At 49.3% G+C, this 252,048-nt stretch overlaps 1 protein-coding gene and 1 long non-coding RNA gene across 11 annotated transcripts; both read left to right on the plus strand.

The window, feature by feature from the left end:
• The first annotated feature begins 27,310 nt into the window (after positions 1 to 27,310).
• On the plus strand, positions 27,311 to 31,317 carry LOC135324377 (uncharacterized). The gene is made up of 4 exons (XR_010385718.1): positions 27,311 to 27,426; positions 30,435 to 30,676; positions 30,768 to 30,901; positions 31,049 to 31,317. It is a non-coding gene; the product is annotated as an uncharacterized LOC135324377 (long non-coding RNA).
• A 2,510-nt stretch (positions 31,318 to 33,827) lies between these two features.
• Positions 33,828 to 235,257, plus strand: LOC112994478 (CBP80/20-dependent translation initiation factor). 10 transcript variants are annotated; one of them, XM_064500940.1, is made up of 13 exons: positions 33,828 to 34,020; positions 81,086 to 81,298; positions 86,775 to 86,858; positions 101,631 to 101,753; positions 107,302 to 107,375; positions 108,333 to 108,437; positions 111,593 to 111,668; positions 143,677 to 143,756; positions 173,163 to 173,604; positions 175,492 to 175,821; positions 206,527 to 206,682; positions 227,229 to 227,282; positions 229,207 to 235,257. In XM_064500940.1, the coding sequence occupies exons 2-13, from the start codon at positions 81,119 to 81,121 to the stop codon at positions 229,420 to 229,422; spliced, it is 1,920 nt and encodes a 639-aa protein (XP_064357010.1). In that variant the 5' UTR covers positions 33,828 to 34,020; positions 81,086 to 81,118; the 3' UTR covers positions 229,423 to 235,257. The 10 variants fall into 10 exon arrangements, with proteins under 10 accessions (XP_064357010.1, XP_064357012.1, XP_064357011.1 ...); XM_064500942.1 differs by lacking the exon at positions 33,828 to 34,020 and adding an exon at positions 63,084 to 63,101; XM_064500941.1 differs by lacking the exon at positions 33,828 to 34,020 and adding an exon at positions 64,358 to 64,673.
• The last annotated feature ends 16,791 nt before the right edge of the window (positions 235,258 to 252,048 follow it).

Consider the following 252,048-nt stretch of genomic DNA (forward strand, 5'->3'; position numbering starts at 1 on the left):
GTGTGAAGCGTGTTGCTTTAGGCACAAAACCCGTCCTGGCTTTAACCCTAAAAGGAGCCAAATAGGCAGGAACTGTATTCCTCTCTAGCTCTTTTGTAGGCTCTGCCAAGGGATATCGCACTTACACAATTACCAAAGAATCAGGAGAAAACAGTCATTTGGGGCTTGTGGAAGGAAGGGGCAGGCTGGAAGTTAAACTGGGCTGGAAAATATGCCATTTGTAGGCCTGAAATGAGAGACTGTTTGTGGACAAGGTTTACCTACGATTAAAAATACCCTTCAAGGCCTGTGCAGTTAGTCTTGAGCAGAGGAGATAAATTTAGTAGAGCCCTGTTCCTGCTGACATAAACTTAAGTGAAAATAATATATGGCAGGGACACAACTTCTGCAAGCCAATTAAAAGCCTGGCTGATCGCACCCAAGGTGACAGTTGCCATGACTAGTGTGTCTGTGTGCCACCCCTTCCAGGGGAAAAAAACCCAGATCCTGCTTGGCTGTACATCATAATTCCTGTACCTGCAACAGCTAATGGTGATTCTCTGATAGTCTGAGCCGTAGGAGTTTGTCCTCTTGGCCATATTAGCTGTGTCCACTCTCCCCAGTAATCCTGTATCGTCACATATGTAATAGTCCATGGGTTTGACTATACGTCAATAATAAATGTCACAGGATAAGAGAATAAAGCACATCTTCTGGCCTGACTGTAACATGTGGGAGTTAACCTGAGCAAGGACTTCACGCTTTGGCCAGTATAAACATCAGTGTTTTTTGAAGGCTGTATCTGAAATACTTGATGCAAAGATGTGCTCCCGGCTTTCCAGTGCTCAAAGTGCAATTCTCCTTCCCTCATAATTTTAAGTCAAGTATCAGGCATACTTAGGGAAACTAGTTTGTGTGGGGGATTTAAAGCAGGAGGAGCAGGGAAATCTGCGCTGCTGACGATACAAAGAAGCTGTGGCTCTGATCTGTTTTCCAGGTGGTTTTCGGTGTCTCTTGCCTTCACTGTGATCCCCCTCTTGTGGCTAGTCCAACTGCTGCAAATTCCCCCGCCTGCGTCTGCCAAGGCTCAGTTGTATTAGGTTACTCACCCAGTGCAGCTGAAATATGGTGGCTTAATATGTAACTACCCTTCAGTTGAGCTGCTGTGGGTCCCACTATAAGATAACCAAAATCATGAGACAAAGTGCATTGGCTTAAACTTCTTTTGTTGACAGTTATCCCGGCATCATAAGTTACCAGCTGTCTTGTAGGTGCTGACCTTGTGTAAACTCTTTAACATGCTCCAGTTGTGACGTAAAACATGTGGTTTAAACCACCTTCATGGCAAGTTAAGCTGACACATTTCCCTTCACCGCATGGGCAGGCTGGGAGCACAAACACAAACAATTTAGCAGCCCAGATTATGGGCCATAATTTCTTACGTTACAGTAACTTGGTCTCATCTGATCATATACTTGAACCCTTGAGATTTGGCCCAAGCCGTGAGTGAATAAAACAGGCCTGGAGCACGAGTGATTGCAGTATTGCGTGGGTGCAGATAGGGTTTTAGATCCCCCTTATCTGATCCCCTCTACCATTCCCTGTGGAGTAAAAAGTGCATTGTGGTTCTGGTCACATTAAGCCTGTCATTTTGAAGACGGGGCTCAGCCCTGTGTTCACATAAAGGTCCTTAGGTTGGGAACCACGGCACCTGGACTCTGATTCAGTTGGGCTAGCTCATAGTTTTGCCAGCGTCTTCAAGGAGGCCAGGATTTTTTCAGATTGAATCCTACAGCCGACTGTCAAATGGCCGTTCAGGGTCAGATCCTGCTATTCACTCTCCTTCAGCCCCCGTGGCTTTTCAGTGCTTCAAGGAGATGGGATGGGTAGGCCATGATCCCTGTCCTCTCCAGGATCCATACATGTGTTCAGAATCAGGCTCTGGGTATCCAGCACTGAGACCTCCTTGACTCTCCTTGTAACTTTTCACCTCCTGTTTTTGGTTTCAGAAACAAAACGACTGATGTTGAAATAGCCTGGCATAGGGGAATGCCATTTGTTAGACACGACACAAACGTACCATGGTGTTTAATTGTTTTCTTCATAGTTGTCACTGGGTGAGACTCACCACAGCGCAGGGCCTGCACAAGAACCCATCCACAGCTGTAACCCTGCGTATAGCCGAAGGGCTGGTGCGGTTGGTTAGCAGCAGCGGGACTGTGCTGCGTGGTGAGGATAAAGAAGATGCGCTCCCTCTCGTGGCTATGCTTTCACTCCCGATTCCTAGAGCGGATGATTGGGGTCCATAAAGCTTCATCATGTTTACAGGGCAAATCCGTGGCTGGTGCAAGTCCCCTGCACATCCAGAGTGAGCAGCACAGCAGAGCCCACCACTTAAGGCTCTGGTAATTCTGCTTATAGTTTTGCCAAACTTTAATTGTTTGGGCTCAAATTTTTCCATGCCAGATGTCTGCCTCAGGCTGAAATTCTCGACAAAGTTTCAGCCAAACTATTTTCCTCATTTCCAAGAATGAGGAGAAAGCACAGTATTTTGCCCAGATTTTGAAATGAAATAATTCCATGAAACTGTTGTGAGAGAAAAGCCTCCAGTTATTGGAGCAGCAGCACGAAATTTGGCCCTGCTGTCAAAAAGTGCCATTTGCCACTTCCAGGAAAGTTTGTTTAACTTTGAATTGGTTAGAAGCTCTGCAAATCATGGTTTGCATGTGCTCAACAGATCTGGTCACAGATTAGCAACTCTGTTCTCTGAAGACTGTCTGCAACAGGCACGCTCCAGGCCAGGCCTGCAAAGGCCTGAGCATGAAATGGCTCCTTCCAGCCCTGGAAATAAGAACTGGGGACGTGAGGCAAGCTGGGGGCAGCAGATGGGTCCAGAGGTGAGCGTGGGAGGTGCTGGGCCAGGGCTGTCACGGATCTATTTATGAATGGGAAAGTATAGCAAGTTAAGAGATGCTCCCGTGAGAGGTGCCGGACCCGGGGTCCTCTCCCTGCTCCTCCAGAAACGCTTCCCCTTGCTGGCAGAGGCAGGAAGGGCAGGTGCCCTGGGCCTTGCTGTGTCCATGGGCACATCCACTGTCTGCAGGCAGCAGTGCAGCATTATGCAGAGACACAGGGCAGGCTGGCTGCTGTTGTGCGCCGCGCTGCTCCTCCTGGCACCCCCGCCTCCAACATCTAAAGCTTGCACTGAGTGTCTGGACACCACCCCACAGCGTGCCCTGTGGACTTGCATGCAGATAGCATCTGACTCGCTCTTGTCCTGGCAAGAAGATTGTCTTCCTTTATAATGCTGAAAACCAGATGCCAAAATGCGCTTTTGCCATCCAGTGGAGGCAAGATTGTTAAGAGAGGAGGCGTTGACATGAACTGCCTTTGGGGGAAATGGCACAGAGAAGCGTCCCCAGTTCAAGAGGCTGTCTGAGTTTAGCAGTAGTCTCCTGTTCCCAGGCCCTGGGCCAGGGTAGATTGGCTGCAATGTACTTTGGGAATGAAGATTTTTGCCTCCAGGAGAAAGACTCTGCCGAGAGTCCCTCTTAAGCTCATCCACATAAAGGCACTGGTGCCAGTTCCTCAGATGGGCTTGTTGCTGGCCCTCCTGGGATATAGCAAAAACTGCTGTTAGCAGGTGCAATCAAGAAATACCAGTGTGGGGACAGAAAGGGGTAGAGAGGTTGGAGGAGTTCATGGATCTAGATTTGCTCGTGCAGAGTAAGTAGCCTGAGATGACTAGATATCATCTGTCTGATAGGGAGGGGAGGAAGGCAGAGAACAGGATGACTACTTTCTTCATGCTCTGTGCTTTGCAAACACAAGCCCAGGCTCCCCCCCCATGCCAGCTATTCTAATGTGTGGCACGGTACCTGGGAACAGAGTACAAAGAGGCTCAGCCCCACACCCTGCCCAGCCCTGCTGCCCTGGACACATCCCTGCCCCTGGGTCTGGGTGGTGGATGGGGCTGGAGCCAAGAGAGGTGTGCTCTACCTGGGACGTCTTGGGGGATTCGCCATTGGCTCCATCCAGCTGCTCTGCCCAGGAGTCCTTCTTCAGGCTTCACACCTGTGTTTGCTCTGCTAGGTGAAGAGTACACTGGGACAGGCACAACCACTGGAGTTTCACGCCCCACACGGTTCCCATCCTTGCAGGCTCCTGGGCCTTTGTTCAGTCACTAGGGGCTCTAGTGTTAGGTGAGGTGTTTGAGGACATTTCTAGCCTTGCTTCCTGCTGCCACTGCAGGAGGGCACAGATCACCTCTGACACCTGTGTCCTGCCCCTGCAGGCTCAGTCTCAGCACCTAGAGCATGTCAGATGCCATTGGAGACCAATGTTTAGACAACTGAGTAAAGCCCTTGGTGTTCACACTGCACGCAGGCTGTCCCGAGACATGCCGTTCCCGCTGCTCGGCTACGCTGTAGCTTGCTTGGGCTCTCCCAGGCTCTGCTCAGCCGAGCTGCCCAGAGGAGTGCACCGGTCTGGGGGAGGGTGGTGGGTAGGTTCAGCTGCCCCATCCCAGGGAGCTCCAGAGCTCTGCCAGGGCGGACCCTGGCCTTGCGATCCGGTTCAGCGAGCTGCCTAGACCGCATCTCCCCTCCTGACCTCAACCTCCCTCGAGCACAGAACAGACATTCCCATATCCAACTTGAGATGCAGTGAGCCAGAAGGATGGAGACCAAAAAAAGTTCATTTTTAATGGATTTTACCTAAAGTGGTTTTTTATATTTAAATTACATACACTTTTAAAAATGAAGGATGAGAATGTCTTGCAAGTCTTAGGCTTACACCCTATTAAATTTCTTTAAATTAATTACCAAGTATGTAAACTTTCCCAGACCAGTGGAGTAGTTGCAGTCAATGGCTAAGCTCATGGGGCCCTGGTTTGTTGAAGTACTAATGCAGCTTTTGACAGAAGCTCACTTTTCTGCAGATGCAGGGAGAATATTTACTTCATTTCCATTTACTTGACTAGCTCAGCTTAGTGACTTTGCCATCCAGAACTGCAAAGAGAATTAGCAACTGAAAAGAGCAACAAAGTGTTTAAGTTTTTTTAGTTAGTTCTAAAAAACCTGATGCTTCCCTTTCTATTTGTCCAGCACATTTAGGCAGCAACACCGCGATCACTGGCAGAGAGCAACGCGTGTGTGTCCATGCTATTAAACTTGCTCATCTTTCAAAAGAGGATGGCCTTCTCCAAACTGCTTACTGGGGTGCTGGCAGCTCTCAGCCTGAGCCAGATGTTTGGTACAGTGCTACCTGGCCATGGTCAAAACGGGGCCATTCTAACAAGTTTCACCTAGATCGAATTGCCATTTTCCCTGGCACTATTTAACAGCATATGCATATCCTTAAAGTAGTTTCATTAAATTCATTAATAACAGATTTGCTTCTCTGCATTTCAGTTAAATTCCACTAAATTCCGTTAAATACTATGACTTGGTACAAACAATGAGTAAGTAAGTGTGCAACATCCATTGTTCTTTAATGTAAAACATCTAGGCATTATGAAGCTGAAAAACGTGTATTTTTATACTCGTGACTATCTATACTATACGTATACTATATGGCTGCCTATTTCAGTTCTGGAGTCAAAGCACATTAGAGTTTGGAGGGACCTCAAGGGTTTAGCTCATCCATTCCCCACATCCAAGGCAAGGTTAGCAGTGATTTCTGGACATTTTTTTTTCTTACATGATGCTACTGATCTCCAGTGATAGATATCCCACTATCTTTGTTTTGATGGAATATCCTCCTATTAACAAAAATTTAGCAAAATGCTATATTTAGTTGGGAGTCAACATGTTTTAATAGTTACTAGTAAATTGTTCTAAGGGGAAAAAAAAAACTCCACAAAACAAGATTAAAAATAATGATTTCAAACATTACTACATTTGAAGATTTAGGTAATTTGATTTAAACTGTTCTTGGTGCCAGACTCAGTGTTATTTCACATCCTATTTTCTCAGCCACAGTTCCGGTTTAAGGACTTCCAGGATGTGTCCCCACTCACTTATGCTGCAATAACTGCGCTGTGTGGTAAATCAGATCAGTGAACAGATCCAAGATAAAAATTGCCCCCTTCAAAATCCCTCACTATTTATTTTTAACTTGGATGACTTTGCTGATCTGGCTTAGTGCCAGCACAACGGAAGAGCACACGGTGATGGAGTGAGCAGCCAGAGGGTGAGGAGAGCAGAGATGCTTTGAGCTGGCATTGCTGCAGGGGAAAGAGCCCTTGCGAACCCTCCCGCTGCTCTGGCTCAATGCGATTGCTTTGCTCAGCTTCCCTACTGAACACAGCAGGTTACCTGGCTTAACCAGCGAGCCGAAGTGGGTATGAACTGCCAGGGACAAGCCTGGGGTCTTCTGTTGTAAAATCATAATGAAGCATGTTGCTTTTCAAACATTTGTCTAACCCAATGGGAATAATTTGCGAAGGAATCCTGACTATACTTGCAGTTCAGTTCATTATCTTTATGATCCCATCCCTAAAAACACTTAATGGCTAATAAACCTTAAGGAAATACAATCTTACAGGCAAATGTTTTGGCTGAGCACCTGCTTCCATATGGGAAAGAACTGGTCTTTTGTCTCTTTAATTGCCTTTTTGACCTTTTCAGAATACCATCTTTTACATTAGCTATAGGACAGCTGCACAGTCTGTGAGGCTGAACCCCTGGTCACACATCCCATGCAGATGATCATGCTGCACAGCTATTTTGATGCTAACCTTTCTGCAGATTCTGTTATTCATCTCAGAAGGGCTCTTTAAAAATCCCAAGGAAGAGCTCTGGCATTTCCAAAATGTCCACAGGGAGGCCCAGTGGCAATCTGGAAGAAATCCTACTTTTGTGATGCTGCTCTTCAGCCTGTGTCAATATGACTGTGGAGCCTCATTTGTATACATGAAAATGTTTTAAAATAGCATCCTGACATCTCAGGGCAAGAGCTCCGCATTTGTAGGTGACTCCAGTCTTGAGTGAGGCAGCCTGCGGGAGGGAAGCTGGGCTGCATCTGCTCTGTGAGGGGAAGAGCTTCAGAGATCAGCCTAATGCTGTCTCAGTCCGAGCTTGAGAGTTTGCAGCAAAAAAAAGTGGGCAAATGTAATCCTGAGACCAGGTCTGGATGTTTGCTTAGTTGATCATGTAGTCATGACCTGAGTGGATGAACAGGTGAGTTGCCTCAGCTGGCTGGGAGAAGATGATGAGACCGGGGCAACAGGTGACTAGCAGGCTACACGACTGTCTCTTGGAGTTTAATATACAAGCTAGTCCTTTCTTGCAAAATATTGCCACAGGGAAGCTGTGTGTTTTCACTCAATAACTCATGGGTTAGAGCACCTATCTGGAAGAGCTTGAGGAGACCTTGAAGACCCTTTCCCAGCTTGGAGGAGATTAGCCACCTGGCAAGTTATTCTGGAGTGAGGCTTGTTCAGCTTCTTTCTCCTCTGTTTTGTATAAAACAATTAACTGAGGGAAGGAAAGAGACAAAGAGAACATATGAGTTTATAGCTCATTGCCTAGGTATTTATATAGAAGGGGAAGACCCAGTCCCTGCTCGTAAGACTGTTTAAGTTAGACAGAAGTCTGTGCATAGCTCCAGGAAGTCTGCCCAAGGACCTTCTTTGTATCCAAAGGAAAGCATAAAGTTAAACAAAGGCTAATGTGGAGAGATGAGTATGGAGTTTCCAAGTCAACAAGGGCCTCTTTAATGTCATTGGCCAGGAATCATTGAAGCCTTGAGACCACATATCTCAATTGTGGACCTAGGACCCTAAGACTTTTCATGGATTGAACGTCATCAACATGGCCAGGCATTGCTAAAGCACCTGCAACTTCAATATCTAAATACGGCTGATAAAACTAAAAGGAAAATTTTAGTTTCCCTTACTACGACCTAGCAGATAAGACCAGCAGATTATCCCCTTGCAACAGAAAAGCGAGGGACCAGGGATTGCTCTCCTGAGACAAGACCTCCACATCCACCTGGGTTCTGACAGAAAGAAGCATCACTGCTGGTGGCTGTCTTTACCTGCCGCTCCTTGGCTACGCTGTCTCTTGCAGGAGCCAGGCTAGCGTTGTCTCTGTCCTCTTGAACAGCAACTTGAGATCCAGAGCAAAATGCAATGGTAGCTGGTAGAAAGACTCCCAGTGATTTCAACCGGATGTGATCAGGTGAGGAACAAATGGAACAAATGCAGCTCTGTCCTGCAGGAGCTCTGGGTTTCTTCTTGTATTTCTCAATGGCCAAGCAAATGGCCGGAGAGTGGAAGGTATGTCACTAGCCCAACTTGGTTGGAACAGTTAATCCATTTTCTTCCAGGTTACTAATGTCTGTTGATGGCAGATTCCCTTCTTAGGAATGAAGAGGCATCCTAATTTTTGCCCAGTTCCTGCATTTTTAGCATGAAAGGTCCCAGAGGAAAGGTTTGCCCTTACTGTAAACATGATTTAGCTGGAGCAGCCTTCTGGCCTTCTATCAGTGATATGTCATTGCAATGTGCGCCCTTAGACAGTGGTGTACTTAGAGAGCTTTTGTTCTTGTGTTTGGTGAACTGATCTCAATCTGAGAAAGTATCACTCACTGTCAGAATTAAAAAAACAGCCCATGAAAAGAAAAGGAGCAGCCTTACTTCAAAGAGCTGTGGTTCTTTTCTTGTGGCCTCTTGTAACCTGCATACAGCTGAAAAACTCGTCTAACCCAATTCACTTGAGGCCTCCTTCTTTCCCTTCAACAGACAAAGACATAAAAACAATGAGCTCATTCAGGTGCAGAAGAGGGAGGGAAACCCAGAGACCCAGGCAGGGTTCCTACCACACACACCCTGTTCCCACAGATAAGCACAAAGCCGGAGGAGTGACACGTTATCTTGGGCAGAGCCAGCTACCTACTAGGTCTCCTTGAAGTGAATAGTGTGTGTGCAGAGATACTATCTTTTATTAGGCCAACTGGTAGAGTCAGAAAAACTAGACAAGCTTTCAGGCACGCAAGCCCTTCCTCAGGCCAGTGAAATATCTGGACCACCTGATGCCAGGAGACACAGGAGCTGTCCTAGGAGGGACAGAGAGTGGGAAAAAATGTGGGCAGAGCTGCAGGCCCAAGAAAATAGTTTGCTAGGACAACCGTGAATGAAGCGCTTGGCGGGCTGGCTTGACACAAAGGGTGTAGGTGATTCCTTTTTGACCAGCTCAGCTCCCGACTCACCAGGTGACAGGTCATCTCTGGCATAGGGCCAAGGGTGGGACCAGCTTAAGCTGCCATGAAATGGTCTCTCAAGGTCATTGCCAGGCATTAGCATGGTGCCTGGGCTGGCGCCTGTAACCTTGGAGATCCTCCAAGGCCTGATAACATGCTCAGGAGAGTCATTTCTGTAGTAGAGGCACCAAATCATTCCCAAGCAGGGCTGGCTGGAAGCAGACTGCCCTCTCTTCCAGCAGGAGCACAGCTTCATGCAGGGAAATTTCTGGTTTCCTTCCATTTCTATTTTCAAATGTGCTTCCAGCTAAAACCCTTAGGAGTTTTCTCTCCAGTGATGCATGTGGCTTCATTTCCTCAAGCTGATAATCATTCATTCCTTTCTCCCCCTCTTTTCTAAAAGTAATGTCTTAACATTTGCAAAAATGTAAGTATTGTTTTTGCACTTCAGAAATGTGAACATGTCACTATAGCAATTATCTCTTAAACTTAACAAAACAGGCCTAATGCTGTTAAGCGTAATAGGAACTTTGTCACCTCTTTTCTCTTTATTAATGACTCATTGTAAAGCACATTATTGCTGGTGTCACATTCTCAGTACTGCTTCACTGCAGCTAGATGTAGCATTACCGCAGTGCATGCAGATCTCAGCCGCGGATCTGCCTGGTGCTGTACAAGCAGGTCTGGAAGTTTCCTGTTGTGCACAGATAAAAAGATACAAGCAGGAGACCAAACAAAAAGAGCCAGTGGACAGCAGCAGCTCGATAAGCATTGGGAATTTCCTGGATGTTTGTGCCAATTGCCAGGTGCTTGAGAGGCTTAGGCGACTAGTTCAAACCCAGGCAGGCACAGACTAATAGACGTCCTAGGTGGTTTGTATCTGGAGATGCTACATTTGGTGTTCATAGAAAAAAGGCTGAGGGGCAATAGTGACATGGAAACCGAACTTCCCCCTCGAGTTTTGAGGTGGCTCTTTAAGTCTGGTTGCTTGGGTGGCGTGCAGAAGTCTGCACTACCCTGAGTACCTGTCCTTTGTGACCTGGTGTGTAAGCACTGAGGAGGCACTCCGCGCTGTTATCAGCACGAACACACACGTTGTGTAAATACAGTGAATAAAACACCGTGTAGTCTGGACCAGGCTGGTATCTTTCATCACCAATAAATCATCACATACAAAAAGCCCTTGCAAATTTATTTCATATGGGCTAGAAGTTAATTTGTCTCAGTCATCTCCAGTTATCCAGCTAGGCCCCCTTCACAGACAAGTCCTCCAAACATGCCAGTAAGTAATTTTATCACCAGGGCCTACAGGTACAGTTTTAGCTTGCAGGAATTGGGGACGCTCTCCAGGGCCACAAGCCCCTGAATGATTTTAAGCTTGCACATCTCTGAGAGTCAAACAATTGAGAGTCAAGATACACAAGTTCCCATTCACCAGCTGAGCTGTAATTTCTATTTAAAAGCTCTACACCTATAGTTCTGTTAGTGGCTGATAGGAGGTTGAATCCACTGGCACTTGTGGCCTTATTTCTTGCATGAGGACAGTTACTGCTGCTCAGGTGGGGTAGGGTATCATTGGACTACTTTACTCAGCTCTTGGCTTCCTTATTTTAAATGTAGGTACACTGCGTGTCTCTGCATATCGTACCTTGCTCGCAAACAGGGTGGGCAGGGAGTACTGCCCAGGGCATTGTTTCTCCAGGCTCTGCCCTTCCTTTTGTTCCTGTTTAAACGGTGATTGCAACATCAGGAATGGCAGGTGAGTAGAAAGGGCCTCTTTCACGGAATGGGGGCTTCTACACCCCCAGCCACCTCAGCTGCTCACTGTGCTGTGTCCAGCCCTGTTTGTCACCAGGAAGGACTGGAGAAATGGGTAAGGGAAGCTCTTCTCTTTTCAGATGGCACCCTGAGCAAGGGTTAGGACGGTGATGCGTGGCTTCTTCTGTCTCGGTAGGGGGTGATGACAGTCCTTGTGTGTCTGTCACCTGAAGGTTTCTGATAGCCTAAAGTGTCACTCGTGTAATTATTATCACCAGGCACTTCCAGAATTGCCAGGTGGCAAGATCAGGAAGCTCCCTACTTACTGCTCCCAGCTCTCACTCTCCTGAAGGATGTGGTTGGTCTTTCAGCAAATCAGCCTGCCGAGATATTGCAGTCTAGTGGCAAAGAGATTTGGAAAGTACGCAAGAGAGGCTGATCCTGGCATTCGTCTCAGCAAGGCTTCAAAAACGTGAGCCTCGGCATGTACAACTCAGAAAGGTGTCTTTGAGCAATCGCCACCAGCAGAGTACATTAGACTCTCTCAAACCCAGCATACACATCCTGGGCCAGCGTGTAGGACAGGCAGTATATCATTTGTTTCTCGCTGAGCCTTTACCCAAGGTCCAAAGATGACTCTTGGATCCTTTTGCCCAGTTCAATTCCACGCCTGCTGTTCTACTCTAGCCTTGTGATTCCCGAGCTATATATCACAGCACATTTATTCTGACACCCTGTGAGTGTGCAGGTTAGTGCTGGCCTGCCAGGCTCAGCAAAGGCTTCTAAATATATTAGTGAAGGAGAAAGATCTGGGATGGGTTCCAATTTTAACCAAGGTCACATTGGTGAGTGCTGGTGTGCGGTGCAATGCAAAGTATTGTACACAGCATCATTCACAGGGGCTGTATTCCAGCTGCATACAACGTTTCTGTAGTGCTACAGAAAGAAATAGAAGTGGAAGACAGAAGAAAGAAGCCTGGGAGGTCTAAAGTTTTGCTGTGGATATACTGTGTGACTAAGGATCTCTGTAGCTCAGTTTATTTTTCTGCAAAATAGTGTTGCATACTGCCTGAGTCTACCGTACTCAGACATAATGGTTGTCAAAGCACTGAGGCCTTTGGGCCTTTGGACTCATCCTAGCAGACAGTTTTCCCGTTGGGAGGCAGCCAAATGCTCCAGGGAAACACACGCTGCTGGATTCCACAGCTGCATTCCAGTTTTACCAAAGCCTCTTGATGATACATCCTAAGAACAGCTCTCATTCTAGCCACAAGAAAGGATTTGGAAAGTTTAGACAAGGCCAAGGACTCAAGGTAAGACACATCACAGATGAAAATTTAAAATCCCCCTCTGGCAGGATACATATGTGACTATTTCTATGGGAAATGGAAAAGTCCTGGACTTTTCATCACCACTCTGGGCTGAAGAAGGAGGCTTAGCAGTGGCTGGCTGTGGAGGCCCAGCCGCAGCAAAAAGAGAGAGGAACAAAGAGGAGATGCCATAAGGAAAAGAGGCAAGCTGCTCCGGCAGAGGACAAGGCTCAGCAGTGAGATGCCAGCTGAAGACCTCAGCAAAAGGCAGAGGCAAACCAATGAAGGCTTTACTCCTGTCAGCTTTCAGCAGGAGGAGGCCCCTGATGCCTGTGGCAACTTCCCATTTCTGCAGCAATGCAGTGGAGATCCCTGCTGTTCCCTAGAGAACAGGCGAAGGGCAAAGTCTGTGGGAAAAAGGAGTGGATTGCTGTAAATTATCTCTCCATCTCACTAGGCCCAGCGGCTGAGAGCTGTGCTGGGGTCTCCCAGGGCGGAGAATAACTTGAGCCTGATAAATGTGATGTTGGAAAGGATGCTGGTGCTCTGCAGTGGTCTCCTGTGCTGTGTTCCCATGATTATTCATTTATGGTGAGGCAGGGGGGGTTAAGCTTATTTTCTTAAAGAAGCTACAACTTCTTCTTGTCTCCCCCCTTTAAAGCTGTTGGGTGTATTTCAATCTGGCAAAGGGCTTAGAAGTCCCAAAGTTGCACTAATGCCTCATGTGCAGATGAGGAGGTGGGAAGAAGAGGAAGACCTTTGCAGTGCCCCAGAGAGAAAAGCTGTCAGGTGAGGTCCCCCAAAACGTTGATGAGGGCAGAACAGTGTTAGGGAAGTCCTTGTCCACAGGGAGAGCATCAGGCAAGTTTTGCACCTTGGAAAGCTGCAGAGAATCTATCTGTGCAACACAAACCTATTACTCGCAGTTAGGTGTGTGCGTGGTAGGAGGAATAAGTAGTTGGGAGGCTAAAAAGGAGTCTGCAAACAGAGGAAAAATCACTTTGCAACATGAAACAGCAGTGTGGCCTGTGCTTCCTCACATGGTGCAAAGGGGCTGCTAAACCTGTTGCAAATAGCAGTATTTGCTTGTGTTACCTTTCCTGCTTCCCTAGATTGATTGTACCTAATGTGTTCTGCGTCCCAGGCTAATGGCTCCTTGCTGGGAGGTTATATGCCGCTAATATTTTCCTTGTCTCTTCATTCCCATGAAGTGGCCAGATCGTGTCAAAATCCTCTTCACGCCTGCCTCTTCTCTCCCAGATGTGTAGTTCAGATGCCATGTTACGGCATCTTCACCACTGCTGGTTCCCCCAGCAGCTGCCCTGGGGCGCCCAGGGAAGCCCGGCAGGTCCCCCAGACCTGCTCTTGGCCCGTGATGACGGCTGCTGAGCCAGACAGGCCACGCAGCACCTCTCTAAAGGCACGGGTGGCCGGTGGCTTTGGTAGCTGCCCCAACAGCGCAGTGCTGGCATCTCAGCAGCACACACTGCAGGGATCTCCACACTCAGCACTCAGGGTCTAGCCTTGGCTGTTCACAGGGGTGCCAAAACAGGACCCCAGCACGCTGCTTGTCCCTGGAGGACTCAGGCGATGGCAGGGATGTCCCTCTAGCGGACAGTTGTCATCAAGTGCAGTGCTCTGGGAGGAGCAATTGCTGCAAAACTGTGCTTTTCAGACCTCCCGGGTTTGCAGGGCCCCTAAAATTTTCTGACTTGAGGTGCCTGTGAAATACACTGAAACTTGCAGCTGACTGGCGGGCTTATCTGTTATCCTGCGGAGATTCCTGCAGCTTGGTCCCCAAGTAGAGGCTGAAAATCAGTGTCACAAGCTACAGTAAAAGCAGGACTGGGCAGACTTTCCAAGCTGAAGCATAGTTTTGGTCTAGAAATCATCTAACAGTGTCTTGCAAAACTTTCAGGATTTCATGGGCTGGACTCGAACAGAAATGCCACAGGCAGCATTGCCAACCCCAAGCATTCAAATACCATGAGTCAGCCCCCCCCCCCCCCCCCCCGACTCTTCTAAGTTTCCTTTCCTTTCTGGGTTTTTCTGAGCTGTGAGGTTAAATGTGGTTCATAATTTCCAGGTTTCTCCCTACCTCTCCCCCCTCCCCTTGTGGGAGGGCTAGAAACTTAGCTGTTGTTCAGAGGGGGGTTATTTCCAAGAGGAAAAAGGAGATGTGATGTTCTAAATCCCTGGCACAGGGCTCCAACTAACATTGTTATGTGACTTGTGATAGGTTTTTGAAATCTGGCAGTGCTTCAGGCTGGCTCCTTATTTAATTGCCCGCAGGTCCTGCCTTGTCAGTAACGGAAGAGGTCAAGGTGCCAGCAGCAGTTCTGTGATTTGAGGACGCATATTTAGCTTATAAAAACAGCCATATCTTTGCCTCCAAGAGAGCCCCCCTCATTCATCCAGCTGTTACAGCTGTTCTCCCGTATCGGGCTGTGTCTGCTCTTCCTTTCTTTTCAGGGTGCCTTATGCAATGCCTCTGCTCAAACACACATTTGGACATCTACAAGATCACTGCAACCGCAGCAGGGCATCCTGAATTCTCATTAAAATTGGTATGTTTTAATAAATGTGGTCCAGGAAATGTATTCTTCCTCTGAAACTTTCAGGCGAAATGAAGAGAGGAAGACAAGTCAGTATGAGCAGAGCCCAAGAAGTATTCAGCAAGTTCTTGAAGCAGATAACTCAAAGGAAAGAAGTTGCATCTGCCAAGATGCAGCGCACGTGTAACAAGCAGAGCACATAGTTTACCGAATCCTGCAGAGCTGCTCTGGTGCGTGAAATCCAGCATGCTTGCAGCTGTGGGCTCTCCAGCCTACGCTTGCAACACACGCTTTAAAACCAGCTTCATCCCAGGCATTGGTTTACCCTTCTTTTGGGGGACCTGATGGAGAGATTTTTGACTCCTCTCAGAAGGCAGAAAAAACAAGTTCTTTCCTTCCCCAGGCCTCCCTGAAGATCAGGGTTTGTGGCTGGATTTCATCAGAGCCACCGGCTGTTCTCTACAACCTTCTCCAAACCTTATTAGAGTCCCTTTACCTGCAAATATTTACTGCCTGCTGATAGCACAATAGGGAAACGTTATCCCGAAGGGACCGAATTGAGGCAAGCAGCATTCAGCACTATTGTTTCTCTTTTCTTATACCTGGATTACTGAAGGACTGACCTTTCGCTATTCCAGGGACAAAGTCCCAGTCGTCCCCCACGCCCTGCTCTGGGCTGCAAACAGTTGGTGATACTGCCGCAGTAGACTGCAACATGTTATGTTGCAAACAGCGTTCCACGCTTGGCTTTCCTGGACTGCAAGGCCAGAAGGGTTTGCGGAGTCCAGGATGCTTCCTGCTGCCAGATCCTGTTCCTGAAAGGACAGTTTGTCAGGATGCGCCGGTAGGAAAGTGCTGTTTGCTCTGGGTTTGGTGCCCGGTTGCAGAGGGGTGACTGCAGGCTTCGAAGCACTGCTGCAGCCTGCGTCAGTCTCTGGCACCCCTTTGTGGCCAGCTGCACAATCACAGCCAGCCCAGCGAGCATGCAGAGCTTCCCCCCAGGAGCAGCCGCCTGGCAGCGAGGAAGATGAGGGGAGCCTTTCCAAAGGGAGTAGGTGCCCAAGTAAAGGGGAGGTTAAATCCTGCCCTGCGGAGCTGGGAGATGTCTGTGAAGGATGGGAGCCCTCTTGTCCGGGTGCGCTGCACCTCCGTGCTGTTCCAGGAGGTTCTTGCTGACATGGGTGTCTGGAGCAAAATATGAAGGAGGGGACCAGGCTTTGGGTTTCAGAGCTCGGACACAGCCAGGGTCCAACCCTGTCTGCTCTCTTCCTACAGCTGGGGCAGGAGAGCGAGAAAATGAGCCTTTCTTATGCTGATTTACTGCTATTAGCAGAGATATATTTTGTTCCCACCCGCATTCATTTGGCATCTGGCTTCAGTATTCACCCAGCCTAGTATTTAACCCCCTTCTTCCCCCAGGCTTTCTCAGAGTGTACCCTGAGCTATCCCAGGCCCTCTTGTTACTATTTTCCTAAAGCTGCTCTCTTCTAATCTAATTTCCTTTCCTAGGGAGCTCAAGAAGATGGTTTTCCCCAACCTCATTTTCTCCCCTGCTTCGTGTCTCTTGAGGAGATCAATAGTTGATATGTCCTCTGAGGTCTGTCCCTGAGTAACCAGCACTTCCCACTGGTACATCCCAGGGGGGTTCAGCAAAAGCATACACACAGGCAGAGAAACCAAGGATCAGAAACCCGGTTCTTCTGCGTGCCAGCCTAGCTCACTGCCCGCTGTGTCCCCGCGCCTCCGGTGAGCCCGCAGCCGCCCTCGTGCTCTGCACAGCGGCACGGCGGTGGTGCATGGCCCTCAGGTCGCTGTGCAGACCGGGGCTGCGCCAGGGCCTTTCCTCGCTGCCGTGTGAATCCCCCTGCCTGCAGACAGGGCTGCTCCAAAGCTGCTCGGAGGCTCTTTGGGGTGATTCAGGCTGCTGGGGCAAGGGGTGGCTGCCAGGAAGCCCTCAGAGGGATTAGACCCACCATGTAAACCTGTGCTGGAAGCAGGACCCACATTTCTTAGTTTCTTGTTCTTTGGCTTAACCAGCAGCCCGTCCTCCTTCTGAGTCACGCAGCGGTAGGCAGTGATGTTCAGGGCTGAGCTACGTCCTGCCAGGGTTTAGGGCCTGATCATGTGGCCTGTCCCACGTGCTGAGCTGGTTTTAGCTCTGGGCGAGTGCTTGGACAGCATGCAGACTGGGAAGGCAAAGGGCCCGTCTGCTCCTTATCTGTGTCCGTCAGGACGGCCTGAGGCTGGTTCTGCCTCTAGCGTAGGATAGAGCAGCCTCGAGGCAGCTCTACTGCTCCGGCCGCTAATGGCTCCCGGAGGGCCCATCTTGCCAGGTGGGAAATGGAGCAGGATTTGGGTCACGGCCTCGGTCCTGGGACACTATCCAGTGTCCTTCAGGGAGGGGACAGCAGCAGTGCCTATGAGCATGCCCTAGGCCACAGCCGGGGCAGGGCTGGCTCCTGCAAACACAGGGTCCTCCTGAGCCACGTGCAGGGACGCGGTGGACATGTGGCATGTCTGCTAGTGCTGCATGTGGGCAGCAGGTCTCTGCGTGCACGTGGGGATCCCTGGAGCACTGGAGCAGGGTAAGTGTGCATGGAGTTGGGATCGGAGGGAGCAGAGGGAGCTGTGCCATGCCGATCCCACTAAAGGAGCAGACTCCTGAAAACAAGGCTCTGTGCGGAAAAACAGTGCAGCACCCGTGGTGTAGACGAGCAGTGCCTGTCCCCTGCACTGGTGGAGGGTCTCCCTGAAGGTGGGGCAAAGTCCTGATCTTCAAATCGAAGCCCTTTGTGTTTGGGTTGCTGGGTGAAGGAATCCGGGAGAGAGCTCCTGGGCCAGATCCTGCCTGATGCAGAGCTGCACTGCTGGGACGCAGCCAGCTCCTCCAGCAGCGAGGCCAGCTCTGCGGCAGCCTGAGCCAAGCCAGCTGACCTTCAGGCAGAGACGCTTGCATCAGCTCTCTCCTTCGGCCAGAGGGCAGGGGGAAGAGCTGTGCTGTGGTGACGGAGCCAGCACGAGCCTTGGCTGTGGGGCAGAGTTCCCCTTCCGTGTCCCCGTCCGTCCCTCCGGCATGGTCAGCACTAATCTCACCATGAGGAGGAGATCTCATGTGCCCCTTTTCTGCTCATGGCCTTCTCTTCGCTTGCCCGGCAGCAGGTTCAGACGTGCCTGCGCTCAGCACAGTGCCGCCCGGCCAGGCTGCCCGTGCTCTGCCCTGTGAACCCTGTGCTCCCAAGCCAGGGCACGCAGACACAGCCCCGGGCTTCCTCCTGTGCACAGAACTGCCTCCTCCTGTGCCACAAAACCTTCCATTCGTTCACATCTGAATCCCTTTCTTTCTGGCAGAGTCCTGCATTTTAATATTGTCATTGCTCAAAATAGGCTGCAGCCCCAGTTACCTCTTGTAGCACTTTCCCCAAACAAATGAAGTTCAGGGCAAGTGGAATGGGTCTGAAGCCATGCCCATTAAGTCTTAGGACTGAGTGCAGAGAAGATACCGCTGTGGAGCTGGCCTCTAGAGGACAAAATGCTTGTTGCTTACAGCAGAAGAACAAGATAGCATCCAAAAAACGTCAAGCAGCCAGTTAAAACAAACCCCAAAGTATCTTTTTGCAAAGAGGTGGCTGTGGGACTCACTGCTGCAGGATGCTGGTGCCTGTCCCTCTTCAGCCTGGGCTTCAGGCAGGCACCCAGCTATATTCACGGAGGAGACTGAGCTGGGAACTGCATCCAGATCTCACCTGTAAGTCCTGGCTTCTGGGTCACTTGTCGCTGTGCTGTTCCTGGTAGCGTTTCCATGAGCAGATCCTCTGTAAATCCAGCTCCCCCTGCATGGCAGCTGCAACGGGACAAGGCGCTGTGGGCGTTTCTGACCTCTCCCTCTCCATCACCATCAGATGACGGGACCTGGCAAGGCTTCACCTGAGGGTTTGACTACAGGGCTGGACTTCTGGCACAGAAACACTAGGCAAACGCCTGGTTGGAGAAAGCAGCTCCCTCCTCTCTCTGTGTGCAGCTTGTAGGTAACAGGCAACGCTGTACTTTTCTGAGACAGCGAGATGGGTGTCTGTGCTCTCAGGGCTTGGCCTGAAAAGCTGGGTCTTAAATCCCTGCAGGGATTTAAATGTCCTCCTCACACAGTGGGAACCAGGCACCCAAGCATTGCTGGGGGCCCATGCGGAGGAGATGTGCTACTAATGTCCATCAGCGCGGGGAGCTGATGCTTGCCTAGAATCCCCTCCAAACCGGGAAGGAAAGCGGTCGGTGGACCAACGTCCCCGTACGCAGCCCCAGGGCTTTTTCTCACTAGCCCATTTCCTCTCCCAAACTTTTCCCCAAAATAGAGCTGCCCGGTGAAGCTCCTTATGAACTATAAGGCGCAGTCTTAAAACTTTCCTTAGTTTGCACATGAACCCTGCCGGGATGGCCTCGCTGGCGTTTGCTGCTAGCCTGCGGCCGAGCTCCCATCGCCGCCGCTGCCCTCAGCACCTCCAGGCAGACGCCGTGCTTTCTTTATGCGGGATAACACCGCCAGGCCCTCCTGGCCTTGCTCGGTGGCAGGGGTGGTACACCGAGCGGTGCAGGCAGGGCGCAGTGGAGATGCATCATCCCAGGCGGTGCGGGCAGGGTGCGGGCAGGGTGCGGGCAGGGCGCCGGGGCCGGCTGAGCTGCCGCGGCCGCCGGGACTCGCCGCGCCCCGCTGCTCCCCGCGGAGCCGCCAGGGGGCGCCGCTGCGACACCGCCCGCCGCGGCCGGGCGGGGCTGGAGCCCCGGGGTGCGGCGTCGGGAGGGGGGACCGGGATGGGGACCGGCGTGGGGGGGCCGGGATGGGGACCGGGATGTGGGTACCGGGATGGGGGGGGGGTCGGGATGGGGAACCGGGACTTGGTACCGGCATGGGGGGGTCGGGATGGGGGACCGGGATGGGGACTGGGACAGGGTACCAGCATGGGGGCGTCGGGATGGGGGACCGGGACTGGGGACCAGAGTGGGGGGGCCGGGATGGGTACCGGGATGGGGACCGGGATGTGGGTACCGGGATGGGGGGGGGGTCGGGATGGGGAACGGGATGGGGAACCGGGAAGTGGGTACCAGGACGTGGGTACTGGGATGGGGGGGGTCGGGATACGGGACCGGGCCTGGGGTACCGGCATGGGGGAGTCGGAATGGGAGACCGGAATGGGGGCCGGCATGGGGGGGTCGGGATGGGGGTTGAGACGGGGGACTGAGATGGAGACCGGGACATGAGTATCGGCTTGGGGGGGTCGAGATGGGGGAACAGGATGGGGAGTGGGATGTGGGTACCAGAACGTGGGTACTGGGATGGGGGGGGGGGTCGGGATGGGGGTTGAGATGAGGGACTGGGACGGGGACTGGGACGTGAGTACCGGCATGGGGAGGTCAGGATGGGGACCGGGATGGGGACTGAGAGGTGGGTACCAGGACGTGGGTACTGGGATGGGGGGGGTTGGGATGGGGGATCAGGATGGGGAACCGGGATGTGGGTACCAGGACATGGGTACTGGGATGGGGGGGTTGGGATGGGGGATCAGGATGGGGAACCGGGATGTGGGTACCAGGACATGGGTACTGGGATGGGGGGGTTGGGATAGCGTGTCAGGATGGGGGGTCAAGACATGGATACTGGGATGGGGCGGTCGGGATGGGGGTCCAGGATGGGGGACCAGGATGGATGCACGAGGATGCGATGTCAGGATGTGGGTACCAGGATGGGGGGGGATCAGGATGGGGGACCGGGATGGGGGAGTGGGATGGAGCCACCAGGATGCAGTGTCAGGATGGGAGGCTGGGATCAGGGGTACCATGATGGAGGGTGCTGGGATGGGGGTGGCAAGATGGGGGGGGTCGGGATGGTGGTAGCGGGATGCAGGCATTGGGATGGGGGTGCCACAATGTGAGCATCAGGACGGCAGTATTGGGAAGGGGGTGCCAGGACTGGGGTACTGGGATTGAGGGCACCGGGATCAGGAGTACCAGGATGGATGTACTGGGATGGGAGAGCACTGGGATCGGAAGTAACAGGATCAGAGCAGTTGCAGCAGCACCAGACACAACCCTATTTCCAACCCAGCTGTTACAAATGCTGCAGGTGGAATAAGTGGTGCCAGTCCTGGACCCAGAGATGGCCACAGCACCTACAGCAACTGTCCTGTGATAGCTCTGTCCATCTGGAGGTGCTGGCTCTCCAGGGAACACTGAGCACCCACCGAGCATGAAATCCTTCCAAAAATACTTCATGCTAAGCACTTAAAATCGCCAAACTTACGCAAATATTCATCCTTCTGTCCCTCTGGGGGCTCTGCGGTGTGTGTTGTGGTGCCAAAGGCCTGGCGCTGATCACGAGGTGGGCACCTGCACGTGTGCGGTGCCAGGTACCCAAAGGCACTGGCTAGCGAGTATCAAATATGCTCGTGTAACACCTGCATTTCTTGTCATCCTCAGAGCCTGCAGCTCCGCACACCTCGTTGTTGAGGGCTATGTGCAGCTGTTGGGAACAAACTAGTAATACGTTGCCTGCAGGTCGTATTAGGTTGGTGGGTGGGATTGCTGTTACATTCCCACAGGTGTTACACCAGAAAACGGTGCTCTTAGCCGTGTTCAGCCACCTGGCCATGAAATAAGCACTGAGTCTCCACAGAGAAACTGTGTTTTGGCTTGGAGGGGTCTGGGTTTCTGTATCGGCCGTTTGTGAAGGTGGCCAGGGCACGCAACGAGGGTCCTGGAGGATAAAGCTCCAGGACCCGGGCTCGCTCAGCCTCAGGCTTGTTAGCCAAGTGGCAGTAATGCCAATTCTTAGGTTACTCATGAGATGAATGTAAAAATGGGGGTTTGTTTTAACACCTCTTACATGGGGTGCACTGCCTGGACACCCCTGCCCAAGCCAGACTCTCTCTTTACCACCTTTTAGCACCCGCTCTCCAGATGCTCGCCCGAGCGAGCGTGGCTGTTGGCAGGGTGCTGATGAAAGGGCCACCCAAGGGCCACCCTTCGTTCAGTCACCTCTAGGTCTCTTGGCCTCCCACCTTTTTAACTTTCATCTGGCAGAAATAACCCTCAGAAACAGCTGCCTGTCACAGGCCAGCGTGCAGGTATCTCAGCTGGCACAAGACACCTGTGTTTGGGCGGTTGCACGGAGCTCTTTCTAGCTGTTAGGCTGACTTGTCTGGCGATGCCAATTTTGGATAGAAATCTTGCTACCAGCGTCCCTGTGACTCACACGGTAATGGCAGGGCAAATGCCGTTCTGCAGACGTGGGATTATTAGAAACCAAAGAGCAACTCAGCAAAGGGGGATTCTAGCAGACTTACTCTGAGTAGGAGGAAAATAGATAATATAGCAAATATGAAACAAAACCGCTTTTTCCATTTGTCTTCCTCCCTTCCCAAATCCGAGAGAAACTGCCCTGCTGCCTACTCCATGCTTCCCTGCTGCTGGTGACTTCAGCTAGGGAGAGGACGGGTACGGGAGAGATGAGAAGCTGTGCAAAAAGTACAAAATCAGTGTGAGAAAAGGGTACCGGGAAAGCAGGCAGTACTGTATACTACTACGAGGATGAGAATAACGATGGTGGGAGTGTATGAGAGATGGTCCGATAGGGTTAATAGAAATGGTCTAGTGCAGACATGGTGTAATAGCTGTTCTGACAGGATGTACGGTTTAGTAATTTTTTAATTTTTCATGGAAAAATGTGGCTCCCGATTGGGGTTTTGAAATTCTGGGTGAGTTATTTCTGCCTGGCTGTTCTCAGGCCAGCCTGCGAATGCAGCTCACCCCGTCACCAAACGCTCCCATCTCGCAAGCAGCGAGTGCTCTAGGCTGGAACAAGCTGTGCGTTACAACTGTTTTTAAAGCAGATTATTTCGACTGAGTCAGACAACGCCTGCCAGGCAATTTGTCGCCTCTCGGTGTTCGTTCGGGGCCTGACTCACCAGCGTTTGTATGCTCGAGCTGCTGCCGGCTAGCGCTCAGACGTGGGAAAAGGGACGGGAAGAGGAGGTTACTAGTGCATCCGGCTCAAGCGGTGAGAACTGATTTTCTCTGCGGTCACATGTGATCCTGGAACATGTTCTGCATGTGACCAGCTATTGCATGAAGCCCATGGAAAATCAACACAATATCAGCTGCAGCGTGGAGCTGGTTAAGGAACACCGTGTGGCAAAGCTCAAGGAAAAGCTCCTCAGTCTGGTCCTTGGTGGATGCTGTGTTCTCCGAGCGAGATACTGGACCTCTGAAGCTCAGAGACGTCCTCCCGTAATCCTGCAGAACCCGATGTGGATGGGGTATAGAAACACTTGTGCCAAAGCCTCTGACCCCATGGGAGTCAGGCAGCGGAAAGCAAAGGCATGCACGAACAATAATTTAATGCCAAAGACCAGAAACAGAAACCTCTTTATATGGGGAGGAAGTGTTTTAGCTCCTTGCTGCCATCATATAAGTTAGCTCATCTTCAGGCTTGCAGTGCCGTCAGGGATGTTTGTGCTCCCAGTGACTGACACCCGGTCGCTGTTCAATTTTCCCTCCCCAAAAGGCTCCTCGCAAAGGGCAAATTCTGACTATGCCCTTCAGTGAGGCCGTTTAATTCAAGCAAAGCCATATCTATTAAAACACACAAATCGTGCTTTGCCAGACACATCCATTTCCGTCCCCGCGTCTTCTCCCCGTGCCAAGCCCGTGCCTCCGTGCCGCGTCGCTGGTGCCCCCGCGGGGTGGGAGCCCGAGGGCTGAGGCCTCCCTTTGCATCGCAGCGCACCCGAAAGTCACCCCCGGGGGTTCAGAGGCGACGTCCACGCATGGGTGTTTCGCGGGGCGAGCAGGGAGAGTCCCGCAGACAGGACTGGCCCGTCGGTGCCCTTCACTGCGCGGCCCGAAGGACTGTGCCGGTAATTCCCACCATTTTGTTGCAGCTCCAGCACGCTCTGTTAGGATCCTCTATTAAATACTTAAAAAGAGAAATAACTTTGATTAAAGACTCCGGATGATGAGGAATCCACCACAGCCCCAGGTCCCACACCCTTAATTACCTGTGCTCTTAAACGTTTGCAGCTACTGACTGCAAATTTGCCTGACTTTCATGTGCTGTCATGCCATCCCAGTATATCTTTATATATATATATTAATCATAACATCATTTTTCACTGGCTACTTGTCAATCACGATTCCCATATCTTGGAGGGGATTAATAGGATGAAATTCTTCTGTCTTTTATTGTAGCAGAAAAGATGTTTTCAGCATCTCGGCTATAATGATTTCCTCACTATTTTCATTTTTTAAAGGGATGGTTTCAAACCTGGCGCTTGTGGTGCGGTGGAAGTAGCAAAGTCCAGCCCTTTCTGAAGTGTAATCCCGCTCAGGAGTGCACGTCGCTTGGAAGAGGCGGCCAGGCTTTTTATTCTTCCAAGCTGGAGAAATCATTTCCCATCACCCTGCTCTCCTGCGAGCTGTAGCATTGCTCTTGCAATATATGGTGCCTTTTCGTACAGCCCTCACCTGCTATAATCCAGAAATGGATCAAACATATCATTAAAAAAGGAGTTTAGCCTGTGGGATTGCTAAGCACCCTGTAAATGCAATCAGGAAAGGGAACCTGAAATCTCGTTGTTTCAGAAGATGCTGAGGATTTCAAAGCGCTTGGATTCATGTATCCCACACTTTGAAAATGGCTAAAAGTATCTTGCGAGATTTCCCTCCCTCTCTCCCAGAGGGAGACCAGCCCAGAGTCTCTGGCTGAAGGTGGGTGCTCCACGATGTTCAGCGTTTGCAGAATTGCAGGTATTAACAGGAAAAAAACCTTGCAGCTTTGGCAATGATGGTATTGCAGCTTCTCTGGGGAGCGACTTAGGCACTGAAATGCAGCCGTGAAAGGAGCTGCGTGGTCTTAACAGTGTGCGAGGAGTTGGGAGGGTCTGAAGGACAACATCACGGACTTCGAAACAACACGGCTTTTCTCTCCTCTAGGACCTGGAAGTTACTAACCAAAGTTTGGCTGTAATATTATTACGACTGTCTGCACTTCAGCCCATGTGAATGAAGCCCAGCTGGGGAACCTGGGTTTATTATACAGAAATTAAACATTATCTGCTGGAAATTATATTATCCAGAGTCCAAAAGCTGGTTCTTTCATGATTACTTTCCTTTCAGGAAAGCAGTTTCTCTCTGTGGACTGCATTTAATTGTGTTACTAGCCCTTTTTAATTAGGATAATTTAGAAATTAAATTAAATTAAACATTTTATTATTTCAGCTGTGGAAAAAGAGGGGACACCGGAAAAACTGCTGGCTGAAGGGGAGTGTTCATCCTTGGTCTAGCTCCAAAGACCTACGCGTATTTATCCGTAGGAGAAAAGCATCTCCGCAGACTTTACTCTCATTTCTGAAACAAAGGGAATCTCTTCACTTGGATATTGCTGTTATTCCTCCTCATCCCTCACCTCTGCCCCCAGACTGCACAGGGCTGCCCCAAAACATCTCATTTGGTCCCATCCCTGGTGCGGGGGTCCATTGTGTTGGGAGACCGTGAGCTCTCTTATGCTTGTATTCCCTCAGCTGCCTTTTCCTTGCCAGAGACTTGGCCACAGGCAGCTCCGAGGTGCTGGCGATGGAGGGAGAGGCAGGAGGGGGAGGACTGCATGCCTCCCCTTGGGACGCGTGCCTGTCACTCCCGGTGTGAACGTGACTCCATGGGCTTAAACCTCGGGGTGGGAGAGCCTCGAGGCTGGCCGAGCTGCAGGTGGGCATGGGGAGCTCATCGGCTTTCCTCGGGCGATCAGCACACTTGCAGATGGGGGAGACACTCGGAGGAAGGAGAGGCAAGAGAAGGCGAGGGGAATAATCGGACGGAGAGACATGCTGAGGTCAGATACGCTGCAGGGAGCAAAGGGGACACATCCCATCCCCAGGACGGAGTCCCTCCTTCTGTCTCTCCTGCAGTCAGCTCCGGCTGGGTGGTCGAAGAGGTTTGGGTGAAGCAGCCAGGTGCAGCTAAAGAGCACATTCAGTGTGCAGTGGAGTGACATGTTTTTGACGCCTAGCAAAAACGAACTTCTGAGGCTCTGGGGTAAAAGTGACACATCACCCTGGAGAATGAGAGAGCACCAAATACTGCTCTCTACTGACTACGGCGAATGCCTCCATTTCCTTTTGGGTATGAGGCTGGCTGGCTGCGTGGCATTAAGGCTATTAAGGCTATATTAAGGCTGTATGAAACTATGGGGTGGGGGGGACAGACAGGAGAAAGGAAACACAAGGAGTAAGATACCTCTGTGGAGAACACTGAAGGACACTAAGGGGCAGAAGAAGCTGTTTGATAGGAAGTGGTCCCTTGCTGGGAAAATGAATTAATATGTGCAAGAGAGCCCGAGGGCAGAGTGCTGCTAAACCATTCATCTGGAGAGGAAGTGGTGCGTGGCCAACAGTGACCAGAGGTGACGGAGGTCCAGGCGATTTCCCCAGGCCTCTCTGGCCCTTCTGTGGCCAGAGCTTAGAGACTTACTCCAACTCACAGGGGAAGAAGAACATAGGTCGCATCCAGGTGAAAAGGCTTTTTGCTTTCTTAAACTTTGAGCGTTATGCATTTTGGGGTGAGTAAATAATACTTTTGCCCTCAAACAGCTGTTTTTAAATCTCTTTAATCAGTGCATATCCTTGGGGGAAAGGCCACCTATGTACCAGCACAGTAGGTCCATGTGATCCAAAGCAGAAATAAGGGTACGGTACAGAGATCCTTGCTGAGAACGGCGGGAGCATGATTATTCCTGGAGATGGTCAATTCAGTAAGGACTGAAACAGTTTCATCTACAAGTTTGCAAATACACTGATGAGAAAAGGGTGTAGCAAAGTAATTCCAGTTGTTCAGGTCAGTAGATACGTTCAGACTCTTAGTTATTTGGCAGCTGCAAATGCTCCTATCTCTTTTCCCCTACGAAAAGGATACCTGCCAAGCCCTTTTCTTCCAAAAGGCTTTGCAGCAAGCAGGGAATAATAGCGTTTCTCTTTCTTCCCTGTTCACCTTCCTGGGAGTGCCAAGAGCTCTGAACTGGGGTACCGGCCAGCAGAAGCCACTCTGTGCTGCTGGGGAAGGGAGACAAAGACCTTCAGCCCCTGTTGTCACTGTGCCAAATAGCATAGTTTTACCACGTGCAGTGTGATAAGAAGCAAACTGCATGTAAAGATAAGCTTGTTTGTGGTTTCACGTTTATTAGCAGAACCAGGATAAATCCTGGCCTCTTTACATTGTGCATCTTGACCTGGCAACACGTAAACCCACAGGCTGCCTTGTCCAGAGTACGATTTTATTATGTGGCTAAAGAATATAATTTCATAGCGTAGACATGCTCAAAGTCAACAGTGAGAACCGGACTAACAGCAACACTTCCACGCTCTGGTTGAACATTACAGCTTTGGGTAAACGTGTAATTCTTTCAGTTTGAAGGAATGGACTTTGTGTAACCTGACAGTTTCTCCATTTGCACATAATGCACAAACTACACTTACTTGGCAAAAACATGCAAGTTTTTCCAAGCTCCCCGTATGTGATCCTATCTTAAATGGTGCTGGAGTGTTTGCTGCCAGTCCTCTGTCCTGCTCGCAGCTGCGCCACTGGTAGGTGGTGAGGAAAGGGGATTTGCAGGGAAGGGAGGGACAGGGAAGAGAGGCAGGGATAGGGAAGGGATCATTAGAAGGATGGGGGACAACCGAGAGCGCAGGAAGGATGCTGGTGTGAGTAGGCGTGCGGCGAAAGCCTGAGGGAAAAGCCTCTTCGGTGGGGCTGGGACAAACCAGACAGCGTCACTCTGCTCCTGACTCTTCCCCATTAGGTCCCGGAGTATCTCAGGTCAGGCAAGGAGAGGAAGATTTTGTCCTGGCATTTTGTCCTGAGGACCAGAGGCAGATGTTTCAAAAATCTTTCCCAGTCCTTGCTAACCCAGGGCTGTTGGCAGCTCTACAAACACTACACTGATGTCTATCTGGTAAAAATCTGAGTCACAAAGTGCTTTACAAATAGGATAAGTACCTGTTTCAGGGCAGGAAAACTGAAACAGAGAACTGAAGGCTTTCATGTGACATCGCCAGTCCACCAGTGGCAGAGCTCAGGTCATCTGAGTCCTGGGTAACACTTTGCCTGCTGAATTACAGTAATCCAGCCAAGGGCTGGGCCAGCAGGCCCCACGGGGCATCTGCTCTCGCTCTGAAAGAGCCAAGTCACGTACTGCAACCATTACCTCTGCCTTAGCGTGGTGCCTTAGCCTTGTTTCTAAGGAACCAGTATTCCCAGGACCAGAGCGCTCGTTTTGGTATCTGGACATGGTTTCGTGCCTTGCTGTGCCCCTTGAAATACACACATGGATACTCAACTGTGGAGAATACGCCCCTGTGGTTTTAAAATTCCCTGGTTTTGCTCCTGCTGGCTAGGGAGCTGCTGTCTTTCAGGGCTCTTTCCCATGCCTGGCACAGGTTTCCTTCATCAAGCTTCAGGCTGAGCCCCTGCTGTTCCTACCAAAAGCATCCCAGCATCTCTGCAGCTCTCCGTAGCTGCTCCCTGGGAGCATGGCTTTCCTCTAAGCTTCGCAGTTTTATTCTGCCTCTTGCTACTCCTTATTCCAGGTAGTCTTTCAGGGGTATAGTTTGCCTAAAAGGCAACAGTCTCAGTAAAACTGCCTGTAGGTAATACAATAGCGTGTGATAAAAGGGCCCGGCACTGCCAAGTCAAATCGTTCATCCTTTGTAAACCAAGAAGAGTGCGTTGCTGCAGCCCTGCAGCCCTGGCCCTGGGTGGAGAGGTTTCCCAACACCCCTCGCCCTCGCGCTGGGGAAATTGCCGGCTGCTTCTCCCACCTCATTGATTAACAATCCCCTCCACGCTGTCAGGCTTTGTGCCTCCCGCTGCACCTCTCTCCGCCCTTCTAAACAGCATTGCGATCCTCTGATGCAATTAATAACCGCAATAAGGGAGCGTGGAAAAAAGTCAAAATCCAAAGCGGAGGAAGAGAGACATGCTGCCTGGGTTATTGCAGACGGCAGCGAGGCTCGGGCGGACAGAGATACAACACGGAGCGGTGCCCCGCGGCGCTGCGGCGGGTCCCGATTGTCTGCCTAATGCCATCAGCCGTGCCTCTGCGGAGCGCGCGGCGCTGCGGGCTGCCGTGTGCCCAGCTAAGCAAAAAGCTCGTTTGTCGTCAGCGGTTAATTTGAATCCATTCTGCAGCAGATCTGGAGTTAGTGATGTCACTGTCAAAGATGCTTTCTTCCACCCTGCACAGGCAGCAGACGGGATCTGCCTTGCCCAGCCTGGAAGGAGATCCTTCATCGGCGGTCGCAGGTTCTTGCAGGGCGATGCCTCTGCCCGCTGTCAGCTCGGCCTCCTCGGCAGCCAAGCGGCCTGACCTTTGCAAATAAATACCCGTGTGTTTCCTGAGGGCTGTAGGGAACCCTTTAAAATGTTAATTTGGTCTCTACCTCTATAATCATGCTTTGCATTTCTATGGTCTCTTTAATCCAAAGATGTAGCTGGGAATTAAATCAGGGCAGGAAAGTCATGAATTATGTCCAGGTAGCCCCATTATGCAGCTGAATTATGTGACACCAGGAAACGAGGGATATTACTTTCAGCAGGTCAAGGAGAGAATCCACATTTCCTGACTTCTCTTCTTGTCATTTGAAGTATGGAAAGGCTTAGGGAACTGGTTAGACTGGGAGGGACTGGGGCAGAGCCTCTAGGACAGAAGCAGAGACTTTTGTCACCTGTGAAACAAGCAGAAAGGGAGGCAGAAGTCTTTTGGTGGGTGATGACACATCGAAGGTGCTTGGGCGTTGTGCTAGTGACTGCACCTCAGCCCAAAGCCGGGACCGAAATGCAGAGGGAATGGCCAGCACCCGAAGGGAGAGCCTTCCCCTGCAGAGGCCAAAGGGAAGGAAGGAGGTGGGAGAATTATCTTGGTCGCCAGCAGAGTGTGTGGGCTGTGGGATCCAAACGCCAGCCCCATCGGAACACAATCTCAAACTGTCTGCGGCACAGCGGTCTGTATAACCCCAGCTCTTCGGGAGTGGGGACCCACCCTGTTTCAGGCCTTGCCGAATAGCAGTGAATATAGCATTGACTTGAAAATAGCCTTGGCACCAATTGCTGCACTGGATGCAGAAGCCCTTCTAAAAATAACTGCGAAGTGTGCAGGGGAGTCTGTCCGTCCCCACTCGGCATTTCAGAAACAGCTCTTGCAAAGCACTTGGTAACCTGGGTGTACCCTGCTCTGAAATTTGACTTAGATATGAGTCTTGACAGCTATGTGCTGTCTCCGTCTTGCCATGAATGTCCTGCACAGCCACATGCAAGTCCCATCCTCTGCCTGCCTCAGTTGCTCTCCTGCCTTGCAGCAAGGCTATCCCACCCCGCAGGGCTTGAGCTGAGAGTTACCGGGCAAAACATTCAGCCCTCACGTAAAACATTACCATCCTCCGTGGCCCAGGCAAACGTCTCAGCAGCTCTGCTCTCAGGCACGAGGGCAGAGCCACTCGCTGAGGCTCTGCGTCAGCGGAGAGCGGGACTTGAACAACGAACTTGTCTGTCTCTAGCCATTGCTCCTTACAGTGGGGCTATTATTTGTTTTTTACAGGAGGTCTATTTGCTTTCAACCCAACTGTGCACCCGCCAGAATAACGACCGCTCTGACTCTGGCTGGAAGATTGTTGACCCCACCGTTTAAAGAGGTTTCTCTTCCTGCAGGACTCTCTGATGTAGCATCTAAGCACTTGATGGCCACGGTAGCATTTTGCTGGTCACTTCTTAGAAACCTGCAGAGGGGACCACGGTATCTCCATCACGGGAGATACCCCAACTGTCCCACATATCTCAGAGGTATTGTGTGGGGGAGAGCAGAGGAATTTCCTTCTTCTTCAGTTTATTTTTTCAGTACCTACCTGAATTTATAACTGAACTTTCCGCATAGGGACAGGTAATTTGAGCAGAACACAACATGCTGAATTTTGCCTTCAGCCACATTCTGTAAAGCAAAATGTTTACTCAAAGCTAGCGAAGGAAGGACAAGCTACCAGCGCATCACAGCTACAATCAGGTTATTTTGTAAGTATTCTATATTTTCTCTTCAAAGCTGCAATTTCCCATCATTGCTAAGCAATTTTAAAGGCTGTTGCCAGGGGGAGAGCGCAGTTTGGCACAGCATCTTTTTGGTTTCGAAGTTCCTACTCTCGAATGTTTTTGTGTCCACAGTCTCCCTTTCTTTTGCAGCGGCTGTGCTGACCCCAGCACTTCTCTCAGGAGCTTTGGTTTGCGCAGTCAGCCCGTCCTGGACATGGTTGGAGCCCATTGCTTTGGAAGCGAGTTTTTCAGCCCTCGGTCTTCTGGAATTACCGGAACAGCAGCTCTGATTGCAGCTGAGTAACAGGTACTCTGAGCAGTCTGATCAGGCTGGGTCTATTGCCTCAGGATCACTGACTTTGGGGATAAAATCTTTAGGCCGGAGTACTTCCTGGAGCTGCTGAGATCCTCCAATTCCCACTGAATTTGCAGAGAGCTTGGAGGCCCTTACCATCTTCCCAGAGGCACTCAGCAGCTTCCCAGGCAGCACGTGGCCTGGTCTGAGGTGTGGGGAGGTGGGAGGAGAGAGGAGGTTCCCAGCATCCAGTGGCTTCTGCTCTCAGCAGCAGAAGCAACCAGTCAGCCTACCCCAATTCCCTCTGTTATGGCTACTGAGAAACTTCCCCGAACCTTCGCTGCTTCCCTAAATAGTTGCTTTTAATACAGAGCCAATTTAGTTTCACAAGCACTGAGTCATCAGGTGTTATTACCTGGCCTACAGCACCTGCAGCAGCAGCCATGGCGTCTTTGCTTTGGAAGGATGTTAAGATTTCCTCCTCCGTCTCTGCCTTTTTGCAACTGCCTTTTCCTTTTTCCTTTTTGGTGGCAGCTCTCTCCTTTCCCCGTTTCCCTCCCACCTAAGCTATGACTGCTTTGTGTCCGGCTACGGCCAGGTTAGGATGAAAGCGGAGGCCGTGGGGCTGAGCGTGCCCGTCAGCGGGGCCGAGGCGCAGGGCTGGAAGGCAGCCGGGCTGAGTCCCGGCGGGACACGGGACAGGCACCTCCGCTTTGCTCTTTGAACCTGGAGCCGTGCCAGAAAGTCACCAGTTACCGTAAAGCTGCGAGCTGCCTCCTCGCCGCCACGGGTTGTTAACGGGGAACGTCACGGCCAGCCCGGCCCCCGAGCTTCGACCTGGCGGGAAGGAACGGCTCCCGGCAGAGAATGGCCCTTTTCCAGCCTCCTTATCCCGAGCGCCGTGACCTTCGTGCGCGCGGCTGCCGCCGGGCACACGGCGCGTACTCTGCCCTGCCTAATGGCACCCTCCCACGCATGCGCTACGCACCCGCCGCGCTCCCCGGGCTTTCCGGGGATGACAATCCAGGCGGTTCCCTTTGCCTAAAATACGACAGAATAAAAAAAAATAAAGAATCCGCCTCGAATTTACCAATGTGCTCTCCCAATTATAGACACCCTCCGGTGAATATGGGGTTGTCATGGCAACCTGCCCAGCAAATGATATGGCCAAAAATAAAGCACAGCAGGGAGAGATCTTCTGAATCCGATTTTGCCGTCAAAGGAAAATTAAGGTTTTCTTGAAGGCCGGCTATTCTGCTTAATCTGTGGTTGTGGTGCTTGCACAATAAGACTTCTATGTTCATTAGCATGATCTAGTTATACAGGTGAACGGTGCAGCGAAACTGTGAGGAACGACAAGAGAGCAACAAAATTCCTGGCTTGAAAAAGTTACGTCTCAAATATAACTGAAACCACAAATGACCGATTAGACAAGCTGGTGCTTTGGAGAACTTGGTGGCACAGAGCAGGCCTGGACAAAGTCGAGGGCGAGAGGAAGGAAGAAAAGGATATTTTAAATTGCTCGTAGGAACATTTATAAATTACTTTGAGTGCATCTGAAGGGCTAAATTCATCCAGTTGGCTAGGAGAGTGTTTTAAAGGTGGCAATGCTACTTTTTCTGTTTCTTGCATTTGAATTTTGCATATTGACTTGGAAACATTTGCAGTTACCTTGTTTTAAACTCTGCTCAGAACCAACGTGCTCAAACCCCAGCTCGGTGTTGCTAACCACGTCATTACTTCTTGAAGGCTCTGCCTGGAGGCCCCAGTAGAGCCCCTGGAGCCCTGTGACCGCAGCCAAGCGCCTGGGAGGCGGCAGCGGGCGTTTAAAGGACACCGGGCTACACGTTGCCTGAACGAGAACTGCCCAAAATTGGCTGAACTCAGACAGAATAACCAGATCTTCGACCTGTGCGGGAACAAAATCGTCATCGGCCAGACGCGGAGATGAACTGAACTTCAGGGTGTCACGCGTGAAACCTAATGTTGTCTATTTATGAGCGGCAGCCAAAGGTGATCTCCTCCTGCCCTGCCATAAATAAAGAAACTTCCAAGAACAGTTTTAGCAGTTGGAAATAAAAGTGATAAACAGCAGGTGGAACGTGAAGACGTGTTGGCCAAAGGGAGGTGGAGCCCATGGTCTCATTTTGCTTCCTTTCCTTGGGAACCTTGGATTATTTCGGAACCCAGGTCTTGGCCAAGGAACCGAAGAGGAACCGGTTTCTCGGTGTGAACCTGAACCAACGCACGGCCTGTGCCTCACGCGGCGGCTGCCTGGGGAGTTGTGTCGGGTGGTGGAGGTGGGAAAAAGGGACTTGGCGGGTTAAATCTGGGGGGGGGAAACTGAGGCGCGAGAAGGCTGCTCTGCGATCCCAACGCTTCCACCCCATCTCCGCCTGGCACCGAGCATGCCCGTGCCTTGGCGTAAATCAAACAGGATTAATTCACCCTGTTCTTGAACAAAGCCCCGTTGTTTCGGCATTCCAGGAGCCGGCCCGGTAATGGCCGCCGCCGCGGTAACGGTCGCCAACGGTCGCCAACGGCCGCCGGTAACGGCCGCGGACTACATCTCCCAGCAGGCCCCGCGGCGGCGGGCGGGGCGGGGCCGGCGCGTCGCCCTCCCGCCGTCCCTCCGCCTCCGCCGGAGCCGGGTGTCTCCTCCCGGGCAGGCGGTGCCGCTTCCCCCCCCCCGCCCCGCCGCCGGCACCCATGAGCCTCCCGGCGGGCGTCTGACACCGCCGCCCCGGCCCGTCCCCTGCCCGGCCGCGGGGCCGCGCCGTCCCGGCCCGCCGCCTCGCAGCGCAGCACGGTAAGGGCGGCGGGGCGGGGGGGGGGGACGCGGCGGCGCCGTGATTTGTGTCGCGGCGCCCGGGCCCGGCTGCGGCTCGCCGTGGCGGGCAGCGTCGCCGAGGGGCGGCGGGGAGGGACGGGGGGGGGGGTTGTGCCGTGAATCCCGCTCTCCCGCGGGGCGCCGCCGCCCGGCTTCGCCTCCCTGCCCCGGCGGGGCGGCCCCGGGCGGCTGCTCCCCGGGCGGCTGCCGCCCCTTCTCCCGCGGCGCCGCGGCCGGGCGAGGGCGAGGGCGAGGGCGGCGCGCCGGGAGCCGCGAGCCGCAGCGGGGCTGCTGGAAATGACACAGCAGCTGCCGGAGAGCGGCCGGGACTGCGGCGAGCTGCCCGCGACCGGCGGAGCTCGCCTCCTGCCCCGGCCCCTTCGTCCTCGCCTCTGCCCCCCGGCCCCGCCGCTCCGTCGCGGTTGCGCTGCCCGGGGAGCTGCTGGGAGCTGTCAAGCCCCGCCGCGGCCTGACGCGGCATTTGTGCCCTTGGCTTTGGCCCGGGGGGGGGGGGGGGGGTTGCTCGGGCTGCTGGGGAGAAGTTGCTTCCTATCCTCGGAGAAGGCTAATGCTGTGGAGAAGAACAACAGCAGCTATTGCATCCTCTGTGCGCGGCTCTGTACCGCCGAATAACGCCCGCTTTGCAGGTGGGCGCAAAGGGGGGGGGGGTGAGCAGCTCGGCTGAGATGCGGAGCCGAGGACCCCCCTCCCCCCCGGTCCTGCGTGTGACCCGTGGGGACACCCCCTCTTCGTGGGGACACCTCACCTTTTGTCTCCAGCAAACCGTAGCTGGGGACTGCGCATCTCGGAGGCTCTGAGGCAGATTCGCGCTTGTGAAGCGCCGTTTGTTTCAGCTCACCGGATGCATCGCTTTCTTTGTTTGCGTTTTTACAGTCGGCGAGAAAGAGACGTGACGAAGTTAAACGCATCCAGGCTCCTCGGACCGAAGTTTGGTCCCCTGTTTAATTTCTATAACCGGGCTGTAGGACGGCCTCAGCCCGTGTTGTTTTTTTCCCCCCTTTACTCTCAATTTGCATGTAAAAGTGGAATGCCATAATATTTTTCTGTCATTGCCAAAATACGCGTTCTGATTTCTGACGCTATTATTAGGAACGATAGTAATGACGGTGATAGAGAGGTCTGAGGCTGAACTTCTGCACGGCGCTCTGAACTTCTAGATTTTTCCTCTACCGCTTTCTAAATGGATGAATTGCTAAGTGCAGGGCTGGCCTGTTCGCCGAATCTCTTTCTTGGTCGTGTAAAAGTCAAGCTTTCTAGAGGCAAAATGCTTTGATTTGAAAACAGGAGGGAAAGGAGGGAGAAACCGGTCAGATGCAAGTGCTCAGTCCATGTAACGACTACTGTGATTGTTGTTACCCCCTTTGCAGCAAAATTGGAAGGAGGGTCTATGCACATAGCAAAGCATTGGGGCAAAAATATTGAATCAATGGCAGGTTGAACGAGGTCCCCAGGCTGAAAATCGTGGTGTCGGTTAAATTTCTTTACTGGTAAGCCTTTCTACGGAGGTCTCAGTTTGACTCCTTGGAAGAACTGCTGTTTGCTGTGACTGAAGCGAGGGTCTCCTGTCTTCTTAGCATAGGGCAGGGCTTGACGGTGTGGGACAACCTGCTCACACGGGCACCGAGTTTGTTAGTGGCCGGGGGAAGGTGGTAGTCACAAGCCACAGAGTGCTGTTCTCCAGCTCTGCCGGGCCACACGTCTCTGGGGCCTAGATAGGTTCAAGTGCCTATATTTTTTTGATGTAGCCTGGTCTGAGAAATGCTGAATGTCTGGAGGCACAGTTGCTAGATAGCCCTAGCATCCCATTGCCTCAAAACACAGCCCTTGGAGCTGTGTTTTGTAAAATGAGACTAAGACTTGTCTCACAGGGCTTTTAGAAAGTGTGGTCTCACTCTGGGCAAGGTGGAAGCGTCAACGTGGATGTTTTCCGATGTAACCAGCTCCCTCCTGTCCCAGGAAGAAATTCCCCAAGAGTGAATTCTGCAGAGGAAGTCAGACTGCCAGTCCTCCTCCCCACTTCTGCCCTTGCACAAGAGGAGATAGGAGCAAGTCCAGAGAAGGGCCACATGGGTGCTTGAGGGATGGGAGCATCTCTCCTAGGAGGAGAGGCTGAGAGAGCTGGGACTGTTCAGGCTGGGGACCTCGTTCAACCTGCCATTGATTCTGCCAGACCCTTCTCAGTGGTGTCCCTTGGCAGGACAAGAGGCAACAGGCACAACCTGAAACGCTCATGTTCCACCTGAACAGAACAAAACACTTCTTTACTTTGAGGGTGACCGAGCACTGGAGCAGGTTGCCCAGAGAGGTTGTAGAGTCTCCACCCTTGGAGATATTCAAAACCCGACTGGACACGGTCCTGGGCAATGTGATCACAAGGATTTTTTTTTTCCCCCTACAAAATGTGGCCTCTTCACCTGGGAGGATCACTGGGCTCCACCTGGATCTTCCCCTGCCTGAGCTCTTGAGAGGAAAAAAGGAGGAATGCAGCGTGAATTCCTTGTCGTTCCTCTTGCATCTAAACTTACTCCGGCCATGGGAAAGTGTCTCTTGCCTAATCCAGAAGAGGCATTTGCTGTTGCGTTACTGCCTCGTGGAGGCAGCTGTTGTTGTTTTGGCCTGTAATTTGATGTGACGACTAGGCTGGGAGTTTCCAGACAGGAATGGTGCAAATCTAGGGCTGCAATGCTGTTCCCGCAGGTGGCTTTGCACATGCAGCTTCTCCTCAGACAGCTTTATTATATTAGAAAGAGTCGGGTACCATTTCCCAGAGGTTGAGCCCTGGGAACAGGGGATGTTGTGTCATGTGCTCTTCTGTGGAAATCATTGCTTCTCTGAAATTGGTTGCTTCCACGTGTGCCTGTCTGTCTGTGCCACCTTCCCTCCTGCTTTTGCTGCAAAGACAGTGTGAGGGAAGTGATTTGCTGTTCGTAAATGATACTCCTCCTCCTTCACTTGAATGGGTATAAACTCAAACTTAACATCTCAGTCAGCCCACAGGAGTCCTGGGAGCCCAGAGCTGGGACGGGTCTGAGTCCAGCCTCCGCGCAGGAGAACTGCACCAGGTAACTCGCCAGAATCGTAGCTCGGTTGGTGAAGGTTTTCCCGTGCGTGAGCCACAGGGCTCATTCTGGAGTTTTATGCGATAGATGTAGAATAGTTGCCTGTCCACGGCGTGCTCCGTTCTCCTGAAACAGCCGTGCAACCTTACCGTTAGTTATTCTCGTGGCAAAAGAGGGACATTCGCTGTCGTCCCTCCCTGTCTGCTGCCCACGCACGTGGCGGTCGGCTTGGATTCGTCAGGATTATCGCGAATCGCTGCTCCCTCTGGAGCAACATCTTGGAAACGTGGAGGCTGGGAGTAAGCAGCAGCCTCCAAAAGGTTCGTCTGGGCTGTAGCCCGTTGCCTGCCTGTATTGGAGGAGCTTTCAGGAGAGCGGCTGTGGATAGCCGTGTGCTGTAGGCTGAGCATCCCCACTTCAGTACGCAAGATGGGACGACTGTAGTGAAAGTCATCTTTAACAAGAGAAATGGAAGAAAACAGAAGATGCATTGAGCTCCCAGGTTATTACTTTCAACTCAAAGCTACTGGGTTACCAGAATCAGACCAGGGAGGACCTTCTGGTGGTGGAAGTCACCTTGAGAACCCAGCCCTCAGCAGTGCAGCAGACCATGCCATGCGTGATGGAAGGAGAAGCATCCTTCCTTGGTTATGGCTTTTGTGACCCTCACAAGCAAATATTCTCACATTTTATCTCCAGTGAGTGGAAGAAGACATTTTGTTGTGGTGATGCACGTTATTTTCCCCCGTAAGCACCATAAAGGCTGTGCTCTGCAAGCAGCTCTTCTTCCTGGTCCTGCGGTGCAAGGTGCAAAACTTTGCAGCAAATTTTATTCCCTTAAGCCTTGAGTAAGGTTTGTAGACTGCGGTTTCGCCGTGTTGTATGTTATCTTTGGCAGAGATATGAATGTTTTATGTTTTGGGAAGCACAGGCTGTGTTTGTATTTAAAGCTCTTTTCCTCTGAGCTCTGTGGAGTCCAAGCCCTCCTTCCTATGCAGATACTGTCCTGGAGGGCTCTGTGAATTTACTGTGTCACTTTTAAAGTACTGTGGGAGTAATAATGTCGTTCCACTCTTAGGAAACTTTTTTTTTATCAGGAGATCTCAAAATGCTTTTGAAGGAAAGCAGAGGAGCAATGGTTGAATGTTGCAGGTAAGGAATGAGGTGGGAAAGCGATCTGTCTCGCCTGAGCCCGCAGGTGAACGGGAGGGTAGAGCTGGGCACTCGGGAGCTCCCCGGGCTGGGATGGGGCTCCAGAAGTCTGGAAGAGGTGTTCGAGGAGCTGTTGGAGGAGGCAAATTGAATCGCAGTCCTCCCTCTGCCTCTGCTGCCTGGCCTGGGAGCCCTGCATTTGCGGGGAGCTCTATAAGAGGAGCGAGGTAGCGGAGACGCCTGGCTTGCTTTTACAAGTTTATTCTTGTACCTGAGTCAGGCTAGGGTACAAATTGGATGGGAATCGCCTATGGAAGGTTCCTAAGTGCTGTAAAAAATGATGTCCAAATATGCGTAATAGCTATTAGCCTTTGATCCAAATTGGGGAAGGGAAGATGATGAGGTTCTGAGCTTTTTCTGCAGCTGTCCTTCCTTTAGCGCTCGTTTTTGGAAGAGAAAAATACTGGCTTTTTTTGCTCTTTGAGCATCAGTTTGTTTCTGGGAGAAGCTCTCCGTTGTTTTTGTGCTGCTGTGATTTCTTGGCAGCTGAAGGCAAATTTTGCTGCTCTGACTCTCCCCTTCTCTCTCATTTTGGGTGTCCCTCTCCTGTTACTCCTAGCTGCTGTTCTTGGGGCTGCTCAATCTGTTCCCAGCAGGAACAGTTTGAAATCAATGTAGTTACTGCCAGTTTAATTTTTGCCCTTAGGTCTCTGAAGAGTGGAAAGGAGGCTCTCCTGAACCTTATTTAATTTCATGCTCTTGCTGCTCAAGTGAGTTTTTGGCAAGGCTCTGTGCATCTGTGACAAGCTATACCTAAAAGTACACTACGACCCTATGGTTTCTATGGAAGCTGGGTGCAGCAGATTAGCTATTTCAGGAGCTGCTTTGGGCACACTTAGCATATTGTCTGAATATTTTTGTGAAAATGCAGAGCAGTGAGATATTGCTAATCATTTCATTGTTGTTCAGTTCAGCAGAAATATTCAGATATTTACCTGACATTGATAAGTTCCAGAGTTAACAGTCTGCTGATGTGTTTGGAGTAGCTCATGCTCTTTGTCAGCTTGGGGAAGGGAAAACTGCTTCTATCTAGAAAATATGTGGAAATGTTGAGGCTTATGGACAGGTCATCTCCATAAACTACTTTGGGATGTCTCTGTGCACACCTTGTAGAAGGTACGGTTCTGCTACTTGAGTATAATTACAGTGTTTTACTGAGTCAACAGAAGTAAAAGGCTAGTGGAGCTAAATAATAATTTTCTGTTCCTTTAGGAGACTGGCTATTTTATAAATACATATTTATAAATATGTATAGTCACTCACAACATAGGTGCCTTCCTTATGATTCTAAGAGAAATATGCTTATTGGGCAATTCGGACTGAAAATGGGGGTGACGTTAAGACTGGGCGTTCCCCAAACCTATGTGCATTTAACTGTCAGCTTTCCTTCTGAAAATAAAAGCTTCGTTTCTTCTCCTTGGGCTATCCCACGGCTGCTCTCAGCTCACTGGGCTGGAGTCCCGCATAGTCGTCGTCAACCTCCACCAACGTAGAGATCTCTGCAAAGTGGCCGGTAATGGGGATAGTGTCTCTGTGATGAATTTGAGCTCTTTGCTGCCCCGAGTTAACTTTGAGAGGTTCCTTTGGAGTAGGTCACGGACCTCCAAAGCTTCAGGGACCGCGGGTTGGACAGCAGTGTTCTCATACTTGCTTCAGTACACACTTACGTTACCTAACTTCTGTTTTCTTCCTTACAGAGGCAACCCTTAGCCTCCTTTTTCGCCCGATAGGAAAGCACGTAGCAGTCATGGTAAAGGAGAGAAAACCCCAGTTTCCTGCATGGTAGGAGAAGCTGTGGTGACACGGTTGCACTCCTCGGACAGGTGGGACAGGCTTTGGTGCAGCGCGGATGCCATATGGAGGAGAGTCTGCCGCAAAGGGCTTAATAACACGTGGCAATTTAGAGAGGGCGTCTCCTCTGTGGACCACAAGCATTAATCCAGCCTTGCTGTCTCCCCCAGCGTTTGTAAACATCATCATCTGCCAGGAGCAGATGGCAGGACCAAAAGGGTTGCAAGTGGGATGACTTGTCCTTGGTGTCTTGGCATGTCTGCGGCTGAGCCGGGACTCGGAGCTGGGCGTCCCGACTCCCTGTTTGCCATGGCAAGTGGGAAAGCCAAGGAGCATGTGGCTGGGAGGTGCCGGCCTTTCCCTTCATGTCACGTCCTGCCCAGCTTAGCCAAGGAAGGACTTGGGTGCCCACAAGCTTGTCACTTCTATTTTAATTGGTTGTAGGACAAAAAAAACCCCTCCCTCTTCTTATGGAGCTTGCGGTGAACGCAGCTCCCTAGGACTAGTTTATACAGCCTGCACTTGCCCTGGGAAAGCTTAGCTGCCGCAGGAACCATCATCCCTGAGTCAAAGCAGGACCTGCAGGGAGACGCACATGGTTGCCATCAGCTTGCCTGCAACTGGGAACCGTTCGCGGAGATTGCTTGTAATTAATTAAAAAAAATGCTTTAGAACTTATAAAATCCTGGAGGCGCTGACAGGGATGGTTTTGCTTAGCCTGTTTTCACTGAGACCTCGGTGCCGCTGCACTCTTGGCAAGAGCAGGTTTTTGGCTAACACCTGGGCACGCACTTGCTTCACGGCTGTGTGTGCCAGACCCGTGGAGGAAAAATAGCTTCTGCGACAGCAGGTGTTATGTTTTGCTGCGCGCCTGTTCGGGTGCTTCAGGTTGTTAAACGCCCGGGAGAAGCTGGCTTTCGAAGCCAAGCCGGAGCGGCGATGTGCCTCCCCTCCCTAGCAGTTGTATTTGGGGCTATTCTGTCACCGGGAAAGTGGTGGCAGCTGGCGCAGGGAAGCGAGAAGTTGGGTTGGCATTCGAGGGGCAGCCTGGCAGGCTGTGGAGCAGACGCGCTTCATGTCATCTTAGATGTGCGGCTGCTCAGCTGTGTCCGTCCCGGGGAAGCTGGGCTCTCCGTGATCAGCTGTGTCTTGCAGTGCTGCAGGGATGATGGTTGGGTCCCCTTGGGCAGTCCCCAACTTAACAGTAAAAGGTCAGGAGAAGTTCTGGGGAAGGTGGGGTATTTACACTGAAAACAGCTTGTGCAAAGAAGTAGGTATGACTCTCCCTGTTCTGCATCCTTTGTGTTTGCAGAGATGGACGGGTGGCATTTAATCATGGTAGCTTTGTAATGCTTTTGAACTGGGACAAAAATGCATCAGAGAGATTTCTAGGGTCTTGGGTGCATCATCGGCCCTGTGGAAGGTTGGGAAGCCGAGACAGGACGGCAGTGACTTACCTAAGACGCTGCAGCGAGCCGGTTGCAAAGCCCACGTCCTCTGTGGCTCCGAGTGTGAAGCAGGGCGTTACAGCACTGTGAAATCTGGACTCGGGTGTCGCTTTGCAGAGCTCTGTTCTCCCACAGCACTGGCCACGAACTGTGTTTCGGCCACGAACCAGGCCATGAGCACTGCGGGGAGATCTTTGTTTTGGGACTAGCAGCATCTTCGAGACTGTTTTGAAGAGTGTTCTGGTCTGTGGAAAACACATTTTAGGGAATGGCTCATGGGGGATCTTGCAGGAATGACCCTAGAATAAATTTTAAGGGTGTTTGCTGGCTCCAGACCTTTGTTTTCTGTCATTACCCACTGCTGTCTGTTATCTGAGATTACCACAGCTGATGCTGAGAGAGAACCAGGGGCCTTGACGGTGCGTCTCTGCAAGGCAGCTTTCGCTGGGCAGACCTCTGCGGGCCGGCCAAGTTGCTGCGGAGCCTTCGATCTAACCATCCTGCTGAGGAGCAACCTGTCGTTTCCCATACTGCCCATTGGCTACATACTGGGGAGAGACCAAGAACAGACTTGCATTGCTTTTTCCAAGATTGGAAGGGGGGAAGAATGTTCTTTTCCCCAGCCTAAAATTGGTGGCAGCATGGTAAATATTTGCCTCAGGTTTTGAATGAGTTGCAAAGGACATGAATTGTCCTGCAGAGCAGTGTGAGCTCCGGTCACCATTGGGACCACGGTATAGTGTAGATGCCACCAAGCTGGCTTGAAAGCGGTGGTCTGGGCTGGTGGTGGCAGCCCTGGAGAAACGTCCTGGAGAGTGGGGAGGGCTGTGCTGGTGCTGGGCACTGTGGCCACGGGTTGTGCCCACGCTGAGCTGAGCTTTGGAGAAGTAAGCGCTTTTCTGGAGTCGGTCTGCGACGGGTGTTTTGCTTTCGGGTGCGGGCGTCTCCGTGTGTCACTTGGCCGGAAGCGAATTCCCACCGCGAGCCAGAGGATTCCTGGGCTCTATATCCTGACAGCGATGCAGCAAGAAGACGGCATCCCTCCGTAGCTGGAAGAGGTTTTTAACAGCTTGCCAGCGTTGCCATTATAAACACCATCTTTGGTGTTTGTGCAAGAGAGAGAAAGCAAGCAGGAACTTGTTGTGGTTCGGTTGATGTCTAATAATAGAAAAATGTTTTGTGTTTAACATATTTGTTTGCTTTGTTTGGTAAGAAGAGATTGGGGCTGAAAGCCTGTGTCCACAGGAGCTATACTCACTTAAAGGACTTGTAAGTATATATGGGTAATCCAAGAGGTACCTTTTCCTAGCTGGATGATCGACTTGGAGACAGATGTTTGATTAAATTCTCCTCTGCATTGGGAAGCTGGGCTGTCCCTCTTGTCACCTGTGTCAGTGAAGTTGCAATATTTTCGCCCCTGGATGAGTTAAAGCTGTATGTGGAGGCTTGTGATGCTTTTCAAAATGACTTTTTAACCACGTGCACTTTTCATTGTTGCGTGCTAGTAAATCAATTAGGTTCAGTTTTCAGGGGGTTATAAGTTGGTTGAAAATGGTTTGTTTTAAAAGCGTGGCAAACAGGATCTCCCTTTTTTGCCTTTAAGATAAGGAGTGGTCAGTGTGGTGGAGGTCCGCAGCTGCAGGAGGAGGGAATTCAGTTAAAGGCACAGTCTGGTTTGTTTTTTTCCCCCTTCCTTCTCCTTTCTCCAGGCCCAGTTCAGATGAATTTTTTTTTTTGCCGGACCATGGCAGAAGTTCAGGCCATTTATTCCTCAGTTTGTTTTGTATGTGGTGAGAAGACCCCATGCGCATTCGGTTTCTCTAAATTGTGACTTGACATCTCTCTCTGCTTGTATCGGCTTTTCACGCACAACCACTTTATCTTCTTCCAAATATGACTGTAAGACTGCACTTTGGCAGGCTGCTCGGGGTAGATGTTGGACCTGGGGTTAGTTGACTGCGATGTTTCCTCATGGCAACTAGGAATCCATAATCTTGTCGCTGCTGGCCTTGGAAGAAGGTCGAGTCTACTAAAACGCATGAAGAGGCCCATCTCTGCAAGGGGCACAGCCCTGCCGTTCTTGCAGGGTCATGACGCTGAAGGGCTGTGGGAAGTCCGGTTAAGAGACTGGTTCCGTACTGGAGCCTCCCAGGGCTGTTGCAGTGAAGTGATAGATAGCTTTTATTTTTTTCCAGGATCATTCTTCTCTAACAGGCTGAGCTGTCAGAAGAACAGGTTTTATAGGCATTGCAAGCAGGTGTGTTTGGTTTTTTTGTTGTTTTTTTTTTAAGCTGGCAGCACTGCTAGCGAACACTTGGGATTTATTTACATTTGGCTGGCCGATGTTATCTGCACTATGGCAGCAGGTAGGAACCTCAGCCCTGGCCTGCTCCCCAGCAGTGGGCTGGCCCTGCACAAATCCAAAACACAGGGATGGATCCTGCTTCAAAGAACTTAACATCTTGGTCTTGGAAAGCACGGCTCTGTCTGGTGGGAGAAACCCCAGGAACCAGCAAGATGGTGGGGGTCAGTCTGGTGAGCAGCCGTTTTAGCCCACCAGCGGCTCGGCCGCGGCGATCGCATTGCTGGATTTTTGCTTTGTGGCGGCGTTGCTTCTGTGTTGGCCCATCGGCGCTTTCCAAGAGCAGAGCTCGCTGCTAGACTCCCACTCCGCGGCTCCAGGCTTCCAGCCCACGGCTGGAATTTTTATTTTGTTTTGGTTTCCACTGCCAGTAGGAAGAGACTTGGAAGAGGCTTGAGCCTTTTGCTTAGAGCTACTTGCCTTTCACCGGGTTGTACAGATAGCTGAAAAGCCGGAGTTACAGCCTGAAAATCAAGTGCTTTCTTTCCCCAAGAGCAGATGCATCACCACACAGACATGGGGCGGTGCAGGAGGGACAGAGCATCTCCATGCAGACCTGAAGGTGACCGCCCGAGGAGGGTGCTCAGTACCACCCAGCGCTAATGGGGAGGGAAGGCACATAGCTCCCACAGCCCACTGATGAGTCTGCGTCTGGGTGTGGGCACTATGAGATAATCTCCTGGAGGAGACTGGAAAGGTGTCCTGCTTGGTTGGTGGTGTTAGAAGTGCTCCCCCACCGCAGTGAATTTTCAGGAGAGCATGTTTTTGAAGTCTCCTCCATATCAAAGAAATAAGTGCTTCTTGACTTGAAATCCTGCCTGCTAAGGCTGTGTCTGCACAACCCTTGGAAAACAGGTTCAAGCCCAATCTCAGGTCTAGACCACCTGCCAGCCACCTCGCAACCTGCTGAGGAGCCACCACTGCTTGAGCTTTCGGACCTCGTGGGGCGAGGAGAGCTGAGACTACCCGTGGTGCTAGTGCAGATCTCTCTGGTGTCCATCTCCTGCATGCGTGAGGCAGGTGGGAGGCAGAGCATGCTGCAGCCCAGCCCACCGGCTGGTTTCAGGAGCTCCGATTTTTGCAAGCACAGTGTGGATCCTTTGGTCCTCCCTGCACGTGGGTTACAGGCAGCCACGTGGGTGGAAAACAGGTGAGGGAGGGAGGCTGGCATGGTTATACTCCCAGCACTGTGGGGTGAAGAACAGGCTCATCGTTAGAGCCTTACTTGGCCGGTCTCTTTGTCCACAGTATCTGTTCTCCCTGGGGATCAGACACGAGCTGCTAGTAGACAGAACCATTGCAATAAAAAGCTAGATGCAAATTCTGAGACTTATTTTGTCATCCTGAAGACGCTCAAATCTTGGAAACCACTCTTGCGGGACAACTTATGTCTTCAAAGATGCTTTGCTGACTTTATTTTACCTTTGATACGATCATTCGGGTTTTATTTGATGTGATGTTATCAAACACACTTCTCTGTTCAGCAGAGATGGCAGCGGCATGTGTGAATCGCACATCGCTTGTGTGAGTAGTTACTAACGTACGCAGGTTCTGGCACTGTGGTCATGTGGAAACTGTTTAGTAGTAACTGTGCTTTGCTCTCCTGTTTGTTTTTAGGGCTTGATTTGAAGAGTTTGCAGGCTGCAGGTGTGCTCCCTGGGTGTGGATGGGACAGTTGTTATCCAGGAACTTGCTATTTCTTTTGGAGCAGAGGGGAGAAGGAGAGTGAAGGGTGCGAGCGCTAGTACTTGCGGAAGAGCCATGGAGGCCTGTTTGGGGTGTCACTGCTGCCAGCTCATTTAATTTCAGTCGGTGCTGAGGCGGGTACTGAAGATGGGAGGGTAAACGTCAGCTCCTTGGAGCAGCCCGGCCAGCTGGGCCGTCTCAAATCAGGCTGACGGATGGGAGAGGGGCAGCAGCACGACCCTGTGAGCAGATGTAAAACAGGCCTCACTGCAAAGACCATGGCATGGGAACCTGGCAAGGCTTGGAGACACCTTCCAGCTAACCATGCAGGGGAGATGAGCCCCGTTCCCACCAAGGCCTTCCTTCAAGCTTTCGCGCCGCTCAGAGCAGCTGCAACCGAAGCGCCTGGTCGAATGCTGCAGTCGTCATCTGTGCTTGGCGCTTTGCTCCTGCCTCTTTCTGCTTTAATTCAACAGGGCAGGGTGACCTTGAGAAGGATTTGGCCTGTCACTGAAAAGACCATTAGCAGCATCTGGGCTGTCAGATCCACCAAATTCAGGAAATGAGTATGGCCGAGCAGGAGCAGCCCTGGAAGCGAGGCAGCGCTTGCAGTTAACCTCGCAAACACGATTGCGTCTGATGTGGAAAGCCACAGGGCACGTCAGGGGCCGAGCCGAGCCGCGCTGATGGGTGTTTATGTGCGATGCAGCTGCCCTCGCCTTATTTGGGGGCCAGCACTTTCTTAGCTCCCGATGGCAGCTCTTAAATTAAATGCACATTGCTGGAAAGCTCTTTTGCTGCCTAGCGAGCTTTCCATCCTCTCCCTGCATCCCTGCTCTGCACGACCCCGTGCTGGTCTGGTGCAGGCAGTAAAGCCTTCTCCTCTGTCTCTTCGGATGCTCTGAGGAGCATCCTCGGCGGGCAGCATGCTGACAGGGATGCGGAGAAGAGGAGCGCGTCTGCGACGAGAGCCACAGCTTAAGGAGGAGGTTGCATCATGGGCAGTGTCCGTCCCTGGCAGAGGGTCCCTCGAGGCTTGGGGGTCCCTCCCCACCAGCGAGCAGCTCCGTACGTGACCGCGGGTAATATTTCTGCGGCATTCGGTGCCTTGATTTTCTCCCCGCTAAGCGGGAAGGATTTTCCTCCTTTGTTTCCTGCCTCAGGAGCCGCTGCTGGAAAATGCTCAAGGAGATCTCGGTGGTAACGTTAAAAGAAAGAGAGCAGCCGTTGGGAAGGGAGCTGGTAAAAATCCATCACGGGGCAGATGGGGGATCGGACACTGGATTTGGGGGACAGGGTGGGTCCCTGGAGCCGGGGAACCGGCTGCGTGGTTTTGTTTGCCGTGCTAAGCGATACGCGGGGAAGGACCCGGCTGCGGCGCGTCCTCCCCCTTCCCCGTGGCATGCGCTGGCAGCAGCCCCAGCATCCCTCCCTCCGCGCCGTGAGCCGCGAAAGGCAGCCCGAGCGCGCGTGGAGCTCGGTAGCGCGGAGGGGGTGGAGATGCCTCTTCCCACGCTGGCCCGCGGGGCGAGGAAGACCTTTCCCCGCCGCGATGGCTTTGTTTTGCAGACCGGCTTGAAAACCCCGAGCGGGATCTCTGCAATTCGCCCAGCGCTGCAGGCTCCAGGCGTGGTGCTAATTCTGCGTTGGGCTGTCTGAGGGTTTTAGGAGACAGTATAAATCCGTATGCTGGAAGGGGGGAGGCTGGTTGAAATGAGCACCGTCTCGGACAGCTGGATAGTAGCCTGTCCAAGCATAACCGTTCAATTGGAATCATAAATCCTGCAATAGGCCAATAATATATGGTTTTATTACAACCACAGGGTACTGGTTTCCTTCCCTCCTTCTCTGTTCGCTGGGTTTCTGGGGAGTCCTAGCACACATAATCCTTCTAGGAATCAGCTCCTTCCCAGCTGCAGAGATCTGAAGGAGGATCTTTGCAGGGCGCTTTTTTTTTTTTTTTTTTTTTTTTTTTTTTTTTTTTCCCACGTGGGGTGAAAGACTTATTTATTGACTGGCAACAGCTAGCTTGAACTGAAGCTTCTTTTCTATATTTCTCTGCTCTTTTTTTCCTTTTAATCTGGTTTCTTTCAGAAATAAGGCTTTTGCAGTCAGACTGGTTAGCTGTCAGTTATTATTCCTCCAGAAAGTTTTTAACCCAGGGACCGGTTTCAGCCAAATTTAACAGAAGAGTTTAGGTCTCAAAGATAATACTCTGCAGCCTTGAAGAATGCTGAAAGAGGGAAATCCTGATAATTTCCTGCCTATGAGGAGAGGCTACAGCAACTGTGAGCCCAAATATTATCTATCTGGGTGTGAGTGGGTTGGTTAACACCCTTCTGCTTACTGGGGAATGGGAGTTGGTGTCACTGGGAACCAACCAAAATACGTGTTGCTTCTTGCCTTGATGGGGTTTAGGAGATCCCAGAGGGAGCTCAGGTTCTTGGGAGAAGAAGGGAGGGTCCAGGCCTGCCTGTATGGGGAAATTATGGGGGACCTAGAGGAGCGTAGGGGATGTAGGTCACAAATCTATAGGAAACTGGGCTTCAGTTGTGTGGCTGCTTGGGGATGTTTGCGTTTCTCTTGGATGGCCTAAAACTACAGAGCTGGGTTGGGCTGGGTGTTGGTTTTCAGACGTGGATTTAGCAGTGGGCCTCCTAAAAATCTTCCTTTAAGCAAATCATTCAAATCTTGAACGCTGGGAAAGAGGAGTGGCTGCAGGGATGCTGCCGGGGAGGGTATAGCATGCTGTGATGTTCCTGCGGTACATGAACCGTGGCCCTCCTGGCCCCTCTGTTATAGTTATTTACTGCCTTGTGACTACTGCTAGGCATCTTTGGGCTGAGCCCAGGTGGCATAGATCCTGCCTAAGTCCTGAGGCCTGGTATTTCCTTTTGGGAAATACTCCTTTTGGGAGGCTCTCAGTGTTTTACAGAGATTGTGAAGAAATTCAAAGCCTTTAGGGATGCCCAGTTCCCTCCATCAGCTCAGAGCAGGGACTTGCAGTGCAATGTAGGACAGCTGAGTATGGCTTCTGTGTTACAGGAGCACTTCAGGGCCCTGAACCTAATAAAAAATCCACTCTGAAGAATTTATAGACTTGGAGATGGCCCCAAAACATTGAATTCAGTAGGAACCTTTTTGTCTACCCTCTGTGCTTTACCTGGCTTTTAAGGACTGCGCTTGCAATGGTGAGCAGTAGGAAGGTGCTGTGATTGGCACTTCACAGAGCAGAAGTTGGTACAGACGCACAAAGGGATTTAAGTTGCAGGAATACATCTAAGTGTCCTTCCCTGGACTGCACTTTGCAGCTGCAGAGATGCTTCTGAAGGATGGAAGCATCCCCTGTTCAGTGTTCAGACTGCAACTGCAGCATCCCGGGAATTCAGGATGTAGCAGGAGGCAGAGGGAGAGGGCAGAGAAATGCTGGATGGGGAGGAATCCCTGTAAAGTCAAAAATACGGACATAAAGCCCTGGGAAAGTGATAGCCGTTAAGAATAGCAGAAGCTGATACTGCCTCTTTGCAAAAAAGGTTCAGTTGTAGAGCAATGAGGAACGCCAGTGCCAGGCAGAAGGAATACGCTTATGATGCTACGGAGGGACTGGCCAGGGCAGCTGAAGGCTGCAGACAGGGAGATGCTGTGCCGCGGAGCTTGGGGCCTGAGCCCAGCCGAAGCACCAAGCCATGCGGAGAACAGCAGCAAGACCAACGGCCTTCTGGAAAAGTCTGCTTTCTGAACCTATTTCCAGGGGATGAAGTACTTATAACTTGGCTCAGAAAGCACTGGGCACTGGAAATGTGATAACCATATGCAACTATTAATATGAAAACCAGCACGGAGGAGGACACCTTGTTTAGTTAATGCACAGGGATACTGTGGTTCTGCCCTCCAGCCTTCAGGTGCCTTATGCAGAGCTGAGAGCAGCTTGCTCTGACACAAATATTTTTGGGTGGGAGGGGATGTGAGCTCGTCTGGACGTAGGGCTTGGGCAGTCCGAGCCCCTATTAGAGGTGATTCATCAGCACCCCGTTTCCAAAAGAGCTGGGATGCGATGCCCTGCACCCCTCGGCTTTTAATGGCCTTTCTCGTTACAGCTGCAGGTTGGTGTATCACACAAGGCTGCGTTTTCGGTGTCTTCACTTTCTGCCATCACTGCCTTCCCCTTTTTTCTTTTCCCGTCTGTTCCTTTTTTTGTGAGCTGGAAGAATTATTTTCCTTATCTTCTTCTGTATTTAGGACTGTGGAGGAGGAAGTGACTCAGCCTTTCCTCTCGGGCTGCTTGCACAGTCATCCCTCGCTGGATTTGCTGAGGTTTCTGTTGTGCCCCTCCAGCTACTACCGCTTCATTCAGCAGCAGCCTGTCTGCCTCGTCCCTGCCCGTCGCGGTGGGGGAGGACAGCGTGCAGGCAGGAGCGCTCACGGGCGAGGAACGGAGTAACGCGGGGCTTCCCAACCAGCACCAGCGCTTGCCTAGCGAGGGGCGGATGCGGTCTTGGAGGATACGCTCCATCAGACCGGCGACAGCTCCGTGCAGGAGCGTCCGGGTACCCCAGCTCCGGTCCCTGGCACTAGAAGTGATGAGCACAGGCGCCTGGGGAGAAGCAGGCAGGTTTGGCCAACTTAGCTCATTTTGGGGGCTGGCATAACACCGGCAAAGCCAGCAGAAGCAGGGCGCAGAGTAGCAGCATGGAGGGTTGGGAGCTGGAGAAGGATGAGGGAAGTGCTGGTGACAGTCCTGGGATGGGCAGGAGGCAGAGGCAGTGCAGGTCTGAGGATGGAGCAAGGAGCAAAGCTCAGCAAAGCTCCTGAGCACTGCTGTTTTTTCAGGTGAGGTTGAGCGGCAGGAAACTGGGAATCAGCACTGTTGACCACACTGAACGCGCACGTGGCCCAGGCTACGTGGTGGGAGCAGTGCTTTTGGATGTCCGAGTTGCCAGTAAAAAAGATGCTGAGCCATGCGTTGTTCTGGGAGAGATGGCCTGTGTCAGACATTTCCACTCTTGGGAAAGCTGTAATCTGAACTCCAAGCCCCAAATGGCTCCTCTGTCCGGTGAGCCAGACCGCTGCTTTGCTTGCCGTTCCTCAGCCAGAAGAATCGTGCTGTCCTCAAAGAACAGGGTTAAATTTCCTACAGCTTAGGAGCAAGTAGCTCCTGGAAGGGATACAGGTACCTCGTGCTAACGGAGATGGAGCAGAGAGGCATGGAGTCACCAGGGAGGGAGCGCTAAGGTGACGGTAGTCACACTGTCAGCACCGCTGAAGGAGGCCGTGCTCCCTTGGGCACCGATGTGAGAGGTCCATCTCGATGAAGGATGGGTGATGACAGTTGCTCCGTGGAGGGCTGCTGCTATCTTGCCTCTTCTGGCAGAGTTGAACTGATGGCTAAATGCTGAGGAGGAAGCCTCTGCAGGACTTTCAGAAACTGCTGCTCAGCAGAAGAGTTGCCAAATCACCTACCACTCTAAATAATAGCAGACATCTGGCTTGACAGTGCTGACTATTGAGTCTGAGCGGTGATTTGAAGGGCTGCCCAAACCTTTGCTAGGATGTCAGTAACTCCAGATGCTCACTGCACACAGCCTTGTTGAAGCAACGTGCTGTGAGCAAGCACTTCTCTGAGGGTCACCAGACTTGAGCTTTCTTGTTGTATATTAATACCTCATTAGGCACCAAGTGTTGTAGTTATCAATTTGGATCTTCATTGTGACCCCACTGTGCAAAGTGCCATGCAAAAACGTGTCCACAGAAGTGAGTAAAGCTCAGCTCCTGGGAAATCGGGCCTTAACTAGCCCGAGATCCTGCACTAGAACAAAAACCCCAGGATTTACAAGTTACGTCTGATCTTTATAGGGATCTCTGTTGAATCAGACCTGTCTAGTTCCGAGCCAACACCAGATATTTCTGAAGAAGGTGTGGTAAAAACAAACACTGAGAATTTTCAGGTATTTTTACAAGAAACCCAAGAAGATGAAACCTATTACTACTTAAAATACCTAGGTCAAATCACATTCCTTTCCTTCCTTAAGTTTCTTGGCTCTTCCAGCAGCAGCAGCAGGTTGGAGCTTCATCTAGTTCTGGCCACTTTTTGGTCCAGTTCTGGCCACTAGAGTAAACTGTGAGACCCTATAGTCATTAAAAGTTTTATGGGACGTGCTTTAGACTGGCTTGGTGATAAGGTGACAGTCGATATGGTGAAAAAACTCTTGTCATCAAAGTGTCATGGAAATTGAGCAGTGAGGGTAAATATTTGCGTGGAGGCGGTAAGGCACGCTGAGAAGGCTGGAGCTGGTGATCAACTGGAAATGTTTTCCTAACCCTGCTTGTGTTTTGCTTGCTGCTGGTCAGGGTGGATTTTTTTCTCTTCTAAGCAGTCCAACCAAATGATGAACCTGTCAGAGGCCATTAGTTGGCCAGTTTATAGTTGTTGTAAAGCATAACTGTCTGGCATTTGTGGTGGTGCGAATCTCAGCTCTGTCCTAATTGGATGTCAGGAGGCAGATTTGTTAGCAAGTCCCCTGCTCCATCCCTTAACGTTTCAGACCTTTTGTGTGTTGTCTACAAGTGTTACGCTCAGTGTGATAGGAAATGCCAGCTGGTAAAGCCTCTCTCTCTTTCTTTCCACAGGCTAATAACTCCAGCTAAAATTTTCCACTTATTTACTTAATTCTGTCGTTTTGTTCACTTTACACACATCCATCCAGCTTTTCTTTTATCAGGTTCCACTCCATCAAGCAATATGAATAAAAAGCCATAGCCGCGTCCTCTTGTTACTTAAACTGAACCCAGAACATACTAGGTCTCTGCTGAGTGTATCTATTGATTAAAACATTAGGAGGAATGTCAAGTGAGAACCAATGTGTTTGATTAGCCAATTATTTTAGCAAAAAAAAGCAATGAACTTTAATTCAAAATGCATAAGGACCTGTAGCCGATTATTTCTCGTGTGCTACAGGGAGGCCAGAAGAACTGAACGAGATGAGAGGCAGCCTGAAGAGAGGAGTCCTCAGGCTAAAGATGAACATGCTGCACGAGATCTTCTGCGTGACCCAGTGATAAGGAGAAATATTTGTGTGTATTTAAGGAGAGGCTATCTGGCCTCTGCAGCTTTTTGGTCAGCAGACCATAGTGAGTGCAGGCACCGAATGATCGGGTAAAACAGACGCAGCACATTTAAGTCTGTAGGATGCTCTTGTCTGAAGCCTGAGCGCTGGGTTTGACTTGTAGCAATCCATCAGTGAAGTACTTAACCGAAGGACTTGATGGAGCAGTAGAGTATTTGGCAGCTGACTGTTGGGAAAAGCTGATCTCAACACACCTTGATTGAGGGATGGTCTTACAAGGGAGCCCTGAAACTGCCCCAACAGCTGTGACTGCTAAGAGGGGTATTTGAAAGGCCAGAGCCATGGAAGGGAAGGCCTGGGCAGTGAAGAGCGAGGTTTGTGTAGGCAGATATGCTGCTCCCTTTTGTAGGGCCTTTGCTAGGTGATCTGGATTTATCCCAGCTAACGGAGGTGGTGAAGTTAGGAGCATACTTCCCCTCTGTAGTCACTGGAGACAGATGTTGCAGGAGGGCAACTCAGTGCACCGAAGGTCTGGATGTGCATGGAAAGCAGGCTGTCGGGTACAGTGACCAGCCTGTTTGTGCCTCCCTGCTTGCAGAGTATCCAGGGAGAATTATCCCAGGTGTGGAGCACGGGGGTTTGCTGACCAAGATCAGGCTGTGGCGTGCAGGAGGCCGTGATGTTTCACGATGTCCTTGTGCCACCATTGCTGCCTGTACCCTGAGCGAGATGGAGCCACCTCCGTGCTTGGTGCCTGCTTGCGCAGTGCCAGCGCAGCGAGGCCTGAGCGGTGCCTGGGAAACGTTGCCACACGGCAAATGATTGCTGGCATTGCGGTGTGCAGCTTGACTTCAGTCTGTGCTTCACCTCCTCTCTTCCTCCCCAGCCCATAGGGGTGCTGGGTGCATGCAGGGAGGAGAAACCCGGCGCTCCGGGCTGGGTGCGAGGACTGCTGGGTGAAGCAGCATGAGATGCAGGGATCCCTCCTCGTGTCACCACCACCGTGTCTGATCCCTGTGTTGGTGGCCTTCAGAGGAGGCAGCGGGCTCCCCAGCGTCCTCACTGCCAGCCGTTGTTGTCCTTCTTGCTGACAGTGCTGCGGCACGCTGCCTGAAAGCACTTTTGGCTCTGCCCGTAGCTGCTGCCTGACATTGGCCTGTCTCTGCTGTTATTTTGGAATAGTCACCCCAGAGTGACTGGTGGCAAGGCTGGGTTTAACGAGGCAGGAGGGAGGGCAAATTGCTACCTGCCTGCTTGCAGCTGCACAGCCTGGTTGTCTGCTGTGTTTCTAGGCTGATTTACCTCTGAGCACCAGAGTCACCTGCGATCCAGCCGAGCCCAGGAGTACCTCCTCCTGTGCATCACGGGCATCAGCTGTGTGGCTCAGCAGCAGGAGGGGTTTTGAGGCCACTGCAGGGAAGCAAGAGGCTTCCCAACAGTATCTCAGACCTTCAATCTGTGTCTGCATTCCCCTGAGCATGTTGGAGCTGCAGCTACTGAAGGAGCTTTGAAAAAATTGCAGAGGGATCAGTAAAGGAGGCAAACAACCGATCTTCCTCCAAAAATCAAGTGGCTTTTGGCAGCTGGCAGTTTGATGCAAGTCACTGTCCAAAGCGAGACCCTTAAAACCAGTGAGTAGTCAGACTTGTTTTTATCTTCATCCACGCTGTTTTTAAGAGACCAGCATCTGCAGTTTCACTTCCCTGCAAGAGCGGCCAGCTCCGGTCCTTGCTGGGTCAGTGTTACGTGGTGACATGGGAAAGGAGCAAATACTGTTTCTGCCTGCTGGGTCGTTGGCATAAGGCACTTTCTGCTGTTTGCGCTTAGTCTCTGTTCTCCGCTCTGGCCCCAGCCGTGCGGAGGATGGTATAGGAAAGAGTGATGGCATTACGCCCGTGACCAGCACGAACGGTGCGGCAAGGCGACAGAAAGCCAGGTGCTCGGCTCATGTCCCGCGCTGCTTCGTGCGAATGTTTATTCTGGATTTCGCGCCCATGTAAACCCTGGAGAGTAGCATTTTTTGCTCCTATAATAATAGCATCCGGCCCTGGTGGCATAAGCGGAGCTTAGGTATTTTTAGGGGATCCGAACTGTGAAATGTTTAGGGCCTGTTTCTGCAATAACATGTTCGCTTCCTCAAGAGTCATTGGGGACTGGAGGTTTGGCCCCCGGTGCTGGGCTGCTAAACTGGAGACAGATGACTGTCCTTGCCTGGTATGAGCAGAGAGGAAGAAAGAGCGGGAGGGGGTAGGACCAGCCACAGCGAGCACATCCTCCTCTTTGGTCTGCCCTTCCTGTTTGCTTGGTCCCGTGTCAAACATCTGGATGTGAACTGTGTCAAAATTCCCACTCTGAGGCTATAGCCGGGGCCGCTGTCGGCGGCTTAGGCCACGTCTCGAGGCTGCCGAGATGGGCAGAAGCGATGTCGGACCGGCTCGGAAGGAGGGGACTGGTAACGTAAAGCCTCCAGCTTCCTTTTTAGAGGGCAAAACACATGCGTGCCCATACAGTGCTCGCTGCGTGGGAACATCCTCTTTGCTCCTTGCCTTCTGAAACAGAAGCACCAGCTCGCTGTGGCCGTCGCTGTCGTGTTTGAGCCTCTTCTAAAGGTCAGCCTTGCTGTTGTTTCACCGGCTGGTGTTCCTGCCTTCCAGGCCACTTGCTGCTGGGAAAAAGTTTCTTTTGATGTTTTGATTAAACTAGAGATAAGACCTAGCTTCAAAGTCAGACTGGGCTGCTCAGGGCCTCATCCATTTGATTTTGAGGATGCATTTGCAAGGATGGAGACTGCACACCCTCTCCGGTCATCTGTTGCAGTGTTGAACCACTCTCTCAATGAAAAATTTTTTTTATATCCCATCGGATTTTGCCGCACCGCAGCTAGCGATCCTCAGAGCACGTAAGATAAGGGGCTGCCGGTCTTTGCTGCTGGAGAAAGCTTTGTGCTCCAGTTCTTGCTCTTGCCGCTCGTGCTGTCTGCCCTGCACGTCGGCACGTCATGTTTGGGTTTTTTGGCCTCTTGGGGATATTGCCACTTTCTAGAAATGCAGTAGCGCTTCGTGTGCATGTGTGTTTTGAGAAGGCTTATCGCCAGCTGACCTAATTAGATGACCGACTCCTCCCTAGATGGTGCAGGTCTCCCTGGCTCTTAGGAGGATTTTCCCCGTTTCTCCGAGCTGCTGTTTGATTTCTCTCTTTCTTTCTTTTAATAATAACATTCATTCACTCGTGTTATATAAGCCAGAATATAAGACTTCCAGCAAGACAGGGATTTACAGCACAGTAGCAGGATTTGACAGCTACTTTAAAACAAATAAGTAAAATCAAACTGGGAGGGGAGGGCAGCACAACGTTGCATCTTGGAGGTGAGTTCTCCGTTCATAAACTTCTTGGTCTCTTTGTGAAAACTGGAAAAGCTGGATGTTGTCCCTGCGCTGTCTGAAAGCCTCTGCAGAGCCCATCTCGCAGGGTGTAAGCACCTGCGGGTAATTATAACTCCCAGCCTCCTTGCAACAGTAGGGCTTACCACTAAGCTCCCGTGCTAAACCACCTACTGAGATCAGGGAAGCTGCTAGCAACTCAGCAGCTTCCCATCAGAGGGGTCAAAAACAGCTTGCTCTCTGAAATGCCTGTTTTTTTTCCCCTGTGTCCTGCAGAATATCCAGCTGAGCCCAGTTTGGTGTGAAAGGGGTCGGGGAGGCAGGAGAGGACATTGGTGATGGGGCAGAAGCGGGCAGCAGAGCGGAGCTGCCGGCTCTCGGAGCGGCAGGGCTGTATCAGCCCGCGCTTTATCACTGTTGGGGTTTCTGCGGCCGTTGCTGTTGTCCTGGATAAGGTCTGAAAGCTTCTGCGGAGTAAATATTTTCCCAGTCGGGCAGGACAGTCCTTGTAGGAGCTGTTAACAAGCCAAGCCAAGCACGTTCCCGGGAGCGGAGGGCCGGAAAGGGCTGGCACTGGGGTGAGTCTCGTGTCTCAGAGTGTCCTCGGACTTGGGGCTGCTGCATGCAATGCTTCGCTCTCTCTTTGGGGGATGTACATGTGTGTCACATCTTGCCCATTTTGCTGCTCTTGTATCTTCTTTTAAGAAGTAGTGACTTAAAGGAACCTCAGGAGAGCATCACATAAGTTTCCAGCTGATAACACGTATTTAAAAATGACAGTTCCACTCCAAATTACTTGTTCTGTTCTGGAGCACCGCTCTGAAAAGGTTTGATTTTACCGCTCCAAAAGAGGATTTTTATCTGGAGTCAATCAGAATAGTTTTCTTTTTAGTTCCATTAAAACAGCAAAGAAAATAATGTCAAGTTGAAGATTTTTTATTTGATCCGAAATGAAATATGTTTTTGTGTATTCTACGCCATTAGATGGAGACGTGGAAATTTTACATACATCACTGTGAAATAAAAGTAGAAATACTTTGTTAAAAATATCAAACCCTAAAATAAGAAGGAATTCTTTCCAGCATTTTCTTCTCAGGGTTTTGGCTGAAATGGCTTGACCAAAACTATTTACAATACACCAAGCCAATTCTGGGCTGCTGGCAAATGAGCGATTGAATTTTTATTTCCTTGGCTCTATGACATTAATTTCTTTGACTATTACAATGTGGCCATGAAAGGCTGCGTCTCTTCCAAGCGCTGACTTGCGGAGAAGGGGTTAAGCTAACTTAACACGTTTGGCCTTTTACTTCTGCACAAGTGGATTCAGTTCCTCAAGAGACTGCAGGCAAAGCAGGTAAGTGCAGCTTGCCCTTTGCTACGGAAAGGACTCTGCAGTTTCAGAGAGGGTTGGATCGTGCTAGCACGGTTGGCCATGAGTGCTTGCCCCGTGTGCGTCCTAATTCTGTTAGTATTTGGAGGATTATTCAGTGCCAGTTTAGCTCAATGCTAGGCGTCCTCTCTGTTTTCCAATGCCGCAGGAGTTGGTCTTGGAAAGTGCCGGACCTCTTTGGCATGCTGTGGAGATGCTTCCTGCATGCTGGCGTTGCAAGATATGGCTCCAGTGTCCTTCCCTGCGCTTGTGCTCAGGGATGCTTCTCGTGGACAGGGAATCCTAAGCAAACGCAGCGGTTCTTCAAGTTCACAAGGCTGCCAGGAAGGGGAAGAAAGCATATGTTGAAAAAGGAAAAGAAAGGAAAATTAACTTCCCGTTCAGCTGGAGAAACATCAGGAGACCTTTTGGTGCTCGTTATTATCTCAGACGATTAAATAATTGGGCTCAGGGATGTGCCCTGAGCTCCGTGTGCGTAGGCAACAGGGGTAATGTTTAAATCTCTGTCGTGGGATTCTTGGGACTGCTCCCGTAGAAGAATACGAGGGAAGGATCACTTCAGAAAACAGCTTGTGTTTTGTTTGCTGGCTTCGGAAGCCCTGAAGACCGTCTAACAGACGAGGGGAAAGCCTGCAGTAAGCCCTGGCAATTTGTGTGCCTTCTAACGCGCCGGCACTAAATCGATAAAACCATTTATGTAAGCATTAGCTGCATTTTTAGTGCAAAGTGTCAAAGCACCTACAATAACTAGAGGCTAGGTATGAGGTTTATTTTCTTTGACCATTCATACTGTATAATTTGTTCTAGAAGTTCCTTTTCAAGGTCCTTGTTAAGCTCAGCTACTTAATTCATGAGTTGTGAAGATCCCTCAAATGGTCTGATCTGACCCGCATATAACATAAGTGATGGAGCTTCACCTGGTGACTTGGGCCACGCTCAGAGCTAGTCTTTCAAATATGCTCAACCCCAGTCACTTTTGGCTGAACAAGGATGTGTTTCTCACTAGTAGCCTGTCCTTGTTTTAAACAGTTTAGGAGATGATAAAATTGCTGTCGTCTTTGCTATATGTTCACATCATTATTTCCCCTTGTCCCATTTCTACTTTTTTTTTTCCAGCTTCCTTTTCTGGCTGTTGGTAATGCTGTACTTCCACCTGCTGCTCTAAAAGACCCTTTAATGTAAGATATTGTCTGTGTATATAATGTTATAATGTTTCTTGATTAATCAAGTTTCCTCTTGTGCTTTTTTTTTTTCTTTTTTTTTTTTTTTTTTTTTTTTAATGGTGTGAGCTCTCTGTTCGTCTCTCTGTAGTTGAGGGTATATGAATAGCAGGCTCCCTGCCACAAAGTTTGTGCCGCAATTGCAAGCGATTCTCCCTTTTGCTGCAATTAAAATCCTCCCTTCACATTCTTATTCTAATTAACTTCAGGGATGTTAATCCCTTGTGTAATTAGAGGTCGGCCGATGCAGTGAGGTTTGGGGGGGAACTTTCTCAGATGGTGGTAGAGCTTTGCACAAGCTCTTTGGATCCCTGCTGCGGTGTTTGCTGGGGCTGACGCACGCTGGAGGACGGTGCCTCAGTGCTAGCAGTGTGTCCGTATTAGCTCACATTTCAAACCGTACCCCTCTTCCCATCTTGGTTGGTGGCAAAATGCCTTCTGATTTCTCTCCTGACTTGGGGTTTTTGTAAGTCTCCCACTCTCAGAGCAGCTCTGAGCTTTCTATGTCCCTATGGCCTTGGACTTGTTCCTCTGCTCCAGAGGAGCCTGTGTGAGTAGGGTCACCATGCAATTGTGAATCCTTGAGGCTCTGTCTTCACTGTGGGAGCAAGATGCCTAGGGCAGTGCAAGCTCCGAGGTTCCCCTTCCATCACTGCTGCTCATGCAGACATGCCTGCAGAAGTTTTAAAATGGTTGTTTAAGGTGGCAGGGTGGTATAATGCTAAATGGCAGCTTACTTCTTGCGGCAGGTCTTGCATTCTGTTTTGAGCTCTGTGCCATGACAAAAACTGTTCAAAACTAGTTCATGGATGTGTATCTGAATCACCTTCCTACCCGCAGGTCCCCCAGTAACTCTGTGGAGAGCAATCAGTGGGCAGGGCTGGTGGGTCTCATTGCCACACGTGGTGTCTGGTTGGGAGCCTCCGGGTGGACGCAGCATTCCTGAAGAATGGATCTCATTGGTCTTGGATGTCCTTGGGTGGTCCTGGGTCTTCTGGTCCTCAGGCAGTTCTGTAGGAACTGTGTATCCTTTTGGGTCAGGAGGCAAACTTACCAAAATAAATATTTCTAGCATTATCTCTGAGCAGTCTGTAAGTGTTTGTAGAGAAACAGCTTAGTGCATTCTTGGCGTGGTTTTCCTGAGCTGCTGTGCACTTACTCAACATGGTTACCCAGAGGCATTCTAAAAATTAAGGCTAAACTTCTAATATTTATTAATTTTTACAGAAAACCTCTAAATCTTTGGGTAGGAGGAGACCCAGAAGGGACAGGCAGTCTCACTCCTTATATGCAGAGGGTCTGTAGAATAGTTACTCCACCTGCTAGGTCATGAATTCCCTCTAGGCCTATTTATTGACTGCTACAGGGTAATATATTTTCTGCTTAGGTCTCTGAGATAAGTCTGTTTTAAGTACACCTGTATGTATGTAGCTTCAGCACAGTAGGTCAATAAGATGTTATGCTTTTGTCTTTGTTTCAGGTGCGTGTTTACCCTGTTGTGCCAGCTCAAATATTTGAGTATTTGTAGTTTTATCTATTCTATCAAAGCCTCTTAGCACGTGCGAGTCAAACAGTGGCACAGAGCAGGGTCCTTCGTTGCTCCTGGCACTGGTGGTTCTGAGAAGTTCCCGTCAAACTGCAGGCACTGACAGCGTCTCCCTGTGCTGTGGGTAAAACATATGGATTGAGTGCACTGAAATCAATGTTCAGTTTTTAATTTGGATGAAGAGTTTGGTGTACAGCGCATGTGTGCATGGCCGTGCTGGGATCTACATCGAAGGAAGTGCTGGCATGCAAGGAGGTCAGCTCAGGGTGCTTTGAGACTGAGCTCATCTGCCCCTGGTAAGAGACAAGTTCAAGGTTCTTGTCCTGACACATACAGTTTAAAATGCCTAAAAACAAACATACCGAGCAGGGAGGCCAGCGCATTGAGGTTATCTTTTGACCTTCTCCTGATAAGATAGGTAAACGCTTTCCCGTCCTTGCTCTGAAGTGCATGTGTGTGTCTTGGAGAGCGCAAAGTGCAGCTTCCACGTTGGTTTTCAGTGTCTTGTCAGATGTCATCCGCGTTAAGCTGTTCCCTGCATGCGACTTAGCCTTTTCCCAAAATGTTCCCTCTTCTAGTCAAGAGCTCAAGTTTACTTTGAGATGATCAAAGCTGTTTCCACCCCAGTCTTTCAAACGTGGCTTTGACTTTAGTGAACAAACAACAGGGCAGTGCCAGGTCATGACGACAGTTGTGCCTGTTCATTGCTCACTGTGAAACTTTGCGTAAGAGTTTGAAGCCAAAAAATCTACCGGTTCATATCTTTTGTCAAACTTCTCTTGGTAAACTCAAGTAATCGCAATGGCTTTAGTTGCAGTGCTCCTGTGCCCTTTGCTCCTTGTCGGTCTCTCTACTTCTGATGCTCAGGTTTGGTAGTTCCAGCCTGTCGTTGGGGGACACCTGCAAGGGAACGCGGGTCCGTAGGCCAAGAGTAACATCCTGGCAGGAAACTCTGACTCTGAACGGCGGACTTAATCTCCTATTTTTTGTTGTCAGTTTAGGAAGGGAGTCACTTACGTGAACAGCACTGATTTACCATTTTTAGGAAGCTGTAATGCTGTTCGTCTGTCACCAAGTTTGGGGGACGCTGCTGTGTTTCTGTCCAAGAGCGCTGGCTGACCTGGGGAGATACCACAGCCAGGCTGGCTGCTACTTCCACGCCATCCTCTGCGTAATCACCACAGCTTTGCGTGTCTGCCCAGTCCGGGGATCCGTGGGGTTTTGCAGCAGGGATCTGCCAACAGGCTCCCTTCCTTGAGCCTAGACGTGGGCCGAAGTGGTGAAATGGGAGTTTTTAGCAGAATTCATCAACCCTAAGTGGATCTAGGCAACCACAGACCTGAACTGCGGTTCTGTAGTTCCTCACTACCACCGCAGCACCGGCAGAAACGAGGAAGCTAAGCCGGTGTACCCAAGAGCTACAGTTTGCAGAAGAGACTAGTATCACGGATACTTTGACATTAAGTCCTGTTAAGGTGGTAAGGGTGGAGGTTCGTGTAACTGAACATTAGCTGTCCGTATCTGGGCCAGCTGTCTAGACTATCATTACCACTGGTGGAGGTAAATAGACACTTCCAAAGCTCAGTTGATCCCATGCTGATCTCTAAAATAGGTCAGCTGAATCGTGTCCTGGAATACCTTTCTCTCCGTGGGCTACCTGGCGTGGCAGCGTCTTCCCTAGCTGGGGGGGATGAGCCCACCCCGAGAGCGTACGCAACTCCGGCTGCGAGTGTCACGTCCCGCTTTTCACGCGGGGGTTGTAAATTGTAGCTGTGCTGCCGGCGGCTTCTCCCAAGGGCAGTGGTTTTACAGCGGCTGTTGCAGCTTGTCTGCTCGTTTGAAAGGTGACGCAGAGAAAGGTGTGCTGTTATAGCCTGTTTTCCCCGTTCCCAGATTTTTCCCACCTCTGATCTGTTTGCATTACCCTCCTGAAGGACTCCATGAAATAGTATGCAGCCGTCCTGCTCGGTGATGAGCTCTGGCCGCCTGTGGCTCTTTCCAGGAGGCAGAGATGGCAGGGGATGCAGAAATCAGCACAAAGCACCTATTTTACAGATGGTTCTGTAAAATGTGCCCTAACCAGTTAGCTGAAATAATGACATTGGCAAGCAAAACGCGCTAAAGCTTTGTCATTTACGTTTGCTTTATATTACCAAAAGCCTCTCTGTCCTTCTCCCATCCACTAGGGCTTATCCAGTTGAGCTGCCTCATTTACTTTTTATTAATCAAAACTGGCAGTCCCTCGGGCACTAAATGTAGCTGCTTGCAGCTCCTTTGCCTCCTGGGATTCAGCAGGCTGCTCCTCGTTCAGCTCCTCCTAACTTCACTGCTGCAGGGTGAGGAGCAAGCAGGGCACGCGTGGGCAGAGCCAGGTGGCCCTTCCGGGGGACACGCGGTGCCGAACGGGCTCCTTCCATCCCGTGCTGCTGGTGCAGGGCAGCCCTTGTCCGGTGGGGAGAGTGGTAGTCTGGAAACGATTGCACAAAAAATGCACTTAAGGCCTCAAAAATGAGGCTGGTGGCCGGCCAATAGCACATTAAAATTCCTGTCTGAGGAGTTTCTTTGCTTGCTATTTGTGGGGCTGGTTCCTTAAGGGACACGTTATCCTGGCGAATTGTTTTTAACCCCTTTCCATAGCTCATGACCCAGCTGTTAAAAGCTGGGGGTGGATTTGAGAGCGGGTTTAAACACGCTGTGGCCTGTGGGCTCTGTCCATGCCGCTTGCTGCTCAGCTTACTTGTAGCTGGGGAAAAATGAGACTTAAGAACGGGGCTCGGTGTATCTACTGCAGGCCTTTTCCCCGTCCGTCCAGGCCATGTGAGCTGGAGTTGTCTCCCGTGCTGAGATACGGAGCGATCCCTCGGGAGAGGAGAGCCTGCAGGTAGGTGTGAAGGTGGAAGGAGGAGGGATGCAATACGCGTGCCTGTCTCTGAGCGGCCCGAAGGATGAACAGCGGCCTGATTCTGCCTCCAGTGAGGTTTGGAAAGGCCAGGACAGACTGCTTACTCTCAGGGGAGTGTTATCAGAGCAGGCTGGAGCACTTCACCCAGCGTTTTGGACAGATGGGAGTAGTTGCTTCCATAGTGTCTCTTCTTGTCTTTCCATCTCTGCAATGCCAGCTCCCAGTGGTGGCTTTGTGACCTTCTGCTGCTGGCGTTTTCCTCCGTGACCCAGGTGTGGCTGCAAATGTTCACCCTTGGGTGCCCCTAAATCACAGGCTTTCCTTCAAACACTCCCGTTTCCACTCCTGCAAACTCATTGCCAGCAGCCAGCCAAGACTGCAAGCGCTGACCCGGGCGAGAGGTCGCTTGTTCTGCGTGTCGTCACCTTACAAACGATGGTTACTCTTTAAACGGATAAACGGCCTGGCATCGCTGCGCGCGTTCCTCCCTCGTCTCCTCCAGACGGCTCTTCCCGTTGCTCGTGTCCTGCCTGAATTAGGCTGGGTGGGATCACACTGTCTTCTAGAGCTCAGCAGAGAGCGGCTTTGATCCTCGTAGCCTCTCGCCGCTGCCCTCGTGGAGCTAATCGTCGGTGCAGAGCGCTGCAGGAACGTCAAGGGTTGATGTTTCCATAGGCTGTGCTGGAGATAAGAGCTTATCTGGGCTGTTTTGGCCCCGTGTGTGGTGTGAGAGGTGGTAGGTCTGCGTGGGGCTCAGCTCCAAGCGCATCCCTCCCGTGCGGCGAAGGTGACCCGCCGTGGGGCGAATCGCCTGCGCTTTCCCTGCCATCCCCAGCTTTTGTCAGAGCTGCAGCCTCTTCCTAAAATATCGCCAGAACTATTTGGTGGATTTTGTCCAGCTGAGTAATAAAACCCGTATCCGGCCGAGGGCTGGGCTTGGGACGCTGCCCTGGAAAGCTCTGGCTCTGCGGGGCAACGCTTCTGCCGTAGCGCCCTGCTTTTGGGCAGCGGCTCCTCGTGGAGAGGTGTCGCTGGTGGAAAATTGGGAAGATCCGTGTCCTGCTGCGCTGACCTCTGTGCCCGGCTGGCACAGCTGTCCTTGCAGGATGGGAGAAGCGGGATTTTGTCGTTCACGGCACGCAGATGCGTGCTTGGCGTCCCCTGGAAGGTATTAGCGGGCCTCTGCGTTGTCCAAGCTTCCCGTGGCGAGGCTGCGATGCCGGCCGGCTGCTGACGCTCCTCCTTCCACACTGCACAGACTCGTCAGCGCTCGTAAAACGCTGACGCGTCTTCCCGATGCAGACGACGGCTAAGACGGAGCGGGTGACAAAATGAAGGCAGCCAGCTGTTGGCGTCCCTCGTTCTCGCGTGCTCTCACGTGACGCCGCAGCGCCGTGACTAAGAGCGGCGTGATGCCGGGCAGGGAAGCGAGGAGACGGCTCTGCCCCGTCGGCGTACGGCGGGTCCTCGGCTCGCCGCTAGCGTCCTCGGCTGCTGCGCTGGCTCCCGACGAGTGCCAGAGGCGCTCCCCGAATCGCTCGTGGAAACTAGGTGGGAGACCGGGAGGTGGATCCATGGATCCAGGCTGAGTGAGGGGCTGCAGGGGCGCCTCGGCGGCTGCCCGCGCTGCGTCCCGTCCCGTCTCCGTCAGCCAGCCGCAGTTGGGGGGGGGGGTATTACTGCAAGCTTTATGCTCCATGCGGCATTTTGGTAGTTCGGTGTTGCTCGGTTGCCAGCTCCAATCTGCTTGGATCGGCTGCGAGTGGAAGTCGCTGCTGCCAGATGGTCATTTATTGTCTGCGGGAAACAAAGCGCTGTCTCAGCCCGGCGGCTGGCAGACAGGTGCCGGTGTGACTGATGGGAGCCCTCCTGGCTCCTCTCCTGCGTTGCAGAATCTCTCTCGAATAGACTGATGGAGAAAATAATGAACCTTCTCCGAGCGGTCCCGGTAAATCAAGGCATCAGTTCCTTATTAAATCACGGAGAGAATTTATTGCGGAGGGTGGGACAGTGATTGCTCCCTAAGTGAAAGGACAGACCTACTCTTTGCTGCCAGCAGTCTGGTGCAATAATAAAACGTTGTGTTTTAGATGGTGCCTTTTAGTCCACGGGAATCTGAGAGCTTGATGAATCAAGATGATCTGTCTGGTCGGAATAAGAATCGCTGCTTCTACCGCTGTGAAAAGCAGTCGCTTTTCGAGATTGAAGCCCGCTGTCTGGACCGTATGCAGTCCACGTGGCAAGGATCAGGTACACGGAGCTGAGGGGGACACTGTTTTCAGCCCTTCTCAGCCCTGTTTTCTCCTGTCTTTGCAAGTAGCTGTAGCACCTGGCTTGTGGTATGTTTAAATCTGCTGGAAGCCCGAAGTGGGGACGCCAGTCCCGTAGGTCTCTGCTCCCATGGCACTGACCTCCCCGTTCCTTGGCTGGCTGTGTGCCGCCTGGGGCCTCCTCGCGTGGCTTTAATTGCATATCTCAAGTGCTTCACGACTCAGAAGCTAAATGCTGGAATGGCCTGAATATGGCTTCGTTCCTTGTCCTCTTGGGCTTCCCCATGTCTTTACTTACTTCTCTGCCTCTTATTTTATTATTGGGCTAGAAGCGTTCTGAGGAAGGGACCATTTTTCATTCTGCATGTGCAGAGTTGCCACGTTCTCCAGTTCCTGATCTTTTCCCCTAGAACATTTGCAAAATCTTGTTTTGTTTTGTAAACGATGAAGGTGATGAAAGATTCAGAACCGCCTGGGGCAGAGCAGAGGATGCACTCATCCGTGCATGGAGCCTTCCAGGTGAGCTTAGCTGTCTCTGAGAGGTCCACGTTACGGTTTTTCTCTTCCCCTTCCCTCTCCCAAATGGCAGATGTATACGGGAAGGTCCCTCCCCCCCATACACGCTTGTCACTTAAGCACCTTGTAGGAAGAAGGCACAGAGATCCCACAGGAGAAAACCACACCGGGGTGGGGTGTGGGGAGCTCTGTCTCCAAGACATCTGCCAGTCGCCTTGCTGATACAACTCAAGTTCAGACATCATCGGATTTGAGGTCGGGAAGGAATTTTCCCTTTGGTCAGAGCAGCAGAAACCCAAGACTGATTTGTTTTTTCCCCTCCGTTGCATCAGCCTTCTTCTAGACCATCAGCAAAAACCATGGGGACGTATCTCGCTTACTCATTTCCATTCTGTATTTCAAGGACGCTGAGCAGTAGGAGCTCCTCAAGCTCTCCTGCCCTCTGCCTGGAGCACAGCACAGCTTCGTTTCTGAAGAACAGAAAGGTCGTGATTAACTGAAGCGATTGGTTTGATTTAGGAGTATATAGGCAGAGCGCAGTGGCATGTGGTTCCCCGGAGGAGATGATCTACTGGTCCCTTCTAGCTTAAAATCCCTGAGATGAGGGAGCTCCACACAAGAGGCACTTGCAACCCCAGTTCTGCGTTTTCCTGTCCACCGTTTCAGTGCGTTCGTCTGTAGCGGGGTCGTCTTTTGGGTTGTTGCTGGTGTGATCCTTAATTTCGTGTTTGTGTGTATGTGACAAGGAGAGGTGACAGCCTGGGCGTGTTGGCTCGCGGCCGAGGTACGTGCTGTGAACGCTGCTAGAAAGCCTGCGTGCAGGCACAAAAACTCTCCCTGCCAATGCGCTGTAGGCACGGTTTAAAGGGATTAAGTGCCCTCCGCGATGGCCTTGCTGCCAGCCATGGGATGCCATTCCTGCCCCATCCCTCCCCTCCGCCGGTGACTTGCTGCACAGATCGCGCCAGCGTGTTGACATCTCAACTTGAGTTGGATGTGTCTTTTAGGATTACAGGGCTTTTCGCGGCACAAGTGGCCATTATGTTGCCTCAGTGCCTGAAAAGAAAAGCTTTAGTTTCTGATAATGGTCTCCCTTCGTTTATTTGCAAAAGACAGCGCAAGCTGGCTGGAGCTGAGGCATAAGCGCGTGGTTGAAAAGTGCGATTGTGCGGATCAGCTCTTTATCGCTGGGGCACGTACTGTGTGCGCTGTACGTGCTCTGATAACAGGCGACGCTGGGGCGTGGAGTACGGTCCCTGCTGTGCGAGAAATTGGGCGCTACGCATGCTCCTTCAATGCGATCCTCGACCGCAAAGTGGAGCTGCCATGGGTTCCCGGTGTCTCTTAGGAAACCGCTCGTGTTGGCAGCCGAAGAACTTGCTACCTGCCACCGTCGTCGTGTGCATGGCGCACATGTTCGAACGCACACTCCCCAGATGCCTTTTGCATGCAAAACATCTTCCATTTCCAAGTAGGTATCTTGTAATTTAATTCTTCGAGCCATAAGGTATTAGCGTGCCGGTCTGAACGCAGCGTGCCAGCAGCAGTTTTCAGCTCTCGAGGGCGAAATGTTGCAGCTCCCACGGGGAGCTCCCGGAGCACGTGAGAAATCTGCATTTTTGCCTCCCGTTCAAATTGGGCTTTTTGGTGACGTGTTTCCTTTGGAAAAGGTGAAAAGTGGCAAGGAATGAGTTGTAATGTGGGCTTTTGTTTTATTAGTCCTTAGCAGAAGCAAAGGAACGTGAAAACAGATGATGTCTAACTAAGTCACAGTTTGTAGTATCAGTCAACATATAAATAAGTCACAGTTTCAAAACTCAGGCTGTTCTTGCTTTGGGGGTTGGTTTTCTTTTTTCTTTTCTTGTTTTTCTTCTTTTCTTCTTTTTCTTTTTTTTAATGGCCACTTTCAAATGTTATTTCCAGAACTGCTGATATATTTCCATGCTTCTTTTTTTTTAAAATCATACGGGGCCTCAAATCAGAGGATGGAGAGCATGCCTTGCTATCATGAGGCAGCCAGGAGAACGTGCCAGGGGACATGCCTGTCTGGTGATCTCATGTTCTGGAGCATCCCACCGTGCGGGCAGACCAACGTTTCCATCCTATGGCCCATAAGCAATTTCCCGTAACTTGAGCAATCTGCTTGAGGTGGGAGAAGTGGGGGATTTAGCAGTTTCCTATCCTGCTGTTTGAGGGTATCCGGTCAGAAAGTGGTTAGTTTGTCTGGTTCCTCTTGCAGAGGAGAGCACAGCACTGCCTTAGAGTGAGGCAGTCAGTCTAGACAGAGTAACATCCGTAAATGGTGGCGTTTCTCCTTCCCCTGCTCACTCCTGAAGTTGGGGCAGTGGTTTTCTTAGCTGTGTTCTGGTCTTGTGGACTTTTTGTTTCTTCTTCTTGACAACATCCATGGCAAACAAAAGGTACCGTCTTCTCTCTGTCCCTTAGGCAGCCCCATCTCTCAGGAAAGCCCTCCAATCTGCTACATGGATTTGACATAGTAGAAGACTTTCAGTTTCTAAAGGTCCAGAGATTTTGGTTTTGTTAAGAAGGAAAAAAAATCCACCTCCCAACCCCCAAATATTTCTTATCACAGTGAAGCAAGCTAGATAGTAAATTGTTGGCTGGGTTGGAACAAGGAATTTTTGCTTTCTGGTTGTTCCTGGACTTCCTGTCCTTTCTTTGTCGCTCGCTGGACTGAGAGAACTGTGTTAGGTCGGGTTTTGTGGCCTTTTGCACTAAGAATTTGGGTCCTTTGGCTTTTGCTTGCTATTACCAAGGTCTGCAGCTTTTGATTGCATCAGCATAACTAGACTTACCTTGCTCGTGGCAAGTAGAAAAGTCACATGTAAGGCAGGGTGGTGGGATGGCTGAGGACAACCTCCAAATCACTTGTCCCGCCTCTTGGTGATGCTATTTGCAGCAAGACGAGAGCAGCGCAACGTCAACGCACCTTGCTGGGATCGTTTGCTCCGTAGAAGGATGCCTGCATGGCCGTTGCCAAGAAAACTTCCCGGTGTAGATGAGCTTCAGGCACCGCCAGAAAATGAAGCTGTCTCCTCCTCCTTGTTGAGTTTTGTGGGATCTTTTTTGTTTTCAGTGAGTGGCTTTGTTTTGATTTGCTGTGGTTTTTGTCTGCTCTGCACTTTGTGGCCTGCCGGGCTCCTAGATGTCACTGCGCTGTGACAGCTGTTTGGCTTCTGGCACGTCACGCGAGCTTTTCCGCATCGCCAGGTAGCAGAAACCAGATCCGAGACTGGAAGGATGAGGAAATATATGAAATGCTCAGCCAGCCATGGATACATAAATATCTGAGAAGCCAAAGGCTAGATGCAGCGGCAGTTGTTCAATATAATTTTCAAAGGTCTTTAGAGTTTAATTAGGAAGGGGTCAGATCCAGAATGCAATAATTTCCGTTGCTGTGCTTTACATTTTTGTCAACTCAAAACATGTTGGCTAATGAGCAGCAAATCCAAACCGAACGTGTGATGCTTCATCTGTTCTTGCAGAGATATGGTAATACGTGGATGCAGGGAATAATGGTTCGTCTTGATTGTTTTCCTTTTCCGTAGCGACTGTTTCTGCAGTTTGCTCGAGATGAAAGTTAGCCTTTGGCAACGGAGATAACTGCTCATTTCATTCACCAGGACGCTTGCACCGTTTTAGACAGACACATCGCTAATTGCTTGTTGTTGGAAATCTGCTGGATTAGAGGAGAGAAAATATTGCTGTGAAAGGAGCTCATTAAAAGGAGATTCTGGGAAGCGAGCCGGCTGCCCGACGGCCGAGCTCAGGTGCTATGGTGATAGGCGGTGGTTCAGACCCCCAAGTGCACAGGCAGCCAAAGGTTGTTCTACACTTACCGCTGCGAGGACATTAGCCAACAGTTTGTGAAATCAAAGCGTATGAAGGGCTTCACCCTACCTGAAGGCGCTGATAAGGTTGCGATCAACTTCTGCAGAAGCAGGAGGAGACCCACGCGTCTGCGATGCGCATGGTGCATCTTTGTATGATGTCTTATCGGGAGACTGGCAGCACTGCTGGAAATGAGTCCTTGGAGCTGGGCTGCCAGATGTAAAACGCTCTGGGAATGAGTCAGAAAGATTGGCTGTGAATCTCTGTGGATCCCAGTGCTCCTTGGAGGGGAAACTCAAGCTATACTGGTTCAGCAGGAACTGAGCTAACCCACATGACCCTGAAATTCTGCAATATTGCAGGGCTTTGGTGTCCAGTTTGTGGCTCGCTGTGTTGGTGAGGGTGTAAGCATGTTCTTGGCGTACCCTTTCTTCATGCTGCATGGTAAAACACCAGCTGCTCGCTGCAGAAATAGCAGAGCATTTCTTAGCAGTTATATATCATGGACCTGCAAAAGCTAGTAATTTATAACAGGTAAGTCGTGTGCCTTGGAAAGGGAAAGCTGCCGTGCTCTTCTGCCCTGGTGGATGCTCCCACCATGCAGTCAGAGCAACGTGTCTCATCTCCTAGGCTGGGACGTGAAATTACCTGCCTTGAGCAGAGGAACTGTGCACACGGGCAGCTCCCTCGGAAAGGCTGCTGCCTTGTAAAATCACAGCCCAGCTCCAGCTGCAGTAATCTCTGCGTGCGTCTATGGCCCAGGCAGCACGGAGGAAGAAGAACGCTTTATGATTTAGATTTTTAGCTCTTGGCTAATTTGTGTCCTCCTTGTGAACAGTAGGAACAGGCAACAGAGAGGGAAGGGACTGCTTTTACTGCTTGACGTGAACACGGCCTGCTTGGAGCCAGATATTAAGTTGAAAGTAGGTAATTTAGGGCTTTTAGCCAAAGAATAGCCAGAACTGTATGCCCTGAAAGAGCTGAAATACAGCTTGGACAACACAACAGGCAGAGCAGGGCGAGGGCAGCTTTGCCTGGGTGCCTCTTTGCTTTCCGCTGCTGCCCGAGGTGAGGGGGTGGGCAGGGCAGGGTGTCGTCTCACTGGTCGGGAAGGTCCCACGGTGGTTTGCGGTAGAGAGCAGAGAGCGATGGGGTGAGAGTCAGAAGTCAGGCAAGAGACATTAAAAACTCATGTTGGCGGCTTGTGGACAGAAAGCAGTGTCTGCTAGACTCCCCTTTTTTCTGCTACTCATAGTGTGAATGCACTATACTGACTGATGAGCTTAGCTTTAAATTGGAGTGGGCTGGTACGGTAGTAGTCTCGGTTCACACTGGGCCACGTGTCCTTGCAGGGGAGTAGAAGTGGATGCAGCTTGTTGGATTACAGGAGGCCGCAGGTGCGGAGGCATCTTCTGGGGTGTCTTTGCCCTGCTTTCCCCCCCGGCTTGCTGCAGTGGGGCACCGTGGCATTTTGTTTCTTTGGCCTGATGTGCCCCGTGTGGCCACTGGCATGTGGAGCAGAGTGCACTTCTCAGGCTGGCTTTAAGCACATCTGGTATCACAGGCTCAGGCTTTGTTCCTGTCTGCTTAGCTTAAACCGTGACTTTTTCTCATTGTTGGGCTGAGACGTGTACTGACCGCGTGGCCGTGAGATGTGGCTGCACAACGCATGCCCGACGTTTGGCACCGGCAAACAGACGGATCCTCTTGCAGAGGAGATGAAGTCAAGCCACAGAAGACAGCCCTTGGAAGCAAGGGAAGAGTAGGCATGTAGGCAGCCCACCTAGAGCCTCAACCGCTGGGTGCTGCCACAAGATGCGTGGCCTTCCCCGGGGAAAGTGCTGGAGCCGTGGATCACGATTAACCCCCACAGCAGAGGAGGAGGTGGCCGTGTTCATACAAGGAGAGTTTGCACTGCAGCTTCCTTTTGTAGGAAGCATCCCTCGTTCTTAGCAAAACATGGCATGGTAAATCCCATATGGCAGAAACGTTTTTAGTGATCTCTCAGAGTAGTTCTGGGGTCTGTCAAAACTCGCCTCTACACAACTCGGTGCAGTGCCTGGCTGGCCTGAGGCTTTCTGCCGTATTTTGGGGAAGTGCAACTAGCAGAGAGAGAATGCACTCAGTGTAAGGCTTCTGCAGATACGTTAAGAAGTGTTGGACTGCTCTCTGTTCCTCCTGATTTTTAATAATGGAGGAACAGCAAATTAACATGGGAACTTTTTCAGCACTTACCTGAAGGGTAAGGACTGAAGAGGCCTAGGTTTTCAAACCAGGATGTTTCAAGTGAGTCTTTTAAACCCATACCTGAACACCTGTGGCAAAGTGGTCGGAAAGATGGGCTGGACACTTGCCATCTGTAGAGATTTGGTGGTAGCTGATCCTTTTAATAATTGAACTTTGATACAGGTACTTAAATCTTGAGAAGCCTGACTCTAGTACCTACATTAGGAACTTCTACCTGGACTCTGTATTTAACAGAGAACTTTTCCAGCTGTCTTACTTAGACATTAGCATTAAGTAAGTATAACTCCTGGCAGTGTAGCTGGGGGGAAAAATACATTTCCCACTTGCACTATGTGGGTATGTACAATAGCATGATGCTCCTGGTTCTCTTACCTATCCCAGAATCTTCTAAGAGCCATGTCATGCGTGAGAAATCATTTTAGGCCTTTAGTGTGCATCCTATGGAAGCAAAAAAAAAAAAAAAAAAAAGGCAAAAGCAATCTCTTTTTCTAGTTTCCTTCTCTGCCAAAGCAGTAATGGTACTTACTGACCTTGGGATGTTTTGGCACTTAGCTGCTGGTCTTCACTATGTCTTGACTGCAGTCTGCAGTCCTGGTTCTGCTCTTGAATTCACCTAGCCCAAGTAAGAGCAGCCCTGCTGTGAATGAATGTCGGGTTACAGTGTCCACACCAGGGCTAAGACTTCTGGGGGGACATCCTGTGTTTCCTTAGCTCTGCTCAAAGCTAACCCTGTCTAAAGTCTTTCATAGCAAATTGCTGCAGAACATTTTCTCCTTTTGTAGGCAAATGATGGTGAGTTATGGGAAGGCACTGAAGAACTGCAGGCAGCTCGGAGACGCTAGCCTGCATCCTCACTACAGAGTGGTCATGTTAACACTTGCTTTCCTGAGCCCTCTCTTTTACCCCTTCTTAAGTGAGTCAGCTTTGGTGCACACAATGTTAGAAACAAGTATCTTGAGTATGGCTCCAAGCTTAAGCTAGGCCCAACACTGGAGTCATAATTCAAGGAAGCTTTGGGTCGACACAAGCCCACAAGTGCTAGTGTGAGTGTGGGTGACTGCTCTGCCCTTGAGGCTGTCTAGCACAAATACCGAAAACCACAAATTGCCCTAGCTAGGTGAGCTTCGTGACTTCTCAAGGCATGCTTGGGAGCAGCAACTGCTCAGTGTACCCGTGACCTTGGCATTTCTATATGGAAAACAAAGTTGGCATTGGGTTGTGTAACTGTATTTGGTCACATGTCACTACTTGATAAGAAATTGGTATTTTTGTTCTCATGCTGGATGCAATTAAGTTGCCTTTTGTGTACTCAGTGGAAGCTGATGAGAGCATTAGTGCTATGAGCCGTCGTGATGGCTGATGTCCTGCCAGGCTGGGCCTTGGATAGGGGCAAGGAAGTGTGCCGTTGTTGCTTTAAGGGCAGGTTGGGGTGTCAGTTTGTCTTGCTGAGATGGAGCAAGAAATGGTGTCAGGAAGATCTCAGTGTGATCTCAGTCCTGCTGACAGAGTCACCACGTCAGCAGTTTCTGGACCAAAAGACCCTGCTCTTCACTTAAGGGAAGAATTTTTCTAGGCGACTCATCAGGTGGTTCCTCCAGTTTGATACGAATGTGAAGGACTTTTTGGAGGTAGTGGATTTGTTGAGCTTGGTGTCCTGCATGGTGGCCTAGAGCTGCAAAATAGACCAGGCTGTTCTGTAGATGCGGCTTCCACCCTCGCTCTACTGGTTGGAGCAAGTGGAGCATTACCAAACATACAAATGTCATAAAAATGCCCATTCTTACTGAGCTCATTTGCTGCTTAAAGGTAAAACTGTATAATTAGAGGACTAAAGGAAGAACCCCATTTAGATCACTTTAAAAAAAAAGCAGCTGTTAATAATAATTTTCTGTTGCAATAATATGAACAATTAACAGTAACGATAAATGGGTTGCACATCTATAAACTTTCTCTGCTGTTGATTTTATGTTATGTGGTCATACTAATGAGTGTGACATGGGCTTCCTAGAAAATATCTGTAAGGTGGTTTTCAGCCTCCAAAGGTGGTTTTCAGCCTCCAAAAGTGTATAGCCTTTGTACTTTGACAAAGTAGGTGGGTTTTCTTTGGCGGAAGGCAGAGCAGGGAGGAGCAGAGGGAGAAAAATAGAGGTTGGACATGGATCTCTATTAATTTCCGTGTAGGACCATACCTGAGGTCTGGGAATCTTTGGCGGTAGGCCCTATGCTAACGCAAATTCAACGCTCCCCAAAGAGCTCCCAAGAACATATGTTTTCATGGGAGGCTGGTGGAAGTGACCCAGCTCTGCTGTGCATGCAGGCTTGACCCAAAGGCACCTGATTCAGGGCTGGAGTCATTAACGCTTGGATTAGACAACTGACAAATGTGATCCACCTCGTCCTCATCTGAGCTTCGGGCTCTGTGCAGGTGTAGACATGCTGCTGGCAATAAGGAAGATGGTTATCAGCTGTTTCTCAGCTGTGGTTAGGTTGAGACATTCTCCTGGTGGCTGTTAGACAACAGTATAAAAGCAAATGGTGAGATAATAGTTTTCTGGGTCAGTGGATGGTGAGTGTGAAATTTGGAAAGGGAGAAAAGGTTTATCATTAGTCAGACATCAGCATGGAGAGTAAATCTATGTTGGTGGACTCAAATTGTCCTAGATATAGCTAGCTGCTTTCCCTCATGGTGGAACAGGCCTGCCCTTGATTTGTGTCTCTTGCCAAGGAAGGACCACAGCTTGAACTCCAGAATCTGTCCCTTTTGAAGGGTCAGACAGTTTGTGTGACTCAGCAGATGAGTTTGGGAATTCTGGCCTTGCACTGTGAAGGCTGTTTTCCCAGAGAGCTTTTCTTCAAGCATGGAGGGAATACTGCTGCCGGCACGAGTGAAACCCGTAATGCCCCAGATCAGGGAACCAGCAAATGCACCTGTGTAAACCTGTGACTGTTCTGGTTTTTGTTAGGGTACATGCATTTTGCATTTGGCAGAATTAGGCAAAGCACAGAAATCAGTAGGTATCAGCTGAGAAGACCCTACTTTGAAGAGGTCCTAGGGGATGGAGAACTGTGACCAAAGCAACCCACGCCTGAGCATGTTTCTGGGGGCACTGGGGCATCTTTGGACAGGTTGGTGGAAGTGGGGAAGACAGTTACACAATAACTGTGAGAGACTCTTGTGACAGGGAGACACTGCTCAGAATGAAGTATGAAGCTGAAAATGGAGAAAGTAGGCTAAGAGAGCAGATGAGGCTTGTGAGCCATGATGAAGTGCTTGAACAACATCTAGAATCATAAAACCATTCAGGTTGGAAGAGACTTCTGGAGATCTCTAGTCCAGCTCCTTGCTCAAAACAGGGTCAGCACTGGATTCGGATATTACCCCTTAGCTGCAGTGGTCGGACAGGTGTGGTCCTAACCAAGTAACCCAGCTGTAGGAAGAGTGCTGTCAAAATGTGAATTCAGAAGGGTATGTGTTTGGCAGTACTTGCATAGACACGTTGGTCTTCCAATTTGAGTTTTCCAGTCCCCCCGGCAAGGCACAAGGGCTGAGGGGGAAACCTCAGCATCTCAAGCCAATTCTGTGCTTGTGCCTCTCTATTGAAGCCTTGTATTTGGTGGCAGTGACGTGTCGGTCATGGATCCAGCACCGTAAGTAGCTTACAGAGCTATCACTGGAATAACCACGTAGGGTTGTTGGTCTCTGTGTCATTACATGATTCACACTGACTCTGTGCAGACTAAGCATATAAAGGAGATTACATACTGCGAGATGCTGGTCTTTTATCTTATTACGAGAGTTAGTTGTCAACCAACTTACTACCCAGGCTTTCTGCTGTCAGTGCCCATTCATCTGCTCTAAGGGTGTTTGTGTAAAATGACAATCCTGTACCACGCGGATGCGATAACTCATCGCCTCTTAAGCATGAGGTAATTCTCCTTCTGCTAAGCTGTTTTTTCCAGTTTCCTTCAGAGACAGATGAAGGTACTGGAACTTGGCTTGTTTTTGTGGACAAAAGAGCTTCTTCCTAGGGACCTAGAAATGTCCCAAACTTGTGATTTGTCATGACTTTGGACAAACCAATTCCCACACTAGCATGTCTTCCCTTTCGAGCCACAGTCTGTCACGTTCCTGGTCAGCAAAATGCTGGCATGTCACGGGGCTGATTCCCCCACCAAAAAGTGAAGTGCTATATGTTAGCTATTGCTCTGCTTTATTCTGCATAGTTCATGTATTTTACGTCCCCGTCACATATTGAGATCTTTCCTTGGCTTTGGCAAAAAACGGCAAAAAACCCTCCGATGTGCAGGCAGCCCCAGAGGGTGGAAGATGCCCTCCGGCTGTGCCTGCCGAGCCCCCGCTGCAAGCTACGGCTTGGTTTGGAAGCGATGCCGTTGTATCGCAGCACTCGTGTCAGCTCTTCCCTCCTGCGTGCTGCCACCGATTTATCATCTCCACGCAATTTCATGCCCTTGAGGACGCGTGTTACGGCCACCTATTTTCCCAGCTGAGGGTTCAACTCTATTTTTTTTTAAAGCACTCTCTATTTAATAATTAGTGCCTTCCGTTCCATAATTGGCACTAATTAGCCAGACGGTGAGAAGCGTGCCCTCCCCCAGCGCTCCATGATCTCTGGGGCGCCTTTCTTTCCTTTTTTTTTCTTTCTTCCTTTTTTTTTTTTCCTTTCTTTTTAACATGCCACACAATTTTGTTCAGGAGCTAATGGGTGATATTGATCTACATAATGAGCCTTTTTGACAGTCTGGGCACATTTGGGAATAATTCTGCGAGCATATGAAATCCTTAGGCCAGAACTGCTCGTTCTAAGCTGCTTCCAAATGTAGCCACAATTGTTCAGAAGTGACAGATGAGCAACAGTTCAGGAGCTGGAAATTACATGCGTTGGGAACAGATTTTTCTTCTTCCTTTCCGGATGACATGTGACTCATTTAGGATTTGCTTGATGATTTTCTACTTGTCTCAAAACAGACTGTAAACACCAGTTTCCAGTGAAGAGGGCGAGGGATGGAGCCTTCATGGCCTGCAACGTGGTAGGAATTCCCGTTTCTTCTCCCTGGGATAAATGGGATGTTTTCTGTGTTTATTCCTTTTCTGGATCCTGGTGAGACGCTAAGCTCCCTGAATTCTTGTGGCAGAGGCTTTATATCATATGGAAAATACTAATTGTGATGGCCTTTCTTGTCTTTTGGTTTCACTGCTCACCTTTCCCCTTAGCCAGGGGAGTTGAGGGCTGTGTTGTCCAAGGATCCCTCCCGTTTTTACGGTCTCGACTACCCGCCAGCCAGGATGCTCTGTGCCCGCTGCTGGGGTTGTGATGTTTGGGGGAACTAAGTGCGTTTGCTATGAAGAGATTTGTGTTCTGGGGTTGTCGTGTGTATTTTGCAGCATGTAGCGATCTGTAGTAATTGTCGCCTCTCCTTGTGCTGTTTTCGTTTCTAATTTGTGAAGGCTCCCTGGAGACTGGCAGCCGAGAGGCACAGACCGTGCCATATGATTAGCAAGGAGCCTGCAGCTATATGAGCTTATGCTGTGAATCCAGCCAGTGTTTGCAAGCCGAGCGACTCGTGCTGTGGTCAGTAGCTCTTTGAGGGACCTCCCAGGAAATCCTGAGCGCTGGCAGCGATAACGTGTGCTTAACGTGAAGCTCTCCTCCCTCCAGCAACCTGCCCGTCGCAGCAGCCGCGGTGGTCCTGTGCGCTTGATTTGAGCACACGCATGAAATCTGGTGCATCCTGAGAGCATCAGATTTATTGTGTGAGCACTGAGCAGTGATTCAGCATTTGTACAGTAAGTCCTCAGGCAGAAAGTAGCTTGGCCTTGTGCTTTGAAATTCGTGTAAACCCACATCTTCCTTAGAGAAACATCCATGGCCATTTTCATGAGGGTGAAGGTGTCTTGGTGTCCTGAGGCTTATGAGGTGTGAAGGTGTCTTCAGGAGACTGCAGGAGTATCTTTCCGTGCCTTTTCCATGCCTACGGAACATGCCTTTTATTTCTTTCCCTAGTAAAGGTATGGCTTGGTAAGCAGCTGCCCTGTTTTGTGCCAGCGAAGGTGTTTCAGTGACATGCAGGGAATGTCCTGTCCCTTGTAGGGAACAAAGTTGACTGTCTCTGCAAAGGAGCTTTATGGTATTCTGGGATCAATGCACTAGTGGTGCATATAGGAGCATCAGCTTGAACATTATTAGAGCTGCCCTTACTAATAATGCTGTGTTTGAGGTTTCATCAACTTTTCTTCATTTAGATGCACAATTTTCAATTGATTTAGATGGCAGCTGTTGAATTCCTTACGTGTTCATTCACCGGTTAAAGGACAACTGCAGGATTTGCTAAAGGCTCTCATTGCCTGTTCAGATCAGAAGAGATGAGTGGTTTGAGGTCAGTCTCTTACCTCACTTGAAGTCAAGTAAAAGAGTGTGTGTGTGTGTTTGGGGGGGCTGTGTTCACATGTGTCGGCCTTGAGAAGAGAGGATGGGATTACTGGTAGGCATGTAGATAGGGATATATTTTGATAAATCTTGATTCCGTGATGATCTGCACACTGAATAAGACTATCCTAATAGGGTTTGTAACATAAGCCCCTGGATAATGGCTTCTTACTCTGCTAGCAATAATCTACATGTACATATTTAACCCTCCCTGTCTAAATAGCACCAGAGGACCAGCTGGTTCAGCTTCCAGAACAGACGTCTGATGGTTATTGTTATGTAAATTGTGTTTTGGATAGGACCTGTGCAGGTGAGGAGCTCCAATATGCCTCATTCCCACCTCAGGTGTGAAAGCTGGCTCTATGCTACATCTGGGCACAACTTGAGTACGTCCCTGCTTGTGGGGTGCAAGGGATGGGCAAGTGTCTGGTGTGGGGGTCTTCGGTGTACAGTAAGAACAAGAGAGTGGCCTGAGTTGGACCAAGAATCCTACGTATGTATGTACGTCCTGTCTTATATAGCAGTATTTCCCCAATATATTATTCCTGCTTCCAGGACTCAATCTTCCTAAGCCAGGGCCGGTATCCTTGTGTTTACAGATGTCAGCCCCATGGAGCTGTCACATGACCAGTGTCAGGCAGAGCAGTTGCTGAGAAAACTTCTTAGAAAATTGCAGGATTAGGGGCAGGGAATAACCTGCATGACCTTTGGAAATCTCCCCCAGCCTGTGACATGCAGGGCACACACTGACTCGTCTGAGATAGCTGTGCTGCTGGACTAGAAACTGGAGGCCCATATACTCTGGGCTTTCTAGATGATTAGGTAGTTGAATGAAGCCCTGAGACCCGATGATCTAATTTGGCATCCGCGTCTGTTTGTATTTGCGCAGCCGCCTTTCCTTTCTCTGCTCTGTGTTTCGGCTATAGCAATCAAGAATTTGTTTTAAATCCACGTACAGAACATTTAGTGATTCACTCATGGTCTCTATTTAAAGGTTCAGCATCTTGGCTGAGGTATCCATGAGATTCCTGGAATCAGTCATGGAAGGTTTTCACCTCCTGAGGATGCCTTACGTTAAAGCCGTCATAAAGTCTCCATGTTTTCTGTAGAGCATTTCACCTTTAGCTCTCGCGCTAGCTTGCTAATGAGGTCGGCAAGGATTTTATCCACCAAGAAGCACACTTGTGGCTGGGTGGACACCCGAGGTTGGGTGGGAAGGCGGTGTGAGCCTACAGACCAGTCCCATTTGGTTTGCCCTGGCAGCAGGGAGACTGGGAAAATGAAGGAGCTGCTCAATCCACAGCTGTCTGCGGAGAGGTGGCTCAGCAGATACAGGTGTGATTTAGGAGCAGAAGTGCCAAAGTCTGGTCAAAACAAACCTGGCTTTGTGCCCTCTGCGACGGCAGGGTAGTGTCTCTGGGTGCAGGGGGGCCTGCCCCGCTCTGGTTGAGCCTGCGGACAAAGCTGTTGTCACCAATGAACGTGGCAGGTTGTACATAAGGGATTTGTACTTCCTTTCCTTGCAGAGATACTGTGATGGGCCTCAAGGTCTGTGCTAGGCATCGAGGTCAGCCTGAGAATACCGTGATTCAGACGTGTGGTTTCTTCCACAGTTTCCAGCCAGCTGGCCGATATAGAAAATGTTTTGTTGCTTTGCAGGGTTTTTCCCTTTTTCTCTCTTTCTCATTTGTTTTTAACATCTAAAGGTTTTAAAAATAGATTCTGGTGTGATCTCTGGTTGCACTCCATGTGCAAACCCCCTCCCTGGGCCCTAACACTCACGGTTTTGACTCAGTATCTTGTTTACTGCAGTGGTCCTAGAGATGCCTTTCAGTTATCCTCTTCCTCACACCCCATCTGTCCTCCCCAGCCACAACCTGAAACTTATAAGCCTGCTGCTTTCGGGGCAGCTAATCTCATGGGCAAATATGTGCTTTATTAGTTTTTTTCTCTTGTGCTTTCAGTAGTTTTGGTTTTAAGGAGGAGGATAAGCAAAGTCCTTAGATGGAAGGGTGTTACCATTGTAATGGACCTTTTTATACTCATGTACGCTCTTCATGGAGCTCAAATGCAATCAATATTGTACAGTCAGTGTGGATGGTCACTCTGCAAAGGTGCGACAAGGTCACTCTGCAAATCTGAGCCAGGAGAGGTGGCACTGGGGCATACATCGGCTGCGGTCAAAAAATCCTTGTTTCATGTTGGTCCAGGGCTACGTGCGGCAGTTTCTGGATGGAGTCGCTCTTAGAGCCTGGTCCTATGTTCTTATGCTGTTCTCACCATAAGCTATTGTAAGGAAATGCCCTCACAGTTATCGGAAGATTTAGGGCTTGTATTCAGGTCATTCGTTTGAAGTGTTGTTGGAAATACAGGAGCATAGCAAAAAGCATCCTGCCAGCAGTAACCGATAGACTTTGGCTGCTCTTTTTCTAACCTGGCGTCTTTTTATAATTAGTGGATTTGTAGAAAGTAAAAATAGATGCTCGTGATTATCCCTTAAGGAAGACTGGGGTGTCTGTGTGGGTGTGTGAGAGAGAGGCGTTGCTCGGGAGACGATTTTGACATTTTAGGGGATGAGGAATTAATTTCTGTCTTTTTTTTTTTTTTTTTTTTTCCTTTCTTTCTTCCTCAGGCCCCCCCCGTTCCCAGTTTCTTACCTGGAGTGATGGAAAACTCGTCTGTGGCGTCTGCCTCCTCCGAGGCAGGGAGTAGCCGTTCTCAGGAAATCGAGGAGCTGGAGAGATTCATCGACAGCTACGTCCTGGAGTACCAAGTCCAAGGCTTGCTGACGGATAAAACGGAGGGGGACGGAGAGAGCGAGAAGACGCAGTCCAACATCTCGCAGGTTGGTGAAGGATGCAGTTTAAAACGGGATGCAAAACGAGGGGACTGGGGTTATAGGGAAGCCAGTGATTTGTGCAAACAGCTTGTTGCCTCTGTTAGGGAAGCAGGTCCAGCTAAAGTGACTTTGCTATTACAGGGGTGTGAAGCAGGGCAGAAGAGCATATTGGATTTTGGGCAGCTTTCTTGTTCAGCCAAATAAGAGGACTCCAAGTGGTTAGTAAAGATCTCCTGCCAGCCACATTTGATTTTTCCATTAAGTGGTCTGAAGATGTGCCCTGAAGTTTTGACTTCTCCGGGGTTCCTGCTTCAAATAAAGGAAAATACTGCGTGGCTGCAATGCGTAGCTGTCCCACGCTGTCCTCCCAGGGGTGCGCGGTGACGGCCAGCAGCACCGAATGCAGGAGCGGGCCAGGAGAGCAGAATCCCTCTCTCTGCCTCCGTTTGACCCAGCGCTTTGCCAGAAAAACGCCGGAGGACTGTTTTGCCTGGCTCGGGATGAGTTGCAGGGCCTCTCCTGAGGAATATTCAGTGCTGAGAAGTGCTGCTGCAGTCCTAGATGCCTGTACTGCTTCCATCCATATACGGAGGTCTTCAGGGATTTTAATGAAAAGACTGAATGAGTAAAAGCAGTCAAAAGCCCCAAATGCTCCCTAACAGCATTTAACTGCTGCGCGTTTCGATGTGTATAATAACCTGTTTGCTTACTTCATAATTGTTATGTCAGGGAAGAAAATCGCTCTGTTGCGGAGGATGTGAATGCCAAGCAAACAGAGGGATCGTTCAGGGAAGATGTGGTTTGGCGTTGTCATTAGAAGCAGATCCAATCGGGATCATGTCGTTTTTAAAACAGGCAGTTGAGGTCCAACGCAAGGAGAGATTTAATCTGCTGAACTGTTGTTGTTCTGAGGGAAATCCTGTGGATCTGGTGCCGTGGGTGCTAGGCACTTGCCAAAGATGCCAAGTGTCAAACCGAAGCACGGAGAAGGAAGTTTGTACAGGGCGAGCTGTGAGCACCCGTCCACGCTGTTTCATAAATCTGGAGCCTGACCTTAGGCTGTCTTGATCCTCCCATCATAGCGTGAGGCTAGTGGAGGTGCTTTCCTACCTTGCAGGAGTCTTGGTAGAATAAAATACTCCGATTATAGAGCACTTGCACCCTGGGTATGGGGACCAAATAATAATAAAAAAGGCTTTTGCCTGAAAGATCGTAAGAGCAAGGGTATGGCCATCGCTAGGTATCTGAAACTGGAAATGCATTGGAGCTGCGCCAGGTACCGCGATAACCTCGGCAGCGGAGCAGGAACGGTGTCGTGTCAGGTCCTGCACAATCAGCAGTGAAAGGCTGATCCCCTGCAAGGGGAACCGCTCTTCTGGGGGCTTCCCAAGCCCTGGCTGTGCCAGGGACGTGGACGATGCTCGGCTGTCATGTCGCGAACCCGGGTCTGTGGATGGGTACAGCAGGCCCCGGGGGAAGCTGTCCGGGGCGGGGGCACAACGTGGGTTCCCAGGGCTGTTCCCCAGCCGACGCGGGCTGAAGGTACGTGGAAAACGCGTGCTTGGGTCCCGCCGGCCTCGTCGCAGGCTGGGTAACGGCGGATCAGTGCTGTCGAGTCCCTCCCTCCCTCCGTGTGGCACTTGGCAGATGAAGCAATATCCATTAAGCCTTGTCAGGGCTTCTGAAAGAGCACGGGAGGTTTTTAATAATGGATGGGATACCGATTCCTGGGGGAGAAGTGAGTCACTTCCCTTTGCCCAGGGATTCGGTCCAGAGGGGACTCAGGCTGGGGCTTTGTAACACTTCTTAATCATCAAATGCTGCCTGGCTAATTAGGCCGCGGCGGCAAAGCTTAGTCTGGAAGCAGCTCGCGACGGGGGGGAAGGAGATGGGGAGAAGGAGCTGGTCCGCAGGAGGAGAGCGGGGCTGTCCTGGGAGCCGTTCCCAGGCCGGGCTTGTGAATGAACCTTAGCAGAGAGCTTTTACACCCAACCAGTACTTATCACCTCATTGCCATGGCTTCCTTGGTGCAGCCCCGGGATCCCTCAGGATGGATCGGCTCTGTTGTGAAGCCAGCGGTTCACGTTGGCAGCGGGAGCAGAGCTGGGTAAACCCCATCGGGGCGATGGCCGGAGGGCTTCATTTTTTGCATGTCCTGTTGAGGTTGTTTCTGAAACTTCTGGGTGATCGCGCCAGAATCCGTGCCGTTTCCGTACAGGCTGCAAGCCAGCTGAAAACTTCACGGTAGGCAGGTTTTCTTTCTCATTTCGTGCTTAGGTCTGTTGGTTGCCTACCACTGTTCCACCCGTAAATTGGGAGCAGCGGTCAGCGTAGCGAGTGAAAGTCTCTTTTCCATGAACCCCAGCAAGGGCTCGATTCTTCTACCGCACCTTATTTCCAAGTGCGATTGCACTGGAAATCATAAAAGCAAATGTCCCGTAGTCCGTCAGAGAGAAACTTGCTTGAGAGAGAGATGTGAAGGATCCCCTCCTTATCTGATGTAAGTAGCGCTTATCTGGTTTATCCGAGCTATGCAGATTTGCTGTAGCCGAGGATCTGATGCAGAGCTTTGGACCCTTTATATTAGCTCTGCCTGAAGAAATTAACACTAAAAGGAATCTTTTTTTAAGAATAGAGCTTGCTGAAAAGATTCTTTACAAATTGAGGATCAAAGCCATTAGAAGTGGGAGAAAATACGTTTAAAAATCAAGTGATGCGGAGTACTTCATAGTGCATTTTTTAACCGAAGGCTGGAAAATGACTGCGTTTGAAGTGATGCTTTGGAGGGGCTTCAGGTCAAATAGGCAAGTACTGCTTGCTTTAATGTGCCAAGTTTAGAAATGCTGTTGAATTAGAAATAAATTAGTAGTCAAGGTTTCACAACCACTTTGTGGCTCAGAAGAGGCTTAATTCTGGGTGGTGCAAGAATGCTCATCCCGATTCCCCTTTTCCATTAAGGAAAGGATAAGTGAAATCTGTTTTTTGCTGCAAACTTATCAAGCTGACTCGAGTTCAGGCAGCGAAGGGCAGTCTGCCCAGACCGCTGCCACCAACCCTGGGCTCCCTGCGGCATCTCTGGGGCAAAAGCTGTTAATTCTCACGACAGCACATTTACAGTTTTTGCATCAAGATCCTCAGGTGCAACAACTAAATCCACCTTCCATCTGTGGAAATGAAATTTCAACTTTTCCTTTTCAAAGGATCTGCTGGACGCTTTTTTTTTTAGCATCAATGCTAGGGATAGGGTCTCTGAAATAAAACCTGAGTGTCTTGGCTGGCGGAGGAGGACTAATACTGAAAGAGCTGAACATCCAGGCTTTTAATTAAACCACTTTTAAAGGCATATCAAGTTAAGCAGCTAAATGCAGTTATACCCCATGTGACTGGTGTTTACTTGGAAGTGGGCTTTTATGTGAAACTGCAGCAAAATGCAGCATTTAATATGTTTTAGGGCTGCACATGGGGCAAGAAGTGAGGCAGAGACGTTACGTATGTCATCTGTGTTTATTGAGTTGTCTTAAGGGATGCATTAAGACGGATATATACTCATACTTGTGTTCCTACCTCTTACCCCAAATTTGCATAAGAAATGATCGGAAGTCATGTATTTCTGGCTTTCTTTTTCTGATCGCTTCTTATTAAAGCAAAAACCAAACGTGCACGTATCCTGCCGGTCTCCGGAGCGGCTGTGCCGGCAGCGGGCGCAGGCCCGTGAATTGATTTGCCAGCCTGATTGAAGGCAGCGCGTTCGCTTTTAGTGAGAGCCAGAGGAAGGAGGATGGTTTTACGGTTGAGGCACTGGACTGAGACAAAGAAAATTGTTTTTAACTGCAAGGTTCTGCCAGCGACTTAATCTTTAAGTTTGGGCAAGTTACTTAATCTCTCTGTGGCTTGCTTCCTTGTGGCTGTAATAATGCTTTCCCTGTCTGAGAGAGGATAAATCCACTCAGCCGTGTATATGCGCTGCTCAGCCGGTGCAGCATCCCGGGATAACGGCTGCCCTGGGAAAGGAAGGGCATATTAAATAGTTCTGTATACCGCAAGCCACTTGCAGGGAAATTGAGTCTATAGCTAATCTGATGAAGGTGAAGTACAGGCATTCCCATCACGTGGGTATCTCCAGCCTTGCTCCCATCAGAAAAGAGTCAAGTCAGGGGAAAAAGGCACTTTTCTCTCAATTCTGTATGGCAGTGGGGGCTGCTAACGTGATGGGGGAGCCGTTCCTCTCTGTCAAGAAGCTCTCAGTTGGTTGCTGTTTATATGGAATCGATTTTTTTCATTTTTTCTTGGTGCCTTGGCCTTGGTAATGTCACCCAAGCAGGGAGACTGTCTGCAATGCTCACTCAGTCAAGCAGTTCCAGGGTGAAGGAGCTCAGAAATGGGACTGGTTGAAAATGTTCAGTCTCAACTTTGGGAGGAGCAAAAAATTGGATTAGATGGTACCTTTCATGTATGTGTTGTGAAAAAGGCTTGATCTTTTTTTTTTTTTTTTTTTTCCAGCATCATGTATCACCTCTTTTCCTTGGGGAAAAAAAACGAAATGACCCCAGACGGAATTATTTTGGTGCAAGCACCTCGCTATCAAACTTCAGAGGAAGCCATAGGTGATGTTCCACAGTTGCTGTCCTCTTCAATGTGCTGTGCTGTTCTGCTGGGCTCAAGAGCTTATGATCACTTATGGCCAGAAAATCCCACAGTCCTTGCTTCCTTCATCATGAAGGAAAGCCAGCGTGAGCTGGAAGGATGTAATCAAATCAGGCAGAATATGCAGTTTTGGGCTACGTTTTTTGTTTTGTTAAAAAAAAAAAAATTGTGGAAATGACTTTTCCATCCTTCGTAAAATTATGTGTAGGTGCTTAGCTATAGAGCTGGGGAGGATCTGCGTCCCTGCCTGTTCTGCTGCACGATCCTACGTGGTCATATTGAACTGATACTATGGCAGCTCCAGACTAATATCTGTTATTAAACTAAACAGGGTGGGGAGAAGCAGAAACTGTGTAAGACTCCATGGGAAACGGTAATCAAGTCAAGCTGGGTCTGGGACATACCGAGCTGGCTATGCCATTCCTAACATATTAAAACACTTTTGGAGTCTGCAAGGAAATAGTGGGGATGTTTGCATAACAAAGTTTCCTTAGGATGCCTGCTCCTCTGGGCATAAAAGACTTGCTGTTGTTGGTGGCGTGCCAGGCAGCTTCTCCCTGGACATGTCCACGGTGACATATGATGTTTTCGGTGGTGGCAGCTTCTTTTTTGTTTTCTTGCAATTGCTCGTGACTCTTCCCTCTCACCAGCTACTGTTGGACCGTTTTGGGGCCAAAGCCTTTGAGATCCTGCCTCGTTTCCCCGTGGGGGCCCTGTGCAGTGATCCCCGCGGCGTCGGAGAGCGGCCGGCCAGTGTTTGCTGTGTGCTGTGGACTGACTCAGCAGCCTCCCCGACCCAGCGATTATTTTACACAATGCCTTTCTATCCCTTTTGCAGTGGACGGCGGATTGTAGTGAGCAGCTTGATGGCAGCTGTTCCCCATCGAGAGGGAAGGGCTCGTCGTCTCACGAACACACTCAGGTAGGGGTTGTGTTTAGCTCTTCCTCACCAAAGCCTTGCTTTTGTTTCTTTACTGTGTCATCCAGGAGCACGGAGGCTTTCTGTGCTGTCAGCGTTCCCTCCCCCAGGGATGGAGACCTGCTGGGCATTGCGGCGACTTCTTCTCGAGGAGGCCAAGCAGGCATATTTAGGCTTAGTGAAAACCAAGCGTGGAGATTCTTGATTTGCACTCTTGAGAAGCAGGACTTCTGGGCTGTGATGGCTTGGACGTGGCTGCACTTTCATCTCTTTGCTTTCATGCACCCTTTTTTTGTGTTTTTGTACCACTTAGCCTTTGTTTATTGGTATCTCATCAAGACCCAACAGGAAAATTCTCTAGCACTCAGAGCACTAGAAATCTAGAGAAGAGAGAGGAGAAATGCTTATTGAGCTACCAAACCCATTTCGGAGCTGAGGACCATCACTTGGGAAGCTGGGGCACAAGGAGCAGACTTCTCTCCCGGTCCATCCTGAGTTGACGTTCTGCTTCATTGCTCTTCTTGAGTCACAGTCTGATGTGAATGTGCAGCAAGAGATCTTGTCTCTTCGGTCTGTCATGGAAAGCTCACCCCCACTGAAACCATGGGAGATGAAGAACTTCCCAGCTTGCACATCGCTTTGACCAGAAGCTTACTTCTCCATAAGAAAGGAATGGAAATGCAGAGTGTTCCATTTATTCCTGAAGAGCTGCTTATTACAACCTGTGTGAGGGAGCAATTTGCAGCATCAAAGCTGAGTTGGAAACATGAGACGTAAGTGAGATAAGGGAGCTTTGTGTAGCTACACGTCCAAGTTACATGCCTGCTGGGATATTAACTGCAACACAAGGGTGGTGTCGCAGGCAAGAGGATTGAATAGCTGAGAGGGCTAACTGGGAGAAGAAGCAGAATTGCAAATCCTGAGAGCCTGTGTTGTGCTTGCAGTGATAGCCCTAATGGAAGCTTAAGTGTGAATTATTTTTGGTAATTGTATGTAATGCAAACGTCAATGAAGAGTATCTACCAAGCTCTCCTGGCATCACTGGAGATAGATTTCTGTTGCCTTCCCTTAACTGCAGTCTGTCCACATCAGCTGCTGCCTCTGAACCTGAAAAGCAGTTTGTCTGTCTGAGATCCATCAGAGGGCTTGAAGAATTTAACCTACAGCATGGCATAAAACAAGCAAGGAGAGTAAAAACCTATAGCATAAGACCAACTTTCTGAATTCCTAACTGTGGAGCTGTTTCTCTGCCAAGGATTAGCTGGTGGGTCCCATGCTATGGACTGAAGTGTCCTGGCTTGTGAGCCTTGGGGTCTTCCTTGGGTAGGAAGATGAGAAGAAAGCCACAGCTATGTGATGAGTGTGATGAAGACTTAAGGAGGAACTGCAGTCATGAAAGAGAAAGCAAGAAGATGTGAGAGCATGTGGGGAGCACTAGGATATCTGCGGAGGGAGAGGGGAAGGGAGTGTTGGTGGAAAGGAGTAAATAAGGGCAAAGTGAACTTGTAAAATTTCTTGCTGCACTAAGAATGGGTAAAGCAATGTTTGCAGGTGCAGTTTCTGCAGTCGCTGCGTGCATCTCCTAGGGAAGGTGCTTCAGGCAGGTGATTCCTGTACTCTTTCCCTACTTGCTCTCTTCCAATTTTCAGTCTCATGCATGGGATCTCATACAAAAAAAAGTCCAAGAGCCCCTTCCTCAAAGAGCAAGCAGAGAGCCTGGCTGTGTGGGAACCTGCAGCTTTTCCCAAGCAAAACAGATTCCTGTCCAAGCGAACTGCGCTGAAAGTTGCTCATCTGTGGGACAGAAATTTGCATTTCTCTTCCATGCTACGTACAGTGATATAAGGGAGCTGAGAGCACTCAGGAAAGGAAGATATATTTTTATAAGCGAACACCTCTGCTAACGGAGGCAAGATCCGGAGATCTAACCACCTTGGAGGATGCACGCTGTACAAAGACACTGCTTCGGATGAGCCTCCGAAGGTGGCAGGCATAATTGTGGATTCAGTTTATTGCAGCTTTGATCTGCCGTCTTCCGGCCACTCTGAAATATTCAGCAGCGAATGCTCGGCGCGGTTCCCTCCCCCCAGGTCTGCGTTGCTTCCTGCATGCTAACGCGGCCGGCTGCTTGAAATTCAGATCGGAGGCTTGCGGTTTCCATTAAGCCTCCGTGGGTCGCTCGGGATATTAGCTGGATTGGGTTTTTTCCTATTGAAGAATGTCTCGGGTTAGTCTCCCGAGCCCGAAGCAGCCAAGTGGCAATTGGCTTGCAGGGCTCAGCTGATGTGCCGACACCAAGGTCTCCCGGCAGATTTATGCCGCGGGAGGAGGCGGAGGTCAAGCATCAGTGATGCATTTCTGACTCAGATCGGCGCGGCCCTGACATCTTTCATCTGCCTTGTGCCTTGGTCTTTTCTTTTTTATTCCATTTTGTTTTTTTTTTCCTGGCTGTTGGACTTTTTTGATCCCCTCCAATGGGGAGCTTGTTTTGTGTATACAAATAACATTCACATATGTCCAAGCTGTGCTTTCTGATCTGTTTTCCCAGCGTTTGGGTTCTCTCCCAGCCTGCAGCAGAGCTAATAATTAGCTCTCTCCATGTTCAGCTTCCTTGAACACTGACTTACAAATTTTCCTTGGCACCAAAGAGGAGCTGCAAGCTATTGTTCTTCTGCTCGGTCAAGGTTTTGCTTTCTCGTACAGATGTATGACTGAAACAGTGCTGGGGAGAATTAGGTTCAGTTCATTATTGTTTCTGGCCGTTGATTTTTTCCAACCGGTAGCTTTAAACATCAAAAATAATTTCATTAATAAGGTATTTGTCTTAAATGTAAATTATCAGTTGCTGTTCAAACCTACTAGGGCAAAAAGCTTGGTGATTGTTTCCCAAGGGATGTTATTAATTTTTTTTTGTTGCAATTTTTAATGGATTTTGAAGGTTTTGTTCAAGAAAGGAATTTTCAGTTTTCATATTTTATTTCTTGTTGAAATTTCTATGTTGCCAGTTGCACAAGAAGTGCCGGTTTAGCTGAGAAATAGTTGGATGTAAAATTTTTATTGGCTTCAGCTACTGTGAAAACACAGGTTACGTATCACTGTCTGCAGTGACCATGGTATTCCTTGCACTGGAGATGGGGAAGGGCACCTTCTGTGGAGAGCTGGGAGAGTCCTTCCCTTTGGGATGGAGACACGTTAAATGATGAGTGCTGAGGGAGAAGGGAAAGAGGGAGCGATTATCTGTTGTTTCTTGCAACACAAGAATTGGGGCATACTCCATGGAGTTGTCTGGTTAAGGCAAATGAAAGGAGGATTTTCTTTTCCCAGCAGTATAGAGGTGTATTTTTTATATATATATAAATATATATATATTTATAATGCGTGTGTATATAAGCATCCACAGGATGTTGTGCAAGTGGATTTGCAAGGGGATGAGAGGAATTCCTGGCTAATGTGCCCACTGATGGGTAATAATCTGTCTTGATGCAACCTCCTCTCCAGGGTGTTGCTAAATTGCTGTTTTTGTCTAGCTCTCAGGTGTCTCCAGGAAAGATCGCCCTGTACTTTCCCCATTTCTTATGCTCCTTGGTTAGATGTCTGCTATTAGCCGCTGTGAGAGACCGGATTGGGGTCAGTGCCCATAGGGCAGCACTCTGCAGTTCATGCTGCCTGTGCAAAGTAGTTGTTCATAAATGGAGAAAACTTCCCCTGGAAACCTTTTATTCCCATCTTTCCCATTCCGTGAACAGGTGACTAGTAAAAGGTGGTTTGTGGGGAAGAAAGGATCAGACTGCCTTACTTATGGTCATGGAGGATCTCATGACTCACATTTCACAAGCTCTTGATTTGCTGAGAAAATCCCAATCGTATATAATTGCATTCTGCTCATCTAAAAGTCTCCCTGTTTCTCAGCGTGAGCAGTAATGTCGTTTGCTGCATAACATCGCTGTGCTCTGCTAAGCCTCCCTGCGTTCGAGTGGTGGGCTGAGCGCTCCCCTTAGAAAGTCTATTAGTGCCATGTGAGCCTCTGGGGTGAAAACCACTCCCGTCGATGTGTGTAAGATACAGTGAGTGCACCATAATGCCAATATAAATGAGGAAAGTTTAGATAACGGCATCATTTTTAATCTTCTTATGTTTGGATTTCTTTTCTAAAAAGACCCGGTGGGAAAGTGGGAAAAATTTATATAATACTGTATTTGCATTCCCCTTGTGAGGCTGTTGCAAATAGGAAACTCTTTGATATGTTTTTGAGAGCAATTCATTAAGTAAAAGGCTTCTGGTATGGTGTGTCTGTAGAGATCCAGCAGAGCCCTTTATCCACAAAAGGGCTGGCAGCAGCTTCATCCAAGGGCCTTTGTATGGAAAGGGCATTAACAAAAAGCAGAGCAACTCTGTGGGTTTGTCCCTTTTCTCTAGGTGCAGGGAGAGGGAGGGTAGAAACTGCTCCTTCCTGGCCAGATGTCACCCATCATCACCAAGTGAAAGCCTGCATTTTTGGGAATGAATGGGACTGTGATTTATTTTGCTGCTTATGGGTGAACCTTTGTCTCACCTTGTGCAGCAAGGACTTGTTGCATGATTGGGGACCGCAGGAGGTTCTCCAGATGGTCACGTTGTCTTCCTAGTGAGCTGTGAAGGAGCGAATGGGTTACGTGGACCACATCACGAGCACCAGCTGGATTATCCAGGTCCCTCATGACCTCTGGTGGCACCCCTCTGCCGTTCTTCTGGAGGGGCTCATGGTGGAAGAGGTGGCTTGGTTTGCCTTCCCATGAAGGCAGTAGAAACAGCAGCATGTCTATGGCAGGCAGAGACAGCAGCTTTCCACAATTTGGGCCGTTTTCCCTGCTCAGATAGCTGTTCTTGTTCTTGCCTGGGCTAGCTGGAGATAGCCTCAGGTTACTAATTAGACCACTCTGATCTACAGTCTGCACATCACAGAAAATGTATTTTAGAGAGTTTTTAGAGGGTGCTTTTCAGTCTTTATTTGTAATGTGTTATATTCCCTCTCCCTTGTTTGCAGGAGCAGACTGTGTTGATCTCAAGAGTTCAAATGTACAGACCATAGTAAGAGAGCAAAGTCTCATGATTTATAATAATTAGGGGTGAGGAAGAGTGAGGAGAAGCGCCTGACTTGAGTAGTTTGATGGTTTGGGATTGCCAAAGTTGGTTATTTTAAAACTTTTTCTCTTGGGATGAGAAGAAAATGGTGTATGTTGTTAAAGAAAGCCCTGTCCTCTTGGACCAGAATATCTGATGCTGGAAACAGAAGGTCAAATAAGTATTTTACTTTTCAATTTGTCCCTAATCCAAAAATAGCTTCTGGGAAATGAGGGGGAACTGGAGATGCAGAAGAATGATGATCCTATTTTTGTGGCACACAGACTTATAAAATAAAATGAAATTGGAAGCAAATCATGAACTCGGTGTTAAAGAAGGTCCGGCCTGCCTTCCAGCTCAGCAGAGGACATCCTGTAATGCACGTCTTAGGTCCTAAACTGGTTTGCCTCTACAGCGGCTGTCCCACACACTTAGGCTACATCTGTGCTGATAAGTTAAATGTGTTTAGGACTCTTCCTTGATAACTGACACAGGACAGCACTCACGTATGTTATTAAATGCTCCTAGCATCCAGAATAGGGTGAGCACATGCAAACTGCCTTTTGAGAGCAGTGCCTCACCTCTGCTCGTTCTCCACTGTGGCTGAGCATTGACCAGGACTTGCTGGCCTGGGCCAAAAACATCCCAGGGACAGTCCTAAAGAGATAACAGTGTAAGATGCTGAATTTTTGGTGCTTGGGAAAACTGCCTGTGCTGTTCGGTAGCATGGACAGAGCCCTCGAGTGCTTTGCAGGGATTGTGTGCTGTTGTGACTGCGTGGCACGTCCTGCCTAAAGGATATCTGAAAATACACCCAAGCCTGCCTGATAATGTAAGCATGAGAAGTTCCCACATCTCCACAAAATCAAAATTAATCTTGCATAAAATCTTATCCCCAATGTCTCCATCACTCAAGGAAATACAGTGCTGTGCTAATGTGTCAAAACGCTTCCTCACGGGAGGTGTTTCCCACTGTGTGAGCTCAGACTGTAGGCGGAGAACATCTGGCCTGCCTGCATCTGTGAGACATAGTCTGAGGGAGTCTTCTTCGGGTGGGGTGCAATAAGAGCAGATCCAGTTATAACGTTCAGGTCCCCTCACTTACGTGTGTTACATTGCCAAAGCGGTGGTATTAGTATGACCATTGTCCAGGTTGTCCTGAAGCAGCTTCAGGATGGGGTGATGGGCGAAGGCTGTCTCTGTTGGGGAGCAGCAGGTTGCAATGTGCAGGGAGACTTAACTCTACAGAAAGCACAAAAAAGCCAAGTCAGGATCAGTTCATGTTTCTCACGTCACAGAAGAAAGTTGGTGGGTTCTGGGGAGGGAAGACAGGTGGTACAGATTGCTGTTCAGATTTTGTCTGTCCCACAATGAAATGTCTCGGCAGTAAAATCTGGGCAGCTACCACAGAGCAAGCAGCCGTGCTTCGGATGTCTTCCTCCACGTAACACAGTCCTGTCCTTTGCAGTGCTCTACAGTACTCTTCTGTGCTTTACAGGGCTGTAATATTATATGTTATAGACAGTATAATTAAATACTGTAATATAGTAATACTTAATAACATTATTTTCCTAGTATTGTAGGTTCTAACATGATAAGTGAGAGAGATGACAAATGATAGCTTTCTCTCGCAACCTCTATTTGATCATACAGCACAGAGATTTTCATCACAGACATCAGTGCCGGTTGACTGCCTTGGGTCAAATGCGTGGAAATTTTCTGTAACGGATGCTACAGAGGCAGACAGGATCTCTGTCTCATGTAGTGCTACCCTGAGCAGCTAAAGTCAGGCTGAGACTCCCGTTACCAACAGTGCCATAGCATAAACTCAAGTCCACAGCGAAGTCTTCTGCTTACCGGCTTAAATCCACTAACATCAGCGGGCAGAGTAATGCCACCAAGTGTGATTTTTCTAGTATAGATTCGGCCTCTGAGACTTCCAGTTTTCCACCAGATTTGGTCAAGACTGGCCACCAAGTTTAGGAGTTGTTGGAACAAGCAGGTGCTAACAGACGGTGCAGTTGCCTCCTTTTCCTATCTGAAAGGAAAAGAGAAAATAAAAGACGAGGAGATACTTTGAGGCTCTGATGGTGAACATAGGTTGGTCTAGCCCTGCCTTACAGTGGAAGAAAGTGGATCTTTGTAAAGTGAGGTGACTTGCCCACAATCAAACAGCAGCTCTGAAAACCAGAGTTGCTGCTTACTGGTTTTCTGTCTGTGTCTAACCTCTATGTAGTGTATGTTGCCCTGTTAAATTATGGTCTGAGAGGACTGTGGAGAAAGAAATCAAATTATTTAGCTAAGATTTAATTTTTTCAGGCACTCCTGTTTGGGATACACCTCGTTAAGGAGCACAACCCATTAAGAAGGAACAACCCTGTATTGTTTGGTGATTGGTTTATACTCTTCATAACTACCTTTACAGAAGCCAAATAAGAAAGAAGAGTCTTAAACACAGAAGGCAAGAAATGTTTTCCTGCATGTTCTCCAGACAGCAGCTTAGAATCAGGGCTGCAGAGGTCTGGAGTGGTGCACTAGCATCTGATTTTGGCAAATCTGTGTCATCCTCAGAAATTTCCCTGGCTGTGGTTATTAGTATTCACACATCTCCTTCCCAGCAGAATGAGAACCTGCATATGGGAAATCATCTTCCCCCTCATTTGAGATACCCCACTTTGCAGAAGGGAAAGAACATACCTGCAGCAGCAGCATGTACACACATGGGGAGATGGAGAAAACGCTAGCTTTTCTGCTTGAAGCTGTGGTAGAATTTGCACTCTGAGGGTAGAACTGCCCTCATGAATAACTGTGGCCCATGGCAGCTTTACTTTTCTAGAAAATGTCCTTAGATTTCTGCTGACTGGTCAGTCAGAAGCCCTAGGATCCGTCACAGTGTCTAGTTTTCTGCACATGAATGTTCATCTGGGGCACGAATATATCAAAAGAGTGTACTGTGGAAAGGTCACCATGATCTTCATTGGTCTTATGCTCTTTCCCTACACATCTGCTACTGACTGCTGGTAGAAATAGGCTAGATGGACCTTTGGTCTGTCCTAGCTTGGCTTTTCTTATGTTCTTATGACATTTTTCCTGGTACACTTGCAGTTACTGAGATTCGTTCTACTCTTCATCCACGATTGCTTTAAGGGTGATCTGTGCTGTCCAAAACAGGCACATCTGTGCCTGCCGTGGTGTTGTGTAAGTGATACACAGAGAATAGTGAGTAGGGAGGATAGTAGTGTAGAAGATGACTGGTGGATCACAGGCTCAGTGTCTCCATCCAGCAATGTGTTACTCCTGCTCCAAAGCCTTGCTCTGTGCTCATTTCAGGCTGTCAATGTACTAGTGTGGGCTGGAAGTAGGTTTGGCAGCAGCTTGCAAAGAAAGGAGTCGATTTTGGAAGGGGCTGGAATGAGTGTGGAAGTAACTCGTGGCTTTTAATTGTGTCTGTCTGCACCATGCTGCCCTTGGCTGGTGGTAGATGCTATGGGGGACTTTGCTCTCAAGGCACTCAGCCTTCTGCCCTTTCTGAACATCGAATTATTTACTTATCTTTTGAAGAAATGTTGTTGTCTCAGACTGCTTCAGGCATGGAAGCTTTCGGGGGGGGGGTTCTGTGAGATGTATGTAGCTTTAAAGCTGCTCCTCCTTGTCCTGCTTAGGTGCTTTAAAGGCAGGGAGTGAAATGAGTTGGGACTAAGTCCAGCCATGTGGCTTCTCATCATGTTTTAGAGATATGCCAAACGAACTGAAGTAGGTGCTTGTCCAGCTTTATTCCCTTTCTGTCCCAGCACGAGTGACCTCCCTGCAGTCACCCGTCAGCCTCCCTGTTGGAGAGTCTGCACCGTCGCAAGCCTGGTTTTCCTGCAGGTTGTGGTTTCAGGTGCACACTGTCTTAACCTGCGCCAAGAACAGTCCAGAACCGTATTAGTTATCTTGATTTGTAGGTAGGTAGTGTACCAACTAGGCTGTTGGGCCCACCTAAGTTGTTTTAACCATATAATGAAAGTATTGGGTCTTCCTTCAAAGAAAAACCCACTGCAGAATAAAATCCCACCCACCCCCCAAAAACTGGGGCGTTAACATTTGTAAATAACGACAGGGTTAGTGCCATCCGTGCTGGGTGTCTCAAGGGCACAATTTGGCCTGTATAAGATATCTAGCAGCAGCTGTGATGCAAAAGCTAACACCAACAACAGTGTAGCTATGTCAAACCAGCACCAGAAGACGATCTGTAGCACGGCCTTTCCCACCTCCAGAATAAGCTGTTGCCTTATTCGCCTGCCTGTTGGCCGGGAAGAGCAAGAATAAAATGAATTTTGCAGTAAGTGTTCATGAATATGATGCCTGAAAACCACAAATTTCCAAACTATAGAGTTCTCATTAGAAATGTCCTGGCTTTTGATCCCCCCCATGCAAACTCGGTGTTTCTTGGGGCAGTCTGAGCAGTAACACCGTTGTATTATTTTATGAGAGGAGTTGTTCAGACAGACAGTAAACAAAGCAGTTAGGGCTTTGCAGGTCAAAATGAACATCTTTAACCTGGTGATCAGGTGCAGGCTGAGTAGACCACAAAACACTGGACTAATGTAGTTGTACACGGTTTACTGCGCCGAGTTGCAGGCAGCTGCACATCTATTGTAGCTGTAGTTTCTGGATTGGTTTCAGGAGCTGGTGGCTGGATGAGGGGACCGGTGGAATAAGGTAGCTCTAAAACCAGTTGTAGTAGAGGCTGAACCAAAACGAAGAGGGCTAAGAGGAGGTTTTCTTTGCAGCAGAGGAAGCATAGCCGTAATTGTGTGCATCTACGGACGTGGGCATGAGACAGTTGATAGCTAAAGGCTGTATCTTTAGTTAGCCAATAATATATTTGGGGAAAGTGAGCATGATTTCAGGCATGTGGGGTCTCCTGCAGATTTTGTTTGTCAAGAGCTTGCCTCCTTTTCCCATTTGAACTAATTGGTGTAGGAAAAGATATTTTTATAGTTCATCCAGAGACACAGAAATGTGAGTTCCTTCCCTTCCTCGAAGACCTCTGTCTACACCCCATGCTGTGGGAGGTGGTGGGATGGGCTCCAGGCTGGGTGCTGAAAAGGAGCTCTGGTTTACAAAATCCTCACAGTTTTTTTGTAAAAGCTGGCAGAATGCATTAGTATTTTTCTGAGAAAAGGTGGAGGGAGGAAGGAGGTAAATAGGAAAAATATCTTCGTGCCTTATGCTGAGTTTGCCTCACATCCAGACGTGCCTGTATGGGAGAGATGCCGTGAGTGCACTTGTATTAGACGTCAGAGCATCAAGAAGCCCTCAACCTTGAGACGTAAATCCTTAAAAAACTGAATTGTTTTTTTCAGCACTCTGCTTAACTGCTTGTCCTTTTGTATGTGGCTGGTTCTTCTGCATGAAATTTTTATAGTGGGTGGGTTTTCTATAGGGTTTTTTTTATTGCTTTATGTAATGTATTGAGAATAAAGAAGCTGGGAGCTTGTCGCTAGTAAAATGTTTTGGGTAAATCTTACTTCTTTTTCTTAAAAGATGTCCTCTCAATTGTTTATTATCTGTGGGGAAAAATTGGAAGAACAGCTGTTCTTGGATAGATCTAGAAGAGCAGGGGGGTTTTGAAAGAAATACTTGGAGTCTGGTGTCAAAATTTTGCATAACTGGAAGCCTTAGCGGGAAGTGGGTGCATGAAAATTTCTGCTGTGGAGAGACCTAAGAAAGGACTCTTTGCCTGATAGCTACCTTCTCCAGTTTTAACGGGATTAAGGCTCAAGGCTTGGAAGCCATTTCTGGGCATCCAAGGGAGCATGAAGGTTTGTGTCGTTGCTCTGCGGGCAGGACAGCCAGAATCCTTTGGAGGGCTCCCCGTAGCTTGTTTTGGGAAGCCCCTTGCAAGTGCTACGATGGGTCAGTCGTTAATGCTGGGGGCTCTTGTGTCCTGAGGAGTCTCTAGCGTTCCTTTCTCTTTCCTTTTTCTCTGGCCTATCTCAAGCTGGATATTAAATGCAGGGATTTTTGCATGCAGTTGAGTGTGACTAGGAGTTCAGCGTTGTCTCCAGGCTGCTTGAGGCTGGTGGCAGTGCTCTGCTTGGCCTACACTTTTCCCAGCACAGCAGACGTTGTGCTTACCTTCAGTCAGGGCAACCACGTAGGCGGTCACTGTGTTTCCATTTCTGAACATCTGGGGAAATCATCCGCTTTTTCTATGAATGGGATTTTCAAACCGGTGCTGAAGCAGCAGAAAGAATTAACTCTTGGGCTGGGAAAGGAAAGAGGCTTAATTAGTTCACGCTGCAAAGAGCTGTGAAGATGAAAATTGTGATGTAAGTGGAACATGTTATTATTGTTAATTAAAATGCAAATGTTAGATTTGACAACTAGTTTCTAAAGGAGGGCGGTTGGAAGCATTAATGTGCACAAGCCTCGCGATTCCCAAGGGGTTGCAGAGCTGGCCGAAAGGATTTGCATGGATGAAAGCAGACGTTTTATATCGCTCTCTCGAGGGGCCACGTTCCCCTCCGAGGCCCAGTGTGTGGCTTAGAGGTGCCCTCCTGGTAGAGAGGGTAGATTTAGAAAGGTAGCTGGAGCCCAGGTAAGAGATGGGAACAAGAGTTCAGGGTTGTTTTGGGTATTGGAAGAGACTGGAAGAGTCTTGGTCTTTTGTGGAGCACCTCAACAGAGAGCGGTGGGACTGGGATATGGGGGGAATGGGCTGGTGTGAGGCAAGGACAAGGAACAGAGAACTTCTTGCTATTACAACCATTTTTTTTAGCTACTTTCAGAGCTGCAGATGAATCAGATCTGTTTCTTCACTTTGCTGGCTTAATTTAACAAAAATATCGTGGGAGGCTTGTAGGTAATCTTGCCGTTGGCTGGAGGTGTGAGAGCCGGGGAACCTGTGATTAATGTTAAGCCCAGACTGGTGTAGGGCTTCTTTGAGGTTTTTTTGGTGGTAGTAGTGATGCTGGTGGAAGTTGGTTTTTTGTGTTTTGTTTTTTTTAATTTAATTACTATTTTGAAGGAATTTTTAAAAACATAAATATTAGGAGAGAGTGAAAAGGATAGAAAACACCAAAGAAAAGGAATAAAAGAATGAAAAGGCCCACGGGCCATGAATTAGAGCCAGAAGACAAACAGATTTAGTAAAAGTAGTATTGGTGATTTTTTATCTCACTGGATCACGACATTTGCACTGTCTTGTCTCAGTGAGTTCAAGGGTTGCCGTATGGTGGACCTAATCCCCCCCTTTCTCACGATGTGATTTTGGCCAGCCACGTCTCTGGCATTTGCACAGGTACGTGCTAAGTTGCAGCCCAGGCAGTGTGATTCAGGGTGAAGGGATTTAGCCTGGCAGGAGTCTCCTGCATCATCTCCCTGAATCCCTACGGCGGTCTGCAGGCCACCGTGAGCAAAAGTTGTGCTTATAAATATAACCAACTCTGAAACCGTCGGGAGCTGCTGTATGTGTGAGGCTCGGCAACGTGCTCTAGGTGACCCTGCTTGAGCAGGGGGGTTGGAGTAGATGATCTCCAGAGGTCCCTTCCCACCTCAACCCTTCTGTGATTCTGTGGTACCTGAGGAGCATGGAGAAGAAACTCAAGGTGTGAGTCTCAAATTCAGCATTTGACTTAACCAGTCTGTCTTTGTGGTGCCTCCTGAGGGGTATTGTGTCCTTGATTTATTGTTTTTTGTCTCGCTCTGCAAATCGACCAACATTTAAATGGCGATGATGGGGTTTCCTGTTTGAAAATGTAAGGAGCATTTGGAGCAGAAACATGTTTTAAAATGAGTGGGGGTTTTTTTCTCTCTAAATACTCCAAGAAATCCTCTGTGTAGTTCTTGGCTTTCCAAATACATCCCCAAATGTTTTCTCAGAAGTGTCAGAAGTACAACTCTGGGTGCATTTGATTCTGTCTTTTTAGAGGTGGTTTGAAAAGCTCCCAGATCAGCTCTGTAGCCCATGTATTGCACCTACCCATTGCTGACATAGATGGACAGGATACTCTTTTCTGCAGCCTTGGCATGTAGGATACAGTAAATTCATCACTGATATTTCGAACAGCTAAGTGGTGAAGAGTCTTTTCTCTCCTTTTCAGTCTGTGCTCGTGTCTTTCCCACATCAAATGAAATTGTTTTCACTTCTCCGGATGGATGCCTGCAAGACATGCTGTTCCCCAGCGTGTCCCAAGATGCCACCTCCCTGTGTCTCCCAGCTGGCACCAATCCATTATTTTCCTCCATGCCAGTTTAACAATTCCCTTAACTTTGTGTCGCTTGCTATTTTTCGGCCGTTGGGAGACTTAGATTGCACTGTGGCAAGGGGGAAGAAGAGCCATTGCTGTAATATCTCTTGGGAATAGCCACAACCCCTCATATTTCACCTATGCACAACTGTAAAGACCACTTAACCTCCTCCTCCTTCAGAGTCAGTGCTGATTTGGGGCTATGGCAATCACAACATATATGAGCTTGCTTGAGGCTTGCTAGTTTTGAGCACGGAGAACTCAGTACTGATGTATTTTGCCTCCAGTCCCTGGTGCTGGGTAAATACTCGTGTTTCATGTGCACTATGGTGCACGCTTCCGTGGCTGGACCACTGCATAACGTGGCCTTCGATAGCTTAGATAGAGTCAGCTGGTGCATGTCTTTACTGCACTGCACTTGCTGTGCAGACCACAGGGAAGATGCACTAATGTGGTCTCACTTACGCAAAGTGCCGCTTAATTAAGTAAATAAAAATTGATGCAATCTCTGGGCATGAGCTGGGAAAGTCGGGTTAGGATAAGCTGCGAAACTCAAGCTTTGCAAACATGTAATTATGGTCAGCTCTTACACCAGTCCTTAACTACATACTCGCCTTTTCATTTTCCGAGTTTCCAGAATACGTGAAAGAGTTGAATATTCTGTGCTTTGCGATTTCTGCTTTCTGAAATCGTCTCAGGTCACTTCAAAGCTCTATCCCGAGCCTCTGAGCAAAGCTTTTGAAGCGCTGACCCTGGCAAAACCCACCTCCCTCCCCGGCCGCCGCGTGGGCGGTTTGGATAAATACGTCTGGTGGAATCCGTGATTCTGGTTTCCTGATGACTCCTCTCGCCCTGCGGGCGCCTGACTGAACAAGAAACCTGCCGGTGCTCTGACAGGGTAACACGTGTTACGAGAAGAAAGGCAGAACGTGAGGGACGACTCTTTGATAGGCTAAAATAGTTACTCGTTTGATGCTTTTGGCTGGTGAAGTCCCAATATATCCAGGTGTATGAACAGCTGGAGTCCAGCTGTGGTCTGAGCACAGAGGGAAAAACTGACTGAGGAGTTGATTTAGGTTTTGGGGGGGATTAGGGATATAGGCAGTTTTTGAAGATGTGGGGTTGCTGAATGTGCATAATTAATCCTTGTGAACGTAAAGGAGGTAAGTATTATTTCCCCCTTATATAGACTGGTAAACCAAAGCACGAGAGCCAAATCTTGTCTTCCCTTAAGCCTCCCACAATGTCATCCCTTGGCAGTCGGTAAATGTGAGAAAATTTGACCTCGAGATGTTGAAGGACTCAACGGTCCCCTTTGGGCCAGGAGGCTCCGCCGGCACTTGTCCGGGAGCCACAGCTCTCCTGGCCCACGGGGCTGGTGTGGGGCCGGGGCCGCGCGCGCACACGACTAAAGCCAGCTGTTTGTCGTTTCCAGGAAGAGTGGGATCGCAGCAGCAGTGGCAGTTCAGGATCCCGGCCTAGCTCGGGCTCCAGGCGTGGGTCTGGCTCCAGGTCTGGCAGCCGCGGGAGAAGCAGCCAGTTCAGTCGCTCGACCAAGGTATATCTGGTAGTGACGGCGGGGCGAGCTGGCGGAAGAGTGCTGGAGTCGTGTCCTTTGCTTGCTGTTCATCGGAGGCGTCCTCTTAAGAACGTGACTTGTGTGCGACTGTGTCTACGTGTAGGGCGTGAGTGCGTGTGAACCACGAGCTGGGCCTAAGGGGGCTGCTGAATTCGCGCATCACCCGTGACTTGGATGCGCAAGTCTGCTCAGGTGTATCACATGCTTTAATATTGGGACAGAAGTCCCTAGCTAATTAGCTTAGTGCAGAGGAAATTCGTATTTTTTTTCTTGAAATCTCGGAGTACTTTAATTTGGGGGAATTAAGAGATGTCTTTAATGAAGACTTGCTGAAAAATAATAATTAGAAGCTGATATATGGGACTAGTGAAGATAAGTGGACACCACAGACACAGTGTTGAATTATGCCCTTGAAGCCAGCTGCTTTCCATGGGAGCTGTTGGTGAGACTGGGCGGGGAATTGCTTTCCTGCCCTGAAAAAGGGAATTTGAGAATTGGCTTTTGATCTGTTTTGAGGTCAGTTCCCTGCTTGAACTCAGACCGGGGGCCTTTTCCGTGTCCCCTGCCAAAACTGCTGAATTTTTCTCATGGAAACTTTCCATTTTGATGAGTTGGCATTTTTCAACCCAAAAGAACCCCTTAAATCAGAGCCTTTTTAGGCAGCTCTGCCTGTGCGTGCTCTTTTCTATTTTCCGTTGAAGTGCAGCCAGGGGTCATCGGCCGTTGCGAAGGAGGTTAGGTGAGGGAGTCTTGGCAAACGTAGAATTTACACGCGCTGAAAAAGTAACACATCCCACAGCGTAATCCCTGCATTTACACCGTGGGCAGTGCTAAGACTCAGCTGACCCCTTGGTGTTATGTTATATTAATGCTAAGCTCAGTGATTAGACATGCTGCAGCAGTCATGCAATGAAGAGCATGATCTTGCATTTGCAGTGATTTGCTGGGGAATAGTAATGAGGAGCGGTAAGAGAAACTGGTGTTACATTGACCTGGGGTTTTGCAAAGCTGCTGCGTGCATGTAAATGCCTACTTGATGTGGGGAATTTGCTGAAGCTGCACGCATAAGTACAGAGTCCACGCGCTGGTGCCGTGGTCGTCTACCCCTATGTTTGTTTGTGCAATCACAGTGGTTGAGCAATGGTAAATGTAGATTTTATTCACCTGGATGTGTGCTCACAGGATCTGGAGGACTGAGGTTATGAAAATGCAATTAAAGCATATTGTGTGTAGGATCTGTTTTACTGAATCTCTGATCTTTCTGAGCGTTTAGGACATTCTCATCAATGTGTCTCTCAGTCACCATTCCTAGTGGCTGAATTAATTTTCAACAGTCCTAACCCCTTTTCAGTGAAAATTATTATCTAAGTCTGTGGGTTGGATCATTGGGAACTTCAAGTTAAAACTGATTACTATTATAATTACAGACCTGGGGGAACTGAGAAGAAGCAACTTCTTTTCTTAAATATATGCTGCTTCCCCCCCCCCACCCCGGACTTGAGAATTGGCTTTTTTTGCAAGTATTATTACTAAGTGTCAGTACCATACTGAGAGCTTTCTAGTTAGTACCCTGTACCTGGTGTAGAGCTGCTGCTCTGAAGAGCCGGTGCTGCCCCGCTTTCTCTTCAGCTCCCGTTGCAGCAAGTGTGCTCCATGCCCTTTGAACTGAGACAGAAGCATCTTATGGAGACCGGTCATTTAAGACTGAGAAAACATTTGTCTTGAAATGACCATAGTGACTCACAACTTAATGACAGATTGCATTATCGTTTGGCCCAGATGCCTTTTTTACGGAGTGAAACTAGTATTTTGAATGTCTCCCAGAGGTAACAGGGATGGTCTAGGAGAGCAGTTGAGTTGCAGTCCAGGTCAGGTGTGAGTAACCAACAGCAGTTAAAAGCTTAGACCCATCTTTTGAGCTCCTGTGGTCTCCATCTGGTTTGTAGAGATTATTCGGTACCACTTCCAGGGAACATCGCTGCGGTTTCCACGACTTGCTGGCCTCTGCAGGGAGAGCACGGCTGCACTGCTGCCGGGGCTGAATTGCTTCTGCTCACCTGGGTGGTTGGGTGATGAAGGTCAGATGTAGAGCTGTGGTAGAGGAAACACTGGGGAATTACAAGGGACCACTTGTACCGCCCCTGCTTATGCTGCGGATTAGGAGGTGTCAGTGCCCGAGGCTTTCAGGCCAGATTTGAACATATTTAAAGCAGGGCGTTGGAGGCTACTTGCTGCATGATTTGTTTGATGGCTTACAAATGGGCTCCTCAGAAGCCCTGCACCAAGCTGAACTTGGTCAACAATTTTATGACTCAACCCGTTTCATTAGGAACCCATTCCGATATTATCCGAAATCATGGCGGTTGAATACGTGTTGCTGGTTTGTCTCACCCTCATTGTAACTGGTTACATGGTCCTGCATTTTCTCCCTCAGTCCAAATACTTTCCTCTTGGGAAACCCTGCTGTAGGTAGCTCATTGACAGGTACTTAAAATACACCCTGTCCATAGGAAGGCCCTGTGCAGAGAAGTGTTTCTGTCTGCAGGAAGAGGTAGTTCTTCTTTGGGTGATAACTACAAAGACCAGCACATCTGTATTTTCATTACACTGCATGTGAATGCCTCCAAGTATTTAGAAAAGGAATTTCTCTCCTTGGTGAGAGAAATTTTATTTACGTTTGCCTAAAATAAATAACTGCTTCCGTAACTAATCACGAGAGGTTAACATGTCTCTGGTAGTTTGTTTCTGTGCAGAGATATGTTGAGCTGCAGATCCCAGGCAGTTAAAATCATAATCCATCGACCCCTTGTAGGAGAAAAAAATACAAAAAAGGGAGCAATGCAACTGTGTTTTGAACAGCAGTTGCCTAAATTGTTTGTTGTCCTGGGAATAGCTTTGAAATCTGGCCATCTGTATTATGTACTGGAGAGGCACATCCTTCTCTTTGGAAAAACCTTGCTCAATTCATGTGCAAATTGTGATCTGGGACTTCACTAAGAAATGGCCACGTTTTGATGAGTTTTTAGTGTCTCGGTTATTAATATTTAAAATTGGTAGTCTCTCAGGAAAGCTATATGTGGACTTAAGCAACGCTGTTTCATACTAATCTTTGCTGATAACTGTTATCAGCATGGAAGCGTATCATGATTTTATGTACATCTGAACTCAGCAAATGTACCTTATACATTAGAAACAGCAGCTTTCAGGACAGCCAGCGGCAATAGTACAGTAGATTAATGCTTGTAATCGCTTAGATGATCTTCAAAGAGATGAGCCGTCACATAGCAGTTCATGACAGTAAAATGCAGCCCCTTGGGCCCACACTGCTAAGGCATTGCATGTGCAAGTAGATAGACCTGCTTTTTTTGGTAGTGCCCATGGCTGAAAACAGCCTAAAGTTGCTTTTGCAGAGCATCTTGCTGTGTGGCCCTGGACTGGTGAAGGCTCTACACAGTCAGCGCACAGAGAAATGACCCTCCGAAATTACAGCATACGTAAGCCTCATTCTCCTACACTCGTTTCTCCATGATGGGACCATTTGAGCTGAAATGTTTAAAAAAATCTGCAGAAGTAGTACAGGATATAAGAGTCCAAGGCCAAGCTATGGGCAGCTGGAACAGGGTCATGGTATTCCTTATTCCTAGTGCGTTTATGTGTCCATCCCATATAGGTCTGAGTAAGGTGTGATTTCTTAAATGATCCTGGCAAAATCTAGTACGCTTAACCTCTTTGCCTCTTCTGCTTGCAAAGGGTGGAAGTGGCAGGATGTTTTTTGTGGAGTGGTATGGGTAGGCTGCTGGTTGTAAAGGGGCTGTGAAGCAGGAGAAGCAGAGGAAGGTGTTGACAAACCCGAAGAAGAGCATCTAAAGTTAATTTTGAAAGAAGCAGGTGCCTCACAAAATTTGTGCTAATTCAAGGTGTATGCAGTTTATTGGAGGCTTCTCACAATCCCAGTCTGATTATGCCGTAGTGCCGTTGTTGTTTCTACAGGGAAGGAGCCATCTCATTAGTGTGTACCAGAATATCCACATGCAAGACAGAGCAATTAACACTGTACTGTTGAGTGCAGCCTTGGACCTTCAACCAGAGAGGCAGCAAGAGCTGGTCAAGACCACCCTTCTGTGAAGACCCCAGAACCCAATCCAACACTCCCCTCAGTCCTACATGTGTTTCTTGGGGTGAAAAGGAGTTGAGCTTGACCTCCTTTCCTTAAAACACTGAGATTTCCCTATCTGCTGGCAGTGCAAGAGGTTCTGGCAGTTTATGTTGCAGAAATGGCACATGCCGGCTTGTAAGGCCCAGGGCTCTCACGTCCTCCGCGTTTTGGTCGGATGCTGCTGGAGGTGCTGCTGTCTGACAGTTAAGGCTGTCAACAGCATGCAAGATGCATGCAGTGGAAGCGGCTTTGCAGGACAGAGGGTGATTTTTTTGTCTTTGAGGCAGAAGTGTTCCTGAAAAGGCCCTCGCAAGATGCGTTTCAGTGGGGAGGTGGGATGCAGGTTGCACGCCAATCTCAGGCCAAGCAGAAAGCATGAGACAATACAACACAGTATTAATTCCAGTTATCTCAACACTTCCTATAAAAGGCTAATGCCTTTGGGCAAGAGAGAAAAAAACGTATTGGCAAGCTCAGCACGATCCTTTCAATGTTTTGTGTAGCAGCTTTCTAGCAATGACTCTTACAATCTTAAAGCCTACAGCCGTGGTGGCATTAGTTGACACACTGCTATATCCCACAGTGAGATTTCGTTTGAGCAACAAGAAGTCGTGCTACCGGGGCTCTTTGCAAAACTAATTAGCATGACGGTAAGCTCTAGAGGGGTTCAGAGGTTCCTCGGGCAGCTCTGCTGCGTGCGTCACTGGTCTTCTGTACCCTCGTAGGTGAGAACCAGCTCTGTGGTTTGTTCAGGTTGGGTGTCTTCACGGCCGGATGTCAAACCTGCCCAGCTGTGGGTCTTGTAGGCCTCGTGCCCCAACGTTGGCTGTGGAAGGTGGGGTGGAAGGATGGTGCCTGAGTCAGAATGGAAACTCTACGTCGTCTACTCTATGTTGTCCACAGCTGTGTGTCCGTAAGGCTGAAACTGTGTGTTGCTCCTTGCTTCCAAAACACCCTGTTTTAGTGCGTGAGGGGACTCTGGGTTGCCGGGAGGGTGGCCTAGCATCTTGCTATCGTTATGCACCTAAGACTAGTTCTTATCTGCCACATCGCAGCATGCAGCCACCCGACCACTCTTAATGTTGCTGTGGCCACGGGCGAGCCGACCTTTCAGCTCATGGGCTATGACCGTTCTAAAGAAAACTCATACGTTTGTGCTGCCTCCCTCCTCAAACACACAGTGAAAACAAGAAAGCCCAAAGAGCCTCTGAAGCCCCATGGGGATGATGGTGAGGCCCACACGCAAAGCTGTAGCGCTCGCCTGTCTCGCTGCGGGGCGAGCCTGGCTAGCGTGCAGGAGTGGAGCTGGGCTGGTGGCTGGAAAGAGCTTTGCACCTTCCTACAAGTAACTGCTTTTTCCCTTCTTTTTAGAATGGCAACAAAGAGGGCTCCCTTGACATGCTGGGCACAGATATCTGGGCAGCCAATACCTTCGACTCCTTCAGGTAAGCCGTTTAATAAATCTTTTAAACGAGATGGGCTGTGCCCTCTGTTAGCCTTTGCCTGCACGTTGTCCTGGAGGTGCTCGCACAGGGTGGCACTTGCGGCACAGGCCCACGTCACTGCTCTTCCTCCTCCTCGCCATTTAGCCCCTGGCACTAAGCACAGCTGACCTGCTTCAAGCATCGTATGTGCTAGGAGAGGCTGCTGAGTGCAGTCCAGATGTCTGAATAAGTTACTGATATGAATAATTGTAGCTGTCTGAGAGCCTGGATGGGCAAGAGTGAAGCAGCCCTGACCTACAGCTCCTGGATTTGGGGGATTTTTTTCTTCCATTAATTGGCAGTGTGCTCATGCGTTTTGCTTTGCAGCTGCTGAGAAGAGCTCTTCAGCTGCTGTTTCAGCGCTGGAAAAATGTGTGCTGCCGCGCTGAAGCAATGAGAGCTCAAATCAGGGAAATATGCTTTCCACCCAGTCGTGTGCATCTTCTTGCACCATGCTTCGAGCATGGTGGGAGTCTGCAGGGAGCCTGAAGGAGTTACGTTTCCCCTGGGATTTGCTCTGGGGCCTCACATGATGATGGACATGTTGCAGCAGGCAGCCCATAAGGGAGCAGAGCCTCAGCATTTCATGGACCAGACTAGTACCTGTTGCAAAAGCCGCTCGATTTAAAGAGCAAGAGTAGCTGTCAAGATATATAACTACATCATACATCTCCATTAAAAGTATGAGTTTAGAACAGGCAACAGGAGCTCAGCATCTCCAAAAATTTGAAGAAATGAAACATAACGCAGCAGTGTAAAGGTTGGAGGTCTGTGTCGTGTGCTCTGAAGCAGAGAGCAGTGTCTCCAAAAGCAGCAGCCTTCCTCCTCTGGAGGCTCAGATGTACCATCTGCTCCTCAGCCCAGCTGTATTTAATTAGTAGGGTGCTTTCTTTCTTTGTCTTTCTGTTTTTCTCTTAGTGGTGCGACGTGGGACTTGCAGCCTGAAAAACTAGACTTCACCCAATTTCACAGGAAGCTCCGAAACACCTCCAAACACCCGCTGCCTCACATAGACAGAGAAGGGTGAGTGTTGGGTGTGTATGGAGGGATCTCAGCCCCAGAAGTAATAGTGAGGTTGTTCTCTCCAGTAACATTGCCCTTATGGTGAGCATGCTGTCTTGGTGGCATGGCTCATACAGAGGACTTGGAAAAGAGGTGCTAGATCACATGTGGAATTTGGGAACTCCTGAATCAGAAATGGAAGTATCTGTTTTTTAACTCTACCATCCAGTTCTGGTCAGGAGCGGAACTGTTCACTGTATCTTGAATTGCTTGGTGGAGTTCAGTTTTAGGCCATGATGGGTCCAAGCTAAATTTCATAGGTTCAAGCATCTTTGAATACTGGGGGAAAGATCCTGGTTTAGTGCTGATCTTAGACAAAACTTTTGTAAGCGATGGGGCTTCTGTTGTTTCTCTCCAGCAAGACTTCAGCATCCAAATGATCTGTGTAGATCAAAGTGTTCCTTCCAGAATTTCACCCACTATCTCCTAGTCCTAAAACTGTGAAAACATTAAACAGTTCCTTTCTCTGGTTATTAAAACCTCTGGGGGCTTTTACATTATTGCCATTCCTCTTTGTTTGGTGCTTGTTCAAGCTATATATGCACACTCGCATTTCGTTTTGTGTCTTGGTGGTTCTTTTCTGGATTTCCCAGGTTTCACAGTCTCATTCTGGAATTGAGGTGCACTGAACCATCCTCGGTGTTCATGTGTCCATGTAGACTGAATGCTTCGCCCGTGTTGCTTAGAGAGTGGTCACAGTTTCTCTGCAGATTGTGCAAGTTGAGAGACAATCTTAGTTTGGCTCAGAAGGTCTCTCTTCCCTCTTCTTTTCATTGAGCCCTAGTGCTTAACACCCTGGCAGCGCTATTCTTCTGGATAGTTTCACCTGTTCTGTTATCCCAAGTTATGACACAAGGTTTCAACTCATGCTTGATGCAACTCCTAGAAGATCTCTAAAGAAAGATCGCTAAAGAAAGAATATAGTTATTCCACAACTACATTTTATCTAGGAAAATTTTTGCTGTTTTTTCTGAGTCATTTTTGTCTGTAGAGGAAGGAAAAATAAGGACAGGTATAAAATAGGGAGTTGAGAAAATTACAAGTGATTTTTTTTTTTTCAGTGCCACTGTATTATATGTAGTGATAGAAATCCTCTCTCAGAGTAATTTATCTGTTAGTGAGTTGCTTTTTCCGAAGTGCGGGCGATTGCTATACACTTATCTGGGCTCATTCCTCGTAGCGATCCTTCCCCAGCCCACGGTTCGGTGTCTGCTTTCTTAACTGTGCAGAAGACTCTGGTGCCAGGTAGCAAGAAGCAAAAGCACATAACTGTGTAAGGCTCTTCTGCACTCTAAACATTTACTGCAGGTAAATAAACCAGTTTTCAGAATACTTGGAACAACATGAGTAACTCTGAGTTTCTAGGTTAAACATGCCATCAGCCCAAACAGTGCATCTCTCAATGTGGTTAATACAAGTTATAAGTTACCCCAATTAGAATGGAAGAGACGGAGAGAAGATTTTTCTTTTTTCTTTTTAAGTTTGCTCTGTTGGACATCTATCAGCTTTCCACGCTGAATTCGTGCTGAATGAGCTTACTGAATCTCCGGAAAGGCTGCTAGTTAGGCATTTTCCCTTTTACTTGAGTGGGATTTTTTAACACATTAGCTGTGAAATGAAAAATTTAGTAGAAAACAGGGAGAGTTAATTTTAAAACCAAAATAAAGGAAGAGGGTATAACATGGGGAGGTACAGGGACATGTCCCTCGGTATTTAATAGGTGTGGCAGGCAGTGTTCAGTATGTTTTCCACACTGTAAGTGTCTATTGCTAGACCACCGACAAAAATGCTGAATAGCGTTGGCCTGCTACATGAGCCAAATGAGACTGCAATAGAAGCATGCCTATTAGAGGACAGTTGATGATTACTTTGGGGCGTTTGTCAGCTAGTCGGTTCGTTAAAGTTGCGTAGTATAGATATTTCTTAATCATTTGTGCAGCAGTCAGTGTAAATTATTTCTTTGCAGTAACCTTTGTAAATTGAAGTCACTATTTCAGCTATGATGGACACACCTGGTTTCCAGCTGAGTGATTAGGGTGTTAATTAAATTCCAGCCCTCTATTACTCTCGGTTGAGTCCCACATCACTTCTCCACGGTCTCACAAGGACTTCAGTCTGACTAGCTGAACTACAAATTCCTCCGTTCAGCTTACTAGTTTCCAAGTTTGATGCTTCAGAATATGGTGTTTTTCTGGATTTTCTTTTTAATCTGCCCAGAGATACATGACCTCCCCATTTACTGTGATTCCACCAAGGTCAGATGTTCTTGGCCTCCTGGACACTGGTTACCTTGGTCTGCTGGTCTCTGATTTGCTGTCTAGTATATCATATATAACATTATCTTGTCACTAAGTGACTGAAAAATACTTTATCGTTCTTGCGGGATAGAAATTGATTGCTCCGATTCTTTACAAATGCAGAAGGCGACATAAATTGACGATTTTTCCTTCTTCTGAATCATTAACAGGTTCTCTGCATTCAACTAGTAGCAGGCCCATAATATCTTCAGAATTTTTTTTTTCATTTTTTGACCTAATAAAAGCTTGCTAATTCTCCTGACAGCCGTGTATTCAGTCTGTTATGCTTGGTTTCTCTCAACAATTTTTTGTGTTTCAAAATTTATGCTTATATTTGTATTGATTGTTGTGTACTGCTTTTTGCCTGTTTGTGATTTAAATTTCTGCTTGCTTGCTGCCATCTTTCTCAGCAGGAGAAAAGGAGCTTTGGGGGAGTCTAGTAAATGGGAAGCAGTTCAGAATAAACACTTAGGGTTACATTTTTCTTCCCCATTCTTTTATCCGGATGGGAGGTGGCTTTTGTTTTGCTTGGTCTGGGAATTCACTCCCTTTGAATCACCTAACGTTAGTGCTCAAGACTGCCTTAGGTTTTCTCCCAGGAGATGCTACCAGGTCATAGTAAGAGCATTTTAATGCTCTGGCAACTGGGTAACTGTTGGTGCTGGTGGGTGGGGTTGGAAGCAGCGTTCATTTGGTAGGAAGGGCTTTGTGCCCACCTGGGAGCGTTTGGGAGATGTATTTGTTTCAAAGCACCTCTTTATTTTCATGAGGGTCCTCTGCAGGTTTCACATGCTTTTTTTTGTTCTCTTCCTGCCACAGGCTTGGCAAAGGGAAATATGAGGATGGTGACAGCATCAACTTGAACGACATAGAGAAAGTCCTTCCTGTGTGGCAGGTAGGTGTTGGAGATGTTGCTGGTCTGCGGTACTGCTCATACCCTAACAGCTCCCTTTGCTACCTTTCCTTACAAAACAGTACCTGGAGGCTGGGAAGCTGCTGGGCCAGGTGAGTGGGCTAAGCTGGCAGCGGTGGCCTGAGGGCAACAGGGACTTTTGCTGCCGTTCGGTGGCTAAGTCCTATGAAAATTTGGAGTCCACCACTACTTCCAGCTAAGAAAGTCTGGCTGAGATCCCAGAAGACTTACTCCATTGATTTCCCTGAGACTTAACTTCTTAAGCACCGTGGATAGCCCGAGCTATGGCCCTTTAGGCTTCATGAGAAGGAATCATGCTAGTGGCCTCAGCGAGCCTTCCTTCAAACCTGACCCCTAGGCAAGGGCAGTTAGTGTCGGCTTTGTTGTGAGGTGAAACATTTAGGACAATGCATTTATACATGGCTTTCATACTTACACACACATATATAAATATACATACATACATGCACACAGGGTTCATATTTTAGGAAAGGAGATTCTGAAATGCAGCAAGCGTCCTGCCAGCTCCAAAATAATTTGCTGTCAAGAAGGCATCAATGACTGTCGTCTTCAGTCAGTTTTGGTAGCTCTGGTTAAATGACCTTTGACACTCAGACGTTAGGGAACAGTAGGATGAGGCCTTCAAATAGTCCCGTTGAATAGGTCGGTTGGTCAGTGTTGTACAGCCTTTCTCTTTCCTGTGCCCCGATCCTGAAAGGAGCTGAGTACCCTGGATTATGCATGTTTCTGAAGGTGCTCAGTGTGCTCCTTGTTCAGGTCGCCTTTAGGTCCTAAGAACGACTCCTCTTTGCCTTCAGAGGGAAGGGCTGAGACCTTCCATGTACCATGGCAGCGTTTCAATATTCAGCACTGAACAAGAGCCCGCTGGGACTCTTGCTCATAGATCATGTGAGAAAAAGCCTTGCTCATCCTTCAAGTCATGTGATGATCCGTGTTACTATTTCTTTTGAGTGAACTAGCAATAAATACATAAAGTAGTGAAAAGAGTGGAAAAGTACTGCATGCAGCTGTTTTCTGCTTAGTCCCTTATGTGCTCAGCGTGTCTGGACTTTAGGTCAGAGGCAGAAAACGTCAGGGTGAGCTGTCAGTAAAGACCCCAGTAATTCTGCAAAATAACGTTATTTTCCCTGGGGAATGATTGAAAATGTTTTACATATGGAATTGAAGGGAGTTTCCAGACATACTGGGACTGCATTTTCAGGGTCATAGGCTGTGCCCAGTACCCAGTGCTGCATATTGCAAGGTTTATTCAAAATGCTGTTTGGTGACGAAGCCTGACCCTCTCCTTGTAAGGACTCTTGGCCCCGGGAGTGTAGGAGACAAGAATGCAGTCTGCAGAGGGAGAGCTAAGGCACAGCAGGGGTAAGTGCTTAATACTTGAGGTCACACGGGGTGAGCTGAATGCAGAAGTGCAGAATCTCAGGATGGTGTTTTCCCTTCAGGATGACGTTTTCCCTTAATTACGCAGGAGACCGCCTCTTACGGACAGGAGGCAAAAGGCAGGCAAGGAATAAGGACAGTGCGAATTGTGGCTCAGGGCAGTGGGGTACAGATCCATTCCCTCTCAGGAGAGGGACTCTGAATTCCCTCGCCGAGAAGGCAGGCTGCAACAAGCTTTTGCTCACAGCATCTTTCATTATTAGAAGAAACTATTAGAAAGAAAGATGATTAGAAGAACCTATTAGAAGTTTCTTTCAGAGAAGAAACTCTCATATTCTGTGCCAGGAGTTGACATTCTTCTTCTCCAGAGTTTAACTTCTTTCATAACTGACAACTATTAAGTAAGCCAGGTCTTCCTGCTCTAGTTATCCTCTCATGCTGTTGTGACACCAGATTAAGTTCATCGACTCCAATGAATTAATTCTGCTATATACCACTATAAAAAGACAATCTGTATCTGTCAGGTGGTTCTAGTTACCTCTCAAAGTTGTACAGTGTTATTTGCAGATCTTAATAGATAGTGCGGTGGCTCTAAGCCTTGCCTTGAAGACCTGGTGGAATTTACGTTTGGTTTGGTGTTGTGCTTGCACTTCTGGGCTGGTTAGTAAATGCTACCTTATTTCAGAGACTGGCTTGCCTAGGCATGTACAGTTGTAGTGCGTGTGGGAACTAAGAGCCACGTAGTTATTGTTAAGGATTTATCTCGTTCAGCGTTGACAAGTGAAATAATTCCTGACAGCTGGGTTAATCCTGACCTATCGTTGTTAACTGGATTTGAATGTAATCATGCGACGCCGACAGTGGCTGTGCTGCTGTTTGTCACTTTCTTGTTTTACGTGGCTCTTTGCAATACCGCTCGCGAGGGCATGAGGGCACCTATTAGGGTGAGCGTATGGAAATGCATCCTTCCTTCAGCTTCCAGGGAGCTTTCCCACATTGCAGTTAGTTTTATGTCATATCCTGCGAAAGAGGCTTTTCAGGTCGGAGATGCATGAAATTTTCTCTGTGTCGAAAACCGTACGGGTTGCTTACTAGCAAATGCTTTCTGATTACTTCCTCTTCATCTCTTAGGATGTGCTAAATTGACAGGGAGCTATGCATGGACAGCAAGCCAGACTGGCCTCCCGGCTCATTCTCCAGTATGATTCGGTGATACAAACATTTTGCACCGCTAAATGTGCATCTTCAGCCATGGTAGAGTTAATCAAGAGCACCAGGTTTAAGAGAGCCAATCTCCCTTACGGATTGCTTTAGAAATTTGGTTTCCTTTGATGCCAGCATACACTGGACCTTATTTCTGGGATACACCCAAGCCTGTATCCATGTCTCAGCTAGTATTTCCAGTGGCCTCTCCCAGGGGTTAAGCAGAATGCTCTGGATGTCTGGACATTAAGATGTAAATTTGAGTTTTGCTACTGGAATCTATCAATAGTTTTTAACAAAATGTTGCAAGGAGAACCGGTGGTATTTGATGATGATATTTAAAGCTGTAAAAATAAAAAAAAGAAGATAACCTCCCCCAAACTCTTTCTCTTCATAGCTGTCTGAGGGAAAAATGCTTGTCTCCAGCCTTTTGTTTTGACAGTAGAGGATGTGTGTGTATCCGTCCTCAGAGATGCTCTTGGCAGACTGCAGAGCGGCACGGCACGCTCTGCCATCTCGTGGACATGTAGAGTCAGACGAACCCGGCACTGCTTCCATACTCGGCATCGCGGCATTCCCAGTTCCTCCTTGATGGTATTGACCATTTCCGTGTTTAAATTTCCTCCTGCCCCGTCTTTTCAAGGCTTGACTGGCGTGGTTGTTTTTGGTAGTAAATAGACCTTTTTTGGGGAAGCGCAGCAGTTGCAATCAGGGAACGAATGAGTTTGCAACACGGTGGGAGTGGCCCTGTGCCTTCCTTTGTGCTAGCACAATACTTGGGATAACACTGACACTGCTGGAAACCAGCTATAAAACAGATTGTGCGTGCGGTGGGCATCTGCTTTCCTGTAAATAACAGTCGGTTGAGGATAACAAAGGGCACTGTTTTCGGAGGATCTCCTTCACACAATGAACTTAAGCAAATGGTTCTTACTTTGCTTTTGCAGTGGCTGAGAGTGCGTGAAATCATTATTTTGGCTCCGCTCATGAGTCATAACCTCTTCCTCTCTCCTTATTCGCAGGGGTCTGTAGCGGGACTTGGGCACTAATTCACCTAAGTGCTGCCAAAAAGTGGCTTTGGAAAAAATATCTTTAGAAAATAAGTATTCTCTGCTCATGATCTGCTTTTTATTGTACTCCAGGGAGGGCTGATTGTCTGCTTTGGAGAGGCACAGTAGAGATGCACATTTCAGTTTTCATCAGCCTCTCCGTTTTCACCTTGCTGGTCAGCTGGTTTGATGGAGGAGACCATGCAACTGGCTTGGTATCGTGGAGGAATGACTTGGAGCCATAGGGGAGAGCTTATGTGGTGCATTTTGCTTTTGCGTCCTTTGGCAAATGCTTGGAAAGGCTTTCAGGCTTGGAACTGTCACGGCTGAATGCCATGGTCCTAGATGGGGACAGTCTGCAGACTGTGAACCCTTGGCACACTCTACACCTACCTGAGAAAACAACCCAAGGGGCCATGCCCTACAAGATCTCCTTTCTCTTCCCCATGAGGCTGCTGTAGCTTCGCTGGGATCGTTTCCCGTTTCCACGTGGGAGCTGTGACACAAAGGTGGGTGGTTTACCTAGCGTAAGAGGAACCAGTGAGGGGGCTGAGTCTCATCAAGACAATTCTGGCACTCACCCTTCTACTAATTCCCTTAGTTTCCAAATGCGAGTGTCTCAAAGCACCTAGCTCCCCTTCCTGAACGGCCATGGCCTGGCAAGTGTTTGCTTTGAGCAGACAGCAGTGAGTTTTATTCGTGTTGCTGAATGCAGTATTACCCATGTGCTTAAACGGGCAAACTGATCCAGACTCGCATAGTGTCTCCCACTAACCACATAACGCAGCAAGAGGCAGAAGTTCTGCGGTTTCCCTGTTGAAGTAACTGGGAAGTGGCACTGTCCCCATGGGCTGGGTTGGGGAAGTCTGTAATCATGTAGTAGTGGTCACTGCAATCATGACCGGTGCCCAGCAGTCCTGTTTCTGTTGCAGATCGATCCCATTTGTCAGTTAATAGAAGCCGGAATAGCAGTGATACAGTTGGCTGCGTGCAAATGTACTTTGATGTCCACATGTGAGAGCAGCTCAGAGTACCAGCTCCCTAGGCCTACCAGACCGGCTTTTTGTGTCGTTAGCTGAGATTGTCAGCAGACATTCCTGGTGGTTTCCAACCTGTCTGGATCATAATATGCTTCCACTGATCTTTAGCAATGTATTTCCTTTCTCCTTACAAATTATAAGGAAAATGTCTGAATCTTCCCTCCACATCTCTACTTTTTTCGAAGAGATCTGGTGAGAAGCTGATAGCTTAGCCAGGGTGTCACGGGGATGTGCTGTACTCGTAGACATAAGCAAAATGTTTTGGGGCAAATATGCTGAAAGGGTTGCTGAACAGGCGTCTTGCAGCTTTTGGCTTTCAGTTTGCCAGACTCATGTCTCCAGGCTGGGCCTACCCTCTCTACCCTCTCCCAGACTGTCCAGACATACCTTTCTTGTCTAGCTTCTTATTGGTTTGTGTTTTAGATGTAGGAAATAAGTGACACGCTTGAAATGGGTGTTTTGCTTTGCTTGTTTCTCTGTGATAAGCATGGAAACAGCTTTGATGTCATTTGGTTTGGCATCTTAACTGAATTGTAGCTCATCTCTTTCTGTTTCCTTACTGATTATTGACCATTTTTGTGATGCACTTGGGGTTATAATAAATGGATCGTTTCAATTCTGTGCAGTTAGTGGATCTAGTTGTCATTCAGCTTCTTTGTTGGATGAGAAGCAATGGTGCAACTTCTTAGGAAAAAGGGAGACTCGGTAGCTTATTGTGTTCCTTTTAGCACCTATGAACCATCCTAGAAGGACAACCTGTGAAAGGTTTGAAAGTTTTCTTTCACTTTTGCCCTCCTTAAATGCAGGATGAAGGGGCCAGCTCCAGAGCTGTGAATCTGTGACTGCTGCTTAAGGTAACGATTGTGATCTGGAGTCCAGTCCATCAGAGGTGACCTGAGAGCTCCCAGCTTATTTGACATAAAGTTGTAAATACTTTGATAAAAACAGGAGTATGGTATTTAAAAAAACAGCTATGACCTTGCCTACACTCACATATCTCCTGTAATTTCTAGGGCTGCTAAGGAGGGTGAAGTTGAATGAATGTCAGCAGCAATGTAGAGAAGATGCTATGAATGTTGTAGTCACTATTATACTCCAGACTTCATCCAAGCAGGCTTAGAAGCATCAGGATTCCTGACTGTGCTGGGATCCCACCTAAATTTAGACACATAATCAATTTTTATGGCTAGTCTCCTTGGGATCCTGTTCTCATTGGCAAGTACTTTCAAGTCAAATCGTAGAATTTAGTGCAGAGTTCATGTGAGTAAAGGTAGGAGCCTGTATTTGGGCTGGTAACTTTGGGTTCCAGCCATAGTAAAGACATAGACACTTCTGGGAACAATTCATTGCATCTTAATGTAGGCATCTAAAAAAGGTCAGATGTTTCCTAACTAAGGATATCTGTGTTTACACCCATCTGTCCTAAAAGGAGCTCAGATGGACTAGCTCAGATGTACCCATGTTTAGACACTGAGAAATCTAAACAGAAATAAAGCTGACCCAGGTGTCTGAGGAGAGAAAAGTGAATCCTGGACAAGCATTCTCTCTGCTGTCACTCTCCATGACTTACTGCCCAAGATGAAGAGTTTGATGTCCAGCACTAGTGTGAGGGATTGCTGCTGGACAGTGCAGATTCCTGACCTTCCTAGAGTGGACCGTGGCTGAGGTGGCACAATGGTCTCTGGTCTGTGTGGAGCTCCAAGATGGTTCGTTGGTGGGGTTGTTTCATCTACCTCGTCCGTACAGCAGCTTCAGAATCCCTTCAGCACAGTACCCATCCTCTTCCTGTCCCCTCTTGCCACTTAGTCCTGTTTTTACTGCAGCATGAGATTTCCAGGATGCCTTAGCCATGCCTCTGGGCAGTTCTTTCCTCCTCCATGTTCTCCAGGAAGCCAGTCCTTTAACCAGCCCAGATCCCTTCTCTTTCAGAGCTGGATTTTTTCAGATGTCTCCTGGCTCTCTGAGGTTGCTAAGCAACTTCCCACTCATCAGCACTCCCTTGCAAGCTAACAAACACGCTTCACCCTGTTTAGCCAGCAATTGGTATAGGAAAGCCCTCTCAACATTGCCTCGGAGATTTCCTGGGTGCCAGGAGGACAGTGTGTGGTGGTTTTGTTTCTCAGCAGCAAAATGTGACCTGCACACCTGGCTCGCGGAGCTGCCTGGGTCTATAGGTGCTGCATGCTCCAGTGCCACAGCCCGATGTCAGCTGAGACACCAAAACAAGGACTGTGGCTGGGGGATAGGCAGCATCAGAAAGCTTTTCTGCTTTTCTGCTGGAGCTGGATGAGTAATTCGTGCTGCCGAGAGGTATTGCTGGAAGCAGCCAGCAGAGGGGAGCCTGCCACCGCGCTGGGCGGCCGGTCCTGTGCATGCACGCGCTGCGCACGCTCCTTCCAGGGCAAGGGGCTGCAAATCTGCTCTCCTCAGAGCAAGGAGGTGGCCACCATCCACAAAACTGACAGTCGTGTTCAACAGTGGGGATGGGACACGCGTAGGTGTAAGACTTAAGCACCGAAAGTGCTTTTCTGCCAGGGCCCACGTGCCTCCATTGCCATCCTTATATGCAAAGGGGGGTGGACTGGGTCAGTGACGACAACTGCTGGAGAAACCCTGAAACAAGCCCTCCTTGGCCTTAACCACGTACCGTCTCAGAGGAGATTATTCCATAACTGGAAAACCTGGGGTTTTCTCATATCTGGCATCCTCTCCCACTGGAAATAAGAGTGTACTGCATGGAGCTCTTGCCCCGTCTGTGTCCTTGATTCTCCCTATGCTGCATGTCCCTCTTGCCAGCCCTGTACTCATCAAGTGTAACCCTGACGTTTTTTATACATCCACATACCGCAGCGTGTGACCAAGTCACGCTAGCTTGCTGAAAGCCCCAAACTGGAGTGATTTCTTCCCTCCCCACCCATATCCTGCTGAATTCAATCAGTCGTGTGGAAGCGTGGCGCCGTTTTTTGAGAAGACTTGTAGTCTACCAAGCCAGCTTCCCATATCCCAGGGGTCTTTCCAGTACTGTAACTGCTGAAACTGCTGTGGAAAGTCCCTGTCAAAAAGCCAAGGTTTACTTGAGTATAGGTCACAATGTATTGAAAGTCGGATCTCCACTGCTGGGGAAAAAGCGTGTATGCTATGTCTTTCCGCGAGGTATCATCTTTCTGGGATCCATCTCGCACGGCATTTAACTCAACTGACAATGACCATCTCCTTGGGAAAAGGAGTGGGCTGAGTGAGCAGACTGACTTGGTCACCTGTAACCTCTTCAGTGCAAATGTCACTCCACTGTTAGCATGAAGGTTATCAACAGGGCAAGGCAGATGACTGTTATGGTCTGTGAAGAGTTGGAAGGGAGAAGTCATGGCCAGGGTTGGCTTGTCCTCCATGCAGTTCATCCGCTTGGATATTCTTGCAAGGGACAAGCTTTGGCTCTGAGAATAGAGCACAGTTGCTCTGTGAGCCTCAATCAGGTTATAATACCGGTGGTTTTTATCGGAGGTGCAGAAAAGGGCTAGCTCTTCCAGTGGCTGTTTCAGATTATGGTTGTCTTCCGTACTGTGTGATAGACTGTCCGACAGCACTGCACAAAGGGTTGTGAGTGGGAGGTTGTGTGGATTCAGAGCTCCAGAAACATGGTTGTTTCAGGAAGCCCCGGGGAAGTGGGCAAGACCTATTCCCAATATTATTATTATTAGAGTTTAGAGTTGGTTTCACACTGTAAGAAATGACATAGTCGCACTTCTCAAGCTGTGTCTTTCAGGCTGTCACCCGGTGCAAGCAGACAGAGTGGTATTGGTTATACTCGGTTTGTAATTCGGAGGGGTTTCTTCTCAGCTGGATGGGCTAGGAAGTTCATTTTCAGTTGAAACAGCTAGTTTCTGGAGCTGATAGTGATGCAGTTAGTCAACCTGGCCCAATCCCTGCTCTGCTGTTTAAAGAATGGGAGACTTGTTACAAACTCCTGCAAGGAGTTACAGCATTTTCGTGAACTCGCCATGAGTCAGAATCACCTTCCTTCGCGTTGACTAGCTGATTTTTTTTAAGTTCTTTTTTGGGCTGTGGTCTGAAAGTCGTTTGTTTCAGTGATAACACGGGAGCCCTTGGGGTCATGAAGTCACTGAGCAAGGATCGATAGAGAGCACGAGAGGGACTTATTGCAGCCCCTGAAGGTTGTAGGAGGTCAAGATTTAGGCAGACGGGGAGCCGTGGGCCTGGGCACCCATGGCCGAGGGGACGGGGAGCTGCGGGCCCTGGCGCTGGCATGTGGCGGTGGAGGGGACGGGGCACCGTGCAGCGCTAGAGGGCACTGTGGCCTTTCCCGGCAGGCCTGGGCCAGCCTCACGGCATGGCCGCCGGCCCCAAAGCAAAGCTCTGCGGAGAGGAAGCCGCGCAGCAGGCTCCGGCTGTCACTTTTCCCAAATGTTAAATCGCCCCGTGCGCGGCGGCCGCGGTTACATCCATCCCGCGCCGGGGCTGTGCTCTCCCTTCCCTTCGAAACCTCTGCGGCTTGTTGCGGGCTGGTGCGAGGGCCGGTGTCCATCCTCCGGCCCGCAGTGCGCGCACGGGACCCTGCGTCAGCGTTATGGAGGGGAAGGTGTCTTTCTGCAATTTGGGCTGAACTTGAGCTGAATTTGATCAGCACCTGGTGCAAGGCCGTGTCTGCCCTTCTTCACGTGACATCTCTGTCACCCTGTTTCACGGATGGCACCTGATGCCCAGGCGACCAGTGGGACATTTCTTCAATGCCCATGCAGCCTAGACCTTCCTCCCACGTCTCCCCGACGTTTTGAGAAGTCTTTTGAAAACCCCATGCTAGACTCTGGTCCTGCGGGAGGGCCACGACGGGGCATAGTCCCAAAGCAGGTTGCTCACCACAAGGACCAGTGCTGCAGGTACTGAGTGACCATCCCTTTCCCCGGGGGACATCCCGACCTATGGGATGTAATGCCATTTAGCTGCGCGTGGAAGGATGGGTAGACCTTAGCAGGACAGAGGTGGACACCTGCCCGGTGGTGCTTGGTACTGGAGCACCTCTCTTCCTTAGGCTGTAGTTTGCCAGGCGCTAATGTGTGCCAATTCGGGGGGGGGAAGAAAGAAAAAAAAAAAGAATAGATGGAATTTGGGCTGCTTTGCAGTTTGTCCTTTGGCCTGGTTGCCTGAGGGGTAGACATGAAGCAGCTGAGTTGTGGGGCTGAGGGGAAGTGTGAGTGTGAGTGCGCTCTCTCCAGAGTGGAGCTTCATGGGCCAGGACCACGAGGGGACGAGGGAAGAGGATCTGAGAGCTGGATGGGAAAAGCTGTTCCTGGCAGCATGATCAAGAACTTTATGTTGCTTTTAAGGAGTCCACAAGTAGTTTTAGACCTGAGAAGCACGGGCTTCTGGGGAATTAGCTGATTTGGATATAGGGACTAGTATTGGCATATAAATAACAGTCTTGCAGACTCTTGAGGCTCTGAAGTATCACCACATAGAACTCCGGCTTAAAGACAGCACAGGCTTTTCTCAGGCTTATGGCTGAATTTCTTTTTCTTTTTTTTTTTTTTAAGTTGATTTCTGCAGCTATATAATATCTAAAGAAAGCCTGAAAAGTTTATTTTGTTCTTTTCTGTCCTTTCTATAGACTGTTAAAAAAAAAAAAAAAAACTTCCCCCAAACTGCTTGAATTTTATTTTGACTTCTAAAGAGTGATATATCTTTTTCTCCTTTGTTTTCCCAGAGGATTCATTAGAAATCCGAGAGGTCTTTCTCAGCACTCCATTGAATTTCTGCTGAATATTTTCATGACGCCAGTTGGGGAGTAGAGCTTAAGTTAAAAAGTTGTTGTAAAAGTAGCGGAGAAAAATTCAGGTTTCTAAAGATCCCGTATGAAAGTCCAATACTGCTCTTATGGCTTGGCTATTTCCACATCATAATCCACTTCCCCTTTCACCATGGAAGGCCTGAATTTTTTTACAGAATAAAGGGAAGGAAGGCATTTCTTTCTAAAAAGTAGGCATTCCAAGGACCGAAGAAGAGAGACGTGCTAATTCCCATTGGCAGAGGAACCTATATAGCATAAAAACACAGCTTTTCATAAAAATTCTGCTAATATGACATCCCTTTTCCGACAAAATAATAGGTTAATGTTTCCTGCAGCATTTAAAGTCAATTCTAAACTATAAGATGCTCCCCCCTTTTGCTAAAATCTTTCCTCTGATGTTATGGAAATAGCAACTGGTGCAATAAATGAGACCAGAGGTTCTTAAAACACAAGTTTCCTGTTTGCAGCCAGCAGGTAAGTAAATGCTCTTACGTGCTGCAGTCGAACGTGCCGTGCAGCTTGGAGACATATATATATATAGCTATAGATGTAAATATAGCCGTTTAGTAGCAGGATAGATGTTTACTGCAAGGCAAGGTAGTTCGGTCAGAGATTGTCCCTTAACTAGGAAATTTATTGCTGCACGTGACGCCTGTATGTGTTTTTCACGAGGAAGATAAAGATTGTTTGTGAAGGGAATTGTAGGATGTACTTGCCTATGCTAGCACGGGACTGCGCTCTGTACCCAAGAGGTCCTTCCTAGTCCTGTATTCATATTGTCCCTAAATTTTTGTCTATAGATTATGATTTTAAAAATACCTTTGGGGTTTGTTTGTTTTTTGAGCTACCCTGTGCACTTCTCCGCTGGATCTAAAAGCAGCAGCCGCTCGGATATGTGAGTGTTAGAATGCAAGACAGTCAATGAAAGAAAAGTCCGTGCCATCTTTGAAATTCCTCTGCTGAATTGTGGGGTTAGAGGCTTTAATCTGGACTAATATAAATAGCAGAAGGAATGCGTTCTCACTCCCCCTGTGTCTAGCTGGACCGTATTTGGGCACGGATACAAATGCGCACGTGATGTGGCAAAATGTTAGCTGTTCTGCATGTATGCATGGAGAAACTGAGGCAGAGAGCGCAGAAATGAGGTGTCCCAGGTCTCCCCAAGAGTTTGCAGGAAAGCTCGGAGAGCGTTCTGGATTCCCGGCCCTTTGGCCGCACAGGGTGAACCCCGTGGCTGATGCTTCCCCAGCTGAGCAGAGCTCTTCTGCTCCGGGTTTTTGGCATCCCTGTTCGCTCCGGTTCTCGGCTGCCAGGAAGGATCCCGCGGAGAACATGAGCCCTTACTTTATTCTGTACATCTACTCTTGAGCGTGACCTGGGAATGTCTCACTTCTTCATTAGCACTGTTGGTTCATGCCTCAGGTTAAGGCCTCTGGCCAGGCCTTTCACCTGCTGGTACTGCCACAAAGAAACTGCTTGTTGTTGGGTTTCGTTTTGGTATTTTTTGGTGTTTTTTTTTTTTTTTTAAATTCCTGTAATGTATGAACAGAGAAACCACTAGAGAATGATAAAGCTTCATTTCTTCCTGCTTTTGTGGCCTGCCTGATTATTTCATTTCTCATTGTATATTCTTTTGAGGCGCCCTCTCCAAACGGAAAGAAAATATGTATGCTTACAGGAGCAGTTTGTTTCCGCTCGCCTGGGCCAAACAAGCAGATATCGTACAAGACACAGATTGCATCTGTTTGCTGGTCTTGGGGAAGAAACCTCCACTACTCACTCAATCACATGCATATGAATGACATTATTCATTAAATCTGCTGGGCTGTGCATGCTTGACTTTTGCCATCCTTTCTCTTGGGGCTACCAATAAATAAATAAAATGTAAACATCTAGATCTTTGAGTTTGCATTACTACATAGTTACTGGATAAGGATGAAAAGATTTGTGGTCGGTAGTTACACGGGCATTATTTGAACCAGCAGCTTTGAAGATGAGATGGTCTTTGCTGTTAGTTAAGGGTCATCCAGCAAGGACAGCCAGTTTTTAAAATCCAAAAGTGAAACCTGGGTTTTCATTTGTTACCATTTAAAAGCAAACACAGGCCCAGGATGGCATCCAGAATCTGCTGATCAGTAGGGTGTGAACGAAGCCGTTGTCCTTTTTTGCCCTAGATTTGCTAGGGAATGGGGATCCCTCGTGGGCGCTGGTTCCTGCCTGTACAGTAACAGCAAGTTCTGCTGTTGAGGTTGGAGGCACGTGAAAGAGCCCATGTGCTGGACAAGAGAAATACAGCTGATACGGGAGGGAAGAAAGGATATGGAAGGGGTTTTTGTACATTGTCGTTCCTCATCATGCTAAATTCTCCCCTTTTTTGACATTTCCAAAGAGTGAATGTTTAAACTTACTAAAAACATTTTTTCCCCCCTAATAAAACTCCCAGGACTTGACTGTGTAGAGGGCTAGGCCTTGGCTGAACAGTTTTGCAAATCTGGCCTCATGCAGGTGCCCTGCAGGTGCTGAGCAAGGGGACTCAACTGTTTCAGAGCGGCGTTGGATCAGCTGTACTCCTTCTGCCTGTGCTGTTTTTGGACAGTGGAGAGCTCAGCCATCCTTTTTAAAGCTTTCTTCCACTTTCTCTGGTTCCCCATCCACACTGATGGGTCCATGAACCTTGTTCAGTAGGAAGCCATGAGGAAGCCCTGTTGCTCAGCTCTGCGGGTGCTGGGGCATGTCAAGGACGGGGGAACTTCAAGGAGATGTTTCCAGCGGTTCAGTGATCAACTCACTTTAAAGCTTATGGAGAACCAGAGAGGACCCAGGGGCTAGCCAGGTGCTTTGCCACTGTTGGTCAGAGTTGAGGTTTTTTAGATGTAACCAGCATGATAAAAATAATCTCCCTGCATACAGATTTTGATCTGGACAAGGGCTCCTGTGTGCAGGACGGGTTTTGGTACCTGGATTGTCGGCACAAAGTTGAAAGAGCCATTTCCATGAGCAGAATTGTACTTGAAGCATCTGGTTACTAGCTGTCGTCCAGCAAAAGGACCTCTTTATTTTGTCTTGAATGGGAATCAACCATGTGTGTGCCTTAAGTCTTCAGAAACTAATGCAAGTCCTGCGTGCTACCAAAACTGAGCTGAGCTGAGCTTTCCCTGTCTCCTCCAGGAATGGTGCTACAGCACATCCAGGATCGGCCCCTGCCTCAGGCACTGATGGTGCTTGATGCAGGTTGCTCCCTGCGTGCAGCTCCCTGCACCCAAAATCAGGAGAGGGCCACGACTCAACCGAGAAGAGTCCAGACAAAGTAGGTCACCGACCAGAAAATCAGAAAGGGGAAAAGTTGAACTCTCGCTGAAGGGCGTTCCAGCCAGAAAGAGCAAAGGGGAAAAAATTAGAGCGTTAGTGTGTGAGTGGCCACCTTGTTGTACAATCACGATATCGTTTTTCTATTTTTTTTTTTTATGGTTGGCTTAACAATTAAAAGGCTACACTGCAGTTTGGTTTTTCCAGTCTGCTGCATTGTGTGACCCCTGTGACTCTGAGTTAAGCCTCATTATATAATGGTGGGGTGTTTTTTTGGAAAACCTCCGCTTAATCCTTTCTGAGCAGAATTTGCTGTTTTTGTTTTCTTTCATATCGTCGTCTCGCTTCCCCCCGCCTACCCCTTCCCCGGCGCGCGCACGCTGGAGGCGTCAGTCTGGGAGCAGGGTCCTTTCTTCCTTTCTTTTTTTCAAATCCGTGGAGAAAAATGGTTTATTTTCGTTTGCTTGGGTTACAGCGCCTTTCCCCGCCGCCGGGGGGAAGGACTACGTGATGTGCAGCAGGTATTTTGTGAATGGAGCGCAACCCTGTGACTCCCCGTCGCTCGACCAAAGAGGGAGGCAGGGGAAGGAGAGAGACAAAAAAAAAAAGCCCCCAGTGACTCCGTATGACTCGGTCTGGCTGGAAAACTTTTTCAGCGCAGAGGTTCTTAAGCCAGGAGGAAGCTTTCTTCTGGCCCAAGAACAATAAAGGGGTCAGCAGTCTGATCCTCCCTCCTACACCCTCTTCCTTCCATTGTGCGGGGTATGTGCAAATATCCCAGGCTGCTTCTGCTGGGGCCTGAGGGAGTTTAGCCACACATGTGACATTAAAGAAAGATTCTTGAACAGCTCTGTGAATTTAGCAATCCTGAGTTGCGAGAAAAAGAAAAAAGAAAAGAAAAGAAACCCCCAAGTCTCTGGAGTGTCCTATTTATGGTGCAGCGTCAGCGCTTGGAGAAGGTACTGAGGAGTATTTCTCAGAGCTGATCTAATGCACCCACCACTCAAATATCGCCCCACCGTGCTCCGGCTTTGGCATCGGTTCTCCAAGGCTCCGTGGCAGCTTCTTTCCCAGCGTCTGCTCAGTGTGCTGCCAAATCCCTGCTTCTCCCCAGTTCTTGACCTCTTCCAGGAGCTCCTTGTTGAACGGTTCCTCTGATCATCCAAGGTGGGGGAATTTTCTGCTCTCGCAGGACATGTGTAAATCCTGCACGCTGCTGCTGTGTAGCTCCCTAGCAAGGACAGGGTCGGAAGAGTCAGCTGCTTCCACACTGAGCATCTTCTAGGGATTAAGCAGTGTCTGCTGGTGCCCAGGGTAGCACCCTTCGCTACCTGAACGCTACTCCTAGGACACGAATCACAAACTGTGAAGATCTGAGTCAGCAACCCCTGGAGTAAAAGATCGAGAGAAGTGCTGACAGGGCATGTCCCACAGCTGTGTGCACACAGGTCTGTCTTATTCTTCAAAGCAACCTGCGTCTCTTTGTTGTGGGGGGGTAATACACAGATCACAGTGCCTCTATGGTTTCTGTGATTTTCTTGTGAATCCCGAGCAATCAAGAAACAGCCCTGAGTGCCCTTGTAGACCACTCCAGGTTCTGTTCCAACCTGAATGATGATACTTTTTCCAGGTGTCAACTAGACAGCCATGGTATCTGGTGACTGCCAGGTTAGATAGCACCTACCTTCCTTGAGGAGAAGGTGGGCTCTGTGGCCTTCTATGAGAAGGTGAGTTAAATACAGTAAGCTGTCTTGTGCAGTGAAGATACGATCCATTCCACAAAGAGAGTGGACGATGCTCCTCAAATTGTCAGAACCCACCTCTTTTCCTGCACAATAATCAGCTAATAGCATGTGTGACCTCCTCTCGCTCTGTTACAGAGTGGACTGCTTGTTGGACTTTGGCACTGATCGGTAACATGAATCACGATGGTGATTTTGCCGTAAGGCAGTTCCTGCCGTTATTATCTCCTTGTTGTGTTGATAATGCTTTGGTGGTGATGGTCAGGATTTCCTCGCACTACAGAGCTTTCCTGGAGATCAGCTCTGCGAGTGATGGAGGAAGTAGCCGTTACAGGATTGCTCCTCGCTGCTGAGAACCATGTGGCCGACTTCAAATGTACGTGCGACCTGACATGATCTGAAGAGCACCACAGTGACTCCTCTTTCCACTCTCCCTTCCCTCGTCTGCAAGTCAGTGCAGCCATGGGGGTGTGTGAGTTTATGTGCACGCGTCTGGAAACTGCTCTTGTTCTGCAGATGCTGAGAGAGGCTACTGTGTGCCTTGGGGCTGAAGCGAAACCAAAGCTGGCTACAGAAAGCTGGTAGCGGTCAGGAACCCCCACAGGGGACATGGGGGGAGTTACCCCACATCTTGCCTGAATACTGAAATCTTGAGGGCACAGTGGGAAAAACCAGGACCAGGAAGAAATTCAGGTTCTCCTGCCACTCTTACAGTGCCGCAGTGTTGGGACTACACACACTACAAGGGTCCTTTATTCAAAAGGAAAACTATTCTTCGTTCAATTTATGAATGCTTAGACAAACAGACTGATTTAAACTAGTTTTTACAAGTGCCTGTTTTTGAAGGTAAATGTAAGCTGCCAGTTCTTCTTTGGGCCTCAATATTATAATGCTTTCTCCTTGACACAACATCCTGGAGCAGCTTTCTGATCTCTGGGTAGAGCATCTAGCTCCCAGATTTCGGTTGTGTTTCCAAACAGCATAGCAACAACTCTAATAAATGATAATAGCATGGGCTACATTGACCTTGGTGGAGAGCAGGTGAAGTGTGACACTGCAGAAATGCATGCTTCGGAGGCAGAGCTCCTTTGCTGCTCTCACTTGTCTGGAAGAGAAAGTAGTCCACAGATGCCCCTGGCCAGCGAGGAAGCGTGTCTGTGCTCCCTGAAAACTGCGCCTGGTGTGGTGTGCGTGGCCATTTGTGAACAGGAGGTAAAAACATGAGAGGGGGAACCAGTGTCCTCTGAAAACATATTGCTCCGAGGGCTGTGAGCGTAACGGAGGCTGGGAACGTGCTGCATTAGAGGTAAGAGTTCCTTGACCATCCTGCCATTCCTGTCTGAAGTGTAAGCAGATTGGCTTGTTTGTTTTTGTGCCCGCTATGTCTTTTCATTGCATGATTTGCATACAAGACAATATTGAATTTCCTCAATTCCTGAGCGTCAGTTGGCTTCAGGAAGGGCTAGGCTGCGGTGCAGCAGAAGACAACCATGCCCCTGTTCTGGGAGGTCTGAGGTAGCCTTCCTGACACGAGGTTGGACAAAAAAGAAAGAGGTGTTTTAGCAATAAAATCCTTCTGCGTATGCTGCAATGAAAATTAATGATCTAGTGCTCATCTAGAACAGTTTGCAGTTTGGATGGAGTCAGCCAGGCATCTTTCACAGGTGCTTTTCCAAAGTTACTTGATTATTTAGTGTCATTACTGTGCATAGCACAGACAGATCATATCCTGGTGGGAAGGACTGACTGTTCGAGAGCAGGTGGAAGTGCAGCAGAGGATGGTTAGGAGCGAGTCGGATGGTGACAGCTAAGGGATGTGAGTGCGACGTGGATGATGTTCCACAAGCCTCCTGTCAAGTCAAGGCAAGTTGCTGGTCCTGGCTGAGACCAATCCTGTTTCTGGAGAAATCAACAGCAAATCTTCATCTTCTGTGTCTAAGTTTCCAGTCTTCTGCTTGTCTGTTCTGTCCATTTCTTCTGTGTCTTGCCTGTGCTGCCTGTTTAGATGGGTGCCTCTCTGCACCGGAGTGCTTTCACTCTGCTGGAAGAGCACGTGTGCATGCAACCCCTGACAGAGCCCAGGTCCTGGGATGTGTAGCTGCAACTGAATTAGGCTCAGAAAGGTTACAGGTCACGTTGCAAAAGGGAGCATGGCAGACAAGAAAGAGTTATGGAGGTGGTTGGGAGACACCTTCACCCCTTCAGAGGCTGTGGCCTCTTGGAAGTTGGGCTGCTGGGTGCTGCAGTTCTCTATGGGGAAAAGCATGGTGGTTTCATGGGTTTCATGTTGGTGTGCATCTCTTCTTCTTCCATGTGTCCACCAAGAGACTTTTCCAGAGTGGCAAGGCAGGATTCAAGACATGCTAGGAACCACGTCCAGTGACCAGGTTCAAAGGAGTTTCTGTCTTGAGAGATCAGGCCTATAATACCTAGGGGTTTCTCCTGGTTGTTTCAGGAACCTCTCTGGGTTGGGAATCATGTACAGTAGGAACAGTCATCAGCCTCATCTTAGTGCACCTTGTCTCACTGGTTAGGATTGTTTCCCCCATGGAAACCATCAAGAATTCCTGTTATTTCCTTTCCTGAGGCTTTGGGTGGGGATTTCTGGAAGGTATTTCAGAGGCAGGTATAATTAAAGAAAGACATACTTTGCCAGACAAGGTTTCTTTAAAGCCAACTTTTAGATGGTAGCAGGACATATCAGTAAAACAGAAACCGTTTGTTGCCTGGTCTAATTGAGAGGAGGTCGGGAAAAGGGGGTAGCTAATAAGCTGAGAGTCATCCTAGTTAAACGTGGCACACCAGGGTTAAGACCTTTATCCAGCAAATCCTTGAAATATGTGCTTAATTTTAAGTCCTACTGACTTCAATCTGTTTACTCTTGTGCTTAACTTTAAGCATGTGCCTAAGTGCTTTGCTGGCTGAGGGCCAAGGCAAATAGTAGACTTAGGAGCAGATTCACATAAAGCGAATGCTTTAGTGAACTAAAGTCCTGTTGAGGAAGTCAGTAGAGAGGTAAGATGCCGTACCTGTGTTGGGACAGTGAATAATACTATAGCAGTATTGGGAGAATGAAGAGAGATAGTACTGAAAATGTCTTGCTTATGCTCTCCTTGTAGGGAGAATCCCAACAGTTTAGTCTCTAAACAGTTATCTTGATTTCAGTGTCTCTGTGTTTCGCTGTTATAAAGGTATCAGCTTCAAAGTTAGTCTTGTGTATCCCACAAACAGTCTTGAAAAAAAAATTCCCTCTTAATTGAGAGAGAAAAACATTTTGGTAGAGGAAAAATAGTGTTGACTTCATCATCATAAGAGGAAGGAGAACAGATTATATGACCTGACTAATAAATCTTCATAGGAATTTGCATGGCTGCATTAACACTTACAACAAAAAGGACTCCTGTATTAGCACAAGCTTTTATAATGGCTTTATCTTCTTCTTTCCTGTTCCAAGTTAATTCCTGAAAGCCTTATTTTAATCCCCCTTTTGCTCATCCAGCCTGGACTTCTTAGAATGGCAAGGGTTTTTTCATTATTTTTAATCTATGAATGACAGTGATTAAAGCTAATAGCTGCAACGTGGCATACATGGAAATGAAAAGCGAGCATCAGAAAACAAAATCTGTTTTTTTGAAAACACCACTACCAGGGGTTAAGGGAAATCTGCAGCTGGAACAAATATAGCCCTCGTCTAACTTCCTCAATAACTCTACTCACGGAGCTCGCAGTTGCCAGACGAAGGAAGCGTGGTTAGCCATTGAGTCTTTGAATGCAGCTCCATTTCCCCCTCAAAACCATGGAATTTATATTAACCTCCAGCTTTTCTTAGCTGGTGGGAATTTTTTTTTTCAATTTTTTTTTTCATTTGAGGAAGAGCCTTGCTTTTGTTGCTTCGGTTTGTTTGAGGAGTGGAGGAGATGGTTGTGCTCCTAGTGTGGCGTTCTTCCTGGCAAAAGGCCACGGATGCTAAATGAATGTTTTTGGCATCAATAAGGAGAGAAAGGCGGAGGCTGCCAAGTGTGGAGACACAAGCACCCGCACAGACATCTGATGAATTGATTTCTCAAAGGTCAGGCTTTAACCGTCCTGGTTTGCCAGGTTGTCTTCATTCCGAACGGAGGAACAGGCAGGAGAAGGGATCATGTGTGTTTTTAGCCTCTTGGGCGCTGGTGTAGCTATATATAGTGATCTATCAGTGATCTGCGGCTCATTAGAGGCCGGGAGACCCCGCTGCAGGATTGGCCTTGGGGAACATAAACGCAGTATGTAGCAGCAGAAGGCTGTTCTTTGCATGGCTTTCAGTGCGTGGGTTGTCTGTGAGTTGTTTGCTTTGGATATTTGCTAGCCGTTTCTGCGGGTGGGTAGCTCAGCCTCGTGGCATGGTTGTGCTCCCCATTTGGCGGTCAGAACAGTCCAAACAGCAGAGGTGAAAATGGGCAGGTTTGGTCTCCAACTAGGTCTGCAAACGTTGGCTGCAGGTTTTAAGCAGAGCCCAAACACCATCCTGTCTCCAGCGTTGTGATAACAAAGAATCTGTCAGTAAAGTAATGGTCTATCTCTGACCTTTCCCAGCCCAACAGTTGAGTTTTGGAGTTGAGCCCCCAGTGTTGCCCATCGTGCATGCTCAATCCTTCTGGAAAGAAGGTCTCATTCACTGAGTGACGGCGCTGGAAAAGCCCTGGCAAGGAAAGGCAGCGCAGCACGCAGTGCAAACACCTTTCAGATCGCAAATCCTCGCAAGTACTCTGCACTGCTAACAGCCCATAAACATCCTTGGGGCTTCACGGCTGTGAATGCTCATCAAACTGTTTACACATAATGTGGCCTGAGAAATCCCAGTAAGCCAAGCCCCTGGTGCTGTCACTTGGCACATGAAAATGCCCAGAAGTTGGTTTTGTTTATCATGTTTTGTTGCTCTGGTCACTGGCTTTCCTTCGTCCCCACTGGGCTCTGATGAGGAACAGCCTGAAGGCTCCTCCACTTCTCCTGGGTGAAATGAATTGAAAGGGCTTCACCCGGTTCGCAACAGTCCTCACAAAAGCCATCACAGTGCACGCTTGTAGTGGCAGAGAGGCTAATGCTTGAGTGGTGCCTGGAGAACATGAGCTATCCCTGCATCTTTGGAGCTGTCATGGTTGAGGTTCATCTTCTGCAAGATGTGGGACTGCAGATACTCCTGTCTTGCTGCCTGTCGTGTAGCAGCTTTTGGATAAAAAGTAGTTTCTCAGGATCTGTTTTTTGATTCTTAGCCTGGGTGGGCTCGGAGCTGGGGGGGTCCACAAATACCTGCTGGAGCTGCTGGCGGGTTGCTTTAACAAGCCACGTGCACCTCGGTGGTTTTCAACCTTCTTTGAATGTGAACCATTAAAGGGTTTTTTTGTGGAAGTGCCAGATCCGTTTAGAGATGTCACATTTGGAGATTGCTGTAAAGCAGATAGGAACTTGCTTTTCTTACTCATACTTGTTTGACTGTTCAAAGTAGTCCATGGCTCCCAGAGGCCTGTAAAGCACGAGTTAAAAACCACCAGCATAATTAATATATGATGTGATATGATTGATATTCTGTGGCAAGTGCATAATGTTTTATGTACTTGTTCCTGCATTAAAATCCATTACAGCAGGAGGAATTTTAGTGTTTGATGCATAAAAGGAAAATCTTGGGAAGGAACAGACAGATATTCAAGAAGCAGTTTCTTCTACCCGTGTACAAACTGCCTGGTAACTTGACCACAGCTTCTGTTGATACAACCTAATGAAGAAGGCTCCGAAGAGACCCTAAGGTTGTCCAGGTTTTTGATATGTACTCTTAGCCAATGTCAAACTGTGAGTTTTCTGGCAAGTAGGAAAGTCAGGGTCTTGTGTCACACAGCTCACACTCCTGCAAAGAGATTGGACTTTTCAAAGGGAAGAATGAGGTTTTTTTGTAGAATTAAATTGGCATTTGCATTAGGCTGTTTTCTGAGCTAGGGTGGTTGTGACATAGGATCTTCACTTGCTCTCTCTGGACTGAGCTAGACAAGTCAGAGATTTTGGAAAGGACAAAACACTTGTTGTTGTTGTTGTTGTTGTATAGTCCCAGGAGCTATGTATTGTGTATGTCTTCAGTACAGGAGTCTAAAACTGGAATATCTGTGGTTTGAAAGTGTTTGAAGCACGATATCAGGAGCCCAGAGAAGAAAAAGATGGTCATATTCTGCACAGCTTGCATCAGCCATGAAGGTGCCCTATTTGATTCTGCAAGAAAAACTGAGACTGGTAGATCAAAAGGGGATCCCACTAATCATGACCCCATTGAAACTGGTGGCAAAATTCCCTTTGACTTCAGTCATAGTGATTTCAGTAGGACGTAGTGATATGAGGAGATGGATTTTCTGTGGCAAGATAAGCACGCAGCAGACCTCTCCACTGGAGATACCTGGGATGATTAATTCAGGACGTACCACAGACCAGCCTCTTAGGTAGATGCCTGCCAGCTCCCCACCAGGTAGCAGAGCAGAAAAATGCTTATTGACTTATTAACTATTGTCTGCATTCTTAGGGCGTTATGAAACTTAATGCATTTGGATAGTCTCCAAAGGGAAGTACCATAGCAGTGCCAAGGGTTGAGTGGTGAGAAAGTTATTGTAGTGCCACTGCATCTACCCGCATTGAAAGGAAGGAGCAGCTACCTATTGTTTTTATGGTGATATAGTTACCAGTCTGCTAGGGACCTCATCGTTTTTGTGCTGTTCCAGCTTCTATGAGCTTCCATGAGCTAGAGCTCCTACGAGCTTAAACTCTGGTCCACCTGAGACAAGTAGGTTTGCAGAGGCCTAGTTCTGGGTGATTGGGTGTTTTTTATGTGTGTTTGTGCAATCGTTTATTAATAATAAGATGAAATGAATATATACTCGGATATATCCCCTACCATCTGTTGAGAGCAATGCCGAAGTTTGAGGTGAGCACACCCAGTAGAAGCTGCTGTTTTTGGAGGTGCTCTCCCAAAGCTGGTAATCCTACCAGGGGTTCAATAGACTTTCTTCAGTTTAGACAATGACCTGGGCCCGAACTCTGTCCTATAGGATCTGTTAATATATCATCTTAAAAATTTATCAGGGAGGCCTGTCCGGTGAAGAACTTCTCTTCCTCATGACACCATCCACCAAGATTGCATGATACATGATGAAGAGACGTTAGTGTGAACAGCAAATGAGGGGTAATGTTCCTTCTTCATGCTAAAGCAGCCATGACGAGATGATACCTGCATTTGTGTTAGCCAGCCACACACCAGCGGATTTTCCCCCCCGTGTGCTGCTCACTTCTTTGCAACTGTCAGAAGAGCCAGATGGAGGGTGGAGGAGCTTCGATCTTCGGTGCAGTCGATGGGGCCAGTGCAAGTGTCCTCTTGCTGTCTCATCTGCACCCTTCATCTCAGCTCAGGAGGCAGTACCAGGTAGCAAGCACACTGATGTATGTAAGCTGTAGATTGTAGAAGCTTGAAAAAAATAGAGGAAAAGTGTACTTTAAAGAACTGCTAGGTCCCCAGAGGAGTGAAATAGCTTAAGTTGCAAATATTCCCATAGCAACGTTGTAACATTATAACTCCCAACTAGAGCAATTCCTCCCTCACCCCCAAATAAGAACAAGCTTGGCAAAATCTAGCTAAGTCTTTTCAGACTAGTGCAGCCCTTCCTCAGGAGAAACTCGGGCTACCTGGGAGCAAATCTCTGCCCTAAGCTCTCCATCCTGGAGCGGAGCAGCTTTACACTGCTCATCACACAAGTCCCAAAATGGAGTTTTCCGCTTAGCAATAAGGATGCAGTGATGGTAAGCGGAGGAGAGTACCATTGCCACGACAGCTTCCCTTAAACCCCTGGTCTTGAAGGGAACAGGAATGGGGTCAGACTTCAGGGCATGCTTAATCCAGTATCTCACATCTGAGCCCCTTGGCTAATGCCAGATTTGAGGATGTCATGTTTGCGCGGTGTGAACTGAAAGACCATAAACACCATCTAATACAGACCCCAAAACAAATATCAGGTGTAGTGACTCCTGGTCACCCGTGATGTGGGCAGCATGTATTCCAGGACAGTTGTTGAAAAAAGTTCTGGTTTTCAGCGTAAAGCAAACGCAGGTCACCATTACCATTTATTTTCATGTGGATTCTTTAAAGATTCTGAATTTAAGGGCTCCAAGCACTGGTGTGGTTGTATCTATATTTATTGAATAAATGCATTTATTTATGGATGGGACACTACTGCTGACAGCAAGGTTTGTTTTTAAGTGTGACCCGGCTAGAGGAAATACATACAAATAAACAATAAACCTAAACAACACTAAAATAACATCAGTTAAAACAATTAGAGTTACTTCCACTCATGAAGTATTGTTCCCGTTTTGCTACAACATGGGAAAAACTCTATTTCCTAAGTCAGATTGTAACCGATTCTGGATTTGCGGATTCTTGTAACAAAGGGGATTTCTTTTGTCTGTTATTTATACTCTTCCTATCGCACAGTATGTCCGTCTCGGTCTGTCTGGAGCACCCAGTTTCAATACAGTTTCCAGGAGAGTTTCGCTGTGTACGTATCTCTGTCGCTTAGCTGGGCTTTGGCGGCACTGGTTGTGCTGCTTCTGGCTTGGCCCTGCCCAGCGTGGTGACCGCGACAGCCAGCCGTTGTATTTATGGATATGGATGTGTTTGCAGAGGCAGTTCCTCCTAGGAGACTTTGTCCTGGATTTTAAAGTTTTATTATCTCGGAATTATGTATAATTCAGGAGCGCTGGGGCTGAGGTTTAAAAATAGACCCCAGAAAACTTGCTGTAGGTGATCAGCACCAGGCGTTGGGGAAGATTCAAGGTAAATTTTGACTTGAGGTACTTAAGCGCGCCAGCCTGATTGTTCTAACGTTTTTAATTACGTAGTTGTCCTTCCCTCCCAGTTTCACGCGGGGCTGTGGTAGCCATTCTCTCAGCTGCTTTGCTTTATTCCCGAGCTGGCTGCAGCGGGACGAGGTGCTGCAGCTTAGCTGCCGCAAAGCGTTCAGACGCCAAGGTCTGCGCTATCTTCATCTAGCTCAGTGTCCGCTCTCTGCCAGGAGGCAGGAGCAAATACTGAGGAAAAGCAGTGGGAAGAGTCTAAAAGATGCTTCTCCGGATCTGGGATGGCATGTGCAGGGTCTGTAATTCATTAGAACACCTGCAGTTTGCGAGAGGGGCTGCATAAACTGTCTTTAACACTCAGCAGATTGGATTCCAAGAGTTTGCGTCTTTGGGGAACTCGGGAGGGCAGAGCCACATACGAAATAGCCCCGGTATTTTTAATGATAGCTAAAGAGTGTTGTTTCGCTGTCACAGTCGTGCCTCCATCACTGCCATCGCTTCTGTGCCCCTGGCCCTTCCCTGGAAGGAGAATCTCCTGCTCAGTGCTCACCACCAAAGCACGCTCGCTTCAGCTCACCGTTCAGCCTTTGCTGGCCGATGCACGTTTCCGGCACGCTCCACAAAGATGCAGTTGATCGGGAAATCCTCTAAACCAGGACATCTCCCAAAAAATGACTAAGCCATGTATCCTGCGTTGTGACTGCTGAGCGATGGGAAGAGCCACTGCAGTGGAGTGCTCTGATTTAGCTGCCTTCCACCTTGGAGTAGGAGCGTTTTGTAAAACCGTTGCGCTTTCTCTTCAATCAGTATCGAGTCCAGATGAAAAAGGAGCACTGATTGATTCCTTATACAGAAGTGCGGCCATTATTATAAACACCTTCCAGGAAAAATGAATAGTTTGCAGTTTGAAGGAACAAATTTATCACTTAAATTTTAATGGAGAGGAAATCATTTACAGGCCGCTTCCTGACATTGTTTGGTATTCTTCCATGGCTTCCAAATCAGGTCAAGGCTTTGGTTCATGCCACAGCCGTCTTCTTTCAAGAGAGAGAAAATTCCCCTCATGTAACACAGGAGGATGAATGGCAGGCCAGTTTCTGTGGAAATTCCTGGAATGGGGAGAAGGAATAGTAGGTATTCTCCAAGGAGCTGCCTTTACCTGAAATGCCTACAGTACTTATCCTTGGCCTTGTAAAACGCTGGCTTTGAGCGGGTAGGGGGGAAAATAGCATGGGATCATGTTGGCAGTGGAGGTAAAGGGTCTGTCCACACCTTGTCCACACAACCTCAGCCCGTTCTGCGGATCTCACGCACGAGTGTGCACAGCGGGGGGACCATCTGGATCGTGATACAAAATAGAGTGTATTTGTCACTCTTTGCATGTGTGATTGAGTTTTGCGGTAAAGTGTAATATAGTCCAATTTCACCGCGCATGCGTTTGTGCTCTGCAGTCCATTCCTACCGCTCCACTTAGTCTGATGCCTCTGGAAGTGAAGGGTAAGTGGGTAGCGGGACATTTGCAGGACCTGCTGGGTAGGGAGAGGCCAAGCAGCGAGTTCCTTTCCTGCAGCAATCCCAGCAGGATGTTACCTGTTTGGGTTGGTTGTACTGGACATTGGCACATTCAATCCCATAAGGCACCAAGAGCATCGAGCTGACACAATAAAATTTAATAACTATGTCTGTGGCTGTGTGCTGTCCCGGACTTTCCAGGACTGCCATGAATAATTCATCATGTAGGCAGATTAAAGCCTCTTTATCACGGTGTCTTACAAGTTTCTGGGTTGGTTTTTTTAGGGCATTTGTGGAACTGCAATTTTTTCTTTTTTTTAGCGCACTGCCTTTGGCCACAACATTTCTATTGTTGTTTTAGTGCTAGCAGATGCAATGTCTTCTGAGCTCCCGCAAACCCAACCCCACCCTCCTCTTCCTACCTCCCCTCCCCAGAAAAAAACATCCCACCCTGAACTTTGTGTGTAATAAAATGGAGCAAAACTCCCAGCATCTACTGGAGGCCTAATAACCTGTTTGTTCAGTTCGAGCCTTCTGAAGCCATTTGTTTAAGATAAGCAGGGGCGGAGATGTTTCTCGAGGGCAGAAAAGGCTCCTGAGATAAAGCTCATAGGGAATGATACTTTGATATTGCCAGATAATTTCTTTTCCTCCTCTCATCACCCCAGTGTTGTTTTTTCCATCTGTCCTGTAGCTTCTCTGAGTGTTTTTTGTTCACTCTCCAAAACTGCTGTTTCGAATTCGGGCCGTCTCTGCGTGCTTCAGCATCTCAGCGTCGGAGGGCTGCACACGTTTGCGATGTTGTTGGAGGGCAACGTCAACAGAAGCACATAAATAAGTAAAAGTGAAGACAGTTGCTTCGTAGGGAGAAGTTTCGCATCTGACAGTCGGACTGAGTCAGACGGACATGAGCAGCACAGAGACGGAACAATGAACTCCAAACTTTCCGAGCCTCTTGGATTTTTGCCAGATCTTGGTGAAATGCCTGACACATTGAGTTTGTCCAGCCCTGTCTCCATTTGCACTTGAGTCTTGTAGAAATTGAGGGGAAGGAGGGAGAGTGCAGACCAGCGGTCAGGTATGGATGAAGTAGCGCTTGTGTTGCAAGGGAATTGCTGTCACGTTCCAGAGAAACCCCTGGGAATTGTTAGGTGAGGGTGGCCACAGAAGCCTCAGCAGAAAAAAATGCTTTACTTCTATTTATCTCCTTGTGATTCACCATCATCAGTAAAACCAAGAAAGCTGATGCCTCCCTCCAACTTCTTAAATTAATTCTGCTGCAAAGGAAGCATGAGAAAAACGCTATCAAACCTCAACCCAGAGCAGTGTAGCTTGAAAAGTGACCATTTCTCTCCTCTGGTCTCTAGCTGCACTTCACCATGTCGGTAGCCATGGGTTAATGACTACAGGAGAGCGGTAGGACCACTCCCGAAAGGGAGTTTGCTGAGGAGGTGGCGGGTGTTGAAGGGGAAGGCGGGAACGAAGGAGGCTCTTGGGTTGCTGCAGAATGTCAACGAGATCTTAAAAGCTTTTTTTTGTTGTTGTTCTTTCATTAAACTTTTATGTAAATGGCACTGTAGCAACAAGGAGGCAGCTGTCGTCTTGCTGGATTCTTATGGGTGGGTGGACGGGGTTAGGGGTTGTTCAGGCGTGTTCGTTGGGTGCTTAAAGCGCAGACACTGGAAAGAGCACCCGTGAGTGTGTAAGTGCGTGTGCGTGTGTGCAGGTACGTTTGTGGGTATGTGCGTGTGCTGGTAGAAACCCACCATGCTCAGCTCTGACAAATCACAGCAGGCCTTCAGTGTGGCTTCTCCCTCTTTCTGCCCTTCCGCAGCATCCCGTCCTCTGCAGAAATCTTCATCGGGCTCTGTCCTCTCTGAACCGCTCTCTGCAAGCCATTTTTACACACCATCTTCCTGGGAGCAGCGTCAAACTTTGATTTTCCCTGTGTGTTTTCACCAATTTAGGTAAATTACAGATTGCCCTTAGCATATGCTACCTGGCCACAGGACAGTCACCCAAGCTTGCCAGACATCACCTTCTCTTCTCCAAGAACGTTTATCCCAAAAATATCGACAAAAGAATATACACATCACAACATACCTGATCTCCTGGGGATTGGCCCAGAAAGCAGACTGCTGCTCAACACCCCTTCTCTTATAGAGCTCTTCTCCTTTCTAGTTACAGCGTACGTGTTTATAATTTAAAGCTGACATACATATAAATACATTAGAAGTCCCATGGGCTTCTCAGGTTCTGCTTGAAGTTTACCACTGTGTAAACCGCAGAATGTTTTGCTCCAAAATTAAAAACGACCCCTATTAGCGGTACTTCCTAAAACCATGGGCTCCTTGTTCGTTCTTTTTCCCGCACCTCTCTCTTCCAGAACTAGCAGCTTTGAAGTGGGTTGTTTGTTGCATTCTCTTCGAGCCACCTGGGAATAAATATCAAAATAAAACCGCTGTGGGAGAGAGACCAAATGTGATTTTACTGCCCACTGACAAGTTGCGAAGCCACATTTGAAAACCCTGGGCACCTTGGCTCGCCAGTGTCTTCTGACTCAGGCAGGAAAGCGAAACATCCCTCTTGGGTAGGTCTTCTCGGAAACCCATTGCAGAGCAGAGGGTGGTGAGTATCTACCCATCTATTTTTCTTTTGCCTTGCAAAACACGTCCCTTTGGCTTCGTTCAGTGATTTCAGCTTCATAAAGCACCTATCTACTGCCCTGGTTTGCTGAAAAATGGAAGAGCTGCATTTCAGATCCGCCTTGTCCTCAGCAAGTCAGCTTTATTAAAAGCATTTTCATTGCCATGTTGCCTGACCTGTGGTGGGGAGCAGCTACCAGCTAAATCGAAGAACCATGTCATAAATGTCCTTACCTTGCACTTGGGACTCTGTCCCGCACCCGCCCATGCAGCGCCCTCGGACTTGTCCGCGCACCCCGCCCTTCTTGGAAGTGGCTGATATTTCCTTTTACATCAGTGTACTGCACAAAAAAAAGTCGACTTTTCTTCCTTCCAAAATTAGCTCTGCTTAGGCACCAAAATAGACAAGAGTAGGGACCGGTGACTGTTTTTTTCCAAAACATTGTCTCATGACCAGGACTAGGGAAGGGAACTGCTTGGTCCGAGAAGGGAGATTCTTGATTTTCCTAGTGGGGACACTAAGTTCTGTTCTGTTCGGGCAAGCGAAACTTCCAGATGTGCTCTTTGGATTCGGAGGTTTATGCCCATGTACTTAAATCACGTCTCACACCTATGTTTGTAACCAGAAGAGTCGCCAACTCGTGCCCGCTGCCGGCTGGCATAGCTCAGAGGAAGAGCAGTGGCGTTGGGCGGGTAGGAGGACATGCAGCGACGCACCGCTGCGCGTGTGCTTCCTAGCTGGGACGACCAGGAGTAGAACCAGAGAGACTTAACGAAGGCTTTGCTCCTATGGAAATCGGTCGTTTCAGCCCGTGTACTCTGCAGAGGTGGTTTCATTTTTCAAGCTCCGGGTAATTGTATTTGCACATGTTTCTGCAACGCAGCTTAAATTCTTAAAAATACCCCAAACTTCAGCATGCTGCGGTAGTACGACATTTGGAAACAGTCTCACTGAGTATTATACTATTTTTAGCCTGGTTTCCTAAACTAGCAGAGCTTATGTGATTGGGCTGTCTGTGGCTGCTCCCTCCCTTCCTTCTCCCATTAGCTTTGGAACCCATTGGCCAACTTCAGGCAAATATTCAGAGTATTAGAGATTGCAGAGATACTAAGCTCCACCTGTACATTTAGTGAAAATACGCTGATCAAATAGATGAGAAGAACTCCAGTTGCAGCACCCAGTAATGAAAAAGCTTCAGCGTGCGTTTTAAGCTATTAGCCATCAGAGATTCTATACAAAAATAATTACAAGGTGTTCAGCTGCAGGAAAAGCTCAAGTCAAATCCTGCTAAATAAGTGATAACCCAACCACAGCCACAGGAAAGCCGGCTTCCAACTTTCACTATTCCCAAACTACTTCTTGTGAATCAAAGATGTGCCATATTTGACTGGCGAGGCAAGATCCAAGCAGCATGGAGAGTGCTCTTTCTGATGCTGGGTGAATGCGTGCAAGCAAATGACTGCAGAGCAGCATACTTCACTGAGCAGGTCCTCAGTGGACAAGTAGATTTGCGAGAAAGCTCATGCAACATCGTTTAACGATGACCTCTATACCACTGCTATGGCTGATAATGTAGGGTGCTGAGGCTGAAGTGATGCCGCTGAGTATTAAGGGTGTTTTAATAGATGTTTCAAGGAGAGAGGGATGATTTGGTCACTGAGAGATGGATTCTACTCCTGAGCGTGCTTTATAGTGCCCACACTAAACCATACAATCCCTGTGCATCCAATTTGCTGGGGAAGTATAAAAATGAAGGAGAAAGTTAAAAGAGAAATTGCCTGTGGTCTCTGCCTTCCCAGGAAACAGCCTTCTTCACAGTTGCAGACGAAGCAAGGTGCAGCTGTGTTAGCCAGCAGCATGACTTACCCATGGACTTGGAGAATTCTTCTTTGCTTGAAATCTTTGAAAAAAATGAACATCTCCTAAATGGAGAGGCTAGTTTCCCCAGGAGCTGTAGGCTTGCTGCAGTAACTACATGGGCACAGTCCTCCAGACCGTCGTACGCAGATGGCCAGGCTGGATGGTCAGAATAAGCCCTGCTGGTCTCAGTATCTGGGAGGCTTCCTCAGGACTCCAGAGAACTGCCAGCCTAAGTTCATTAGCATTCACAAAGACCTTTCTACCCTATTGCATCTTCCACCAGAGGAATTCAAAATATGACTATATCAGTAACTGCTACTAAAGTTAATTCTGCTTTTTAAGGATCTTTGCACACAGAGAGAGGGCTTTTTTACGTCAGTGTGTTGCGGTGTCATGCTGATGTGACAAGGCTGCTGCTTGATGAGAAATGTTCCTGCCCACCCCTTGCCCTTACCCACGCTGCTCCGTCGTGGCCCCCCTCGCGTGGTGATTCACCAGCAGCGACTGCAGCTTAGAGGAGAAGACAGACTGTTATGGAAATAAAAGGAGCAACTTTTACAGGGCTTTTATTGCCAGCCTGGGAAGTACAATACTACATAAATAAAAGTCATTATGGTTATGATGGCTCTGTAGTCTCTGGAAAATAAATAATACTTTGCACTTACATAGTGCCTTTCGTCCAGGAACCTCCGAGCTCTTTGCTCGCATTAACAAAGTCTCCCAGTGCCCATAGTAGGAAGGTAAATACACCATCCCAGCTATCAGCTGAGCATACCAAGTCCAGGAGAGGTAACGTAGCACCTTCAGTGGAGCGAGGACAAGACAGGGAAAGAGCAGCTTGGGTTAACACAGCCCTTCCACTGACTTGACTCGGGCAAGTCATCTCATGTCCTCATCGTCTCCGTTGTTTCTGGTCCATGGAGTAGGATCCCACTCATCCCCTTCTCCAAGGGGTGGCTGGGGTTCATGGCTAGCGCTGGGGAGGTACCATGAGGTACTCCACAACGCGTTTATTGACTTGCCCATGCTAACAGAGAGCGGTGCAGCCACGGTAGACCCTGTGGGCTGTGGTTCATGCGTGCTCTGCTAGCTGAGCGATGCTGCCTTTCTTCCAAGCTTATCCTCCAGTGCTGCTGAAATGCTGCTACAAATAAGTAGGAAAACAGCCCAGTAAAAGTGGATGAAGCAGCAGTTTAAGTGTATTGGTATGAAGCATCATGTGTGATGTGGATGAATTCCCCGACAGTCATGTACTTTGGGTTGCACCAGTGCGTGTTGAAGTTGTCTGCTGTACGTGGCTTCTCTTATCCAGCAATTGCAGATAACTTTATTCCCTGTTCATTGTAATGGCCCTGGGAGGATATAACAGATGGGTGGATTTTCAGAGCTGCTTTGATCAGGTTTGAGGTACCGCGCTGATTTGTGTTTTGTAAAGATGCTTAGCCAGGAACAACTTCTTTTACCAGGTCCACACTTTAGGCATCTGGCTCTGTCTCACCCGACCACTTACACTGCGATGCTTCCTATAGCTCAGAATTGATCATTGCCTTTTCCTCTGTTTTACAGCAGGGTTACCATCCATTGCCTCATGAAGCTGAAATCGCACACACCAAAAAGCTGTTTAGAAGGAGGAGAAATGACCGGAGGTAGGTGAAACCTCTCTTGAATGTATTTTTTTTATCTTCTCTTCCTCACTGCACATAGGTCTCGTGGAATGTCTTTGGACAATATTGACCTGTGGCAGCTGGCACTGTTGTATCAATGCATAATCCTTTATTTGAACATTAACGCTCTGGAACTGCAGTGTCTGTCCATCCCACGAGTTGGTGTTTAAAAACTTGGGTATGTCTTAGATTGCTCCAGAGAGCTGAGACCCTCCTTCAGTGCAGGTTGGGGCTACAACAGCTTGGGGGAACCTGGAGCAACCCTAATGTCCAGCTGCCCTCGTGCAGATCCCCCACTTTCATTAGAAGAGGCAACTGGCAAGATATTTTCCATAAAGGCTTTGAGTTCCAGTAACTTACTTCCTCTCTGTCCATTAAAAAGTGGAATTTGCTGACTTTCAGGGCCTGCTGCAAAATGTGTAGGGTTGCAAGGGGTTGGCAGTAAGCATCAGATGCCTTTCCATGGGAAGGAGTCCGCGTGCTAAGTAGGCAGCCGGCTGAGCTCCTGTGGAATGGGTGATTTTAAATCTACTGAGTTAATTTAATTGTGCAAATTGTGTATTTAATTGGATAAATTGCATATTTAATTATGTGAGGGCATCTAGAGTCCTGCATAGGAATTGTGCTTGTGGTTAAATTTGAAAATAAGCAAGGAATCAGAGAGGCAATTGCACATGCAGCTTTTCTCTGTGTGCACATTCTTGTGCTGTGGCTTAAGCTGCAAAGCCAAGACAGTAAAGCCTGTCTGAGACCAGGAGATTGCAGGGTTAATGTTATTTAACCGGAGAAAGAGTGGCCAATGTTTTCTTCAAGAATAAGCTGAAAACTGTGTGTCTGAGCTCTGATGCCTCACTGGGGCCTGATTTTCCAGGGCAGTCTTGCAGAGAGCTGCCCAGTAACCGTCGGGTTGTGTCCCAGAATCACAGAGCCGTCACTTCTTGAATCGCTAACAGCTCTCAAAAAGCCACCATACGGTTAACTCTTGTTTGGTTTTCCTGAATTGGACTGAGCAACTGAAAAACAGCTGAAAAAAAGTTTGCTGCAACGTTCAAGAAACATTCTTCTGTGGGCAGAGACCAGGCATGGCAAGCTGGTCCCCACTGCGAATTTCCCCCCGGGCTTAGAGCAAAGCTCCGGTTTTCAGTTTAATGTGTCATTCCTGTAATTTGGATGGTTATGATGTAGTACTTGATCACAAGTCTCTGTCTGGTTTCACTTGCTTTCATGTCACCATCCTTGAGGGTTTTACAATTTCTTCGGTTTAAGTCTAACAGTCTTGTGGGGATAAATAAGACCAAGTGCCAAAAATGAAGGGTGTTTGAGTAATCCCTCTGGAAGACGCTCGCTAAGGTGCTGTTGTGCTGCTATTGTGAAGCGGCGATGGCAAGCCAGGAAGAAAATCAGACGGGTCCGGTGCTGGCAATGGACCATGTGTCTGTGGCCTTGTGGTTAGTCAGCGACAAATTCCGTTTCCACTCCTCTTTTGGGCTCCTTTCTTTTTCCCTGTACCCAATTGAAAATACAATTTGGTCTTGTGATTTAGAAAAAAAAACTTGTTTCAGCTGGGTTGCAGCCCTGCAATCACAGAAACATGATTAAAAGCAAGTTTCGTTCTGTCTGTGTTGCAAGCCGGGGTTGGATTGGGTTCATCAGAGCACTGCACTGCGGTACTTGAGTCTTGAGCGCTTCAGGAACTGCAACGTGGATTAGACTTTAGTCTTCCCACCCTGTCTCACCTTGCTCAAAATGGATCCTTTTTGCCATCCAAAGGCAGTATGTCTTTGAGCCAAAGGGGAAGCAGCAGGCAGAGCAGCGGGATGCTCTGAGCAAGCTGAAATCCAGCAGGACCATCACGACCAGCTGCAGCCTGACTTGCAACGTGCAGACGTGGTGCTCCACTTGCAGACACCTGCACCCAAGCCAGCGATGGGCTCACGCGTAGTCGGCCTCCAGGCAGGTGTCCCCGTCCCTGAGAGCACAGCCGTTGCTGTAGCGCTTGTACAACCCGGCACGCGGGCCTTCGCGGGCATCGGGTCTCCATCTCTGCCAACCGTGTGTTGTAGTGGTGGTGTGGGTGATGAAGGCTTCGTGGGGGTGAGGAGCTGCTGTCCAGGTGAGGCTCGCATGGCACAGCAGCAGGTCACAAAGCTGCTAAGAAACCCATGAAACATAGACTTCTTTGAGCCATGCTGACACGTGTCGTGCCAGAGCCTCGACTCTTAAACGTGGGCGATTGCACGTAAGCACTTTTATCCCAGCTGAGAAACCAGTCCACTTTACAGCTGTAAGGGTCACGCTAGATGGATTTCTTTTTCTTCTCAGTCTGTTCAGATTACCATGATAAACTGCCAGCAGCCAGGTCTATTGGAGATGATTTCCAACCCAAATGCCTGCCGTTCACTGGGAGGAGCCCTCTGGGTTCCTGAGGTTGTCAGTGGGTGTCCGGCAGGTTTTACAACAGGAATCTGCTTGGATAGGTGTGACTCCGCTTTTCCAGGTACCAGCCCAGCTCCACTGCTCTGTGACCGCGGGGAAGAGACTTCCCTGCTCTCTGCCTCAGTTTCCCCCCTTAAAACAGAGATCGTGCCGCTGGAGGGACCAACATGTGCCCAAGTCCTTTATTGACACGGACATCCTCGGTAGTGCTGCCTGTCAGCATGTAGAAAGAAGAACATTTTAAGCACAAGAAGTTAAGAACCCTGGGCAGAGGGAGCTGGAGCGAAACAATCGATTCTTTTAAACAACTATTCGCACCGAAAAGGCATGGTCCCATCCCCCAGACCTCGGCTGGGAGACCCCAGCAGCCCCCCACACCATTTGGTTTGATGGACGGCACTAAATCTAAGCAGCCCAACCGCTGGGGATCCCCACGGCTTCGCGGCCCGTTTGGGAATGGAACGGGACCTTGGGCTGCCTGTCGCTCCGGTGCCACTTGAGATGCCCCGGGAGAGCACTCGCGCTTTAAAATTGATTTCTAGCAGTAAGCGAGGTCTCAAAATGGTTATTTTATGTGAAAAACACGGCAGAGTGGGAACAGGGGGGAAAAAAAGTCTCGCCGACCGAAAGTGTTTTGCAGTTTAAATGCCAGATTGTGTTGGAGCACAAACTGGTTGCAAAGCTGTTCGTGCTTTATTGCAGTGCTATTATCTTAATATCCCAGGCATTGTGTTAGTGGAGAAAGGATTCATTTCATAGCTGGTGGAGCTGCACAGGTGGTATAAATATCCCTCTGCCGTAGGACCAGCAGAGGAGAGATTTTATTGCCAGTGAAACAGTTGGGAGTTATAGGCCTTTGTTTTAGACATTGTCTGGACGTGGAAAGACACAAAATTGCAAAACCAAGCCCAGGGTGCTCTGCCAGAACCATCGACGTCCAGCTTGAGAAAGTTAGCTGATTAGCTGAGAAAAATGTTTTGTGCCCGTTCTGCCATTGTTTTTATGTGAGCGAAACTTTAAGAGCGCTGTAAAACACCCGGCAGCTCCTCGCCCCTGCGCCGGAGCAGGGTCTCTGGGGTGCGTTGGGGCCTGTCGTGTATTAGGTGGGATTTGCCCCGGGACATACGAGCTGCGCTGCTAAAGCCAGAAATAAAATCAAGGAGCTAAGAGCCCTGCAGATGAGGCCTAGGAGGGCTGGGATGGTATTTGAGAAGCAAGTGTAAATGCCTGAATGCAAAGGAAAAAGAGCCGGTTTCTTAGAAAAGGGTTGGTAGCGGTGGGGTCACTGGCCGAGGGGGTGGGAGCAGGGTTAAAACGCAACAGACTTGCACAAAAATGAGTGTTTTTCCTAGTTTGTTTGTTAGAAGCAGGTGTGGCCTCAAAGCCCTGGCACAAATGCCTCTGGTTTTCATTATGCAAGCTTTTTTCCTGAATTAGGCATTTTTCTCCTGAAAGCGGTGAACACTTAGCATTAACTAGCACCACAGACACCATGAGCAGATGCCCCGTCTCACCCCTCGCCCTTGGTGTGCACCCAAGGTGGATGCACCCAGCTCTCCTTCTCCGCGACGTGCCTCCTTGGCGCAGGGATAACGCGTCCTGCACCCCTGCGAGGCACTCGCTGGAAGATCTCCTGCCATGTGGATGAATGGCCTCTAGGAAACGGTGGTCCACCTTGCAGATACGCAGGCAAGTCCAAAACTGACCTCTAAACAATCTACAGATTCACCCTGCCTTGCCCGACAGGTTATATTTAGCCTTCAGGTTCCTGGTAGTTTTTATGATTATATTATAAAAGAGCTGATAAAGCAAATTTGCATCCAGAAGTCTGCCTCTTTCGGCCTTCTAAAAGATATTGCTTCTCCTCACAAACTGTAATATTTTCCACCCTCGTCTGCTGCACAATTGTGAAGCTCAGTAGAAGCTAAGTCTTGGGCTAGTGAAGCGAAATGACATTCATGTCCAGCCATGTTGTAAATAGTTTCCCCCTGCCTTCCACTCAGTTTCTTTACCTCCCCATCTTATTTTCTAATGGAAAAAAAAAAGGTTTCAAAATTACCTGGGATTTTTTTCTGTTAGAATCTTTTTTTTGAGTTTTCAAAATCAAGCTTCAGAAGTGCTGTATTTATGCCCTTGTTCGTGCACATGCAACCATAATTCTCCCGTTGCGCATGGGAGCAGATTAAAGGTGACATTAAAACAGGCATTGAATTTCCCATTTAAAGAACGGTCAGTGTGGGTCTGTTTGGCAGATTTTCTATAACGTAGATCAGTGTTAGAGCACATCTGGTTCAGAGTTTAATTGTGTGAGGTACTGTAAAGGGGATGACAAGGTCCTTGTTGCAACGAGCTTATAGTCGGGGAAGCAGAGCGGGCAGAGGTATCGCACTCCCCACCTCACACTGCAGAAATCTCCGTGCCCTGTGTTTTGTCTGTAGGTTTGGACGCACAAGGGGTAACTATTCACCTTCTTTATATAATGATACTGAGGAAGGGCATTACTGCTTAATGGGATCATGGAAAAAGCACAGCAGAGGAAAGTATTTTCATAGTTGTCAGTGTGAGCAAGGGTTGAATACCAAATGCTAATCTGCTGTCTGCTGCCACGCAAGACCCAGCTTACTTAGATATCTCCAAAGGGAATTTGGTTTGACCTCCCAGAAGCAACCACCGCTATGGAAGGAGAGATTATCCCTGGGTGGCAGCAGTACCTCTCATGCCCTTCCCTCCCACAAGTAGTCAAGAGAAATGAAACAGTGCAGGAGATGCACGGTGGATCCATTTCTCAGGTGCTGTCCTCTAGCCCTTCCCAACTGAGCTCTCTGCTAGCTGAGCACAAACCATGGTGTCCCCGGGGAGCTGCACTGTGAGTTTGGCCCATTGCTTTTCAAAAAAATTCCCCCCAAAAACGCCACTTGTTAAATGTCTACTGAAATGCTGCAAGTCAGCTTGCTGCTGCACGAGGTTTCTCGGGTTTCCATGTCATCCTGGGATGATGCCTTCCGAAGCACAGAGTCTGGTCAACCAAACCCAATGTCCTTAAGGCTCGTTGGCAGAAGTTTGTGTTACGCTGCTTGGACAGCCTTATGGAAGCCATAGGAAACGTTGCCCAGTCTAGGTGGGATACACAGGGAATATATGGAGTCTCCATCACAGGACGTTTTTAAGAAGAGATTTTCACAAGCCATGATTTAGATTCAGTTACCCTGTCTTGAATATTATAAAACAGCCTAGATGATTAATCAAGCTTCCCATCCCTGCTATTTTCTGTGATTCCCATGTACTGATGACAGTGTAAAGAACATGAAGCATCTATTTTCTTTTCCTTCTTAAAAGAGGCTCTTCAGCAACCGAGGGAGTAGCTGGAATTTCAGCACAGCAGTGTCCTTTCTCGAGCTCATGAGTCCCCTTTTAGACTCCAGGACACAAGATGGCAAGAATCAGATTTGGCTTGAAAGCCTTCCTACTCTTTCATTAATTCTCCACCTCTACACACGCACTTCTGGCCCAGCATTGCAGTGGTCTGACTAAACAACAGGTTTTCAAGAAGTCCCCTCTTAAATTGCTTAAAAAGGGTAGGTGGGAAGCATGGACTTTCGTGGATCTTCAGTGGGTTTCTCAAAGTAGGGTTAAGACAGGTAAGTTTACACCAGTTCTTGATCTTCTGATTAATGGAGTACTTAACTTGTTCTGTGTCACTTAGGGAGGGGGAGAGTTTTACTGAGGGACCAGGAAAATTCCTTAAATTCCTAATCCTGGGGAGTTCCTGAAAAGTTTGCACAGTCATAATCTCACTAGTTCCTTTGTCGGTAGTCCTGTGTGTTTTCTCAATAAGCTAATTTAGCTGTTTATTCCTGTGCTGCTCTCCGTAAAACCCTCTGTGGGTTCTTTTACCTTTTAAATATTTATAGCTGTGCATCTCAGTGGTATCTGTTTAAATAATGATTCACACTTTTTGTTTGGGGTGATGACATTGAATGGAGAATATCAGTTCTCTGATGCAGATTCTGCTTGTTTTGGCATCATGTTAAATTCAGAAGTCAAATCAGTTCGACTTTCTTAACGAAAGGAGGTCTTCATATGCGTGTGGATTTGGGCTGGTAGCTTGCAGGGGCTTTTGGTAGTTGTTCTGCAGGGAAAGGCAGGAGAGAATTATGGGAAGAAGTGCAGCCCTGTGGCTGGGAGAGAATGAAGCAGAAATTTTAAGATCTCCAAAAGGCCTCCAAATTCCTATTTTCGATATAAAGGCATGGATCCTTTGTGATTTTTCCAGGGCCACCGTGTCTGCCCCGTTCCAGCCATGGGAGCAGGGCTGTTGTGTTGTCCAAGTCCCTGGTGGGGTTTGGGGCGACCAGAGCAGCAGGTTGTGTACGTCCACGGCCACGCTGGCAGGGACTGAGCCAGGTCGCGGGGGAAGGACTTTCACCCATAGCGTGCTGCCGTTGAGATCCTTCTCCTGTCAGATGTGGATTTAGGGGATGCATTTCTGCAACTGGGAAACCATCCATCATAAAGCCCTTGTGTGGGGATGAGGAGAAGGAGCAGAAAACCGCCCAGGTCCTTCCCACTCTTATGTGAAGGAAAAAAGTGGGACGAAGAGGTTCTTGTGGTTTCCCTACCTCTTCTCAGCATGCCACAAATACCTATTGCTTTTGATAACAGGATTACTGAAATGTCCCCAAGTTTTCTCTTGCGCTGTCCCAATTTGCTTCCTACCGTTAACTTGGCTTTACACTTAAATGATCAGGAAAAAACAGTCTGGATTCTTTTTTCCATGTTGTTTTTGTTTTTAATTAGATTCAGAGCTGGGGGAGGCAGAAATATCCTACTTCCCTGGAGAGCCCCGGGTGGCTGTCAGGGACGGTTTCCTCTTCCTGAGACCCGAGCGTTGCGTAAGTGCCACTGGCTGTGCTGCTCGTGCCTGCGTTGAGAGCGAGGTTATCTGGGGTGAATACAGCAGGGCAGTTTCCACGGCTCCATTTCCATGTTTGAAGGCACCATCACGCCCGTCCTGCTCTCTTCCACAGCCTGGCGTGGCCCAAGGCACCCAGCCACCACGGGCTCGGGGCCAGGCGGGACTGTCCAAGATCTGCTGAGGAGCATAGGCGAGCGGTGATATATTTCTTTTCCCATTATATTTTATTTTACAGACCCTCGGGGACACTTAGCCACCTTCGGTGATTAGTTCCACTGATTAAGCTGCTTTTCCTCTTGTGGCAAAGCCCCTTTGTGAAGAATTTTCAATAGACACCCGGCTCGGGACATTGTTCCTGTACAATTTCCTTTCAAAACACCATAAAGGGTATCCTACCACTTTAGCCTGTAATAAACATTGCAGGAATCCGCTTTACCCGACCTGATCCTGCATGGACAAAGTCTCCATGTGCTGGCAGCCGGTGGCAAGAGGGGGAAGCCGAGGGAGGACGGGTGGAGAGAGGAAGAGTGGGAGCAAGCAGCAGAGGAGATAAGCAAGGATGGGAGTAGCACAACTGCTTGATGATGGAGCAAGGTGGAGCCTTTGGCAGGGGGATTTGAGATCAGAGATAAAGCAAGAGGGTTTTTTTGATTTTGGGGTGGGGTTTTTTTTATTGCTATCTGTTAATACAAGGATCCAGGGTCACCTAGGGAAGTTAACAACAACACAAACTTAAAAGCACAGAGAAGGAAATGCTTCTTCGCACATCTCTGCTTGTTTAGCCTTGCCAAGCAAAGGCTGGGAGCGGATATGGATGCTCTCTCAATACACCAGGGGTAAATATCGTGGAGGAGGAAGGGCTATTTATGCTAAAGAAGAGTGTCACCACGAAAACCCACTGGATGAAAACTGATCATTCACTTATATAGGCTAGAAATTAGAAGGTCTAGCTTGATTACCATCAAGGGAATAACAGAAGGAAGGAATTGGAGTAGTTTGGCCCTCTGTGGATGGTTTTCTGTGCAAAGCCAGGGGACAGCACTCAGTGACACAAGGGCCCTTCATAGTTATTCCCATATGTTGCCCTCACAGGAGGTTATCGGGTAGATACAGCTGCGAACCTATGGAGAGCTGGCATCGTTTCAGACCGGTTAACATGTTTGCTGCTGCTTGGGCAAGGCAATGATGGACTAGGACTGAAATGGTATCAGAGGGGTCAAGAAAGTGTCCCTTCCTACCCATCCAGCCCTGTTGGCCAGACACATTGGCATTGCACAGTCCTTGCTGCCCTTCCTTCCAGGCATCAAGTGGAAGCTCCTGCCAAGGGTCACCAAACTGGGAGCCAGTTCCCAGGAGAAGGGAACTGAGAACAAAGAGCCCAGACCAGGATCCCCATGGAAAGAGCATTTCTGGAGCACTGAATGATCAAAAAGCCATCTTGTGATGACCCGTGGGTATCCGGCTGCAAGTGACTCATGCCATGGGTGGAGCGGCCTGCTCTAGGACTGGCATCTTCTGGGAAGCACTGCAGCTTCTCGAGTGCAAATCTAAGCTCGCAAGCCCCACAGGCCTCAGCCAGCCCTATAGCACATCTTTTTATCTCTCCCAGAACTGAATGTGGCCCTGCACTGAGCTGGTGAACATCCAGCAGGGCTTGGTAAAGCCATCTTGGTTCCTCTTGGCTCCGGAGCTTAAGTTCATCCGGGCTTATATCCAGCATCAGTTCTGGACTGCCTCTTCTGAGAGCCACTGGCATGCCCCAGCACCATCCCCAAAGCTGTGTGCTTAGGGTTTTGCCATTACTGGAGTGGTCCATTTAAAACACCAATAATATTAAGGTGCCGCAGCTGGTATTTAGCATTTATCGGGGAGTTTGTTTTGACTGTCACCTGTGTCTCAATCTGTGACACAGTGATGGGGTGAGTAGGGGTTTTCTACCCACCTGCTCTGTTTGAGCCATTTTCATCAGGACTAAGCCCTTACGTAATGAAGAGGTCAGCACAAATGTGCCCAGCCGTGAGTCACCTATAAAGGCAGATGGTGTGGCTGGAAGCCTGCTGACAAAACGCACCACGAAAGGCAATGCCGTATCTACAGCTCCTTTCCTGATGCTAACAACAGCTGACAGAGTTTGGTCTTTCATGCGATGCAAGGAAAATGTACTTCTGTGAGTACTTGGGTTCTTTAGATGGTGGCAGAATTGATTCAAGACTGGTGCAAAGAGCAAAAAACCCTTTGAGAGTTCAACGGGATGTAGTCTGCATGAGCAGGACTTTGGGACAGTCACCATATTCACCACCGTTCTTCATATCTGCTTCATCCTCCCTGTATGTTTGTCTAAAGGGGTGGTACAGAGGGAGTTAAAAGTTATTCATCTAAGCAAATTTAATCCTTTCCTTTCATTGTTCCCTTTTCTTTAATGCCAGGAGTCAGTGACAGGAGAGAGCTGGGTGCATTTCCCAGCTGCAGGGTTGCCACCTCTCTGCTGAGAGCAGCTTTGTCGTTACATAAAGACTGTACAACACAGGGCCCTTTCTTCAGATTTTTTTATAATCTTGGTGACTGAAGTGACTTTTGTCCTGCAGACTAAATTTAATGGGAATTGCTGCCAGTGGCCTTTATGGCATCAGGACACTTTTGCAGGTTGTTTTTCTCCATCTCTGCAGCTGACTGAAAGACTTATGTACCACTGGCAAAACATTTTGCTGTTATGAAACCTCAATAGAAAAATAATGGCCTGCTGGATAAGCTCAGGGTTTTATGATGTTACTTCATAGAAAGTAAAATAATTGTTCCAGCAAAACATCTAGGAGAAATTTTTGCACTGTGGGTGTCTGAGGTGAAGGGACAGCTGATTTTCTCAAAACTCAGTATTTTTTTGGTGCCCCCTTACTGCGTGACCTCAGGGGCTGCACTGGAGGACCACATCTTGTTAACACTGACAGTTCTTCCCTCACTTCTTTTCTACCGCTGCCTGTTCTCATGAGAGTTATTTTCCAGACGGAGGGGAAGGGATGCACACCACAGCTGCACAACCAGGATGGACGTTAGCGAAGCAGCTTGTCCCTGTAGCTAAGGTACTAGGTAGGACATGGGACATTTCAGTTCTCACTTTTGCCAGTGACAGCTGGGATTCAGCTGCAGAATCACGGATGTCTAGTGCTATTTTAGATGCTGGAGGATATCGTGAAACACCTGCGTGAAGCTAGCAGACACTGGACCCATGTGAAACCTGCAACAAGATGGGGTGGAGGCCAGGCAAGATGCCTTAGAGAGTCTCCAGTGATGCAGACAGCTGTATCCCACCGTATGTGTCTATAGCTAAGATGACCATCTGTGAACTGAGTGCCCAAGTTCCCATTATAGTCAGTGGGGATTTGGTCCATACAGTCAGTGGAGTTCGGAGGATGGTTCATCTCATCCTGAAGCAGGCGTTTGGCCAGGTGAATCGCTCTCCAGCCTCCACTGCCCATAGGGATTGGGCTGTGACTGGTTATAAGAGGAGTTCAGATACCTCGTACTTAGTCATTGACATTGCAGATACCTCAAGTTAGGCAATTTGAACCCACTCTTTGTGTGAAGCTGTGGAAGTCCCTTCTTCTGTGCCTCTGTTTCCCCACGCATTAAATGATGTTTTCTCTGGCCATTGTAAGCTCTTGGGGGAGCAGCTGTTCTGTACTCTAGGCACATACATACAGGGCCTGAGAGTCTCCACCATGGTGCTCTGGTAAAGGCCTTGTACAAGACTCAATTTTATAACCAGCCCTACAGTAATGCACTGAGAGGAGGGAGAATTCCTCTTCCCCTGGGCCAAAGCGGGAATTTCTAAAGGTTGCGTTCACAGACGCTCAGGGAACTGAAGAGCTTCACACAGAGATCTTCTGACCTTTAAATATGAAAAATGAGTCTGGCCATCTTGCAAGAACAGGTTTCCTTGCTTTATTTCACCTTCCCATGTTGACCAGAACCAAGGAAATCTGAACAATGAAGAAGTTTGGGAGGAGCTGAGCCCAAACACCTCACACAAGAGGAAACACTGGGACAAGGATTTGTTTCTGTGTTCTCTTCAAAGAGAAGAAAGACTTCAGACTGGACATTTCATTTCAGGGAAGAGAAATCTCTTCTTAGCCACCTGAAACCTGACATGCAAGATTTTCCACCAAGTTATTTTCATGCTTGCAGAGAGCAGGTTCCCTATGCTTTCTTGGCACTCCTGTGAAGCTTTGGGGACAGCAGTCTCCACTTCAGAGCTTGCCTGCCATATATATTTCTGCTGTCTGAAAAAAATGTGTCTGCACATAGAAGGTGCACATGGCTGATGAAATGCCTCACCCACATTTACATCATGGCCTATCTGCTCTCTCACTCACCCCTCTCCATCCTGGCTTCTTGACTCCTGTCTGGCTTCACTGGCAAGAATAACCCCTTCTTATACCATCAACTGTCCTCCTGCAGCTGGGTCTACCAGCCCGGCCAGCTGGGCAGTGCTAATGAGCAGAAGTTGATACCAGTTGCTGGCTTTTCAGCAGCCTGGGTGAAGCATGGTTGGCTTTTTCATCCTTAGTTCTTTTTAGGTAGGTGCTGACAGCACAAACTGCTGGTATCACAAGTGTAGGAGCCCTGAACCATGGAGATGCATGGCCTGCTCCCCTTAAAACTGCAGCTCATTGTCACCTCTAGATTGGTCAGACTTCAATTAACAATTAGCACCTTTTTCTAGAGGTTTTCTTTTCCACAGATGGGGAGCTCTGAGCTTGTCTTCTTGTGCTCTGTGTTTTTTCCAAAGGGGCTTTTAGTAAGATGTGTGTAAAGAGCCTAGTAGCAGGATCTGCCATGAGGACTCCCCTTTCCCTGGAGAATGCCTGCACCAGCAGGAAGGGACTCAGCTGCCTTCCCGCTCCCTCTTTGCAGGAACATTGTATTTTTGACTACAGAACGAGCCAACTTCAACAGGCTGCCCCAACCTGAGCCTTTCTTTTAGCCAGGTATATGTGACTCTGAAGACATTAGGCTGAGTTTCTTCATGACAAGGAGGGACCAAGATGCAGATCCCCTTCTTCCCGAGCAACGTTTTTAATGACTAAATTTATTTTCCTGAAAGTGGCTGCAGGGCAACCCAGTGCTTTTTGGAAAGAGAGCAGCTAAGGAGAGCCGGTGTGACTGCTGTGCCTGGTGGTGAGCTCGGTGTGCAAGGACCATTCCTACTGGACTGTGACTGCTGGGATCTTGGGGGGTGGCTACCGAGTTCACGAATCTGGCAAGTCCTAAGGCAGGAGATGACTGAATTTAGAATCTGGGACATGGTGGCATTGCAGGACATGCATTAGAGTGAAATTTCATCACGCATCTTTTGGACAAAGCATACGAGCCCCTCCAAACCCATGGGATCAGACAGGGTTTTGTGAATTGCTCTGCTGGCTGTAGGATCCTCACTTCTAGGAAGCTGTGTTGGGGATGTATGCATATTCCCTTGGAATGAGTCCTAACTATTAATAGAAACATATATACACATAGGTGTCTGTGTCATTTGCACTTGAAATCATGGGAGAGTTAGGAATGGACTGTAAATTGGAGTGGCTTGTAGTCCTGCGTGTGAATTTTAAAACCATTTTCTAGCTTGTGTTTAAAGGAAAATATTATTTCATTTTATGTGAGAATCTGCTGTTGTGCGTTCCCTATGATCTGGTTCTGAGTTCACATACACCGTCCTCTTATCCACTATTTCATGAAATCCCTTGGTTAAAAAATAATGGTTTTTCCTCTTGCTTACCCTCCTTATCTGTCCCTCTGTGCTGAAAGGTGCATGCGTAACTGGGTTATTTTAACATTTTGTCTTGCAAAGTGTTTTCTCGGATAGACTTTACCAAAAGAAAACTTGTTTCAGCAAGTCTCATATTGTCAAATCACAAGGCTAAGACTGCAGTGACACATGTCGTCTCCAAGATGGGTAGTTTTGGGGTTGGAAAGATTAATCAGATTGGTAAGAAAAGTCTGAACGTCTTTTATGAGTGTGCCATGCAAGATATTTATTTCAAAACTCCTTACAATAAGCTGACGTGAAGGTCCGTATTCCTGCAATTTTCCTGCTGTCTTTAAAGTTGCACTATTTCGAGAGCTGCTCCCATACCGTTCTATTCATGGCCCAGCACTAGTGCTCATTTCACAAATAAAAATAGTAATGGGAATGTCACTCACCATAGATTTTAAGATTGCAAGTTATTTTGGGTGAATGTGAAGGTGAACGTGTTTTACAGCTGACATTAACATGTCATTTTTAATGCTGTGAAATTTTGGAAAAGCCTCAGAAACCCGTTCTCAAAGGTCAAGAGGGCAAATCTCTCCTGCTGGGAGAGTGAATAGAAATGAGTTCATAATTAAAGCGTGTAGTACTGACACGTTTGCTTTTTCACCATTTTAATTGAGGTTTTCAGAAAGGAAGAGAACTTAAAACAATACAGAAATGTCTTTTGTTCTTTCAGAGCCCTTTATTGAGGTTTGCAGTGAGTGGAGAGGATGTTTATTGAAGAAAGCAACAATATCGAGACATTATTTCAGCGCAGAATTTCTGTTTGTAGCTGGAACAAAATGCAGTTTTTCAGATGAACTGCATGCTTGCTGAAAACTAACCTCAAGCACAATGTTTTCTAGCATTTTTATTGAGCTCAACAAACGGTATTAAAACAGAAGGAAAAAAGAGGAAGGAATTAAAAAGGTTGAAACACCCTTTTTCTTCTTAGTAGCAGTTTGAATCAAATTTCGTTAACTAAAAAGTCTTATTCAAGTACTTGCCTGCTATAATAATGAGTGACAGTACTAGCATCTCGTTAGTGTAAAGGTGCAAATAACTATAGTGAAAACACTTCTAAACAACTGAAAGCCACTGGCTGCAGAGATGCTGTTAAAATAATAGTTGCTGTCCTCCTTAAGGCTTAGAAACGTTCAGCCACTGGTGAAGGACGGGCCACGTTTTCAGCAGCAGTTGCATCAAAGCTACATTTCGGAAGCGAGTGCCATGCACGGGGCAAGCCGCGCTGGCTGGAGCTTGATATCCCGTAGGGCGAAACGAAGTGCTACTTCTTGAAGTGTTTCTTCTTCAAGATGAGAATTCTTGAGGATTAAGTGTTCATACTTAAGACGCTACCGAGTAAGCAGTGGACACTTATGGGAGGACAGATCTCCGAAAGCGTGGGTGGCACAGAGGCTGCTCACCATGCGCGGCCTGCCAGAGCAGCCTCTGCGGTCGCAGATGAATATTGTATCAGCTGAAGTGTTAGTTACAGGCAATTTAGAGAGGGATCGTTGTTTCTTTCATTTTGATTGTCCGCAACGTTGTTGAAGTTATTATACTAAATTAATTTGCTGAACTGCAGGTCCCCCGAGTGCAATATCGTTCCGTCGGTTTGCTCCTAAAAGGACTCGGCTAAATGATTGCGTTACTGCGGCTTAATGAATTACCGCACATGAGTTGGGCCGTGGTAATTGCCCGTGTGCACGCGCTCCTAGCTGGTTTTTAATGCAGAGTGCATTAAGCTGAGCCTGCATCGCCGAGGTCTGCCATGACTTGCCTTATCTGATGTTTGCCACGAGTGAAGCATGGGCACGCTGGCGTGCATCAGCAGAGGGGTAGCAATCTGTAATTCCCAATTAGCTGTGCTAATTCAGTGCTGTGCTGGAGCCCTGCTGCGGCCTCGGTGGTGCAGGCTATCGCCATGAGCCGAGCGCCAGCCTCCGGGAGGTGGTTCCTTCACAGGTGACCTCCCGAGAAGCCTCTCTCCCTTCGCTGACGGTGGGGGAAGCGTCAGGAGAGAAGACAGCAAGTAGATATCTCCCCAGGGAGGTCAGTAAGAGCAAAAGAAGAGCTGGATCTCCTTTGCTTCTTCTCAACCTTCCTCCTTTTGATGTCGCGATACTTGGCTCTCCAATGTGCTGGTGCTGCTGGCCTGCAGAGGACTGGGATGTGTCCCACCTCTGCGACAGTGGGGTGACCCACTGAGCACTTATATTTGCTGTTCAGTTTAAGGAAGCTGGACTCAACAAGATCGGAGTCAGCATTTAAAACAGGTTGTGCTGTTTTGAAAGGGAGCGTTGACAGAAGAGCTCAGGAATGCCTGAGCTGGGACCTTCCATCACCCAAGGTGCCTCTCGGGCGGTTCAGGTCTTTCAGCATTGCTTTGTTAGCTGAAGTTATGGTTTATTTGTTTTTAAACAACAAAGTCATGGTGTGCTCAGGCAGATATATTCCATACCAGCCAAGGGACCTGGACTCAGCTATACCGATGTCCTCCGAGCTGTGCTGCTGAGAGAGTTTCGCTGGTATGTGTCTACCAGGAAAATCCGCTTTGCATAGCGTGGCACAGGTAGCAATCGGGTGAAGTCAGCCAGACAAGTCATGAGAGAGCAATTAGGAGCAATTAGGCCTGGCATCAGCATCCCCGGTTTAGGTGTGAGGAAACTGAGGCAAAAAGGAGTGAAGTGGCAGCGATTGCACAGTTCATCCCGCGCAGACCTTGCGGTGAACCTGTGGCCTCCGCATTCCTGCTCTTGTGCACTAATCCCTTCACCCATGAGACTGTGCTTAAAGGCTGCCGTTTTAGTGTCATGTAGTGCAAAATATAAACGTCTACGTGCTACTATTTCAGCCTGTCAGAATTGAGGGAAGGAAATATAGCAGCAGGTTCCTCTCCACTAGGAAACCGATCTGTTATTGGAATGGTTTTCTCTTTGGTGGAGTGTTTCCGGCGCAGCTCCTCGACGCTGAAAATGGTTTTCTCCATCTACGTGTTGTTTTTCAACGTGAGTTCATGGCAGGCATTGTCAGTGGAATGAATAAGCGGTTATTTTCCTTCTCCTGCTTTTAATCCTTTAATATAAACGTGCGGCACTTGGCGATTCAGGAACCATTTTCTGGGGGATTCGTCCCCCCCTTTTCTCAGCTCAGACATTCGATTGGGTTAAATCTTGCGGTCGTCACTCGGGAAGGTATATGGCTCAGTGCAATGTGAATTTATGGTTGTATAAGGGCATGTGGTTTACATAAAACCTCAGAGACTGGTTTGTAACCTGTAACAAGCTGCCGTAGGAAGGATGGAAAATGCCTCTGCTTTTCCACACAGTGAAATCAGAGCGGGGGATCCCTGGCAGCAGGTTGGACCCTTTCGCGGGAAATCACTTGTAATTATCGTCAAGGGTTTTGTCACTGGGTTGCTCTCAAAGATTATTTGACAATTTTGTATCCCGGCCAGGGTAGGCCCTAAATCAAGGCTGTCCTCAGGCTCCCTCTGTGCCTTTCGCTCATGTAGGGCTGGAAGAAGGTGAGGTCAAAAAAAGTATTTGGGATCGTGAGTTGTCACCCTCCGCACCACCCCTTGGGGTAAGATCAATGCGGACTAAGCCCCAGAATATACGTTTGTACCTGGAGGTGGTGGAAACCGTGGTTCACGGTATGTTCCTGAGAAGGGAGCTAAGGATTCCCATCAAATTAACAGGAATGATGCCTTCTCCAGGCTCTTCCAGCTAACAGCAAGATGGACAAGGCATCACATAGTGAAATGGATTTTATAAATGCAGTGCGAGATCTTCATATCAGCCTCTAGGGCTGTAGAAAATCTATTATAGGTATTTGCATCCTGCTCGAAGCACCCTATAAAGCAGCTTCCCAGTTCTTTACCAAGAGTGTTTAAAACCCTTTCCTTCTCCTTGCAAGCTGGAGTGGGGACTTTGGCCCCAGAGACCTGGGAACAGCAATGTGCAGGATCTCTGCAGTGCCTCCTGGCATGGTTCGGTGTGAAGAAGCTGCCAGCTCAAGTTGTTTGGGCTCTTGTTGCAGAAACAATATTTCTGTCTGACCCCAGTTAGCAACTGATGTTTGCAAAATAAAGAAGTCAAGGCACTGGAAATACTTTCCATTCCCACTCTTGTCTCAGCCCAAAATATTAGTATTAAAAATATTGCATCTATTATATGCAGCTAATATCTCTACTGGCACGTAAATCACCCAGGGATTTTTCATCTCCATATTAAAAAAAAAAAAAAAAAAAAAAAAAAAAAGTTAACTATGCTCTATTTTTGGATATTTGTTAACTGTTTTGATTCCGTTTATTCCTACTAAAGTCTCAGCAGTCTGTCTCCAAGGGACCATCTGTGGGAAAGATAGTCCTTAGATTGATTAGGAAGGTGCCGAGATCATTAACAGGCATGAAGGCGTTGAATATCTACTCTGTCTCTGATAATGTCTTTGGCCTGACCTCCTCCAGGACATGAGTGGGCAGTAGGCTTCTTTCCTTCATTTAAACTGGCCAATTTTAATTAATTTTGTTGTTACTTATCACTGCAGGGTAAAACCAAAAACAAGAATGACCTCCCACAGCAGAAGTTTTGCCTGGCATAAATATCTATGCTGATGCGAACTGATTTACTCCAGTTCGGTCATGGCTTGATGATATGGGAGCTTTGGCTCTTTAGGAGTTCCCATCCCCTTTTGCTCTTTTCCACTCGTGTCCCTTTTTCGGGGAGACAAAGGTGTTTGTGGTGCCATGCAGCGATTTGGGTCAGGCCGGTGATTCTTCAGAAATCCGTATTTGCTCTCCTCAAGCTTTCTTTTTCTAAGCTCGACCTGTTTGCTGATCCAACGCCATGCATGGCCAAGGGGTTGCTGCAGGACACTGGGCAAGGAAGGCAGTTTGGGCAGAGGGGTGCAAATCACTCACTGCCCGTTCCTGGTAGCCACCATGAATGGTGCTTTTGGGCTGCCCAGAGCAAGAATCAGGACACGCTTCTCTGATTGCGGCACTGGGGTAACACTGGTAAAAACACATTCGGGCCCCAGGTGGGAAGGTCCACCTGGGACTGTGTGGCTCTTCCTCACTTTGAGCCTCTCCGCGACATGATGCACATCGAAGCGGCGATGCACCGTGCATTACTGGATTGGGGCAGTGGTGCTGGGACGCTGCTGCTCTAGCCACACAGAAGTCCAAAGCATCTCTGCTCCTTGGGTTGGTGTCCTACCAGATCCCTGTGTCGGAAGTAATTGCTTGCCATGGACTTCTGATCGGCTCATGTGTCTGGACAGCTGTTAGGAGATCCTGTCAAATCTTGCTTGAGCTTCTACAGGAAAGACGTTTATTTGTTCACTAGAAAGCACTGATATAAATAGGATATGGAAAAACTGAGGATGTCTCCTTGCTGCGGGTCAAAGAGTCACAGAGGTCTAAATGAAAACAGCTGAACAAAAAGGCAGCAGGTGGGGTTTTTATACGTACTATTTAGGATGTATCGTGAGGGACAGGACCGTGGACGGATGGTGTGGGGCTGTGTCTGGGAGTCTGTGCATCTTGGCGTGAGTTTACATTTTATTATATCTGTTAGAGGATTATCTGATCTTGTGATAACTGATCAGTCTTGGTGTATTTTTAAAGGAAGGAGCCTAGAGTCTGAGATATAAGCTCTTTTATTGCAAAGTAGTAAAAGATGAATCTGTATCATTCAACTCGCATTCTTACCAGTAGTCCAGGATCCATGTGTATTTGCACTGAGCAGATTTTTGGGAAACATTGCATACTGTGGTTATGTATTTCGTGTTTAAACTATTTCAGCTAAAATGGATATAGTTGCTTGTTGCCGTGTTCTTCTATGGTTTTCATGTAGTTTTGGTGTTATATTTACAGTAAGCTAAGAATCCAAAAACATAGTTCCAAGTAATGTAATTTATGAAGAGAATCATTTTGAAGCAATTTCTACATGAAATCACTACAACGATTTCTACACCATTCTGGGCAATCAGCCTTGAAGTCCGGGGGGTGTCTTCCTAGCTGGTTGTTTGGTCTGTGCAACAAGGGCTTCCATCTGGACATTCCTGATGATTTGTGGGAGATCCAGCAAAGCATTTAAAAGAGCTGTTTTGGAGCTATCTCACATGCCATCTGTACTTGGGATGTCTTTCCCAAGCTGGTGTTGCAAAACAGCTACTTAAATTCCTCCTGAAGATTCATTTCCATGAAGCTTACAAGAAAAGAGCTGACTCAGGCAGCCCGTCCAGCCAAGCATTTCAGCATGCGAGGAGTTTCATTTGACTTCAGCAGAAGACAAGTTTGCTCTTCATCATTTTGCCGAGCCTGCTCCGATGGACTTAGTGCAGTGCCCTTTCAGCCAACAGCACCATCTCTGTGCACTCCAGCCTGCGGACCGTGTGCTCCTCTGCTCCTTTTACTGTTCTTACGAGTGGGCTGCCCATCACCATGAAGGGAGCCGAGCTGGGGCTCGAAGGTGTGAAGAGATGCAGCAGAAAAGCATGAGGGAGAAATGAGGTTCATTTCTGTGCTTGGAAAGACCCTTGCTCATTGCACATGCAGTCAGCATCCCATAACAGAAGATAACACTTCCCATAATGGACCTTGCTTTGCATCAGCCTTACACTACTTTTCTGATGTATTTAGCTATCATGTGAGCTCTTTAGGTGTCTCTGCATGAAGTCCTTTAAGACTAGCCTTTTGTTTTAAGTTTAATTATTTTATAAAGGCCAAACAAAATCACTTCTAGTGCACAAAGAGAGGCATAGTGTCTGGGCCCAGTGAAGGGCTGTCTGCTGTGAGTGTACTCTGAGAGACCACAGCAATGAAGAGGGTTGTTCGCAGGCAGGAAGCTCATCTCAAGATTTCCTCATGCTTTTCTATCGGCCAGATTCTTTGACCATGAGCCTTATCAGTCAAAAACATCTCTATCCTCATATCGTTGTTTTTGTTGGCTATTCTTGTCCTCTAGAGTTGGTTGCGTGTATTCAAAGATGCACACACGCAAAATGTAAAATACATGTTATGTCTCAAATGTTCAGTGACGATTTTAGAACTTGATCACCACCATTCTGACAGGTGGATTTTCTACCCTTCCAAGAAGTAATGTCCTTTTGAATGCTTAGGCTAGTTCTAGTGATTGGTGTAGTCTTTAACGTTAGTGACAAAAAGGCATAAAAGAAGTGTGAATAATTTCATTTTTGTTTTCAGAAGTGAACATGACATCTTGTTCCCTTCTCATCAGAGAAAAATGCAAACAAAAATGAAACTGGAGCCAAGCGAAACCAGTCTGAGAGAGGAAGCCAAAGGAAAAACACACAGAAGTCCTGTGTTCTTCATGCTTGGAGTTGGTGGTTGTTGCTTTTTGTGGGGTTTTGAGGTTTTTGATTAAATTGTGTGGAACCGTCAAGCTTATTTGAATGTTTCCCACTCTCAATCATGGCAAAGATAGAAAACAGCCAAGGCTGGGCTGCAATACTCTCTATAGTGACATGACACCGAGTTATCGTCGTACACGTGCGTAAAACATCAGAGTGCCTTTGATGGAAGCAGGCTTGGTGAAAAGCACTTCTTGGGAGAAGTCAGGCCTCTAGAACAGAAAGTCAGGCTTTTTTCCTCATAAAAATAATAGCAAAATGCCCCATGCTCCCTCAGGGTAGATCTTCAGCACCAATTTTAGATGCTGTAAAATTCCATCTAGGTCTTCACTGGAAGGCCGGAAGGCCTTCCAGTTTGGGCCACAATGTTCCTTAGGTGTCTAAAACCAGTGCCGACGGGTGGTTTTGTCAGCAGCAGCAGCAGTGCTGCCTTGCACAAACCCCTCTGGCCACGGCTGGCCCGGCTGCTCGGTGGTGCCGGTCCGGCTATTTGTGGAGCTGCGCAGCACACAAGATTAGGCAGCTGGTCTGCCTGGAATATTTCTGTTTTTTTCCCCTATTTTTTTTTAATTCAGACGAGTTGCCCAGCGTGGCTTACCACGCTGCCCTGCAGACGTTTGAATTCAAGGCTGGGGACAAGCAGAAGAGGTGGTGGCTTCCTTAAACCGGCTTTGAGGCTGAAAGAAATTATAGTCAAGCTCCACCCTAAGCATGAGCTCCAGAAACATCTTGGAGAGGCATGTGAGCAGTGAACTTCTGCCCAAAGGCTGGTGTTATCCAGCGTAGACACCCTGGAGTCCCCAGGCTCGGGGTGGGCTCAGATGGTGCCTAGCTCCCTTAGGGATCAACGGGGAGCCCGGTGATCGGCACCTCCCGTGGATCAAAATGAAAGGGTATAGGGGGAGAGGGGACTGAATATGAGTCCAAAGCACCAATCCTGCCAATCCCTGTGCATGTGCTAAAATGCCACGCGCGCTCCCAGGCATTTGGGCTTTAATCCCGCGGATCGGTGCACCCCGGATAAGGGTAATCACAAGGTCCGAGACCGCCGCTTAATCACCGCTGCTGCCAGCGACGGCGGCTGTCCTGGCCCGGGGTGGCACTCAGCCCCGGGCAGAGGGGACACGGCTGGGGACGTGGTGACCGGAGCGCGGAGGGGACAGCGGGGCTGGGGAACCCTCTTAGGGAGAGCCGCGTCGGGCCGGCCTCCGAGAGCACCGTGCTGTGCCCGGTGTCCAGGGCTGCCGCCCGTGCCAGGGATGGGGTTCCTGCACGTTTCACGCTGGGTGAAACACTTCATTCAGAAAGGTTGGACCCAGAAAAATCGGTTTGTTCAGGAGGATATTTAAGAGGGCTCTGCTTCTTCCTGCCTTTTTGTCTTTTCAAGCTGAGTTAATCCAGCCAACTAAATAGAAAAACAATGCAGAAACTAGCTTTCACTGTTGGTATCAGGATCTCTGAGACTTTTAACTCTTTCATTGATGACTCCAATAGTTATATTTAATTTCTCTGGCTCTCAACAGAAAATCCTGGGGGGATTTTCAAAAAGAAAATGGGAGCGAGGAAGGGAGGGAGGTGGCCTTTCATCCGATAGATCTAACCCAGCAAATCCTCCGTTCAGAACTGCAATAACGTTACGCGCTGGGGATCCTGTGCTCTTCTAGCCTCAAGGGTGCCGCGAATCCATGGGATCTTCCTGGGGGTGGAAGATCCTGAGGGGCCCCTGCAGGATTCAGAATCCGCTCCAGTGCCAGACCGTAATCCCTAATATCAGCAGTTCCTGATTAATCACAGGCATGTTAATAGCAAAGCTGATCATGAGACATTCCCAAGATTTAGCATTGCTCCTGGTACAAAGACAGCGTATAGCTTGTGTAGAAGTAAAGACAAAGACAAGCTTTCTGTGTATCCTGTGTTCTGTTCTCCAGTTTCGACACCTTTACCTGATTTTCTCTGGAGACAACTTCTGTAGAAGTTGTCTAAATGCAGTAGGGCACGGGAGAGCCATCAAGCAAAATGCGGTGAGGAATGTTTTCGTTTGAGCACCAGAAAGATTAACGGGAAGCAGAAGGTTAGACCTTGGGCACGGCACCAGTGTTAAGTCTCAACTTCTTGCCAAAGTAACTGTGAGCAGATATTTATTGTTGACTGCTGCGCGGCCCTGGTCGTGCCCCCCAGCCGTTAGGCGCTGCACAAAAGCAGGACGAAAACATCGTCCCTCCCCGCGAGGAGCTTGGCGTGTCCAGCAAGGTTTGTCCCGTAGGAGAGTTATCTCAGACTGAGGCAAAGCGTGATGTTCAGGCAGTTTTTCCAGAGGCAAATCATCCAGCGCTGCATTTCTGGGGGATGCCCAGAGCACCCGGTCCCAAAGCACACGGGCTGCTCCACATTGTGGGGTGAATTTTCCGGGTGCTGTTGGAGATCGAGCTGCTGAGCTCTCCATATTTACAGGAATCGCCTAACCAAATCTCCGTGCAGTCGCCGGGAGAATGCAAGCCCGCGTTGTCCTCAGGCTTTCGACATGCCAGACAAATGGTGCGAGCTTTCGGAGGACTTGTCTAGCTGAGGGATATGAGCAGGCCTGACGGGACAGAGCAACTGTGTTTTAGACTGCAGCTGTGCACGTGTCTGGAGTTATTTTCCCCAGCCTTGTGCTTTCCAGTCCCTTTCCTTGGGAGCAAATGATGTAGTAAAACTTACAGGAATCCCGTATTTCTGAGCACGTAGGCTGGTAATCACTGAGACAGCTGGAGTCTTAGATTTGTTTGCATAGGCTCCTCCATCAGAGCAGACATTTGTCAGATCCAAAGTCTGTTGAAAGGTATCTTGTTTTGTTAATTAAAAAAAAAATCAGTGGAGAAACGATAGCACAAATGATACCATCCTATTTCTAGCTTGGCAACCCTGGCTGTCTCCCCTTGCTTTTTAGTATTTCTGCAGTTTCTTTGTAGCTCTGAACGTCTCTTTAGTTTCCGCACTGATTGATGGCCAAATTCCTGGTCCCGTTGAAGTCGGTAGGAGTTCTGTCGGTAGCTTGAGCTGGATCAGAGTTTGACCCTTGAAGTGAAAACGGTTATTCAACATCAAAGGGAACAGGTAAGAGAGACCGTTGTGCACTCCAGATATCTTCTCCAGATAGCTGAAGAAGTCTGACTGCACTCGCTGATTACCTTTCCAAGGTGCCATAAAACCCAGAGATTTTAGATGTTTAGAGTGACCGTAACAAGCTGCTCTGTCTGTAGTTGCAGGATTGCTCCTCGCGCAATAGAAGCATTTTCTTAAGTGAGTGGGGCAACGGCAGCCAGTTTTGGTGTTAACTTTGAGCTGGTTTAGCTTGAAAGGAAATTCTGGTATACCTGCTCCCTGGGAAGACACCATGGGGGGAATAATACTGTTGATGAAGGCGCAGAAAGACCATTTTATGCTGCAGAACAGAGGCAGTATGGTTTCTCTGGATAACTGCCTTTTGCAGATGCTGTGGCTTTGCACAGTGAAGGAGTGAGTGCATCCCTGGATGCTTATGGGTTTTCCTCAGGGCCTGATACTTTGAGGTTCTTTTTTTTTTTGGAGGTCATCATCTGCTTGGGAAGAGACTGATGCTGAGGAACATGCCCATCACCACGAAACATTATAATTGCGAGGAGAGGGGATTACTTTTCTACCAAGGCTGATCTGTCCCAATGCAACCACTGCAGAATGAACATGCGCCCTAAACATGACTTACAAGGTGCAGATGCTGGCCAGGTTCTCCAGCTCAGTACCCACACAAGCTTATTGTAAAGAAGAAAGGAGGCTATTAGTGTATGTTGTCTCCCCAAGCTCTGCCGCTGGGGACCCCTGAAAGGCATGGAAGCACACCGGCATTACGGTTGCTTTTCCGCTTTACCTTTTGTGGGTCCTTCAGAATAACCCGTGGATCCCGAAGGTCTTCAGATGATGGGTTGAAAATGACTGTCCCAAATAACTGACAGAAGTGCGATGATGGTGGGAGAATGTGCCTTCTCCTGTCTTTCACTCGGCCCTTTTCAAAGCCACCTTAGTGCCCTGGTGCTGCTTCCCATGGAGTATGCAGCCCTGCATGGGACACTGGGTAGGGATGGTTTTCCTGGGGCTGGAGCCAAGTGGTCGGCATGGGACGGCGGACGGATTCAGCAGCCAAGGGCCACGCACACTGCCATGTCCCCACGAGGCACTGTGTCCTCGTGCTTTGTGATGATCAGAAGCTCAGGCACTTTTGGGGAGTGAATTCTGTCCTCTCAGAGATGGTTTTGTGAGACCCTGCATCACTCGGGCCCAGATCTTTAACAGCATAAACTATTTTTGCATTTGGCATTGCAAGCCTAAAATCCTGGTTTTGGAAGTGACTTCAGGTTCCCACGGCGCCAGGTTAGCTGAGGGAGTTATCCTGAGTCCACTGAGCTGTGGCTGTGTCCACGCTCCTACCCCTGAGCAAACACGAGATTATTTCTGTCAGTTTAATCGGCAGCAAGAGCTGTGCAGGAAAACATCTAGAGAGTTTTAAAATACGGGCCCCGTTCTCTCTCCTTTGGCTTTTCTTCTAAGAAGTAGAGCTTCATTTGCTTCACTGGGGTGTTGGGAGGATAACAGCATAAAACGAGTGTTTGCCTGAATGCTGGATTATCTTCCACACCCGTGCCTGCTGCCAAGTCATGGACATCGCTTCTTGTTTGCCATTTTCCTTCCTTTGCCTTTTTTTTTTCTTGTGGTTTTTTTCCTAACTTGTTTAACTCTTGGTGTTTCCCGCCCTGGAGCAGTGGCTGTAGAGCTTCAGTTTGCGTTTGTGTTCGTCCGGCTACTTGCCGCGTGAATATTGCCTTTTCAGCCCTCCTGTCCATGAGCAGAGGTGCCTTTCCTGTCCCTGTTTTACTGTTAAAGCCCCAAACCGAGTAATCTTTAATAGCCCGCTTTCGCTTAAGTGTTTTAATGCTGCATGTCTTTCACAGCCCTTCAGCAGAAAATATTTGTTTTATGATAGCATTATGTCTTTAGAAAAAATGTCCCTGCAAACAATTTATGGCAGTGGGAACGGGCTGGATTGTTTCATAGGTCATTTCTGTGATTTCCAGACATTTGGACTGTTTTAAGGAGAAGAACCATGTCGGGTGCCCTGCCGCATTACGGTTTTGTCTGAATACAGAAACACCTTTTGCCTTCCCTCTTCTTGAAACAGCGTCCATGTGCAGCTTTTATCGCCCCTGTGCAATACTTGCAACCCAAATACAGTAGCAGCGTATTAGGCATAAGAACCCAAAACTGAAAGCGAAGCTGAGCAGTTAAACTTAGATGCTCAAGACGAGAGAAGAGCAAAACCTCAGCGAGTGAACGCTGCCGTACAGCAGCCAAACTCTTGCAGGTTTAAGCATGTGACAACTTAGTGCTAGATAAGGGGTTTAACTAACTTTTATTTTGACATTCTTCTTTTCATGAGCGTTGCTCTTTCTGCATTTTAGAAAGCCGTTTGTATGACTGCATTACTGAGAGGAAACAAAGAAATGCCAGGAAAACTTTATGTGGAGAATCTGTGCTCATAAAATGGTTGTGAGCTCCCGCAAACAGGAAAGCTTCCCCCTTCTCCTTTTTTTTTTCTCTCTCCTCTGCCATTCAGCTTGCAAAAAAACATGTTGAATATCTCTGAAACCCGGATTCGATGGTCTGAGACTAAACACAAATTCCTTCCACTGCCACCAAGAACAAGCCTGTTCTTCCTATGCTGGCCAAGCATAAGCCCTCAGTCTCTGTGGTTAGGAGCCAGTTGGCCTCAGAAAGTAGGTTTTAACTCGTGCGGATGCCAAAGAACACAGATTTGATCGGCAGATGGGTTTGGCAGGCAAGGCTGGAGGCCGTTTAGCCGCTGACCATTGAAGGGTATTTGTGAATGGCCGCTTCCTTTGCCCGAGCACGCTTCGCAGAGCCGTGCAGATCATGCTTAGCAGAGCCGTGCGGATCTCTGCTAGGAAAACAAAATTAATTGCTACGGGAAATGTTTAAAATACCCCGTGCTATTTATCTGGACAGAGATGGGAATTTGGGTGAAGGGATGAGACCGAGCCACAGAGCGGGGATTATAGCAGCTACAAAACCGGTAGCGACGCAGTCATATAGGTTACAGTCGTGCTACCGCTCATCGCTCCGTGTCTTTCCTTCTCGCGCGTCCGTCTGTTTGTCTCTGACTTTGCGCGCGTCTGGAGAGGTTCCCTTGCGAGTCTCCGGCGCGGTTCCCCAGGGCCCCGTAAGGAGCTGAACGTTCAAGCATCCAGCAGGCTCTTGGAGCAAAGAGCAAGTGTTAGAAAGACAACAGGCAGGCAGGGAGCTGCCGCTGGGCTGGTTGCTACCCCTGTGCGGTCCCAGGCGAAGCCGGCAGACGCCGGGACAACCTCCTTGCTAGGGGGGCTGCAGCCCTGCCCTCTCCCCCCGGTAAAGCCATGCTCCAGAATTCTGTTTGCATCCCCAGAAACCTGGCTTGTCCATGCCGAGGGGCCAGGGAATTACGCTGCTAAAAGGCACATGACCTCCAGAGGAGGTGAACACCATGCGACGTTCCCTAAACGCAACACTCCCCTCATATCTTCTTTATTGTCTCGGCGTGAACCCACTTCGAAGGAGTGCAAAGCCAGGCGGGCCCCGCAGTGCCCTAAGTCCTGCCCTTCTGCAAGAAGGAGACCTTTAAACTTCCTTCGCTATTTGTGTGCGTGTGTATGTGTGTGTCGCAGACATTGATAATCTTGACAGCCCGTTTGGAAATCCGAGATGTCCAAGTTCAGTTGGAGGATGCAAGACACTCTCTGGCTGCATCTGCTGGCAGGAATTTCCTCCAGCTCCGGCTTCCTGTCGAAAGAAACAAGAGGAAAATTTCCTCGCTCTTCAACTTTTTTTTTTTTTTCTTTTTTTTGCAGTTTAGTGTAACAGTGTCTGCTTCTGAGAAGCCTTGCCACGCCACACATATTTCTAGAGAAAATGCAAGCTTTGGATGCAAAAGCAAAGACGCTGCCAAAGCATTCCCTCCGTTCGACTGTCGGGTTTTAGGGGACCTGCAGTCTAGGCTACTGCTTGCAGCAAGGGGCTTGGACCCAGCCCGGGTGGGTTTGCTTGCCCCTTCTGAGTAGATGCATCCTCTCAAGCAAATCATTTGTGGGCAGTTACTCTTCTTGGTGCCTGTTGAATTTCTGTGTTGTCCGCTCAGAGCCGTATTCATGCTATCTCCTGTCCGGAGCTACCAGTGCTGGCTGCCTGCGCTGCCGGTGGGAGAGGTGTCCAAGCCCGTCGCCTATATGTGAGTTAAGGGCAAGGCCATGTACGGGCAGCAAAGGCAGCTGCTGCAAGTAGGTTGCCAAAACAAGTCCTCAGTTTCTTCACCTCTGTATGTGTCCTCTCGTTCTCCAAGCGCGGCAGTGATGAACAACATGGGTATGGTGGTAGCACTCATGGAAGGGCAGAGCTGGGCTCTTCTGACCGTCCAGCCTATGCCTTCCGTGGTCTTTTTTCCCCCAACGAGTGAACCATTGAGATCTGCAACTGCATAAGGAGGGAGGGAAATACTGGCCACGGCGTTTGTGTTTAACACAACACCGGCTGTTCCTTCCCTGGCCCTCACTGGGAGCCATCAGCGTTTGGCAAGCTCTGTTGTGCAAACAAGACTCTAGGAGATTTCCAGAAATGGGGACGTTTGGAGAGAAGGGTTCTTAGAAACGGAGAATATTTTGTAAGAATAGCAGGGAGCAACTGTCAGTGTCTTTCTCAGAGAGAAAGGGTGACTGAAAACATTTGGTGTAGGCACCTCTGTTATTTGGTAGCCTGCTTTTTCGCTTTTTTCTCTCTCTCAGAAATTTCTGTTGCACTTTTAAAACCATATTGCAAACTGAGCAGTTAACTAGCAGCAGTAGGTCCTGGTGCTACAACGGCGGTGCCCGTCGCTGGGACGATACGACGGGCCAGGCAGGTTTAGAACTACTTTCATTTTGGGAAAAAATTATTTCTGATATTTCTGCCTTGCCTGGCTTCCCGTTGACGAGATGGGACTAGCCAAGTCTTCCCCATTTTCATGTCAAAGCTTCATCTAACACCGAAACAAGGGACGGATTTTCCTGGGGACTAAAGTAATGTTATCTAACTACTCCTGAAAACCTCAGCTGAAATGTGCCTGGTTTTGAAGGGAGATTTAGAGGCATGAGTCAGATATGATGTCACGTTGGATGCCAGGGAGTTGTCCCTCCTGCTGTGGTGGGGGGAACCACAGCATCTACCCCCCAAGGGCCAGACTGCTTGGTGAGATAGAAGATATGTTGACCAAATGGGACGGGTTGGTTTAGTACTGACGTGCCAGGCAAAGCCTCACGCGGCGTACAATAGCAGGTGATTTTTCAAGTATCGTGTAACTTGAGTCTGGGGTTAGGTGCCTTCTATTCATCAAGGTTGCATTTGATGGAGGTGCTCAGCAGGGTTTGGAAACGTCTGAGTTGGTGTGAGACTGGGCTGCTGGGATAATTTATAGGAATACAGCAGGGCTGAAATCATCAGGTATTATTTTTAAAGTAATTTCCATCTCACATGGCTCTGCTGGTCACTAGCAGGGAGAAAAATTGCATTTTCTGCTTCACGGCTGCAATTTTTTCCTTCAGTGCTGCCTCCAGAAGCACAACCTGGCCATTATGTGCCTTTGCTCTAGGGTACCAGGGCTCTGATGCTACAGGCGCTATGTGAATGAGCCTGTTTTGTGAGTAAATATGGTTAATGGTGCCTCAGTTTACCCCCTCAGAGAAGGTCTTCCTCATCCTCATCGCTCCTCTGCTACAGTTCCAAGCAGCAGAAAGATAAGGGATGTAACAGGATGTAACAGCATCTTGCTTTGTCTTTCCAGGCGACAGCAGAGACTTCCCGGCGGGAACAAATCTCAGCAGCACACGGATCATCAGCAAGGTGGCACCAAACACAACAGGGAGCACCAGAAACTCTACCAGGGAGGCCAGGCCCCTCACTCCTCGGGCAGGACGGGCCACCACGGCTACAGCCAGAACCGGAGATGGCACCACAACCAGAAGCACTCGCCCAACGACAAAGAAACGCACAGAAACGCCAAAGAGACTGAGAATTTGAAAATCGAGGACACCTCCATCTGCACGGTGCATATTCCCCTAGAGACGCACCGGGGCCCGGAGGCTGTGGAGAAGCAGTCTCAGCAGTATATCCAGGAGTCGGAGATCAAGCGGAAAGACAGTATTCACGAGCGCATTGGGGAAAGACCCAAGATCAACTTGCTTCAGTCTTCCAAAGACAGGCTGCGGAGGAGACTAAAAGAAAAGGTACTACGCCTTAGAGGACCTTTGCATTTCCCCTTTACAGGAGTCTGGCACTTGACTGTTTTCCACATGAAGGGAGGGCTGGGTTCCTGGGGACCTTCTCATGAGCACATCCAGCTTCTCTTCTAATCTCTCAGTGTCAACACTCGCCTTGAAGCGTCTTTGTGCTTCTCCAGGAGGCCTTTTATTGACACGCTGCTGAGGCTCGTAGCTCACCTGCATGTGGCTCCTTGGTTGAGGCTGCCGTCAGGTTGAGTTTCCCGAGGAGGTTGTGAAGCCTCCCCGACACCTGCAGAAGGCATTCGGAGGAGGCTGGTGCACGTGCGAGCCCTGACGCAGGCACCCGCTCCCCGATGGCTCATCCCAGCTGACTGCATCCCAGTCTGCAGAGCTCATCTGCTTTCCAAAGAGGCCTAAAAAAGGCAATTTGTCTCTCAGCAATTAAAGAGCTAAATGCCAAGCTTAGACTTTGAGTGCTGAATATTTGGAGTCAGCTACTTAAAGCTGATATCCATTTATCTAGATAATGAATTGAAACGCCCTTATCTTTCCCCCTTCCTTCCAGCTACCCAACAATAACAAAAGTATTGCATGCAAGTGACGGAGGAGAAATCCTTTCTGGAAACAATCTTCAACCTCAGATTTCTGAGGAATTCTGAGATAAAATCTCCATTTGCCCCCTGTGGCACTCAGAATTCTTTCGCTCAAGATGCTTTTTTCAGACTGGAAAATGCGTTTGTGAGGACATTTCCAATGAACAAAAGCAACCTAAACATATACAATTCCATGGAACTGCATGTTGGAAATGCGTACCTTTGAATACATGTGCATTTACTATTTATGTATGCAATGTGAGGGCAGGAAGAGCTTTTGTTAGTTATTTTCATATTCTTTAAAGCAAAGGGAGTATATCAGAGACTTTCAGAGTGTTCATTTTCATTAGCTTCTCCTGCTGTAATGGAGGACCTGATCCTTTAAAAGCTTCTTCATAAAATCGTCCTCACTCATAGCTTCTTACACTTACTGTGAGCCTGCCCAAGTGAGAAAAGGTTTGCAGGATCAGGCTTAATAGTTGCATGCTCTGGGAACTTATAATCTTATAAGAAACACATCACATAAGCACCACTCTTCAGTGTGTGTAGTGAACACCATTGGCCTGATAGCTCCTGCCAGCTGGCATGGGAGTTGTGCAAGAAATTGCTAAAGGTTTGTATTGTATGGCCCATTCTTAAGATTGAACTGGAGGAAGAGAAGAGAGCATACCAGAGCGAGCAGAATGCATGCCTTACTCTGGGGGGGAAAGGGACAAATGCATAGTTAAATTTTAAAAAGAAGCAATAAATTGCATGAAGTGAAACGTGTAACAGTCAAGAGATGGAGAGTTTAAGAGTTCTTCTAGTGGCTGGATCATGTGACATCTTTGATCCCAAGTTAGATCATTAAATATACATTGAAATGTAGATAAAATTGTTTTATGAGCATTTTTTAGACGTTAGTGAACTTACTTTCCAAACGGAGGCAAGACAATGTCCATTATTACCATGTTAGATGGGAAACTGAGGTACAGGCAGGCACCCCCCAGAAGCCTGTCCCAGGTTGCAAAGGCACTTGGGAGTGATCTGACTTTGGCATCCCAGCTCAGTGCCTCAAGCAAATCTCCCTGAGCAGAGGGTGAGGACTAGGGATTTAACTACTGTGAGAAACGGGGAAAGAGAACGTTTCCAGATCAGGCCTCGTTAACTGTCTTCCAATTCTGAGATGAGACCATTATGCCTCTAGAAGATGCCTTGATTTTTCTACGTCTGTTTATATGTCTCCCCAATCCCCTTCCCCTTTTGTTGTTTCTGGAAGAACAAGGGCTGATCTGTCTGTTTTTTCCTTGTGTAACAGACGCCTTGTCTTTCCCTTTTCACGGACCAGGACGAAGTCACGGTGGAAACCACCAATCCCCAAAAGAACAAAATGGACAAATTAATTGAAATCCTCAACAGCATGAGGAACAACAGCAGCGATGTTGACTCCAAGCTCACCACATTCATGGAGGAGGCCCAGAACTCCACCAACTCGGAGGAGATGCTGGGCGAGATTGTCAAGACCATCTATCAGAAAGCAGTGACGGACCGCAGCTTTGCCTCCACGGCTGCCAAGCTCTGTGACAAAATGGCTCTCTTCATGGTGGAAGGAACCAAATTCCGGAGCCTGCTCCTCAACATGTTGCAGGTAATGAGATATTTAGCTAATTAGATACCTGCAGCTGCGTCCAGCCTCATCTGACCAGAAATTATAAGAGCTGAGCTTTTACTAAATTCCATTTGTGCCCAGTTTGTTAGAGGAGAACAGAAGTGTTTCTGTGGTTTTGTTTGTGCACATCTTTTATGGTTAGGACAGACAGTGTAACACTGTAGGCATCATCCAGTCGTTGTTCAGTTCCATTTCTTGAGCTGTATGTGGAAATCTGGTGTCTCACCCCAAGGCCCATCTGTAAAGTAAGCAGGTTCCTTGTGGCAACATCCCTACGGCATTAAGAGAGAAGAATGCGGCACTTAGAGTGGAGGTCCGCTCTCCTCAGCTAAGGCCCATCTCTCTTGCTGTTTCCCCACGACTCTCAACTCCAGGGATATCAAATTAAGTCACGGTCCCTGAGTAGGCTGTTGGCTGCATGGCCTGGCCGAATGGCTCGCTCCTGGTTTCTGATTGCTGGCATCGTCTCGCATGGCTCGCAGCTGTACCAGCTGCACTTGCAACCCAGACAGTCATAATTTGTGTATTCGCTGATTATTCTGGGTGACTTGTTTATTGGTATATGCAGCGCCAGTTGGTTGTCCTGCTGTAAAACCATCAGAGACAGCAAAGGCGGGGGAGAAAAAAGCAGTGGCTCTGGTAACTAGCCCGTAATAACGGTGTGTGGTGGGGAAATAGGGCTGTCCTCACGTGGCAGCGGTCTGCTGGGGAAGCATGGCCGCTGTGCAGGTGGGGTTTGTTTTCTGGAAAGGGTGTCTCATGGTTCAGAGACCTCTCTGCCTCCCTCACTTATCCACCTCGTTTCCTGACGGTGCAGGGTGCACGGTCCCCCCGGTTGTGTCTTGGTGTGAGACCCCTTCCAGAGGAGCAGCAGGTGACACGTACACCTTCCTCTTTCCTGGAGACAAGAGATGTGGAGCTGAAACCTTGAATCTGTGTCTTTAAGCTCAGCTTATCAGTTGTGTGTGGAGACTTACAAGACTGACGGTACCTTTATTTTTCAACTTGAAATGGTCTGTCCAAACCTGGTCAAGGTTGGTCGTGACTAAAACTGCTAATACTGTGTCAGCTTTAGCATACTGTTGGCTATGCAAGGCCATGCTCAGATGCATGGTGGATGAAATAGCATGCTGGGTTGTCGAGGAGGCACTGGGAAAGTGATGGTGTGTCTCACTTGCTTCTTAAAGTAGAGGCTGAGGTAGAATTTTTTAGGACAGTCCAGGCTGGTGTTGCATGGGGAAGCTGTGAGGGCAGGGAGGCTCAAATCACTCGAACATCTGGACTGCCACTGCTGTGTCGGAACTAACGCTGAGTGGGTCAGTGTCCTCCCTATGCCTGTGTTGTTCTGCACGCGCCTGTGAGTCTTGTGCAGATGTTGGGACACTTTGGTTGATGCAAGGTCCCTGGAGCTGTTGAAAGCATGCAGGGCTTTGGCTGACACGAGACCATTAGTATCCTGGTGGTCTGGGAGCTGGATGTGAATGTCACCCCTTCCTGGCACTACCTGCCATGTACTGCTTTCGAGGGAAGGGGAAGCTCGTTCCCAGGGAAGTGGGAGCAATCTGGTGCTGTTATGACCAGGAGGCTCCCTGGGAACAGGGACAGGGGAGCAAGGATTGAACTTCTGTTGCCCAGGAGCTGTAACAGTGATGCTGTCCACTGGCCTGTTACTTTATTTTGTACTTCCATTTGGCTGTTCCCTCACGCACAAAAATCATCTGCAGCACGTACGTAAAGTAGCTCTCATTTCACCTCTGACTGTGTTTTGCGCACATGTTGAGTGTCCCAGACTGCTCCGGTTTTGGAACGTCTGTTGCTCTTGCTGGAGCTCATCACTTCGGTTATTCGTTTCCCAGGTTGTGCCTGGATGTGTGTGCACAGCGCGGGTGGAGTCGTCTTTTGGGCAAACAGCACGTGGTGGTCACCAGTGCTTCTGATCCTGCTGTGGATGAAATGTTGGAATGAGACTGCTGTTTATTCCTGCTCGCTGGATACCTGCTCTCTTGGGTTTAGCACTGTCACTTGTTTATAGGCATGGGAGAAAAGAAGCTCCCTTGTTCTGCCACCAGCACAGACATTGCTCCCCGGGGACAATCCCTGCTCCACTTTGTGAACAACAGTTTGGTGCAGCTGCCAGTCAGAGAAGGAGGGGACCTTGCCACAGACGTCCCTGGTGTCCTGCTGCTGCTGCCCACACAGCTGTGGTGCTGCTAGAGGTCTCTGTCCTCCCAGAAGCACCCAGAATAGCAGAACTTCCTGGGAATATTAGGATGGGGGTTTTTTTTTCCAAAAAATGGCAAATGGAAATTTGGCCGAGAAATGCGTACTTTAAGGAAAATGTTTCCGGCAATAGACTTTCATGTGGAAATGAGAGGGAAGCTGTTAAATAGCCAGCAGTCTGATAGGTGTGGGTATCTACCACATTCAGGGCTCTTAAGTTTGCTGCACTAGTGATCAGTCTTTGACCTTGGATAGGTTTTTCATCTCCCTCAGCCTCAGCTCCTATTTGAAAGAGGTAATTCCTGTTTACACACCCCAAGCACTGCTGAGAGACCGAGCTCACACAGAGCCTCCTGAGATATGCAGAAAAAGACGCAGTATTAAGGGCAAAACAGCGTTAGGTGTTTACTAGATTGTTTTGCTCTGTCTGGTTCATCTTGCGCTCAGGGAGGCCCCAGGGACTTGCTGATCTCGCATCCGCGGTGTCTCTGAAGAAGGAAGGAGATTACAGCAGGGAAGGAGTTGGCCCCAGGAGTGGCGAGAAGCAGCATTTGTGTGCTGTGTGTAGCCCTCAGCCGTTGTCCTCTGCATTATAAATGTCTTTTGTGGTAAGACAGTAAACACGTGGGGGCTAACCTGCTGGGCCCACTGTGCGAGGAGTCTCCAGTCTCGTTTCCTGATGGCACTAACAGATGGAGGAAAACTGTGAGTCCGGCGACGGGGAAATTCCATTACTCAACGCTCCGCGTCTCGCAATCCGCCAGGTTTGCACTGAAAGGGTGCTTTGCTTTCCCAGCAGCGAGCCGGCAAGAAGGCAGGCACATCCGACGAACACAGCGGCTAAGAGTGGCTCCCTGATGCACAGGATCACGGAGAGACGGAGTCTGAAAGAGTGGGGGGACAGGTTAATCTGTCACCTGCCACAAGCTGTGTTAAACCGCGGTGTTGTTCCTTGCACGCGTGTGTGTTCCAGTGGGAAGGCCTGATACGTGGTGTCCACGTGATGGTCAAGGAGTTTGTTTGCTAGCTCGGTTTAAGGCTGGATGAAGGGAAGAGCGTGCAGCCCCTGTGTGCTGTTACATGTCCAGCTCCGTGGGGTGCACCTGGAGGCAGGGCTGAGGAAGGAGCCCAGGAGTCCTCAGGAGCAGACCTGTTCAGACCTGCATGCCGCCTTCTCTCCATGAAAGTCCAAAAGCAGGGATAACTTTCTCTCCATTTTACAACAGGCAAGTGAAGGCATGGAGAGATTAAGCACTTTGGACAAGGCCACATGTGGAATCTGTAGCAGGCTGAGGTCTGAATTCAGATTCTCCCAAATGTCAGACTAGTGCCTTAACTACAGGATCTTGCCTTAACTACAGGATCTTGCATCTTTGCCTTGCATCTTTGCATCAAGACCAACATCCAAGGCTCTCTGCAAAAATTTGCAAAAGCTGTAGTGTGGTTATATGCAAGACTAAGAAAGAGAAGGAAATCTCTGTTTCTCTGAAAGAGAGGTACCCATGAACACTCTTCAACCTTAAGCAATTGGGAGGGATTTAGAATGCTGCCTGAAATCTGCTGGAAGCAAAGTCTAGCGAGATGCAGAGATGTCCAGGGAGCAGTCCAAGGAGGGATACTTACTGCAGAGCTGTCAGGGAGAGCCAGAGTGCAACTGGCCCTGCAAAGCTGGTGGGAATTTTAGTGTTGGCCAAGCTGAGAAAATGATATTTCTGCATGTCACCTTAGGAGCAGTAATACTCTGGGGTTCTCTCCATCCGATGTGATTCAAATCTTCAGCCTGCCAGCTATGCTGAAGTTGTGGTTTGACACTTGGCAGCAGAGCTTCTTCTACCAGTTGGGTTAGGCTGTTCTTGTCCACCTCAGTTGGTTCTTCCACCCGCACCCTTATGTCTTTGCCCTGGTCTGACCAAGGCTTTTGTGAAGTGAATCAGACTGAGGAACTGATCCAGCTAAAAAATAACTGAGCAGAAAAAAAAAGGGCTTCTCCAGCTGGATTAGTTCCCCTGTCTGGCTCCCATCACAGCAGCTCAAGCATGTGTGCTAGCACAGCGTAGGAGGACTGGGTTGGGGGATGTCATTTCTTAGGCCGTCAGAGCTGCTAAAACGTTCCTCGCAAATTATGCCTAAATCGCGTGACTTCATATTTGCCGCAGAGCAAGCATGCGCACAGCACTGCTGGCATGTTCGATTGACAGTATTTTGATCTGGTCCCAAATATCTTACAAAGCAGCTTGGAAGAGAGGGAGTAGGCAAGTCACCATGCTGGTCCTCCTGTTTTCATTAGGTTTAAATTAAGCTGTTGACTCCTTTTAAGGGTAAGAAAGCTATTTTTAAAGAGAAGAATGAGTCTTTGGTGCAAGAAAGAATCCAGCCAAGGCATGCTGTTCTTAGCATAGGTTTTACCCCCAAAGAGTTGGTCCTGTGCTCAGAAATTAGGAGAGCACCCACTGAATTAGTCCCAGGCCTAACCTGCGACCACCATCCGTTCACACACACACAGCTATAAGGACCTGGGACAAGGCGGTGTTCGTCTTGATGGCTGGTGGACCGCATGAGCACCATGGCAGCGAGGAGAACACCATTTCTGAAGCCTCCCGTGAAGTGTCCAAGCCTGCCAGGGCCTTAGCTGCAGGAGTGGGAGTTTGGGCTGACCCAGTTCGCGGAGGACACAAAGCAGGTCGTTGCCGTATTGCATCTCTTCAAACCCCGAGAGCAGAAGCAGCCTCTCCGTGAGATCTGTGTCCCTGTCTTTGGGGTGTAAAGTGAAAAACCAACAGTCCCATAGATAGGTGGCTTGGACTTGGGGTTCTTGCTGTTGGACGGAGGCGCAAGCTGGACAGTCCTTTGTGGCCAAGCCCTTGAGACACCAGCAGACCCTTGGGGTCAGGCTTTCATAGGTGTCTGGTTTCTTCACATCCTATTAGTCTAGGAAGGGAGAGAGGGGTGCTCTGCTTCAAGGCATGACCCTGAGGGCTGAACTGCAGAGAGCGGCGTTAGCCTCCCTTCTACCCATCCCTGTCCTTCCCAGTCCTGCTACTCCTCACCCCTCAGGTTCACCACCAAAATTGTCACCCCCTCCCGTCACAAGAAGTTCTTGTGGGATTCATGAGCTTGTTTCCTCGGCCTCTGCGGTCCCATGGGAGCAAGATCCTGGAGCAGGGCCATCGGAGGCAACTGGAGCTGGCACCAACTACCTCCAGGCAGGTTCTCCTGTGACCGTGTGGACCCACCACAGCACAAAGGGAAGAAGACAGGCACAGAAAGCCTTCTCCTCTTGCCAGGGGAGCTGCTGTTGGGCTGACCCCAGGCAGCCAGCAGCGATGGAGGGTCTCGCAGCCAGCCGCGAGGTGCTCTGGGGAGGGCAGTGACCCAGGAAGCCTCCACGTGACATTCGTCACTGGGGGAGGAACGAGGAGATAGTTCACGTTAGGGTTCCCGATGTTAGGCTTGCGAACTCCCATGAATTAATAGTAGTCTTTTCCTGGATTTTAGTGGGTGTCGGAGAGGACACCCTTGCAGAGCTCGGCAAGACGGACCCTGTCTCCTCTGACAATGGCAGCGTCTCTGGAACGGGAACTCTGCAACCCACAGAAGCTCTAGGAAGCCATCCATCTCTTTTATTTCCCATGACCACGACGGAGGGGTTATTAAGTTTAATTTTATGGCTAGGCACCACACAACCGTTTGGCTAATACACTTGTCATTTTTTTACGTATTAATATTTCTTAATGTTATGTTATTTTCTGTCTCCTAGGATTAGAGGTTTTTAAGAATACGCTGCTGGTGTATAGATTGCAGGACTCGGGCGGTTTGACTGCGGGTGGAACTTTGAATAAGTCACGTAATCGCCCTGGTGCAGAAACAATTTTGCTGGAAAGATAGGTTTTAAAAAATAGGTTCCCAGGGAATATCCCAGTGTCTGTACCAGAGCTGAGTGAAGACATGCATGGCAGGAGAGGAAGGTTTGTTCAGGTTTTTGTTTTCTCTCAAGACAAAATTGCCAAACCAGAGTGAATTCTTCCTGTAACTTGTTTGTCATTGCAGAGTTTTATTTTACTGCTCTAGAAAACTCAGATTCGCCGCTAGCCAGTTTGTTTTAGGCAGGGACAAAGAGAAAAGCAGAAGAGGCCACTGGTTTGGGGTTGCAGTGAGTAAGAAATCCAGTGAAACTCTGTGGTGTTCATGTGGGAATAACCTGTATCGATGGAAACACAGAATTTGCAACAAGGTTCAAAACTGTCTGAAATCCCTTCTTCAGGAATAAACAGGACCGTTGCAACAGGGCTTAGTGCACGTGCATGCACTGGCCAAAGAAACTACTCCTGTACGTTAAAACATGTCGAGAGCATCGAAGGAGAGACGTGCACATGTGCACTACAGTTAAGCCCAGCCGAGCTGAGAGCTTTGTCCTGCTCAGGGGTATGCAAACACGGCCAAAACACTGCTGCCCCAGCGATATTGATACCAATATTGAATGTAAACCAAGGTAAGCTTGCAAACTGTCTGGTCTGGTTTTGCTTTTCTCATCACCTTGGATGTGGTGGGCTGTTGCAGCCCTGCCGGCATCCGACCCAGCCTCTCTCCCTGCGTCTCTCAGGGATTCACGGTTTTCCCATGCAGAAGCCTTGAGTGTTCCCAGACAGAACACAAATCTGGTGGTCGCTTTTACCAAACAGCGATTTTCTTCTGCTCAGTTTCTTTCAAAGCGATTATAAAGCAGGATGAGGCAAACTGTGGTCATGTTCACTAGAGTCCAGCTCCATCAGAGTGTAAACAGGCAGATAAGGTTTGTTGCAATCACGATGGAAAATAGTGGTGGCACGAGTGCAGGATGAATAACACATCATTTCTCCAGAGAATCCCGCAATGCTCTTCGGAAACATGTAACAGGTCTCACTGAGCTCCGTGCACAGGCAGGGAATGTGATGCCTGTTTTGGAAAGCTGCAAGGCAATCAGCTGCAGAGAGCAAACAGACCACACAGATAACTGGTTTTATGTGCAAGAGCACAGAAAAATGCACAGGAATTTGCTCAGCTCAAAAATGCTCATCTTTTAAAAATATCTTGACGTGGCAAAAGGTCGCAGATCAGTACAGGTCAAAAGTACAGTGTTATCTGAAATTAAATAATTTAACATTTCGTATCTGATAGTAAAGTATTTTGACTTTCTGCACACACGCTGTTTCTTTTTCCAACCAAAATAATTGGATGGATTCACACAAATTTATGAAATGTTTCGGTCAGCCCTGAAACGGCAGTTTTTGCAGCACATTCAGACTTGATCGCCCCGGCTGGAAGCGAACCAGCGTGAAAAGTGCAGAAGACTTGTCGCAGCTGCCTGGATGTGAAATAAGGGCATTGGCAGCATCAGGCGAAGGCTGCCAGCTGAAAACGTTACCCAGCGCCGGCCCTAGCCTCTCCGCAGTCAGGCATTTGCAGATGTTTTTCAGCCATTTCGCGGTAATTTCCCGTTAATTAAAAACTGGAATAAAACGCTCGCCCTAGCGAGCTGGATTTGTGCCTCTCTAGCACCTTTCAGACTAATCTGCTCCCAAAACGTAAGGAGCTCTGCTAGCTGGACACTGGCAAGCTCGGGAATTACCATGCCGGGGTGTGATAAATAGGGATAAAGATGCCCTCTCCTCTGATCCGCTCATCCCCGGAGCTGGGCAGAGCCGGCCGCCGCCCCCCCCCCCGGCCCCCCATATGCCGACAGCAGATGTTGCTGTTTTGCAGGAGCCCGGGGGACTTGTTTGTGCCTTGCTCTCCGCCTGCGCGACGCGGTCCCCGGGGCTCAGCCTGGCCCGCGGCACCCAGACGTGACTCGGGCTCTCGCGGAGGATCTGACAGCTTAGTGCGCCGGGCAAAGCCGTATCGATCGCGTCCCCGAAGCCCGGCGGGGGCCCGGGGCGATGCATCCGAGCGCCGAAGCGCTTCGCCCCCGGAGCCGGGGTGCTGACGAAACTGGTCTTTTTTAACCTGCCTCTTCTTATGTTTGCAGCCGTTGACAAGCGCGCGGGGCGGAGGGGTGCTCGCGGTGCTCCTGTTCGCGGCTGATCTCCTCCGCATTCGGGTCAGTTTGGAGGAGATGCAGGCGAGTTCAGAGTCACCCAACATCACCGGCGGCGAAGTGCCTCCGTAGCTTGCCGGATCGTCGCAGCAAACTGGTGCAAAATGGTACCGGTTGCCTTTATTCTTTCCTTGGTGGGAGGCAGTGCCGCCCTCTTCCCCCTACTCTCTGCCCAGTCTGCAGTTCCCAACACTCGCCGTTTCCTCAGAAATGTGTTTCCTTAGTGCAGAGGTCCGAAGAGGTCCTTAATACCCCCACCAGCAGCACATGGATGATCTTGGGCTCCCAGGGGATGGCTGCATGTGCCGTGGAGAAGCTAGGCAGGGCTTTTCTCTGTGAAAGGGGTATTTGTAGCCTCTAAAATGCACTGAGAATGCACTGAGACATAGAGAGAAGAGCCCAGGCTCACCCTCCGGTGCCTTTATTGCTCTCAGGAGGTGTCCTTACGGGTTCAAATGTCCTCCTCTCCTGCAAGAAGCACCACTGATAAGTTCAACAAGCCAGTGAGCTGCTTTTTCCATGGTAAATGCTCCTTTTCCGCCACTATGATGAGTCCGGGCCGGAGGAGGCAGCTATAGCCCCTTCACATTAACATTAAACATGCTGTTGAGGACGGATTGAAGTTGTGGGCCCGGATGGGCAGGTCCAGAGCCTGAGGTCGGTCCTAGTGTGAACGTCCGGGAGGGACACATCCGAATTGGGCCCAGGGAGTGTTTGAGGGCTTGGCGTACATGCGTATGGTTTCTTTGACCCTCTGTAAATACCCTCCTGATTAATAAATCAAAAGGAAGTCTCCCACGAGAGATTTTTGCTTGTCATGGTTTTAATCACTGCCTGCTACTGCCTGTGGTGGGTTGTTGGGTTTTTTTTTGGGGGGGGGGGTGCTTTTAAGCGATGTGTCACAAACCCTTCATGTGTAACATAAGTTGGAGTATTCCTCTGTTGAAATCTCCGTGCTCTTTATAGCAGAGATGTGTCTGCATCTGAACTATGCATAGCAAAGTGTATTCTTAGAGTGGACATCACTGCGGCTGTAACCGTACACCGCTTCCCTTAGCAACCATTCCCAACAACACATCAAACAGAAGGGTGATACCTTTTTAAAAAAAAAAGGTGCATCTATACACACAGACCGAGACAGCCTGTTTCAGAGCTCATGCATGAATGCAGGCAGAGTCAAAATCTGGTATGTCCCTGCATTTGGAAATACATTGGTGCCAGGGTCCAGAAGGGCTATTTCTATTACATAGCCCAAAATCATGTCAGTCGAACCATTGCTTGCACCAAGGCTGTCTCTTAGCAGGCGTTTGCTGAAGATAGGTGGGTTTGTTTGGTGGTTTTTTATGAAATATACTGGATATTTTTAAAACGGCTCCTGGCAAATGTCTATCGGCCAGTCATGGTGAGCAGAAGGTGCGTGGAGCGAGGAGATGGGAGGGAGCTCCTCAGCTCCGCGAGGCGAAAGGACGGGCTGCGCTGGGGACGTGTGACTAGGACCTGGGAGATGGGTGCTGCGCTTCTAACCCCATCCCCAGGCTTCAGCTCGCATTAATCCCTGCTTTGGCCCGTTGTCATTATTTACACTCGTGCAGCACCAAGGCAGTTCAGTCTTCTCCTTGCAACTCCCTGGGCCGAGTTTGGCCATTGCTCTGCTCTTCCAGCGGCTTGGCCGCAGGTGAGTGATGCTGGTGGGGAGGCGAAGGCAGCCCGATGTGTCCCTACCCACTCCCTTTGGTGGCACTGACTCCCAAAATTGGGGTCCATCGCGCAGAATAGCGAGATGGGCCAGCGGACTTGGGTTCACCGTTGGCTTTCGTCTCTCTTGCACCATTTTAATGGTGACACAGAGTGTAAGTCCACCAAGAATCGTAATTTGAACCTTGGTAAATCCTCTCTTTTCTTCCCTTCCCGGAAATTGGGAACGGTGGTGGTAATTGCCCTCAGTCACATCGATGTCTAGGAGCATCTTGAGCCAAGGTGAAGCTCTGGTACAAAGCCGAGGGAGGAGGGTTGAAGTCAGGATTCGCGCTTGCTCGCTCCCGCGGTGCACAGTGATTCCCCCGCCTGTACGACACAGTCGCTGCGCGGGGGCCGCGGTTTCTTTTGTGCTCCTCAGCCTGATGCCTTTTCAAACACGGACTTTATTCGCAGAATAGTTGTCTTTAATCTCTTGCTGCCCCAGAAATATTCCTTGCTCGGTTTGCTCCTGTATTTCACTCTCGTTTTAAAAAAAACTGACTCAAATCCTGTGGCTTTTTGCAGAGTTCGCAGTAGCTGGTCCCACTTGTACGTCAGTGGGCTCTGTTCGATTTGAAGCGTTCACCGTAACTGGTCTGGAGGGATATAAACCAAGCCCATAAAACCAAATCTGCTCTTACAAGCCCAGGCGGAGGATAGAAGAGTAAAATTGAGATCGAATCCCTTCTTGGGATATAAATTCTGTGGCATTAGGTACTGGAGAGTTAATCAATCTCCTCCTATAAATCAGGGTGCAGAGAGAAGTGTGGACCACTGCTGAGCGCGAGGATTTGGGAGGAATGAGTTGAAATCCCTCCTTTCCCGCAGAGTTCCTGTTTATTTGGGCAAACGACTTAGTTGCTCGGTGGTAGGAGCACTTCTTTGGGCCGTAGGGTTTGTAGGGATAAAGACATCGAAAATGGTAAAGTAAGTGGATACTGCGGTAAACGGGCCATGTAAGTAATCCACATGCTTAATGCTGAAAGGCAGATTTTTTTTCCCCCCTTAACATTATTATGATCTGGAGGGGAAGTGGTCTGGGTCTTCAGCGAGGAATGGTTTGTGGTTTGACAGAAGTGGAGGCAGGAGAATCCAAATGCCGCTCCGAACAGGATACTGGAAAGGATCTAACCTGCAAGCAGTGTCCAGCACCAGCTGCAAAACCAATGAGACGTCTTTCCATTGCTGTTTTCAATTTGATTTAATTACAGATTGTCCAGTAAATACACAGAAGACGCAATGGTAACACTTCTCTAGGAAAAGCCGTTGCCCGGGAGAGAGATTACTTCACTGAAAGATATATAGCATGTACGGGAAAAAAAAAATCCAGATCCTTGGACTTGTCACAGTCCCAAGGTCCCTGGAAAAAAACGCAAGGCTAGAAATGTGTCTGTCTCATGGGCTACCAGAGCATCCTCACGGAGGGCTTAGCTCCGCGGAGCGCTACCACTTTCTTCTCCTGGATTTACGCATCAGCCAAACTCCGCTGGATTGTAATTTATATTCCGTAAGCGTCTGATGAGCTCCGCTCGAGGTGCGGTGGCGGTTCGGGAGCAGGGACACTTCACCGGGAACATGGCAGATGGGGGTTTTGCGGATGGGATTTCTTTTCTTTACACCTAAGGGGTTGGAAGGCAATTCTAAATTCACGTGTCTTGTATACATATATAGTAGATGTATGTTTGTATTTATCTATGTATACACGTGCACAACCTCTGTGCACAGTGTACAGACAGTCGCAGTGGGCTCAGTGTCCATCGTGCCTTCACCACGCTGGTCCCTGTGCCACCAATAGCTCCTGTGACCTTAGCCATGCCAGAGAGAGCTGAACCTGGGCGCTGGGCTTGGAGGAGGAAGAGGATGGCTTGGAGGAGCATCCCGAGCTGCGTGCATCCATCCCTATTTAAAACGTGGGACAGGGAAGAGCGGGAAGGAGGCATTTTCCATCTTGCTTGCCCCAAACTGCCGGGCCTGACGGTCGGTACCTCTAACGGTGCCTTTGGAGACGCGTCGCAATTCTGTGACAGGGTGTTTATTATATTTTGCATAGTCGCTGGGGGCCAAACGTAACCTATCCAAGCGTCTGCAGCCACCCGAATTCCCGCGGGGAGGAACGCGAGCCGGGGAAGCGGTCCTGGCCGCCTGCCGGGGCCGGCAGGTGAAGGGCACAGCCGCACATCAATTAGCGGCGGAGAGCCGGGACCGCGGCCGCGCCGTCGGCTTCGCGTGTCCGCCGGCAGCGCTGACGCTCGGCCGGCTTTGCCGGCTCCGCCGCCGCCGCCACGGGAGCCGGATCCCGCGCGGATAAGGCCGCTCGGCTCGCTGCCCCGTGGGGAGGCGAGGAGCAGCCGGAGGTGGCCCTGGGCGCGTCCGGAGCGCGCCGGGCCGGAGGGACGGCACGGAAGAGCCCCGCGCCGGGCTCTAGGTGGAGACTGCGGACTGCGCGCGGCCCGCCGGCACCGAGGCGGCCGTCCCGGCGGCGCCGACACGACACGGCCCGGGGGCTCGCTGGCCCGGCGCCGCTACCTGCGGCTGGTCCCCCGCCGGCGCTTTCGGGGTGCTGTGTCCCCAGCTGCCCGCCCGGTGCTCTAGCGAGCAGAGACGGCTCCCATGCCGGGTCCCCCATCCCTTTCCAGCGGGATAAAGAAGAAATCCGGCAGCATCTCTCTGCACGCCTCGCACAGGGCCGGTTGCTCGGCTGCTGAGACGCCTCACGCCAGCCTGGATGGTGTTTTAAACCGTTGGCATCGCTTTGGCGGCTCCGACGCGCGGAGGATGCGTTTTCGCTCAAATCCTGCCCGGGGACGAGGCGGCGCGTTGCCGCCAGCTCAGCGACTCAGCCAGTCTGATGCATCAGTCTGTCAGGCCATCTGCTCCCGAGCGCTCCCGCTTAAATCCGGCTCAGTCTGCTGGAAGCGCTCGGCGTCGAGCGGGTTTACCGAGGCTGACGGCTGCGGGCTTGGGAAATCCCTGCTCCCGGCACCGGCAGGCTAATGCCGGAGAGAGCTGCCCTCCCGAGCGCGTTGCTTTTGCATCGCCGGGGGACGCGCGGGACAATTTTCTGGAGCCCCCGGCGGGGGGAAGGAGCGTCGAAGCAGATGGGCTTGCACCGAGCGAGGTCAGATGTCTGGCCGAGCCTAGACGGCCTGCTGGGACGGCGCGGTCGAGGCGTGCCAGCTCCCGCGGCCAAGCGAGCCCGGCCTGTCCCCTCTCACCCCGTGGCTTTCGCCGCTGGCTTGCATGAGCACAGCTGAGACAGCCGTCCGCAGCGAGGACCCCGGGACAAATCCCCCCCCAAACGCTCCAGCTGGAGCACAGCTAAATCAGTGCAAGCCACTCTGCCCCTGGAAGAAGGGGCCCTCACGCTATCCCTTCCTCCTGCCAGCCCGGCACCTTTTTCTCCCTTTTTGTGCTCGTTTGCAGCCAGATCGGTGCCCGGTCCCGGTGCAGATACCCACGCTGGCAGACGGGACAGGAGGGATGCAACAGGGAGGAGAGGAGCTGGGAGCTGCCTGCTTGGGCACCGGCGTTAGCTTGACGTGTTTGTCCATGACTGCCCCAGCCAGTTTGCCGTCACGGCCTTCCCGAGGGATGGTCCATCCATTTCGTAGGGAACCAATGGGCCCGGTGAACGTATTGGGCGAGCAGGCGCCTTGGGCATCACCGAGGCCCCCGTGAACCGAGGATGCAGAGCAGACGCAGGGGCCAACGTCAGCCCAGCTGTTGGGCTTGGGCAGAAGGATGCTGGAGAGGGTAGTTCGTTTCTGATGAAAAGGCGATGAAATGGGATATTTTATGCCTGGTCCACGCCTGACTTTGCCAAGCAGTTTATTTAGGTGCTCCCTGGTATGTGGATAAACGAATAAGCCATTTGCCAGCAGCTCTAGCGCGGTTCCCAGCTTGGTCCAGGTGGAGGGCTCCATCTTCTACGTTGGATCGCGCTTCACCCAATGCATGGGAATTACTATTCCCGCAGAGATTTGGGGCTTTTTCTCGGCACTGACAAGGGTTGCTGCGGAGGGAGGGGGATCTCCGATGCCAAGCCCCGGCACCCTGGGATTGCTGTCCCAAAATAAGACCCTCCGGAGGAGGTCGCAGAGCTCCCAGGAGGCACCACCCGCGATGCTGCAGCAGGCACCTTCCACGATGGGAGTGACGCGGCGTGCCGGGCTGTTTCCATGCAGCGCTTGGCCGGCAAACCAGGCCTGATAACGGTGGGACGTGTGGCATCCGAGTCCCGAGGACCCAGGAGATTCCAGAGGGAGCAGAGGAAAAGAGAGCGTGGCTTGATAACGCCGCCGCGTCGGGGCACATCCTGCGGTTTAATCAATGGGTGCAGCACGCTGCCGCTAATGGGATCGCCTCTGCGCTCTTCCTCTGCACGGAGGAGCCGAAATCAGGGTAATTAGATTTGCATGTGCTTTCTTTTCCCCTCCCAGTGATAAGTCGCTCCACTTCTATTTCTCTTTTATTATTACTGCTATGCATTTTTTTTTTTTAATAAAGGGGAGGTGGGAGGAGCATTTGGAAAAATGCTGTCTGGCAGCGCTGGCAACCCCGACGGAGCTGTATCGCCTCTAGGACCGGAGAATCAGGAAGCGAAACTGCGTATAGAGAGAGCAAAACCGCGTGGAGAGAGCAAAACAGGCTCCCCTGTCCCAGCAGGCACCGTGCACGGAGTAAGGAAAAAGTGTCCGGCTCAACCAGCAGAACATTTCAGTTTTTGGGTTGCTTTTAAGCATAAGCTGTTGGTCCCCCCCAGATCTCTTTGATATTCCAGTGACTGGTGTCTAGTAATCTCATAAGAAAGTCATGATCACACTCTTGTCGCTCTACCAAAATGCTATTTGTAGCACTAATATAAATTACAAAATATGCCCTCGTGCTTGTGAGAGGGTCCTTTTAAAGCCAGAGAGCCTGGAGGGGGGTGAGGGTTTTTGCAGGTTAACGTGTTTTTCTGCCGCACTGCAGCTTCTCGCCCAGTCTCTTCGCTGTAAGCTCGGCTTTTCCCGTGTGGACGGGCAACTTCACAGGCGGCAAAGTGCATGTGGAGCTCTGCACCTCCGCCCTGCAGGGGCTGCGCGGGAAGCTTAACCATCTTCTACAGCCTTTGAAAATAAATTAGCCAAATAAAACGTTTGCTGTAGCAGAAACTCTCGGGCTTGGTAGGATTTGTAAATATTAGCCCCCGGGAAAGATTTGCTGAGATCTTCTGCGTAAACAGAGCGGGAGAGCAGCGGGTTTTAGCAGGCGGGTGCTTCCCCTCCAGGCTCGCGGGTACCGCCTGTCCCCATCCCACGGCACCCGGAGCCGCCTTCCACGCGGCACCCGTGCGTTGATGCCCGTCCGGGGCCAGATGCGCGGCTGCGGCGTTGGGAGAGGAGGGGGAAAAGCACGCGGAGCGGAGAAGAGGCTTGCCGGCAGCCTTGCTCGGCGACGTTCGAGTGCTGTTCTCTGCCCTGCCCAGAAGAATTTAGAAAAGGTCCCCGGTCCGAAACTTTTCCCCAGCTCCGGGCGCCGTGGATATCTCTGGCTGGGAGACTGGACTAAAGACTGGCTGGGTGATCGCTGGCCAGACCTGCTTAGAGAGGTCTACAGACGCAGTTTCTGAGTTGATAACTGCAAAACGGTGAAGCCACAAGGGCAGTTCAGGTTTCTGCTACGTGCACGAGGTGGAAAGTCCTGAAAGACGTAAGCTGTGGGATTCCCCTTCCCTCGCACCCCGTGCTGCCGTTCCCCTGCCCGCAACCCAAGAAGCAGACAAGTCCCTGCCCTCCCATCCACCTCGTTTTCTCTCATCTCTGCTTCACTGCTGAAACCAGGGAGCCTTTTGTGGTCTCTCTTAAAGGAGAAAATCAGGATCTGTGGCCATCACGCCCCGTGCCCTGTGGCCCCAGGGCCGGGGATTGCAGAGAAGTAGAGGTCAAGCATCATTTTTTTCCTTCGAGCAGCTGTGCAGAGCCACCTTGGCAGATGGATACTCTCCTACCAACTACGGTAAACTACCGCCATGTGCTTACTTGTCCAAAAGGGTCATTTTAGCATCCTGCAGCCTGCGGAGAAATGTCCTTTCGGAAACCAGTAGCAGTTCCTGAGCACATAGGAGAAGTTTCCAAACCTTTCTCACCTAAAGCAAGCCTGCGAGATGTTGCTTTGCATGGAAGGGGCATGGGATGGCTTCTCTGCTTCCCTTCCCTGCATCAGCTCTTTCCAGAGCTGCAGATGCTTCATCGTTCTTGGAAAACTCACCTGCGGATACCATCAGGCTCACGTTGTGCCCACCTCCAGCAGTACCCCTTGGTGGGGCTGCATGGGTCAGGCCTCAGAGCGGTTCCCAGCCCCAGTGGGGATCGGGATGCTCGTTTGGGATGATGCTTCCCCAAAGGGAAGGGACCATTACGGCCCAGCGTGAAGGAAGCAGAGGTGCCCTGATGAGGCAGCTCGTGGCAGCTTGTCTTCACTGCCAACTTGTCCTCGCTGTGAGCAGAAAAAGGAGGTGCAAGAAGGCAAAACCACCCATAGCCCCATAGATACATGTTTCTCCAGCTCTGCACCCACCGTTCATCCCCGAAGGGGTGGCTCAGAGGGCCTGAAGTGGGCTGGAGCCCCCAGTTCAGCTCGGGAGTCTTTGCTCGCCGGGAGGATGAGACGGATGCTGTCTGGCCATCCCACTCGGTGCAAGGCTGGAGAAGAGGGACTGTAACACGTGGGATTTTGGCGCCTGTGACCTTCCCAGGTACTGCTCGACCTCCGTCCAGCGTGGCAGCTTTAGGGGCTGAATCACGACTTCTGCCTCTTGGCACAAACAGGGTAGAGATCGCATTTGTGACAAATGCATTTGTTAGCAACGAAATGGGGAAAACGAAAGGCATCTTTGGGGGGTTTCTGGTTTTCCTTCATGTCCTTCCCAACAAGGGCCACCCGCTCAACATGGAAAGCGCTACTTCGCCGCCAAAGCACCTCCCAGGCCTGGCGTAAATCAGGAGCGCTCGTGCAGAAAAAGCTCCCGACGGCAAACGGGATTAGCCGCTTGCTTTTCTCCCTGCTTTATTTCATTCATGCATGTGGGGAGCCCGACGTTTCAATGGGAGCAGCTTCATTTCGCGTGCGAGCTGCGTTTCTCGGCCCGCGGCGCCGTAAAGACATAGCGGGAGCAGGAGCCGCTGCCGCCCACCCGCACCTGCCCCCTCCTCGGCTTTCGTTCCCCTTATATCTCTGCAAACTTGGCCGGTCCCCGTAGACTCCTTGGCACCTCGGCCTTATAAAGAGGACACGTTGCATGTGTGAGGCTTAAAATAAGAATGCAGCCTGTTGGCAAAGCCCAGCTGGTCGCCGGCGTTGCCTGCCCGTCTGCGAGCCGGGCACCTCCGATTGCACGGGGCAGCGCCGCGCAGCCCGGGCAGCTGCCAGACCCCACTCCTACGGGAAGCGTTTGCACGCGGGATCTGTCCAGCGGTGGTTGTCGGGGTGGCTGCTGCCCCGTCGCTGCCCTGGCGGCAGGGAGCTCGGCCCCGGGTTGCATCTCTGCCGGCGCGCGCGGTTCGTCGGGCTGCGGGAAGCGATGCCGGGCAGACGGCCGGTGGGAGGAAGCAGGCAGCCCAGGTGCGCGGGAGCGAAGGGATGGCACCTCTGCGTCTGTCACTGCAGCGTCTCTCGACTTGCCGAAGGTAACCGGAGGGTTTCCCACCCGCGCTTGCAAAGTCGAAGGGTGCTGGATTCGTATAATAACGGTGCGCTTCCCTCCCCTCTTCTCGGGGGGCAGCAGGCTGCCTTCTCCCGCTGCCCCACATACTGCCTTACACACCTTTGGAGATGTTCAGCTACTGCTGTGGGGCACCAAAGCCGCATTGACCAGGGTTTTGGAGAGAAGGGGTATGTTTAACGGAGACTTTGCAAAATGCAAGTCTAGCAGCTGCTGTGATTTCCATGTTCTTACAAGACTTGCACCACGAAATAGGTCACCGCTAACCCGAGCACCCATAAAAATAATACTTATAGGAAAGAGAGCAGGAAATTCATACATATTCGTGTTCCTCGGCTTTACTGAGACTTTCCTTAGAAAGATGAGCTATGCTAATCATATCTCACCTTCATAATAACGTTTCTCATGCCAAAGTGTTCCTTGAGTAATCGCGCCTCTAGCTGCAAAGCAGCTATCTCTGGGGTGGGACAGAGCCACTGGTTTTTTGTTTTTTTTTTTATTCCTGGTAATATTTTAGTTCAAAAGTGGAGAAGGAACGAGCTGGCATTGTGAGGAGATTTTAAGTAAATCAAACGCAATCAATATTAGTTGCAGTGACTCTAATGAGCAGCCAGATGCCCAAAAATGCCGGCTGTTTCTCTCAGCTGAAGGAAATGATGGTGAAAGCAGGTGGCTGGTGGAGACCATCCCTCTCATTGACAAAGACTATAAAGTCCTGCATGCAGCAGGCATCAGCTAGGGATGGTATTTTTGTTTGCAGTCAGCACTTTGTCATGAAGCTGAGGTACTCCACCACTCTGCTCCAGCTTTTTCTGTCCCTGCTTCTCTGGTGTTTTCTCTTTTTGTCTTCCCTGCTTACTTTGGTTTTTTTGCTCTTGTGTGGACCTGCCAACCCTTGCATTTATTTACATCTTGGCTACTGCTACCCTATTCCCCCTACCCTTGATGTGGGCCTCCTTGCCCCCTCTGCACCAGGTGTGCTGCAGTGCCTTGGTGATGCTCTGCCTCTCCTGGTGTCCCTCCATGGGCTTTCACCCTGTGGTGCTCTCTGCATCCTGAGGCCCTTGCTGGTCCCTGTCTCCCTGCCAGGCACTCTCCATGGGGATCTAGAGGTTGGCTTCTGGCTCTTGAAGGTACTTGCCTAATGTCCTCCATGTGTTACCTTGTCTAAGGGATATCTGTGGTCTGGAAGGGTCTTGGGCAGGTCCCTCTTTGAGGTTGGCAAAGAAGGTGATGGTGGTTTGGATGTGAACATGCTCCAGCCACTGCCTTTTGTGGGTTCCCTGTATCCATCTGTCCTTCTGTCTGTCTCTGTCCCTCCTGTGCTCTGGCTGTGAGGTCTGGTTGGTGGAGGTGCTGTCTTTCTGCTGTGTGTGTTTGTACAGAGCCTGTGTCCTGCTTCATAAAACATGTACCTGTGGGAGAATAAGGGCTTTAAGTGATGGTGATACACAGCTGTTATCCAACTAAGATAGAGGCTAACACCCTTGCATATGTCTGTGAATCCAGCATTAACCCAGAAAGGTGCTTGGAAGGAAGGGTGACAGTAAAAAATGAATAACAAGGAAGACAACTCTGTCACCTGGGTGCCAAGTTGTATTGGAGGAAGTGTGGGCAAAGAGCCATCTGATGAAGCAATCTGACAGCACCGAAAGTGTCTCTCGCTTCTTGGTGACTAACCATCTATTTGCAGAGTGTCTGTGCTCTGCCCATTACCCTGCTTGAAAACTATTTGAAAGAATACTCCTGCAATAATTTGGCCTCTCTAATTTAGTAGAGATGATAATTGTGCTCTGGTCAAAATGAGGTTTTCTGCTAGTGCACGACTCGGCTGTAAACTCTGCTGGTCCTTGGGATGTGTTGTTGTCTTAGCATGTGGCCATATCTGAATTCTTTTTCTTTTATCCTCCAAAAGAGAAAAGAAAGAGGCAATAAGGAGACAGTGTGACTTACTCTGGACTGTCCCTGCTCTGCTTACTCTGTGCAGACCACACATCTCTTCAGAAAGTCATTAAAGCAGGTTCTTGCACCAGAACAGTGGCTAAATGGTGTTTGCTGTTCTTGCTGTCTAGACTATGCTATTTCCTCCTCTCAGTCATCTCAGAGCACCCACTGAGACAGTGCTCCAGCATCTCTAGCAACTGCTAGATTAACAGCAATGCTTTTGTATTTGCAAATCCATTATTTTGTTCCCATTCAGGTGTTGTAAAACTTGACTGAATTAATAATTAACTGCTAGTGCCTCTGAAGCTCCCAAGGACCTCAGAGGCCTTGCAGGCTCAAGTCTTCAGACACCCACATCAGGTGGATAATTGCTGTTGATCCCAAATTTAGAGCCAACAGAAGGTCAGGGAGAGATGAGAGCTGATGGGGTACCTGGGTAGCAAATTTTCAGATATGTGAAGAAGCAGCAGCTGCTGTTGGCTCCAGTCTGCCTGTCTCTGATAATCAGAGAAACCTTAGAGGAGGTGCCTGAAAAAGTGAGGAATTCAAAATGCATGGGTGTTCCTGGTCCTAGGCATTTACTCAGCATCTCCTGGCAAGTCTTTGGAAGAGTCAGGAATTTTTTTGACCTTAATTTCCCCTTCCTGCCATAATCCTTTTGTGAGGAAGAAGCATTATTTCCTTGGTAAGAACAGGTAAAACCTGTATTTCCTTCTTGTAGGTTGTTTGTCTGACAACTGCAGGATCTTTGAGTTGTTGTAGAATCAGTCAGCATCTTTTACTACAACAGGTTTTATTTCTTCTGGTTTTCTGTTGGTAGCTGCCTGTGTGATGGTGGTTGCAGGTCAGGTGAGGGCCTGTACCCAGATCTTCATCATGTAGCATGCTTTGGAGTCCTCTGATAAATGTTTGGGAAGACCTTGGTGTGGAAAGCATGGCCGATTCACAGCTGTGAGGATGATGAAATAAGGTCCACCTTAAAGGCAACTGATTGGACTTGCTGCTCTTGCCGAAGTGGTTAAAACACTCTGAGAGGAGGCCAGTGTGTGCTTGTATATGTGCCAATACAGCTTAGAGGAAATAGTGGTGAAAATCTGTGGGAGTCGAATGCCTCACGGCTGGGTGAAGCGCAGACCTTTGCAAGGCTGTGTGCAGAATGTCATCTGTAATTTAAAAGGTTTATCTGTTCTAAATGTCAATAGCTCCATTGCTGGAGTAATAATTGTGATTTGCATGTCTGTCACACACCTCAAAGTACTTTCCAAAGGAAGATGAGTAAATTGTTCCTATTTGCCAGCTGGGAAATCAGGGTGAAGAGGTGATATGAACCCACACAAAGCTGGATCTGTGCTTCCCGGAGCTGTCCTCAGTCTCCCATATTAGTATTGCCTAGTCCTTCTCTCTCTGTGTGAAGCTGTTAGCTCCCCTGGTCATCTAATCAAAGCAGTTTTGCTATCATCATCTTACCCTGCTTTTTGTCTTGTCCCTGTGCTGAAGTAGCATGGGAAGAGATGGTGTGGTGGAGTCCAGAGCCTGGGATTTCGGTATGACTCATTGTGGGCACTCTTGGCCCCTGCCAAACTAAGGATAGAAAATCCATCCACTGTTGCAGGAGTTGCAGCTGGGTCTGCAAATAAACTATTCCAATCTTAGCTTCTCTCTCTTGCTGACTAACTTGAAGTGAGGAGCTGAGGAGGTACGTTCTGCCCTGGCAGGTTACGGCCACCTCCTACAGGGAGGTGATCATGAGGGGGAACATGGTGTGCTATCATCAGACTACCTGATCACTACAGGGAATGTGGTGGTCCTTGGGGTGTCAACAGATTCAGGCAAAGAGCCTGGTTGTCTCTGGATGAGAGAGGCCCCTCTTGGAGCCAGAGGCCCATGGAAGGACAGCTGGTTCCACCTGTTGAACCCTTCTGCTCTTAAACAAAATGATGTCATGACCCTTGCCGTGTCTGGGTTTCACAATCTGTGAGGGCAGACTGAAGGGTGGGGAGGCTGTCAGCACAGTCCTCACCCATTCAAGTAAGTGGCACCTCCCTCTTCCTCCTCTCTTTCTGGCAGGTGTGTGAAAGTTTTGAGGGCTGCTTCAAAGAAACAAGAAACCTAAGGCTTTATTGCTCCTTAGAGTCATGTCCAGAGTTATCCAGAAGACTGATACAGCAAAAGAGCTTTTGTATTTGTGTCCATGTGGAATATGGCATTTCTGTGGAAGCTGCCAGCTTGGGTGGTAGCTCTGCTTTGAAGACACTCAGTGAGACGCAGGAAAGCAAACAGTCCTGATAGGATTGCTACATGTGGTCAGCTCCAAAGTCTTTTTTGTGATATCTCCAACCTTGGAGATAGTCAAAACTAAAATGGACATGGTCCTGAGCAACCTGTCTGAGTTTGGAACAGATGATCTCCAGAGGTGCCTGCCAAGCTCAGCTGTTCTGTGATTTGAACCAGAAACCTGAGAGGTCCACTGTTGCTGTTGCCCGTCTTCGTGTTGACTTGTGGCCACAGTTACAAGGGCAGCAATTCCTTTTGGTCTGAGAATGAGCAAACCCCATGAATGAGGCAGGATTTGAAAACTCATCCCTGTCATGGCAAGGGCATTTCCAGTGTGAGGGCATCATTTGTCTAGATTTCTGCTAGGAGGGTAGATCTTGCCCCAAAAGATGCGATGAACTTCCAGCACACCACCTTACCAGGATCTGTCACTAAGCCCTGCAGGTTGTGGTAATTCCCCAACGCCAGCAGGATTCAACCACCTTGGTCCATCTTGAGCCCATCCTTAGTCTGCAGGGGTGTCTGTGGCATCCTGGGCAGCAGCAGTAGCATGTTTTGACCCTTGGAGGCTGCCAGGAGTGACAGGCCTGCCTTGAGGCTGGAGCTGATGTGGTCTGGTGGCCACTTTATCATCCAGTTAACTGAGGCCCTGCCCAAATATAAGCCATTGCTCGGGAGATGCTTGATCAATCCTTTCTGCTGCCACAGGTTTCTCCAGCAGCTCCTGAACATCATCTGCAAGCTGGTGGTCATGAAACTGCTTGTCTAAGTGTATTGCATTCACCATGAAGCAAGGCTCAGCTCTAGAAGCTGATCCAAGCTGGGACCTAAGTGCTAGTATTTAAAAAATAATCCAAGTCCGAGAGAATAAGGCAGTGATATTAAGTACACAATGTCATTTGTCACAGTCATTTCTGGGAGGACTTTGTGAGGGAGCAGACAGAGGGTGTTTTCATGAGCAGAAGCTCTGCAAGGCCTATCTGCAAGTGTAATTGGGAGGAAAGAAGAGCAACATAGGTCTGTGCTGTCCCAGCTGGTAGGAGGCAATGCTCTCAAACTGTTTTATATGTCGTAGGCCCTTTCCAAAGAGCCATTTAGGCTCTAAACTTTTGTAGCACTTGCCGGTAAGATCAAGGAATTAGGCACTATATAAAAAGCTGAGAGAGGCTGTGCTCTCTCTGTGATATCTGAGCATTATATATATATTTTGCACAGTATTTCTGACTCAGTAATTCCTGCCTTCTTGACAATGACTGAGTAAACAGCAGAGCTGCCAAAGAGCCTTGTGTTTACAGAGCAACAAGCTCAAATGTGTAATTTTTTTCTCCATCAGAAGGTGGTGATGCTTAAATTAGCCTCATTTTTATCCCATTGTAAACTTTTGCCCTCTAACTTGCTGCTGACACGGTCAGCCGTGAGTTGGTGGGCCCAGATCTGGGGTAGAGTTATTTGGGAGTAGTCTTAAAAAGAGAGTGGCAAACTCCCAGGGGATGAATTTCAGCTGCAGCTGTCTGAGCTGGAGCAAGGGCTTAGCTTCTATGGTCAAAATGCAATATTGCTTCTCTTCTTGCTTGACTCTGCCTGACAAAAATGGTAGAGGAAAAGAAGGATTTTTTTCTTCTCCTGTGGAGTAGCCAGTCCTCTCAGCTCTTATAGTTTGATCCTGGTGTTTAAGAAACCTTATGCCTGGGCCAAGGAATGTTGCATGAGTTGCATCTACACTGGGAGATGAGCAGAGTTTGACAGGGGTGCAAGACTGGAGAGCCCCAGGACACTGGCATTTTCTGTTCCTGGCAGAAGCTCGGCAGTAGCTTGAGCTCAAAAAGACCCTGCCAGGCTTAGAAAGGGTCAAACTTGGTTTGCCACATGATGGACGGAGCTGTGCCCAGACTTCATCCATACCATGGGAACAGGAGCATAGGCCACCCCTAACATAGGCACAAGGTGCTCTTCCAGAGCATGAGCTGAGGTGACCTCTTAGCACAGGCTCTGGAGCACAGAAGAGAGGTGTCTCTGCTTCTACCCTTCAGCCCTTTGAATACCCCTATGCTGCAGCCCTGCATGGTGAAGTGCTTGGTACTGGTTTATGCCCCAGTTTGTGTCCTGTCTGAGACCTCTCTGAAGATCCCATCAGCATCCCCACTACTTGCTGCGTGGTTTTCTAATGAACTCTTCTCCCAAACCAGGCAGTGAAGTGAGGTCAACCTTCCTACCTGGTATAAATACATTTTATTTTAAACTACAAGCACTGGAGGCAGGTCATCCAGTAAACATGCTGAGATTATCTACAGGCCAGGGCACCCCCAAATTAGTAATAAAGTTTGTGTTTAAAAATACAGTCAAACTGATGAAAGATAATTTGCTTACTGCACTGACATCACAACCTAAGCATGGGGCAAGCCAATCCACAGGTTATTTTTATATAACTGCGTGAGGCATTTCCAGAGCAAATAAAGTTCATTGGGCAGGGCAGCAGCCATGACATCTCGCTTCTCTGTGGGCTTCAGCCTTCTGAAATATTCTGTTCCGCTTTGCATTCATGGTCCGGAGATCTGCAGGTCATTCTTCCAGCATGGCTCATAAGCTACAGGATCTGCAGCCTACAGGACGTGATTCTATCGGATGTGGCTGTGCGGGGGAGTCGGGGCAGGGATTTTGTTCTTCAGTGTCACTGGCCTGCTCTTTGCTTTTGGATAGCTCTGCGGCTCTCCCACCTCTTGGCTTTGTTTTGAATGTGAACCCTTTGGAGAAACGATTGAATTGCTTGGCACGTTTTTTTGTGCCCTGTCCTTTGGGTCGCCAGTCTTGCTGGAAGCATTCTTATAGTCCAGATAGTAGCAATAGAGTTGATCTGGGTTGTGACCCACTGAGTCACTGTTTTTGAAACCCCAGCCTAGTGCCGTTCTTCTCTCCTTGGGTGGGATTCCTCCAGCTAACTGCTGGTGTCTGCAATCCATCCTCGTCACTCTTAATAGTCAATGGGGAGCTAGGCAGTACTGTCAGCAGAGGCAAGGGCGCAATCCATCTCGACTCACGCAGCCTACATTTGGCCAGATGAATCACATCCTTGACTCTGTTGACCAAATCAGCTAGATCACTGTTGATTACAACGGCAGTCTTGTCAGACTGCTCGGAAGGAAGCGTCTGCAATGTGGGCACCCAAAGGGAGGTGAGACAGCCTCTATCTGGGTGACATTTGTGTTGGCTCGCCCGTCTCTGTTTGCTGTCGTACTCGTGAATCCTACTGCCTTAAGGCCAAACTTGCGCACAGAGCTCCCTGTGCTGCTTCCCTCCTGCCTGCTGTGAAACCATCCTCAGCTCTTCCCTGCATGGGGTGGAAGCAGAAGGTCTCTGGGATGCTTTGGAGAGAGAGCCCAGGCACTGCAAGTTCAGCTTCCCCCAAAGTTCAGGTTTCTAGGGGTTGATTCTTGACCGTAGGCAAGCATGGTCGAAAGCTGTAATACCTATATGGTGCTTTCCCTACTTTGTCAAAGAAATTGGTATCACCTCCCATTAACAGAGGGAGACATCAGGGCACCGTGCACAAGGGTGTAGTGACTGTTACACAGCCAGAGAGACAAGAGTAGAGCCTGGTTGTCTAACCAGATGTGGAGGCTGCCTGCTAATGGCTTTTACAGCAAGGCTTTTCCCCACTTTTACCCAGAGCAGTGGCACGAGAGTAGTACTAATGCAGCCTGAAATAGTCTTCCTGTGCTGTATGTGCTCCTTGAGATTGCCTTCATCCTAGATCTGCCAGCAGAATGCTTTCCTCAGTCTGCCCTGCCGAGATTTCCGTCTCGGGTATTATTTATTATTTAGCGGTGGAAAGTGTTCTGGGACGCTGGGTGCGTGCATGTTGCTGCATTAAATAAAGTTGTTCGGACGTGACATGTCACTAAAATACTAAGCATGCTTTCTTCGGCAACGGATGGAGTCAAGTAAATGTGCTACAAATAAATGCACGCAAGTAAATTAGCACTCATGGAATTTGGGACAGGTTTCTCCTCCCCAGTGGTGGGTGGCCATCGCTAGCCAGAGATAATTCCCAGCAGGGCATTTGGCAAAAGCCCTGGGTCAACAGGCTTACTCCATGGCCAGGGAAGGTTCTCGGAGCTGGGACGTCTTGTTGCGGTCTGTCTTCTGCGTTTTTTTTTCACAGACAGAGCTGAGAAATGTTCTGTTGCTCTGCTGCTGGTGAAAGGGTGCAATGTGCTGACATCCAGGCCCTCTTAATGCAGCAGAAACTAGCTGTTAAAGGGCTATACTGCTTTTACAGCTGGAAGGTGACTTCACCAAAACCTGGACTTTCGTATGGATTTATTGTGTTGCTGTGAAGAAATGAGGAGGGACAGAATTGGGCATGAGGGTTATTACCAAAAAGAAACAAGAAAGCTTTCTTAGGCTGGGAATGCTAATGTCAAAGTTGCATGGATGTTTTCATAAAAGCTCTGTACAAAGGGGAACATTTCTGTCTGGACTGAAGCAGGAAAGGGCACCTTTTTTTTCTTTCCAGAATTTCACAAATTGCACAAGCGTGTGCATGCATGTGTTCATGAGCAGTTAGTGTGTGTAACAAATGTGTCTTAGTGTAGCATTAATCTAGCTTCCTTATTGATGGAGAAGGGTGGGTTGTGCTGGAAGGACAGCAAAATGGGAAAAGTTGCAGGTGTTTGTCCTTAACCTTGCAAAAAAGAGATTGGGGGGGGGGCATCTTTAAAGCCAGTTGGGATCTGTCTATGGGAGCTGCCACCACTGTGGGAACGTCCATGCAGACACATCTATGTGAGACTGGGGCAAGTTCGGCTTGGTTGCTGAAAAGTAAATGCAAACTACTTCCTTTTGCTCTGAGGCAGTTACTCCACAGGTGCAAGCGAAATTTGGCCCAACCTGAGGCCACAAATGAAGCAAGATGGCTTTCACAGCAGTCTCCCATTCTGGGTCAAAACGGGCTGGGATGCCAGCCTTGCAGGGGACGGGGCTGCCTCGTGGCCCAGGCCATCGGCCCACTGCACAGCTGCCATGGTGTGCCATCTCCTCTTTACAAACACCAGAAGGTTGTCTCCATCTCCCAAAGTCTCTCGGCACGTCCTCTCTGGAGTTTTGCCCTTTTTCAGCACCAAAGTTAGGAGCAGAGTACTTTTTGAGGTCTCTGCTGGGTCGCATCACCCACACAGTGCTGTATGGTGAAACCTGGACCTGAGGTGCTGCCTCCCTTCCCACCTGTGGCCTGGCCTATCCCAGGCCTGGCCTCCCCTTCCTCGTCCTGCTCGCAGCGAGGGATGCTCGGACCACTCTAATGTGGGCTCCTATCCCAACCTTCACCTGTCATTTTGTGGTCTTCTACTGTAGCCACCACAGTGCAAAGAGCTGGAGAGAGCTTGGTTACAGACAGCAGCAGAGGTGGGCCTGAGGGTTGTCCCTGGACCTGCTAGGAGGTCACAGTTGTGCAAGCGCTGGAAAAAGCAGTGGTTTGGAACATCCCAGGGATTGCAGCGACCTAGGATAAGTTCCTGCTTCACTAAACATTCAAGATCAGTGCCAGGTGGCCAGCTCCTGCGGGAGAGCTCGGGACACCTCTGATGCCAGAAGATGCAGTAGGTTGTGGAGCAGGTCCAGCAGGATGGGACAAAACGCCATCACTGCAGAGCAGCAGGGTCCCTCGGGGAAGGCTTTTCCTGCTGATGCACGAGGGTGAGAGATGTCAGACGGGCTTGATGCAGCCCAAGGAAACCTTTGGCATCTTGCAGTGTTTTCAAGCCCTTTGTCCTGCTGTGACAGGCAGGGAGGGAGGTCCATGCTCACTGTTAGTGAAGAACAGTCTCCAGGTCTCCCACCCTGTTGCCTTTCAGCTGTTATCCCATCAAGGATAGCTCTCCTAAGACTCACAGAATTTGGTCTCCGTGGTCACAGTTAAAAATGGCACATCTCTGATAACAAAAAAGCTTTTTGCCATTCCAAGCAGTTAGCCAATGGTTGCACGTACTTTGGTTCAGACCTGAACAGCAACAGGATGGAGCTCAAAGCAGGGCAGGTATTTATTTCTCCGACACATTTCAGAGGATTTTCTTTGCAAGACTGAAGCAGAGCAGTGTGTTGGAAGGAGAAATGTAAAGGAAGAGTTTCCTGCAGTGTTTTTAATTTTTTCCCCTTAGTTTCCCAGTAATCGACCATGAATTACTTATTGCAGATGGCAGCAGTCTGCCAGCAGTAAATAAGGAAAGGTGTATTTTCTACTTGAAGTGTTTGAGCTGGCAAGAAACCCATCTCTCCGGACACGATCAAAACATAAATCTTGTATTTAAACTGCGAGGTATCCCAGCCTGGCTGGTTTCTGATAGCTTTTAGGGATGATAGAAGGACTGCCTACTTAAGGAAGTTTAAAAACACAGAACATAGTTTGTGTGTCGACCCGCTGAATCTCTCCAAGCAAATCCACAGGGGATATGTATATATACACGGGTTTTTTTGTTTTTTTTCCTTCCCTGCTTGCACGAAGCTGTTTTTGGCTTGTCTGTGTACTGCACAGTGCCAGAGTTCATGTGGTTATCCCAAGCAGCGAAGAATTTCCCAGCGTGCTCCGGCAATCCCGAAACATTAAACGGCTGTCGGGGCGGATTGATGTGGTCCCCTGCAGGAAACAGCAGTGCGTCAGCAAACGTTTCCAGGCAGGAAACTGGGGTTTGTAAGGGAGCCTTCAGCGCTGGAGGTGAAGAGGATGGCACAGGGCATCGGGGGGCTGGAGAGAGGTACGTCGGGGTGCGAGGTTCGGCCACGGAGGGTGCAAGTGCAGCGTCCGTGGGGCTGCGACGTGGTGAGCGCGAAAGCCTGAAGAGGTTGGGGCTTCTCTGCTGGAAAGGGGAGGATGAGCCCCTTCCCATGTCTAAGCACTTGGCTATTTGGGATTTTTTAGTTGCTCATTGGTCAGAAGAACATTTGTCTTCAACTTCTTGTTTTCTGGTTGGTGTGCGGTGGGTTGTTTTAATGCCAAAAAAAAAAAAAAAAAAAGTTGAGTGAAAAGTGCAGAACAGGTAATTCAGTAACCCTGCGGTGATAACCTGAGCTGGCAACTCACTCTCTCTTCCATCACCACCCTGGGACTGGCACAATAAGGAAAGGAAGAACTTTGCAACCTCCCCCAGAAAATGTGAAAGGACCCAGCAGTATTTGGCTGCAGGTTGATCTCAGATTCGCAGACACAGTTGGGCAATTGCCTTATAGAAATGGGTGTAGGGAGGAATTAGTCATAACTGTTTGGTTAATAAGTGGCTCAGTTATTTTACAAGTCTCTTTCCTGCATATGCAAATACTTTTTTTCCCCTTTTGTAGTGAAACATATAAATAACTTCTTTCTTGAATCTTTTATGCATGCAATTGTGTCATGAAAATTATCATCGAGCTTTGGCCTCGCCTTCTTTAGCAGCTGCTTTACCTACCTTTGTTCCAAAAGAAGCATCTCCCATGTGTCATCCAGGGCATGAGCGCAATCCTTGGTGTGGTGGCTTTTATATCTCTGACTCTGCAGAGTGCAGCTGCAGGTTGCGGCATTAGAAGCAGCAATGTCTTTGTCTCAGGCAGTAAGAATAAACTGAGATGAAAAAGATGCAAGATAATTTATTTAGTTGGTGGATTTAACATGTTGCGCAACCCACGTAGGGAACATACGCTGTTGAGCATGAACTTGTCTCGTTCTCTAATTTTCCCCTACATAATATCTACCAATTTTTAACAACAAGGAAAGGTCACTATGGAGACAGACAAGCAAGGTCATGTGAGACATCTTGCTAGAAGCTCCTATAGCGTCGCTGAGAGGTCGGGGAAGTGCTCTTAGCTCTGAGCACAGCACATGCTCCCTTGTGTCATCGCAGTCAGCGGTGTTGCCCTCTAGAAGATTTCTTATTTGCTTTTTTATGTCTCCACTTGGTCTTTGCTATACAGATGTGTTTTTATATCCTGCTTTTGGGTGAACCCCTTTTGGTTTTCCCCTCTGACTGGAAGACTGATGGGGAGGCAACCATCTCTCTGCACGTCTCATCCTGATGTTGCTCCGTAGACCACGTCATTCTCATAATCCTTGGTCATGGCAACCATGCAGCTCAGGAGCAAGGTGACCTTTTAATGCCAACTCTGTGCTCCCCTGATCCTCTTCTGGTTGGGCAGGGAGCCAGTCTCCTGCTATAATCCTATGAGTCTCCCAGGGAGAGCAGCCAGGGGCGTAGGGAAGCTCCAGGCCTGGCACATGGTCAGCACTGCCTCTCCTGAAGATAAAGGAGTGAAGGGCATGGGCAGACTGAGCTGGTGTCCACCAAGCCCAGCCAGGCCACTTGCATTCATTGTGTTCCTCTTGTGTTTCAGCTGTTTGGTTTTATTCAGTGTTTTTTTTTTTTTTTTTTTTTTTTTTTTTTTTTTTTTTTGCATGTGGAAAAGAGCCCTCAAGCCTGTTGGGGGTGGGGGGACATTGGGGAAGCCATCACTATCTCAGGTTGTGACAGTTATTGCAGAGGTTGATGTTATTTCTACAGTACCTGCTTTATGGTGGCTTTGCAGTGTTGAAATTCCAGCCACTCTGCTTGCGTTGAGTAATTCCCCTGCTTGTTACTAAAGAGTCAGTCTGTCTGTCTTCCTCCCCCCACCCTGAGTTTCAATTTCCTCTTAATTCTCTCTCTAGACAGCCGTTGCCTCTCCCGTGGCAATGCGGTTTTGCTGATGCAGCCTGTTGTCTCTGTCCCTCTTGCAGAAGGATTTCACCATGCGGGAGGAGCTGCAGCAGCGGGACGTGGAGCGCTGGCTGGGCTTCATCACCTTCCTCTGCGAAGTCTTTGGCACCATGAGGAGCAGCACCGGAGAGCCCTTTCGAGTCCTTGTCTGTCCCATTTATACCTGCCTCAGGGAGGTAATGCCTTCCAAAGTTTTCCTTATCCACCCGTTGGCCAAGCCGTTGAGTTACAGTAATGGTTTCTTGATATTTGCTTTATGAATATGAATGCTTCTCACCCTAAGAGCAGCTATGTCTGCAAGGACAGTTGGCTTTTCCTGCCTGTTGTGAGTCTACTGGTTTAAAAACACTTGTTCCAAGACCCCTTTCTTCAAGGTTGCGTTTGCAAATCCCAACATTGCAAAAAAAAAATCCCTACCAAGGGAGCATTGTGGTTCTTAAGAGCAGGTGAAGCCAACCCCTAAACTGTCCAAGGCAGCTGAACCTCTGGAAGCATTTCCCAGAGGAAAAAGGTGCCCAGGAAGAAAAGGATGGATAGCTTTTATGTTAGGCACTCTACCAACACGGTGTGGTTTGTCAGGGAAGAAGGTCCCTGCCCTGAGGAATTTACAGTCTGAATAGACAAAATAGACTGAGGGGAGGAGAGAAATAAATGAAATGCAATGGCTGGGAGACGGAGAAGGAGAAGGGGAAAGGTCCCAGCTGGCATTTCTCCCAGCCTAGTGCAGTCGAAACCCAGCCCTGGCAGTGGGGTGGGAGCATTTCAGTGACTGAACTCCTGATGATGGTGAGCATGGTTCAGGCTGGTGGTAGAAACCCAGATGGGGACAAATATAAAATGAAACTTAAGTGTTAATGCTCAGAAGAACAAGACAGAAATTTTCACCATCCAGTCTTAAAGATGTTTTTGTCTTCTGCTGCTGACTGTAGAAGACTTCCTTAGAAAATCTGTCGTGTCGCCCAGGAATGGAGCTGTGAATCTCAAATTGTCAATAGTGCTTCTGTCAGGCCATAAATAGCTTGCTGCAAAAGAAGTTCTGCTCTAGACTTTGGGCAAAGGAGAGGGAGGGGGGGAAAGAACTGCCGGTAATGACTTTTTACGCACATGGAAAGTTTTATCTGAATGCAAACATGTTATAAACATTTTGTCTTCACAGTGATACTGTGAGTAGCGTTCACAGACAGTGACTGTAACAATGAAAAAGTCTCCGGGAATCTTGTCTAGGCACAAATATCCAGGAGAGGAAAGAGAGGCTAAGAATAGCGTAACTTCCCCAAAATCTCTACCCACAGCAGTATGTGTCACCTCACTGGGAAGATCTTGGCTCCTAACAAAGTCCCCATTCCCCTCGACTTCCCATCAAAGTCATGACAAAATCCAGGCCTGGTTCTCCCACAGTTTTTCTCTGCCCACTCCTGTCTGCCCTCCGTGATGTCCTGTTCCCTCCCTGTCACCATGCTAGGACATGGGGACTGCATGGCAATCTGAAGACACGTGGAAGGACATGTGGACAGCGGAAAATGAATTTCCCATATCAGTGATATTTTTTGCCACAGGAAAGCCCCGTAAAAAAAACTTTACTAATTGCATCAAGAAGTTGTGCATGAATTTGCTTCTTAAAAGGACATCTCTGTTCCTAAGCAGGACAACTCTGTCCAGATGGTTTCCTTTGTTAGAGAATAAGGCTCTATAGCTTAGCTGATGTTGGTGAGCCCTTCCAGCTGTCCTGCTCTGAGATGATTGATCCATGACTGTCCTCCTCTGCAGGGTTGTGACCTTGACTCACAGTTTCCTTTCGATGGCTCTGGGTTGGGTTTTCGCATTGGTGCTGTCTTACTGCAGTCAGCTAATCCTGTCTCACAGGGCCAGCCTATGGGAATGAGACCAGCTATTTGTCATCGGTGATAGGTGGCAAATTCTAAAACGGTTGCCAGAACTGAGCCAACAATGTAGCACTAATCTGGATTTATATTTGAGAATTCAACAGTTAGTGCAAGCTGTAGTGGGTTCTTTACACGCAAAATAAACTCTCACACCACCTTGGGAACTCGTGGCAGGTTGGTGTCTTCAGGGGCAGAGTCTAACACTTTCTTGTGGCTCAGGAGCAGCAGGAGCTTGAATCATCTGGGTTTAAAGGTGTCTGGCAGGAACAGTCTAGGAGATGGCCTTGAGCTCTTCCAGCTGCACCCAAGAGAGGACAAGGACGTTTTTGCAGTCCAGCCCCACCAGACGCTCCACGAGACAGTGGAAACTTTCTAATTGCTGAGTGTTGAAAGAGACGGTCCCACTTCTGCCTCCTTCACTCCTCGTCTCCCAGCACGGCCCCTCTCCTGGCCCCTCCCCAGCCTGGCAGGAGCTTGTTCGGCCTCACTGAATCAGCAGGGACGCAGAGCTCTGAGCAGGGACGGGTTAATGCTCTGCTCCTTCAGTGAGTTGAGCTGGTTCAGCAGAAGATCAGCGAAGTACCAAAGCCAACACAAGAGAGGAATGGGCAGCTGGGAGAAGGGGGAGGAGGTAGGGGAAGCAGGACTGTCCCTTTTGGCCATTAGACATTAGACTCCCTCTTCATCCAGGGATGTTAAAGCCTGTCATAGCATTGTAGGAGCTGTGGTTGATATCTTCAGAGCTGACGGGGGTATTTGGGCACACATCACATATTTAAAACCCTTGACGAGCCTTGTGAAACGTGTGAGGTGGGCTGGTATCTCCTCTGCCTGCCGGGCAGGACTGTGTGTCCTCGCAGCCTGTCCGATTTGGGAATGACTGGCAGCCACGAGAATTCCTCCACTTGCCTCAGGACAGCTTTGCATAGTTTAGCAGCTCTCATCATAGGTTTTTTTCTCCTTCCTGCTAATCAGCGGGTGTGCGCGCGTGTCTCTGCCTCTCCTAACTTTGCCTCCTTGGATGTCCCACAGCAAATCCTCTCTGCCGCCTACAAAAGCGTGCGCTTAGCTCTGTGCCTCCATCCACCCATCCTTTGACGATAAATCATTATTAGAGGCGAGATGATAACATCTCTGTCTCTGCCTGTCCTTTCAGCTTGTCTTGCTTTTTAGTTTCTCTGTCTCTTGTTTTTTTTCTTTTCCTTTATAGCTTTGGCAGACTTGGCCAAAGGTCAGCAAGGGAGTGAGCAAGAGGAAGGGGAAAGTTGCATGATGACTGAGGCAGGAATGTCTCTTCCCTTCCCCCAGCAAGGCTTCCTCTGCCCGGCTCCTTTCCTCTCCCCCCCCTCAAAGGCTTATTAACACCTCCTCTAACTGCCGGAGCTGGGCTCGGGTGGGCCGTGGGGAGGAAGCGAAGATGGCAGCGGAGCCCTTGGTGCTGGGTGGACCCGGCGCGTGGTTGCCTGCTGAGGAGGACTCGGAGGTCACCACGGCGGCTCTCCTTGCAGCAAGGGAAGCTGCTGGGCAAGGGAAGGCGATGAGTAAGCTCTGGTTTTTGCTGCGTGTCAGCTCTGTCTTGCTTGGGCTCGGGGGGGAAGCTGACCTTGGGAAAGGTGAAGCGAGGTGGGGACTGGCGCCGGGAGCGCGGCTGGGGTGCTGGGCAGCACGGCTGCCGTTATTTATTGTTCGGAGAGAGAGTGGTGTGCATGGACTGGTTTTGTGGTTCAGCGGCCGGACTGAAAAATCAAAACAGAAGTTCATTTCAGGCTACGCTGGAGTGATAAATGCTCAGGTTTGTTGGTTAGTCGAACGGGAATTCATCACGGGCTGCATGAAGCATGCCCGGTGGGAGCCCGACACACCATCGCACTTCGGTGTCAGGCACGGGACTGGGCTCTTCCTCATGGCAAAGGAAATCTGGGTCAGAACTGTAGCTTCACTGGGTGCTTGGGCAGCGTTTCAACAGCCAAGGGGACAGCTGTGCCCCTTTGCAGAAAGGTGGCCCCTACCCGGCATGGGAGGGGGCCTGAGTTCAGAGTCCCCAACTGCGGGAACCAGAGGCCAAGAATCAAAGTGTTTAATTTTCAGAACCCTTCTGAGGTTTTGGGGTGAGCAGCGTGTAGGCAGGATGGGAGATGTATTCACAGAAAGGTAGAGAGAGTCAAAAGTGGGGTTTTATGCAAAGAAGTGGTTTGCCAAGAGAAGTAGAAAGTGGGTCCAGCCCTGGTTAAAAATGGTTTTACACAGCACAGTGAGTTTATGTGGCACTTTGGGTTAAACTACATATTCTTCCAAGCAGCAAATGTGTTTCCAGTTGGACGAGGAAAATGGGACACCCAAACCCAACCCAGAGATGATTATTACTGACAGCTGGGGGTCATGGAAAGGAGTGCTTTTAAAGGAGGGCCCTGAAAGCAGAGAGAGTGTCTTTGCAGATGAGAACCAGAGGACTATCGCAACCCTCAAATCTGGGGGAGTTTGGGAAAAGAATAACAAAGCAGAAAAGTTAAATATAAATAAAAAGAAAGAGCTTTCCTCCTATTCATCCCTCTAAGCTTCGGGGAATCCAGAGCGACATGGAAAAGGGCATTGTTCCTCGGGAAGGGCTTTCCCTCGGGGACACGTGGCCTTTCAGGCTGAGCAGAGCAGGCCTGGCCCTTGGCTGCCCAGTTCCAGGAAGCTGCTCCAGCCTGGCTCCCCTTGCACAGGACTGGTCCGTACCGCTGGCGAGATCTTCCAGGACCACCGTCCTCACTGAGCTTATTTTCTGGCTCAGTGAAAAGGCTTTTAGCGTTTTTAGGAAATTGTCCTGGCTCCCTTGCTTGCAAGAGGGATGTGCCATTGTGTTCTCCCAGCCCTAGAGTCATATGTGCTCAACGGTGGCCTCATTTTAATTCACAAAGCCGCGCCAAATTTGTCCCTGTAAATCTCCTTCTGCCCCCTCCAGGATGAAATGGAGTTAACTTGCTGACATCCTTGCCACTCCGAAGGCACTGTGCTGTGAGCAAACGCTGAGGGCCACATTCAGCTGAGCTATAAAACTCAGCTGGCTTTTCAGCATCAGTGCCAGTCCTTGGCCCACATACTTCAGTTTGCATGTCCTCAAAAAACAGCTGAAAACAAGAGAGCAACCAAGGGGCTTCGGTTGTTCCTGCACACCGATGTTTCTTCGGAGGCCAACCCAGCAGACGTCTGTGGGCCTGGGAGCTGCCGCCTTCCTGCCAACCCTTTGCCAGGAGGAGCCGGTTCGAGCCAAGGTGGCTGGTGTCGAGTGCTGCTTTGAATGTATTTGTTTATTTTTATGATGCTGCTCAGCAGTCAGACCTGGCTTTACAGCCGGGTAACCTGAGCAGTCGCCTGTGGCAGCAGAGCGAGAAGGTGGAAAAACTGGCTTGCAGATCCTAAAGCTTGAGAGATGCCAGGCAGGGATGTCGCTGTAGTCCAGCAAGATGCCTTGCCAGCTGGGGCCCCGCAAGGGCCTGTGGCACAGTGTGAGCATCACAGCGTGGGCTCTGGCTCCCTCTTTCCCCCTATCCTGACCCTATATCTTGCTCCTTATTCCTGCCTCTCCTTCACCCTGTGATCCCCCAGTGCTGCCCGTGAACAGGCAGGGCTTCACTGTACCTCTGCTCTGGGGAGAAGTGGGGAGCTGGACCTCTGGAGGATTGAGGTCCCTGAATCCCCACACTCGGTGCATCCTGTAGCTGCCATTCTCATGCAAGGTCAGGTCCTGCCCCCGGCAGGGACTCCAGCTCCCTCCCCAGCCTCTTGCCTTCCTGGGGACTCCCATAGTTCACTCAGGAAGCTGCTCCGGAGGGAGGTACTAGGGGACCTGCTCTTTTGGCACTGCCAGAAGTCCCTTTGTCCATGCTCTTGGGGCGGCAAAGTTCACTTATGCCTCCACTGCAGAGTCCTTCACCTTTTAGTTACTCTCCAAACACTGAGTGAAGAAGGGGAGGAGGCAGTGCTTTATTATGGTTTCTTTCAGTAGGAGAATGAGCAGATGTAGGATCAGAGGATGATTCAACTTGAAAGGGACCTCAGGAGGTCCCTAGTCCTCCCATACTGCACCACTGTGAACTGCCTGGCTCCATCTTCATAACCTCCTTAGAGGTGTGGAAAAGCTGCTGTTAGGTCCCCCGGAAGCCTTCTCTTCTCGAGGCCAAACAAGCCCCATTCCCTCAGCCCCTTCGCAAAGAGCAAGTGCTCTAGCCCCCCAGTCATCTCAGTGGCCCTCTGCCGAATTTACTCCAGTTAATCAATTTGTTCTTGTACTGGGGGGCCCAAAACCGGGCATAGTATCTAGATGCGGCCTAACAAGTCCTGAGAAGAGAGGGAAAATCACTTCCCTTGATCCGCTGGCTGTGCTCCTGTTCAGACAGTCCATGATGCTGCTAGCTGCCTTTGCTGCCACGGCACGTGGCGAGGTCAAGCCCAGTTTGTGTCTACCAAGACTCCCAGGGCCTTTTCGGCAGAGCTGCTCCCCAGCCAGGCAGTGCTCAGCCTGGATTATTGCAAGGGGCTCTTTCTTCCCAGGTGCAGGACTTGGCATTTGTCCGTGTTGAATTTCTTAAGGTTCCTGTTGACTCATTCCTCTGGGTGGCAGCCCTGTCCTTGGGCATGTTGATTAGTCCCTTCCAGTTGGGTGTCATCTGCAAACTTGATGAGAGTGCACTCCTCACCTCCTCTGTGTCATTGATAAGGATGTTTAACAGGACAGGTCCCAGGATAGACCCCTTGGGTTCTCTTCTTGTCACTGGTCCTGTTACTGTACCAGGAGGGTACGACCCAATAACTACGACACTCTGAGCCCAACCATCCAAACAGTCTTTTAAACCAAATGATTGTCCACCATCTACCGTAATGTCCTAGCTTGGATATAAGAATATTGTGGGAGACAGTGTCAAATGCCTTGGTAAGGTCAAGGTAAAGGATACCTGCTGCTCTCCTCTCATCCACAAGACCATAGAAGGTGGTCCATCCATTTTACCGTAGAAGGTGATCAGGTTGATCAGGCATGATTTACCCTGGGTAATTACTGTCTGTTCCTAGTCATCATATCTACTTCTTATGCCCGGAAATGTGTTCCAAGAGAACTTGTTCCGTGATTTTCCCCGGGCTTGAAGTGAGGCTGACAGGCATATAGTTCCCCAGGTCGTACTTATGGCCTCTTCAGAAGATGTGTAACATTTGCCTTTCTCCAGTTGTGGGGTATCTCCCCTGATCTCTGCGACTTTGCAGAGATCATAGCGGCCTCTCTACGACATCGGCCAGCTCTCGGCACCCTCGGCTGCACCGAGCAAAACTGCCAGGATGCAGGCTCAAAGCAAACACAAGGAAGTCGTTCTTCCCAGAGAGTATAATTAAAGTGCAAAACTTCCTGCAGGAGGCTGTGGATGCAAAGCGTTTGCCGGGGCTCGGAAACCAGCAGCACCAATTCATGGAGGAGAGGTGGAGGGCTATTACTGCTGGGGGCTGGAGAGTACCTTGGGAGGGTGGCACTGCGTGTCTTCTGCTCCGCTCATGGCTGGGGCCAGTATACAGGGCTAGGTGGGCCTTTGACCCGACCTGAGGTAGCTGCTTTTATGTTCTTATTAATGACCCTGAAGACTAATGATGGTGGGAGGGATGAATCAGCCCTGCAGAGACAATGGGGAGCAGCTCTGGCAGGCTGGCGGAGGGCAGGACAGTTGCTCCTGTGCAGGAGTGTCTCCTGCCTCCAGTCTGCTTGGCAGAGATGGTCCCATTTCAGCATCGTTTAAAATCCTGGCACGGTCCCATCGCTTCCCTGCCTATGGTACATGCTGCTAACTGAAAGCCTCGGGGTGGTGGTGCAGGGAGGATAAATACTCCCTGTCTAATTGCCTTTCCCCCACGTCTGAGTCTGCGGTGCAGCATGTAGACTGGTATCCACTCCCCTCCCTTCTCTCAGTGCCTGTTATCTCCTGGGGCCATGCTGTGTAATTTAGAAAAATATTCTAACACGGTAATTAACGTCTGAACTTCAAGAGGGCACTGCCTTTTCACTGTCTCCTTCAGAGGAAGAGAGAGGAAAGAGCTTTCCAACTGCAGTCAGAGGAGCCTGGAGGGTGGTGCTGTTTGGAAAAGAAAATTGTATCTTTTAATGTGCAGGATTTTTTTTTTTTTTTAATCGTTCTCACTTTTTAAAAAGCATCAGCCTTTTGAGTCAAAAGATGGTCTTTGACAGTATAATAAGATGCTAGGATTTTAAGATGATGCTCCCAGTCGGAGAACGACAGAGTTTGCCTCTGTTTATCATAGAAGTGAAGCACCGAGAAGGCCATATTCTGACCTCGGGCCGCTCTTCGGCCCTGGTAACTGCGTGTGGCCGAACCTGCCTGATGCTAGTGCGCTGGCGACTGGAGAGAGGACTTTCATTGGGGAGAAAATAAGCCCCATATGAAGAAGAACTGTGGGGGGGAGAAGGGAAGGAATACATTTTTAATCACCATGCCTCAGGAGGTAAGCTGGTCTCTGAGCTGAGCCCCAAGGGAGGAACCTTGCTCCAGGGTCCCGAAGAGGTGCCTCCCAGGGCATTGATCTTAACTGGGTTTGTGCAAGGAAAGTCAGCGCCTTGGTTTCTGCTGGTCCAGAGAGTCCTTGGTCTGCTTGGTCTCATGTTGCCCCAGCTGGTTGTACAAAAAACAGCGTTTTTGTCTCCAGTCCTGTATCGTCCCCTGATTCTCTTTATTGGGAAGAGGCAAAGGATGTCATATGGGACACGTTGGTGCCAAGACTACTTTGCGCTCGTGTCCAGCGCTCGGTTCAAGCCCTTGAGCTAGGGAAGCCCTTGGGTACCGCGGAGCGGTGCCGCTGACGTCCCCGTGCCAGGAGCGAGCGCAGTGGGCAGCGAGGCACAGGGGACAAAATGGAAAGCTCTTTCTTGGGGGAAAGGAAGGAGCTGGCGAACGAATGAGAGGGAAGTGGTAACGCGCTTGGCACAGGATGTGGGTGCGGATGGGTTACACGGAGGGTGGATCAGAAGGGAAGAGATCTCGAGGGAAGCAAAAAGAAAGAGCAGATTGTGGGTCAGAGACACAGGAGAAGGAAGAAGAAGGGAGAACTGAGGAGAACAGACAAGTGGGAAAATGCAATAGAGGAGTCTAGTAGACGGGGAGGATATAAGGCCTGGAAAAGCAGGGAGAAAAGGCTAGGGCTTGGAGCAAGCGGGGTGCATGTATCCACACGGTGACTTGGACCTTCAGGCATGTGGCAGAAGGGACCATGAATGTACAAGGGTCTGAAAAGAAGAGCCAAGGGTCTGCCGGATGAAAAAGCAAGCAAGCAAAGCAACTTCTGCTCTCTGCCCTCGCTGTCTGCCCAGACCTCTTTGCATCCCCGCTGACTGCTGCCCTGTCCTCGCTCTTGCAGCACGTACCCGGCCGGTCCCCACTGGCCGCTTGGTCGCCCAGAGCTGGGAGCAGCGCAGCCGTTGCTTCTCCTCAGCGTGAGAGCTGCCCTCCAGCTCCTAGCAGGGCTGTCTTCAGACTTTTATGTCTGTTGTGCCACTTCCCATTAAGCTGTGAAGATCCCTTTCGCCTCATCCTTGTCTCCCTGAAAGAGCTCGTAAAAAGAAGCCTTTGAAAGCCCGGGGAGGCTGCAGGCAGCAGCGAGGGGAGAGGCATCCCGCGGTCCCAGCCGGGCAGATGAAAAGACGGGAGGAGCTGGCGCTGCTCTCCCCACACACGCATGGTTATTACACGGCTGTCCTCTCCCAGAGCTATTTCTTAGCGTTTAACGCTGATAGTAATCTACGGAGACATAACTAGCACAAGCCACACCTCTGAACACGGCTGGTAGCTGCTGTGGTTGGATTCCCCCAGGAGGGCTTTCTTGGCTCACAGGAGGCCTATTCAGCGCAGACAAAAACCCTCCCAGTTCAGAAACTTCCCTCCTCTGGTGCCTGGTTGTCCTGGAGCTCTGGATTACATTGGCAGGGGTAGATCCTGGCGGCTCAGACATCTCTGAGGGCTTCACGCGGAGCTGGGGGAGCCAGGTGGAGAGCAGGGCCGTCGTCTGTGGGGCTGCCCCATGGACCCCAGGCATTCGCCATGCTCAGAGCTCAGCTGGTGGGGGTATGTGGGTGCCTGGAAGCGCCCGTCTCCTGCAGCATCTCCCTCTCCTGTTTTTAGCAGTTGCTTTATTTAGGCTTGGCCTAGGCTTCAGATTTTGTCAGCAGAATGACGCTAGCCCTATGAAAAGATCACACGCACGCATAACCCACGGAGCGATGTTGGCAAAAACTCTCCCACGAGCGCAACTTGTACGGACAGAAAACATTGCCTTTAATCAGTGTAGTTTGTTTTGTTCAACGGGCAGGTTTAAGGTAAAAGAGCTCTTTTGTTAGAGCAAGCTGCATATCCACTGCAAGGAAGGGGATGCCGGTGTAGTTTTACCGGTACAGCTCCCCCAGCGACTTTTAAACTTTTACATCCCAAGCTCTCCAGGGCAAAGAGCTTCTGCCTTATAAATGTGTAGAGCTGTGTAAATAATTTGATAATGACAATTCAATCACTGTGTGCTCCCTAATTTTGGATGGGGGCTCTGCAGAGAACATTTGAGGCAGATGCTTGTGAAACATCCCACCTCGAAAACCTGATATTATTTGAGAACAGATCAAAACGGAGAAGGCTGCGTGACCCTTTTGAACCCAGCTGCAGTGTTTAGTATTTCGTGTTCAGGAACACATATTCTTAGAAAGCTACAGGGCTTGTTTAGTTCCAGCCAGCGAGCTTTACAACTGCAATGGCATTTTTTAAATAGGGGAGGGCTCTGGTGCCAGAGATAGAGTTTCCAAGGAGAAAATGTCCTCCTATTTATTTAGCTGCTGACCCAGGGCCCTGAGTTTTGTCCTCTTCCACCTAAGCTTTCCGATGTGCAGCAGCTCTGAGCGGCGTTACGGCAGCAGCAGGATTTGGGCCCAGGCGAGGGCCGGGACAGCCGGCTGCCACCGCGTCCACGGGCGAGAAGTCAGGGGAAGTAATTACAGCAGATAAGAAACGGAGCTAGATATCATCTCACAGGATGGTCCCTCCTCCTCGCGTGGCTTTGTTTTTGCCTTTTGCCCCATCGTACCAGGCATTGTTAGCTCCCAAAGCCCTTTCAGTTGGATGTAAACATAACTATTTGCGTCTGCCGCCATGCTCTCTCAGAAGAACCAGGAAAGCGGAGAATGTCCGGCGGGCGAGGGTGGAGCCCTCTGCAATCAAGCACGATGGTCTCGCTGCTTTTTCTTTCCATGTTTTGTGTTTCCCTGGACCCTTGGGGTGAGATCACATCCTCCGCTCCCAGGGTTGTTATGTCTTCAGACAGGCAGGATGAGGTCTGCCGGCTGGGTGGCTGTGTCCACCGCTCCCGCTGCCTTCCCTGCGTGCACACGCTCCAGCCCCTCTCCGAAAGCCCCTGTGGCTCCCGTCCCACCGAGGAGGAGGATAACCTCCACCTCTGCCTGGGGTGCTTAATGGGAACCACCAGGCTGCTGGTGGATTGCACTGTCTGGCTTTATGAGTGACCAGATTTTCTTCATCATTGTCTCCAGTAATTGCCTGTTAATGGTTTCCATCCTAGTAGGAATCTCTTTTGCTCTTCCAGATCTGGGGAGAGAGTCATGTTTTATGGTTTTCCTTGTCTGCAGTGGAAAGGAATAGGAGGAGTTTCCCACGACTGGGTACAGGATTTTGTTCCTCTGGCCTTAATTCAATTTGCTTCTAAATATCTTTCATTTGAGTTCCTCAGGAGCCTGACAAGGAGGATAACCAACATTTTTGGTTTACTCGATGCAGTAAACAAGCTAATCTCTTCTTACCATCCTCCCAGTGTGTCCTGGTTGGGTAATAGGAGAACAGAAGTCTCCTCCTCAGCTAAGAGAAGCATGTTGCTGTAAAGGGAGTAGATGCCACCGAATGAACTGTTACAAGTCATCTTGAATATGTTAAGGAAAATACCTGCTATGGACATGGCTGCATGCATGCCTCTTGCTGCAGGCAAGAGCTCCTCTTTTGCCGTGCCATCTCATCTGTGCAGCTGTTCGTGGGGCCAGGCAGTGACTCACACTGGTGGCCTCTTCCCGATGGAGAGAGTTTGACTTGTGGTCAGCATGTTCTCAGCATGGGGGCTTTGTACACAGGGGCTGCTCTGCCAGCTGTAGAGACAGTAATGCATTTGGTGGCAGAAGGAAGGGGCTCTGTTACTTCTTACCCCAAATATTCTCTGACATAATGTAAAAAAGTGAGTGGGCTGGAGGCATTTTGTGCATCTTCCATGAGCTAGAAAACATCATTGCTAGGCAGATCCACTGGAAGGTATGAGTAGACAGCAATGCAGAGAGAAAGACTATTTTTAGTGGTGCCGTGTGTCAATGCAGCTGGACTCCCGGTTAAGTTGGGTTTTCAGAGCCCAGCAAAGTGGCGGTGAGCTTTGCCACTCAGTGAACCTACTTTAATTTTGAAATCTCAGCAATACAATAGCTATTTTAGCTGAGATGTGTTTTTTAGTAGAAATGCTCTCTACAATAAAGGGCACAGCAATTACAATTAATCAGGCCATGTACAATGCTGTTAATGATGATAATACGGGGCTCAATTCAGTTGCCCGCCCGGGGGCATCTAGTGCCATTTTAGTCACCCACATGTTTTGATATCCCATGTGATCTCCAGCTACTGCTCTGGAAGGGCACATGTCTCTTCCAGTTCCTGTGCCATGTCTTCCAGCCTCCTGCAGACCTCTTGGAGCTCCTATGGCATTTCGCCCTGCCATAGTTGATGTGCTTGTCCTTAGGGACCTGAATCAAGACCATTTGGGGTCTTTCTGATGGTCTGAAGGAGGGGTGGGAATTCACCTCACAGTCCTTGTGAGGTCTACAGCTGTCCTGGGTATCTGGAGTACCTTTATGGAGTGGAGGCCGATTATGGTCCCCACTGTTACAGCACATTTCATCTCATCACAGGGTACATACCAAAACCAGAACCAGTGAACTGTGTCCTAGAAGTGCTTTTCTCTCTCTGTCAATTATAAAGAGTCTAGAAAACTCACAGGCAGACATCATAGATGGCTGCGACTGGGTGAGGTGAGTCTCAGACCAGCTGCTCAAAGGTTCAGATACCTTTTGTGCTTTTACCAATTTGCCCCTCTCCTTCTGTGCTGACTCGTTGCATTAGTTCCCTGTGTAGAGCAGGGAAAACAGTGCTGGTGTCGCTGGTTACAGGTATGGTCCAGGCTCCCCAGCATAGTCAGGAAGGTAGATCCATACTGGCAGTTGAGTGGTTTGAGCCCACCCCCAAGTCTACATCAGCTCACCCTCTGCACTGCAAAATCTCAAGGTTAATATAAGTTGTCACCTCACACCTGTCTGGACGAGGTGGTCAGAGCATACTGCACACCGTAACACAGAAGATGTTGTCTGTGCGGCACAAACAGATCAGCCGTGCTGGTGACCTCAGGCTGGTGCTCCTCAAGGCTGGTGTGGACATCCTAGGCCTGAGCTATCGCAAGGTGGTCACTGCCTGGTACGCTGAAGTGTGGGACCCGTTACCCATTTTCATGCAGACTTCACCAAAATGAGGCTTGCTGGGAGGCCACATGCTGCAGGAACAGTGAGCTCTTGGGATAGCTCTATCCATCCCTGGCGCAGAAGGTCACACTGGAGAAGATACCACTTGGCAGGATGACTTTGAGCTTCTAAAGGTCCACTGTTTCCAAGTGCCTTTTTTTTTCTCTCAAGAAAAAAACCTCAAACACATGAAGCCACCTGACTTCCTTAGCTCCCAGGGTATGCCCTGCGTGGGCATCGATATCCTTTAAAGAAGGTGGTGCTGGGTACAGTTTGTTGGTGGGTGCAGGATCAGCCCAGGTGACCTGTGTTGCCCTGGATCAGGGAGCTGTTATTTCCAATGGGAGCAGTTTGTAGAAATGCTGTAACTGGACTTGCTGGTAGAAGTGTTTTCTAATTACTCATCCCCCACACCCTAGTTTGTACTTTGCGTTTTCCCCAGTCTTGGCTGTTTTCACCACCCCTTGTCTTGTGACAATAAAAATCTGGAGTTGTAGCAATTACTTTCAGCTCAGAGAAATCTGTGACTTTCCCTATGCAAAGCAGCACAGCAGTCACATGGATTTTATCGCCCGCATCTTCCTTAAAGGCTTGCAACAGTAGGTCAAGAAGGGGCCTCTGAAAGAGCAGAAGATTGCTGTTAATGTATTTCTGCAGAGAGCCCGTGAAGTGCAGCCCCTCCTTCGCAGGAGCAGCAAAACTGGCTTTTGCTCCCCATCCAGCAGACCTTGGGACTTCCATGAATTTATTAGGGTCCGTTAGACCACTGAGAGTGTCCGTAGAGCCACGTTAGCAGCACAACACATCGCTCGCCTTAATAGTGCTTCAGTTCTGTGAGATGATCCCAACCACTGAACTGGAACAGATCCGTGTGGCTATGAGAAAATCCACCATGGCCCTTCCCAAGGGCTCCTCTGCTTAAAGACAGGATTGGAAGCCCAGTCTCTCCTGGAGCTTCTGAAGTACGTTATATACATTCTGCTTAAGCTCAGAAGGGCATAAGTAAGTGCATTGCTCCTTCTTCCTAATCTAAATCTGTCTGCCTCTTTTTCCACCAGTGGCAATGAGTCCCATCAAGTAGTTTACTACAAGTGAAGTATGTATTTACAGCACATTTGGTCTTCTGTAGTAATGGTCTGTGCTCCCCAAGGAGAGTAAGAGTAGGCACCTCATTGACCTATGGGTCATATTAAGCGTGCACCTGTGGGCAGTTACCTCAGGGCAGGTGCAGTTCTGGAGCTTCATGCCATAGGTTGTCCATGAGTCCCTGCACGTTGTCACCTTGATGAAGAGGCTGTGATCGAAGCATGGGCACCCAGCAGGGAACCAGAAAAAGGCTGCAGGCAGGTTGGCCTTTGCTGTGGAGCTGATCTGAAAGAAGTCCCAATCTTTTCATGCCCATCTGGAAGGGGTAGATGGGATTGGGCCTATCGGCATGAATATTTCTGGAGGTGGAAAACCTTTCTGTGTTCTTACACTGGAGCCATCCCCAAAGTATCAGAAAATACTGCCTGCTGAGAGCTACTCTGTGGCAAGCATTGCTTATTCCATTTTGCAAGCGGTATCGTGCACAGTAATTAGTACTATGCCTTACAGGAATAATATTGTTGCACTTGTAAAAGGTGATGTGTGCGTTTGACTGCTCCCACTCCATCTCCCAGTGAGAATGGAGCTGAAGAAGACAATTAAACCCGCAGTGATAAGCAAAGGGACTGCAAGTCAGGTTCTTCAGTACTGCTCGTGGTGCTGGCATCTCTGAGAATACCAAGCAAGCAGTTTAGCTCCTCTGCGTCCCAGTTTGTCTCGGTAGAAAGCAGATAATAAACCCAAATAAGCATGGCTATGGGTACCCTGTCCACTTAACTCTCCCATTTGCTCCCAGTCCTGGCCCCTTGCTGCCTGCACTGTATGTATGTCAGTCCGTTGCCTTTTGGAGGCAATGAGCTGGTTCTCTCCATGATGAAGCACAGTGGCAGTTCTGGGGTGAGAGACCAGTCACTACGGCAGTGTGGACGAAGCAGCCCAGTTTGGCTCCCTCCCCTTTGCACGGCCCTAGGATGCTACCTGGTCCCCCCCGACGCTATTGCGTACTGGCCCCCCAGGGTAACAACATAAAGGTCAGATCTTTGGGGCCACCGGGGAGCCACAGAAGCCCCCGGGAGATGGGGCCCAGTGGTGTGCCATGTAAACCCACTGCACTTGGCATGCAGACGAACTGCCCTGCACCCCAGGCCGAGGGACTCGTGGATCTCCCCTGGGAGCAGACACTGCTGACGCGGGTAGGCAGAGCCAGTGCTTCCCTCCTGCTTTGCAGGGACATCGTGGACCTGGAGCTGGATTGTAATTCCCTTTTGATTCCTCCGGTCAGAAGTTGCACTGCGAGTTTAACGTGCTTTTGCTAGAAAGGTGCTTGGGCCCCAAGTGGACATGAAGGGCATTGGCAGTGATGCTGGAGGTGCTTGAAGGTTGTGAGCGCGTCTACTCATCTCAGGGACGTGTCAGGGTTTGATTCTTGACTGCCTTCACAAGTGTCGGAGGAAGGCACTCTGTCTGGGGCTACGAGGAGGAAGATGTGGGCCATTTCCTCTGGAGCCCAGAGGATTAACGAATTCTGGGAAAAATGCATTGCAGCTCCCATTGAATCACCGCCGCCACACTCCCCAGGGCATTTCCAGGAACAGACCCTGAAGTTTATTTTTGTTTGTCCCTGAAAACATTTAGCACCCAGAGACCAACGGGGGCACGCCAGCCTTCCAGAGGAGGCTGCCAGGTGCCACATCTGTCAGAGACGGGGAAATTTGGAAGAGGGAGCCCTCCCTTGCGGAGATCTAAGCGAAAGCTCCTGATGTCTCCTGCCAGTCTACGAAGCTGTTAGTCCGGCAGCCGAAACAAAAGCGAGAACCCTTTCGCAACAAAGCTTGGGTATTATATGACCAGCCGGGCAGATTCTGGCATGCAGCCTCTGCTCTTAGGAAATCAAGCAGACTCTTTGTCTGCTTTCCAGCAGGAACTGCTTCTTTCATTCCACGCATGATACAGCGAACCGACTCCAGAGCAAAGGGAAGTTTTATCTCAGACAGCCTGAGCCTCCAGGGGATGATTACAGGTTAAACCAAGAAGCGTGTGAGTGCTGTCGTCTGCCTCGCGCTCCTTTTCAACTCCCTCGTCCGCCTTCACTCGCTGGTCTGAATGATGTGGGAACCTGTTTGAGAAGGACGGGCTGATTTCCGTGGTGGAATTTCTGCAGATAAACGCAGCAGGGAGGAGCAGCTATAAGTAGTTAAATAAATAATAATTCTGATGTGGGAGTGCTAATTTAAGGGGTATAAAATGCTTACTTCAAAATATTTTAAGTAAATATAAATTAGCTTGCAAATGATGAATGCAATTGATTCAGGTTCAGATTTTGATCACACAAGGGCCAATACTTCAACACTGCAATTTCCACATTAGCTGAAGAGCGCTCGTTCTCACAAGCCGTGAGATGTTTCTGCACTCAGCTACGTGCGTACAGCCCTGACTGGCTCCGCTGCCCTGGTTGCTGTGAGTATGGGAGAGGTCTTCACAGAGCTGAGGACCAGGGCTTCGAAGGAGGGAAGAGCTGTCCTTATGTTGGGCGCTCAGCCTGTCATCCCAAAGCTGTTGGAACAAAGTATTTGATCGTCTGTAATGTAAGAGGGCATGGGCATAGTGAGCTGGGGGTCCGGTGGTCTCCGTCAGCCCTGAGGCAACAGTGTGAAGGCTGCGGGTGCTGGACCACCGTGCAGGACACTGGTCACTGCAATCCTTTGCAGCGTGCTCTAGGTGACCCTGTTTGAGCAGGGGGTTGAACTCAATGATCTCCAGAGATCCCTTCCCACCTCAACCATTCTTGATTCTGTGATATAACCCAGCCTGGTGCTCGGCCCCCTTGGCAGTGACATCCCAGCAGCCCTTCCTCTTTCCTACCCTCCCATAGGGTCATTTCTGTTGCAGGGCTCAGAGACAGCCTTGCTGAAACAGGTTGCACAGAGGAGACCTTAGCTTGCCCCAGCTTTGTGCATGCTTCTGCCATACTGGAGGGAACAGACAGGCTTCTTGCTCTCCTCGTGTCTCAGTGACCGGGTAGCAGCAGCACATACCTAGTGCCTGCACCATGAAGAAGCATGAGACCACCCCTCCAGCATGCTGCAAATGTAGTTGTGATCCTCCTGGATGTGAATCATCTCACTTGCAAGGATGCAAGTGGCTGGCAACCATCTGTGGGCATGGGACAGATGCTGCTCACTTCCAGCAGATCTGCCAGCTGGGATCTTGTCTACCATGCAGGGATGAGCCTGGGTTTGGAGAGCAGATCACAGTCTTCTTCTGACCCAGCTATCACAGGCAGAGCTTCAGCTGTGGCCCAGCGGGACTGGTATCTCTTGGTGCCTTGATGAGCTTATGGAGCACGAGGAAAGTTCTCCTGGGCTGTCCCATGTCACAAATAGCCTTTGACATATTCATCCTCGACACAACCTTTCTGAGGAGGGGCAGTAGGGGTGTTCCCCCCTCTGCAGATGGGGAGATGGGGCGAGGGAAGTTCACAGCCTGGCCCAGACATCACAGGCGCAGATCCAGGGTCACCCAAGGAGACTGTAGCAGAGAAAGGGCTGCGAGCCAGATGTCCCAGGTCCCTCCTAATTGCCTCTGCAATTATAAAGTCTTCTTCCAGTTTGTAAACTGAGCGTATTTGGTATAGACCGAGGGGAGGAGAGTACCAGTTTCTGCAGTCATTTTGCTGTTGATGTTCCTTCACCCCACATCTCTTGCTTTAAATTTTGTATTATGTGCTTTACTTAAGAATAGGAAAAATATGAGATACCAATATATGCTAACTTACAGCCCTGTTTCATTCCATGCTAGCAAGCCAGTCTGCTAAATATCCAAGGAGTGTATTTCTAGGCTACTACTTGTTTATGTTTGCCCCTAATTGAAATTTTTTTGTTCGACTGAAAATAATCTCATGGTTTTTTGTGAAGAATCTGTGAACTGTTTGTGAGAACTTATCTCAGAGCATGTGGCTTGGGCTTAACTAACATTTTCCAAACAACTTGCAGAAAGATAAACTTGGGGGAACTGTTGGATGTATTCAAAACCCTGTCTGAACCTTTGGCTAATGTGAGATAAAACCCATGGACCGCATGCTCCTCCAGATGCTATAAACATGGTCTTCAAAGCTAACAAACTGCTGTGTGCCAAAAACAGAAAAGAATGAAGACAAAACTTTGCAGGCAATGATAATTCCTTAAATTACCTTTTTTTTCCTAGCTTTTCTCAGCAGTTGGGGACCTTGTAAACAAACAGGCATTTCTTTGACAGGTAAAGGAAAGATGAGAAAAAATGAGAGTGGGAAAGAAAGAGGATAAGGCTGAGAATCAGAACTGTTATTTTACTAAAAGGTATGACTTCAGACCAAATCTAGTTACACTGAGCAGTTTTGTATGTGGCCACATTTTAATGAGTGCAACCACCTTTCCAAAGCTTAGCTTTCCCTGATGAACTCCAGATACTGATGAAGTCAATTTTCTCCATTTTTAGCGCATACGTTCAGCTCCCTAGTACAGGTATGGATTGGCTCTGGTCCTGCAGGGCTTGTTCGGCTTACGTGCGGTGGTACATGACAATGCCAGTACAGCTTCTGGACACATACTGGCTCTTCTAAAAATCTGTCTGGACCTAGATGCCCTCAGACTCTAGACTCCCATGCTTGGAAATAGTTTTCCCATTACACAGAGTCTCACAGTCCTTGTTATCCTGGGTGAGGGAGATCCGACTTTATAAAGGTCCAGCTCAGGAGAGTGCAAAAGTTAAACTAATTTCTAGGACTGATGGAATGGAAGTGGCTGTAACTCCATGTGTTTAGTGTAAGAGTGTTGGCAGCACCTGTGATTTTTATCAGCAGGCTCATGATAGGGTGTTTTTCATAATGTTCCAGCTTACTGTGTTGGCTGATTAAGTGAGAATCTCCGTTTTTATCTTCTGGAAAAACAACCAGTACAGCTATGCTTTATCTCTTGTGGTTTTAGCAAAAAGCTTGAAAGAGTATCTTCATATGCATGACAAACCCATGAAACAAAGGCGAATACAAAGAAACATAGTTTATGAAAAAAATGCTTATTTTTGAGCCAGTTTTGAGGGCTCCTACTCATGATTTTGGAGCTTGGGGGGTGAGACATACTGACACCCTAGACTTTGCCATTGGCAGGTAGAGCGATTGACCCCTCACATCGCGCACTGAACTTGCAACGTGATGAGAGCCTTGACGAAGGTGGCTCTTCAGCACGGTGCAGAACAGCTTGCCTGGAAACGATGTGGGCGGCTTCCCTCGCCGTCCCACACCATGGGTGGCCTGAAGTTGCAGCAGTTTTGCATTTCTGTTGGAAGTTGCTCGTCCTTACAAACACGGGCTTCTGAAGCAAAGCCCATCTCTGGGATAAGGCTATGGAGAGCAGAGCAGGGCCTGGAGCTGGTGCTCACAGCGTTTGAGTGGGAAACGGGCTAAAATGTGGTTAATAAAATGACAAAGTGTGAATGGAGATTCTCCTTTGCTGCATTGAGGTCTCAGACTGGAAAGATGCAATTGTAGGGAAGAGACCAGGGAAAATCTATGCCAGTGCTTTCAGCATGCAGTGACGCTTCAAGAAGAAATTTGCACCTAAGATATAATAGTTTCACTGGAACCATTGCACTTGCAGCAATATATAATCAGTCAAGAAGGAACCATATTAATTGCAGAGCATTGGAAGTAACGCTTTCCCATCAGGTAGTTTTCTGGCTGTTAGAAGAAACTCCCCACCGGGAATGAGAGGTTCAAGGATGTGGGGTCACCTCCCAGGGCTTACTTTGAAGCGCCTGCTTCTCTAGGCTGTACTGCTTGAATATGGTCATCTGAGGGCATATTAGTGGCTGTATATATGAAATGAGTGCATCTGCTCATTGCCTACCATGGGAGAAAAAGGTTGTTCTGAATAAAATTTACCCTGAAAGCTGTTAATCTAAATTACCTATGTTCTGCTCTGCTTGCTCGCTCTCAGCAGCAGATACGTCAGTGATACGCCCCTTATCCCGCATTTTGTCAGTTTTTTGCAATTTTTTTTATAACCTCTTTCTTCCTTTCTTTCTGATTTTCTTTCCTTTTCTTGTGGAAGTGACAGAAGTCAAGCTGGGTTAAGAGATGAAGAAGGGTCGTAAGGGAGGAGGAGAAGGTCACACAAGTCCAGTCACCGCCTCTGTCTTCTCTCTTTTGCAGTTGTTGCAATCTCAGGACGTGAAGGAAGACGCTGTCCTTTGCTGCTCCATGGAGGTAGGGAAGCATGCATTTATTTGAAAGACATGGCAATGAAAATTGAATTTCTTCTGTAGATCCTTTGCAGATAGCAACACCAGAAGTCACCCAGTCCTTATCCAGATGAGCTGTAAAACCAAGTGCTTGAGTTCCCTGTGGTCATCAAAAATCCTGTGGCCTCTTTTGGCTACTTTTTCTCTAAATAGGAATGTTAACTTCATAGCTGCTCTCTCTTCCCTTGTTGTAAATAGATGCAACCTAGATTTGGTAGCTGGGATCCCATCACAAAGTTAACTACAGTCAAAACAGGTTGTGTACAGGAGGCTAATTCCAGAATTAGCCTGGTGGCTTATATGTTTATGGAGGACTTCTTGTGGGGTGAGGAGTACGAGACAAGGGATTAGACTCAAGAGCCCCACAGTTCAGCTAGGATTATTCTATTTTATACATCCATCCCAAACAAGTGTCCTGCATAGCAAACTCTGGCTCCCGGCTCCCGGAGTGGCATTAGACTGTGAAATGGGAAAATAATATCCTGGTTCCTTCAAATGTCACCTGCAGGTTTTTAAGCACAAAAGCACCTGTATTGGAACAAATGCCGCCCCGTCGCCCTGCCTTTGCCATGCAGTTGCAGTAGCTCACACAGACAGGTTTGCTGTGCTCAATAGCAGCTTTGCCAAGAACCGGTTATAGAAATATAACACGGAGGCAATTGCTCAGGTTCATTAGCTTTGCTTTTTGGAAGCAATTGGCCCATGGGGATATAGATGCTTTCCTTAAAGAGAGTGGTGGAAGTAGGAGGCAAGATTGCAGCCTGAATGGTAGAAATTCAGCAAAATGGCAGGCAGCTGAAAAGAAGCTTTTGCATTTTTAAGGCGAGGACATTCTGGAGATGTGCCTTCAAATCCCACAGGCCATATAGGATGGTGGACCCACTGCTGTCCACTCTCAAGTTTGATTCCCTGCACTGTGGGGAGACATCTAAGCCTTACCCTGCTCCACAAAGGCACTCGGAGGAGTAATTGCTTTAAAAACACTTGGCTACCCTCAGAGAAAAGGTGTGACACGTAGAAAGGCAAATCTCCCCGTTGTGCAAAGGGCAGGATTGGTTATGCGTACGGGAGAGCCCTGCTTAGTCAGATTAATGACTGGGAGTCACTGACAGCTGTGAATCAGCGAGCAAATGAAGGAGCAGGTAAGAGGCAGGAATACCACATCACAGCCTGCACTTTGTTTTGACAATAGCTTGATTTTAGGTGGGATTTTTCAAAAGCATCCAGCGCTGCTGCCTTTGAAGTCAGTGGGAGCTGAACCATTCCCTCCTGGAGGAGCGGAGAGAGGCCTGGTGTGAATGCTTTTGCAAACCTCACCCTTCATGCACGGCTCTCGGCGATGTGTGGGACCGCACTTAACCCTTCTGCGGCAGGGCTAAGGCTGTGGGCGCAGGGCAGGGCGGGACGAGCCGGTGGCACCCGTGCTCCTGTTGCAGTCCCCGAGGTTGAGTGCGGATGAGGAATTGAAGGCGCTGTTAAAAAGTGGCTGTTTGAGGGGGGAAACAACTCTCCTATATAAATATTTCCCCATTATTGCTGGGGTCAGCTCGGTGCGGGGTCCACAAGCTGGCGAGTTGTTATCCGACAGCAGTCACTGCACCGTCCGCAGCTCCACTCCCGCTTTTCTCCAGCCAGCATCGCTTCTTCAGCGGTGCCGTATGCCCGCGTGCAGCTCAGCACTCGCCTCCCCCTTTGATAACCCACGAGGGTCCCCACGAGGTGGTGGGTCCCATTCCCGTCCCCCCTCCTTGTCCCGTCCCCCACTCCATCCTGACCACGGCAAGCCCCAGCCGAACCCCGAGTCGCCCTCGGGAGAGGTGCCAAGCTAAGCGCGAACAGAAGCCGCCTTGCACGCTAACGCGCGGCTCTCGCCCCGTCTCTCCCCACAGCTGCAAAGCACCGGGCGGCTGCTGGAGGAGCAGCTGCCCGAGATGATGACGGAGCTGCTGGCCATCGCCCGCGACAAGATGCTGTGCCCCTCGGAGTCCATGCTGACGCGCTCGCTGCTGCTGGAGGTCATCGAGCTGCACGCCAACACCTGGAACCCGCTGACGCCCACCATCACGCAGTACTACAACAAGACCATCCAAAAACTGACAGCCTGAGGCGCCGAGCGAGGGCGGGCGGGCGGGGGGGCGAGCAGAAGACACGCACCTTACAAGGCAACGGGATCGCAGCGGAGCGGGAAGCGAGGACCTTTCCGATTTCCATACCTAAGGAGACAACCCCCAGCATGCTTAAGAATACGTTCGTGGGGCGGGGAGGGAGAAGCATGTTTCTTTTCAGCCGTGTCGCCAAGTGCCACCCCTCTTCCCTGCCGCGTTTTTGTCTTCGGGTTTCTTTTACGAAATCACTGCTCCGGCAGCGGCGCGTCCCGCCGTGTTATTGTCTGGCCGCAGAAAGGACACGGAGGAGCTGAAAAGCGAGGAGGAGCGCGGGCTCGTATTGTCCGCACGCCGTTCTGCCAGCTTGCCCTTGCCGGCCGGCGGGAGACAACGCGCAGCAGATGTCCCGGGCGGACAAAGCGAGCCACGCACCGCGCCAGACGCCGGCAGTCGACGGCTTTTGTCAAGCGGGGCTTTCGTTGTTTCTTCTCCCCTCCTCTTGTCGTCGACTTTGTGTCCCCACCTCCGCTCCTTCTGTCCTCCACCCCTCCGAAACCGGATCTGAGAGTAGGACGGATTTGTATTTGCACTGGGTTTTCTTTTTGGGGGGTTGTTTTTATTTTATTTTATTTTATTTTATTTTATTTGGGACGGACAGTTGCGCTCGACTCGGAGACATGGAAGTAACACTATCATGTGAGTTCAGAAATGGTTTACATGAAGATGCAAAAGTGGAAGGAGAATTTTAAAGAAGTCCAAAAGCCACTGTAGAAGTACCGTAGCCACAGTCGTCTTGCCAGTAACCTATTAGAGTAATTGAAAAATACGTGCTCTGAGCTGGTAGCTCCAAGAAACACAGGAGCCCTGCGGCTTTTTGCTCTTGCTGTTAAAGTCGCAGCATCCCTCATCCACTAAACTATAATCTGTTTATTTTTTGTAATTTTTTTGTTTCTGTCAAAAGAGTGCTTTATTGTAATTACTGTCACGGTTGTAATTATACATTTAAAACCAGGCCTGTCATAATTGGGCCGAATAATGTACAGGGCAAGGGAAAAATGAAGACTTGATGTTCTCCTTCAGAAACTAGTAAAGAGAAGACGAGGAGCATATGGCAAAAAGAAAAGCCAAAAATACAGGTTTCAAGCCTAGCTTCTAACTAGCTGAATTTCCTATCCAGAGTTTCTAGGCTTGCGTCATGCGGGAATGGCTTCAACATGGAGCTGTCTGCATAGTCTTACTGATAGCGTGTCCTGGAGGGAGGCAGTCTCGTGGCATGGGTACGTGCTAAGGGGGAGCGATGCGCAGGGAGTGCCGATGATGGTGAGGAGCGAGGGCGAGGACTAGAGGAGGCCAGGGAGATGAGCACCAGCCCTGAAGCACGTGCAGGTTGGGCAGAGAAGTTTTTTGGTTTATGAAGTCTCTCTTCTGGTGCAAGAAGAGTCCCACAACTCCAGGGCTGCAGCGGGCTGATGCCTTAAAATCCTGGGAATATTGACAGGAGACACGGATGTTCAGCGAGTTGCAGGATCTGGTCCTTTTGTGTAGCACGAGGCAAGCGATACGTTCCAGGAGGGATGAGAGCCCGGTACCTATCGCTTGCACTGAGACTAACTTCCACCAGATGTCAAAGTTCTGTTGACTCACTTGGGTTTATTTATCGATGTGGAGATACACTCTAGCCCTGTGTTTGAGACATGCTTTGAAGTTGCTTGTTTCGGCAGCTCTCTGTTGGTCAAGAGGAGTTTGCCAAGCCATGACTTCACTTCCTGAAGAGTGACCAGGAAATGTCAGGACTTGGTGATTTCCTTATTTGCTTCTTTATCGATGCTTTTACTTACTAAATCACTTCTGGTGCTTATTTAGATGAAATCTAGCAGAGCCAGGAGGTGGGAGTTTCCCTTTTTTTTTGATCTGCGTGGTGGAAAGCGAGCCAAGGAAACCATAACCCCGCCGTCTCGTCTTGCCATCTGAGCAACCACCAGTGCAGGGATCGTGCGGTGAAGATCCGTGTGTGACACCTACCTGACTTCGGTGTCCCCACAGGTGTAGCAACCCGCTTAGGAATTGCAGAGTTTACAAGACACACACAAAACTGTTCGCCAAGGCAGTTTGTGGTCGGTTCAGTGCTTGAAACACATACATGTGTGGTTGGAGAAGTATACTCCGATTCTTTTTCTCCATTTTCTTACCGTTATTCAATGTACTTTCCTTTCCCTTGGTAAGAAGGGAATGCTCTCCACCCCGTGGAAGAGGAGCATGGCTTTGGCCAAATGCAGACCCGGGCCAGGCGCTCAGCCCCAGAGAGTCAGAATCTGAACTCCGCAACTCAAACTCATGTTTCAAACCGAGACGTTGCATTTGTGCCAGCTTGTAGAAGAGAACAAAGATTTCGTCTGGGTTTTTCTGCATGTTCAGTATGTTCTAGGGTGCTATATAAAGATACTGGTCTGTCTGTGATGGGGAGGAAGCCTTCGTGCAGCACATGGCAGAATTTGAGGGACAGAAATTTTCGACAGAGAAAATGCTGCAGGAGGAGAGAATCTGTATTTTGTGGTTCAATACTGTTTAAACTTTTCATCTGATTGTCTGCTGATACCTTTTCTAATCCACACATGAAGCCAGAGAAAATGTTGCAGGGAACAAACTTCATTTTTCATGTCTATCCAGAAAGCAGTAAAATAATCTAATGTGCTGGACATCTCTGGAAAGACTAATCTCTAGGTTGTAGCATCACCCAGAGATGCCTGGGAGATTAGCGTGGTGAAGATGACTATTTGCGTTAGGTCAGCTCCGTAAGTTCTGCCGTCAAAAGGCAAGAATGATTGACAGTGAATATCTCTGGGAGGCTGAACTTCATCGAAGCAGCAAAACCGATCAGTATTGTAAGGACCAGGACTGCATCCTTTGCTTTTGGCCTTTCCTGCTTTCCTGGAAATTAGACACAGCCAGTCCAAAATATTCATTAGGCAGCTGTGTCTATTGAGCTGCTGCTACTTTTTCAGACCCTGGGAGGAGACCTGAAACACAACTTTGTCTTGATTTTTTTTTTTTTTAAGAGCAGACAAATCATGTAATACAGGCACAGCCTGATGGGCAGGTGTGCCAGAGAGCCTACCAGCAACCGGCCAGGGCAGTAAATCTGCCGGCGGCTGCCAGTTCTCCTCTTCCTGAACCGTGGAGCAGTCAGGACTGGGATTCTGCAGCTTCCCTCTTCCGCTTCCCCCCATATTTGATCCCTGAATGTAGTGAAAGAAGAAAAAAAAAGAAAAGCCCAGTGGAGAGCTGGAGATTCTGTTTCTAAAACCTGAATTTTCACCTGGCGCTGCGTTAGGATGCATTCAGAGGCAAAGTGCCTCATGACAGTAATTCTGCTTCAGTGCTTCGCACTGCCAGGCATGAGGGTTTATTCAGTTTTTTCCTTTAGTAGAGGTTGCTGGGGAGGTGCAGTCCTGTGACCCAAGCTGACCGGATTTGGGCCATAATGCCTCAATGCTGGGATTTCTCCCAATCTTTGGGCAGTATCTAAGAACTTATTCTGATGTGAAATATGTCTTTTCTAATGTCTGTGATTTATCTTCACCATTTCATTAACACATGTTCATTCAGACATTAACTGCTTCGTAACAGAGTACTTCAGTTGCTCCATTAATACGTAAGAATCTAAATGTTGACCAAAAATGTATTTTTTCGTGAAAGTCCGTGCTGCCAATCATATCTTTTTTAAGTGCAGCAGTGACAAGCCAGCATACATATGGTGTCGTCAACCACTGCAGCATTGCGAAGAGGTGGCTCCCCTCCAGTATTGCCTCTGGTCTGAGGTTTCTGCTTGGGTTTGGTTTCCAGGTTTCAGAATCCAGTGGCCATGTCTGAAGGTTGTGTTTGAAAGGGAGAACGTCACCGGTGACTTGCTGGTGCCAGTATTGCTTGCTGGGGAAGACATGCTGCGTTGGCAGCACCTCCCAATAGAGATGTTCTGGTGCGGTGGGATGGGGGGAACCTCACTTACCTCTGTAAGAGCAGGTCTGGGAGTTGGGCACTGTTCTCATGATGCCTGGGGAGAGCACCTAGAGAAATCGTTGAGTGCTTTCTTCTGTTTTTTTTGGCGTTCTTTAGAAAAGGTTGCCAAAGAGCGTAATTCTGTAAGGTGCATCAAGTGGATTTTTGAAGGTGTGAAGCCACCACGTACGTCTCCCTGTTAGTTATTAGCCAGGTTCGCTCTTTGCTTCTCGATGTAGCTGGTTGGGAGGCTTCAGACATTGTACCCGTACGGCTAAATCAACCAGGAGGAGAATATCCTCCTTGGTCCAAATACATGTTAGGCCAAACCTTGGGTTGGATGTGAGCAGGCAAATCACTGTCCCTTTACGGGAGCACTCAGATGAAGAGCAGCTTCACGGTATGCCGAGCCGTGCGGTGGTTAGTCCTCTGCCAGAACCCATACGGTGTCCGATTTGCCTCGTTCTGAGCGAAATTATTTCTGAACCGAAGGTTTTACCTTTCCGCCAAGTGGCTCACTCGTTTCCTCATGAGGGATTGCAGCCCTGTTTGTTTGGAGAAGACTCATTTGCATGGAGGTGAAATGAAAATGGGGGAAAAAATGGCAAAGTAAGCAATCTGCTTGGTTCCCCTCTTGTTCCGAAGGAGATTAATTAGTATCTATTCTTGGCATGATTGATGGCTTAGAAGGAAAGCTTGTCAGAATAACTTACGATTTATTTTCGTGCTTATTTTTATAACATCCCTCACTTGGAAGTCTCTCAAAATCTTAAATACGATTTTTATTTCCCCGCTGGGTATTTTACGGCTTTACACTAATTTTGCTCTTCTCAGTGTTAGCTATTAGCCAGTCCCGGTGATACTTCTAGCATTTTTCAGGAGGAATGACACTAAAGGTTTCAAAGTCCACTGTCAATAGCCAAGGGAGCTGTGGTGTCCTGCAGAACACAGAGTTAATGCTAGCAATTCTTTTTTTTTTATGTATTTATTTGCATTTGAAAAAAGCAACATTTTTAATTTAATCATATTTGTTAAACTAAGCGCTTTAAAACAAAAAAAAACAAAAAAAAAGGAAAAAGGTTTTGGGGAGAATAAAGACTAGATATTCATACTAGAGACAAAAAAAAAATCATCGTTTTCAGCATTTCAGAGACTGTTAAAACAAGGGAGCTAATAACTCTTTGTGGCAATTCAGTCTTGTTTATAGAACATCCAGACCCACTGTATGCTATAAAATGCATCATCTGAGTAATAAATGTTTAAAGCTTGACATTTCACCATCTCTTTGTTGGTACGTGCTATCAGTTTTGGTGGTCTAAAGAGATTTTTTTTATTATTATTTCGTTTGGCTGGGAACGGAGGAAGACGTGAAAAAAACAAAAGTAACGGTGTCTGGCTGGAACCGCAGCAGCAGGTCAGATCCTGCCCTCTCGGAGGGTCGCCCGGCCGCGGGCCCCGGCAGGAGGGCTCAGCACCAGGCGGGGGGACGGCGCGAGGGGGTCGGTCCCTGGGGCATCGCCACCGCGGTGGGGTTCGAGGTCCGACGGGATGCTGGGGAGCCGGCGCGGAGGCTCCCGGAGGCCCGCGGGAGCTGGGTAACGTGATTAAATACCTCAGCGTTGGGGGTTTTTTTGTTGGTTCGGGGAGATACCGTTCTTTTGGGGAGGGGTTTGCACATTTTCGTTGCTGTTGTAAAAGTCTGCGGTTAAATATATGCAAAACCTCACTTGCCGAAACTATCACTTTTATGACATTGCGGTTTCGCCTAAACGGATGGCAGATAGTACAACTATTCCGGTGAATTGTGACATCGATCACAGAATAAACCTGAAAAATCAATGTTTGGACATTTTCTTTGCCTGCTTATTTCTGCCACCCCGGGCAGGGGCGTTTGCTCCCGGTCCCGCGAGAGCCCGGGGCGAAGCGGCTGCCCCGTGCGCCTGGACCGTGGCTCCCGCGAGCTGCCGTTTCAGCCCAGCATTTCCTCGCTGGGACTCTGGATGGACTGACCTTCTCGCCACTGCCACCTTGATGGCACCTGATGAAGAGCCAGAGGTACCTGCCTTGTTGTATTAAACTAAGCGGAGATGTTTGCCAGGGAAGGTCGTCCCTGGGAATGGGAAATAGCGGGGACAGCCACGCGGATGCAGCTATGGGAGGTGGATGGTGCCGTCGCTTGCTAAGAGCTGGGAAACGGCCGAGGCAGAGCCTGCAAAATCCAGGCTGAAACCAGCTGAGCAGCAGGCTGCCCTTGATGGCCCCGTTTTGTGCTCATGGGTGGAGGCCGCATCTGGGTATCAAGCCTTTGGATATTATGTCCTGTCGGTGTCATCGGGCAGTGACTGTGCGGGCCATGGAGGAGTGACTGTATTTCAGCTGTCGCCTTTTCATCTCCAGGCTCAGTTCGCAGCAGGCTTGGGGAAGCCCGGCCTTCAAAGACTCAGCGTGCCGGCTAAAGCAGCCCTCGGCCCGGAGGCACATTGTTCTTTCGGCTTCGGAGAAATTAATCGCAGGAGGCAGGGGGTCCGCGAGCCACCACGAGACGCTCGTGCCTTGTTCAGAGAGCGGGAGGGGGCCATAACCCGCCTGCTAGCTTGGCTGCGGGGATGGCGCTGACATGGGCAGCATTGAGCTGGGCTCTTGTTGAGCCAGATGGTGTTGAGCCAGGCTCTTGTTGAGCTGGATGATGTTGCACCAGGCCCTCATTGAGCTGGATGGTGTTGCCTGGCCACCTGGACTCTCGTTGAGTTGGATGGTGTTGCACCAGGGTCTCATTGAGCTGGATGGTGTTGCCTGGCCACCTGGGCTCTCGTTGAGCTGGATGATGTTGCACCAGGCTCTCATTGAGCTGGATGGTGTTGCCTGGCCACCTGGGCTCTCGTTGAGTTGGATGGTGTTGCACCAGGCTCTCACTGAACTGGATGGTGTTGAGCCGGGCTCTTGCTGAGCTGGATGGTGTTGAGCTGGGTTCTCAGTGCTGCTTTCCAGCATGTGGGAACTGCGGTGAACAGTGCCTGGCTCTTGGCCCCTTCCTCTGTATTGATTACGTTGATGTTTTCATTTATTTGGCTGCGGTGGAGACCAGTTTAACATGTTGCACATGTTAATTACCGCATTTTAACCTTTCGCCTTGGTCCAGACCCCACTGAGTATCCTGTGCCCATTTTTAACAGGAAAAAGCAGCCCCCTCTGGTCTCTCTGGCTGGACCATGGGGCCAAGTAAATTATTGAAGAAGCAATTTGCTCTTGTCTTTCCAGTAAAATCCATCTTTGTGACCCAGGCACTGGTGTCACCGCTGTCACGGCCGTGCGCCGTGGAGAAGGGGTTATTCCTGTGATGCCCAGCACTTCGTCTCGTTACCTAGAGAGCTGCAAAAAGGGGACTCCTGCCCCGAGCGGAGAGGTCTGGGCACCAGAGCTTGCTCTCAGGGCTTGGTGTTGGGCCTGCCCAGCTCCTGCTGATTGCGGGACGCTGCGAAAGCAGCAGCCGCCCGGTGCCAGCTTCTCCCCACCGAGCACTAATGCCGACCTCAAATCCGCAGCGATGATCCAGCAGGAAGTCAACCTGCTAAAAGAAAAAAAAAATCCTGCGGTTTTGCTAAGAAGTCTCCTCTGGAAAACCCTTTCTGGTCTAGCTGAAGTCAATTAGAAAGCGTTTTCAGTAAATTGAAATGCATGTGTTCACCCGGGTACCACACAGGCAGCGCAGGTCACACGAGGGAAGTGGTTTACGCGCGTGTGTCATTGGGCTCTCAGGCTACAGTCAGAAAATTACAGGTGATCCACTTGCTGCTTTTTAGGAAGTTTCCACTCTCTCTTGCGAAAGCCCGTACGTGACCACGCGTGCACTCGTAGCTCATTGCAACGCAGCTAGGGAAAGAAGGAAAAAGCCTTATAGTAACTGAAGCAATCTAAGATGCTTTCTGTGCCTGTTCATCACCTCTTGTATTTTATTTGCTACCGTGTCCTGGGGACATGGTGTTGCTCCACACCTAGGTTTGCATGCTGGTTGCCATCCAGGGCTGGTTGAGGATGACCCTACTGATACTGCATTTTGGACATGCAAAAATAAAACACATCCACACCAAGATTTGCACTGGAATTAGCCTGTCAATCCCAGGAGAATGCAGCCCCATCTCCAAACAGGTTTTATACTTCTGCAAGTACAAGTCTTGGCCAAGCTGCGAATCGGCAGCATCCCAAAGACCCTGCAGGAGCTCCCTCTGCTCACTGTTTGCCACCTCTGATATATGGGCAAGAGGAGCAACTGTGGCAATGACCAAAAATCTGTAGCCCTAAAGTGCAAGAGGCTTTGCTGGTCTCTTAATGAATCCCTCTGGGGATGTAGCTGCACCAGAAGGCAGTGGGTTTGATGTGGTGGCTTGGGAGAGAGCAAGCATATGCCGGGACAGAGGAGGTGGCAGCGAATGAACACCTCCAAACCGCAGGTGGGCTTCCCTGGACCTCGCTGGGGCACAGCTGAAAATGCACAAGGCAGCCAAGGCATCAGGGAGCCAAAGTTCAGAGCCTGCGGGCCACCTCGGGGCTGGAGGCAGCCACAGCTTGGAGGTGGGAACCCGTCACGTGCTGTGACCTGCCAGCTGGTGTTACTCCCCGAAAACACGGCTGAAAGGGAGCACAAGGTGGCTTGTCCACCCTTTCGTCCCAAAGCAGGACCAACTAGCCCAGCCTCGTTCTTGGGGGATGTTGGGCTGACTGGCCCATAAAACCTCCAGTGATGGAGGTCTGCAGACCTCCCGTTGCCTCCCCAAAGCATCTTCCCGTGGTAGGTGATGGGGGCAATAGCCCTCTTAGTCAACACGTGCCATTTCCCAAATCCATGCTCTGGCCCGTTGCTCATGCTATGAACACAATTCTGCCTGTAGCCTGATGGTGAAAGTATCTGCTCCCACGCTGGAGATGATAAAAGGACTGTTTAGTCCTTCTGCAGACGATGGCCAGACTCGGGGTTATTTGGATGATAACGCAGAGAAAAACAATAACCTGGGTTGCATTATCTCCCTTTATCTGCTGAAAAGCTGACCCGGCCAGGAACTGCTTTTGTCATGGTACTTTTATGCATTCCTGGACTGTTCCTGTAACTTCTCTTGCTGCATCAACCAGGCAGGAGAGAGTTTTGCAGCGAGTGAGACAAATTTCTTCCTGGACAGCAGGAGTTTTTTAAATGAGAAAACAACATGTAGCAAAGATGAGACGTTTTGGAGCAGATGGATGGTCACTGCTGCAGTTCTGAAACTTTCTAGGTGCAGGAATATTTCTGTGAATTCCTAGCAGGAAAACCCAGAGAGCAACGAGTAAAGAAACCCCATGAATCATCGCAAGTTCACTTTGCTTTTTTAAAACATGACAAACCTGCAAAGAGTGGGGTTGTTGTGCTTTCCCAGCAGCTCTGCTGCTAATATTGAATAATGACCAAGTTTTTAAATGCTCGCGCTAGTGGCAAAGCAGATAAAGATAAATCCCAGCTAAGTGACAAAGCGAGTTTGCACTTAATGCGATGGCATTGCTGCCGTGTTCGCGCGCGGAAATGTAGCTTAAACGATTATTGCTTTGGCAAAAGTAAAAACAGAACATTAACGGGCAGGGTGGGACAGCGCCGGTGCTCTGCCTTTGTAATTAAACCCTCCTCTGGGGCTGCATTTGTTAACGGCTTTCTTTAGTGTCGGTGACAGCGAGGAAGCGATTTTCCTCGCCATGAATCGCTGTGCCCGGAGCTGGCGGGAGCAAGAGCCGGCGCCACGGAGCCATCGCCCCGGAGCAGGGGTCAATGCAAAAACGCCAGCGGGACCCCAGCGCAACCAAGCGAAAACTGGGCCAAATGTACCCATGCACCCAGCCTTCGCCCCCTTGCCCGGGTGAACCCTTTGTTTTTGCCTTGCAAAAGCCTCAGAAGAGGCAAAAGCTGGGTAACGTGACTTATTCGGAGGTCCTCGGTGCAGCTTCACCAGGGCTCAGTGCCCAGCGGGTTGGACGAGCCCCATCCCACCATCACCGTGCTGGGGACCATCCCCATGTCCCACCGTGCAAACGCTCTTGGCAGGGGAGCTGAGCCTCATTGTTTTGTTTTGACCACGCAATTTTTTCGCCAAAGCCATTTGGCAGTAAATAATGTGCATTAATTGCTGTGTTGATTTCCGACGGTTGTAGGTTCTTTGGACACCAGAAGCATTTTTTCCATAGATGGAGGAACAAGCTCTTAAGCTTTGGGTGCTATCGTAGCATTAACAGCAAGCAGAACAACAATAATATTAAAACGATAACACACATGGCAAGAGTACATGGCCTCTTCCTTTCGGATCCTCCACCGTGATGATTAATTATAAAGCCAGAGACTCTCGCAGCTACTCAAAAGTGACGACTCAGTTCAGCTTTCTGTCTGTCCCAAACCACAGGACTTCTCTGAATTAATTCCTAGAGCCTGACTTCTGGGGGGGGAAAAAAAAAATCCCGTCTTGCTTTAAACATTTCCAGGGGTGCAAAAGGCACCTACAGCTCTTGGGGAAGTTGCTCTAATTATCCGCACTGTGAAACATGTGCGCTGGGTTTCTGGGGTGGACGTGCCCAGGACGTGCCACCAAAATGCCGAGTCCCCCTCCAGACAAATGCCAAGATTTCAGAACTCCGTTCTGGCCTGAATTGCCCAAGTTTGTCACCAAACAACGCAGCTCACGTCGAGGTATGTTATGTTGCTGTAGCAATAATGTTTAAACACAGTGTTTTGACTTGATTAGCCCAGAACTTTTCAATTACTTCCCATTGCACAAACCAGCGAGAAGTTTCCGTTTTTGTGAAGTCGGTGGCTGGAGGTGGAGAAGGTCTGACGGCGGCCACACGGCAGGAGAGGGCATCAAGCAGGGAGGACGTTTAGGACCTGTGCAAAGTCCCTGTTTGTGGTTCTGGAGACCGAAAGCCACATTTTCCCACGGGGCATCTACAGTGCCCGGCGTTAGGAGCTGGGGCCAAAATCTCAGCTCTTCTCCTGGAGCAGATTTGCCGTGCGGGGAGAAATCCCCCTCCGCATCGCCGGGCTGCCCCCGGATCAGCCCGTGGCTCTGGGCAAAGTGCCCTTCTCGCAGCCCAGCTGATGCACGCTCAGGGTTTCCTATCTAAGCTTTAATTTTCAAAATTTCTAAATACTGAGCTCAGGTGAGCTCAGACTGATGCCTGCTATGGATCGAGGCCAGGAGAGCCCAGTTTTGGTGAGGGTCGGAGGAGAAACGTGTTGGGAACGGCGGAGGCGAGAGGGAGAGCTGACTAAAGGTGTGTCGGGAGATGGGTTACAAAAACCCGTCTGGGCATAATTATCCACATTGTATTAGGAAAAACTGGTCTGAGGGCAAATGCTGTAAAATATTGCTCTGGGGAGAGAAAGACAGCAAAGGTTGTGAAATATGGTGCATGTACTGTATTACGGCTAAGGTAACTTTTATCCCGAGGGCTGTATTTTACAACTGTTGCTGGAAGTCGAACCCCAGTTTGCAGGGCTACCTTGCTCTTCTTTTAAAGTACAAAAATGTGGCAGATGGGGTAGTATTAGAAAATAAGGTTTCATGCTGATTTCCTAAAGATAGACACAGTCTTGTTTTTCGGGGGGGGGGGGCGGGGGGGGACATTTGGAAGATGCTTGTGTAGCATGTGGAGATGGCAGGTGCTCGTCAGTCCTCCTCTCCCTTGTAGGTAGAGCCAAACTGCTATTACCATAATTGCGGCGACACATCCACCTATATATTCCTTACCAAAAAAAAAATATATATATATATATATATATATATATATATATATATATCTCACTCCTGGTGTTTCTGTGACCACGTAAAAATGGTGCAGTGGTGGCAATTATTTTCATCACGAGAGCCACACATGATTTATTGCAATGGGGGAGTGTTGGATGGCAGCAAAAGCTCCAATACAAAGGCAAAAATAGAGCCTTGAGCATGGGAAGGGCTGGGCCGGTTCACTGGCGGCATCCCATGAGGGCATCACCTCCAAGGGACCCTTGGATGAAGCAACTGGGCTCCTCGGGGGGGGCTAATCCCAAATTCCCTGCTCCATTGGTTAGGACTCTCCCATTCCCCATGCCGGCACTGTCCTTAAATAGCTCTCTGCTCTCCTGGCTATGCCCAGAGGTCCACGAAGACGATGCCCAGGGCAGGTTTGCAGTCCCCTCTGCTCCTCCGTTCCCCTTTAAGAGCAGCCCATGGCCTCCTTCCCCGTAGCCGGTTCCTCCCAATTGCTCCCCTAATTACCCTCTTCTCCAGTTTAACTAATTGCCTGTATGGCACGGGATCAAAGGTCTGTTCCTAAGGGAAGCAACAGGAAAAAAAAAAGGGGGGGAAACCCAGGCCCGCGAGCGTGGGGCGTCATGTAGCTCTGCCCTCGCGGGCCCGGCAGATCTCCAGGTGGCCCCGGCCGGAGGTGCTCGGTGGCCGGAGATGCCCGGTGGCCGGAGATGCTCGGTGGCCGGAGATGCTCGGTGGCCGGAGGTGCTCGGTGGCCGGAGATGCTCGGTGGCCGGAGATGCCCGGTGGCCGGAGATGCTCGGTGGCCGGAGATGCTCGGTGGCCGGAGCACGCGGCGGGCTGCACACGGCGCACGGAGCGTTTCGGCGGAGCGGCTCGCTGCCGGGAACGGTGGGAACCGCCGGGATAAAATTAGCACAGGGCTGAACTTTATCTACAGCTTGAACTGAAGCTGAACCCGGCCCTGTTTTGCTTTGGGTTTTTTTTTTCAGGTTCAAAAAAGTTCACGGGGAGGGATGGGGGGGATGCTGGATTTTTTTTTTTTTTTTAAAGTTGTTCATTTTATGATTTTGCTGGAGCGTGACTTCCTCGCCTGCGTGGAAACGCTGGGGCGCCGCGGAGGAGGCTGCTTTTGAGATATTTCCAGTGCAGCGGGACTCAGCCCGGCCTCAGACCTCCTGAGCGCTGCCTCTCCCAGCCTCCACCGCCTGGTCCCGCAGGCCATTCAAATGCGTCTTGCTCCTGCCCTCTTTTTCCATTTTTTTTCAATTAAAAGGAAGAAAAACAGCCCAACTACCTGCGATGTCGAATCCAAAGCAAGGTGCTAATAAAATGAGCACCAGCCGATGCTGTGACAGATCTGCAGAGTCCTCTCCAGCCTGGAGCAGCACCCAGGGCCATCCTCCCCGGCCATGAGATGCCACCACAGATACAAGGGCTGCTTCACGCCTGCATGGCCCAAACACTGCCACAGTCACTTACTTCATGCTGGGTATTTGTTTCTGGGTAGCTTTCCCAACCCTTTCCCACGCTGCCCCTACCTCGCCCCAGTGTTCGTACCAGCAAGTCGATGGCCCATCCAAGGGAAGGCAAAGGGGGAAAAATGGGGTCATTTAGGCGGGTATCACGCTGTGAGATGTGCTGAAGGTAGCCTCAAGGGCTGCATCTGTACTTGAAAACTGTGAAGAGCATCTGGGAAGGTTCCCAGGCGCTGGACCACGCTCGGCTGCACTGCTACTGCTCCAAGTGCTCTTCGGCACCACTTCATCCTGTGCCGGCTCCCTGGGCCTCCAAATAGCTCCCCGGCATGGCGGAGGAGTTTGTATGGGCCTGCCACAAGTCCTAATCCTCCCTTTGCGTGTGGCCACCCCGTCGTGGAGCCTGGGTGAATTTGGTGGCCTGGAAACCTGCCAGGTGGCCTCAGAGCCAGGGATGTGCTTCATCTGCCAGCGCAGATGTGGCCGGGCTCTGGGCTCCTTCTGTGGTGGTACATCCAGCGGGGCCAGGAGTGCACCCCAGCACTGGAAAGCCATCATCTCCTGCTGCAGGTTTGCTCAAACCACGCTGAGCACGGGTTTCAACCCGGCCAAGCAGCCGTCTCCAAGCACCACGTCCACCCTGTGCTCACCGTTGGGGCTCCTGATGCCTCCTGATGCTCTGTGGTTACTGGTCATGAGTGGTCCCAAGCACCTGCCGGGGAAAAAACAGCGCTCTGCTCATTGCTGGGAGGGCTTTTGGCCAAGGGACATCTCCAGCCCCGCACCAGGGACCACCTTTGGGCAGCGAGAAGGCTGCTTCATGCCTGCATTGGCCCTTGGGGCTCCTCACGAGGCTGCCACTGGTTCCTAATGGGGCACCAGTACCTCCTGACCATGGGCAGGCTTTTGTGCAGAGATTGTCTTGGTGGCTGCGGGTTGAAAATCTGAAATTGGTTTTGCATAGTCCACCAAGACAGTCTGAGCAGCTGGCTGGTCCAGCAGTCTCTTCCTTCCTACATTTTCCTATGATTATCGGAATAACGAGCCCTGAGAGCGAGCCGTGTTTCCCAACGGTCTGCTTCTCCCTTCCAGCAACAGCTGTGAGCCTTGCCGTGTGTGTGGTTATTTCGCCTCCTAAATTACTCAAGAGCTGGTCGAAACTTGACCAAAAAGGACGCCCTGGTTTCAACGGTGATGCCCCCCTCGACCGCTCGCAAATTTAGGGAATGCGTGGGGCGGGCTCGTTTCCTGGAATGGGAGCTACTAGGGAAAAAGTCCCTCCAGGCTGGCTTATAACTCTGACACATTTGATAGCCATTCAAGGACTACTGGGAAACATGTGTAATTTTGTCCCCACGAAGCTTCAGACAGAATTTCGTCATCGAGTCTGATGCGCCGTGAAATAAAAACTGCTCGCGTCCCCCGACTGCTATATAACCTCTGTTATTTGTGCGCGACGAGGCAGGAGGGGTGTTTTTTTCCCCCGGTATGTGATAGCAATCGAACCCAAGGTTATACACACGCGGTGGAAAGTTGGCTTATCCCGGCTTGTTTCTGCGCGGGGAAATCAGCCGTTTCAGCCCGGTTGCGCTGCCGCGAGCGCAGCCTCGCTGGGCGAACCGCAGCGTCCCCCGAATTAGCGGTGCCGATCGCGGGAGCCCCCAGGGCTGTCAATGAACTGCCTTAAACGGCGGCGAGCTTTTTGGAAAACCCTCCGTAACCCGAGCGAGAGGTGCCCGGCGTCCTGGGGATCGGATTGCCCCCGGGGATTTGCTCGGAGTCCCATGACGGGCCTGGAAGGGAGCCCAGACGTCACGGCACCGGAGCGCTCTCGGCACGGGGGAGGCAGCCGGGGACTCCGCAGGACGCCCGGCGCCGGCTGCCCCTCGCCCTCGGCCCGGCCCGGCGCCAACCCCGGCCAAAGCACTTGCAAATCCCCTCTTGCGGCTGCCCTTCTCGCTGCTGGCGCCCGCGGTGCAAATGTCCTCCTGCGACTGCTTCTGCAGCGGCGGGGCAGCGTCTGCACGGGATGTCCGCTGCGTCCGCAGAGCCACGTCCGCGGGAAACGCCCGATCCCCCCGGGAATGCCCGATTCTGCTCGCTGGGCATGTTTTGGGTATTTTTTAACCCGGTCTCTGTGCTCCTTTAGGTTGCCCTCCGGCCACCATCCGATTTCCCGCGCTGCTTCGAGCCGTCCAGCCTTGAGCAGACGGAGCAACCGCGTCGCTCCTGTGCTCCCCGTCCACGGGAGAAAACGCTGGCACTGTCCAGCCCCGCTGCATCGCAGGGTCATCCCGGGTCCCCAGCTGCTTTGCTTCGCCTTGGAGGTGCCAGACCCGAGCTTGGCACAAGTTGGACCCGCTCCAAGCCCGTTGCACCAGCAGCTGAGGAGCCCGCTACCACCAAGGGCTTTTTATCGCTCCCATCTCGACCCTGGCCGCAGCGGCAGGTTGTTTTCCAGAGCCAGGGCTCCGTTTGCAGGAAACACGGCACCGTTATCGGCCAAATCCAGCTTCTCCGGGTGGCAGATCAGGTGCAGAGGGGAGATGCAGGACCAGGGCCCCGCGGACGGGCTGGACGGGGGCACCCCGGCATCACACGTATGGAAACTTTCTCGGAGAAGTGGATGATCCGGCAAACAGGGAGAGGAATTAATTGCGGCCTGACCTCACGTATTGCCTTTCAGTTAAATGACCCGTTTTGCTTAGCGCTGAGGGCTCGAGCTGGGCTGTCCCATCCCGGAGCAGAGAGTTTTGGCGGGGAGCGAAGCCCTCGCCTCCTCCCCTCCCTTTGAGCCAGGGTGCAATTGGAAATGAAAAACGCCCCTTGGCAGTGGAAAGTTGAAACAGCTCTTTAAAACATGTGCATGTCTTTCCTCTCTCTTTTCCTTCCTGCCTGAGGGGGCTATTTGCCCCATTTGACACAAATTCAGCCATAGTGTTGACCTACAGTTTTGGAAAATTTGGCAACTGAGCCAAGAAAGCGTGACGACATCACTGTCGGAGGCTTTTGCAGACCGTTTGCTGGTCTTTGGGCAAGCAGCACGCCTTCGCCTTGATGAAGTGCAGAGGGTGCAGAAGCAGGCGCTAAGCAGAGCCTCAGAAGGCCGGTTTTTAGGTCATCACCACTGGAGGAGCTAACGCCATCAGAAATGCTAGTCAAGGCAAGGTTAGGTGTATTTTAGCACATATCAAATGGTCTGAATTAAATCTACAGGGAGTGAGCGGGGCTCTTTGGCATAAAACCCTGCAATGCACCCAAACATCTCCACTGAAGGTGCACCTTTCAAGCAGGAAAAATACACACCATGTTGTTTCAAAATCCCTTCTTGCATTCAAAAAAATTCTTAGCAGACACACAGTGCACACATGACAATTTGCTAGTTTATTTTAAAGGCCCTAGGCCGGTTCTTCAACTGGAAAAATATTTCTAACTGCATGCGTGTCGCTAGGACCGGACTCGGTTACTCTAGCGGAGGGTCTGACCTTCTCCATGAGGTGGAAATCTGAAATGGAAACGTGCTGCGCACAACTGGCTGTGGCTTATCTCACTGGTGATGCTGCTGCTGCCGTGCCAGGGCCCTTATCTGCAGCGGAGTCCACTGTATACGCAGAGCTAATTGCATCAACAGCACAAAACACTTCTGCTTATCAAAAGTCCTGTGCAGTGAAAAAAACAGCTTTTCAAAATGGATAAGAAGTGCCGAAAGAAAAAAGATTGTGGCCAAAAAAAAAAAGACTGCTGGGACTCGGAGGCAAATGGTCTCTCCAGAGCATCAGTCCTGGAATTGTCATTTTTCTGCACAAAGTGGGGGGCTCTTTCTTGCCCCCTGCTTTTATCTAAAGCCCGGCAGGACAAATCTCTGGAGCCAGCAGGTCAGGCCTGAACCATGGGCTCCCCAAACCACACCGTCGTCAGAGGAACCACAGGCTTCTGGTGGCATTTCACATCCATTGGGTGACACAGCTCCTCAAACACATCTTGTAAAACAGCCCAAAAGCTCCATATTGTCCTATCACTAATTGTTATCGGGAACAGCTGCTTTTAGCACACTCCTCTGTCACCTCTGTGAAGTGATGACTGGCAGGTAACTGGGCAACATCTACAATAACTGCTGCTCCTCAGCAATCTCTTCCAGCCCCATTTTCTATTACTCGGTAATTTTTCTTATTTGATTGGACGGAATTTTGGAATTTAACAAAATGTCTCAGCTTAACATTTTCCTCCCTTGTCTGCATACCAGTCTTTCTGCAGGGAAGAGGTCTTCTCCTTCATGAAGGCTAATGAAATGTCAAAAGGACACCCACACTGCACATGCAATGGCCCAGAAACCTAGAATAGAGCTTATTAACTAAAAAACCAGAGAATTTATAGACGTTATTCGGGATATTTAATGTCCATACAGAACAGATGGGAGCTCAGTTTCTAAAATGTCATCCTGCAAAGAGACGTACGCACTAACGGCACCAAATGCGGGAGATGAAGAATTGTTTTCATGAGATGTTACGTATCCATTGCTAGTACGTGCTCTTGTGTTCCTGGCACAGATAAAGAACAGTGACTGAGATAAATACCGTCCAAATCCTTTCCATGCATCTCCAGTTTGGACCCCAAGGACAGGCAAAAATGATAATAATGAGGCGATGATGAAGAAGAAGCCTTCGCGTGCAGCTGGTGCTTCATGTTTCGGAGCTCTTCGCAGAGGAGGCATGTGGCATGAAGGAGCAGTACGAAAAAAGCTCAGTGTGGAGTGCCCCAGTTTGGGAAGGTCCCAAAAACAGATGAGGTTTTAAGGAGGGGTTTCAAGAAGAAGGTGAGCAGGGAGTGGTTAGAAGGAATTTTAATTAACATCAGCACTTGAAATGTTTGTTAATAAGGCCCAAAACACCTGAGAACAACAAAAGCAGAAACGATCATCCTGCATTTCACCGAGCAATCACGGAAAAGTGTGGGATTGGGGATAGGCTTTTGATCTTAATGTGAGAAGAGGGACACCTGAAGAAGACCTCTGGGAAGTGGACGTTCCTGGGAAAAGCAATGTTCCGAAGCCTGTTGCATTTCCTTCCAGAGAAAAGCCAGGCCTCATGGACCGTTCCTCGGCATGGACCAGGGCGTTCCAGCCTCCACCCACCACCACACCAAGGTGCCTCTGGGGGCCTGGTTATTCCCTAGGGAGACAAGTGGTGTCCTCCACGGGTCGGTGGGGCACACGGACAGGTCCCCACACCAAGTGGAGCCAGCACTGACCACCAGCAACTTTGCCCCCCAGGACCCAGCTCACTTTTGGCCCCATCGGAAAGGACAGTGGAGCCCATGTTGGGTTTTGCCAGACCAACTAATCTTCATGGCAAGCGTGTGAGAGCCATCAGCCTGGGATATGCGCGGCACGCAACACGCCAGCCTCGTACGTTCAGGTTCTCCCCGTGCCTAAACTTGTCGATGGGGCTGTTCACAGCGATGACATAATTACAGTTTCAATCGCAGATTAATAAGAAGTGGTTTTTAGCGAACTCCAAGGCATGCCTGAACTGGAAGGGCATTTCACCTCCCTGCTGCCTCAGAGCCGAGGGTGCCATAGCCGCTTTGAAGTCTCCTGGCGTGGAGGTTTTGCAAATACCAGCAGCGGCGGCGGCACTCATAGACCTTCTGAAGATATCCTTCCCATGGTGCGTTATCCTTTGGGAAGGCACTTGGCTTTCATCTCAAATGCAGCGTTGGGCAACGGGTGTATAAATAGACTGGGAAGAAGTGATCAGGAGCCTCTAAAATAAACAGCTCCTGTTGGTGGAGGAAAGTCTTCCCAGCTGCTGTCAGAGGCGGATATGCCGATAAGCGGCTTGTAGCTCATCCCACCAAGTGGGAGGCATCTTTGAACAGGTGAAATAAATACATGATACCCTCATGATCAGCGCTCATGGACTTCTTCCATGCTACTCTTGCTGCAGCTTATCAAAGGGGAAACTGAGGCAGGAATGGCTTGACTGAGGGTGCCCAGACTCCTTTGGGTCTACCCCAGTAGCCCAGGGGCTGACACAGGTTCACACTGCTGGCTCCAAGGTTTGTCCTCGCCATGGGGTCCAGCTTAGGGACTTCAGGTGCAACCACGCATCCAAAAGGCTGCAGCAGTGGGAGGAACTGAGGCTGTTGAGCTCTTGCTCCGGTGCTTTAATCCGTGGACAACTGCATAACTCAGAGATGCAGGGAAGACGTAAGGGAGCTTTCATGCCCCTGGACCAGATACCGAACGTAGAGCTTGAAGGCCAGGCTTTAGGGTTCTGGGGAGAGCCAGAAAGAGGCCCTCTACAGCAAAAACATGGAGAGGCAGGGATGTCGTGCTCAGGGATGCAGTGGGCATGGAAGGAAATATAAAAGTAATGAAACTTCTTGGCCTACATATAACATCACCCATTCTTCTTCCTCCTCCACCTTCATCCCAGTGCAGCACATTGCAGCCATGCGAAGGCTCTCCTTTTGGTCAGTTTAGGAGGTTTCAGGGTTTGACAGAGAAGCTCTCACCTACCCTTGGGGCCATCAAGTCTGGGACTGAAAGAGCAGCTCTGGCCCAGCAGAAAGCCCTCGTCACAGATGGGTAGCAGGAGTCCCAGAGTCCAGCAGAGCCCTGACAACCCAACCGTTTAGGCTGACTTAAAAGTCAGGCTAGCTCATAATAATCTTTTTTCCTCTTGGCTTTCCAGTCTCTGAGCCTTCAGCATGCATTTAGCTCCTGTTTTCAAGTTTCTCCTGCAATTGAAGGGACAAGGCAGTTGTGCTTCTAACAAAGGTGGGACGGTGATGCAGCTTCCTGAGCTTTCAGAGGAGCACTGAAGCTCATGAGCTCCTGATAGGCACGGCACAGCTGGCTGCGCAGAGCCTCCCAGGTGAGAACGAAGCACAGAGCTTAAAAAAAAGCAGCCGAAACTTTGGAGCAGAAACATATGACCGAGATATGCTGCTCCCTGTGGTTTCCTGCTCTCTCCCTGTTGACCGTCTCCACTTTCAGTCCCACTTCAGACATTCTTCAAATTCTGCCTTATCGCAATGCTATGCCCACTCACCGCTTCGGCTGAGGTTATTTTACCAGCCTGTCCATCTCTATTGGAAGGAGGCAAATGAATTTTAAGCTTCTGAGCTATAAACACCAAAATCCCCCTATCTCTGGCGTTCTCAGCATTTCCCAAGCTACAAGCAGGTCTGTATCTGGAGATCGGTTTCCTGTAACAAAACAGGTCGCTATCTGGAGATCTGCTTTCCTGTAGCAAAACTATGCCCCAGGTGAGACGTTTGCCTTCTGAACTCGATGTGACCTCCGAGAGCTAAAAGGCTTTGGATTAGGAGCGTTGGGGTTGACTGCATTAAAAATCAATCCAAGCCAGAAGCCAAGGTGCCGAGGCATGAGACACTTCCCAGAGAAAGACCTGAGCTCCGCTCCGCTGTTTTCAGCCTCAATAAGCTTTGCTTTTATAGGATAGCTACTAAAACTCTAGGTTATCTCTAGTTGCCCTGGCAGGGCAACAGGAGCATGGTCCCTGATGCCTACTGTGCTGCCGTGACCATTTCATCACCTTCTGGCTGTCCAAGAAACAGCAAATCGGAGCTTCCCATTCCCAGGCGTTAACAGACCTGAGTTAGCTCTGAACCAGAAACCACGTAGCCACCATCAACTCAGCTCGGAGCCAAGCAAAGAGATAAAATAAGGACTTAATGCTTGCTTTAAAAGGGTTACGACTTCAGGCCAGGCTCCGTCTGCCAGCAGAAGATGGTGTGGACATACCTCAGTGTGTCCAGCCGTTGTGCCTTATCCCCCAGGAGTTTTAAGATAGCTCTTGATAAATGAGATGATTTTACACAGTTGCCCTGGATAATAGGAGCTGACGGGTCTTCTCCAACCGGCTGGGCCCATCTGCATGCTCAGCGCTCCACCAGACGTAGCCCCGTGTCCCAAAAAAAGGGCCTGAAGGGTTAAAGTAACAAGGAAAGTTTTATGAGTCCAGGCTCCAGATGTTCCAAACAGGAAGATTAAAGAAATCCCCTTTGCCTGGTTGTGGAGGCACTAAGCCCTTAATAGCTAGCCGCAGCACACCGCAGGGCCCGGCTTTCGGAGGCAGTGCCCTCCCTCCGGCCCCCCTCGACTTTGTCTTGTCACTAAAAGTGGTTTCAGCACGGCGAGCTGGCCCGGAGAGCCCGCAGGCAGCGAGTTTCTGTTTAAAGCATTTCTGCCCAACTGTTCTCTCTTGATCAATTATTAAAAGCAGAAAATTCTCCAAGCATGAAATTCATCTCAGCTTCCCTATGGCGTGCTGAGCTGGAAAATCAAACCGCAGGGCCTGCACTTCCAGCCCAGGGGAACAAATAAACGCTGCTTCCCGGATGTCATTCCAGGCCACTGGGGCACCTCCAGAAGGGTTTTATTGTCACCAGTGTTCAGTCCTTGCTAATTCTTTAGATGCTGCAGATGGATCAAGATACACCGGTTGACGGTAGCTCCTGGGCCAGGCATGTCCCTCCTTGACTCCCGCGTCCACCTCGGCCATGCTGGCCCCGGGACTAAAATTTGTGGGTCAAAAAGGTTGGTCGCCCTCATCTTCTCTTATTCAAGCTCCAGCAAATGCCTCGTCCTCTGGTTCTGGTTTTCCTTCCACCAGACCCCTCTTGTCACGGCCGTCTTTTATGTTTTCCTCCTCCTCTTCCAAGCTCATAACCTGGGTTTGCCTTGCTGATGGGAGACAAAGACCGTTTTTTTAACTCATTTTTGACTGGACGCTGGCTCTGAACTGAGCTAAGCCTCAGTAGGTGTGACACGGGGGGCAGTTACGTCTCTTCACTGGTTGAATAACGAGACATGGGCTCTCCTGTTCCTTTGTTTTGCAGGACACCCTGTGCTACAAACCTTTTGGGTTGGAACGTGAGTTTTCCTGCTTTCAAGCAAGCTCAGATTGGCGCTCGCTTTTGGCTGAGTTCAGGGAGTAGCAGAGGGACCCACCTCCACTCTCACGCAACGAACTCCTCAGGGGTTCATGGTGCTTGCTCAGCCGCAGCTCTGCTCTTGCACACGTCTCAGAATAACTCACATATTTTCTTCAGGACAGAGGATATAAATACATCTGCAGCAATGCCAGTCCTAAGCATTGCCATTACAGCAAAATTAACAATTGGTTCCCTATAAGATAGATAGGAGATTTTCTTTTTCTTTCTCTCATGCGTGTTGTAACCCAGTGGCCATACAAGCAGAGCCAACAGAGCTTGTTGGCTTTGGGAGAAAACCAGGGTGAAAAGGGGGTGGGGGGGGAAGACAGCCAGACTCCTGACCAGGAGTAATTTGCCAGGCAGTGATGCTGGTGCAGTCAGCGTGACAAAGAGGCAAATGTCCCCGGGATTTCCACCGAAGATGATGT

Source organism: Dromaius novaehollandiae, chromosome W (genome assembly GCF_036370855.1).
Source record: "Dromaius novaehollandiae isolate bDroNov1 chromosome W, bDroNov1.hap1, whole genome shotgun sequence".
NCBI classification, from domain to species: Eukaryota; Metazoa; Chordata; class Aves; order Casuariiformes; family Dromaiidae; genus Dromaius; species Dromaius novaehollandiae.

Excerpts from the sequence above, each read along its gene's own strand:
- LOC112994478 (XM_064500939.1), top strand. Across the intron at positions 175,822-206,526 it reads TGCTCCTCAACATGTTGCAG|AAGGATTTCACCATGCGGGA; the intron begins GTAATGAGATAT and ends TCCCTCTTGCAG. Across the intron at positions 206,683-227,228 it reads TTTATACCTGCCTCAGGGAG|TTGTTGCAATCTCAGGACGT; the intron begins GTAATGCCTTCC and ends TCTCTTTTGCAG.